Source organism: Abrus precatorius, unplaced genomic scaffold (assembly GCF_003935025.1).
Source record: "Abrus precatorius isolate BTA unplaced genomic scaffold, Abrus_2018 Scaffold3, whole genome shotgun sequence".
NCBI classification, from domain to species: domain Eukaryota; kingdom Viridiplantae; phylum Streptophyta; class Magnoliopsida; order Fabales; family Fabaceae; genus Abrus; species Abrus precatorius.
In genome coordinates this window covers 30734545-31015019 of record NW_020874373.1, presented here as the reverse complement: position 1 = coordinate 31015019, position 280475 = coordinate 30734545, and the positions used below count along the sequence as shown (strand labels likewise).

General features: G+C 30.0%; 27 protein-coding genes across 46 annotated transcripts; 16 read left to right on the top strand and 11 right to left on the bottom strand.

The window, feature by feature from the left end:
- The first annotated feature begins 5181 nt into the window (after window positions 1-5181).
- Window positions 5182-10257, top strand: LOC113863323 (flap endonuclease GEN-like 1). The gene is made up of 8 exons (XM_027496870.1): window positions 5182-5562; window positions 5948-6124; window positions 6374-6544; window positions 7725-7906; window positions 8261-8501; window positions 8658-8793; window positions 8905-9368; window positions 9847-10257. The coding sequence occupies exons 1-8, from the start codon at window positions 5368-5370 to the stop codon at window positions 10105-10107; spliced, it is 1827 nt and encodes a 608-aa protein (XP_027352671.1). The 5' UTR covers window positions 5182-5367; the 3' UTR covers window positions 10108-10257.
- A 1032-nt stretch (window positions 10258-11289) lies between these two features.
- Window positions 11290-17636, top strand: LOC113862697 (ribosomal RNA small subunit methyltransferase, chloroplastic). Of its 2 annotated transcripts, XM_027495824.1 has the most exons (10): window positions 11290-11591; window positions 11974-12123; window positions 12441-12497; window positions 12935-13033; window positions 14616-14711; window positions 15737-15821; window positions 16159-16211; window positions 16587-16670; window positions 16890-17000; window positions 17130-17636. In XM_027495824.1, the coding sequence occupies exons 1-10, from the start codon at window positions 11346-11348 to the stop codon at window positions 17193-17195; spliced, it is 1047 nt and encodes a 348-aa protein (XP_027351625.1). In that variant the 5' UTR covers window positions 11290-11345; the 3' UTR covers window positions 17196-17636. The 2 variants fall into 2 exon arrangements, with proteins under 2 accessions (XP_027351625.1, XP_027351626.1); XM_027495825.1 differs by lacking the exon at window positions 12935-13033 and having other exon boundaries at window positions 11293-11591.
- LOC113862698 lies at window positions 17593-18717 on the bottom strand. Its single transcript, XM_027495826.1, has one exon. The coding sequence runs from the start codon at window positions 18499-18501 to the stop codon at window positions 18007-18009; it is 495 nt and encodes a 164-aa protein (XP_027351627.1). The 5' UTR covers window positions 18502-18717; the 3' UTR covers window positions 17593-18006.
- Window positions 18718-24998: 6281 nt separating this feature from the next.
- Window positions 24999-27373, bottom strand: LOC113863093 (RING-H2 finger protein ATL7-like). 2 transcript variants are annotated; one of them, XM_027496512.1, is made up of 4 exons: window positions 27323-27373; window positions 26832-27210; window positions 26163-26266; window positions 24999-25933 (listed from the first exon to the last, which is right to left on the bottom strand). In XM_027496512.1, exons 2-4 carry the CDS (start codon window positions 26991-26993, stop codon window positions 25627-25629), a joined length of 573 nt encoding a protein of 190 aa, XP_027352313.1. In that variant the 5' UTR covers window positions 26994-27210; window positions 27323-27373; the 3' UTR covers window positions 24999-25626. The 2 variants fall into 2 exon arrangements, 1 of the variants encoding a protein (XP_027352313.1); XR_003504517.1 differs by having other exon boundaries at window positions 26163-26262; window positions 26832-27353.
- Window positions 27374-36296: 8923 nt separating this feature from the next.
- Window positions 36297-40150, top strand: LOC113862861 (50S ribosomal protein L22, chloroplastic-like). The gene is made up of 6 exons (XM_027496117.1): window positions 36297-36528; window positions 36615-36691; window positions 37610-37777; window positions 38815-38925; window positions 39376-39442; window positions 39579-40150. Exons 1-6 carry the CDS (start codon window positions 36393-36395, stop codon window positions 39845-39847), a joined length of 828 nt encoding a protein of 275 aa, XP_027351918.1. The 5' UTR covers window positions 36297-36392; the 3' UTR covers window positions 39848-40150.
- Window positions 40151-42946: 2796 nt separating this feature from the next.
- Window positions 42947-46722, top strand: LOC113861825 (vacuolar protein 8). Of its 5 annotated transcripts, XM_027494875.1 has the most exons (4): window positions 43052-43086; window positions 43352-43560; window positions 43712-43855; window positions 44791-46720. In XM_027494875.1, the coding sequence occupies exon 4, from the start codon at window positions 44828-44830 to the stop codon at window positions 46505-46507; it is 1680 nt and encodes a 559-aa protein (XP_027350676.1). In that variant the 5' UTR covers window positions 43052-43086; window positions 43352-43560; window positions 43712-43855; window positions 44791-44827; the 3' UTR covers window positions 46508-46720. The 5 variants fall into 5 exon arrangements, with proteins under 5 accessions (XP_027350672.1, XP_027350673.1, XP_027350675.1 ...); XM_027494871.1 differs by having other exon boundaries at window positions 42947-43560; window positions 43755-43855; window positions 43957-46722; XM_027494872.1 differs by having other exon boundaries at window positions 42947-43560.
- Window positions 46723-49494: 2772 nt separating this feature from the next.
- On the top strand, window positions 49495-50899 carry LOC113862473 (pentatricopeptide repeat-containing protein At1g07740, mitochondrial). The gene has a single exon (XM_027495557.1). It carries the CDS (start codon window positions 49544-49546, stop codon window positions 50897-50899), a length of 1356 nt encoding a protein of 451 aa, XP_027351358.1. The 5' UTR covers window positions 49495-49543.
- Window positions 50900-52478: 1579 nt separating this feature from the next.
- Window positions 52479-58121, top strand: LOC113861678 (peroxisomal membrane protein 11C). 6 transcript variants are annotated; one of them, XM_027494653.1, is made up of 9 exons: window positions 52493-52769; window positions 52908-53001; window positions 55923-56129; window positions 56499-56573; window positions 56654-56728; window positions 56830-56910; window positions 57020-57094; window positions 57204-57377; window positions 57643-58088. In XM_027494653.1, the coding sequence occupies exons 3-9, from the start codon at window positions 55938-55940 to the stop codon at window positions 57676-57678; spliced, it is 708 nt and encodes a 235-aa protein (XP_027350454.1). In that variant the 5' UTR covers window positions 52493-52769; window positions 52908-53001; window positions 55923-55937; the 3' UTR covers window positions 57679-58088. The 6 variants fall into 6 exon arrangements, with proteins under 6 accessions (XP_027350455.1, XP_027350454.1, XP_027350451.1 ...); XM_027494654.1 differs by lacking the exon at window positions 56830-56910 and having other exon boundaries at window positions 52479-52769; window positions 57056-57094; window positions 57643-57975; XM_027494650.1 differs by having other exon boundaries at window positions 52494-52937; window positions 57643-57964.
- Window positions 58122-60708: 2587 nt separating this feature from the next.
- LOC113861512 (F-box protein At4g00755) lies at window positions 60709-66825 on the bottom strand. 2 transcript variants are annotated; one of them, XR_003504247.1, is made up of 7 exons: window positions 66632-66796; window positions 65819-65995; window positions 64303-64722; window positions 64065-64204; window positions 62491-62609; window positions 61028-61396; window positions 60709-60905 (listed from the first exon to the last, which is right to left on the bottom strand). XR_003504247.1 is itself a non-coding variant. In XM_027494369.1 (6 exons), the coding sequence occupies exons 2-6, from the start codon at window positions 65943-65945 to the stop codon at window positions 61108-61110; spliced, it is 1095 nt and encodes a 364-aa protein (XP_027350170.1). In that variant the 5' UTR covers window positions 65946-65995; window positions 66632-66825; the 3' UTR covers window positions 60775-61107. The 2 variants fall into 2 exon arrangements, 1 of the variants encoding a protein (XP_027350170.1); XM_027494369.1 differs by having other exon boundaries at window positions 60775-61396; window positions 66632-66825.
- A 6597-nt stretch (window positions 66826-73422) lies between these two features.
- LOC113862472 lies at window positions 73423-85116 on the bottom strand. The gene is made up of 8 exons (XM_027495556.1): window positions 82078-85116; window positions 81682-81915; window positions 80861-81574; window positions 79869-80684; window positions 77790-78548; window positions 76864-77679; window positions 75292-75852; window positions 73423-74214 (listed from the first exon to the last, which is right to left on the bottom strand). Exons 1-8 carry the CDS (start codon window positions 85114-85116, stop codon window positions 73423-73425), a joined length of 7731 nt encoding a protein of 2576 aa, XP_027351357.1.
- A 41789-nt stretch (window positions 85117-126905) lies between these two features.
- On the top strand, window positions 126906-132422 carry LOC113862019 (probable methyltransferase PMT15). The gene is made up of 6 exons (XM_027495169.1): window positions 126906-127860; window positions 129237-129447; window positions 129838-130135; window positions 130612-131004; window positions 131660-131737; window positions 131864-132422. Exons 1-6 carry the CDS (start codon window positions 127168-127170, stop codon window positions 132102-132104), a joined length of 1914 nt encoding a protein of 637 aa, XP_027350970.1. The 5' UTR covers window positions 126906-127167; the 3' UTR covers window positions 132105-132422.
- A 2399-nt stretch (window positions 132423-134821) lies between these two features.
- Window positions 134822-135487, bottom strand: LOC113862471 (RING-H2 finger protein ATL74-like). The gene has a single exon (XM_027495555.1). It carries the CDS (start codon window positions 135485-135487, stop codon window positions 134822-134824), a length of 666 nt encoding a protein of 221 aa, XP_027351356.1.
- Window positions 135488-136790: 1303 nt separating this feature from the next.
- On the bottom strand, window positions 136791-137423 carry LOC113862470 (RING-H2 finger protein ATL74-like). The gene has a single exon (XM_027495554.1). The coding sequence runs from the start codon at window positions 137421-137423 to the stop codon at window positions 136791-136793; it is 633 nt and encodes a 210-aa protein (XP_027351355.1).
- A 3035-nt stretch (window positions 137424-140458) lies between these two features.
- On the top strand, window positions 140459-146018 carry LOC113862017 (probable methyltransferase PMT13). Its single transcript, XM_027495165.1, has 7 exons — window positions 140459-141213; window positions 142514-142717; window positions 142797-143007; window positions 143095-143356; window positions 143532-143906; window positions 144570-144665; window positions 145425-146018. Exons 1-7 carry the CDS (start codon window positions 140785-140787, stop codon window positions 145630-145632), a joined length of 1785 nt encoding a protein of 594 aa, XP_027350966.1. The 5' UTR covers window positions 140459-140784; the 3' UTR covers window positions 145633-146018.
- Window positions 146019-147305: 1287 nt separating this feature from the next.
- LOC113862469 lies at window positions 147306-148084 on the top strand. Its single transcript, XM_027495553.1, has 2 exons — window positions 147306-147578; window positions 147785-148084. Exons 1-2 carry the CDS (start codon window positions 147306-147308, stop codon window positions 148082-148084), a joined length of 573 nt encoding a protein of 190 aa, XP_027351354.1.
- A 22161-nt stretch (window positions 148085-170245) lies between these two features.
- On the top strand, window positions 170246-176913 carry LOC113861343 (homeobox-leucine zipper protein ANTHOCYANINLESS 2). Of its 3 annotated transcripts, XM_027494104.1 has the most exons (11): window positions 170246-170357; window positions 170519-170580; window positions 170814-171234; window positions 171365-171582; window positions 171750-171867; window positions 171976-172671; window positions 172832-172933; window positions 173044-173256; window positions 174797-174971; window positions 175057-175424; window positions 176107-176912. In XM_027494104.1, exons 3-11 carry the CDS (start codon window positions 171031-171033, stop codon window positions 176473-176475), a joined length of 2463 nt encoding a protein of 820 aa, XP_027349905.1. In that variant the 5' UTR covers window positions 170246-170357; window positions 170519-170580; window positions 170814-171030; the 3' UTR covers window positions 176476-176912. The 3 variants fall into 3 exon arrangements, with proteins under 3 accessions (XP_027349905.1, XP_027349904.1, XP_027349906.1); XM_027494103.1 differs by lacking the exons at window positions 170246-170357; window positions 170519-170580 and having other exon boundaries at window positions 170812-171234; window positions 175042-175424; window positions 176107-176913; XM_027494105.1 differs by lacking the exons at window positions 170246-170357; window positions 170519-170580 and having other exon boundaries at window positions 170846-171234; window positions 173119-173256.
- Window positions 176914-197398: 20485 nt separating this feature from the next.
- On the top strand, window positions 197399-202881 carry LOC113860794 (shaggy-related protein kinase theta). Its single transcript, XM_027493300.1, has 13 exons — window positions 197399-197704; window positions 198582-198839; window positions 199089-199181; window positions 199679-199738; window positions 199869-200141; window positions 200299-200373; window positions 200813-200869; window positions 200953-201093; window positions 201479-201529; window positions 201632-201727; window positions 201823-201906; window positions 202059-202161; window positions 202245-202881. The coding sequence occupies exons 1-13, from the start codon at window positions 197642-197644 to the stop codon at window positions 202301-202303; spliced, it is 1413 nt and encodes a 470-aa protein (XP_027349101.1). The 5' UTR covers window positions 197399-197641; the 3' UTR covers window positions 202304-202881.
- A 607-nt stretch (window positions 202882-203488) lies between these two features.
- On the bottom strand, window positions 203489-206167 carry LOC113860793 (pentatricopeptide repeat-containing protein At2g03880, mitochondrial). Its single transcript, XM_027493299.1, has one exon. The coding sequence runs from the start codon at window positions 206060-206062 to the stop codon at window positions 203627-203629; it is 2436 nt and encodes an 811-aa protein (XP_027349100.1). The 5' UTR covers window positions 206063-206167; the 3' UTR covers window positions 203489-203626.
- Window positions 206168-211041: 4874 nt separating this feature from the next.
- Window positions 211042-215901, top strand: LOC113863331 (E3 ubiquitin-protein ligase At1g63170-like). Its single transcript, XM_027496882.1, has 5 exons — window positions 211042-211649; window positions 212088-212207; window positions 212528-212660; window positions 214146-214304; window positions 215625-215901. The coding sequence occupies exons 1-5, from the start codon at window positions 211132-211134 to the stop codon at window positions 215793-215795; spliced, it is 1101 nt and encodes a 366-aa protein (XP_027352683.1). The 5' UTR covers window positions 211042-211131; the 3' UTR covers window positions 215796-215901.
- A 4187-nt stretch (window positions 215902-220088) lies between these two features.
- On the bottom strand, window positions 220089-221237 carry LOC113863728 (protein SRC2 homolog). Its single transcript, XM_027497406.1, has one exon. The coding sequence runs from the start codon at window positions 221180-221182 to the stop codon at window positions 220718-220720; it is 465 nt and encodes a 154-aa protein (XP_027353207.1). The 5' UTR covers window positions 221183-221237; the 3' UTR covers window positions 220089-220717.
- A 1701-nt stretch (window positions 221238-222938) lies between these two features.
- Window positions 222939-226189, top strand: LOC113863330 (uncharacterized protein DDB_G0271670-like). Its single transcript, XM_027496881.1, has 6 exons — window positions 222939-223248; window positions 223647-223820; window positions 224037-224177; window positions 224655-224828; window positions 225321-225491; window positions 225718-226189. Exons 1-6 carry the CDS (start codon window positions 222991-222993, stop codon window positions 226072-226074), a joined length of 1275 nt encoding a protein of 424 aa, XP_027352682.1. The 5' UTR covers window positions 222939-222990; the 3' UTR covers window positions 226075-226189.
- A 2234-nt stretch (window positions 226190-228423) lies between these two features.
- On the bottom strand, window positions 228424-232263 carry LOC113861542 (RING finger and transmembrane domain-containing protein 2). Of its 3 annotated transcripts, none has more exons than XM_027494425.1 (8): window positions 231253-232263; window positions 231084-231160; window positions 230816-230984; window positions 229986-230074; window positions 229590-229754; window positions 229024-229101; window positions 228772-228875; window positions 228424-228583 (listed from the first exon to the last, which is right to left on the bottom strand). In XM_027494425.1, exons 1-8 carry the CDS (start codon window positions 231818-231820, stop codon window positions 228478-228480), a joined length of 1356 nt encoding a protein of 451 aa, XP_027350226.1. In that variant the 5' UTR covers window positions 231821-232263; the 3' UTR covers window positions 228424-228477. The 3 variants fall into 3 exon arrangements, with proteins under 3 accessions (XP_027350226.1, XP_027350225.1, XP_027350227.1); XM_027494424.1 differs by having other exon boundaries at window positions 229024-229104; window positions 231253-232251; XM_027494426.1 differs by lacking the exon at window positions 229590-229754.
- Window positions 232264-243609: 11346 nt separating this feature from the next.
- On the top strand, window positions 243610-245643 carry LOC113863254. The gene is made up of 2 exons (XM_027496769.1): window positions 243610-243727; window positions 243803-245643. The coding sequence occupies exon 2, from the start codon at window positions 244380-244382 to the stop codon at window positions 245373-245375; it is 996 nt and encodes a 331-aa protein (XP_027352570.1). The 5' UTR covers window positions 243610-243727; window positions 243803-244379; the 3' UTR covers window positions 245376-245643.
- A 3279-nt stretch (window positions 245644-248922) lies between these two features.
- Window positions 248923-251088, bottom strand: LOC113863299 (NADH dehydrogenase [ubiquinone] 1 alpha subcomplex subunit 1). 3 transcript variants are annotated; one of them, XR_003504530.1, is made up of 4 exons: window positions 250963-251088; window positions 250776-250865; window positions 250631-250699; window positions 248923-249440 (listed from the first exon to the last, which is right to left on the bottom strand). XR_003504530.1 is itself a non-coding variant. In XM_027496831.1 (3 exons), exons 1-2 carry the CDS (start codon window positions 251068-251070, stop codon window positions 250779-250781), a joined length of 195 nt encoding a protein of 64 aa, XP_027352632.1. In that variant the 5' UTR covers window positions 251071-251088; the 3' UTR covers window positions 248925-249440; window positions 250776-250778. The 3 variants fall into 3 exon arrangements, 1 of the variants encoding a protein (XP_027352632.1); XR_003504531.1 differs by having other exon boundaries at window positions 250569-250679; XM_027496831.1 differs by lacking the exon at window positions 250631-250699 and having other exon boundaries at window positions 248925-249440.
- Window positions 251089-254959: 3871 nt separating this feature from the next.
- On the top strand, window positions 254960-261690 carry LOC113861197 (KH domain-containing protein At2g38610-like). Its single transcript, XM_027493855.1, has 7 exons — window positions 254960-255278; window positions 255470-255558; window positions 256560-256711; window positions 258874-258990; window positions 259121-259237; window positions 259348-259491; window positions 260368-261690. The coding sequence occupies exons 1-7, from the start codon at window positions 255199-255201 to the stop codon at window positions 260512-260514; spliced, it is 846 nt and encodes a 281-aa protein (XP_027349656.1). The 5' UTR covers window positions 254960-255198; the 3' UTR covers window positions 260515-261690.
- A 5284-nt stretch (window positions 261691-266974) lies between these two features.
- LOC113863252 (protein RETICULATA-RELATED 2, chloroplastic) lies at window positions 266975-268763 on the top strand. The gene is made up of 2 exons (XM_027496766.1): window positions 266975-267106; window positions 267299-268763. The coding sequence occupies exon 2, from the start codon at window positions 267304-267306 to the stop codon at window positions 268333-268335; it is 1032 nt and encodes a 343-aa protein (XP_027352567.1). The 5' UTR covers window positions 266975-267106; window positions 267299-267303; the 3' UTR covers window positions 268336-268763.
- Window positions 268764-272028: 3265 nt separating this feature from the next.
- LOC113861530 (putative zinc transporter At3g08650) lies at window positions 272029-277613 on the bottom strand. Of its 2 annotated transcripts, XM_027494404.1 has the most exons (7): window positions 277371-277613; window positions 277119-277135; window positions 276438-277033; window positions 275744-276028; window positions 274912-275040; window positions 273533-273630; window positions 272029-273114 (listed from the first exon to the last, which is right to left on the bottom strand). In XM_027494404.1, exons 3-7 carry the CDS (start codon window positions 276909-276911, stop codon window positions 272301-272303), a joined length of 1800 nt encoding a protein of 599 aa, XP_027350205.1. In that variant the 5' UTR covers window positions 276912-277033; window positions 277119-277135; window positions 277371-277613; the 3' UTR covers window positions 272029-272300. The 2 variants fall into 2 exon arrangements, with proteins under 2 accessions (XP_027350205.1, XP_027350204.1); XM_027494403.1 differs by having other exon boundaries at window positions 276438-277135; window positions 277443-277613.
- Window positions 277614-280475: the final 2862 nt, after the last annotated feature.

The window sequence follows — 280475 nt, the reverse complement described above, 5'->3', positions numbered from 1 at the left end:
ATATTAATTATAAAATCAGCATAAAAACATAAATTCTAAATAAAAATAGACATTTGAAAAATTGACCAAAGTCATTGCAAATATAAAATAATTTAAATATAAATAAGCGTTGAATATAACAAATAATTTAAAATTTCATAATTATTTTAGCTTAAAACTAAAGTTTACGAGTTCATGAATGTGTTGTATGAAGTAGTAACCGATGTAAGCATTTGATATTCATAAATTTGATAGGAACAAAGTCTTGAGGCTTGTAATATTGAGTTCACCAATTTCCTTGTAAATTGTGAAGGTCCCTTTGCCTTAGGCTTTAGGGTACGTGTCCTCAAAAGCACGTTCCAAACGTGCTTCCAAGTGGCATTTTTCTTCACACGGTGACGTTTGGGTTTGAAGAAAAAAACAAATATATTGGTCCCTCATTTTCATCTCCTCCCTCGTGATCAAGAATCTTCTCGCTGTGTTCAAATTCAACTATTGCCGACACAATACTCAACCTTCCTTTTTTCCAGATACCCTTTTGTTAACATGTGATTAAGCTTTAAACTACTAAACATTAATTCACTTTTATTCAAAATTATATTATTAATGGTATTAAATTTTGTAATATATATCATGTATTTTTAATAAAACTTTAGTATATATGCTTTTTATTATATATCTTTAAACATCGTGGAACTATTCTTTAAACATATCTAGAAATTTTGTTGAAGTTTAATTCAGGCAAAACCAAAGTTTATATATATATATATATATAGAGGATAGAATTCATTGACATTAGGTGTAAGTTTACCATAAATTACTGGTGTGAAGTAATTAATATTCATTATCAAAATTTACTTGAGAACTTCATTATCAAATATAAAAGATCTTATGCGTTCAACTTGTGTGACACGTTGCACAAAAGAATAAAAATTTAGTAAGGGAAACAAACAAGACTCGAGGAAAATAATTGAGACTGTAGTGCCGTTTAAAAGTTTACAAATAACTTATAAAAAAAATAGTTTATATTGTTAAATTTTATAATTAAAATAATTATAAATATCTCATATAAAAATTAGTTAAATACTTATTAAATTAAATATTCAAATTATGTCTTTACTAATTAAACAGTTAAATAAAGAAAGTTAACAGGTAAAATCTACTTTATCTCTTATAATTAAAAATATTTTTTACTTTTTTTATACGGTAAATAACATAATTACTAATTTTATATTTATAGATAATAAAATTAGTGATTTAGTTGTAATAATGTCTCATTCTTAAAATATTAGAGAAATCAAAACTATTAATTTAAAAAGAATATAAAATATTTTCTTGAATTTAGAATTGTAACAAGATCTGTATCATTAAGACATTCTTTAACTAAAAATATGGAATATTCATTCTTTAAATTAATTAAAAAAATACGTTCATAGCAATGTTCATTAAAAATTAATCCACTTTTCTCCTCAAATTGATCAGTGGTGTTCCGTTTGGGTCACGTCATATGTCAAAGCGCTAAGGCTCAACCATGATGGTCCTCTTTCTCATCCTCGTTTTGTGTCTCTATCCCTCAATCCTAAAATGTCAATAATCTGATAGGAATCATACCATTTATTTATAGCCAAAACTTATAAATATGAAAGAAAATTCACAAATTAATATAAAAGTAATAGAACAAATATAGCTTATGCAATTTATGCTTATATATATCATCTTAAAAGAACTAATCAAAATGCAGGTTTTAATGAGTTATATAAGATACGTAAGGACATAAAGTTAAGTTATTATTTAAAATGAGTGATGCTATATTCATAATAAAAATATTAGTTATACACATTGGGCCAGATCCCAGAAACAATGGTTGATTTTGGATTTTCAAGAACATTGTTTTTTTTTCTTTGTATTGTCAATAAATCGTTTCAACTTAATTAAAATTAAGTCACTGAAATTAGGCTTAAGTAGTAATGATGCAATGGAATTAGAGTAAAGAATATAGTAAGAAAAAAAATGCTGAAAAACTGCCCCCAATAAATAACTTAAATGAAAGTATGAATAACACAAGACAGATCTTTGGTTGACAAGAAGATGTCGGTTGAATGGTTAGCATTTGAATTCTTTGAATTGAAAGCTCCTACGCACACTTCGGTCCATGTTTTCTTAATTATTATTATAAATTAAAGAGGTTTAGGATTTAGTTTAATGAACAAAAAGTAGAGTCAAATTCAAACAAAACGATTTGAGTGCTAATCAATTTTCAGATAAAACAATTAGGAAAAGTTAATCAACACTGTGTCACCCTTCATGAAAACGCAACAAAAAAGAACACGTTAAATCTTTCATTTGATTTTTTTTAAGGTTATTTTGAAAAGGAAAAAATATATTATTAATAAAGAACAAGACTTAAACTTAAATTAACAAAACGATGACGAAAGAAAAGAATTATTTCAACTCAACATGTAACATTGAGCATGATTGTTAAATTGTCAATTTAACTCGTAAAGTTGTATAAGTTCATGTAAACTCATTTTTAAGATAAACTTGTGAGTTTACATTTATAATTCTGGCACCAAAATTACATTATAATTATATCATTTTACTATTAAATTATGGTTTTTTCATTAAAATAACACCATTTGGAATGATAGCACCACTTTTCTTTCCTATGCAAGTGGTGAAATATCACATTTATAATTATGTCACTTGAAATCACATTATTGTTATATAAAAATATGCATGTAATTAGAAAATGTTCTAAAGTGTGAAATGGTGGGACTCTCGAATTTGGAAGTTTTGAAGAATGAACACATTACGATGCTACCATTTAGAAAGCAAATGCATTTTAGAAGAATGAAGATAGTAGCCTTCAAAAACAAATGCATTTTACACGTTACGTAAACATGGCTACTTCTCGAGTTTTGAAGGAGCTTGTTGCTCACTCTACCAAAGCACATGCAAGTGCCTTTAGTTATGGGAACTCTTGTTCTTCCTTTATATTAACATGTTGTAAAAAAATATCTTTGCTTGTAACATGAGTAAATGGTACATATAATTAAATAATAGAAGAACCAAGTCTTTTATACTTCTCCAAAATATTAAGTATTTGAGTTCCATCCATCACTAACAATCTTAATTGGGCTAATATTTTACTTATAGGTAACTATACTTTCACATGCGTTATCCAACAAATTGATATTAAGTAAGACTTATCTATGAATAAGTTTAAGATTAATTTGTCTGATATATTGAAATAAAATGAAGTTATAATGTATTAATTATTTATGAAATTGTGTGAATTTTTTTGTAAAAACTTTTTAATTTAATAGTTAAATTGATTAAATATACTTTTGATTAAAAAAATATTTACTAAATTTTACGTCTAGTATCATTTAATCATATCTTATATGTATGTGTGTGAGAGCAATTGTTTTTTCAGTAAGAAACTGGTTTGATTCAAATGTTTAAAATGGAATAAATTACATTTATAATCTTTAAAATTTAACAAAATTTTATTCAATTTTCTTATATTTTAACCTTTCTGAATTTATATAATTGCATAAGAGTCTATTTATATAATTAAGAGAATTTTTTTTATAAGTAGAAGAGATTTATTACGGTAAATATAAGAATACTCAAAATTTGTTAAATAAAAGCCAACTCTAATTAATTTGATATAAATTGAATAAAATAATATGCTATTATGTTACATAAATTAAAATAATTTGGGGTAAATTAACAAAAAATAATATTAAACGTGGAAAAGAGAAATATGATTTACCCTTAGTAATATAACTCTAACTACGTAGACTTCAAACAAGTTAATGTGAACTCTTGTGAATAAGTAAAGTTCGCTTATATTATAATTCAATTTACTCACATATTCACAATTAATGGTAATATATGCCTTGGATTAACATCAATTAAATAAATAAGCATCTCAATATTTTATGGCTAATTAAAGCTTTAACATTTTCTATTAAGATGCAGTGTTTGCATACTTAACTATGCTTAAGGGCAATACATTTTATCACAATAAAGGGGAATTAAGTCCCAAGTATGATGTAGGAGCAATATTTAACCATCAAAATTTTTATGTTAGTCAGACAAACAAAAAATTAGTAAAATGGGGTATTAGAAAGTGTGTTAGAGAGTGTATTATTTATATATTTTTTTTAAAATGAAAACAAGGATAATGAAAAATGAGGTTTGTAAAATATAATAAGAATTCAATCGGGAAATGCCTATAACTACATAATTATGTATCAATTTTTCTATAATTAAGTGGCTTCTATTAATCGTTAACCTTTTTTTTCTAGAAAGATGATAATTGAATTCAGATCCATCGAGCCCTCATGAAAATTACCCAGAAGGGTTAGGTTTTTATAAATCAAATGAGTTTAAAATAAAAACAATTATCACTAAAATTTTGTAAATATAAATGTGGGTGTAGATATTATATACCTAACTTATTCTAAACTAAAATGTGTCATACATAATACACACATCTATTATAACAAGGATTTGCCAGTAACCTATGACTTGAATCACATTAGGCATGGTTTAGCTTATGTTTATTTATTATAAAAAAGTTTAAGTTAATGATTTTTTTTATTTAAAAGCCTATTTAAATAAAATAAGAGTAATCCAAATGTTTTTCAAGTCTAATGAACCAACTTATGTTTATAATATTCATATTGCTATTACTTTCGTGGGACAAAATCCATTGACACTTGCTATAAGTTTTAGGAAATTTATATTTTGAATAAATGTATAAATGGTATATTTTTATCTATTTTAATGATGGACTATGGATTAAAATTTCTTATGGAAAAGATTAAATTTATAAAATTTCATACAATTCAATACATAATTAATATTTTATTATGTCCATGATTAATTGTGCTCCTGTTACTATTGTTGCATCACACTTTTATTTGTACCATTTTCAAATTACATGTTTATTTGTCTTTTAAAGATCTATGTACGTTTCTGTATTTAAAAATTTTATCACAAAATAAATTTTTAACTTAAATTAAACATAAAGAAAATTCAAATTTACCTTAAAAATAGTTTATATTAAATACACATTTAATATTTTCCCCACAGTAGAATATAAGCAACACTAAGCCCAATATACCCAAATGGGCTTTTGAACTATCAGCCATTTTTCACACACAAAAACATCAAGTTCTCTGTAACGGTAGAAATACCCAACGGCTAGATTTTCAGTTTTCGTACACTACCAAAAAAATAACGGAGACACACACACTTCGTCTCGTCTTCTTCCAAAGAAAAAACCTAGCACAGTACTCGTTCACTGAGTTAACTAACAAGTTTGAATTTTGATGATGTTTTTGCGTACTCATTTTCGTAAGTAAGCAGAACACAATGGGAGTTGGTAGTAATTTCTGGGACCTTCTGAAACCCTATGCGCGCAACGAGGGTTTTGATTTCTTGAGGAACAAGCGAGTTGCTGTTGACCTTTCCTTCTGGATTGTTGTGCATGAGACTGCCATCAAGACCCGTGTCAGGAAACCTCATCTTAGGCTTACCTTCTTTCGCACCATCAATCTCTTCTCTAAGGTTCTCTACCCTTTTGCTTGATGGTAGATAATGTGATATAAAGTTAGAGGATTTTGCCTTTTAGGGGAGAAAATGGTTTTTCTATAACCCTTTTTATTGAATTAGGAAAAGGAGATTAATTGGTTAGTTTAATCAAATGAATGTGTTAAAATGTGTTATTACCTTTTTGGTTTTGCTTAAGTATGGCTATTTTTAAGTAACACCAATTGAGACTAAATGCTTAATTATGGTTGTACTTCAATGGAGTGACATTGTGATGGTGGTTATCTAAATTAGTTCTGTTATTTTTAATAGTGTATGTTAAGTTAGCATGGAAGAGTCAAACAAAACATGGAAATGATGTTTGATTATGATGATGATGATGATGATATGGTGATTTTTGCAGTTTGGAGCATTTCCAGTGTTTGTTGTTGATGGGACTCCATCGCCATTGAAATCACAGGCCAGGATCTTGAGATATTTCCGGTCTTCTGGCATTGAATTGACTAGCTTGCCAGTGCCAGAAGAAGGTGTTTCAGCTAAGAGGAACAGTTTGTTTTCAAGTTGTGTTCGAGAATGTGTGGTGCGATATTTCTTTTAACTTAATAGTTACCATTAACTTGAAATTATTCTGCTGATTATATTTTGGCATTTAGCTGCTACACATGTGCATTCATCCATATTTGTTTTCTAAATGTTTTCTTTTATATCTTATATCAAGAACACTTTTTTTAGTTACTTACTTTGCCAGATATGGATGCAGGTTTGTCGTATTTGTTTTTTAGTTCTTTAGGAAGGCCTTTCTTGATAGTTACCTGTTCTCCGGTGATAGGAACTTGTTGAGCTACTTGGAATGCCTGTACTAAAGGCTAAAGGAGAGGCTGAAGCACTCTGTGCTCAATTAAATAGTGAAGGTCATGTTGATGCTTGCATCACATCTGACAGTGATGCATTCCTCTTCGGGGCCAAAAGCATTATAAAATGTTTCTGTCCCAATTCCAAAGTAAGTGACACAAGCTTCATTGTTTTCTCTCTATATTGCATTCTATCTCTTGGCAACTTATTTTATAAAATATGAATTATCTATGTGATACATATGACTTATTCTCTCTATATGCCTGATGACTTTTACTAAATGGTATCATGAATCTAGATATCAATATTGGCTGATCACTTGAATTTTGAGTTTTTATAGTGTACTTTTTCCAAACTTACTATTATTTGGCCTGATATAGTTAGGTTAAATTTATGATATGTATCAAAGGCACTTCAATGTACACCTTGGTATTTTCTGTAACCGTATAACTCTGCAATGAGCAATGTCAGCATTTGATTGATACCACACATTTAGTTAAAAGTTTCACTTGTTTATTTGAATTGTAATGTCCTTTGAACTATCTTGACAGTTACAAACCCCGGAAGCACCTTCTTCTGCTCAAAAGACAAACTTGGAAATTACAGTTCTATATATCTATGTGTATCTACTCAAATATCCCTCCATTGTGAAAGCTTGCATTTTTTTATTTAACATATTTTGAAAATATAGTGTGTAAGAAATAGTTTAGTATATGATAACTGCAATTTTTTTTTTTCCGTTGTGTGCAATCAGCTTTATGGATTAACAACGCCACTGTATTCTATCTAAAACCAAGTCTTCATGGAGGCCATTTAGATCTCTGTCCATTTTAATGGTTTTATAAAGGGTTTTTCTCGGTCTTCATCTACTTCTAGTCATTGAGATACCCTCCATGTAGTCAAAGTCAACTTTTCTTAGCCTCAAGCTTCTATTGATATTTTCCTCACACGACATATCAATCTTAGGCGTGAGATTATACACACTTTTACCTCATAGATGCTACTCCTGCTTTCTCTTTAATACATTCATTACTGATATGTCTTTTATTATGTAACTACTCATTCAATGTGTCCTTCTCATCATCACAACCCTTATCATGCTATTGTTTGAACTTTACTACCAAACATTCAGTGCCATTGACATATTGCCATTCTTATAGTTGTGCAGTATGATTATCCATTTAGCTGAAGAGGCACATTTCACCCACCTAGCTTGAAACACTATAATTTTCATCTCTCATCCTTTGCCTCTTCACATATTTTAGAAATTTCATATGATGTATTTCCTTTCCTGTTCATGGCACGTTTGAGAAATTCATTGCATGCAGGAACCATTTGAATGCTACAATATGTCAGATATTGAAGCTGGGCTTGGGTTGAAGAGGAAACACTTAATAGCTATCTCTCTTTTGGTTGGAAATGATCATGATATGAATGGTGTTCGAGGGATTGGGCTTGATACTGCTCTCAATTTTGTTAAAGCTTTTAATGAAGATGATATATTGAATAGGTATAAATCCTTCAGAATGATAAACATATATATCATCGGAAATTTCTAAAAGCTATAGAATACCCTCTTGAGATGGGACAAATTACTAAAACATTTATTTTAAATTTTAACAATTTCCCCCCTTATTTAAGGAACCTAATGTGATAAGGTCCCTCTTGATTTCCTTCTCCATGAAGGTGTTTGTAACTTACCCAATTTTTATTGAAATATTTAATGAGCTCAAGGGTTTTCTATCCATTTCAATAAACTCAATTATATCTTGACATTAATGTATAGGAATGAAATTGTGTAGTGAGACTATGGTTAAATTTTTGCGGTCTTAACAGTCTAGATTGACTATGGTCTTTAATGTAGATTGCACGAGATAGGGAAAGGGAATGCTTCACAAATTCCCACTAGCATTAAATCCGAGGACTATTTGGACATGGATGGGAACTCCCCAAGTAAAAAACAACCTCACTGCTCATTCTGTGGGCATCCAGGCACCAAAAGAGATCATATGAAGTTTCCCTGTGAATATTGTGTTACAAAGGATGATGAAGGTTGCCTGAGAAAACCAGAGGGTTTTAAATGTGATTGCTTCTCCTGTGTTTTGGTATGGCCTCTCAATCACTTTGGTCATTGTCCATGATTTGTTAAAAAAGTATTTCAGAATGCCACATTACTGATTTGTTTTTAATTTATTATTTTACTTTTGGTTGAATTAAACATTGCTAACATGTTGTAGCTCAATATAATATTTGATTGACAGAATAGAAGCCACAAGGAGCAGAAAAGACAGGAAAATTGGCATGCAAAAATTTGTCAAAAGATTGCAGAGGAACCAAACTTTCCCAGTGATGAAATCATTGATGTGTATTTATGCAATGACAATGGTTACTTTTCTGGTATGTTAAACTGTGAGATGAATGCTATCAATGACATTTTCTTAATAGTATTACTCTGGTAGGGTTGCTTTTGTATTCATTCATTTTATATTTATATACCTTTTTTGGCAGCAAATGATGGCCTTCACATCGAATGGAAAAAACCCAATATTGAGTTGTTGATTGATTTTTTAAACTTTCATCAGCACTGGGATCCATCCTACATTCGACGGATGATGTTTCCTGTGATGTCGACGATCTTTTTAAGAAATATGGCTACAACTACAGTAGAAGATTTGTTATTTGGGCAATATGAATTTGATTCTTTAAAACGTGTGAAAATGAGATATGGATACCAGTTTTATGTGGTCAAGTGGAAACGTTGTGTGGGCAACATTGCCTTTAAAGCTTCATCAAAGGAATCTGGCGAGCAACAAGATGTTGCAGAGCTCGATGAAACGGTGAATCTACTGGATGACTCTGATGTACCTGAAATTCATGAAGATGATGGATCTAGTTTTCTGTTGACAGATGAAAATATGGACCTTGTAGGAGCTGCTTTTCCATCAGAAGTTGAAAGGTTTTGGCAGGAGCAGGTGTTTTTTATTTCCCATCTAGCCTATTTTTTATTTATATTTTCCTTTGTCATTTTTATATTCATACATTCTTTATAATGACCTTTTATTGACTTAATACACCACTTAAGTGGTTAATTGTTTCCAAGTAGGAAATATTTACCTCTAGATTGTCTTTTTTATATTTACCTCATCAAATATGCATATGGGATTTATTATTGGTTAGGGAGCAATATAGTTTACTAAGGGCATTTACATAATTTATGCATTTCTGTTGAGCTGAGATCAAAATCAGGTTTACATATTACATAATTTATTGTAAAGATGGGGCAGAAGATGAACATTTTTTTCTTTTTTCATGTGAAATGAAGAATTCTTGTCTGTGAATCGTTCCAACTAGGAGGACATGGAAGTTACTTCTACTGTTCAGGCATTGTTACCCTTTATGTTGTTGCAAGCTTGACGAGTCTAAGGAAATGTTGGTGCTTGACATATGCAGGAATTGAAGGATTTGAAAAGAAGAAAGAGTTCAACCTCAAGATCTCAAGAAAATGAAAAGTCAGCATCACCAAACTCAAAAAGCATCCAACTAAACATTACAGAGTTCTACCCATCAACCAAAGTTAGGCATGAATCAAAACAAGGAGAAGAGTCATCCAAGAATGCTGATATCATAGACAATGGAGGCTCAAAAATGAGAAGGAAAATGTCAAGTTCTAATCTTTCAAAATCTGTGAGGCGCCGCCTTTTATTTGACTAGTGTGTACATATGTTTGAGCTTTGAATCTCACTGCACTATGAACAAAATGTTGAAGCACTGACAAGAGTTGTAATGACCTGTGGACCTTGTGATTTTGTTACAGTTGAGAACATGCCAGTGAGAATACAGGTGCAATCAAACAGTGGTTTGCAATTGTGTTTTCCGTTTCTCTCTTTCTTCTTGTAAAAACCTTGCTTTGTTATGTTCTCTTCCATTCTATTTATAAAAACAAATAATTAATTTATCAAGATCAATAAAAAGTTGTTATATATCATAAATTTATAGTGCATTCTAAAAATACACCTAATAGTAAATAGTCAAATGAATAAGGCCAGCATTAAATAAATGAGTGTAGTCAAGTATATAGGAGGTAATAGATGAGCATTTTTTTAATATAAATCTTATAATAAAATAAAGACAAAGAATTTAATAATCAATCTAATTTAAAATAAATTTTTGTTACTTATATTTTAGATAAAAATAAACAGTGACAGATATTTTTTATCAATTAGATTGAACAGGGTATTTGTTTTTTGATTACCTTTTTTATTTTTTGTTGAATTTTTTACTATTCCTAATACTTAATATTTGAAAAGCACAAAAAAAATGAAATTTCATGCTTTATTTCATTAATTTTATTTCTCATTTATTTTTTATATTTAATGTACACGTGTTTAGAAAATATATTTCAATTAAAAAAAGACACTTAAAGGTGTCTTCTAAGAAACATTTCTGAAATCAATTTTTATGAAAAAATAAGTATATTATATACACATTTTAAAAATGTATTTTAATTAAAAAAAACTCAAAGATAGGTTTTTGTAGTAATTCAAAAAATAGAAGTATGCGTAATAATATATAAATTTTTACAACAATATTTTTCTCTCTCTTTCTTTTTATCTTATCACTCATTTTATAACTCTGTTATCGTTCTTTTTAAAACAAAGGGTTTAATTAAAGTAAAAATAACAGAGAATAAAAAAGACAACACTGTAGTATTTGTATATAATAATAAGAGTTTGTTTTTAAGTTATTTTATAGGATAATGATTTATCTTAACTGAATTAAAAATATTTTATTTACAAAAAAAATTAAATATTTTTTAATATAATTTATTGATTTTATTAATTTACCTGAAACGAAGTTATTTAAGTTCTGACATCACTTTGACAAACCATTACAATATCTGGGAAGTTTCTAAACAGATAGCAACGGAAGTAACGAACAACGGAAAAAAAATGTGTTCTTCATCGCTATGCTCTCTTCAAACGCTCCCGCCAATATCTTACGCCACAACGCTAAACCGCCGCCAGAAACTGCCACTACCGGCGCACCATAGCATCGCCGGCGCACGGCGGCGAACGCTATACGTAGAATGCGCTGAAAGAAACAGCAGAAGTTCGACACGAAGCACAGATGATTACCATGCCACTCTCAAAGCTCTCAACTCCAAAGGCAGATTCCCCAGAAAATCTCTTGGCCAGGTTCCCCTCTTTTTCTCTTCTGTTATGGTTCCCGAAAAGTTTTGGGACGACCATTTTGTTGTAGCGCTCCAAAATCCAATATTTTTTCTTGTTTGAAGGTGGTTACCTTGGAAATTGTAAGGGGCTTCGTTGGGGCGTTTCACCGAACAGAGGGTGGATGTGTTGCTGGGGTGCTTTCTTTGACCTGATTTTTGTGCTGTAGCACTTCAAAATCCCAAAATTTTTTTCCAACTGTTATGTTGTTTGGAAGTGATTTTTGTGGAAATCGTTTGGGTTCTCCAGTGGGGAGTATTATCGAACGTGTGGTGGGTGTGAGGGGGGGGGGGTTGTTGGAATGCGTTTGAAGTTTTTGCTCATTTGGGTGTGTTGATGTAATTTGCAGCATTACATGTTGAACTCAGACATAAATGAGCAACTTGCTGGCGCGGCTGGTGTTGAAGAAGGTGATGTGGTGTTGGAAATTGGGCCTGGAACTGGTTCCTTGACTAATGTTCTTCTTAATTCTGGTGCATTTGTTCTTGCTGTTGAGAAGGTTTGATGGTTTTTTTCATCAGTAGAACTAACTAAATACAATGATTCACACACCCTCATGCTTTTCATGGGTTGTAGTTTCTTTGCATTTTGTCAACATGGAGACAGTTAGTTGCACGCGTTTGCAATATGAGTTTATATATGTATTTTTTGGTCTGTGTCATTATTAATTTTTATACCTCAATAATTTAAATATTATTATTGATCACACCATTGGTTGTGTAAAATTTCCAACTTTGTGATATGTAAGAGTGGTGAATCTTCATCGCTGACTATTTATGCTCAAATTTCTGCTCTTCTATCTTTCATATGATTCAGGATAAACACATGGCTGCCCTCGTAAATGAAAGATTTTCCAGTACGGGAAAGTTGAAGGTACAACTCATGGTGATTTTGAACGTTATTTTGCTTGCCTATAGTCTTCTTGATGAGATGCAGAATAGGTTTCTCTAGATTCAAGATAAAATTCACTTACCATATTATAGATAAAAGTTGAACATGCACTATAGTTTTTCTAGCTGATGTTGTCTAACGTTGAAATCCAGTGACTTATAGCACTAATCAATAATATATCTTGACATTATTTGTATTACCAATACTCCTTGTCTGGTCTTCATTGTTGGAGGCAGAGTCTTGTAATCTTTGCATAATTCTTGATATTGCAGTTTATTTTTACTTCAGTTCGTTCATTTGCCTGACTATATTTTATCTTCCAATGTCTGTCTCACATATCTGATTTTTAAGCTAAAATTATGGACTGGTTTTGCTGTAGTAACATGATTAATGTTGAACTTTGGTAAAAACACCTGTAGGTTTTGACTGAGGATATTGTCAAATGTCATGTGCGCTCTCATATGTCATCATTTGTTGGAAGCATAAAGGAAACAGATCCAGAAACCAGAAATGCAAAAGTGAGGACTATACTTTCTAAACTAGCAAACATAATCTGAATTAATTGAACACAAAGTTTTTATTATTAATATAGTTTCTAGAATGCTCAAGTAAGGAGTCCATGACCCTCAGGAAATTTAAATTAACATGTACACCAATGATAAGAACCAAAAGGAAGTTGTATAAAGCAAAAAATCAAAGAGGAACAACCCTTTGCAATTTTTGGATATGAATAGTAATGGAATAACAAGATTCAAGTTTTTTATGCTCAAAAGTTATCAAAATCAAGAGTTTTAGATGCCAGACAATTCCAATAATATAGGTTCAGGTATGGGTAAGCCAAAATGAGTCAAACGGAACACAAAAATAGCTCAAAAATTGTCAATCTCTCCATAGCTACTGTTCATGCTACAATAACCACGAGAAGAGTGCTAAAAAATGGTGAAATTTTCATGGAAAAATTAAGTGTTTAGGTGCCAAACAACTCCGATGATATAGGCCTGTGTATGGGTAAGCCAAATGAGATGTAAAACAACCCAAAAACACAATTTAAACACTTTTATTGTTCTGTGAACAATAACAGTGTGAAGAACCCCAAAAAATGCAAGAAAGTGAAGCTTAGAGGAAGAAGAAAACTCACCCAATGTGCTTGTCAACACTGGATACCCTTGATTTTCAAGAAAAATGAGAGCTTAGGAGTGGATTATGAGGAAAGAAGAGAATGAGAGCTTGAGAGAGGAGTGGGGAATTGACTGGGAAGGAGGAAGAAATGGAAAAAAAACAAAAAAAAACCAACAAAGCCTCCCTCTCTTGCTTATATATATATATATAAGTGAGTCCCTTCAAAGGTTTAACATCCGGACAATTTTTTTAACTGTAAACAGACAATTTTGAAATTTCACTTTTAAGCAATTAAAAAGTACAGCAAAATAAAAAATATTATAAATAACAACCTTTTCTAAAGGATCGCATTTTAGTTCAATGCAGCCTCTCTAGAAAAATCACACAAGCATTTTAGACAATAACTAAAAACAGTAAAATTAAGGATGTTATAAATTGACCCTAACATTCTGCTTCACTCATCACTGTAAGAATTAGAAAACATATCTTTCACTTTGCACGGGTAGCAGGGAGCTTCAGTGGGTGTAATGGGTTAGTTCCTGTTTGACAATTTGGACCTATATATGCTAGCTTGTTCACGCTTGATGTGATCTTCCACTTTTCGTATCATTAACCTATATAAATTAATTTGATAACTTAACTTCTGAACTAGGTAGCTATATTTTAACCATGAAGTTTTGGTGTTCCCTGATTGCCAAAGAAAGTATGACTTATAGTGGAAAAAATACAAAAAATCAATTGAAGTGGTTTAGATATGTGCAAAGAAAGTTACTAGAGGCAGTGAGTACCATGACTTTATAGTCAAGTAAAAGAGGGATAGAGGAAGACTTAAAAGAACTTTATAATAAATTATTAAAAAGGATCTAATAATGAATATTATATCAAAGAATTTGATTTTTGACATGGAACGTGTGATCCATGCAGTCGATCTTTATTGTGATGTAAATCCTGAATTGGCCTGTTATTGTATGTTGTTTTCAGGTGGTTGCAAACATTCCCTTTAATATCAGTACAGATGTGATCAAACTACTTCTTCCAATGGGTGACATTTTCTCAGAAGTGGTTCTATTGCTCCAGGTTAGAATTGATAACTCTCTAGTGTTTATATAATTTATTATCTAATTTTAGTTTTTCTCATTACCTCCTTACCCCTGATGTTTCCATTCCTATCACTCAATCACCTATCTGCCCAATATTCTTGATCTGAAGGTTAAGTGCTTCTCATGTTCAATTGTTTGTGCATCTTGATCCGTATTACCAACCAAAGCATACAAAACTTTAGTAGAATGACGAGAGAAATTATAGAAATTAGAAAGCTGAAGGTAGGGTCAAATTATTTGAAATTATTTTACAAAGGACCTTGGTGAAACTTAATTAACTTATAGGCTTAAGTGCCTTTTTTTCTTTATCAAGAGAGACTTAAGTGCCTGAATTCTGAAGATATCCAAAGGTCATGTATGCTTTGAAGTGCGAACCTCAGCATACTATGAGGTCGTTTCCTTGTGATCTAGTGATTGTGGGTTTAGAGTCACAGAAATGGCCTCTTTGATTACATGGTAAGGCTATTTAAATCTCACCTTCCCCAGAGCTCACAAGGATGGGAGAATAGACCTCTGTTGGGAAACCACCAATTACTAACTGTATACTAGGAAAAACTCAAAAAAAGGAAGAGGATCTGAGTCTCAGGTAGGGAATGTTTAAGACAGTTTTCCAATGAAGCAATCAAGATTAATTGGAAGGGAAAGTTTGATCTGTGTATGGATATAAAAGGAGAAGGAAGAAGATAGAAGGGTAAGGAAAAATGCTGAGAAGATTGAGGGCAGTGCAGTCTCTGACTCTCTTGAACACCCTGTTACCTATTTTCTGTTCAATTCTTCGTCTTCTATGGTAAATCCACTACCAGGAATTGATGACCAGTTTCTATCAGCCTTCCTTTTAAGGTTCACTGTTTTAATTCTTTTGGCGTTTTATCCGTAAAATTAACACCCCTTTGAAAATAAAAAATGACAAGGTTTTAACCTAATGGAATGAGATTACCTCTATCAATAATAAGGGAAACTTTATGTGATAACAATTATCACTAAACAGATAAACCATTGCAGGAGGAGACCGCCATGCGCTTGGTAGAGTCATCACTCCGGACCCCCGAGTATCGTCCCATCAATGTATTTGTTAATTTCTACTCAGGTACATATTCTGCACACAGTAGTTTAGTGTTATATTGAGCTATCCTTTTAGAATCATGGATCATATCATAAGTTTTCTTACAATAAATCAAATAAAACCTGTATAGCTGAATCAATTAAGAAATTTTTGAACTCTCAAACCTGTCTTTAACCTGTGATAGCATTTACAGTACCTGGAGCTGTAAATCAAGCAAATGTTTGTAAAGATTTTGTTTTACTGCTTTGCATGTGGTTTTTCAAGGATTTAGTTATACATCAATACGCAACCAGAGATGCTGTAATCCATCATTGCCTACAAATTGCTTAATTTTATGCTGAAGTTCTGACTTTCCTTTCAGATCCAGAGTACAAATTTAAAGTCCCAAGAACAAATTTCTTCCCTCAGCCTAATGTAAGTGATCTGATATTTAAATGTGCCTATATGATCTTGATTGCGGCATTTTGTTTTAATGCATTTCCGAACAAATAAATTATAAAATATCCCCTACTAAAAGCTTCACTGTTTCTCATCTTTACGTGATTTATTAAGCATAATCCAGAGTATAAGACTGGCACTGCTTGAATATATGATTCTTGGTTTAATGTATGTTATGCCTCCGATGCAACTCGTTTGCAAAAAAGTGAAACATATTACTGGTAATATAAGTGAAGAAAATCATTTTATATAGGCATAAAAAAACGACACAAAAAAATGTCAATACAGCAGGTCAAATTGGTAAAGGCTCCTATATATTGTCAATATCCGACTCATTTTCATATTGTGTAGGTTGATGCGGCCGTGGTCTCATTCAAGTTGAAGCTACCATCAGAATATCCCCAAGTTTCTTGCAGTAAAAGCTTCTTCTCAATGGTACCCCTTTCTCCTGCACGTACTGTCAGTCATGCATTGAGTTTCTAAGTATCTTCACCTTTAATTTCATTCCAAGTCTTACTGTACTATAAATATTCAATGATGCATGAATTACTGAGTTCCATTTGCTTATGTTTCCTTCCTAGCTACTGTAACCCAAGATACTGTCACACCTCTTCCATCATTCTAATGACACTTAAGTTCTACGGATTTTTATAGGTTAATTCAGCTTTCAATGAGAAGCGTAAGATGCTTCGCAAGTCACTTCAGCACATATCCGCATCCCTTGAGATCGAAGAAGCTTTAACAAGCATAGGTCTTCTAGCTACTGTAAGTGACCAGTGTGTGCTACTCTTTCTATTTTTGTTTTTATTTTCATGCCCTCACTAAACCACACATGTCCTGATAATTAGTTTCTCAAGGATAATGCTGACCCAGCTGAGCTTCTGATGTTTACAGTCAAGACCTGAGGAACTAACATTGGATGATTTTGTAAAGTTGCATAACTTGATTGCCAAAGAGTAGCAATCTGAATTACTATGAAATTGAAGAGCAACCACAAGCAGAAGAAGGCTAGGAGATTCAGATATTCATAAGGCTCCTCGTTGCAGAAGTATATGATTCAAATTGAGAATCAAAGTTCTAAGGAGAGCTATGCTATGGCATTTCAGGTTGGGGACATACTAGATTCCCAGCAGTTTTCTTCATCTGATGGATGTTTCAAGAATATGGGCATGTTCATATCTGAAAGAAATATTGCAGGTTCAAACCATTATATCCATTCAGAGAAATATACCTAGACTGGATTCTCCCCTGTGCAATCTACATTCTTGTAAAGAACACTGCTATCAGAGGCAGTGTACTAGACTGAAATCACACCAGACTTAGTCTGTAAATAAAGAACAATCTATTCCTGAAGCTGAAACAGTTGCTTACCTCATCATAAAGGGAAAATTATTATATGTTTCATTTGAGTTCGAATATCAAATAACTAAATATCTAGCTACCATCATAACCAATAATCTACTAACAGTTAACCATTACAATGATGCATCATGGTTAATTGTATTTGTAATTCTCCTTTCCACAAAACCAAGAAGACAATTTGCACAAAAATAATTAGACAAGCCAATGCTACTTTTATATGCATCACAGCACTTGATTAACTTATGCAGCCTGAGCTAACAACTCTACACCCCAAATCATCTATGCCCAAGAACCATGGACATCAACAAAATTAATTCTCCTAAATGAAAATTAAAAATTCTATAGCCAGAACAAAAAATAATAATAATAAAACTAACAACACCATTCATTGCATGTAATCCATGTCACACTAGCCATGAAACTGGTACACAAGATCCAATGCCCTCAACCTCATAGCATGTGGATCATAGTCCTTGACCCGCCCCACAAACCCATCATCAGACAACCGCTTCTCCTCCACGACCGCCGCCGCGGACGGCGACAAGGGCCGTTTGGGGCGCTTGTTCTTGATGAAGCAGTCCCTCATTTTCTCCTCAACCTTGTCAATGGTGCACTTCGAAGTGGTCTCTTCATCAGCACCACCACCAACAGCATCATCCTCCACCTGCATGGGCTCGGCGGCGCCGTTGGCGGAGGAGAGGGAGTTTTCGGCGGCGTGTGGCGGCGGAGAGGGAGAGGGGAGGGTGGAGAGGAAGGAGGAGAGATGGCGGTGAGCATGGTAGAGAGAAGAGTGGATTTGGTGGAGATGGGTTGGGTTTGTTGTTGATGAGAGCTGTTTTGCCATGTAAGTTGCTTGTTGCAGAGACATAATGAGTTCTGCTATTGATGGGTGCGACTCTTCCATCAAAAAGATCAGTTTTTTTACTTTTGGGGTGTTTGAGAGAACAAAGTACAAAACTGGGTTTGTTTTTGTGATGTTAAATTGAATTAATATAAAGAGGAACAGTGTACTAGGTTGCGTTGTTTTGTTGTAGCCGAAGTTTATTATGTTTTTCCGGGAGTTACTATCATTATTGTTCTCTCAACAGACGAATCGAATCCTTGAATCAACTTTTCACACTCAACTCCACTCTTCAGTCCTCTCCGAACCAGATTGATCTCTCTCTCTCTCCATATATATATATATAAACTAAATTTCTAGTCTTTTATTTTTATATAATATTTAAGAATAATATATCTTGAAAAATAATTTTAAAAAAAAACTATGAAAATATAGAAACTCAAAATTTGTCATTAGTATAAATAAAAAGGTAAAACAGTTAAAAATTATAAAAAGTTAAATTACTATAAAAAAAAAAATGCCTAATTTCTTTCAACTCAAATATCATGACATCTTTTCACCTTAAAGATGTCATGACATTTCTTCAAAATTTTAAATTTCTTATATTATTTATTTTTTAATATATTTTAAAAATTTTGCATTTCAATCTTTTCAAAATACAACAATGATTAATATATCAAATTTTTTTGTTATATATATATATATATATTCAGTATAATATAAAAATATATATACATTAATATAATATCTATTGGATTTTTTTTATTTTAAGATATTTTTTTTTATAATTCCTAATAAAATAATATTGAAATAAATTTTATTCAATTTAGTTCAATGATAATTTTATAAGTTAAAAAAGGTTAGGTTATTTAATTTAACAAAAAATATTTATAATAATAATTAGTGAATAAAATAAAATTTATTATAAATAAATATTTTATTCATTATAAATTTAAAATTTTGGATAAAAATTAAATAAAAATATTTATCTTTAATTTCTTAAATTTTTAGTTGTGATTAAAATTATAAAAAAATATTAATAAATTTAATAATTTTTTTACTGGACATTAAGATCAACCTATAACACTTATCATGAATCAATAATGGATAAAAATAAAATATTTATTAATCTGTTGTTATATATATTTAGTCAGTATCATGATATTAAGAAAACCAAATGCACAAATATGGTTATAAATTTAAAATTTTTTAAATATAATATTTTAGTATTTTAAAATTAGTCAAATCTATTCTAGAGTTTAGTATATTTTTTTTATACGTATTGTTGATAATAAAATTAGTAATTTAATTAAAAATATTATTATTTTTTAATGAATTACACGTTGATCTAAAAATGATATAAAATATTTTTTCAAATTTATGGATATTGTAGTAAGTATCAAATATTTTTTATATTACATATTCATTCTATTTTTAAACATTTAAAATATTAATTTTTCAAATAATAAAATATATAAAATTAATTTTATTTTAATATATAACTTAATAAAATGACTATCTTCATGTCATTAGAAAAATTTATTTAATATCATAATTTTGTAATACCTAAATTAATATTAAACAAAATTTTTAAATGCTAAATAAAGATCTAAATATTTATTTTCTAAGTAATTTATAATTTTTTATTTATTAAATATAGTGTAATATACATAAAAAATTATTTAATATTATAACTAATATATTCTAAAAAATTAATAATATAAAAAAATTATTTACATATTTTGTAAATATGTACATAATGATTAATACGAGTACAAAATATACTAAACATTAAAAATGGAATTCGTATTGGATTTTGAATAATGAGCGAGATGAATACGCGTTTTTTCTTTCTTGTTTTAGTAAAATGAAGAAATATACTTTAAAAATAAAATATTATTTTTGACAGTTTATTAAAAAATATTAATATTTTAATAATTACAATTTATCTTAGAAAATGTATTTCTCCCATTAAAATAAATCTATACATTTTTCATTTCATAAACAACAATTTTTAATGTAAATTTTGTAATAAAAAAAATGTTGTTTAAAAAGTCCATTACATAATATACAGCTATAATTAAGTTTATCATAATAGAAACTGATTGTCATCTATTTGAATTTTATTAGCAATCTTACAAGTTTAAATGCCGAAACCACTTCCAATTAAAGCATATACTATTAAAACTATTCTATATATATATAACAATGTTAGCTAATGCAATATAAGAATTACTTTTTCATTTTTTATAATTTGTTTTTTCATTAGCCATCGTATAATTATAAGAAATTAAATCATCATTTATTTAATTTCCTGAAAAAAAAATTATTTTAAATTAAAGTCTTACAAAACATAAAAAAATAGACAATAGTATGATACTAAAACAATTCATAAATAAATGAGTAATATTAATAACACACTTGCTAACACATTTTTTAATGCATTATTTATTATTTATCTATATTTTATTAGAATCTAAAAATATATGAGAAAAAATATTTAATTTAAAGTAAAGAAATAAAATTTTTATAATTTTTAATAAATTTCAGTAAATGTGTGTTAAAAATATATTACTAACATTTGATTTGAGTTAAAGTGCAAGTTAAAATTTGTCTTCCTTTTAATGGGAAGGTTTTAACCTATAAAGTTATACTTTATTTTTTGCCAAAAGAGACCATAAGGTTCCAATTTTTCATTAGAATTTTGTATACCATGATAAGATGTGAAGACATTCCTTTGCCTTTCAATTTGCTTTACAATTTAACAGTGCAATCATAAAACATTTTGTTTTCGCCACGATATTTGTTTTACTTGCAATTTTACAAAATCAAATTATTTTTTAGCTTGTTCATTTAGTGAGCTTCTTAATGCACTTTTTACTTTTGGTTGTTAAAATTCAGAAAATAATAATAATAAATGTTAAGGCATTGATCAAAGGTTTAAAATTTTTAAAAGTATACACATTAAAAAATATAGTAATACATTATCTATGTGAGTTCTAATATATTTTTACTATATTTTTTATAAAAACATTCTATTTATTGATTCTCTAACTAATATCGATAACATGATTTAATTTTTATTTTAACAGTTCCATATTCCACTATTAGCAGAATTTGCTCCAACTCCACTTTAATGCCAACTAATTATTGTCCTTAATCTGCTTTAATTCAACACAATTTCTTCTGAATTTTTATTAAACGCATCAAACTATTTCCTCATTAAGAAGAGGTCATTAATGCATAGAGTGCAATATCACATATTTGAAGACTGCTTGTGAACATGGGAAGTTCTACACTTCTCTGGCATTTGTGTTAATGAAGAAGAAAAGGGAACACTCTAATTTGTTGGTGGTTCTTAACTTCGTACCACATGCTCTGACACCACTGTCTTTGTCGAACCTATGCAACCACCTGACCAAGAAAAGGGCAAGAGGAGACACAAAGTAAATATGGTGCTGTGTTATGAGAGACTAGACATTGATTGCTTTGCAATGTTTTGAGGGTCATGAAAGTTCTATATTTAGTTTCACTTTTCTTAGACATGGCAAATGAAGTTGTTTTAAATACTTTGTAGTTTAGAAAAAATATATATTGACTGAGAAACTGATCTAAGTAGTTGCAATGATTGTGCAGGCCTTTCAAAAGGTTCAAGAGAAAAAATTGCTTCTCTGGCATATATTCAATAAATGAAAATCACAACAATGTATTATCACAATACGTTAAATCAGTTACATAAATAATATAATGTCATTAAATTTGGTCAAAATAAAATTTAAAATATATTATCTGTCATAAAATTCTTTTTGATAAATTTTTTTAAGATTATTTTTGGTCTTCCATTATTTTTTTTCCCTACAATTAGGACTATACAATCAACCATTGTCCGTAGAAATAATGCAAATTGATTGGAGCCTTAGAATCATGCCCGATTCTGAGAGTAGTTTAGAAGTGCGATCGCTTAGGACACAAGCTTAAAAGAGAGTCAAAGTAAAAATCGTATTCTACTTTCACTTGAAAAAAATTCTAGCTCTTGCAGTTTACAATTGAAAAAAGATAAAAAAAATAAAAAATATCTTTTAATTTTTTGCACTTCACTTGCTATAAATTTAGTCGACTCTTAACTTTTGTAAACTCAAAACTTTATTTAATTCTAAAACTTTACTCTTCTTAGCATTAAAACTCATGTAGAATTTTAGTTTTCTCCAAAAAATTAAACAGTTATTGAGTTTTTTAAATCTGCAAATTGTTATCTAAATGTTTTAATCACTTATAGAATTTTTTTTACAGTTCCAGTGACTATATCATTAACTAAAAAAAGTTTTTTAGAGTTAAAGTTAATCAAAATCTATCTAAGGTCATCAATGTTACAAAAACGGTTGAATAGTCTTGTAATTTTATCAATCAATAAAGAATTTTTAGAAAACATTGATGTTAATGTTATTATTAATAATTTTGCATCTCAGAATGTTCATAGAACTCATTTTTTATGATTTTTTTTTGTTTCTATAATGGATTATAACATAAGAGTTGTTTGAATAAAAGAACATTTTTTTATTTTTATTAAAAAAAATTATAGCCACTTAAAAAAATGTATTATTTTAATAAAATTATTAATATATTTTTATTTTATTTATTACATTTTATTTTTTTAGAAGACTCTAATTTTCTATTTCACCTAAGATCCCAAAAAGTCAAGAATGGCCCTGCTTAGAATATTGTTGAACATGATTTATTTTGTATCATATGATTCAGTCTTGCACATACAAAAAATGATTGACAGGAAAAAAAGGGGAAAATAGTGTGTCACTCTTAGAAGTTTACCAGCCAAGATTTTTAGAGGAAAAGAAACAGGTTATTTTGGTTCAATTGTCATCAATTTATTATTCAAAAATTGCATACTATTATACTTTCTTTTTAAAGAGACAGTTAAAATGTGTGGAATTCAGAAAATGAAAATAAGAGTGAAAGATGATTGTGAATCCTTTATACCATGTGTTGTAGGTAACAAATAGTGCTTCACTACGTTCATCTATAGAATAACAAGAACAGACCTTAAAAACAGATGTCCCTTTAAACAGTTTCCAGTATCACAAAATTATGCAATATGCATATTGCAAGTCTCACAGAGAACCCAGAGTTTTTTTCTAAATGTTAAAGATATGCTTAAGAAACCAAAGTAAAAAAAAAAAAAGTGATTAAACTAATTCATTTTGTATGTACTGAACATTCTTTTTGAAAATCTGAAAGAGACTGGAACAATCATAAGCTGGATTTAGTTCATAGATAATTAGTAATTATACTAGCATTTCCATTTTTCAATCAGCATTCTTTACATTAAGTTAAAGCACTTCCTTAACTCCTGCCATTATTCCTTTCATTTATGCTCTACTAACCAAATTGACCTTTATGACATACTTCAAAAATAAACAATCACATAGTACTGCACCAACACTTCCACAAATTCACATGAAAATGCATCTCCAAGCTGCAGTGATAGCTCATTTTCAAAACAAAAATCAAGATTCTAATATGCCACCGTGCACATGGATAGATCAAAGTTACAACTTGCAAGATGATGGGGCATTAAATTTGGTAATTTAATTTACAGATTTAACATTGTGTGCTTGAATTCCACGCTCCAAGTTGGGGGAACTAACTTGCACATAATGATTCTGTGGCTGCAACTAAATGAAGGAGTACAACAATGGGCTGAATAGTGAGTTGTGCACAGACAGAAAATTAACCCATTTCCAGAATGACTCAACTCAATTTATTCAGATTGATCAATGGGAAACAACGAGAGAACAATTTATGACAAGAACAAGACTTTTTTCTTTGAATTTTCTACAATATCTATATCAATTTATCCAACTATATATAATACTATTTTTTTTAAAAATCTTTCAATTTAATTACTTCATTTAATTTTTTCTATTAAAGTTTCATTTATTTCATGTTTATGTTTCTTGGCTTTACATCTTTCCAACCTTTCAAGTTTTAATTTTAAATTTACTTATTTTTCTGAATTTTAAAATACTAACAACTGGAAGTACACTATTTTTTAGTAAGTTAGAAAAAATTATAATTTTATTCTATATTACCCTTAAATAGAATAATGATCTGTCTCACACACACATCCGTACAATATTTATTGTTATTATCTTTTACATATAATATTCAAATTCCTCTTTTTAATATTTCTTTTCATGTTATAAAAAAGTCTAAGACAGCAAGTTCAAGCAAAAAAAAAAAGTAAAATTTGAAAAGTCAGAAACACGAAAATGTTAAGAAACACATATACGACATAAATAAAAATCCATAGATGAAAATTAAAATAAATTTAAAAGCAAGAACTTCTTTGCTATATGTCAATTTAAAATTATGGATAGATAGATGAATTGAGAGAAAAATAGAAAGACATAAATAAATTATAATAAAAATATTATAATTTACACTGTGTACCGCATTAATATTAACGCTATTTCATTGCATAGCTTGACAGATATATTTGGTATAATATTTCAATGTGTAGTTATTGTTGTGAGTAACTTCAGGGGGCCTGTTTGAAGATATATTTGGTATAACCATTTGCTGATGCAAATAAATGGAAGAACTTTCTGCTATAAATACTATTATAAAAATTGGATCTGCAGTAAATGGGAGAAATGGTAGCATAATCAGCTATCAGATACCAGTATATTCTCTAGTTGGAAAAATAAACACTATACAACATGTTAAAACAATTAAAACATGTAAATAGCAATGCTTTTATTTTTCTAATAATTTCATTTCTTTCACATTGATACATATTATCCCACTATCCAAATTTTCTAGATACGACCAATGACAAGAAAAAAGTTGCTGCTGAAAAGTAATTGTACAAGGAAAAAAAAATTGAATTCAGACATTTGTTTAATCTGTAATGCATAAAAAGAGTAATGTTCTTGTTTGAGTAGGTGATGCAATGACAAAAAAACTTCAACTTGGTATGCAAGAAATCCCACCAAAACCTTGGCCTGCATATGCCACAAAAGGAAAACATATTTACACCACCAAGTGAATATGAAGGCCATATTACAGACAAAGAATATGAATCCAATTTATAATTAGAAGCATTCCTCTATAGAAGCACAAATTCTACACTTTTATCTTTTTGAGCAGAACAAGCCCTTTAGCTCTCTTAGATCATTGCCTAGCTTCTGGTTCCCCAGAAGATGGTTGCAAGGAGTTACTAGCAGTAGGTTCAACATGTCTCTCAATATCTTCATTCCTTTCTGATGAGTGAGAGTCATCAGGAGTTTGGCTCATGGTAAATGTCACAGGTCTCACATGCTTTGTTTCAGAAGAGTTTTTCAATGGCAGACGGCATACCGGACATGTAGATTGTTTTCTCAGCCATATATCTATGCAAGAAAGATGAAAACTGTGGCCGCATTTAGGCATGATGCGCAACACTTCTCTTTCTTTGTAATCTGCCAAACATATTACACACCTGCAGAAGCAAACTTGGTTATTTATCTATTCATTGACCCTTTCTTGCATGAGCTTATTTATCTATCAAGTTCTGCTTGTATTAGTATATCATGAGATCTTATAACAAAAAATTAAACGAACAATGTTTAGTAGTGAGAAAGTTACTGTATCAGTTTAAAATCTTTTGTCAATGAAAATATGAGGAACTTGTGTTCTCTATGACCTATAATTGAGAGACTAAACTTAACTGTGTATCTTGAATAGAGCTGAAAGCCTCTTGGTTGAACTTCAAAGTGGGGATTGCATCAAGCAGAACAGGTTCAGGTTCAGTGTCATTAACATGATGTTCTGGCTATCAGTAAACAATGAAAAATTAAATTCTAAAGCGCACAACCTTAACGGATTACAGAATGTTATAAACTAAAATACAAGTTAGACACTAGTGGCTAACCATTATTTGGAGGGTCCGGAAACATGCAAATTCATGAATTTGAAATTAGATGATATATTGACAATGACAAAGCAGTGTCCACTAAACCTAGGATTAGAATATTCATACATCTAACCAAGACAAATGTCAAACCAAATTTAGGGGCAGTATGTACAATCATTGATATAAACAGCCAATTCTACATCTGATTGAAAATTATAGCTAAGGCACAAATTTATTTTTGGAAATAGAATGCAGCATTTGCATCAGGATCTCAAGTTTAAAAACAACAGAAAATTGAAGCTATCCTCCCTCATTCCTCATACTAATATTGGATCAAAGCAACAATATACTACTCATGAGCAAAGAAAATAGAGATTATAGTATTGATAAAAGAATCATAAAAATTGAGCAAAGTACCAAAATCAAGTTATGTTCTCAAGCAAAAACAGCACACAAGAAAAGGGGAAGACAAAGATGAAATTACCTGTTCTAAATCAATTCTTGAATCAATCTCATACATCATCCGAGACTCAACACCCCCTCGTAGCCTTCCACAAATTATTCTGGTGCAGACAAACACAATGAAAGTGGCACTCATGCCAAACCCAATAACCGTGGTCACCAAATTGGTACCTGAACCCAACATCTCCAACCCAAAAACCAATCCACAAAACACAAGATGTATCCGCAACAAACCCCAAAAGCTAGAAAACGCATAAAGAACAACACAAGCCGCACCACAACATAACAACACCCCACTTCACAGATTCTTCAACACAAGCCCAATAGTGATGACACCCCACATACACATCAGGTATAACCCACCAAAGTGACAAGTCCAAAGAGACAAAAGGAGATGAAAACTAAGAAAAACAAAGAAAATAAGAGATACCCATGTCAGAAAAATGGAAACTTTTGAGGTTTACAGAGAAAAAGAAAAGAAAAAACCATGAATTATGAAGAGATGGGAATTACAGTGGCTTTGTTGTGACTCAAAGGATGGTGGTGGGGGAACAGACAAAGTAGAGAGAGAGATGTGGGAAAAAGACCCTCTTAATCTCATTCCCTCACTCGAATTAGAATGGTGATGGTGGGGTCCACTGCATGAGGTGGACCACACATGTTGGCGATTTGTAGATCAGACGGTTGAAAGTGGCTGTCATTTTTTCGGCGGCAAAAGATCTTAACGGTAAAAAAAACACATGAAGCAGCACAGCACAAGATTCCCTCTGGATTTTGAGGATCTGACACCACTCAAACTGCTTCAGCTTATGTAATTGTAATGCAAGATTTCATGTTCTGTCTAATTCTCTTGTTATATCATTTTTGGAAATTAAGTTTGATCTGAACATAAAAGTCCTTTTTTAAGAATTTAACATAAAATAGTATGTTAAATAAAACTTCATTATTATTTCATGAAATATTTTATTCTATCATAATAATTATTGCAAGTTACATTTTCAAAAACTTATGGTTCTGTCATAATATAGCAATTTGGATCCGATCCAACATATTTTTCTTTGGAATTTTCTGCAAGCAAAATTCTAACCGTGCGTTTACAGTTCCATGATTCATATAAATTAAATTAATAGAACAATAAACGATTCATCTAGTTACATTGGTTGATATAATTTTGACATTGGAAAATTACAAATAAAAGACTAATCTTTCATGCATCATGAATGCGAGATTGGTGAATAATAACATGAGTTTAATGAAATTTTCAATAAAATTAGTTAATGACAGTATGAGATTGATCAATATATTTCCTAAATTTGTCAATTTTTTAATAGAGGGAAATTTACTAAACATAATATAATATATGTGTTATGATTAATTATTTTAAAATTTACTTTATTAATCAAATAAAAATATATTAATTATTATTTTGATCGATTACATGAAAAGTTTCTTATATTTTAATTTATTTCATTTAAATTATCTAAAAAATCAATTTTTATAATAAAATAACAAAAAGGAGCATAAATTTATTTGTATTAATTAATTTTAGATTTAAAATAACTAATAATTAAGATTAAATGATAAATAAATATTTATTAAAAGTAATATATTTTATCGTAATATTTAAAATCTTATATATTTGTAAATATTTTTCCTTTTTAATAGAAATAATCCAAGATTATAATATAATTTTTACAAATATTACCGAACAACAAGAGAGAGAGAGAGAAAACCATAAATAGTTTTTTTTTTTATGAAAACAAATAATAGCTCTAAAATAATCAATCCAAACATATGCCTAATAATACATGATTGGATAATAAAAAAAAACATTAAAGATATATAATATATTAAAATTAGATTATTATTAAAATATTTCATTAACTATTATTTATATTTAATAAAACTATTTATTTAATTTTAAACTAAGAACTAGTAAGATGCTTGACAATTACTAAGACAATAAAATAAGATCTTATTTTTGTGTGTAAGAAACATATTAACAAAACAAGCGAAAACCAAGGAAACATCACATTCTTGTGGGATGAGCTGTTTTCCTTATACTTTAACCATTGCTCTCTCTCTCTCTCTTTCCACCGTCTCTTGTTTTTCTTAGGGGGCAAAACAAGATGTTTTACTATTTTGATTTTTAAGTCAATCTTACCCATTAAGGAAAATAATAATAACGCTGACAAAAATGTTTACTATAATTAATTGAGATGTGATATTTTTTTCTGTGTAAGGAAATTAGGTGTGTTGTTACTTTTAATCCCAAAAACAGTTATTAAGAATAAACCAAATTAAAAAGTTTTATTTAGTTGTAAGTTTAAAATCTTGCTGCTTCTTTCTTTTCTTTGTTTATACAGTTTAAATAATCTTTTCCTATTCTATGAGGATTCCCCCTTAGAATAGCAACTAAGTTGAGCAGAGTGCAAGATCTCATACTTGGAGTTCTGATAAGGTACTTATTCCAATCTCAGATTCAAACTTAAAATTAAATAAAGGGGTAGATCTCTTTGATGCATATTATTTGCTGTCTTTATCGCATAATTATTCTATTAACAAATTGCCTGAAAGTCCCAGTGGTATCTTTTTAACTTGCACGTAAGTCAATGAATATAAGAACTTTAAAGTAAATTAGGTTTAGAAATGCTGTAATTTGTTTTTCCTAATTCAAAATTTTTAATTTCTAAAAATAAGAGTATGTTTGAGTTCTCTTTTAAAAAGAGTTTTTTTTTTTTTAAATTGAAATGCAACTCAAATGCAGATAATTAAACTCAAGCAAAGTTTTCATTCCACCAACCCTGAGTTGACCAAATAAAAGACTCCTTGTGAGCTTCTCAATGTGACACAAAGCCTCACAATAGTCATGTGACAGGGAAAAGAGAACAAAATTTATGAGAAAAATACAAACACTAGCTAGCACTTAGCTCAAGGAAAAAAATAATAACAGTATAGGAGGAAAGGAAAGGAAAGAAAAGATACCAGCCATTAAGAGAAGGGGACATAAGCTTTTTGTATACAATTAAACCTCAATGCCAATAGTCAACACTCTCTATGTGTTTGGATAACGATATCTCCACTTCTTCCCACATGACACTATTTAAAATACAGTGAGAATTTTCAATCTTCTAAGTTTTAACCATCGTCATGACCCCAAACATGCCTTGAGGTCAATTGCAACTTGCAGGGAAGAAACTTTTAGAAAAACTATTTTTCAGGGCTGCATCTATTTGATATAAGACAGTGACAAAACTCAAATAAACTTTTTCAAATGCCCCTTTTGTATATTAAATGAAGCTAATAGATTGTAACATAATTATGATAGTTAAACGAGATATTTAATATTTTAAAATATGAAACATGTAGTCATCATTCTCACTGGAAGCTAGAATTAAATCTAGGCAAGTGGGAGAAGATCCAATACATCTGCTTTCCCTTTTGGGTGATTAATCATTTATATTGTGGAGCCAAAGTTCTACTTGAATGTTCATATTCAGTTCAAAGCAGATTTTAACATTCAAGGAAGGGAAAAGTACTTGAGTGTAAACTTTAGTACTGAAAATCAGATTCATGAAAGGACATAAAGAAAACAAATATATGAACTTTGAAGGTAGCATGTATAAAGATAGAACTCCACTTCACACAGTGAAAGATGATAGGGAGGGCCACAAGAAGCCATAAGAATGACATGGTTATTTTTGGCCTTGCAAACAACTTTGGAGTTTGGAATTTTGATGTTTTGGGTAGTTTCTTCCTGTCACAAGCAAAGGCATAAAATATAGGAAACGTAGAAAACTCAAATTTTTAAAATAAAAGAAAACAAAAAAGTTGTGTCTGAAATATATCATAAACCTTCTCCATGTAATCAATAAGAATTGTCAATCAAGTATTCTCCAAAATTGACATGAAAGTTACATATAAAAAAGGTTAGGTAACTAGTCAACTTAGGTCCCTTTAGAGAGGTATTTTACTTGTAGAGACAGAACAAAGGTGTACCAAATAATTCAACACTAAATTGGTTCAAACTTCAATGGATCGATTATGATTACGATCATGAAAATGAGGTGCCCACTAACTTGTCATATTGCTGGAAAAGGAAGAAAGTTAATCCATATTTCTCTATAATAAATTGACTTGGATATATACATTCAAGAAATTGAGTGCTTATTAAGAAGAAAATATCCAATATATCTTTTCATACTATTTCATTTCTTTATGCTTAGGAGAAAGTGACAACGGTTACATGTCTTCAATAAAAATTGAGCAACAGCCGACATTTCTTTATACTATTTCAACGGTTAGCGCCTTATTTTGTGTTTTTATTTTTTTAATTATTAGCATCTATTAAAATGACATATTACCTTTAATTTAAAGTAAAAATGAAGTGATATTTTGATGCTTATTAAATAAAAAAATTAATTTTTTCATAAATAACATATTTAGTATTTTAATACAGTTGATCAATTTTTTGTTCTAAAACCGTCGATATCTAGGCTCCACGGACTAATTTAAGTCAAGTGAAGTGTTAAAAGTTATTCCCCCTAATTTTTAATACAACTATATTTTTAAAAGATTAAAAGTCGAAATCTCAAAAATTTAATTACAGTAAAAAGTTTAAAGAAATATTTATTAATAATTTATAAATTTTGTTAAGTTCATTTCTTAAAAACTAAAATTAAGCATTTAAAAGTAGTATTTTTTTATTAATATATATATATATATATATATATATGTATATTAACATTATAAATATATAATAAATACTCATTTCTTCAATGAAGTTGTGTTATTGTGGGTTGCTTAAACTCAATCCCAACTATTGAGATTAACATTTTTTTCATAATTTATTTAGTTTTTCTAGTTTTGTAAAAAAAAAAATTACAGAGATAGAAGTATTAATTAATGATTCATTCATATTATAGATGTTCAGAAATTAACACACTACCAAAGTAAAATATGCTGAAAATTTTTATAAATAACAAAAGAATGATCAGAAGTGAAAGGAACACATTCTCTCTGACCTATTTCGTCTCATTTGTTGAAATTTATTACAATTTATAAAAATACATATGAGAATTGTATAATTAGCAGTGAAATTTACATTATTTTTGTTATTTTTAATAAATTTTAATCACAAATAAAAAAACGTGTATGTTAAAGAATATATTTTTAAAATTTCTATAATATATCCATAACCTTGCAACAATCGAAGCTACACATATGCAACTATGGGGACAAGATTTGTTCAGACATATAGAGGTTGTCACTCACACTTGTAGTTTTCTCTTCATATATGTAATGAACCTCTCTTTGCATGAGAAAGCATGAGCTCCAAAAGGGAAGGTTTTCATGTGATATCTTCTATAACAAGAGAATGCCCACTCCAAAAGAGACTTAACTATATATACAGTGTCAATTACACCAAGGAAACATATCAAATCCTAGTCAATACAGCTTCAACAACTAATTAGGCTCATAAGCTTCAAATTTATCCAAAATAACTTTAGCAACTATTTACATATGAAACAGGTTAAGCTTGAGTAATGTGCCTAAGAACAGCACCAAGGAAAGCATGTATTAATAACATAAGGATTAACCATCTCCAAAATTTGAAGGTAAAAGGTGAGATTAGATCCTATACATGATTTCACAATTAATTGAATTCTCCCAATAAGATATCAGCATCAGATAACTACATGGACGAAAAAAACCTTTAAAAATTTTGAGATGAAACTTTTATGGAAAAGAAGTGAAACATGTAGACGTTACTAAGAAAACTAATGGACCCTCAACATACTTTAAAGCGTTAGAACTGAAATACTTTATGTCTAAGTATGACATATAACTACCTTAGATTGTCCCTTTCTGGTTTCTACCTGGAAAGTGGCATCTGTGTAATAATTAGTTTGCTAGTTTCCATCATATCATTGTCAGAATAAGAAATCTCTCAAAAATGAAATGAGATCTATAAAATTACCGAAGTAAATATATATCAAAACCTGTACATGTACATACATGTGAAGATCTGCACATGTGTTGAGCTTGTAGAACCTTCAGTCCTTTGTTATAATTAAAAAACCCAAAAGGGCACTTCTTCATGGAATTTTTCATTTTCCTCTATAGAGAAAGATGAGATTTACATAGCAGCATCTCCGATGTCATTTCAATCAATTTTTTTCTTTACGCTTGTTTCCACTGAAATACTGTGAATTGAAATATACATTCACTAAAATTGTACCATGTCATGAGTTTGTTTGCATTGACATGGTGAATGAAATTTTCAAAATTCAGTGGAACCCACAATAAGACATTTCCCTTGAATGTTGCGATAAAATGAGGCAACATGATGAGCTGGACTTCTAAAGACATAAATAGCCCTGATTAAAAAAATTATAAATTATATAGCGTATTTCTATTAATAATATAAGGGTAAAATATTCTCTCTTTATATATATATATATATATATATATATATATATATATATTTCAATTTATCTAATTTATTTTTCTATCCATCTTAACACTATCTTTTTAATTCTATTTTTCATTTTTTTTCTTTATTTTTTCTCTCATCCAAATACGTAATTAATAAGCCAAGTAGATTGTGATTCGAGGCAAAATTTATTTGCAATTTTTAGGTTTAATTTATTAAAGAAGTTTTTTTTTTTTGTTGTCTTTAGGCCAGGAGATTCACATAAGTACACTATGATACTAATGCCTTGAGCCAAGGGTAGTGTGTAGGTAAAACTCTATGCTTGACTTAATATAATAAAGGATCATATAATATCAAGCATCTAATTTGTTATGGTAGATAATCAAACAAACACATTTTAGCATCAACTTGTCACTTGGAAAATGCTTTACAACATTCACATGACACAAAATAATTTAGTAGACAAAAAGGGGTTTCCCTTTTTCTGTCTTACCAATTAAAGGTAGACATTACAGTTTGGTAGTGTGATGCATACTGCCATTTAGCCAAATTCACGTGGCTATTTGCCATAATATCAACCTTTATCGATATGTTCATGCAAGGAGGTAAGCAACAAGCACCTATTATTAATCAAATTGAAGTACTAAACAAACATCAAATCTGGGTGAAAGAGCACTTGAATCATGTAAACAACCAAAAGCTTGAAAAATTAAGTTTCCACTTCATCATTGTTTCATCTCAATTATTCTACTATTCAGCCTTTTCAAATGTGGTGAATATTTCCTAATGCAATCAATTTATTCACATGAAAAACAAAACACACCCACGTGATTATGACTTTACACATCGTATCCTTGGACCTTGATGTTGACTCAAGAAGGAACTGAAACACGGAAAACCAATGCTGAAACTCAACTACACTATCAAGTCAAAATAATAACACAAAAGCCTTATGATCTAGAGACATGAAAAAATTAGGAAGCCAAATCAGGAACTAGATCGAAGAACACTCCATAATCGAAGTCCTAACTACAAGCACATGAATGTCCCTATAAAGACAAACATAAGGGGCATCACTTTCATCATATTTTCTACTTCACCTTCACTAAGCAATGTAACAAGCACACAAAAACATGGGCTTGTACGACCCTTCACCTTCCTTCTTCTGCTTCCTTACATCAGTCAGCACTCAGCACCCATTTCATCATATACACATGAAACCCATCAAAGCAATCAAAATCCAGGGAATAATATAAAATAATCTCGCCCGTTTATATGTCTCCTTTAATTTCATGTTTGTACAATTTAAAAAGAGTTTTTATAAGTTATACCTTGAGATAAATAACCTATCTTAGACAGTAAAACTAAGGCATTATATTGAAAACTGTTTCAATATTTTATTTAAATTTCTTAAAAACAAAATATCTTATTAGTCTACCTAGGATAGAGTTTTTTTTATTCCGTGAGATAGATTAGATAAACTCATTTAAAAATGATACCTTAAAAAGATAAGTGAGAAAAAGAGAAATGCTTTAATGAGAATTTTTTCTTCACTTGCAAAAAAGGCTTACACACAAAAATAGATAAATGAGCAAAAAAATATAAAAATAAATTTGTCTCTATCTCTAAAGTGAGAAAATAAATATTTATCTTTAAATTTAGAATGTAAATGATTATAGTGGACTTTAAATTTAATCAATTATCGATATGCCTTTACTTGACTCTATAGAGTTGAAAAGGAAAAAAAAAAAAGAAGGAAAAAGCTGCCGTTAATCTATTGTTTGATAATTGATAATTTCCATAGGTTCACATATTTTGGATCCCTCCTATTTAGGGAAGGAGAGGGAAATTATCAGTGTAAGTCTCACTTTTTTTTTTCTGACATTCTACTCATTATCTAATTTTTTTAAAGTATACTAATTTTATAAAATATAAAATAATAAAGTAATTAAATATTTATTTACTTATGATTACATTCTTTCTCTAGATTTAGCTTCTTTAAAATAACAAAACGTGTAAAGTGAGAAAATAGAGTAATATTTATTAGTAGTTTTAATTTACATATTTCGTAAATATAATTAACTTTAACTCAACAATGAAAAAAGCCTTATTTTCACTTTACATATTTTTTCAGACTCAAATTGAAAAAAGAAACTTGAAAAATTATGGCTATTGGAAGAGCCAAAAAAACACTTTTTTTTTTTTATTGTGAAAATATGTATTGGTTTTAAAAATTATGTGAGTGGAAGAGCCTGAGCAAAGGGGTCCCTCCATGTAAAGATTTTGATGATTGGGGCAGAGAGCAATAAGGGAGCAGACCATCTTTTTATTGAAATTCACATTAGACTCGAATGCTTTGCTATTTGAACAACCTTGAGTCTAAAACTTAGTTTCTTAGTTTTGGGGTAAAAATGAAGGCCCAGAAATTGGCCCAACAGCAGCAATTCTACAATGGCAAAATGATGGGCAAGAAGGTTAAAAGATGAACAGAGAATGCAGCATGCTTGCATTGCTTTGCTTAACCCCTCTGAAAAAGATCTAACATAGACATGCCCCAATCTAAAATAACTAATCGCTTTTTCGAACTCCCACAAAATTTATAATCTATATACATATCATTCTTGATCATATAAAATTATCTACATTTTTTTTATACAATTATATAAATTAAGAGAGATAAAAATTATATATATATATATAATCAAGTAAAATTTTGTTAAATTTTAAACTGTAAATATGATTAACCTTTTTATAATCAGTTTCACACAGCACTTAATGTTTTAATGTAAAAATTATACTTAAAATTTATTTAAACACATTATTATTACATTTAATAAATAAAAATTAATTTAAAGATTTTACTAATATCAATTCTTATGACTGAGTTTAAATAGTGAAAAGTAATATATTTGTTATTTTAAACTCAGTCATTAAAACTGATTTTATTTATTTATTTAAATTTCATGAAACTCAAAATCAGAGGAAAACTAAATTGGTGAGCAGTAAAGTGTTTTCTTTTTTATATATAATTAAAATTAAAGGAGGGAAAATGAAGATAGCAGCAGGCACAGTCTCCCAGCCCTAGCTAGGTCTGATGAAAAGCACAAATTGTTGATCTGATGAGCATTTGTTCTTCTGCAGAATAAAATGGTGCAGTGGCAAAGACACATATTCCCAATTCTTCGTCACATTCAAAAGGGAGTAGTAGCTGAACACCACGCCATTCCCAATCATTCAGCTGCGAGCATTGTAATTTCTCGCTTAGCCTCTTCTTTATCACAAGGTTAACACTTTTCTCTTTTCCGCTTTTCATATCTTTCACCGAATCTGTGTGGAGTTTGTATCAAAACCCTTACTTTCGAATTGTAGGTCAGTTGGGGAGAAGCGCGTGGGCCACAACTTCTCCATATTTCTCAAACCCTCTTTATCACTGTTTGCAACATCAGGTACGATATGGAGCATAGTGAGCTAGTGTTGGATTAATGTATACCAAATAAGTGTGCTGTTATTGTTGTAGTAGCAGTAGTAGTAGTGATTTGTTGCAGATTTGGAGACCTAAAACAGCAATCTCCCTTGATATTTGTGTTATCTGCATGGTGAAATCTGATTCAGCTATATATTTGATTTCACATTTTCTGATTGCTAATTTTTTGTACAATTGGTTGTTTGATGTTTTGTGGAGATTATTAGGTTTATCCCAACTCTAGAGATTTTTTGACAATTAGGTTTAAAGGGTTTGAACAAGAGAAAGAGATGATGATTTTGTGGGATTGTGCTATGTTTGCTTTTCTATAGTGCAAATAGTTGGAGAAGAATGTTTTGATTTTTCAAGGTGTTTTGATGTTTGTTGAAATGTTTTGGGAAAGAATAAGATTTTTGGCTTCTCTTTGGTGCTTAACTCATGGTCTTTTAAGTGGTTTGCCATTCCAGATTTATGTATTGATAGGACCGCCATGCAAGGTTACTCTTGAGTTCTGTTTTACTGGTTCTTTGTAATTTTTTCTTTCATTAGTTTTCTTGTGGAGGATAACTTATCCACCCATTCTTATATATCTCATCTCTCTTAATGAATTTCTTTTTATGTCATAAACAAAATTACCTTCAAGATGATTCTCCTTTCTGCTTGCTAAATTGTGGAAAACTTTTCTTGACTTTATGATCATCCCTCATCAAACTACATAATAGACAATTTTGTTTTATATTTATCTTCCAACTCATCAAACTACAATGTTGGGGCATACCGAGCTAGTGTTATAATTATTATAATTTAATATCTCTGTATGGATTGCGTTTATTTACTACTGATTGTGCCCTCTTTTTAACTTCAGCTTTTGTATTTTATAATTTGAGTGTTTCCATTTCAGGGAATTTCAAGTTCTACTCGGTTGCTGGCAAATTCATCTGAGGAAACACCTGTTTCATCACCATTAGCCCCAGTTGCATTATTGGATGGTTCAAAAGGTGACGACCAGAAGCAGAAAGCTGTTACTAAGCCAGAAAAAGTTCAAGCAGTATTAAAGGGAATAAAGCAGGTTTGAGATGTCTTATAACTGTTTGTGATTATTATTATTTATTTTTTTACATGCACAATTTCGATGTAAGTGCTTAACAGTTAACATTCAATCTTACACTAAGAGAATGTTTGATAAACCTGAAAAATTATAAATTGAATGCATTTTATTTGAAAAGATTTTACTTTTAAGTGCTGAAAAGTGCACTAAAAAATGTTTAACATTTGATATACTAAACATGGAAACGCCAAAGGAAATTATTGTCATTTGATGATTTAAATTGAGAAATAGTAGTTACATGTTCATTCAGTAAAGCCAATGTACTGAGGGTATTCAGCTGCATATTTTACTTTAAAAAAGTTATTTCAAGATTTATATTATCTTGTAAATCAGAGAATAGAAATAGAACTGTATATTGATAAATGAGCAAACTCCTTCTGTCACTGTTATACGAATTAAGAAGTAACATGAAGAGGAAGGGATATATATACATACTGCCTAAACTTCAAGGATTTGTATCTCTCTATACTTCAATTCTTGCATAACCTTGTTTCTTTCATATATATACTCCAGCACTCCCCTTGTGTTCCCTGCCACCTGTGCAGGTTCTTCATGTGCAAACCTTTCTGCTATTCTTAAACTTTTAAGCCGCAGCTGCTGGTACAATTATGCTGGCACCATTCCTCCTTGTCATTTGAACCAACAGACCTTGATTTTTGCTGTTATCTTGTGGTAATCACATTTCTAGGGTGCATGTTAAAGTGTATCACCGCTGGTATATTCAACATAGCAATAATATGAATACTGAAAAATTATAATGCTTTGTTTCATTTATATGGGCCCCTCCCATCTTGTTCAGAAACTTTTGTGTGTTATTTTAATCAGCATGTAACAACTTTTGCAGTCAAGTCAGCATTTAGTTTTTTAGCCATTGAAAAGCTTTCCTTAGATCATGGTTGCTGTGGAAACTGTTTTAATTTATGGTTTAAGCTTTGACGATCTGATTCACATCTGACTGGTTGCACTTATTACATACATTGTTTTCAATGGTATTTTAGAGTCCAAAGAAGGTCAACTTGGTTGCTGCCCTGGTTCGTGGTATGCTTGTTAAAGATGCATTGATGCAGTTGCAAGTGACAATAAAACGAGCAGCAAAGACTGTGTATCAGGTTGTAACACTTAAGTATTTCTCATTGTCTCAGCATTGTACAAGACTGTAAAAGCAACATATTTAATTGCTTTCTAAGTTCTTCTGCTTCACCACCCACTTTGCCCCCTTCCCCAGCCCACTTCCTTTTTGTCTTTGATCCCAAGAGCCCAGGTTTCAAAGAGATTATTCAGATTTTTACAATGGGACAATGTCATGGCAATGACTATGGAGGAATTGCAAGTATATTTTCCTGTTAGATTTCATTTTCCAATTTCATGATTTTTTTCCACTTAGAAGTTATAACAACAATATCAAATTCTTTGGGGTACTTCCTCTTCCATGTTCTGTGTTGGTATTCCCAACAACTTGTGATAATTTATATTCAAGGTCCGTTTGATTTCAATGGAGATGGAAGATTCTTCTGTTACCTTAATCGAAAGCATTTGTTTTAAAATCTTACACATTGCAGGTTATTCATTCGGCCAAAGCAAATGCCTCTCACAATCATGGGTTAGATCCAGAACGTCTCATTGTTGGTAATATTTTCAAGTTCAAAATTAGAAGTATAATTGTTCTGTCATGTATAATAGAATATCATTGCATCATTCAATCCATGTAGAGTAGGAAATCAACCTTAGTCGTTTTATCTCCGCGCATTCTTGTTTCTTGCAGCGGAAGCATTTGTAGGAAAGGGGTTTTTCAAAAAGAGGGTTTCCTACCATTCCAAAGGAAGATCGGGGATCAGAGTGAGAGCAGAATGCAGACTAACAATTGTAGTGAGAGAGATAACCCCTGAAGAAGAGGCAGATATTGCTAGGCTGAGAGTCCACAACTTCAAGAAGCTCACTAAGCGCGAGAGACGACTTGTGCCTCATCAGCTTATTGAGACGACTCCTGTTTGGGGCCGCAAACGTCAAAACTCGAGTGCTGCACCTGCATGAGTTTCATTGTTTCCATGCTTGTAGTATTTTTTGTTGAATAGATTCTTCTTGGCTATCACAGTTTATCATAGAAACAGTTGAGAAATTTGCAAACTAAGTTTGGTATCAGGAAATTTTGTCTGCCCCTTGTTGCAAATAATAAAATTTTGCACTGGACTATGTTCCTGTTATTTATTAGCTTATTTTTACTTCCTCCAGTGAGGACATGTCCTGTCCTATATGAAATGTGAATATCCTCTTGTTTTAAGCGGGGGAATGTAAACCTATGATTTTTTTAAGATAAGGGTATTCATGCACCATTTTATTATTTGCATTTATTAGTAAGTATACGCCAATCAGCAAATGTGTTTGCGATCAGAGTTGACTTTGATTACATATGACAAATGTACAAAACACGAAATGGAATGACACAGGTTTCAGAATGCTGTTCATAATTAGTAGTGTCACAGTATATGAACAGTGCATCGGTGAATTCGGGGGTGCGTTGCTCGTGGACAAGATCATGCATTTGGGAATAACTAGGATATAAGTGAAATACTCGTAAATTGGAACACAAATGAAAATACATATCCTAGATCACCTTTTTCAATTTTTGTGAGAAATTTTCAATATAGTCAGGAACGAGAGTGAAGAGCCCTTCCAGTTTTTATAAAACAAACTTTGAAGATTTATGCCAACGTTTAAGGGGGCAGCACTTGCATGGATCATATAACAAAGACAAATTTTCATTAGTGTAGTAAAGCATTGATTAAGAAATAAAAAATAAAATAATTTTATCAAAATATTATTAATTTTGATACATAATTTTTAATGTATCTTAATGTGAATTCTATTAAATATTATTTTAAAATTGTTAACCAATACCATTAAGAGTCTAAGATATTAATTAACAAAACCCTAAAATAAATTTAAATTATCTCTTAATTATTTCAAACTATTTATTGATAGCATAAAGTAGTCGCAGCAATGGCGTAAAAATAAAACTCTTAATTGAATGATAATGATAATAATAATTTAAAAAGCCAAATCAAAATGAGACCATAATTTAATTATCATAAACAATCCAATACAACTCACCAAACTCAATTTAGAACGTTCACGACTTATTCTATCTCATTAACGCCTTGACTCCAAATTAACTTTGAAAAAATAAACTCAATATATTTTAGAATTTAATTGAATTACACGCAATTAAGAATTACAATATTATTAATAATAGTTTATTTTATAATAATTGTTTTAAAATATCTACAATAACATTTAATTTATTAACAGTGTAAAAATTATTATACAATCAATATATTAAAATTAAACTTTGTATTTTAAGAAGATATTCAATTCTACATCAAAACATTCTAACTCAATATCGTATTTTATATTGTTTTAAAATAATTTATTTTAAATATACTCAGTCTAAATTTTTTTACTTTGTGTACTAATAATAGATTGTCGTATCATCAACCATCATAAATAAATAATAAATAATATAAAATTATATTAATAATATATTTTAATTAATTTGTAGTGTAAAAATATTTATATTTACAGATTAACCAAATTAAATTCTTAATATTTACAATTGTTAACAATCATAAATAATACTTTAGACTTAATACAAATATTTTACATAACATAATATGTGTTCAAGAATACTTTATAAAAATTAATAAAAAATATAAAATTTAATTTTATTATTGTATTGGTTTAATTTTTAATAAATTTTAATTATTTAAGTTAATTTTTCATTCTAAAACTTTTTTTCACTAATTTATAAAAAATGATATATTATTAATTTCTATGGATTAATAAAAATTGTATAAATGCTTACAAATAAAATATTTTAATTACCACAGAATTAAGTTAAAAAATAAAATATAACTAATTAAAATAATCAAAATCGCATATAAAGTTAAAAATGTAATTAGGCTTGGTATATTTGAAATTTTAGTGCACAAGAACGAGGTCAAACACGTGCTCAGTCTGTTATTTACTTCATACGTGTGACGTTGCCAACTGTACCCACTCCTTTGAAGAGCAGGGACCACTTCACACGTGGCGCTTGTATCCACTTCATCATGATCAAGTAAGTGCGTTTATTTAAATTTACAAAAAACATGTCTCAATAAATAAATGTTATTTTTATACTTATAATCATTTTAAAAATAAATATAAAATAATTAAGTTTAAGATCTTAAAAAATGAACGATACACTTAAATTTAATGTGTAATGTAATTTTCGTTTGCCATAAATGTTATTCTACTTCAAAATAATCACGTTCTAAAAATATTGTATACAAAAACATAAACATGTACATATTAATTTCAGATAACATTATTTTTTATTTTAAAATTTGTAAGTTTTGATTTTGTATATTATGGTCATGTTAATATTTCAAAATATTAAAGAAATGAAAGAAATAATCTTAAGGATTAGTATATAAAAAAATCAACTTTATTAAATAACAACATAAAATTACTTTTCAAATATAACTAATATTTTATTCTTACAAATTTTATAAGTTTTATATATAGACTATATGAATAAACATTTTTAAAATAGTTAATTTCTTTACTCGTAAAACATTATTTATTTTTATTCATCTAAAATTTACTTCCTTTCATTTTTAAAAGGGTAAATTATACAATTTTGTTTATAGTTTCGTGTTTTATAGTTTATTCTTTTATTTTGTTTTCTAACAAACATTCTTACGATAAATAAAATGATAAAAAATAGTATTTAAAAAATTAAGTAACATAAAAAATAATAACATAAAAAAAGAAAAAATATAAGTTTAAAAAATTGTAAAACTAAGTATGATTACCCTTTCTAAAATTGTCCAAAGACGTGCATACAGGGCAAGGATTAATTAAAGGATATGCGTCGCATTGTTATAATTGTTTCTTAATAAAAACAAATTTGGAGAATTTCGTACTAATTCAAAATTTACCCAATCCCAACGGTTTCGATGCCTGTCCTATGTGATCAATCGTGACCGTTCGATTGAAAAATCTGCTCGACCTTTAAGCCAACTTGTTCGAAACATAAGCTCTCCTTCTCCCTGTAACAGTTAAATAATGCCTTTTACAGAGAGAATCTTCATCTTCGAGACAGCGAGACTGACACATTATCTTCCATTTCAAGAGAGAGAGAGAGAGAGAGTTGTGCTGAACTTGAAACTTTGAAGTTTGATTTTTGAATTGTGAAGTGAAGCTGTGAACGTTTTTATATTGTACTTTTTGTGTGTACTAAATGCTTGAATATTTCTTAGGCTCAGCTGTTTTTATTTGTTTATTTTGGTTTTCTGAAGCTTGATCATCACATTTGACTCTATGTGAAAGATTCTTCTGATTTTTTCAGTGTTTTCTTTTAATGTTTATATTAAATGAGATTTTGAGTGTTTTGTGTCTGTTTCTCAATTATGAGGCAGAAACCGTTTCTGGGTGTTTCTGATTCTGAGGAAACTGTTTTTGGGTCGCTGTGTTAATGTCTTTGGAGCATGAAAGACGCGGTTTTGCTGAAGACAAGGGTGTGCTTGATTGCTGATTCTGGAAGCATTACATTCACAGGACTTAGTATTGTTGAGAGTTGTCAAAGCAAAGTCTTGGGTAGTTAGTTGGTGATCCTTTGAGGCACGTTAGTGTGTGTCTGAGTCAGAGAGAGAGAGAGAGAGAGAAGAGAGACATTGTGTGTTATCAGTTACTGATTCTTAAAGGTTAGTTGGTCCTTAAGTTTTTAATTTTTTTTAATTTACGAAATTATGTTACTTTGATCTCCTACTTCTGGAAAGAAAAGTTGTGCACTTTTGTTTCCTTTTATTATTTTGTTTTTTGTATGAATATTAGATTTTGTCTTTCTGTTGATAGATGATATCATGAACACAACCCAACTGTGTTTTGGGTTTGACAGAAACACTGGAGAACAAGACTGATTTTGGGCATCACTTAAAATTCTAATGGTTCTCAACAAGACAATATCTTTGAATATTGAGCTAGTCAACTTGATTTGAGGTATATTTTATTGAAATTTTCTTATTTCTTTGAATTATTGTTTGCATTTTTTTTTTTCTGGTGATGATTCATTTTACTTGGTTGCGTGTATACAACTGTAGATAGAGACTTGTGTCTTCCCTTGAAAGGAAAGCCTCTCCCTTTCTCATACCAGTAGCCCCATTTATGAAGAGAAAGATGGGAAAACACAGCTAAGACTTTTACTTTCTTCATTCTCTCTTAGAAGAATCCTTGACCGTTGATATGGGTCAGATCAAAACCAAGATGACAAAGCTCTCTAGATTCATCTTTGACCCTCTCACTATAACCAATCTTCATCATGGTTGAAAAGTGAAGTTACTGTTTTGTTTCCTAATGACCAATATATTCCTAGGAAGGGTACTATATTACACTTGTACCATGTGTTAGGTGTGTCTTTTGGGACTCACATGGAGGGGTAGTTTTGGATTTGTGACTAAAATATCTGCCGACGGGCTTCTTTATTGGGGGCATTGTTTTAGCCATCAAAAGCATTTTATTTCATTTCCATCAACAACTATAGTTCATCTACCATAATTTAATTATAATCATAATAATATTTAATTTATAACAATTTTAATATATAATTATAATTTTCCAAGGGCATTAAATGATCACAATTGCTAAAGTGAGAGGAAAGACTAGTGGGGCATGTTTAGGTACTTCAGTTTTGTTGGTCGAGTCATGCCTTCAGTAAACAAGCTTTGTGTGATCATAAGAGATTCTCGAAGCTGTTCTGGGTGTTGAACTAGTTGTTTTTTTGTGCCTCAGAGTTTTCTATTGGATTCTTAATTTATAATTTAAGAATTGTATGATTGCAACTGCTCCACCACAACCTATCTAATTTTCTATTTACAAATTGGCATCTTGGTCATTTCTTTGAAGGCTTGGTTTTCTTGCATTCTATTTGGTGGCAGCTAATCATCGGTTTTCTGCAACTACCAAATCAAAACCATGGTGGAAGATGGTGACGAGGTTGCACTTGATGCACGTTCTGCTGAAGAGTGGTTGTTATGTGCACAGGAACTTGTTCCTATGGCCCTTGATAAGGCAAGAGTGGTTAAGGGCTTCCCTGGTAGATGGAAGATGATAATTTCGAAATTGGAACAGATCCCGTTGCATCTATCGGACTTGTCAAGCCATCCGTGCTTCTCAAAGAATGCTCTTTGCAAGGAGCAGTTACAGGCTGTGTCGAAGACACTCAGAGAAGCAAATGAATTGGCTGAGTTGTGTTTGAAGGAGAAGTACGAGGGTAAGCTTCGGATGCAAAGTGATCTTGATGCGTTAATTGGGAAACTTGATTTGAATTTAAGGGATTGTGGGCTTTTGATCAAGACTGGTGTGCTTGGTGAGGCTACTTTACCAATGGCTGTGTCTAGTTCAGTGGTGGAATCAGATGTTGCAACACACAACAACATAAGGGAATTGCTGGCACGCCTTCAGATCGGGCACTTGGAGGCAAAGCACAGAGCTTTGGACAGCGTGGTTGAAGCCATGAAAGAAGATGAAAAGAATGTTTTAGCTGTTCTTGGTCGGAGCAACATTGCTGCTTTGGTTCAGTTGCTCACAGCTACCTCTCCCAGGATAAGAGAGAAGACAGTAACAGTTATATGCTCGCTAGCAGAATCGGGGAGCTGCGAGAATTGGCTAGTTTCTGAAGGCGTTCTTCCACCTCTTATAAGGCTTGTGGAATCAGGCAGTGCCGTGGGGAAAGAAAAGGCGACAATATCCCTTCAGAGGTTGTCCATGTCAGCAGAAACAGCACGAACAATGGTGGGACACAGCGGGGTTCGTCCTTTGGTTGAGCTTTGTCAAACTGGTGATTCTGTGTCGCAGGCCGCAGCTGCATGTACTCTGAAGAACATATCAGCTGTTCCTGAGGTGAGACAAGCTTTGGCAGAAGAAGGGGTTGTGAGGGTGATGATCAATTTGCTTAACTGTGGAATCCTCTTAGGTTCCAAAGAGTATGCAGCAGAGTGCTTACAGAACCTCACTGCAAGCAATGAGAATCTAAGGAAGAATGTTATATCAGAAGGTGGTGTTAGGAGTCTTCTGGCTTATCTTGATGGTCCACTTCCTCAAGAATCCGCAGTTGGAGCATTGAGGAATTTGGTTGGATCAGTTGCTGAAGAAACCTTGATTTCCCTTGGCCTAATTCCCCGATTGGTTCATGTGTTAAAGTCCGGATCCTTAGGCGCTCAGCAAGCTGCCATGGGAGCAATATGCCGAGTTTGCAGCTCGACTGAGATGAAGAAACTGGTTGGTGAAGCTGGATGCATCCCTCTGCTTGTGAAAATGCTTGAGGCTAAGTCAAACAGTGCTAGAGAGGTTGCTGCTCAAGCAATTGCAAGCTTAATGATTGTGTCTCAGAACCGTAGAGAAGTTCAGAAGGATGATAAAAGTGTGCCAAACTTGGTTCAGTTGCTTGATCCAAGTCCGCAGAACACTGCTAAGAAATATGCAGTTTCTTGCCTTGGATCACTTTCTTCAAGTAAGAAGTGTAAGAAGCTAATGATCTCATATGGGGCAATTGGGTATCTCAAGAAACTCACTGAGATGGAGATTCCAGGAGCTAAGAAGTTACATGAGAGGTTGGAGAGAGGGAAATTGAGAAGTTTGTTTAGCAAGAAATAGAGGAAAAAACTGTTTAACTTCCTTTTTGTATCACACAGCAAAATGCTAAGTTGCAAACAGGAATGTGCATGCTTACTAATCCACGTATTATAGTTAGTCCTAGATTATATTATAAATATTTAAACTTTGTGTACTCTGTCTCCTTCCATCTCTTTTGTTTTCTTCCAAATTTCTTGGGGGAATGTCTAATAATAAGTTAAATCTACTTGTTTTACCATTATTTGAATTCTGTCCTCATCTTAAAATTTCTTACACAAAATGTGTTTTGTCTTCATGCACTTTATTTAATTTATTTCATTACCCACTTTGATTATCTGTATAATGATTCTAATCTATGTTGGATTAAATTATAAATATTTAAGTCACTGTTTAATTTTAGAAAGTATAGTTTGTTTTTATTTTTAGTTACAAAATCTTTTAATTTAAAAATTTGTACAAAAACATGAAAAACATTTTTGTTGTTTTCAACTGTTTACAAAAAAATAAAAAAATCACAATTTGTAATTAAAAAGATAAAAAAAAAAATAACTTTGTGAAAGTAAACAACTTAGAAACTTTCTGTATCCAGTCTTTGGAAGCGTTTTCTTGGAAATTTAAGCTTGAGAATGAGAACTGTCTCATGATCAATAAAATTTCTCCAGATGATGTTTCCCTTTTGGATGACCCACTTTCATAATAACCATGCAGTGATAATCTTTTTTTCTTTTTGTCATTGTTGATTTTATTAATGAGAAGTGATGATTGTGCTGAATTTATAATAATTTCATGATATAAAATTAAATTTTGTTAATTTTAATTTTTAGGATTGAATTTAAACGTTTACAAATAAAAAATTTTATGAAAAAAAAATATAATTATTGTATTAAAATTATAAAAATATAATAAATATTTTTTAATAAAATTTTATTATTATTATTAACTTTTTATCTTTAAAGTTAATAAATCCCTTAAATGTATAATTACCAGCTGTCCCCGTTTATGCCATTGCCTTCAACTTGAAGCACTGAAAAGTTTATTTCTTTTTCCACGAGGGAATGATTCAGCTTTCCAATGTCAAAGCATAGTACGGATTATCATAAAGTTTTTCTAAGGGAAAATTTTAACGATAATTTATAAACTACTTTCATTACATCATCTTTATTTAATAGCATTACTTATCTAACAAGAGCTCACAATATTACCCAGTTATTGGGATATAAGAATGATAGCTTTTGTTATCAAATATTAAAGTATCCTTTTTAGTTTCTTTTAGAACTTCTAGATCATAATTGAAGTAAAAATTACAACAAATAAATTTTTACTCTAATCTTAATTTGAAACTTTCCATGTTCAATTGCTTGCTACATTAGTAAATTATTTTGATAAACATGGATTATGGGTATTTAAAGCTTTGGTGTGAAGTTCATGCAATAAGTAGACTTTTGGATAAAATTAGGCATTTTAAAGGTGATTTAAAAAAATAAAATAAAAGTATAGTAAATATTTTAATATATATATATATATATATATATATATATATATATACACACACACACATATATCATGAAATAAATTAATTACAAACCTTATAATTGGTCCTACGTGATTTTATATGTTTTAAAATCATTAAACAATTAGTCTAATATCATTACTATAGAAAATAATTGTCTTAATAAATAATCAGACAATCACGTATTCATGCATCTTCATATAGTTTGGGAGGGTGTGTGCCCACACTGGCCCCGTTGGATCTTTCCCTGTGGATTATACCCTTAAACCTATTCCAAAAATCCAAAACTTTTCAACACCAACACACTAGTCATCATAAGCAACCATGGTCCTCCATGATAGAGAAAGTTCAACATTGAATCATGAAGAAAATGTCAGTAACACTGCAAACGGATTAAATTATAAACAACTATTAGAGGAGGGTTTAAAATTATTGACATTTTGTCAGTGATCTATTCTTAAGGCAAATGAATCTCCCTTTAATCCTTTGAAAGTATGTTTGGTTTCACTGCTCATGAATTCATGTTTATGTTAACTATTCATTTTTGTTGTCAATTTTATGTTTACAACTTTTTGAATGTATTTATAAAATACATTTCTTAAACTATTGTTGGGTTTGAGCTCTATGGTTTCCTTTGGTGCTTGTTGCATGCTTCTGTTGTAACTATTTTTCAGTGAGCAGAGTGAACTCTTGTTCTTATCTAACTATTCTTTTTTTGTTTTTGTTTTTGTTTTTGTGTTGTGTTCCATTGGATAAAATAAAATAAAGTCAAACTCTTTAATAATTAAAAAGTTAGTAACACCATGATTGACATTAAGCATAGAAATATGTGAAATTAAATTATACCTTACCTTAAATGAATTTGGTTTATTTCTCAAGCTTAAAGTATAAACACAACTAGTTCACTTAAAATAGGATTTTATTAAAGTTGAATCTAACCTCCTTTTTTTTCTCTAAAGTTTAGCATTAATTTTTAAATTCTTACTTAGCCCCTTGAAATAAATTAATGGACTATATTAAGTAAACAATAATTATAAACTTTTAAATAAGTTAGTAAATATATAATTTTAAAACTTACAATAAAAACAAATATTATTATAACAACAACGATATCAATCTTAAAACTTCATGATTTAATTAAATAATAAGTTCTAAATACATATTTTATTTTAATTTATTTAATAAATAAAAATAACTTAGCTTGAGCCTAATGTGAGTGAAACATATTCCAATCCTAATAAAAATGTGAAAAATGTAAGTTTTATAACATATTATACAATAATCAGTAAAAATCATAAATACATCTAACGGCTTAATAATTTTTTTTTACACTAGAATCTCCTAATATTAAAAATATTTATTTAAAATTATAAACTAATATATTAATAATATTAAATATTATAATTCTTAATAAGAGCCGTTTAAAGAATTACAAAAGAAATTTCTCTCCTTGAGTTGATTCTCCCCTTCTTTTTCTTCTTCTTCTTGTTCTTCTTCTTCCAATTCTGGATTATTACTTTGAAATTTCGGTCTGAGAGGGTTTCTGAATGATCCATCGAAGAGCGAAAACCATTAATCCAAAACAATTGTTCCATTGTGCTAATAATGGATCCGTATCACACACCAAAACACCGTCACCCCGCCGAAGACCAACCTCAACCTCTAAATTTCGCAAGCGCATTCCTTTCGTCAATGAAGTTAAAGACGTGGAAGACGCAGAAGAAGCTTTATCTCTCTTTCACCGTTACAAGGAACAGGGTTATAGGCACTATTACCCTTCCTACGCCGCACTACTCTACAAACTAGCTCGTTCTAGAAACTTGGAAGCCGTTGAAACGCTTCTTACTCACATGAAAGACACCGACATGCACTGCAGAGAAACCCTTTTCATTGCTCTCTTTCAACATTTTGATCCCCAGAAGGCCGTTGAACTTTTTCACAGAATGCCTCAGTTTAATTGCGTTCGCACGTTAATGTCCTTCAACGCGCTTCTCAACGTTCTAGTTGATAATGATCGGTTCGACGAGGCCAGTGATGTTTTTGCTCGATCCTATGAAATGGGTTTTCGTCCAAACACTGTTACCTTCAATATAATGATTAAGGGGTGGTTGGGGAAGGGTGAGTGGAGAAAAGCATGCGAGGTGTTTGATGAAATGCTTCAGAAGAGAGTGAAGCCGAGTGTGGTCACTTATAATAGTCTCATTGGGTTTTTGTCTAGAAAGGGTGATTTGGATAAAGCTATGAGCTTGCTTGCGGACATGAAGCAGAAAGGAAAACGTGCGAATGAAGTGACTTATGCTTTGTTGATGGAAGGTTTGTGCTCTGTGGGGAAGTATGAGGAGGCCAAGAAGCTAATGTTTGATATGGCGTATCGAGGGTGTAAACCTCAGCTGGTGAATTTTTGTGTTTTGATGAATGATCTTGGAAAGAGAGGGAAGATTGAAGAGGCCAAGGCTTTGCTCCATGAGATGAAGAAAAGACAGCTTAAGCCGGATGTTGTTACATTCAATACTTTGATCAATTATCTTTGCAAGGAAGGGAAGGCATTGGAAGCTTACAAAGTGTTAATTGAGATGCAGATTGGTGGGTGTGAGCCGAATGCCGTGACATACAGGATGATGGTTGATGGTTTATGCAAGATTGGGGACTTTGCGGTAGGTCTGAATGTTTTGAATGCAATGCTTACAAGTAGACATTGTCCGCGGTCTGAAACGTTTAACTGTTTGGTCTTTGGCCTGTTGAACTCTGGGAATATTGATGGTGCCTGCTTTGTTTTGGAAGAGATGGAGAAGAGAAAGGTGGAAATTGATTTAGAGAACTGGGAAAATATAATAAAATCTGCATGTAGTGAGGATAAGGGTGCAAGTGAGCTTATGATTATACTTACATCTTCAACTATCTAATATATTAGGTTGGATCAATTGTCCATATCTTTTTTTTTTTTTGCCTCTGTTGTAGGATATCATTTGAATCCCTTTGCTCTGGTGCCATGACACAGTGGATGTTTTCCTGGAACATAAATTTTCTTTAATTTCAAGGTGAACAAATTGTTTCTTCACTTATAAGATGAGCGGCAATGGTGAAATTCAAAATTAGATACCTTTGTTTGAGCATTTCTAGATCTCTCTTTTGCAGCTTCCATATAGCACTATTGAAAACTTTGACATCAACAACCAAGCCCTTTTCTTCAGCCATCAGCTGATACATAAAAAATGTTAGGAAATAAAGAAAACAAGGCATAATGTCGACCAACAGCTCCATACAGCATTACAATGAAGCAATCCACCTACCTGAGTGAGATCTAACGGGAACCCATGTGTCCAACAAGATAAATGCTTCCTATAATCAAGAGACAACTGCATGAGAAATAGCCCATAAACCTGTTTTAAAAAAACTTAGGATAATATATTGGATTATATTATAATTACGTAAAAAAGAATCAACACTATAGCAGTACTGAAAATGTGAACTTCCAAAGACAGTTAAAAACAAATAACATAATAAAAAAAAAAGTATTTTCTCTTAGGTTTGAGAATACACAGTATAGCTTTCTATTAGTATAATATTAGTCTTATTTACACGTATTTAGTATATGATAATCATATCCTATTTTTTACTCCATTAAGGACGTATATCAACTTGTAAGAAGTTATTTTAGCTTAAAAAAAAAGAAAAGAAATGTGCTATATTAAGTATAATATTATAAAGAAAAGAGAGAAAGGGAAAGATTTTTAATTTTTTATGAGAATTTTTAAAAGTAAAAATATTTAAACATCTTCAAATAAAAATGTTCTTTTTTATTTGTGTATTCTTTTTATTTTGAAAAATTATAACATTTACTCAAGGGAGCTTAAGGTTCCTCCTCCTCCCTTCCTTTGTCTCTAAATATGACAAGGCATTACTGTTGAGAAAATCCTAATTTTGGCAGAAAATTTACATAATATGTTGCCTTAACAAAAGTAATAATTAAAGATATTTCAATCTTTTTACCCAATACCAAAATAAAAATTCTCTTCGCCTGTTCTCTTAGACTAAAATATATATGAAATATAGTAGAATTGTTAGTCACCAATTTAACTGTTTCCATGTAATCAGAATACCAAATAATCTTCCTGAATCCTCCGTTCCATGCCGAGGTTAAAGAATGAAGGATTACATTTTTTTAACATAATATCTTAAAACACTCGTTAATATCTTTTAATTGTTTATTGGTGATATGACTTCTGTAATACTCGTGAATTGAGAAGATAATATTAAAAATCGTGTTATTATAATTGTTTAAGGAAGTCATAGTCACGTTTTTAAAACTTGGTCATACTTTATGGTTATTAGTTAAAAAAATTAAAAAATATTTAAAATGTATTCAAAATTACAATAAATTCACATTGCTAATATTTTTATTTCCTTAATTAATACCTAACATATTTTTTATATGAGATAAAGATCTACGTCATGACAAGATGGACCTTGAAGTGCGTGTTCCAAAGCTAACAACGCAGTTGAGTGTCGAGTCTCTCCACAGCAACGATCCAAGGAACCAGATTTTGCGTTGCAAATTCCAAAGCTTGACACGTTGACATGGGAATCATCGAACGGTGGAAGAGGAGGGACGAAACAATACGTTTTGTTTGTTTGTTTTGAGGAGGAGAGGACCAAACAAGCCCTTATCACAACTCTATCTACCTCAGGCCCAAACCCAAGCCAACGCTCTCTCTTTTCACGTTCTGATTCTGATTCCGCGGCACAATTCCCTTCGCCCCCTTCTCTAACTTGGTACTCTCTCTCTCTCTCTCTCTCTCTCCCCGCCCTTTTTTTTTTTTTTTTTTATCGTTGCTCGGTGTTGTTTTTTTTCTTCAGCAAATAGGGTGGGGAATTCACGTACCCCACTTGTTTGATCCTTCGAACTTGCAGATTGAGATACAGAAGTTGCAATCTTTGAAGGTTGGGTTGGCGAATTTTGATCTCGGGTCAACTTGAGGAGCTTTTAATTTGATTTTGAATTGAGGTTGCGGAACTGGGTCGTTGTAATTTTATGATTTGATTTGATGGGTTGGTTATTGTTGTTGTTAATGTTGTGTTGTTTATAGTCTTTTTGGTTGCTAGGAAAATGATATGAGAGACGTGGGAAATCGAAGATTTCGAGGTTGTCACTCTTGCTGTGTGGTTGTTATAAGAAAGAGATTGATGTAACTGGACGAGGGGGTAGTCCAGATAGATTGATTCTATTTTTCTCTTTTATATTATATCGTATGCCAAACATGGCATAGTTGAGTTATGCTTTTTGTTTTGACTATATGATGTTTAATCGTGATTATTCGACTAAACGTTATTTTGATTCTGGTTTTATTCATATTACTCCCTGAGCTTGATTTGCTGAAAGCTGTTTGAATAACTTGTCTATTGTTACTGGAGAAATTTGAATGTTGATGCTCTTAGATTTGCTCATTGGTTTCAATATTTTGGCCTAGACAAACTAAGTATTCATTCTTCTTCTTGTTTCATTTGGGTGAATTTTATGTACCCTGGTCAATATGCAGATATCTAGGTTTTTTGTTCTCGTAAATAATCATCTCTTCTATTGCCTTTGAACTTGCAAATTAGACCTTTTTTTTAGACTTTAGAGTGCCTTATTAACTAACCTATTCTACTCTAAGTTAGACGTATGGGATCATGCAGTCCTTTAAATCTTGTCTGTAAAGCAGGATATGATGATGATCATATTTGTTGATGAGGTGAAGTTTAGTAATATTCGAGATAAAAAGTATAACTTTTCCATTCTCCCTTAAAATTTTATCCAAGTTATTGTTTGAAAACAGAACCAGGATTAAGTGTTATGTATTATAGAGTTTTAAGATTATCTCTTAAACCTTGCAAGATGCAGCCAAAAGTCTCCACAGTTGGAAGGGCTAACACAATATGTACATAATTTTTTCCCATTCCACCCAGTCACCATCACCAAATATATTTGTGTTGTCTCTACTCTGTTTATTTTCAAGGATGGCAATTTAGGAGATTTTGTCATGTTTATGACAACACAATGGTATTGTTTGATCCATGTAATCGACTGCACCTAATAAGAAAAGACTTCTGTTGTTGATGAGGATTAAATGGTCAAATTTTCACTGCTTGAGTAATCTGAATGGTACTTGCTAGAAAGATTTAGGTTTGAAGAAAATTGAGGAAAATTCAAGGTAGGAACAATTAACAGTTTGGTGGGGTGGAAATTTAATACAATCTGCTAAGGAAATCACAACTGGATTGGTGTTGAGATTAATAAGGGTAGAAGTCTAGAAGATGAAAGAAGAAAAATAATCTAGGTATTGCATGTCCAAGAGAAATAGATACAACATGTGCCTTGCAGAAAGAGTTTTCCCTTAAATTTTTTTCTTCACTGTTTTCTATGATGGCTTGTGGTATCACTTACATAGGACTATTCAAACTTAGGGACCAAGTATTTCTCAACGTCAGGTCCAAGTTAAATGAACAGCCTCTGATGAACAATAAAATCCTGAATAACAAAATGAATATAAGAAAAAGCTCATTGATATTGCTAATACCTGTAAGTATAAATTGACCCAACTGTACAATTATAATTAAATTCCTGTTTATTAAATTGAAAATATAATATTAACTATGTTAACTCTAGTTGGCCTGAAATTTTAATGGCACAGCAATGAGATGTTAGAGTCATGTGACTCAGACCCGATATCAAACATAAAGCAAATTAATGAAATTTTGGATCTTTAAGCTTATCAATATTAGATTGTAGAGCCTAAGTCAGTTGTAATTTGTATTCTTGACTGTGAGGGTTGAAGGAGGCTAAATGAATTTTGTCCTGACTGTGAAGTCAGAAGCATATCTGATCAGAGAGTTCAAGCAAGGTCCATGAATAGGTGTTTCTTTGTCTCAGTTTGATGCAGGCATCATGGACATTTATCTTCAACTTTTAGGTGGTGTCATTAATTGGTCGTGTTTAGTGGTAGAGTTTTCCTTTCATGAACTATCATCTCATTAACAAGATCTGTTGAATAAAATTGCTGAATAACGAATCACTGATCTATCTTCAAATGAATATTTTACAGTTTTCTAACCATATTAACTTATCCTCATTTGATCTGATTAGTAAAATTTTGCAAAATTGAGGGGATGTTACTTGGTGTTTGTAAGGCAGGTTAAAAAGTAGAACCTACGACATGATTTTTGCCCCATTTGTTACCTACCCTTTCACCTTTGAAGCTATTGTAGTTGAAGCATGTAGGCCCCAATTGTCTAGAATTGGAACTTTACAGTTTATCATCTAATTATAATTTAACGTTCTTTCCAATGTACTATGCTTAGTTCCGTGCATGAAGGTTGAGAGAATAAATGGAAATGAAAATAAATGTTTTTTTTACTAGTAAATTGAAATCTGAGAAAATTCTCTGTTTTCTTTGTGTTCTTCAATTTTTTTATATATAAATGGAGTGTTACCGTTGGATTTTATTCTTGTGAGAAGGATGGGTTTTCAAATGCACATATTATAAACACTCAAACAAGGGACTGTCACATGATGCCAGTTGGATAGGTGGAAGGTCAAATGAATATTCCTGCTAATTGCTTATGGTGCTTTCTCAATATTTGTGGAGATTTGTAGAATTGATAAATTGTAATTCCCCAAAAAATTATCAGCATTTTTGCGAGTTTTGATAAGATCTCTGTGCTTATTATTTTTAATATGAATACCAATACTATTTTTAAACAACATAAATTGTTTTTAAGAACATTTTTTTCCTTAAAGAAAATACTGTACACATTGCTGCATTAATTAAGATTTATAGATCTAAACACTTTTCCCTCCCCATTTAATGTCAGTATCACATTTTACTTTCCTTACTTCTTTCTCCTAATTTAATTGACATGAACTGATGTGATTTTGTTATATGGCAGAAATTAACGTAGAAGATGAGTACATTGGATGCAACAAGGGCAGAACTTGGTCTTCTTGTTTTATATTTGGGTAAGGCTGAAACAAGGGACAAGATATGCAGGGCAATTCAATATGGTTCCAAGTTTTTGAGTAATGGGGAACCTGGTACCGCCCAGAATGTAGACAAATCAACCAGCTTGGCACGAAAAGTTTTCCGTTTATTTAAGGTTTAGCTAATTTTTACTTTTGATTTTTGAAGCATACTTGATCATCTGTTCACTACTTTCTTTTTGTTTTAGGTAGTTGCAGTGTATAATGGTATTTCTTTCTTTGTATCATTTTCCTTTTTTTTTGTGTCCCCTTTGATTGATTTGTTTAAAGAAGACAGGAGATCTGTAGTATGCACCACTTTGTTTGGGTTCTGAGGGACATAATTGGAAAAAAGTTAAATCAAAGAAAGTCAAATACTGTATTATTTTTTTTTAGTATTAGCCACTTTTAACATCAAATAGACATCCGGGCCTAGAAAAAGTTGTTGCAAATTAATTTGTTTGTGCAATGACCATTAATCTCATACTTCACTCTTTAATTCACAGTTTGTCAATGACCTACACGCTCTGATAAGTCCAACACCACAGGGCACGCCCCTACCCCTAATTCTGTTGGGAAAGGTATGAGAACTCCAAGAATATTTTGCCTTTTTCATCTTTAGTTCATTTTTCTAATATCTTGGTGATTTTTTGTTTCTCAGTCTAAGAATGCATTACTCTCGACTTTCTTGTTTCTTGATCAATTTGTGTGGCTTGGCAGATCAGGCATCTACCAGGTAGGGAATACATATTTTCTTTAGCATTGTGTTGTTTGTGTATGTACCATTATATGGGAAAAACATTCAGCAACATATAAAAATTTTGTGTCTAACTACAGAATAAAGAACGCACTGAACTAATTGGTCGGATATCTCTTTTCTGTTGGCTGGGTTCCTCAGTGTGTGGCACCTTGGTTGAGGTTTGTGGCTTTCCTACCTTCTTCATTGATGCTAATATGTATGTATCAATATGCCCTGATATTCCTTCACTTTTAACCTTTGTATAACATATTTGACTCATTTGATCAGCTCGGGGAGCTGGGAAGACTCTCTGCGTCAATGAAGAAGTTAGAGAAAGAACTCAAGAACAGCAATAAATATGATGTATGTTGTCCTCATTTGTGTATAAATTCTACAAACTTTCTGTTTTTGGTTTACTTTAGGACTGTAATTGCCTTACCTTCATATGTGTATTCATCACCTATGGCTGCAGAATGAGCAATACCGTGCAAAACTCAATAAGTCAAACGAAAGGACTCTGGCACTCATCAAAGCTGGAATGGATATAGTGGTAGCAGTTGGACTGCTTCAGTTGGCACCCAAGAAAGTCACTCCCCGCGTGACGGGGGCATTTGGATTTGCTTCATCTCTGATATCGTGCTATCAGGTGAAGTCCCTAAAACTTTTTATCTGTGTCCTGTCTGTGTGCACATGCCTTTTGCACTACAATGAACAAAGGATACAAAATTAGCTCTTGACAAGTATCCTCAAGACCCACAACTGTAATAGCTTTGTTTAAAATTAATCGAGTTTTTCAACAGAAAAATTGTGTCCCGCTAGATCATTGGAAGGTCACGGTCTTTCTCTAGTGCTGTAGTTATTCTTACGAGTATCAGTTTCACTGACAAGAATCTCTTGTTTGTACAATGCAGTTACTTCCTGCCCCAGTCAAGTCTAAAACATCGTGAAGATGGAAGCGCGGATGGGCTCTCTTGATTTGTCACAGTCGTCAAATAACTATATGAATATCAGGAAATGTTGGTTTGTGTGAGCACTGACCAATTTTCATCATAGTAGAAAACAAGGTCCTCGTTTGCAATTGTTTTCAGAAACCGTTTTATTGTGGAGAATATATATATATATTTTGGTCCTTCAAATCCTGCAACATCATATTGGTCCATTTATAAATACATAAATTTGTCCTCTGAAAGATATATGCAATATCAAATTGGTCCCTTCCTCAATGTTTCATGGTGTTATCAAATGGCCTTTCAAATAACTTCAAATTGGTCCTTGTAACAATTGAATCCATTGATTTTATCATCAGAGGATTATTTGATGTTAATACATTAGGTGCCAATGTAATATCGTGTTTAATTCACATGAAAATGATGGTCTATTCGTCATTGTTTCAAACGTGAAAATAAAAATATGTACCACATAAGGCACTAAGCAGGCTGATAATGGTCCTGAGCTAGTACCTTCTACATGAGGGGCTGCTAATACCCTGGTTATGTCAAGGTGGGTACCATGTCATTGAAATATTGCTCAACATATATGTTCCTGCTTACTGGTGCCGATCACAACTAAGAAAAATGCATTTGTCCACCCTACTTTTTCACATTCAATAACAGAATCTCAGTATGTGCAGCGCTGGAAGCAGAGTAAGTTACAGATATAAGTGGTTAGAGAAGTTTTTATAAAAAAAATACTATAAAAAAATAATTTTTTTTAAGTTTAAAATAATTTATCTTTTTAAATTTTAGAGAAATTAAATAAGACAATTTTTTATAACAGAAGTATAAATTATTTTTAACTTGTGAAAAAAATTATTTATTTTTTATACTGATTTTTTTCGTATAAAAGTTTATGAAAGTTCACTCAAACTTTAATCAATATCAAATTCTATTTGATACTGTACCAATTGAAACAGTAGAACACCACTGAACCTCTGTAAGTGTCAAATCAGCAGTTCAAAGGAAGGAACATCTGCATGGGTGTGAGTTCCATTTTGCTAGGAAAAAAATGTTCTATTAATATTAATTATTAAAATTGATTTGAAATAACATAAAAATGGAAGAGTTTATTTAAAAAAATATTTATTATATTAAAAAATGTAGTATTCAATTAAAAAAATTATAATTTTAATTACTTTAAATTAACAATGTACTAATATCAACAAACAAACAAAATTATTTATTGCATATTTCTTCTTTTGTCTCAGACAATATCTTAAAATTTATTGCATATTTCACCAAAATTGTGTTTAACATTGAAATATTTAGAAATTGAAAGGTAGGAAATATACTCCTAGGAGAGCTTCAAGGAGAAACACATCCCTCCAAATAAGCATATTATATGGAATAAAGTGGGGAGTGCAATATGAGAAGCTTCTAAATTCAAGAGATGGGATAGATTGGAAAAGTTTGTATGAAATGGAAAAATAAGCTCAAGGAAAAGGTTATGTGAATGAAATGCAAGACTATAAATTAGTGAAAGGTCTAAAGGATCATATATTCACTAGTTCTAAACTTGAATCTTTTAAAGGTTATATTAGTCCAAAGGTCAGATGTAATGAAAGTCGAAAGGTAAAAAAATGCTTACATCTTTTGATCCAATGTTTAGCTTGCCAAATCTATACCCATTTGCATTTGCTATCATGATGGCTGGTAAAAATGTTAGAAAGTGAATATCATAGACTTGCTAACAACTTGGTGTAGAAGTTGAAAGAAACTATTTTTCATTTAAGTTACAAATTTTAGCATTTTTATCTAAGTTTCCTTTATTAAAAATTTCAGAAAAATCTTGTTATAGAGAGGAGAAAAACAAGTTACAATTTTTTTATGCAAGAACAGAACTTTATTACAAATCAAAGAAACACAGTGTCAAGAGAGGATTTACTGGCAAAATTGAACAATCAAAATAGAAAATTCCTAAATTAGGAAAAAAAAACCCTAACTTTATCGTTACCAAGAACGAACCCAGATTCAGTTACATGCGTTTTGTCAATTCACTTTCAGAACCTCTCAAAATGACGTCGTTTCTGGATTACTAACATAGTACTTAATGTAACATGTTAGTTTTTCTGTTTAAATTTGTTAACAGAGTTTGTGTTTAGAGACTAAAATAATTTTTAATTTTTTAGAGACTAAAATGTCAGACTCAAAATCTTTTAGGAATCAAAATGAAAGTTTAGTTGTAAAATAAAAAATTTGTGCTATACAAGCTACTCAAACCGTTGCCCAATTTGATCGATTCAAGATATTGGAGTAGCTGAGTTAGAGAGGCTCCCTTGTTAAGAGGCCATGCACAATAAAATCAAGCAAGCCATGTCTCCTAGAGGTTATTGTCCTGAGGCATATTACCTTATGCTCCACAATTTCTGCGTTTATCATATTAGTGCAGCTAGGCACGTAGTCTGTAGCTTTGAATCTTGAAGCTTTCTTTACTTTGGTGTTGCTTGAATCCTAGTTAATATCACTTGTTTTGGTTTTAATATCCAGTATTATATTGCCGTTCACTAATTAAAATTAGACAGTTTTAAGTTCCTTAGTTGAGGTGTGTAAAATTGTGCAACTTGCTAATAATTTATGGTAAAGTTGTGCAGTATTTGCAACTTCCAGAAAAAATAGGAAGGTAGAGTCCACCAGTAGTTAGTTCTTAGCCTCAACCCACCCTCGATATTTTCTTCACCAGTGTTACAATACCTGTCTACTTAGTTTAACTTGTATTTTTAAGATAAATACTTTAGAGTTTAATTTTTTAAGATATTTTAATCTCCAACGAAACACGCATAACATAAGTTAAGGACAAAATAGTAGGCATAGCCGTAGGCCTCGTCATTTGGCTAACCTCTTTCAAGCATATAAACTCTAGTTCTATTTACTTTCAACTTGTTTATTGCCTTTCTGCAGAGTTTGGTGTTTGCGCTTGTTCTGCAAAGTAGGCTGTGGTATTTCCTTTTTCTGTGTCAACCTGGACTGAAGATTTAAAACTAAGTATAACGTATACTAGCACAGAATTTGATGTATAACTACAGTTAAGTTAATGGTATTAGGGGTATGATACAAGGTAAGACTTGAGAGAAACCTCAAGTTTCAAGCTTAGGGTTTGGCAGACGTTTGGTACAACTACAGCATCAGATGTTAAATCGCATATAAAAGGTGTATACTTGTTCCACACCCAAGACCATTATCTACAAGAGAAGTAAATACTTAGAATCAATTCTGCAGTCAAAGCACAGATAACCTGAACATTTAAAGGGTAATCTCACAAAGGGAAATCAGGAAAACTGATTTGAATGCAACCACTCCTCACCTCGGGGGATTGTAACATTTTTTTTCGTTTTCTTTATTGTTCTGGGAGGGGATTATAAAACCACTTTATGCTAGTAAAGATCAGAGGGCATATTCTTCATAATCGTCAACTTCATATTCATCTTCATCCCAATCATCTTCGACAACTCCTACTACATGTCCACGCAGTATAGTTACAATCTGCTGGAAATCTCTCAGTCCCCTTTGCATATAATCAGCAGAAATTGCTTGAGATTCATTTCCAGATGTGATTAAGGGTTGACAGTTAGCCAGCTGGTCCCTCTTCAACACAAACATTCCAGAGGGCTCCAGAATTTCCACACTAAATGGTGGTGACAACGATCCTCCCAGAACTTGAACATAAGAAACACTGCAAGTACAAAAAAGTCAGAACTTTGCACAATAATCTGCAATATGATTTTTTTTTATGTAACATGTAGGGATACTTAGAAAAACCATGTCATGATGTATGCAAAAACTCATACCAAATGGAACAGAGGCAGGATAAAATTGATATTCATGTCAATTTTCCCAGTTTGATCTATTATAAAATCTGGAGGAGAAAACACTCCACTAGGATTTTTTTTATTTTCCATGAATGCATCAAACAGTGAGATGAAAGGCAATAATCAGCAACGAGACAAAACAAAATAAAAACATTAGAAAGGGGGAATGGGGGGAAAGGGGTGAAATCTTGGTAAACATAGTAAACAAATATATCTTCAGGTGAGAGGATAAACAAGCCATGTTTTTTACCAAACAAATTTAATATTATAGGGTACCACCACTAGGGTCTAGGAGCTGTTATTGAACTCTCATGAATAGGAAAGAAAATTATCCCAGAGCCAGTTTGATGGATATCTGATCTTTTTACCTCATTCAAGTTGACTTATCCAGAAGACAAGCTCGCTTTGGCATTTCATTTTAGCTTGTCCAGGTTTGCAGTATTTTACAAGATTACATAAATGGAGCCCTGTAGTGTTGTTGAAAGAGAAACCATATATATTGCTTCTTTTACTATGCTAAAATTTGTCATTTGAAATTCATATCCAATGCAGTTATTTAAAAGATAGTTGAGCCCAATCTGAGTGAGGCAAAAAACCTCCGTGTAAGTGCAGGTCCAAGTGAGGCAATTTTGCTCCAAACCTAGCTTAATTACATCCCCAATGCAAAATAGCTAATACATAAAAGGAATCCAAGGAACTTATAAATTTATTACCATTTTTCAACTAAAAAAGAAAGAGGCAACTTGTATGAGTTTATTCAAACAAAATAAATGCAGACATTTCTGGCCATTACTCATGATTTGATGTGCCAGATTTTCTGTGCATAAAGAAGATAAAAGTAACATTAAAATCTAACCCTGCATAAGGCTTATTAGGCATTTATGTAGGATATTAAGTTTATAAAACCTCAAAAATAAACCAGTATACCAACAACAAACCAAATCGAGATGGAATGTACCAGATGTATAATAAGCCATCCATTTCTTGTCTCTGTACCCTTCCCAATAGCTCTATCTGCAAGATACCACCAATACAAAGCACAGGTTCTGGAAGCTTGAACTTCTGTAGCCGGTTTTCCTGTTCATGTGCATTTTTTTCCCAGAATTAAGCACGTATAGCACTTCTCATAGTTAAAAACGAATGTGTATTAATATTGATATAAATTATAAATTACTATAGTCTACAATATAGCCATCGTCCCACTATAGCAGTATTAGGGTTGGCCACTCCACATTGTTATCCAGGAATGATAACTATGATTATTAATATTTTGGCTGAAAAAAATGATTTTAGTAATGATATAATATTCAACTAGAACACATGTTGAAAATTTTTTTTTTACTTTTATTTGGCTGGTCAGAGAAAGGTAAAATGGCCCAAAACCCTAAGTTCTATCACAAGTTGAGCACCAGACACTAGTTACAAGAGAAAAATACATATCTCTGTCCATGTAAAAGCATACATTGTATCTTTTACCCCCCCCCCCCCACCCAAAAAAAAAGAAAAGAAAAGAAAAGAAGTAATAATAATAATAATAATTATAATAGAAAAATGAACAAGGTGAAATAGGTGGTCTGCAACCTAGGAAGGGGGTTAGCAGAATAGGGGTTTCTTCTTGAGGTAAGAGAAGATCACATAGCAAGGTCTTGCCAGAATAAGAAAAATAGGCCCTGTTGAAACCTAAGCCTAACGACATGAGGAGCAGTTAAGCAACCATTGAAATAAAGCCCCAAACAAAGGATTCTGTTATTAACATATTCTGCTCCCACTTTATGTTAAATTGAACATACACTGTTTGATATTATCTATATAGCTTTGTCCAATTACCATCTAGTGCAACTTGCTTGAAAATGAATGTCACTTATGTTTCATTTATTAATTTTGCCAGCATGTTGCTCAGAAATTTAGAACCCCCTAGGTATGGTTCCAGTATTACAGCAGCTTTGTATGTGATTATACAATTTGAAATTTTTTGAGTGACATGAAAGATCCTCTTAGAAGTAAAAGCAGATCTGCCATATGAACATGGTTTGGTCCAATGGACCAAGGAAGATTTCACATAATGTTTAGCAGGGGAAAGGAAATTGGGTACAGAAGCACATTTATTTTCATTATGGGGTGATTCGTTATCATGTAATATCAAGTGGTAAAGGAGAGGATAAGTTATATAGTTGTACTGAGATACCAATGTTTACTTAGATTTGACTATAATTGTAGGTGTATTAAACGCCTGTTAAAACCTGATAATATTATTATGATTAAATCAAGTATTATCCAAAACTCAAAAGGAAGCCTAAGTTGCATTGAAGACTTTTGTCAATTTTCCATTTGCTTCAATCAAAAGCATCATATAAAACAAAGGAAACAAAAGTTGAACACTAGAAGTTTGCTGGTTATAGTAAGCAAATATAAAAATTTAGAACAAACTTCAGAATACAGTTATAATAATCAAGCATCAGGAAAATCAATGAAACAGAAATTATTCAATGGAAAACTAGTAGAGAAACTGGCTGAGTATAAGAAGTGAGATACCTGAGTCATTGGAAACTCCGGTGAAGTGTAGGTCCATACAAACCTGTCATCATCCAAGGCATCTAAAGATGATTTAGAATGACCCATTTTAAACCGAACAGATTTTGCTGAATATATTGGTGAACCCATCTGAAAGTAAGCTGGACAGTTAAAGCATAATATAGTCAGCGAAAAAGGTTAGAAATATAAAATAAATGGGGTCACAACATAGCTTGTGTTGTGAAGATTTCAAGAGTACCTTGGAAAGGCTGGATATTGATTTCTGTAATAACACAAATTTGAGAGACCAACTCATATGTTAATGTCTCAGGCACATTGGGATTACTCTGTCCATTACTTGACCAGTAGGAAAATCTACCACCAATGTTATCTCTTGGCTCTAGAGTATTATCAATACTCTCCTGAGGAAAATTATCAGTGCTAGAAGCGGATATTGTCTTAGCAATGCAATTCATTGCAACAGATGATGTGAAAGCTCTAGCTAAATAAGAATAGACTCTATGATCTCTCTGCAGAGATAGCCATTCCATAGAGTAGCTAGATCCAACCTCTGCATGTTGCTCTGCTCCATGTTGATTCAGTTCAACAACACAAGCAACTCTAGATAACTGAGGACACATTCTCAAGCATAGCTGCTTCCAAAGACCATTTGCAATCACTGCAAATCATACCAGAAGTTAATCACAGCAATTAATGTTTTCAACTGAAATTTGTCTCTGTTGCGATTAGAATTGCAGTTCAATGGCATTGACCACTGGTAATGAGATTCACTAAAATAACTTCTGTCATTCAGTTTTTCATAAATCCAGAGTTATTTTGAAAGGATATAAAAGATATGCACAAAAACAATTGCACAGAACGTACAGGAGTAATACAATTCACCTCCCAATCCCGACGCAGATATATGTGACAGTCACAGATGTATTCAATTTTCATTTTGGTCAAAATATGGATGTGAATTCTCAATTCTAATAAATTCAAAAGCCCAGAAGGAAAGTTAGTACAGATTGAGCACATCTACCGGGAAGGGACAGGAGTGAAAGTGAATACACCTCTGAGGGATCAAAATAGTGTTTTAATCTATATTGTATATTCAAATTCTAAAAAATATTTTTTAAAACAAAGATGATTCTAACAATAACTTGTGTCTCACTGTTCAATGAAAAGGGGCACCTCCAATTCAAAGTCAATCATGCTCATGCAAACACAAGATTTTGTTTTTTTCCTCTTAAATTAAGCACTACTTTTACACAGACAAGAGCATTTGAACAGAAAGTGTTTTTACAGTAAAGTTTGACTTCTCTTTTAAAAATCTCCCCTAATGAATTATAAATGGGGCAATGGAGTTGGTCACAACTTAATATGAACTTTGATTTGATCTTGACAATTCAGAGGAAGTCTGTAACACTCACAAGACCTAGTCACCTAGGTTGGCTGATGATGCAGCAGGAAAGTAGCATCTACTTATCTTGAAAATATCACTCCACATAGAACTACGAAGAACCCCTTTAAAGAATGCACAAATAAACAGTACAAAAAGAGTAAGAAACAAATTCCAAACATAATTCAATCTGAATGTAACCTCATTCTCAAAATTGTAAAGGTATGACAGTATGAGACTGGCACTTTTCCAAAACGATTAAAATGGAGTAGAAAACATAATTCTAAAAGGACCAACAGATCAAATGTGAAAGTCAATGTAAAACGTAAGCCACCATAGCAGAAGGCTGAACTTCTCATGTAATTAAACTCACCATTGTGTCTCAAAGACCGCGAGACGCAGCTGACCCGGACAAGATCAGCCGGATCATCCAGACACATGAGAACCTTACTAGATGTGTCAGAATCAAGCCAACCGAGGAAATCTACTCGATGTTCCATAGTGTTCAAGACAGTTGGTGAACAAACAAAATTAGGTTATCTTCTCAAACCTGAAAAATTGAATTGGCGCATAACGTCAACTGCAACCGCTAGCATTGTAAACTTCAAATTGAACGACCCAAATACTCAGAAAAAATCTGAAAAAGTAGAGTCTTATTGAAATTTTTTATTTTGGGAGGTCAAATTGGAATTTGTTCATGAATGATGACTACCAAAATTGAAACAGATATCCATATCTTAAAAATTGGGATATTTCTTTTACCCCTCATTCCCTGAGACATATAACATAGTGATGAGGTGCATAAATTGAAATTTTTCCACCACTTAGGCTATTCAAATCATGACAAAAACTAAGAATGGTTGAATGGATTACAAGGGGATGATAAAGGCAATTGCTTTAAGGGGTGGAAAAATGATCAACCCAGTATAAAACCACACAAATTCAAAAACAAAATTAACATTAAAAAAAAAAAAAGAGTAACGCGTCATAAAATTCAAGCATTTTAGGGGTAAAATAGTCGCAATCAACACAAAAGGGGGGAAATTTCAAATAAAAAATTAAATAGACGGAGAAAAAAGGAATTGAAAGGGAAATTTCTACAGAAAAGAATAAAATTGAGAATGAAGAGTAAAAGGGTATCGTTTGTTGAAGGGAAAGTGCAATAGGGGGGGGGGGGGAAGCAAACCTTTGATGAGCAGAAGACATGTCCGTCGCAGAAGCGAAACCCTAGAAGTAGAACGAAGAGAAAAAATTAACAGAGAGAGAGAATGGTAACTTTGTTTGTACGAAGGGAAGAGAAGAGAAGGGAGATAGAGGAATGCCCGAAGCAAACAACAACTATTTCATAATTACTCGTATCAAATGAAACAAAGCAGTTATAAATAAAATAAATATCTCTCTCTCTCTCTCTATTTATATCTATCTATGGTGTGTTTGTTATATGGAAAATAGAATATCGAATTTTTTATAATAAATTTTTCTAGGAATATTTTTATAATAAACATAAAACCCCCCACCTAACATCAATTTCTTTTCCCTGCGACTAGTTAGGTAAGGTTTGAAGTCCTTCTAAATTAATTGGACATAATATTTTAAATCATATAATTATGAAATATTTTTTTTATTTGTTTTACAAAAAACAAAAGACTAAATCATTATAATTAAAAAAAATAATTAATTTTATTATATTTTTTATAAATATAAATTTTATTCTAAAAATATCTATAATATTAAATGATGTATTTAGTAATTTATATATTTAATGATAATAATAAAAAAATAATATAAAAGAAATTTATTAATTAATGCATATTGAATCTATCATTTTTTTTATAATAAGGATAAAAAAATGTTCTATTTTATTTCTTATAAAAAAGATTAAAAGAGTAACTTTAATTTTATTTTTAAAATTTATGTTTAAATTTACATATTTTTATGAAAAGATCTAAAATATTTAATTTTGACTTACTAAGTAGTAAGTAATGTACTTTTTTAAAAAATATAATTTTGTAATTAATTAATTTTTTATACCAGTCAATATATTTTTAATTATTATTAATTTATGAATTAAGTTTTTTTAACTTATTAAAAGATTGATTAAAAAGATCTATTGAAAAGTGCATTTAAATAGTATTTTTTAATTAATTAAGATAATATAAGTTTAAATTTGAATTCACTGAAAATTGTCTCCTCTAATAATATTAAATCTGATCTAAATTATAACAAGAATTTAATTAAATAAAATTATTATTGTCCAAAATGATAATATTATATATATATATATATATATATATGATAAAAAATCTTTTTATATCAATGTAAATCTAAAAATTCTTACACTCAATCTGAGTCTTTTATTGAACTTAAATCTAACAGGCAGTGAAATAATAAATTATAACCCGTTAGATTTAAATTAAATAAAAGGCTCATACAATTTTTATACTTACACTGACGTAAAAAGATTCTGTTATATATATATATATAAAAGTAGCTTTCTTATGAAATGTTAAAAGCAACAAAAGATTATATTAAGATTGATAAAAAAAAATCAAAAGAATTCTAATTCTAACAACTTAAGGATCTTTGATAGAAAACATTTCAAAAGCATTTGAGTGTATCTTGAAATTAAGATGTCATAATTATCATATGATAGAATGGAAATCAAATTTCATATAGTTGGATAAAGGACAACAAAAATTAACTAAAAAATAAAAAATTAAAATTACAGACAATAAAAATTAGAGGGACTAAAAATAATAGACATATTTACACTTTTGATTCAATAATTTAGGTAACTTTACCTTTTATTTTTTCTGAGCTAATTAACACCCTATACTTTTAAGATTCAGTGAATTTAGTTCTCTATCAATTTTTTTTTCTGTTTAAAAATCCTAAACTCTTATTTTTACTCAAAATATTTAAAATTAAATTATCTTTTACTTGAAACTAACCAACCATAAAGTTTTATAAAAAGAATTCAAAATATTTCCTCTTCAAATTCCTATATCATATTTTATAAAATCATTCAACTTCTATAAAGTTTTCACTGAATTTTTAGCTTTTAAATTATCTCATGTTCAAATTCCATTACAACCCCAAAAAGAGTATATAGAAAAATACAAAATAAAAATTTCAAATAAATGAAAATTAATGTGTAAGGGAGAGAAAATTTGCATAATTTTAAAAATAAAGTTAATTAATTTTAAAAATTAAAACATAATTTCACCTAATCAAAATCAGAGAAATAAAAAATAGAATTAAATTAAAATAATATAAAGCCGAAGTTATATAAATACACATACGTTCCCTTCACCCATTATGATAATTTGTCATCATTCTTGGATCATACTAAGATGCCTGCAGGTTTAGGCTTGGGGACATTGTCCAGAACACCATCCAAGATATTGATATAAACATCTCATTCAGAGAAAAAAAAAGAAAAAAAATTAAAAATATGTTTGATTTACTTTTCAAAAACAGTTTTTAGTTTTTAAAAATAAATTGTAGTATAAAATTGTTTTTGAAAAGTAAATCAAATATACTCTAAAATTCTTGTTATCTTTAAAAAATTAATATGGTAGAGATAATTAATCGTGTTTAAATATAATAAAATATGGATATATTCAATGATAGATTAGCACTTCATATAGAATGTCTCAACATTATGAAATAATAAACGATTTTATCTCTCTAGATCTTATAATAATTTGTAATTTATATATAGAAATTTTTATTGAAAATTGTATTAACATTGTGCAATATGTTACATATTTAAAAATCGTTCTTATAAGGAGGAGAAGGTGTAATATATAAGAACTAAAATGTAAATATATTAAATTTGAAAAGAAATATTGATAAAGATAAAATAAAAGGCTAAAAATTAAAACAAAGAGGTATGAGTAGTAGCATTTTGAGGGATATTGTATTTTTAAGACCAAAAATAAAAGGGATGTTGTATTTTGGAAGGGTATCTACCTAAACAAAGCCAATCAAAAACATCAAATGTTAAAGGACATAGTGCTTCCTGGAAATCCAATTCCATGCCATGCATTGTTTTAATCTCCATGAAGATCCTAATTGTTGTCGATGCTGCCTTTTAACTTCTAGTAAAATTTCTGCATTTGAAAGAAAGCCACTTATTAAAAATGAGGATTCATTGGTTTACTATAATTTATTGTAGATTCAAATCTAATACGATGAATCAAATCTAGAAAAAATATTTTACCAATAAAGAGAAGACTTACAAACAAAATATTTATTAAGCATTGATATCATAATTATAGATAAACTACATAAGGCTTTACAACCTACCAAGACATTTTAAAAACATTTTCATATAAAAGGTTTTGATTATATTGAAGAATAGGTTTATGGGCTTTGACACTAAGCTTGATGACTGATTTTTGACATAAAGTAACAATTTTTTAAAGTGTCTATTGTCACTCTTCTATGTTTATTATCACTCCTTTTATATTTTTTCCCCTAAAATGTTCTTAATTAAAAATTCATTTCAAATTATAGTCTATTATCGCTCTCTCTACTAAAAGTAACATTTTCTTTAGACAAAAAAAAAGAGTAACATTTTATCTAAAAGCAAAAAATATATATATAATAAATTTTGGTATAATAAGTAATAAAACAAATAATAGTGTCAAGAAGAAAAAATAGGAAGGAATATATGCAACTTGCACCAACTTTTGCTTCTTAAGATGATAATTTCTTAATATTGATTATATATGGTATTAAGAATATAAATGTAGACCCCAAACAAAATAACTTAGCTTTGTTACTTAATATGGATTAAGGTCTCAGAGACATGCCAAAAAGGTTAAAAGTGAGACTGCTTATCAAGAAATCATTCCTTAATTAAGAGATGAAGATTGTTTTTACTAGAAATCAATGATATAAAATAAAATATATCTAACAAAATCATTTGTAAATATGAATTCATCTCAACTTCAAAGCGGTCTTCAACATCAACAAGTTGAATGTGAGGCAAATTCATGCTTTATTCTCAATTTAACTTTTTATTCTTTAATTGATACGATGAAAGAAGGTTTAAAAAAAAAAGGGAAAGTGATTTTGATTTTAAGGTTTAGCATGGTGAGGTGAATATAGATTAGGTGGAACAAAATTTTTAATTTAACATCATTTTTCTTTATACATCTCTTCATTATAAAGGAGTTAAATTAAAAAAAAAACACAATCACCGTAGTTTGTGTGCTCGCAGCTTAGTAACTATTATAGACATGAAACTTCATTAATTTAATCATAGATTTAAGAGTTCTTAATAAGTGAATCAAACCTATAAAATTTTATAAAATTTACAAGTTATTTGACACTTCATCAAATAATTTTATTTTAATACACAATATAATTTTTAAAATATAAAAAAATATTGACTATAATATTTATACTTATGAATAATCAATTTATTTAAAAATTGGCATGCATGATCACAAAAATAACATTATATAATTCCATATTGAATTAATGAAATTTCACTTAAATAACCAAGTTAGAAAACTAATCCTTTATATATATATATATATATATATATATATATATATATATATATATTACACCACCTTTTATTACGTAACTTTTAAAAATTAATTTCAAAGAATTATTTAATATATTTTAGAATTAAATTTTCAAAATGTATTACACACTCTTCCATAAATTAGATTCCGAAAGTAATCTGTAAATTACTTCTGAATTTTTTTTAAAAACAATTTTAAACCCGCCAGAAGTTTAATTCCAGAAGTTTAGGAATTTAATTTCCAAAAAAAAATAAATTATTTACTAAATTATAAAATTTAAATTTCATATGTAATACAAAATAAATTGTTTCAAATAAAAAAGATGGTGATGCAATAAGCTATTTCCTCATAATAATTGTTTTCAAAGTTTTAGGACTAAACTGTTTTTTATGCTACCCATTTGTACTTTTAATAACTTTCGGAAAAACAAACATCTACGCCCAAAAAGAGATTAATATAAACACTTCATTGTCTTGAAAATGAAAAAATAGTAAAAGGAATATTACAAAGCTCAAACATCAGAGAGTATTTAACTTCAGGGAATGATCGCTGGCATATATACAATATGTAACTTACTAAAAATCATACACAATTAATGTACAATACATAATCATGTGGGTCAACACTCATTGGAACCACAGAAAAAGTTTTTTTTTTTTTTTCATATGAACCATTATTCTTAATCAGTAATTGTGCTAGCATCATTGTTCCCTCAGTCTCTTATTGTGATGCTGGAATCCAACTCAACCTAAAGAAAATTAAAGAACAATATACAAGTTTAACAACTTTGTTAGTTACAAAGTGAATACAAGAACAAGCAAAGCTACATAAAATACACCTACTATTATAGCATATAGTCTTTCCAGAAAGATGTCAGAGAGTTTAATGATTTAGGGCATTGCCTCCCCAACTTTGATACGTAAAATGTACAAGTATCCTTTCAACATATTTGAAAGAACAAAAGTTATATTTTGTTCTTTAGTTATTATTAGTAATATTTACAATTTTAAATTAGACTGTTATTTTAATAAAAAGTTTGCTTTTAATGTTATCACATATTATTGATATTAAACTTTAATTTTGATTAGTAAACAGCATCAACAATATCTAAAGAACTACACCTAAGTTTTGTTCCGTGTAAAAATTGCATTGTCAGTTTTGAACTTCGTGAACCAGTGGAATTATCATTTTTATTTGGTTCTGTATAGTCATAGTTTTCAAAATCAATTTCAAGTGTTCTATATGAATGAAAAGAAAAAATTAGGCAGCAAAAATATCAAACATGATAAATACTTATGCTGCACTGAAAGGGAACAGAAGTGAAATATGGCAAGAATACATATCTTCTTGTAACTTACCAATCAGGGAAGAATAGTTCCTAATATGACGATCAGTAATAGTGTACAGTGAACACTGGACTCCTGAAACAAACAAAAAAAGTGAGTTGAGTAAAATAACAAGTATATGTAAATATTCAGGTGGAATATATATATATATATTTCGAATGCAATTTGAGAAATGTACACTACTAACTCGATAATTTCTTCAGTGGGTTGCAATTAGAATTCTCATATATTGATTAGCGGGAATGGGACCATTTTAACAAGGTTATATTATAACATGAGTCAATCAATCTAACAGAAATATATAGAAGGGGGAAAATCAGAACCAAATGACACTTAAAAATGAAACCAACCCAACAAAATTGAAAGAGAAGAGACTTAAGAACATGTTTGATTTCTGTTTTTAAAACAGAAATCAAACATGCTCTAAGTATGGGTTTTGTTAATTTCAACTTAAGCCTGAATTTAAACATCCAAAAAGTAAGTTTTTTTTATTGAGAAAGAAAACAAGTATTATATTAAAGATATAAAAAGTGTAGTAAATACTTATTTTTCCAATCAAGTCTTAATATTATTACTTGTTTAAACTCAAGGTTAATGTTAACATTTTTCACTAAATAAAACCACATAGGAATAGGACATGTTGGTTTTGCTAAATTTGATCCCTCAGCATCATCACTAAATCATCTTCTTAAGCATTTCAAACATACATTCATTCAGAAATTAATCAACAAATAGTAGAATGTACAATAACATTAGTAGAAGGTGTAATTCATATCACCACTACCTTTTTCTTAATCCCCAAACCAGAGGATATAAAGAATAGGGTGTTAGAAACGGTACACAAGAAACATTTTCCAATAGCAAATTATGAAGAGTGTTAGAATAAAACTGGTCTTTATGTTTATGCTCTTATAACTGGCCTTCGTCAGTGCACAACATAAGCAACAATGACAAGAAGGAAGGTAAGAAGAAAGTGATATTTGCATGAGCATTTAGAAAAAAAACATGGTAAAAGAGATGATGAAATTTGCTAAATAATATGTCTTCTTTAACCATGAGTATTAATTTAGCTAGTTAATACCTACTTATTAATTCAGGTCTTCCAATGAGATTGGCTCTTGGAGTATGAATTGATGCAAATCAGGTACATAGGAATATTTCATTTGAGGGCATTCGATTAAAGTCACTTGATCCAGGGATGGGAATTTCAACTTGGAAGTTCCCGAGTAAAATCCTAAAATGCTTGGTAAAGACTCAAGATACAAAGTATTGAGCTGCCCAAATGTTATCTCTTCATTGGATTCATGATCTCCCTCTTTGGACACTATTTCCTGTATTGCATGGCAATCCCTTATGTACATGTGCCTCAGTTGACCTAGACTTCTGGCTGTTGAGGATGTGAGCAAATATACCAATCCATGACATACACCAACATCCAAAAAGGTAAGATTTGAAAACGACACAGTGGATGGCACCATGATTTTGAGGCAAGGGCAAGAAAACACTTCCAATATTTCTAGTGTTTTAAGTAATGGTTCTACCCATGAATGCTCTAATCCTGTGGAACTAAGCTTGTCAACACCATTCAAACATAAGCCTTTCAGCTTTGAAATGATTTTGGTACAATCACCAACAGGTCTTTGGGAGGGGAACATTTCATTGAAAGAACTACAACGAACTTCAAGTTTTTCAAGGTTGGGTATCTTTTCAAGTAATCCAGTAGAGAATATATTTGACTCATCATCCTCATGATAGCACTGCAATATGAGAATTTGTAAATTTTGCATGAGGTGTGAAAGTGCGACGTTTGCACCAAATTGTCCTTGCCCAGTCATAGTTTCTCCCTTGGTGATTACTTGATGCTCCAAGTTAGGGATAACCTAGGAATCAGAACACCACAGAGAAAATAAGAAGCACAAATGGTATCATGAGAAATACAAGAAAAAAAGGTCATTACGAGAGGAAAAAAATGCAACAGTAAGTGTGACAATATCTAAGACACAGAGAGAAAAAACGTGAGGTTACCTGAAACTGTACTTGTGAAATCAACATGGCATCTTCCTTTCGGAGTGATAATTGCTCCAAGTTTGGAAAAATCTGGGAAATATTAAAAAAAAATAGAAAAAAGAATGTAATGAGCCTAACTCATTTAACTATGAATAAAGTTTTGATTATATTAAAAAGTAAAAAGATTCATTAAGTTTCACACTTTCAATATCATTCATGAAGAATGCTAGCAACAACACTCCATGTTTTGACACGACAGAGACTACTTTAAGAAGCTCAGCTCAGTAGCTTTGTTTTGTATCCTGAATTTTTAATCTCTTACTTATTAGATAGAAAGACCCACAACATATAAATTATATACAATATTAAAGAATGTGTTTGAAAAAGTGTGTTGCGAACATTTCTCTTTGTATTTTGGTCAGAGAATGCTTTACAAGTTAAACATTTTTTTATAAATAATAACAACCAAACCTTATCTCACAAATATGAAGTCAGTTACATGGGTCACATAATGTCATTGAACTCGGTTAAAGAATCAAATTATCTGAGATATTATTTATTGTTAAATCTCTTCTTTTGGGTCTCCCTTCACCTAGTGGAATAAGACTTGATTATTGTTGTTCTTTTGGCTCTCCCTCTAAATTAATTACAAATTGGTCATATATATGTGATTCAATTGAAATTGGGAAAAACTAAATAAAAGTAGAATTTCATTTTTTCATCATCTAAGTTGTCAATGAAAGAAAATGTTAGTAAAACCATTTCATCCCATTTTTTTAATATTCTTTTATTACTGGTTTTCTTTTTTTAATGCTGGTCCCAATAATAGAAAGTGGACCCAAGTTACCAGCATGGGATGTCAAGAAGTGTGTTACTAGCATTTTTTTTAAAATAATTTATCCATACTGAAACCTGCAAGCAAAACATAATAGAGGAAATCTTTTTGGTACCTTTTCTACCAAAAAAATGGCTTGCTGATCAATTGAAAAACCATGTTGATCCTCTTTATGTGCATCTTCACCACTGTGATTTTGAGTTGTAAACAATTTCAACTTGTCACAACAGTAAATATCTATATATTTTAGCATTGGCCATTCCAGTGAGTGTTTTCCAGGGTAGAAATACTTGAGCTCTGGCAACTCCCATAGTGTTAATGAGGTCAGACAATGAAAAATGAACTGTTTAGGTTCTTCCTTCATGGCTGCTTCATCCTCTGCAAAAATTTCTACCAATCTTCCACAATGTCTCACACAAAGCGTAACAAGATGACTGGACAATGATGTTGGAAACAAACTCTTAAGGCTTTGACAGCTATCTATGTACACTTCTTCTAAGTCTTGAAAGCTAAGAATTTCATCAGGATTCATATTCCAGATATACTCCAGATTTGGCAACTGATTTAAAATCAATTTCTTCAAAGGAAGAGAAAGCTGAAAAGTTGTTTTCATATCTGCTCCTATATCTTTCACATCGAATATTGCCTTAACAGATTGACAGTTTCTTACCTCAATCTCTTTCAAGTTACATAGAAATTGAAGTAAATAAAAAGGAATCACATTTGACAAAGACTCACATTGTACTACAACTAAAGATTTCAAAATTTTGAAAGAATTGTCACTTGGGATTGGAACAAAACCAGGCCACACTTCAAATTGAGGGTGATTACCATATTCCGAAGGTTGTATATTAAATGCATACTCCGCCAACTGTACAAGTAAAATCATCAGTTAATTTGAAGAACTTAACATATAAATAAGTTGGGGTGTTTATAATATTCTTCTTTAGATTGCAAAAACATAAATTCACTAACTACAAATCATCAAGATCAATGTTAAAATGATGCAGTGCCAAACTTGAAAATTAGTTTGTTTTTTTTAAAAAAAGTACGATGAGAGGAAACTTTTCTTATTCCAAGGTCAAGTCAAATCAAATCAAATCACCAACTTTAATGATTCTTCATAGTAGGATTACATATTATCTACCAACAGGTGATTCATGGATTTGAAACCAAGTCCTACAGTTGTAATGAATGGAATGTCAATTACAGGAACTAACTCCACTGGCCAAAAATTGTAAAGGTTAGTTGTTTGAAGGGAACTAAGACCAATATACTCACTTAAACATTAGTGGTGTTTAATTTGAAGGGATTAAATTTACTTATAGATAGATATTTTAAATTTGTAGTGGTTTAGGTAAAATTGATATTGATTGAGATGTATGACAATGTGTTGAAATGCTTTGGATGTATATACCAACTAGAGCACAAACCCTTAATTATACTGATTATAATCCTATAAAATTAAGAAAACAAATCATGATAAGGAAACTGATAACAAATCCTAAGAGATAATGATAAAATTAAATAAGGAACTAATTCTAGAATATTTTTAGATATTTTTATCTATTTTTTTATGTTACAATAATGATTAATTTATTGTTTTATATATATGTGTGTACATGTATATAATCTATTCTAATAGATATAAACAAATGACATTCAATTTGGATGACATATTCCTTGCCTTTTTTCTGTGAAACAACCTCTCCATTGTTGTATTGAGATCATTGTGGAAGTAAAGATCCAAAGGTGAAAATGAATTCTGGATCTTCTGAAACATTGGTGCATCTACGACTCCTCGAGAGAAGGTTTGCATATTGGGGCATCCAATTACTGTTGCTGATTCCAAAGATGAAAATTGCAAAGTGGCATTCCCTGAATAGAAGGTCACTAAGCTTGGTAAAGAAAGCAGCATTAACAAACTGAGCTGTTTAAATATTATCTCATGAGAAGCATCTTCATCTTCTTTATTTACTATTTCTTTTATTGATTCACAGTTCAGTATATATAGGATCTGAAGTTGCTCCAAACTTTTGGCTGTTGAAATTGTGAATAAATACTTCATCCCTTGACATTTATAAACATGCAACTCTTTTAGACTGTTGAAAGATACTGCACTGTGCACTAATTTTTCCAATCTAGAGCATTTGATAACCTTAAATTTCTTGAGCTTTTCAGAGAATGGCTTTACCCATGGATGCTCTAACCCTATCAAATTGAGCTCATGGAGTTGAATTAAGGCTAATTTTTTCAATCCCACAAGTGTTCCATCGCGAACGTGGAATTTTTTCGAGGGAAATAATGTCATGAGGCCAGTGCATTTTTTCACTTTAAGATATTCTAAATTGGGTAACTTGTGAAGGAAATCAAAAGGCAGAGTAGCTTTCTCATTGATATCCTCAAAGCATAGCTTTAATTTGCGAATGAGTGATAAATCTCTATCGCTCAAAAAGATAATGTTTTTCTCATTGATTGCCAATTCCTTCAGTTTATGAATGACCTACAAAGGCAAGAGAATTTCACAAAAAGAAAATATAGGCAATCAGAAGATGGAAAATAATGAAAAGAAAAGGAAACAAAACAAAGAAAAAACTGCTAATGCCTTTTCACCTTTTCAACCAAGAAAAGAGGCTGTTGTAGCCCCCTGTTTAGTGTACGATCTGGACCCTCAACAACTGCCTGGTGACTATTAAATTCTGACATGAATAGCTTCAACATACAACAATAAGACACATCTAAGCACTCTAACATGGGGCATTCCAGATGGTGTCTTCCAAGATAGAAGCAAGTAAGTCGTGGCAACTTACGAAGAACTAGTGAGGATAAACAAGGGAATTCAAACATTTCAGTTGTTTCAAGTTCCATTTGATCTTCCTTTCCAACAATTTCTTCCAACCTCTTACACTTTATTACTTCAAGTGTCTTAAGCTTAGCCAGATTTCTTGCAATGGATAAAGGGAACAGCTTTGTCAATCTTTTACAATCTTTAACAACCACTTCTTGTAAATTGGGAAAGCTGACTATTCCTTGAGGGTTTTTGTTCCATACACATTTCAAATGTCGCAAGTCATCTAAAATAAGCTTTTTTAAATGAAAGACTGTTCCTTTGGTTTTCTTGGTCTCACTGTCATCTATTTCAAATATTACTTGCACTTCATCGCAGCCATCCACATTCAATTCTTCCAAACTCTTCAAGTAAGGAAGTATGTGAGATGGAATTACAATTTCTCTGTTTTCACAAAGAGAGTTCACCTCCAATATTTTTAAATTGCGGAAGAAGTTATCTGGTAAAGCAGGTTTGCCATGTCGGACTTCCTTCAACTCAGGATAGTTGATAAGTTGCATATGCTTTAAACTTTCGAAAGAAACCTACAAAGTGAAGAACCTTGTAACATCAGATTTGTATGAAAAGTATACTATGGAAATAAACAACAACATCGCTTGCAAAAAATAAAATAAATTACTAACAACAATCAACCCTTATCTTATTAGGTGACCTCGATTAAATACATTATACACTATATAATGCTCTGAACTTGATCAAAAACTATAAAAAAAGTAAATTAAAAAAATACTCATATAGGGACTGAACATAAGTTTTTTTTAGTACAAAGACTAATTGAAAAATGAATGTCAATGATAAAAAGTAAATATATCTTTTAACCTAAAAAATAAAATAAGTTAAAATATATATTTGGTTCTTATTTATTCATGAATTAGTTCCTGTAAAAAAAAAACTTATGTTTAGTTTCTGATATGAACATTTTATTATGTTTTGATCTTTCTTGTAACATATCATTTAATATAATTTAGCTTAAAATATATATTTGATCTTGTTTCAATGCTTCTCTATCAGCATAAAACTTAAAACGATAGGATACAATAGCAACTAAAGCATAACAAAAACACTTTTACGAGAAAAGATTTTTTTTTAAATTTAAGAACAATTTAATAAAATGCACTTGAACTTTATTTTATTTTAGAAGAAAGAAAATATTAAAATATTGGTCAACAATGAAATAATATCGGCTTAATTACACTTTTTGTCCTTATATTTTAACTTATGTGTGATTTTGGTTTATAAAACTTTAATTGCTCACATGTAATTCTTCTAGTTTTCTTATTGTTCAAATTATGTTCTTCACCCCAAAATTTTATTTAGTAATTAATAAAAATATAACAAACATATAATATATCATTGATTTATATAAATTTTAAAATAAAAAATAATTAAATAAAAATATTTTATTTTAACATTTTTCTTTAGTAATTTATACACATCAATAATATGTCATACATCCATTATATTTTTTTTAATTATTAGATGAAATTTTGGGATGAAAGACTTAATTTGAATAATTAAAAAAGTTAAAAGACTAAATGTGAACAATTAAAATTATAAATTGCACCTAGGTTAAAGTACAGGAATAAAAAAAAGCAATTAAGCCAAAAATATTTTATCAACATAAAAATTATTAATTGAAGTAAGTTTGAAAAACTTACTCCAAAAGTAAGTTGATCTCTTTCCTATACACACATGCACACACTATACATCTTTTTATATTATTATTACGACATAATTATTCAATAATAGAACAGTTACTGACAAAATATTTCATGGAGGAAAAAGATAATTTATGTGCAGGGATGATAAAATTTGTGATGGTTAATAAATACTCTAATGCGTACCTGATCTTTGATAATTTTTTCTAAAGTGGTATTCAAATCACCTTTCCAATACCATTTATCTTTTTCTCCTGCTACAACATGTACTTTTTGTAACTTCGGAGCACTTTGGACTTCAGCGAATTTTGTCATTTGAGGACATTCACTTACTACTAAGTTTTCTAGTAATGGGAGCTTTAAGTCACAATTCATGGAACTACAGAAACTTTTGAGACTTTGTAGAGACACCAATTCTAAAGCTTTTAATTGTCTAAACTCAATCTCTTGTACATTTTCCTTCTCAGTGTCTGTAACAATTTCCTCAATCATTTGACACCAACTTACCTTCATTGTTACAAGTTGAACCAAACTCTTGGCAGTTGAGGATGTCATTAAATTACTTAATCCCACGCAATTAGTCACTTCCAAATGTGTCAAGTAATTGTAAGATACCGAGGAAGGCATTATACTTGTCAATTTATGACATCCAAGAATGATTAAGCGCTCTACCCTTTGAAGAAGGGGGTCGTGTTCAAACCCTATCTCCTCTAAATACAACAAATTATTTAATACCAACTCCTTAAGTTGCATAACAACCCCTATTTTTTCATGTGAAATGAGGCTTGCTGGATCCCAAACGCTTTTGAAGAGACAACTTTGCAACGTTAAGCTTTCCAAATTGGGAAGTCTATGAAGAAACCAAAAGAGAATCTCAGTATTCTTCAGTCCAAACAAGACAAGTGATTGTAGTTTGTGCATTCTATGAACACTAATAATGTAATTCTGCAACAATTTTGCTACGTTCAAGCTCATTGCCATATATTCCAAGTTGTATATCACCTAAAACATATATAATAAAATAAAGATTTATCAATGTCAAAGCATATTTCGAACCGTATGTACAAGAAGATCTATAATATATGTTATTTCATTTATAAGAAATAAAAGGCATCTTCTCATATCCTTCAGTGAGAGTTAGATTATATAATTCTTAATTCATGGTTTTTAATTTGTACCTTTTCTGTAGCTAAAACAATTGGCTTCATTTGTGAAATTATGGTTTCTGTATTGAGTATTTCCAACTTGTAACAATTGAGTATCAACATCTTCTTCAATGATGGCCACTCTAAAGTGTGATTTCCCCTATAAAAGCTCCCAAGTTCAAATAATTGTTGTAACGATACCATGTTTAGATGAGGGAACTTAAAGGTAATGGCCGTTTCATTTGATCCTTTGTCCCAAGCAACAATCTCCTTCATTCCCCAGCAACCAATTACCTCAAGGGATTGCAGTTTTTCTAGTTCATTGGCAACAGAAAATGGAAAGAGATATTTTAAATTTGGACTTCCATAAATGCTTATGTTTTGCAGATTATTATATTTAAGAGTGTCACCAGAGTCTTCTTTCCATACATGCATCAAATTTGGAAGCAATTGTAAATCAACATTATGCAAGTTTGTTTCATTCCTATTAGAAGGTCGTGGAATATTGCCAAAGTCAAATATGTTTTCCACTAACTTGCAATCAATAATCACCAAGCTGTGAAGACTCAGAATTCTTTGCCCCATATAACTAGGAAAAATCGTAACAAGTTTGTGGCACTCTGTTATTGTCAAAGAATCCAAACTACGAAAGGAATGAAGACCAACATTTTCTTGCCAAATGGTATTCAGTTTCGCCATGCGGATGATCTCCATTTTCTTCAACTTTGGAAAAACATCAATATTTTGCTGCAGGAAAAATTGATTGTTTGGTGGTCAAATAAAAGATCTCAGCAATCAATGCAGTTAACAACAAATTATATTAAGAATCAAATGAATTAAATGAATCTACACACCCTTGCATCTTCTGCACGAAATATATCCTCCATCATTCCACATGAACTTACAAAAAGGCTTTGGAGATTAACCAAACTTCCAGCAATGGAGAATGACAGTAAATATTTTAAATTACCACAATCTGTCACATTCAGTGTGAGCAAATTTTGAAAACAATGCAAAGATTGGTCACTCCATATCTTCTGGATGTTGATTGAGGACAACTCCAACCATTCTAATTTGGGAATTGAAACCTGTTAGAACAAAAGAGTAGCTGATTTTAATTTAAAAAAATTGATGCGTCAAGGAGAAATGACTAGACTTAAAACATGGCTTCTTTCTTCTTTCAAACGAAATATTAGAGATTGGAGAGGTAAAGTAAAGGATAAAATATTATGATAAAATATTTTACATACCATTTCATTGAAGAGTGAAAGGCAAGCATTGGTGTCACCTTGCTCCACTTCAGCCATAATTTCTATGTCCTTGTTTGGCACTTGGAGTTCCAACAATTGTGTGATTGAAGGCATCTTATGTCCAGTATATAAACAAGTAAATGCTGGCAAAGATTGTAATGTTAAAAGTCGTAATTGAGGAAATTCAATCTTGTCATCTTTCACATTACTGATGGTATAAGTTTGTCTTTCAACAGAAACTATCTCCTTCAAAGAATCACAATCACACACTTCAATTGTTTCAAGCATGATGAGGAGCCTGAGCATGGAAAATGGGAAAAGGTTTCCCAATTGACCACATGATTTAATCTTGATAACTTTTAATCTGCAGAAAGAGGCCTCAGTAAGTTCATTGTGACATATTTTCTTCAAATTCTCCAGTTTGTAAAGACTCATGGACTCCAATTTGTGAAAAGCCTCTAAAGGGTGTGACTGCTCCTTTGACTTGATTATGTACTGAATGCCAAAATTATTTACAATGGACAAATGTTTCAAATTTGGAAATCCTTCAACATTTAATTCATAGAAAACATCATGAACATCAAGTTCTCCCAGAAGCAAGTTTTCAACACCTTTGAACAACATTTTAACCCATTTTTCAGAATGAATGTCAATACCTTCTTTCAGGTGCAATGCCAAAAATTTCACTGATTCATACTTGTCAGGCATTTTGAATTCTCCCACTGTAAGGATGTTGAATTCTCCAATGATAATCTTGTAACTATCCAACTTGTCAAAGAACAAGTTCTGTGGAAAATGGACAACACTGGGAATGTGTATTTCTAGACTTCTTAACTGATTCAAATGCCTCAACTCAGAAAGGCTAGCATTTTCACTTTGGATTTTATGTTCAGTTTCCCATAAAATCAAGTTGTCTCTCATATGAAACTCTTCCAAACTGTTCATCCTTGATATGATGTTGGAAGGTATAACTCTTAGTTTTGAGCAGTTGCTTAAGTCGAAATGTTGCAGCTTATCCAATTGCCCCAATTCAACAGGTAGACTTTCAATATTCGACCCTGAAAGACTAAGAATTCTTAATTTCTTCAACTCTCCAATGATTGATAAGTTCTTTCCTAGAGTGCACCTCTCCAAAACAAGCATTCTCAGTTTTTTCAAGCATTTAATTGAAGAAGGTAAGCTTGACAGATTAACACCAGACAATATCAATACCCTGAGTTCAGTCATATCTTTAAAAAAGTTGTCTGGTACTTTCAGAAAATCATCTTTATTGTCAATATGGAAGACTTCAAGTCTTGGACAATATATTCTCTCAGGAAGCTCATCATTAATATCACAATAGTGTAAAAAAATAGCAGTGTGCCTTTCAAGTTCATCTTTGTGAGGCCATTCATCTAGTATGGCATTTTTCATAAAAAAAGCATGTTTCTCTTTGGATAATATTGAAAGAGCAACATCACGCATGATGTCATGCATGTTGAAGCGGTCAGTAGAGTAACTTTCAACCAACAAACTTGATTCTTTTAGCTCTTCTATCAAGACATTCACTCTATTTCTGGCTTCTCTTATTGTGTAGATCCCTTGAAGCAAACCCAAACCAATACAGAACTTCACCAAGTCCATAATCAAGGGATCATTTCCCATTCTAGCACAATGTAAAAAAATATGCTTAAGCTGCTCATTTTTTAGATGATCATAACTCAACTTTGCAGAGAACTCAATAGATTCCTGCCCCCCAGTTAAACTTTGCCTTTTAATTTGCTGACAGACATCCTCCCACACAAAGGAGCTCTTATTCTTTAGTGCCCTTCCAATGGAAACTAATGCTATGGGCAATCCAGCACACATTTTGGCTATGTCAATTGCTTTCGCATCAAACTCAGAATTTTTAACATGTATTCCAGCCATTTTCTTAAGCAAAGTCTCCGCCTCCTTTTCGTCAAGGACTCCTACTGGGAAAATTGATCTCTCTTGCACATCCATTTGATTACATAATACATCTTTACTTCTCGATGTTAGAAGAATTTTGCATCCTTTGTGATCACCAGATAACTTTTCTTTTTTCATCTTATTGTAATCAGCAGATAACTTTTCCTTTTTCTTCTTATTATAATCAGAAAATAACTTTTCCTCGTCCATTTTAGTGTAACCAAAATCAGTTATATCCTTGACTTCCCGTTGGCTTCCATCATCATTTTCACTAAGTGGAATCCCCAATCTATTCAAGTCCAACCCATCCCAAAGATCATCTAGGATTATAAGTGTGTTCTCCTTTTCTTTCTTTAATCTCCTCCGTATTCGATCTGCTCGTACAATTTCACTTTCCTCTTCCAATCTCATTCCTAAAATCTCAGCAATTTGTCCTTGAACTTTTTTTATGTCAAGATTTCTTGTTATGTTTGCCATAACAACCACATTGAACAACTTCTTTTCTTGAGCTTTTTTAGCAACTTCTTTGACTAAAGTGGTCTTACCCACACCACCAACCCCATAGACTCCAATCATATTAATTGTAGAGTCTTCCAGTGCTTGCATAATCATCTCTGTAGTTTTATTTCTTGACCCAAAGCTTTCATAACCAGTGTTTGACAAAGCAGCATCCATGGATGGGCCTTCTCTATATGAAACTTTATGAAACTTTCTATTCCAAAGTCCATCTGCTTTCATTTCCTCTACCATCTTCGTAGCTTTTTTGCCTAACTGGTACCTTAATGGCAAGTTATTTGGAAAGAAACCAATGGAGCAACTTGTTTTGGCATGGCATTCATCACGAAGAAAACTTTCATATTCTTTGATCTTCTCATCCACCTGTTTCAACCAATGTTGAACATCATTTTCAATTTCTTCTGCATTCATTTCTGCAACGTTAACTTCATTTCGCACCCTGTTTCTGGCATCATCCAGCATCTCAACATGATGTTTAATCTCTTCAAATTTTTCATTGTAATTAAAAAAGTAACCCAAATGCCGTTTAACCAGACTTCCCCCAAATTGTAATGCACTTTCAGTCGCTGTAGATACAATTGTGTTTGGGTCCATGCTTCCTTGAAACTTCCTTCTTGACTTGTTTTCTACTATTACTACAACTTTTTCCCTAGATGCGATAAACATAAGTTAGAAAAAAATTACAATGCACAAGTGCACAAGCATCAAAACATTCAGCAAAACATTGAGTTAATTGAAAAGCATTCATAACTGTTGAATTTGGGCTCTCAGTCTAACTCAACCTCAAAAGTTAGGTTGTAAGGTGAAGATTGTTTTAACCTTTATAAACTCTTATTTAACCATATTTATAGTTGATGTGAGACTTTAACACCCCTCTCATGCTCAAGATTGGAGCGTGGAAACTGTAGCGCTTTTTTTTTTTTTTAATATATTACTGGATAAGCCGCAGAACCAGGTAAGTAGCAATGGGAAAGTCGCGAGACCAGGTACGTTGCATTGAGAAATCCACAAGACCAAGTTAATTACACAGGAAAAATTTTGTAGGGCTAGATTTTTTTACTTCAGCCAAAGGTGGCTCAATATCGGATCTATGATAGGCATTAATACCATGTTGAATTTGCGCTCTAAGCCTAACTCAACCCGAAAGCTTAGCTCAAAAGGTTGAATTTGTTACATGTAACTGTAAATTAGGGATTCATTTTCATCCCTTTGTATTGATTCTGTTATAGCCTAATTTATATGTGATTATAAATATAATTCATGTGCGATCATATGACACACAACATTTAGTAATCTCTTTTCTTATATGGTATTAGTAATTCTTTGATTTTTTTCTCAATCCATTTTTGCCAGTTAATCCTCATTTTTGGATGAACACAGTACTCGGGAATACTATGTGGCTATGTGCCTTTTTTCGCCTGCCATTGCACCTCCTTTGCATAGTGTGTGTGCCTCTGCAACCAGCACTGCCACCCTTTGGCAACCATAGCTCCATCAATGCTGCCCCCTTTTTTTTGGCAAGTTCGTCTCACCCATCTGTACCAAACCAACATGATAACTTTTTTTGGGTGCGACCAATCACCAGCAACCTTCTCTCTCTGGTGCATGAAAAATTGACTGTAATAGCAAACTACAATATATTCCTGGGCTACTGCTGAATACAATGATTTTCTCCAGTTGAATGATCCCAATAGCCCACCTCTCCTATTGCCGCAAATGCTCAATTTGATAATCTTGTAGCATTTTTTTATAGATCTTGGATCCTCTACTCTGGTGGTTCTTATCCTAATATCAAATCCCTTTTCTCTCATCTATCTTACTCAAATTTTGTTACCTTGGTAGATAATTCTCAAATAAAAGTTGGAGTTTGTTGAGAGAGGAAATATTGAGAGAATGAATCCATGTGTAGAGTACAGCGGAGCTATTCAATTTTGTAGGGAAGAGTACATAATTACAAAATATACAGTTACTATATTTACAAGATTCTAATACTCTCCCTTAAGTTGGAACATATAGATCATATGCACCAAGCTTGTTACATACGTAGTTAATCTGAGGACCCCTAGTGACTTAGTAAATATATCTGCTAATTGATTATGGGAATTGACAAAACTAGTAGATATTTCCCCAGATATGACTTTCTCTCTGACAAAGTGGCAATCAATTTCAATGTATTTTATCCTCTCACGGAATATTGCAATATGCATGGCGGCCTGGTTATCACATATAAAGTGACATATGTGTAACATTTCCAAACTTTAGTTCTTAAAGCAATTGTTTGAGCCATATAAGCTCCTGACTCGCTATAGCCATAGCTCGATACTTCGCCTCCGTATTGGATCTGGCTATAACATTCTGCTTCTTACTTTTCCAAGAGACAAGGTTATCTTCGACAAATATACAGAATCCAGAGGTGGACCTTCTATCTATGTGAGATCTTATCCAATCTGCATTAGAAAATTCTACAACTCGAGTGTGTCCTTTGTCTTCATACAAAAGACCTTTTCTTGGAGTCCCTTTGATGTATCGAACAATGCAAGTCACAGCATCCCAAAGTTTCTTACATTGAAAGTTGAGGAATTGACTTACTACACTCACTGCAAACAAGATATCTGGATAAGTAACAGTGAGGTAGTTCAACTTCTCTACTAATCGTCTGTACCTTTCAGGATCTAAAAGAGGCTCCTCCTGATTTGGCAGGAGCTTGACATTGGGATCCATGGGAGTGTTGACTGTCTTGGAATTTAACATTCCTGTTTCTTTCAGAATATTCATTGCATACTTCTTTTGGGATATATGATCCCATTTTTGAACTGTGCTACTTCTATTCCCAAGTAATATTTGAGTTTTTCAAGATCTTTTGTCTAAAAATGTTTGAAAAGATGTTGTTTCACCTGTGCAATGCCGAGATGATCACTACCCATGATGATAATGTCATCAACATAAACAACCAGGTAGATGCAATCAGTAGGTGAGTGATGATAGAAGACAGAATGGTCAGCCTCGCTCCGAGTCATGCTAAACTGTTGAACCATATTACTAAATCTGCTGAACCATGCTCTGGGTGACTGCTTGAAACCATATAAAGATTTTTGCAATCAACATACAAGACTAGAAGACTCCCCTTGAGCAACAAAGCAAGAAGGTTGCTCCATGTAGACTTCCTCGAGCAGATTACCATGTAAGAAAGCATTATTCATATCCAACTGATAGAGAGGTCAATGATGTATGACAACAATAGACACGAATAGTCACATAGAAGGCAATTTGGCCACGGGAGAGAAAGTGTCGCCATAATCCAACTTGAAGATTTGAGTATAGCCCTTGGCGATAAGACAAATCTTAAGCTGGTCAACCTTGCCGTCTAGACCAACCTTTACTGTATACACCCATCAATAATCAACAACTGACTCCCCTGGTGGTAGAGGAACGAGGTCCTAAGTTTCATTGTTCTATAATGTACACATCTCGTCTAGCATAGCTTGTTGTCATCCTGGATGGGCAAATGTATCACCTGCACTCTTAGGAATAAAAACAGAGGACAAAGAAGAAAGACAAGAATAATAGAAAGGAGAGAGACAATGATAACTCAAAGAAATATAATAAAGAGAAAGATTACAAGTAGATCATATACCTTTTCGAAGGGCAATGAGGATGTTAGATTTAGGAGGTAGGACCAGAAGATGACGCAAAAAAGTTGGCTCCAAAGGTAAGTCCATGGTGTTGTTAGTGCTAAGTGGCTGCATTATAGGACGAGTACGGCGCTGATAGACCTGCAAAGGTGGAGGAGATGAGAGTGGAGGGGATAGAGACTCCTCTAAAGGACAAAAAAAGATTGACAAAGGTGCAGTCATGGGTGAAGAAGACTCGGATATAGATGTTCTAGGTTCAAAGAATGGAATGGAATCAAAGAAAGTAACATTAGCAGAGATGAAAAAGCAGGGGAATAGCGCTTGTATCCTTTTTGAGATCGTGGGTACCTGAGAAAAACCCACTTATGAGACCGAAGAGAGAGCTTGTCAATGCTAGAACCAAGAGCATGAGCAAAATATGTAGAACCAAAGACCCAAGGTGGTAAAGGATGAAGAGAGTGGTGAGGATATAGAACTTGATGAGGGATTTTACTTTTTAGAATGGAGGAAGGCGTGCGGTTGATGAGATAACACGCAGTAAGTACCACATTACCCCAAAACTGATGAGGAACATGAGAGTGGAGAAGAAGAGTTCAAGTGGTCTCAAGAAGATTCATATTTTTGTGTTTTGCAACTTAATTTTGTTGGGAGGAAGGATATGAGGACAAATGTTTGATGGAACATACCATAAGATACCATAAAGGTCTGAAATTGAGTAAACAGATACTCACGTACATTATCACTTTGTAAAGTGCGAATAGGGATACCAAATTGATTTTTTATTTCATGAAAAAATTTTGAACATTCTTTCATTAAATATAATCAAGTACAATGGAAAAAATTGTCTATAAAAATAACAAAACATCTGGACCCTAATGTAGAGGAAATACGACTTGGACCCCAAACATCTGAATGAACTAAAACAAAAGAGGACGAAGCCCGACTCATAGTGGGACTAGAAAAAGAATTACTAACATACTTTTCTAATTGACATGACTCACAAGACAGAGACTCTAACTTAGAAAGACTAGGGTATAATTATTTCAACTTATCAAGACATGGATGTCCTAAACGAACATGAATCAGAAGTGAGATGTCATTGCTGAACCAACAAGAGAAAGCTTGTTGAGCTGATAAAGGCCATGAGACTCTCATCCGAAGCCAATTGCTGTCCTCGTACTCCAGTCCTGTAAGGAAACAGAACTTTTGGTAAAAGAGATGACATAGTCAAGAGACCGGGTAAGTTAACTGATGGACAATAAATTAAAGGAAGCCTCGAGGACATAAAGGATATTGTGAATAGAAAGAGAAAGAAGAAGATGAACAATACCAACACCTAGGGATTGAGTTTGAGAGCCTTTGCCATGATAACAGAAGGTAAATAACTAGAAGTAGAAAGAAAAGAAAAAAAGAATTTATTACTAGTGATATGATTAGTGGCCCCAAAGTCAAGGACCCAATGGCCCGAAGAGTAAAAGAAGCCAACAAAGGAATTACCAGTGTTTGCAACAGCAACAATAGAACTAGACGCCTGACGGTCTTCATACCATTTCAAGAAATCATCATAGGAAGATGATGGGTTTAGATCGAAAGGCAACAGTAGAGCAAAAGTTGAAGGAGACATGGAGGTCTGAGCATCCTGAGCAGTGCGAGGAGGTCAACCATGTAGAGTCTAGCATTTATCAATTATGTGTCCTAGTTTGTGGCAATAATCACACCAGGGACATCCTTTGCCGCCCTTCCACTGTGGAAGTCAGTTGGTGTTGCAAGAAACCAAAACAGAAGAGTCAATGGAAATAGGAGGAAAAGGCTAAAATAAGGCTTTGGAAGGAACACGAAGGAGAGTTGCCTATGTACTATCCATAGTAGCTTTTGTGAGGCTACCCAGAATTTGATCACGAACATGAGAATATTCTATGGGCATACCATATAAAGCCAATGATATGAAAAACTTCTTGCAATTTTCAAGTTTTGCAGCTTGAGTGACAGAGGGAGGAAGCAATTCACTGAAGTCATAGAGAAGGCTAAAGACCTAGCCCAGATAAGTCAACATAGAATCCTTAATCTGATGGGCACTAAGGATGGTTATGAGATCTTCACAAACTTGGTAGAGTTGCCGAGAAGTGTTTGTAAAGAGTTATTGGGCCTGTGTCCAAACAACTTTACACGTTTTGTGAGTGCGAAAGACATTGCAAAGAGATGGGTGAATGGTGGCACAGATGATACAACACAACTAAGCATAAACCTTTTTTTCATAAAGGACGGTTGGTCTCTGCGAAATTGTCTGTTGTTTGAGTGAGATGTCTCATAACTCTGTTCAACAAGCCAAAGTTTAATGTGAGAAGCTCAAGAGGACTAGTGCTTACCACTAACTTCTCTGAAGAGAATGGTGCATTGACATGATTGGTAAAAATCTGACACTCAGATTTTTGAGTGCTGGAAGTAGCCATTGGTTAGCAAAAAGAGAGAGAGAAAAATGCCTAAACAGCAGCAAAAAATGGCAAAACAACGGTGAATAGATGTCCAAACACCCAATTGAGACCAAATACCGGTAGAGGAGAAAGGGGCGAGCAAGCCCTAGCTGACAGCATCAAGAACGAACGCCAGATGACCCATCATGTGCAGAGAGAGAGTGGTGCATGAGAAATCATGACAGAGATTGTGGTGTCGCATCATGCAAACTCCAATGGGGCACAGTCACTGGGGTTTGCCTGACCTGACAAAGGTGACTACAATGGTGAGGTTGTCGTAGTGATCAAAGGTTAGACAGTGGTGGGGGCGCCAAAACAGGAGTAGGTTTCAAAAATTGTAGGAGAAACACGGTTTCAAGAAAAAATTTTGCGCCGGTGAACAATGGATCCACTGGAAAAAATAGTGGATTAGGATTACCTCTCTTTAGGCTTTAGATATCATGTTAAGAGAGGAAATATTGAGAGAATGACTCTATGTGTTGGGGCACATCAGAGCTATTCAATTTTATAAGGAAGAGTACATAATTACAAAATATACAATTACTATATTTACAAGATTCTAATAATTCTATAGAGTTAACAAGACTTGTCCCCTTCCTAACCTTTCCTTACATTTTGTACTATATGTTCCTAATTGTTCTTTTAATTTAATATCTATTAGCTGCAAATTTAAACTAGCCTCGTTACCAACTAGATATCAAAATGCATTTCTGAATGTAAATCTTGAAGAAGTCTATATGAACATTCCTCTAGGACAAGAGACCCCGAAAAATTGTATAAAGGTGTGTAAGCTTTGGAAGTCCCTCTATGGTCTCAAACAATCTCTTAGAGCATAGTTCAATTGCTTAACCCAAGTAGTAAAGAACCATGACTTCACTCAATATTAAATTCACCATATTATGTTTGTAAAACATGTAGGGGATAGAAAGATAGTGTTATTCATTGTCTACGGAGATGACACCATCATCACAGGGGATGATGAAGAAGAGATTTTGAAGCTGAAAAGGTTCCTTTCAAGTGAGTTTGAGGTCAAGGACCTTGGTCATCTTAGGTATTTTATCAGAATAGAAATGGCTCGCACCAACAGTGGTATTTCTATATCCCAAAGCAAATATGTGATAGATATGCTAAGGAAAACAGGGATGTTGGGATGCAAACCTACAGATACTCCTATTGAACTGAATTCATAACTTGGAACTGAAGAAGGAAGCCCCCATGCAGACTGGGACAAATATCTGAGATTAGTAGGGAGACTAATATACTTGACCCATGCTTGACCTGATATATGCTATCCAATTAGCATGGTGAGTTGGTTCATGAATTTCATAGAAAATCACATGAAAGCCATCAATCAGATTCCACAGTACCTCAAGAAAGCTCCTTGGAAGAGGACTATATTTTAAGAATAATGCTAGCCAGAAAGTAGAAATCTTCACAAATGTTGACTGGGTCAGGTCTATACTCTGTAACAAACCGTAAATCAACTACAAGATATTGTTCTTATGTGTGGAAAATCTAGTAACATGGAAAAGCAAGAAGCAATCAATGGTTGCAAGAAACAATGTGGAAGCAAAGTTTAGAGCCATGGCTCATGGTATTTGAAAAGGGATATGGCTTCATCGAATCTTTAAGGAACTGGGTGTGCCATCAGAATATGTTATGAACATTGTGTGTGACATAAGTATAGGCAAAAAATCTGGTTCATCATGATAAAACCAAACATGTGGAAATAGACTGCCACTTTGTCAAGGAGAAGATCAATGATGGAAGTGTTATATTAGAGTTTACTCCTTCAAGCCAACAAATAACAGACATTCTGACTAAAGGGCTTCCACAACTAAATTATAAGATCTTAAACTCCAAACTAGGGATGATTGACATTCACCACTCAGCTTGAGGGGGAGTGTTGGAGATCAGTTTCTCTGTCCAATCAGCAAGAATCAGGCTCTAAATTAGGATATTATTTGATGTTATTATTATTAGGATTTAATCTTGTTTATGACAAGATTAGGTCAGTTGTAATATTTCTAAAATAGGATCATTTGAATATGGCAAGTAGGAAATCTAGGATTCTGTTTATATATATACATATATATATATATATATATATATATATAGTCCTTGATGTAACCTATTGAATTAAAGGTATGGACAATACCTTTTCTACAATAAATTAAGCTCTTCACATAAGGGAACTAGAAAATGCACCAAATAGTCATTATACCCTTTCCCAAATTATCTCTCCTCCTACCAACCATATCCATACCTAATACTATTTGAGACATTATCTGACAGGAAATGGAAACAAGTCACGGAATGCAAAAACAAAGGCAATGCAGAAGAATAATAGTCGGGAGTGGGCCTTCTACCAGTAGGAAAAGACCAATTGGGTGAAAGTAGGTATATGTAGTAATGTATAGAGTTAATGAATCAATTAAAAAGTATAAAACAAGTCTAGTTGCTAAAGGATTCACACGAACTTATGCGATTGATTATTCAAAGAACTTTGCTTTAGTTGCCAAAATGAATACAATTAAAGTGTTACCAAATGTTGCAACTAATTGTGGTTAGGAATTACAATATGATGTCAAGAATGCATTCTTTCTTGGAGAACTTAATGTAGAAATCTACATGGAAATGCTTCTTTTATATGGAAAAAATGTTGTTGGTAACACAAAGTGCAGGTGAAAAAAGACTTACACAAGCTAGAAGAATCCCCCTTGGGCATGGTACGGGGGATTTGCTAGACTTAGGACAAGCTTGAGTTACAAGCAAAGCCAAGGGGATTACACTTTATTCTTCAAGCATTCCAAGACAAGGGGAGTGATTACAGTATTAGCGTGTGCAAATGATATTATAGTGACATAGGATGATTGCAAAGAACAAAAATATTTTGGTAAAAGTTTGTCCAAGGAATTTGATATCATAGTCGTGGGAAGCTGAAATAATTTTTATGAATTAAAGTAGCACACTCCAGCAAGGAAATTTTCATAACCAAATAGCAACACATTACATATTTACTCAAGGAGACAGGCAAGATAAGACAGGTTGCAAACCAGCTAGCACATCGTTAGATCCAAGCCTAAAGCTTGGAAATGCAAAGGAATATGCTACAGTAGATAAGATGTATCAGTGGCTTATGGGTCAACTTATATATTTTTCTCACACTAGACCAGATATTCCCATGTAGTAAGTCTGGTTAGTTAAATTATGCACAACCCAAAGGAAATTCACTAACAAGTTGCACATAAAATTCTTCAATATCTCAAAGGAATTTTGAGGAAGTGAAACTTATTTAATAGAAATGGGAACATGACTCTTGAAGCACACATGGATGTTGACTACACTGGTTCAATTGTGCATAGGTCAATAACCAGGTACTACACTTCTCTTGGAGGCAATCATGTAACTTGGAGAAGTAAAAAGAAAAGTGTAGTTGTTTGTTTTGGTGTTCAAGCAGAGTTTTGATCCAAGGCACAAAAGTATACGGAAGCATACTACTAGTCAAGGTCAATTGTGGATAGAAGGTCAACAATCAGGTACTGCACTCTTTTTGGAGGCAATCTTGTGACTTGGAGAATTAAAAAAACATAATGCCATGGCTCTTCCAGTGCTGAAGCAGTGTTCCAATTGATGGCACAGAAGTGTATGGATTACTCTGGCTTAAAATTATTCTAGAAGATCTGAAGATTAGGTGTGAAAAACCTAATTCAGCATAATTGAAGTGGACATACATTTCTTCAAAGAGAAGCTGGATAATGGTTTAACATGAATCTCATATGTATCCACCCAAGGCCAACTTGCAGATACACTCACCAAAGGATTGGACAGCATTACTTTTGAGAGAATTATATCCAAGCCAGGAATGGAAAACATCTATTCACTAACTTGAAGGGGAGTGTGGGAAATCCAGTTGATTCTATTGCAATTAGTGTATTGACATGTAATATGTACATAGGTTGTAAATTGGGAAAACCCTAAAATCAAGGGATTACAAGATAGGACAGGGAGATATTTTGTTTCCTAAATTAATCAATACATCATGTATATATTTTGTAAGATGTTCAGTCCTAATGCAATGAACACAATTCATTCAAGCTAAAGTTTCAAGAATATCCACAAAGGGTTTGCCTCACCACTTGGGTAGGCCAAGGAGCTCCCCACTAGAGAGAGAAAGGAAACAAAATTAATTTTTAAAAGATATAACACATAACTGAAAAAATGTAGAATAAATACTAAAGCAACAACTACAACTAGATGATTTGGTATTGATTTTTCAGTTTAAATATGTCCAAGATAAAGGACTTTGATGTTTTAAAAATCACATAACTTGTAATGTTAATTCACATATCAAATTCCTAATCAAATATATCATTGAGACAAACTTAAAATGTTAGAACAACCAGTAAAAATAATCTCAAAGCACTAAAAAAGGTAAATTAAAGAACAATAAGATACAATTATAGAACAGTTTGTTTGCATTGCATACCGATGGAGCCCTTCCTTCTAGTGGTAGCTATTCAATTTAACTTGAAAATAGAAATTCCAAGGTGAGGATCACTCATTCAGAAAAGAGACTTTTTTTATTTTATTTTCAATTTATGCTAGCAAATAACAAATATAGAAATACAAAGGATAAAAAGAATAAATTAGAAAGTAATAAACAGAAAAGATAATTTATATCCTTTTCTTCAAAAGAATCCAGAAAACAATAAATTTAGAAGGCACAGAGGATAGAGGACAAGCCAAAACAGAATAAACAGAAAAAAATAATTTTTTGTTATTTTTGTTTTGAGCTTTTTTTCTTAATTTGTTGAAGCAAATAACAAATTCTGAAACACAAAGGGTTATAAAACTAGAACATAATTTACAGAAAATAACCTTTAAAAAAAATTTGAAGTTTTTTTCTTTTTTTCTTTTTTAAGTATTCTAGCAAATAACAGAATCAGAAACACGTGTAAAGAACAAACTGGAACTTAATAAACAAAAAATGACCGAATTTTTTTTCTTTTTTTGGTTTTTTGTTTTTAAATATATTCTGGCCAAATGACAAATTTTGAAACACAAAGGTAAAGAAGAAAGTGGGATGTAAATAAACAAAAAATGGCCGATCAGATTCAGAGAAAAAGGATTGAAATCACCTAAAAGAGAAATTGTCTATGTTTTTCTTAATGGTTTCTTTGTGTGGGCAAACAACGAAAGAGATTGTTTCTTGTGAGAATTTTTCTCATGAGAGAGAGGCTAAATTCTTTGCATGGCAAGAGAAAGATTGAGAATCAAGAAAAGAAAAGATTAATTCTTTTTCTTCATTCAAAGATACTGAAAAGGAAAATCCTTTGATTTATTGGGAAGATATGAATAAAACATGCAAAAGGTTAATGGAGCCTTTAAGATCATGTGATACTTAATTGCTTTTGGAATTTAGCAAGGTCACATTTGGATAAACAACTTAACACTTGTTCAATAACAAACTTCTTTGCGAGCTTAACCCTAAAAGTTATTTAAATAAACTAAAACAAGCTTATAAGCAGGTCCTTAGTCACTTTCACAAACTAAATGAACTCCGCATAAATTATTCTTAATGCCTCCCAAGTTGAAATTTCAAATTTATTACAAGCATGGGCAAATTCTGATTGATTTATAGTTCAATTTTACTGAGAAGGCAACCTTCAGTTTTCTAAGCGCAGGGTTGTTGAATCAATTTTGTATAGGATAAAAATAGCTACATATAATTTGATTATGCATTATAGTTCTCATAACTATGACAATTGATTTCTATGAATTTTACTAAATTGAAGTGTAAAATTTGATACGTTTGTATGGCTTAATAAGCTACAAAAATTAATTTCAATGTAAAAATATATAATAATTATAATTATATATGTCTTGATATGTCAAATTTAAAAACTATTAAATGAAAATAAGCTTGTGAACAAATTATTGATTTTTTAAAAAATTAAATCATTAATTTTAAGACATTTCATTGGCGTACAAATTGTTTTTAAATAACTATAAACTATGATTTATGCAGAGTCTAAACTTAACGCTGAGTTTTGTGTAGATAATTCAGGGAAAAAAGGAGAAAAAAAATCCATTTATTGGCTAGAGAAAATGAATGCAAATTGAAAAAAGGAAAAGAATAATATTTCTCTCCAAAGTTGCACATTGCTTTTGGAACCTTGATTTATTAACAAGCTAAATAATTTTGTTTTAAATAAAGGAAAGCATATTTCTGTCTTCTTAATAAGAAAAGACTATATAGAGGAGCATAGAGAAGAGCATATATGTGAGTTACATGAGAGGGACACTTCAACTGCACACCATCTATAGCAAAAATGAAAGATAACAATTTTCAAGAGCATTTTCTTTCAATAAACCAAAACCAAAATGGTTATATATATATATAAAAGAACAGGATTTCCTTACATCAGTATAAGTCTAAAAACTTTTATACTCAATTTGAACCTTTCATTTAACTTAAATCTAACAGCTATACCCAATTTAAACCTTTTATTTAATTTAAATCTAACAGATTATAATTTATTACTTTACTGCCGTTAGATTTAAGTTAAATAAAAGGCTCAGATTAAGTGTATGAGTTTTTAGATTTATACTAGTGTAAGAAGATCTTCTCCATATATATATATATATATATATATATATATATATATATATATATATATATTGATTACGTGTACAAAATTTTAGATCAATTCAAAATTATTTAATACCTTGTTTTTATACATCAAAATTAATATAATATATACATTTGAAATATATGAAAATAAAAACATTTTGATTGCTTTCTTATAATTGTTTAAAATTAACAAAATTTGACATAAATAATCAATGTAATACATAGTTATAATTCAATAGTTAGATCAACGAAAATTATATTATATACAAAGTTATTGAAAATATAAGAATGGGTGCAATTTTATATATACAGAGAGTTTTTCAGCCAAAAACTGTATCCAAAGTATTTTGGTTATATGCTTTTTAGAATACAAAACATTAACTCAAACATGCGCTCAATACAATTTTTTTCGTTGCTTGATATTATTACTAAGGGCTACTGCTCCAATCAGTAACTCACGTCTCATCCTAAATGTGAGTTATCTTCTAATGTCTAATCCAAATTTCTTTTTTGTTGCAGTTGGGTTTGTTTAAAAGGGATACTTGTTCATAAGAAATTATTGCAAAAGAAATCCATTAATAATTTTATTCAACTAATATAACTTACCAAACATTACCATGAGTTTCTAAGTTTAGGTCCTTGAGATTAATGTTACAAATTGATTGAAAATTTAATATAGATGTTACTTAAAAAATACAAGTTGGATAGTTAAAGTAAAAAAAAGCATCAAAAGTTATTTATTACCAGAAAGTACTTGTTAAACTGAAAGAGAAGCATTACTATACTGCAATAGGACCAACAATTCTATATAATAGTAAATAGTGAGTTTTAAAGGAACAACGTGAAAAAAGTGAGAGTAGAAAAAATTAGAATGTTAAGCTAGATGAATGGTCATACAAGACATAACAAAATAAGAAATGATCGTATACACGAGAATATTAAAGTAAATGTTGGACTTTAAAAGAACAACACGAGAAAAAATTAAAAATAGTTAAAATGAGAATGTTAAAGTGGATATACAAGAAATCACAAGATAACACCTATAGAGAAAAAAAAATGACAAGAAATTGTCTAAAGTACTTTGATTATACAGAAAAAATCATAGGAACCAATGAGAAGAGTGAATGACATGAATTTTAATCTAGTAAAAAAGAGTAGAGAGATCCAAAAGAACTTTAACAGAAGTTATTAAAAGAGGTTTATTGATAAATAATAAATAATATTTCTACAAATTTGATTTTTAACCGAGCACATTATTGTTGTTGTGGATAGAACTTATGAGATTTTACTTCAATGTTTATCCTTTTCATATTGGAAGCTAATATTTGAAAAAAGAAAGAAAGAAAACATTTGCATGTGCATGTGCTTTTGTAAAGCTTTTATTTATAGACAAGTTGCACTTGCTCATCTTCAATGAAAAATAGCCAATTAACCTCACCAAATGGAGATACATCAACAACAACTGCCCTAGAAATGTTACTTCAGCAAGCCTACATTTTAGATAAACGATTATTTTATTGAAAAAGGATAATATAAATAGCTAGGTAGGTAAAAGATTAATTTGATATTTTAGTTATTCTCCAATTATAAATTTATGAGACACCTTTTAGAACTATCTTTTTTTCCTTTTTCCAAAAAAAAAAATTATCAAAGGGGAAAATGGAAAGTACCCTTATCAAAATGTTGTTTAGATAGCCGCAATACACTACCATCTTGTAATTAGTTATCTTCTAATAAGATCTGACTTCGTATCCAATTCAAATCTATTCAATTATATTATGACCTTTATATCATTTTCTTGATCTTTACTCCTCAACATTCAACTCATTGCAGGAATGGTGATTGGCTATTGTCACAACCGGGCCACGACGGGAAGGCAATGATAAGGAGTCGCCACCAAAGTTTATTAAAGAAAACATTGGAAAAAAATTTTAATTTAAAAAAAATCTTCAAAATTAGACGTGGGCTCGAAAGTCGTTTACGTGTAAGGAAGGTATTAGCACCTTACGATGTCCATTGGTTAAAACGGTTACTTTCTAATTAATTGTGCAAAATTTTATTTTAACTTAAAAAAATATTTATTTCACTCTAAAAGAAACTAATTAATATTTTTTTGCTATTTTCAAATTTGTTATTATTATTATTATTTAGATGTATTTCTAATTTTTACAAATTTTTTTGAGAGATTTTAATTTTATTTTTTTAAAATAAGGAAACACAATAAAAATTATTTGAATTAAAGGAATGAGTTATTTGTAAAAATATTATTCTTTTTTTTTCATTTTTAGTATTAAAGAAATATAGAGTAAAAAAACTTGTCTTAACACTTTATTTTTTTATTTTTTTTCTCTTCTATTTTTTTAAAATAAAATAAAATTTTCGTTTTTTTAATTTTTATAAAGAAAATGTACTAAAAATTAATCTTAGTTTAAAATATTTTAAAAATATTTTGAATCTGAAAAAAAAAAATTTTTAAAAATTGGACTTGACAGATCAGGTTCCCGCTCCTACGTATCCTCCGTGTGTAACGTAGGAATCAAAGTTGCCACGTAGTTCTTTTTCAAAAATTGTATTTTGGATAAGTTTCAAAGATTTTCTGTCCTTTTTTGTTTTTTTGAAAAAACTTGATTTTTCTTTATTATTTTTTTTAAGTAAATCCACTTCTCCACAGGGTTCAAGTTAGCACACGGCTACTCAATAAACCCTTACGATCCAAGCAACGTTGAAGGTGGATCCTCCACTCTACCAAAATTACTTGGCCGTTGCGTGGATTCAAAAGACTCCCTTTTTTTAATAATAAAAAATTGATATACCTTTTAATATGAGATTTTTGCACGCAAAAAAAGAAACAAACAAAAGACATACAGAACAAAGAAACAAATACAAGAGCAAATAAAAATGATAAGTAAATAACTCTTATTCAATTTAGGAAATAAGTTTTTTTTAGGTTAGGATATGCAAAGAAATTAGGAGTTTTAGAATTTATGAAAAGAAATAATTTTTAAAATTTGGAAAAATTAAATTTTTATAATTTTCAAATTTGTTAGGGTTAAAAAAAATAGTTTGTTTTAGACCTTGCAAAAAAAATTGAATGATTTTAGGTTAGAAAAATAAATATTATTTTTAAGGTTTGCAAAAAAAAAAAAGTTAGAGTTAAAAAATAATAGTTCATTTTTAGGGTTTGCAAAAAAGGTAATACTCGGAGTTAGAAAAAAATATTAATTTTCATAGATTTAGATTTTTTTTCAGGGTTTGACTGAGGGTTTTTAGGGTTAAAAGAACATTAGGATTTTTAGGTTTACGAAAAAAAAAAACAAGAGGGTTTATCATTAAAAAATGGTTGTTGGAGAAAAATTAGATTCTTTAGAATTTTGCAAAAGGAATGATTTTTGGGGTAGAAAAAAAATTATTTTGTTTTACAAAACGAACAAATATTTCATGTTAAAAAGAAAATTGGGATTTGCAGAAAGAAAAATTTTAGAGTTAAAAGGAAAATTAAAAATTTTGTAGGTTTATAAGAAAAGGAAAAGTTTTTAGGTTAGATAAACTAAAATTTGTAAAAGGAAAACATTTTAATACAGATGAAAGAAAAAACACATAAAGATATGATGAGTAAAAGAAAAAAGAAACAACAAAAGAAAAAGGAAATAATAGTTCTTACCGAATGATAAAGAGAAGTGGATTATATTTTTGTTGACTCATTTGTGATGACTCAGAGTTTTTGAGTTGATTTATCCTTCAACCTTCTAGATATGTTCTTTTCAATTGATCTCTAGGATTATACTTTAACTCTCAGTTATTTCTTTTTAGCTCTTTCCTCTGTTTTTCGAGCTCTCTCTTTCTTGAATCTCTTCTTTCTCTTCGTTTCCTGAGTTTTCTCTCTTGAATTCTCTCTTTTTTTTCTCTCTGTGCTCTCAAAGTATCTCCGTAAAGAAAATAAAAGGTGTCCACCTGCTCCCCCTCTCTGAAGACCTAAGCTTCCTATTTATTGGCATTTTCTAAAACCCTAGATTCTAATAAAGGCTCCCTTATTTTCCGATGACCAGTAATAAGTTTTTTTTCTTTTTTGTCCATTTTCCTAAAAATCTACTAACTACTTTGACCATTTCTAAATCATATTTTACATTTAAAAATTGAAATTTTGAATTTAAATTTTAAATTAGTTTTTTTTATCTACTTAACCTCTAAAAAAAAGAAATTATTATATTTAATTTTTTGTTTTGAAATTTATTTGTGACAGGGACCCGGATAAAATTGGGTATTCACAGTTGCTCCTCTTTAATTATTTTTTACTAAATAATATGAATAATAAAATTTTCATATTATTATAGTAAGAAATAAGTAAAGAAGTGAATTAATTTTATTTGTGGTCCTATGTAACACAAGTATTGTATACGAGCCAAGTTTTGTGAAGGAGAACCAGTCAGGTTCGAGACATTGTGAAAATGTAAAAAGTGTCAGTCAAATTCTAGACTTTGGAAACTTTAAAAGTGAAGATACTAGTCAGATTCTAGACTTTTGAAATATGTAAAGGTGCCAGTCAGATTCTAGACTTTGATAAATGTATAGGTGTCAGTCAGGTTCTGGACTTTAGAAAAATGTATAGGTGCCAGTCAGGTTCTGGACTTCTGAGAAAGTAAATGTGCCAGTCATGTTCTGGACTTCTGAGAAAGTAAAGATGTCAGTCAAATTCTGGACTTTTGATGAAAGTAAATGTGTCAGTCAAGTCCTAGACTTTCAATGAAAGTGAACACGCCAGTCAGATTCTGGACTTTAAAAAATGTAAAGGTGTCAGTCAGGTTCTGTGAAGAAGAACCTATCAGTTTCTAGACATTATGAAAATGTAAAATGTGTCAGTTAGATTCTGGATTTTGAAAAAAGTAAAGAGGGGAGAGGAGAAGACTTGTTTTGCTTGCTCTGTCTTTCATTTGATGATGGGTCAGGAAGAGGAAGGAGGTCTGGTCCTGTTCCTGGTCTTGTGTTTGAGTGTCAGATTTCGGACATTGATAAGAAGTAAAGGAATCGATAAGATTTCAAGCTTTAACAAAAAAATTAAAGATACAGTTAGCTACTGAGCTTTCGTAGAACAATAACAAGTCTTGACTTTTGGTATGAGGAAAGGCATAAGAGCTTTTAGAAAAGGAGTAGGAACAAAAAGGTCCATGAGGCATACTAGGCATGTGAGCATATGAAATGAATAAGCACAAGGCCTACAAAATGAGGTATGTATGAGGCTCATAAGATGATTCAAACATGCAAGGGTATAAGATGAGAATAAATTATAGGCATGTGAGATAACAAGAAGCCTTGCAAGATCCAACTAGAATGAGAGTAAAGTTTAGGAGATATAAGGGCATGAGTGGTGGAATGAGCATGTGGACCTTTAAGAAAATTTGGTATGAGTGCCTCTGAAATGTGAAGCATGAGACTTGTGAATCGCAACAAGCACAACATTCTTTGATGCACAAAATACATGAAGCTTATGATTAAGCACATGTATTGGCTTAGGCCTCAGGGATGTATAAACATGAGTACTTGTAAGATGGATGGGCACTACAGCTTTTAAAATAAGCTAACATAAAAGCCTATAAGGTAAAATAGGCATTGGGCCTAAGATTACAATAGGCACTAAGTCCTTGGAGACAAAGCGCACATAGAGACTTATGAGATAAACTTGCGTGAGGGCTTCGTTGGTAAGCGAGTAAGAATAGATGCGCTAGCCTATGAGGTACAATGAGCTTAGGCGTTCATATGCATAAAACCTATGTAGGCACGAACGCTTGGATAATAGGCAAGAGATAGATTTTTGAAAGCAACAAGTATGAAAGCCTACAAAGTGGGTACGTAAAAGTCTATCGAAGGCCACGAGCATAGAGACCTATAAGAAAACACGTCGAAACCGATGAGATGAAATTACGTGAGGGATTAGTTGGTAAGTGAGTGAGGCCTGTAAGAATAAGCGTGCTAATCTATGAGGTACAATAAGCTTACGCGTTCATAAACATAAAGGTCAAAGGAATGTAATAAGCATAGAACCTGTGTAGGCACGAAGGCTTACACGATAGACAAGAAATGGATTTTTGAAAGTAACAAGTATGAAAGCCTATAAGGTGCGTAGGTAAGAGTCTATTAGATGCCACGAGCATAGAAACCTATTAGATTAAGAAAGCACGAGAACCTATGAGGTCTATGTAGAAGCATAAAGTTTGTAAGATGGAGAAGGTCTAAATACCTATGGATTACAGTAAGCATGAGGACTTAACATTAGAGCCTAACAAGTGCAGGCATGATGGCTTATGAGATACAACAAGCATGAAACTATGAGGTAAGTACGTGCAAAAGCTTATGAGATGTAGCAAGCATGAAACTATGAGGTAAGTACGTGCAAAAGCTTATGAGATGTAACAAGCATGAAAGTCTATGAAAAAGCACAATATCTTATGAGACACAATAGGTATAAGGGCCTATGAGGTGAGTAGATGTGAGACATATTAAGTGGTGTAAGCACCAAAACTATTAGAACAAGCACGCTAACTTATGATGTATGATGTGTGCAATCTTAGGAGTGCATATGCACAGAAGCCTAATTAGGCATAGGTCCTAGGTATGTGCAAAAGGGCCTATAAGAGAAGGTATGGACTTATGAAAGTAGAAAGCATGAAAGTCTATAAAGTGTGTAAGTACAAAAGCTTGTAAGATGAAGAAAGCATCGGAACCTATGAGATAAAGCAAATACAAGGGCTTTGAAATTAATTGACTTCAGAGTATGCAAGAGGAGATAGACTCATGGGCCTGTGGAATAAGATAGTTATAAGACCTATGAAATGGGTGGGTATAGAAGTATGTGAGATGAAGAACGTACAAGAAGCTATAAGAAGAAGCAAGTACAAGAGCTTGAATTGATATCAGAGCTTATAAGATAAGATAGGCACATGGAACCTATCCAAGATGAACAATGTACCAAAATTTATGCAAAGAAGCATGCATAAAAGCTTGAAATTAGCTGACATCAAAGCTCATAAAATGAGATAAGCTTATAAGCCTGTGAAATGAGATAGCCATGAGACCTATGAGATGAGTAGATACAAAAGTGTGTGAGATGAATAATACATAAGAATCAATTAGAAGAAGCAAGCACAAGAGTTTGAGATTAGTTGACATCGTAGCTCATGAGATGAGATAGGCTCATAGGCCCGTGAATTGATGAGATGGGATCTATGAAATGGATATGTATAGAAGTGTTTGTGATGAAGAATGTGTAAAAACCTACGATAAGAAGCAAGTACACGAGCTTAATATTAGTTGACATCAAGGCACATGAGCCAGTACAATGAGATAGCCTTGGGACCTATGAGATTGGTATGTATATAAGTGTAAGAAATGAAGAATGTACAAGAACTTATAAGAAAAAAGTGTATGAGAAGATGAGATAGATACATGGACTTGTGAAGTGAGATAGTCATGGGATCTATGAAATAGGTGTACAAAAGTGTATGAGAAGAAAAGTGCATAGGAACCTAATAGGAGAAGCAAATACAGAAGTTTGAGATTAGTTAATATCAGAGCTAACTAGATAAGATAGGCACATGGACCTGTGAAATGAGATAGGCTTGGGACTTATAAGATGGAGTAGGCAAATGGTCCTTCGTGGTGAACAAATATAGGCATAACAAGCTTATGAGGCTTTGAGGTGAGTAGCAACTAGAGTTATTAAGAAGTAATAAGCACAAGATACTATGGAATGAAATAGACACAAAAACCTCTCAAAGGTTAAAAAAATAGTTATGAGATGGAACCAATAAAACGATCTTTGAACTATGAGTAAATGATGTCCTTAATAAGAAGTGAGCACAAGGACTTGATTTATGAAATGAATGTTTATCATATGCAACAAGCATAATGAAGATAAAATTATGAGTGGCTAAGAGATCAAGATTATCTAAGCACTATGAAAGATAATTCTAATTGAATTAATTGATGCATGATAATGACAATGATGCAAGATGTCAAGATGACGTAAAACATAAAGAATGTAAAATGAATATTAACAAATTATTTTTATTTTGAAATAATTTGAGACCTATCATCTTTACAAAGTCACGCACCTTATGAATCAAATATGAAAAATCAAGATTATGTTAGAAAATGATGCAAAACAAGGTATTTTCATTTTTCAAATAGTTTGAAGCTCATCATCCTTACAAAGTCACGCTCCTTATGAATCAAATATGAGGAAGGACTCATGTTTTTTTTTGCTTGACTTGTGACTAGATGATTGGCCAACGTGCTTTCAGATTAGCTTCTACTAATATTCTGTGAGCTAAAATGATGATATGCTTAGTATTTATTGAGAACCCAATGAACTTTCTATGACTCAAGACAAATCAAAATAATTGCAATGTTCTCTTTTTTTTTTTGTGGACACATGTTTCCCTTTAATATATGTTTATTAAAATGTAAAATAAATTAATGGTAAAACAAAGAAAATCAACAATTTATTTAAGAAAGAGATGAAACACATTGCAAAGAGGGTAATGTATAGCGGGTGAGAATGAAATGCATATAGTTTGAAGTGGATGGAATCAAAATGAATGACTACAATGATACTAGAGTAATGCTTTTTTAACAATGCTAGTTGCACATGTTAATAATATTAACCACTCATTAACAAGCTTAGAAGTAGGTTAACCAAGCTTGAAGCCTTGTTAATTATCCAGTTTGAAGTCAAGCACTTCAATTGGCTCTCTTTTGCCTCAATTTGCATTCATGTTATTTCATTCTTTTCATCTCAAAATTATTAATTACCTTATTTTGAAAAGCTTGGAACATCATTTACTCCAATTTAGGGTTTGACACTTATCGATTGCCCCTGTTTGAATATATCATGTCAATTGTCCCAGATTAAGGATTTCAACACATCCATTAATCTAATTTAAGCTTTTATCATGCTTTTCATTTATGATCCCTTTCGGTAACTTTTTTTTATTTCATGAAACCTTTTTTTTACTTTTCTTTTCTTTTTTTCTTTTTTTCTTTTTGGTAAATCTAGCAGTCAAGTCTCTTTTCTTTCTTTTGCGCTGACTTTTGCCTAGGTTGCTGTTTTGAGTTTTCAACCTAGTGAACATCTTTTTTTTTTTTTTTAATTTGCACTTAAGATCCTTTTTGGTAACCTTTTTTTGTTTTTATTTCATGAAACTTTTTTTCTTTTTTCTTTTTGGTATTTTTCAAATCTAACAATCGAATCTTTCCCCTCCCTTTTTTTTCCATCCCTTTTTCTTTTGTTTTTTTTTTAATCTTTATTTTTCTTTTTAAAGAGATCCCAACTATCATATCTGGGAGAAGTAAAGTCTAATCAGGAAATCCTTGTAGTATAATGTATTCAATCTTTTGATGTCCAAGCGGGGTCTAATTTATAAGTATGATCACATTTTTTATTTCAAACTTGTTTCCATTTGTACTCTTAAAAAGAAGGTTTTGTCATCTTTCGTAAGGAAAATTATTTTAATTCCACAAAAAGTTGCCCCATTGCACTTATTCTTCTTTGATCCAAACCTTTTTTTTCTCCCAAAATATTGCCCCAATTGCAATCCAATCTTTCTGACCGTTCATTACAATGATATTCATATATCAAGATAAAGCTTCCAAATACATGTATTTTTCTCATTTGCTTTTTATAATGAGACAATCAAAGTTACTTGATATGATACTACCATTATTGCATTGTTTGGGATAAAAATTATGGATAGTGAACTTAAAACGAAAGATAATAGGTAAGAAAATAAAGTTCAAAATGTACAAAAAGGAAACATGTTAGTTCAAATTCTAAAAAAAAAAGGATAGCCTAAAGCCTTAGATAAAGCATTAGAATTATTGCAAAATTATTTTGAAGAATTAAAAATCAAAGGAAGATTGATAGTTTCTCAATTGTTAAATTTTTATTTGGCAAACAAGCACAGAAAAATGTCTTCCTTGGGGCATGACATTCCATCCAAGGACTCAGTTCAAATTAATGAAGTAAAGCTGAATAGGCATTGGCGAGATATCTAAAAAGAACCAATTTACTCTATTTCTTTAGAGATCGTAGTGGCTTTAAAATCCTGGTCATTTTTACCTTTGGTTGGTTGATATCCCTCTTCATCTCTTAATTATGGTATTCTAACTCATTGATCATGTCCAATTAGAAACATTCAATGTAAGAATGTAAGATTTGAAATTGATTTATATATATATATATATATATATATATATATGTATATATTTACAAAAGATGGGAATTGGTGGTGAAAAGACTTATATGTTTATTTTTTATTTAAAAAAGTTCCCTAAATTCTAACAGTAGAAGTATGCTTCCTCTTAGGTCAGAAAATGGTCGACTCTCATTCTAAAGGAGCATTCACTCCTCAATAGATGAGGTCTATCTACTAGCAATGTGTAGAACATCATATATTTTCAATCAAAAGACTATTGTTCATCAATGGATATTGTTTAAATCAAACTCAATAATAAGTAAACATGATCTTGATATTTCTCATTTGCTAGTATAACATTGAACAACTTTAAATATTTTTACTCTAAAAGTAAATTTTTTTAAAAGATAATTAGAAATAAGAAAAATGCAACTTAGTATGCTTCTAAAATGTTATATTAACATACCTTATTTTGAAAAATGAACATATGGATAAATGCATGAATTATTTTTAAAAAAGTGAATGCATTAATGACTTTGAAATATGTGAATGGAGGGATCATCATTTTTTTTGTTTTACAAGTGAATGCATAAATAGTTTTTTTTAGTATATGCGAATGATGGAATCATTTTTTTGTTTTACAAGTGAATGCATGAATCATTTTTTTTGTATGTGCGAATGATGGAATTATTTTTTTATATGCAAATGCATGAATCATTTTTAAAAGTGAATGCATTTTTTTTGTGTATGCGAATGTCAGGATCATGTTTTTATGCGAATTCATGAATCATTTTTTTTTGTACATGTGAATGCATGAATCATTTTTTTATATGTGAATACATTAATTATTTTTTTTTATATACGAATGCATGAATCATTTTTATATGTGAATGAATGAATATATTTTTTTGTATGTTCGAATTCATGAATATTTTATTTTTGTATGAATCAATTCTTTTTGTATATGCGAATGGATAAATATATTTTTTTGTATACACGAATTCATGAATATTTTATTTTTGTATGAATTAATTTTTTTGTATATGCGAATACATAAATCATTTTTTTTTTGTACAAAATGTGTAGGATGAATAATTATGAATGATTTTAAACGAATGAAGGAACAGGATAAATTTTATAAAGAAAAATTATTTTATTTTTATTTATTTTAATTTTTCTACATTTCTATGGTAAAAACTCTAGTTTTTGGAGTTCACTGTGACCTTTTGTTAGTGCATAATTTCATGGATAGATCTAGTCCTATGGTCTTGGATGGCTCCCAAATTAGCCCTATTAAATAATAAGGACCTAGCTCATGACTTAGTCATAAGAAGAGACGTGCCCTCTCAATATGAGTAAGTCAATGTACTAGTAACTATCTGAGTGGTAGCTCAACAACTACCAAGTGAGCATAAAGCCCCTTAATAGTAGTTGTTAAGGCACCTTCTACTCCTAGGCTCGCATAGGCTTGGGTATAAAGCCCAAATGTGTGTGAGGTAAGTGTTAGTGATGTGTGTGCATAAAGCATACAAGTTTTTACCTTATTAACTATCCATCTAACACAGACTAACAAATATCAAAAAATGTACAAAAGTCATCTACCCAAAGATTCATAATATAGCAAGAGAAATAATAGTAACAAGATATTTACAAAAATAAACTGAACAATAAATAAAATAAAAGGAATACACAAACAAAATGATGAGTGAAATAAAAAAATATTAAAACTTTTGCACACTTAATTAGATTAGGTTTGACTCTAAAAAATGTCCTTAGTGGAGTCGCCATCTGTCGCAACCGGAGCCACGACAGGAAGGCGATGACAAGGAGTCGCCACCAAAGTTTATTAAAGAAAACATTGGAAAAAACTTTTTAATTTAAAAAAAAAAAATTTGAAACCAGATGTGGGCCCGGGAGTCGTTTACGTGTAAGAAATGTATTAGCACCTTACGATGTCCATTGGTTAAAATGGTTGCCTTCTAATTAATTGTGCAAAATTTTATTTTAACTTAAAAAATATTTATTTCACTCTAAAAGAAACTAATTAATATTTTTTTGCTATTTTCAAATTTGTTATTATTATTATTATTTAGATGTATTTCTAATTTTTAAAAAAATTTTGAGATTTTAATTTTATTTTTTAAAAATAAGGAAACACAATAAAAATTATTTGAATTAAAGGAATGAGTTATTTGTAAAAATATTATTCTTTTTTTTCATTTTTTGTATTAAAGAAATATAGAGTAAAAAAACTTATCTTAACACTTTGTTTTTTTATTTTTTTTATTTTCTATTTTTTTAAAATAAAATAAAATTTTTGTTTTTTAATTTTTATAAAGAAAATATACTAGAAATTAATCTTAGTTTAAAATAATTTTAAAAATATTTTGATCCTGAAAAAAAAAATTTAAAAAAATTGGACATGACAGGTCAGGTTCCCGCTCCTACGTATCCTCCGTGTGTAACATAGTAATCAAAGTTGCCATGTAGTTCTTTTTCAAAAATTGTATTTTAGATAAGTTTCAAAGATTTTCTGTCTTTTTTTTTTGTTTTTTGATTAAACTTGATTTTTCTTTATTTTTTTTTTAAGTAAATCCACTTCTGCACAAGGTTCAAGTTAGCACACGGCTACTCAATAAACCCTTACGATCCAAGCAACGTTGAAGGTGGATCCTCCACTCTATCAAGATTACTTGGCCGTTGCGTAGACTCAAAAGACTCCCTTTTTTTAATAATGAAAAATTGATATACCTTTTAATATGAGATTTTTGTACGCAAAAAAAGAAACAAACGAGAGACATACAGAACAAATAAACAAATATAAGAGCAAATAAAAATGATGAGTAAATAACTCTTATTCAATTTAGGAAATAAGTTTTTTTTAGGTTAGGATATGCAAAGAAATTAGGAGTTTTAGAATTTATGAAAAGAAATAATTTTTAAGATTTGGAAAAATTAAATTTTTATAATTTGCAAATTTGTTAGGGTTAAAAAAAATAGTTTGTTTTAGACCTTGCAAAAAAAAAATTGAATGATTTTGGGTTAGAAAAACAAATATTATTTTTAAGGTTTGCAAAAAAAAATAATTTAGAGTTAGAAAAAAAATAGTTCGTTTTTAGGGTTTGCAAAAAGGGTAATACTCGGAGTTAGAAAAAAAATATTAATTTTCATAGATTTAGATTTTTTTTTTTCCAAGGTTTTACTGAGGATTTTTAGGGTTAAAAGAACATTAGGGTTTTTAGGTTTACGAAAAAAAAACAAGAGGGTTTATCATTAAAAAAGGGTTGTTGGAGAAAAATTAGATTCTTTATAATTTTGTAAAAGGAATGATTTTTGGGGTAGAAAAAAATTATTTTTTTTTACAAAACGAACAAATATTTCATGTTAAAAAGAAAATTGGGATTTGCAGAAAGAAAAATTTTAGAATTAAAAGGAAAATTAAAAATTTTGTAGGTTTATAAGAAAAGGAAAAGTTTTTAGGTTAGATAAACTAAGATTTGTAAAAGAAAAATATTTTAATACAGATGAAAGAAAAAACACATAAAAATATTATGAGTAAAAGAAAAAAAGAAACAACAAAAGAAAAAGAAAATAATAGTTCTTAACGAATGATAAAGAGAAGTGGATTATATTTTTGTTGACTCATTTATGATGACTCTGAGTTTTTGAATTGACTTTTCTTTCAACTTTCTAGATATGTTCTTTCCAATTGATCTATAGGACTATGCTTTAACTCTCAATTATTTTTTTTAGTTCTTTCCTCTGTTTTCGAGCTCTCTCTCTCTTGAATCTCTTCTTTCTCTTCGTTTCTTGAGTTTTTTCTCTTGAATTCTCTCTTTTTTTCTCTCTGTGCTCTCAAAGTATCTCCGTAAAGAAAACAAAAGGTGTCCACCAACCAAGTCTTCCTCTTTGAAGACCTAAGCTTCCTATTTATTGACATTTTCTAAAACTCTAGATCCTAATAAAGGCTCTCTTATTTTTCGATGACCAGTAATCAGTTTTTTTTTCTTTTTTGTCCATTTTCTTAAAAATCTACTAACTACTTTGACCATTTCTAAATCAGATTTTACATTTAAAAATTAAAAATTTGAATTTAAATTTTAAATTAGTTTTTTTTATCTACTTAACCTCTTAAAAAAAGAAATTATTATATTTAATTTTTTGTTTTGAAATTTATTTGTGACAGGAACCCAAATAAAATTGGGTATTCACAGCTATCATGAAAAGGCTAGAGAAACTGGAATTTATGTTTGACAAACTTAGAAGCTCTAAAGCCATAAACATGAGAAGAAAAAGAAATGATGTAAATTAAGTAAAATAACAGCAGAAAAAGATAAAACACAATATTTGGAAGCGAACAGAAAATACATGTAGTCTAATGCAAATAAGCCAACTAAAGATTCCACCCATTATCAATTAATTTAAATCCAAATGTTTTAATTCCTTCATAGATCTTCAGAGGTTCTCACTGTAGTCCACAAGGGTTTGGTTCAGATTATTAGCTTTCAGACAGAGTGCCCATAACAACACAAGCAGCATAACCAAGAGGGATGTGTCTTTAATCAGATATGTCCTAGTAAATTTTAGATTATGTAGGTCAAGTGGGAAAATCCCAAAATAAACTAGACTTTTAAGAGAGGTGGAGAAGAAATATTCCTTTTTACGTAAATGAGTATTACAAGAAAGATTTATTTATAAAATTTCACTTCCTGAACTAAGTCTACGCAAGTTAGATTCAGCACTCTTCCAACTTCAGATATGTATCAGATTTGGCATCAGGCAACCTTATAAGATTCCTCCAATGTGAGCTATTCTCTAAAAGTGCCACCCTTAGTGGGCTACCGCCCACCAGTGCAAACTACTTTAACCTTTAATTATCCACTTAGAGACACTCACTTATAGTGTGTTTGGATGAACAGTTGCAAGCTTTATTTTGGATTATAATGATTTTGCAAAACTTATTTTGGTTAAAATTGCATTTGAAGTGATTTATGTCTGAAAACTTATGTTGAAAAGTAGGTTTGTAGTAAAACTTATATCTTGTTCAGATTTGCATTTAAATGCCTATGGATCCATGTTTGTTTCAATACTAGTAGTTGCAGTTTCTATGTTGGATCCACCTTTATAGGTTTTTCAACATGTTTCCAAACACACCCTTAATGTAAAATTCTCTTCCCAATGCAAAAGCTACGTTTTTTCACTTGTACTGAAACTTGCTTTCGATACCAAACTTGATTCTAATTTCTCACAACAAACAAATTTTTTTCTTGTGAAATCCTATTCACATTTCTTCAACACTCAAGACTCCCCCCAAACATGCTATTAATTCATTTTTCTAAGGGGTGATATCCAGAAAATCACATAAAAATTAAGCTAAGTCATAAACTTATGTGTTTCATCGCATAAAGATGACAGCATCCTGGAATGAACACAGTCAAGAAGACTAACCAACTTGTATGATTAGGAAGAGTAACATGATTTTAGTTGCAAAGATATCAACTTTAACTCTTGGGTTCAAAATGGTGAGTCCAGTATCTTCAATCATCCATCCTTGCTTTTGGAAGTCTCCTTCAACCTAGAAAAGGTTGAACTTTTCAGAGTAAAATAAATTTAAAAAAAAAAAAACACATTTTTGGTAAACAAATATCAAGCAATTTGACATACCTTTGATTCCATCATCAAAAAGTATTCTCTAACACTTTCTTCAATCCATGATAAATAAACTTGGAAGCAACAAAGGGAATGCATGTCGCCATTCCCATCACACACACACACACACACAAATTGGTTTCCATTTGAACGCACGACCCCACTTAATGACCCAAAGTTAAATTTGGACCCAAAAATGTTAGATTTCATTTTCCACATGAAGCCAGAATCACTTTTTTGGGATTCAAAACTTGAAAGAAAGCAGAAATTTTTATTTTTGGTGGCCTTGTTGTATAACAGATATCGTGATTATTATTATTTTTTGGTTGTGGTGATAGAGTTATTATGCCTAAGAAAAACGGCACCGTAAATTGGAAGGGTTAATGGTCCTGAAAATTGGAAAGGAATCATTAAATTCGATGCTACTATGATGAGTCTTTCTAATATGGTGGTGTTCCAGGCCAGTTGCAAAGCCTGAACAGTGGTGACCGTAGTAGTGATTTCATCTGAAAAGAATTTGGAAATGTTACAAGTGTTGTTTTGTAGGAAGATTTGAGGTTGAAGTTAAAAGTAATTAATTATTCATAATCAAATTTTATTATGTATTTTTATGACAAATATAATAAATATATTTTTAAATACAATTTTCTTAATATTAAATTTTTAATTTAATTTTAAAAATTGATGTTAATAGAAATAATTAACAGCATTTTAATCTTGAAAAGAGGTCAAATTTTCTTTGTATTTCATAGATACGTCCATGAGTCTATCCACACGTGTCTATTATCTATATAAAAGTATATAAAGTTTTGCCGGCTTAAGTCGTGTTATGTGACAGCTCCAAGGCATTCAATTTTCTGTTTAGAAGTATTTGTAATTTTTATTTTTCTTCCTCTAGAATCAACTTTGAATGTAAGTAACCTCAATAGTCAATTCAAACATACTCTTAAGACTTTCTTTCACATTTATTGAACTGGCGGCACTGAATGGAAAAGGATTCAACAAAAGGGCTGATTTAATTTTTTTTAATATTTTTTAAAGATAAATTTTTAAAATAATATTTTTTTAAAACATATTTCTTCATGTTCTTTTTTATCATGTTATCATATATTTTGTTTATCGTACAAACAAAAAAAATTATTTTTTAATTAAGTTTTGTCTTTAACAGAGATAAAGTAAGTTTTATTTGCTACATGAATAAAAATAATATGATTGCACAATATGTCATGTTAATCTAACTTACAAAATTTAATTCATAAAAGAAAAAATAGGTATATCTGAAAAATTAATAATTGCTTCTATATTTAATATTATTAAAATAATTTATTTGTTCAAAAAATAATTAAATTTTTAATTCATTTTTCAAATGTGCTCAAACTATTTTGTTCAAAGTGCTTTCAAATTTAAAAAGTCAAAAATTAAATTTAATCATACAAGTTATCATAGGACAATAATGAATGATGTTGATAGTAATAAGAGATAAAAGAAAAGAGAGGGATCCATTTCTTAATAGAGAAGTAAAAATTAAGAAAGTTATAGGACTTTGTTAGTAAGATTTTATTAGAAAGAAAAAAATTTATTATACTTTTATAATTTTAATATAATAATTGTGTACTTTGTTTATAAAAAAAATTTATTTATGAATGCTTAAACTTAACTCTTAGAGTTGAGATTAAAAAAACTCAAAAGTTATATTCTTTATCCTCTATATGTAAAATAACATTAATTATAGTTATATTTTTTAGACGTACACATTCATTCTCTTTTAAACTAAGTTTTGGAAGTTGAATTGACATGATTCGTAGCACAATCTTATCAGTTTTGTCCATGTAGCATATGAAACTTATCAAGTGATGACATATAACATAATTATATAATTTTTTCTCTATCGAAAACAAAATTTGATTAAAAAATAAAAATAAATAAGTTTCTTCTATACAATAAATAACATAAATGGTAACATGACAAAAAAAAACTTTAAACAAAAAATATATTTTAAAAAAATAAATCAGCCCAACAAAATATGGTAAGATATATTTAAGACTTAAGAAGTAAAAGGGCTAAGGCAACAAAAATATTAAAGAATTAAATCAAATCAAATTTTAAATAGCTAAATTAATATTAAAAAATTCAAAATTGAACAAAATTATATATAAAAATGTTTAAATTTGAAAAAAAAATACATTTTTCTATGTAATTTGATTCAAGCTTTAGTTTTTATATTTACGATTGAACCAAACCAAATCTAATCATAAACTTAAGACTGATTTGATTTATGAAAAAATTCAACAAGATTGTTTATATTTAACTTTTTCTTTAGTATATGTTGTCTCCTAAGTTTTAAAAAATAATTGCTAAAAAAATTATGTATTAATTTGAGATGTTATTCATATTCAAATTAATGAATTATTTTTTTTATTAATCAAAAAATTAAAAGTATTCCCTTTATAAAAAAATTTAAAATAGGACAAAATTTATTCAATTCAAATTACAAAAGATTGATTTGAATCAATTCAGTTTTGATATAAATCAGAAACTAAATAAAAAAATTTATAATTAAATCAAATAAATGTATATCGCAAAATCAATCCAAAAAGTGAAAAGGAAAAGAATGAAAAGAAATAGAGAGAAAAAATAGAACCTTCACCACAGCCAAGTTCCCTTTGCCATTCCTGAACCTCAAAGCCAAGTTTAAATAAATAATAATGATAATAATATTTATTATATTCATCCAATAAATATTTGTTTTATTAAAATATTACTAATAATAAATAAGTTAAAACATAAGTTACTAACAGTAGTCGTACAACTCATAAATAATAGTTATGAGTTAAAAATGTGTTTGAACTTTGAACGTGAACATCGAATGACAGAGTTAAATTGGAGACAGAGCAATCAGCGGGACAAAAATTTCCGTTCCCTTTCTTCTCTGCTGCTGAAGTGGTCACACTCACACGGAGACAGTGACCTTAGGCACATAGCTTCGATCTTCTTATCTTTTAACCAATAATATTCTTAACTAAAAGAAAATTGAGATAAGAAATTCTACCTCTTCAGCAAACGTGTGTTAGTAACAGTGTTGTAGTTATCTGCAATCACTTGAAACATGTATGAGTTACTGTAGTGACGTGAGTTACAACAGTGACCATTTGACCTTTTTATTAAGTTGCATGTGTCATAAGGGTTTCATGAACCACTCAAAATTGGATATTACTATTTTTAATTTTTACTTCTTTTTTATATATACTCGTTCTAAAAATACCCCCACCAAAAAATATCTACTTCTAGCGATTAATAGTATTAAGTTGTGGAAGTACAAATAACAAAATTAATTTTATTCTTACTATATTATAAATCAAATAGACTATAAACACTTTATTCTCTTTGTTTTCCAAATTAAAGATTCTGCAAGTTTTTCTAACTATGATTACACTGTGACAGTCACAACTTGCTGTTGTGCTTGTGCCCATGAAGCACCGCGACATGGATCCATGAAACACACCCTATATCAATGTAGACTATACTCAAAAGAGGGAAATAAAAAATAACAATAACATTATTAGGTGCCTTCTCTATAAATAAATCCTCCGTTTTCTTACCTTCCCCATTAGAAGCCAAACCTATACCAAAAGCTAAACTCCTAACTTAACGTAATATTAACTTGAATATGCACATCAAGGCATGTGATTCGACGCATAAAGTTGACAAAAGCAGTAATAAAGCACATGCAGCTTATAGCAATTGCAATAAATTAGTATTATAAAGTACCATGTAGTGAAGGTTCTTCTTGAGTACGTAAAACTGAATTTAATCATTGGAAATTTGGAATCCACATAAGGCTCATGTTATGTAGGCAAGAATGATGATCATCTCTGCTAGTTTGACAATTTGGAATACAATTCATGGAATGAGTCTTTGTCCATCCAAATATTATTGCAAGCTTTCTTGGGTATTGTTAATTATCAAGAAAGTAACATCCTCGTGTTTAGCTTGATCCATTTTCATCTCTCTCTATGAGTATATGTTGCTTTTTTCCATGGAAACAGGAAAAGTTGATCTGCAATAATATTATTAATTTCAATTTTCAGATTAATCACTGTTTTCCTTTCATTTAAATTTTAAAAATATTATTCTTTAACCAAATAAACTCTGAATTCATCCAAAAATAACAATACTTCTGATATAATGTTTCTAAAAAATCTTTCATAAAAATGTAACAATATATATTTTTTGTTTGGATGAGAATAAAAAAATACATATAACAATGTATTTTATTTTACTTTATTAAAATATAAAATGGAAAAGTGTTAATTTTAAAAAATAAAAATAAATTTAACAAAAAAAATTTAATTAGTTTCTCTAAAATAAAAAAGGAAAGATAAATGCCTTTTGAAAAAACCTTGAATTGCTTGATCCAGTCCTATATGTACGGCTAGTTCCATTGTGCCCAATTAACACCTCACTCGTATACATGCATCCCTAGTCTGTCTAGAATTACAACCAATTTGGAAACAAAGCATATTTAAATTTGCTTTGATGAACAAAGAGCTTTCGTATGCATTAAGAATTAGCTCCAATGAGCGCTTCGAAAAAAAAAATTGAGAAATTGTATTTGTATATTTATATATAAAAGAATGATAATAAAAAGAAAAAAAAAATTATAGAAAGTCTATAAAAAAATGATCTCAATTAAATTTATCTGTAATGATTAAAACAATTAATTATATAATATGATTTTTTTTCCAACGTGAGGATAAAATTCAGTGTCTAAATGTCCTTTCATTCGAGTGTAATAAGAATTTATTAATAATTTTTTTAATTTGTAGTCAACGGACGAATATATAATGGTCAAACGTTATAGAAACCCTAAAAATTATTATTTTATTAATAAAGAAAAATATTAAACATTAATTTTTTATAAATTAATATAATATCTTTTTAATACGATGGATTTGAGGGGAGTGGAAGCCTCCTTCCTATCCTACTCCCTAACGTAAAAATGGTATATTGGTCCTTTAATTTTATTTTTTTCAATTAATATTTTAATTTTTTTTAGTTAGAATTTATTGATATTAGATTTCAAAACTTAAGTATTTATAATATTTAATAATTTTTATAGAATATAAAATTAAATTATTTAATAATAATTTGAATGTTCAAGTATATCAATTTTATAAAATTTAAAATAAATAAAAATAATAAATACTTTATCATATTACTTTATTCTGATAAATAATATATTTTTAAAATATTGCTAAATATTAAATTTTGAATAATATACCTATAAATTTTAAATTATATAAAATTATATATATATATATATAATAGTAAAAAAATATAAAATAAATCAACAATTAAGTTAATTAATTTTGTATTATATAAAAATTTATTAAGTCATATAAATATTTAAATTTAATATCTAGTATCAATTAATTTTGAATTTTTTATTTTAATTATTTAACTTTCAAATATATTTTTTAACTATGTTGTTCCTTTTAATTTTAATTCCAACCATGTTAACTCTCATCGATTTTAGTTGTTTTTTTTTTTTCTCTTTTATCTTCCTCCTCTCCTCTTAATTTCTTCTTCTCCTAATGTCTTTGCTCATTCTCTTCTTATCTATCTTCGTTCTTCGTTTCCTCTTCTTTCCTAAATTGCGCTCATGTTTTCATGACATGTTCAAACACTGAAACAACATCAAAATGCACTATTTTTCTCTATCCTCGATCACTACACAACCACTAATCACACTTTCATCCACACATGTATCATACCAACAAGGAGAAAAAAGAAAGGATAGAAGAGAGGGAGAGAATTAAAAAAAAAAAAAAAAAAACAAGTATATGAAAAATAAAATTACGTCACATAAAAACAAAGAAAAAACAATGAAAAAAAAGTAATAACACTAAAAAAATACATATATATAACTAATAAAAAAAATAACTTATTTAAACATGTTTAAAAGTTAAAAGAGAAAAATTATATAGGCAGGATCTTATACCAACTTTCATTTAACTTATACTTAACGGGTTATAATTTATTCCTTTACTAACCGTTAGATTTAAATTAAATGAAAAGCTCAGATTATGTGTAAGAATTTTTAAACTTATATTGATATATATATATATATATATATATATATATATAAAAGTTAAAAGACAAACGCACAACTTTTGCCATCTACTCCTTGATTGGCTTCTGATGCATATGTTTTAGTTTGATGACTAATAATCATTCTTGATCCATTAATGTTCAAATATCAACCAGAAATGCTGCGTACATGTGAAATTTTCAATTCGGCTTCTACTGTAACAATGTGACTGCTTGAAATGAGTATGATTCACATATAACATCTCTAAATTCTATGTTTCAAACCTATATAATAAGATCATACTTAATGCCAAGAAGTTCTATGAAAAGAATGTCCTCCTCAGTAGCCAATAGCCATCCCATGTTGCAGTACTCCTAGTCCTTATCATGTCACCAAAACCGCGTTTACAAGCAAAATTGAAAACTTCAACGTGTCTCTTCTCTGCAAAACTAATAAAGGGTCTATCATGTAGTGTCACTTGATGATTCTAAATTGTAATAGAAATTTTGTGAGTTACAATGTTTATACATACAACATTGGTGATTGGCGAGTCCTCGTTGCCAACACCAGTCTTGTTAAGCTAGCACCACACCCACCCAATATATGAACAAACAATTAGCACTCATATTCTACAAAACATTTTTACTACCAAACCCATAATGTTGCCAAATATATATCTTTACACTTATCGTAAGCTCTCAGACGATGAACGGTGTCTTTCTGTTGGTACTGTAATACGAGTCTCAATATAAACTTACATTTTTCGAGAATTTGTGATTTCTATATTTTGTTTCAACAGATGGTATGATTAGTCACAGTCCATCGTATTTATTTTACTATTTACTTATTTCTTTTTCTGAAATAATATTCCTAAAGTTCAGATATTAACTTATGCAGCTGTTAATAAAAAAATCTATAAATTTAAATTTTAATACATCATGACAAATTAATGGTTAATTTACATAATTCATTTGTATGATTTATTCTTTTAATATTAAAATTCTTAATTTTAATTTATTTTTATTATAATAAAATTAAAATCATTATTTAATATAAATTATATTTCTTATCTACTATTATAATAATTTATATTTTTTAAGTTTTACTTAAATTATAAATTATCCATATAATACACAAAAAAAGTTTGCCATTAATATAATTATGTATGTTATAATTTTTAAAAAAATTATTTTACCATTCCTTTACATGCTTTTGGGATCGCTCCCTAACAGAAAATATAAATAGACTTTTAAGTATAGATATTATAAATATAAATTAACATTATTATACATTGTATTAATATATATTAATAAAAAAATTATTATTATTTCCTTCATTTTTTTATAAAAAAATAATTACAAGCTCGTCTGTTTAAGTTTTTTCATGAAAAAAACACTTTTAAAAAATCACTTTCAGTTTTTTATATTATATGGTTAAGATTATAAAAAAAATCAAAATTTGAAAATATTTTATTTTAAATTTTTAGAGAAGTTATTTTGAATAGCTTCTAAAAAAATTGAAATTATAATTACGCATTTAAAAAGTACTTTTTATAATTAAAACTAAATAAAAAGTAACTTCTAATTTTATAAAATTTATCATTCTTTATATATCCTCAAACTTTTTTATTTCTAAAGTTGAAACAAATGGGTCCTAATTTATCAATATTAATAAAAATAGTTATATCATAAAACTTACTTTTTAAAAAAACTGAAACAAAAAGGTCATAATTTATCAATATCAATAAAAATAGTTGTATACTATAAATAGTAATAAATAGTTAAATTAGTTACTTATACTTTAAATAAATTATATATATATATATATATATATATATATTCACTTTTATATTGATAATAGATGAATATAGAGTCAATATAAATCTTACAATAAATAAAAATACAAAAAAATTAACGCTTAATATATACATGTGAAAATCATTCTTCATCTCTTATAATTTTAAAAAAAATATTGGTAATTGTTTGTAATGAACAAACTAAAGAAAGTATTACATTATAAATTTGTTAATGTCCTTAAAATTGAATTTAAACACTCAAAAGTAATAAAACTTAATAAGAAAAAAGATATTTATTATCTTAGATTGTAAAGTATAATAATTTTTTTCAATAAAATTACTATTTTTATGTGTTTAAACTCAATTTTAAAAGTTAAAATTAATAATTTTTTTATATTATTAACAGTTTCATCACATATGTATAAAGACATATCATAAAATATAAAGAGTAAATTTTTATTAAAATTTATGGTTGAGGCTAATATGAGTTATCAAAGTAAGTGGTGCATGAGTAAGTGAGATTTTTTTAAATTGTTAGATATATTTTAAATATAAACGAGTAAAATATTTGACCTGTAACTTAATAATATTCGTTTTCATATATTTATTATTTAATTTTTTATAAAAATTTACAAAATTACTCTTTGAACTTTTAAAACTTGTTATTTTATATTTTCAAAACTTGTTACCTTTTATAAGTTGTATTACTTGTATTTATCTTGTATCTATGTAGTGATTTTAAGAAGGTATGTATTTATATGCACTAATCCAGTTTCAATTTGTAATAAAAATTTTTTTTGATTTAATAGAATATTGAAAGTTATTTTAAATCTTTAGAGTTTTATATAAATTCTATGTATGAAGTTAATAATTTTTATAATTAATATTTTCACATCCATTTTTACTCATAATCTCAATTCATCATGAAAAATCTTTCTTATGCCTTCCATGCACAATGGTTGCTTCTGCATTGTACAATTTTTATAATTTTTTTAAGCTAATTTTGTTAGCTTAAGTGAAAATTATAAGAGAAAAATTACTTACTGAAATTATTTCACTTAAGTCATACAATATATTATAATATTTGCTTAAGCAAATAATATTTGGCTAAAATCAATTTTGACAAAATTTGTTAGTTCATTACTGTCTATAATTCATTTAAGTGAATAACGTGTCACTTAAGTAAAAATTACAGTGAATGAATTTTATATATTTTTTATTGTTTAACAACATCTCTCTAGTCATTACTTTTATTTTGATTATATCAAAGTGTTAATTTTTAAGATAATTAGATTGAGTATATGATATTTTTAAATTTAATTAATTCCAATTATAAACACCATAGTTCAAAGTATAACAATGCAAAATTATATATTTATTTAAGTTTATAGTATATTTAAAAAATAAGTTTGTATCTTATTAAAAATAAAAAATAAAGAGGAATTAAAATAGAACAAGTAAAAATTGAACATAATTTTTATAATATTCTAAGTAAAAATTACTTAATTTTATATGATCTTTTATATTGAAGATATTTTTTAGACTTTTATTACTTAAATTTCAACAATGATAACTTAATCCATCATCAAATTAGGTGAATAAATTTAAGAGAATATAATTAAATTTTAAATTAATAATTGAACATGTGATTGAGATTTTGAATCTGCAAAATTATAAGATGTTACTAAATTTCATATATTAATAATACTAATTATTAAAATTTTAATAAAAATAATATTTATTATTTTATTATATTGTGTGCATGAATTGACATTAGGAAAATTATATCACAGCTATAAATTTACATTCTTGTGGATACAACAAAATTAAAGTAGAGAGAAGTGTTAGGAAACATATTTTTAATATATTTTTAATTATTAGTTAAAATTTATATAAAAATATAATAAAAATTATTAAATTAAAAATAAAAATAGTTACAATAATGTATTTTTTATAATTTTTAATAAATTATAATTAAAAATATTTTTAAAAAGTATTAAACAATAAGTTTAATAAATTCTGAATCTTACTTTTAATTTAAATATTTTTTAGAATTAATATTTTTTTCTTATTTTATAATTTAAAAAAAATCTTAATTAACAATATATTAAAAATATATGTTAAAAAGTATAACTCCTCACTTGACAATTTCCGAGAATCGTCCATAATTTATTGGCAAGTAAACGTTGTTCACGAGCTAACGCGTTGGTTGAGTTGAACAATGAATGAGGGTTAAAATGTTTATAGGGGAAAGGGATCAACTTAAAAACTTGTGCGCTTTGGAAAAGTAAGTTCTGTTATTCATTCTTTGTATTTTTCCATTGACGCAATCATTCAAATACCATCGGGACCTGTGTTTCTTTCCTCTTTTTTAAATGTCAAACCATTCAAAATTACAGCTGCTTTAGACTTTCACTTTAAAATGCCTTAACTGCCAAATCCCTCAACCGTTTTTATTCTTTTATTTTTTCACTACCTTCCTCTTATAATTTATTATATTTACCTTTTTTACTCTTAATATATTTATTTATAATTGTATAATTTTCAAAAAAATAATTAATAACTAAAAGTATATTAAAAAAATACATCAAAAATCATATAATAATTTTATACTTTTATATATGTTTTTTAAATATATTTAAAGATAATAACATATATATAGGTGAATAATTTTTTTGTAAATCTAAAAATTCTTAAATTAATTTAAAATTTTATTTAATTTATATTTAACGGTTAATAAAATAATAAATTATAACTTATGTAAGAATTTTTATATTTATATTAATTTAAAAAAATTATATTCTATATATATAAATCTATTTAAAGTAGGTAAATTAGTATGCACGTCAAAGTCTTCTTTCTGAGTAGTCAAAATAGTTGTATTTGTTAGAATTTAAACTTGCGACTATAGAATATTATATAATAAAATGTAATATATTAAACCATTAAATAATATAATTTTTAATAAAAGAATATTATACTTAACTTTTTATCATATAAAATTTTATATATATTAAAAAATTCATAATAAAATAGTGTGTATAATGTGCTTACCAAGATGTAGCTAGCCATAGTTACGGCCTCCAAATTTTGGCTTACCTTATGGATTAATCTCCAGATAATGGTACCACATTATTCTTTCTGATACGTCATATGAAACTGACGTTGGAATAGAAAGCCAAAAAAACAAGAACACTGAGGTAACCAACATGGAAGAAATTAGTGTTGGTATAGCATGTGTTCTAATCTTCAATCTCATTCACGTAACAGTGTAAACCAATGGGCGTATAAGGGAACAAACCATCTTAAAAATTCAATAACTATTTATGTACAGAAAACTAGGATGTTTTTGCCGACCAACCAGATACATGCACAGAGCCGTGTTTGATTGATTGAGTTTACTTTCTAAATAATCCTTTGGAGTTTGGCTATTTTATGTATCACTTTAGGCTAAAATATCTCTTGCAAATTGGATTATGCTATAATTTATAAATAATGATAATTAAATATCACAAAATTGTGGGATAATGGGGACCTCGCTACGTGGAAGTTGTACGTATGTACCAATCCATTGAAAATTGGATAAGAAAATGAAGCAAATAGGATGATGAACCAGTCACGTTGCCAGCTTGTTTATAACGATGTCAGCAGCACATGAAGCTTGGAATATAATTACACCTAATTTTAAAACATCATAGGTGTTAGCTTCACATAAGATACAAGAAAGTGGAAAGACGGCATGGCACGACGTACAAGTTTCTGGTTATTCAATATTTAATTTTTTTTTGTTCAGGAGGTGTATATTTTCAAGAATGTCAAAGCTATGTAATGAAGATTTATGTATAATGATTTTTTTAATTAAAATATTAAGATATTATTGGTATTAAATGTTGCAAATTTTTTTAAGGAGTGTATTTATTATGAGATTTGAATTTGTGTATGAAAAGAAATAACTATTTTTAAATTACATTGTGGAATGATATTAATTGTACTTCGTTTACCTTAATATATATATATATATATTAACTGCACTTTGTCTTTAAATCTAAGGATGACCAATATCAGAGGGTAAAGAACTTAACACGAAATTTTTGAATTCTTCTCGAAGATCATTATCATAAAGTGTATCCCTTCTTTTTATTACCAAAAAGAGTGTCTCTTTAATTATATTCAAAGATCATAGTCATAATATGTTTACTAGTGTGTATCTTTGTAGATAATTTATGTCTTAATTTTTAAACAACAACTGTTTTGGACAAAAGTATTTATAACGATTTTTTTTTAATATTATGTTATGTAGTTTTTATGCATTAAATACTTATTTATTTATTTCTGCTGATATATTTAAATTTTTATAGTTTATGTTTTATTTTTTAAAAGATTTATCTCTTTATTTAATTTAATAAAATAATAATAATTATTAATTAGAATATTTATTTTTAAAATTCATTATATTTTTTTAAAAAAATTAACATATTTAATTTTTATTAAAAATTATTTTAATTTAATAATACCTATATACTGCATAAAAATTTACTTGTAACAAAATAAGATATTCTTAAATTACTATCCCCACCCCCATCGCAAAAAAACAAAAAATAAAAACAACCTGTGACTAAACCCCACCCCTTTTCCTTGTCCATAAAAATTTAAAATTAAAAAAATTAATATGAAAGAAAGATCTTTCTTAAATTACGAAAACTTTTAAATATTTTTGTAAATATTCGTATTTAAAATACTAGTACAAAAATTAGATTATTATTTAAAATATTTTGAATTTATGCGACATTGCACAAATGAAAATTATATACAAAAAAATTTCATTGGAAATTATAATATTTAATAGAATCAGTACATTTAATTATATTAAATTTTATAATTTTTAATAAAAAATTACTATATATAACATTTTATCCTGTATAATATACAATATTATATGAAATTAAAAAAAATAAATTATTTATTACTATATTCTTAGCTGTATTTTTTTAATGAATTTTATTATTCTCAATCTTTAAAGTTGAGATTAAACATTTAAATATAGTAATTTTTATTAAAAATATAATTTTTTTATTTTTAAAGCTATAAAAAATTTTAATAAAGATTTACTTTTTAGTTTCTTTTAACATTTTTCTTTTTAAATACAATTTAATACTTAAAATTCTTCATTAATTATTTATAATCTTTCAAACACATTAAATGACATCTTAATTTCAAATGCACAAATATCCAATCTAAAACATTTATATTTTTACTCTCAGGGTCAAGATCATGTAATTTAACGACTGAATAGAGGATTATTCTGTAAGTAAGTGAATTATCATCTGATAAGAAAATTATAAAAAAATCAAATATATTTCCTTTTGAAGGCCTATTAATCTCCAAAAACTTTACAAATCACATTGGAACGTTCTCCATCAACATGTACCACACACGATAAATAGGAGAAAAGTATCAGTTTTTCTTCCCTTTCATCTCTATCAAATTGTCAGTTTAGTCAATGAGTCTTGATTAATACCGTGTCTGTTTTAAAATAAGAATACAATTTTAGACAATATTTATTTTTAAATAGGAAAAAAAACAAAACATACATTACAAATCTGGATTTTCCATTTTCTTCTTGAGATAAAATTTTCCCAAACATTCCCTTTTTGCCCGTTTAATTTACACTCGTTATATTTTCATGATATTTATCTCTACTTACTTAATTCCATATTTTTTTGGTAATATTCATGATTAATTAATCTGATTTGATGTAAAATTAAATCCAAATCAAAGAATTAAATTAAACACGTAAAACTTGGTCACATAAAAATTATATTTTTTATTTTTAAAATAATTTTCAATGAAGAAAAAAGAGAATAATGTCATAAGACAATGTGCTTGGCATTACAATACAACTCAACGAGTCTCTTCATGGTCTATTCAATTCAAACACACAGATACACACACCCCAGTAGAAGCAAGAAACAAGAACCTGATACTCACACCTCTCTCTCTCTCTCTCTCTGTGTGTATATATAAATATAAAAATTAACGCGTCTTTCATGTTGTTACTCACACAACCCCATGAAGAGATATATAACATACAAGTCTTGAAAACTCCACAACACATGAACCCCTCTTTCTCTCTTCCAGTTTCTGCGTGAATGATCAAAACTTGTAACCATTGAAAGAAAGAGAATGGCGAATTGGGCAATTCTTGTTCAGAATTGCATATCCAAGAAACCAAACAATCAACTAACAAGACTCTACCTTCTCACCTTCACAACCTTCCTCTGCACACTCTTCTACCTTCTCGGTCTCTGGCAACACTCGCCAACCACCATCGCCATCTCCGCCAATCGCAACCTCGCCTCCGGCCACCGAACCTGCCTCAATTCCACCTCCACCGCCGTTGCAACCCCTTCCCCTGACCTCGACTTCTCCGCACACCACTTCGTCCCCGACCCTCCCCCCACGAAGGCGCGTGACATACACGCGCCGCCATGCGACCCGGCGATGTCAGAATACACGCCCTGCGAGGACGTGCAGCGGTCTCTGAAGTTCCCCCGAGACCGGCTGATATACAGGGAGAGGCACTGTCCGGCGCCGGAGGAGATTTTCCGGTGCCGGATTCCAGCGCCATTCGGATACCGAGTACCGCTGCGGTGGCCGTCGAGTCGCGATGCGGCGTGGTACGCGAACGTGCCGCATAAGGAGTTGACGATAGAGAAGAAGAACCAGAATTGGGTTCGGTTCGAAGGGGACCGGTTCAGGTTCCCCGGTGGTGGGACCATGTTTCCACGTGGCGCAAGCGCGTATATCGATGATATCGGAGACCTCATTAACCTTAAAGACGGGTCCATCAGAACCGCCTTAGACACTGGATGTGGGGTACGTTCTTGAACCGGTTTACCGGTTCGGTTTTTCTTGACCCGTTTTGAGTCGGTTCTTTTTGTTTTTATACTTTATATCTTCTTTTTTTTTTGGTGAACCGGGTGGTTCACCTCCCCTCTATGGTGGTTTAACAACTAAACAATTATGAATTCTGAGTAGGAATGTGATTGGTCCACCATTGACCAATTGGGATTTTTAAAAAAAATCAACTTTCTTTTTGTGGAATTTGGTTTTGGTAATAAATTTGAATTTTTGTCTGATTTGGAATGTTTAAGAACGAAAAAGAAAATGCGAGTTAATTGGGATTCTAAATCGCAAATGGGGTAGATATTTTTTCCTTTGATTGATGCTTTGAGACAATGAGATTTTATACATGGGAATGTATTATTTTCGAGATCAAGTGGGCGTAAAAATTTGAATTTTGATATATTCTCTTTCGTTTATTTCCAAATAAGATAGAAGACTGGTTGGACTAATAAAAAATAATAGATAAAAAGACTGGTTATAATCTATTTTATAATCTTAATTCATTTTGCGAATATGCCAATGGCATGTCTCTAGTATATGATTGTGATTGAGTTGGCCGTCTCATCCTCACCTCGTGACGAAATTTTCTTAGGAATTACATAATTTCATAGGATGCGGCTGAAATAAGATGAACATGGATGTTTGCAAATACCTTAATAGATAAGGTCTTAAGCAATGTTCAAAACTTGAAAGTTGGAACTATAAATTTGTCCACTTGTGGAGAGAGAAAAGGGAAACTTGGAATCAACTAGAACTAGTTTGCAAAACAATCTACTTAAATTCTTCAAACTGAAGTAAAGTGTCTTCTTGACCCGAGGGAAAAGTACAGTTTGCTTAGTGAAATATTGGATATTTTTTCTGTGTTTTCCCATTCATTTGATGTGAACTATTAATTGTGATTTTTAATTCACTTAGTGCTAATCATAATGATAATATTCTTTGAAGTTATGTTGTTTGTTGGAGTATTAGTGGAAAGCACAGTACAAGATAATAGAGTTAGATGTTGAATCGTTGATTACTACCCAACCATCTCAATCATGCTTCCCTCACCTGATTTACAAGTTACTTCACCGAACCTCTCTCCCTTTTGCCACCTAATAAATTTTTTGGTCAATAACTGTGAGATAAAATATATTAGAAGACGTTTTAATTGAGCCTCCTCTTTAGCTTATTTCTTATGGGATATCAAACATGTTCCTTTTGTTTCGTGCTGTGGCAACATGAGCAGTCACATCCATTAACATCACCTTTTTTTGGTAACATGGAATGCGTGTATCTATTGAAAATTTCATGTTCTGTGTATGACAAGTTTTTCACTTGGCCTAAAGTTATAATTTAATATTCAGGTTGCTAGTTGGGGGGCTTATCTTCTGTCACGTGACATAATAGCAGTGTCATTTGCACCAAGAGATACACATGAAGCTCAGGTTCAATTTGCTCTTGAACGAGGAGTTCCTGCATTGATTGGAGTTCTTGCCTCAATTAGGCTTCCTTACCCTTCAAGAGCCTTTGACATGGCCCACTGCTCACGTTGCCTCATTCCATGGGGCCAGAATGGTATTTACATTCACACATATATATGCACAATTGTTAGGAAGCCAGTTTATGTGAATGTGTAGAACAAAAGTGTGTTTGGATATGTAACTAAGTCAAGTATTTATTTAATAATTTTTTATATGATTATTTATACTATGAATTTAACCTTAAATTTGATAATAAGTTAAAATAGCTTATTTTGATAAGCTATGCTAAGAAACTTATTGTAATAAGTTGAGAGGAATTTATAGGAGTCATAAGCTATTTTCATAAGCCCATGAATGTTATACATTGGTTTAGATTTTTATTTATTTTTTTCAAAGGTTCTCTTAGAGAGTTAGCAAAAATAAGCTATTATTTCTTCAAAATAGGCACTAAATTTGTTTTTGGTTTTGCAATGGTGATTGGCAGAGGGGATTTATTTGAATGAAGTTGATCGTGTACTGCGTTCTGGTGGGTATTGGATTCTATCAGGGCCTCCAATAAACTGGGAGAACCACTGGAAAGGTTGGGAGAGGACTCGTGAGAGTCTCAAAGATGAACAGGATGGGATAGAGAAAGTGGCAAAAAGCCTATGCTGGAAAAAATTGGTACAGAAGAATGACCTTGCAATTTGGCAGAAGCCCACCAATCATATACATTGCAAAATAACGCGAAAGGTCTTCAAGAATAGACCCTTCTGTGAGGCACAGGATCCAGACACAGCATGGTAATATAGCTTCTCTTTTTGAGTTTTTACAGTTAATGCTAGGCAGATAATTCTTCTTAGATAAGGTTGCATTCTTTTGGCAGTTTTAAGGAAAGATTGACTTGCAATAACTGTCATTGTTAGTTCCTTGTAGTATTGATTTTGCTTTTGGGCATAGCTTTTGCAGTTTCTCTTTTTAAAGGATAAAAAGCAAATTATGCTTGCTGCCAATTAGAGTTTAGTAGTGATACCAAAACCACTTGAATGATAAAGAGACTAGTCAGTAGTGAGCATAAATAAGTATGATCTAGCCACCTAAGCCGGTGTAGGATTTTCCACCTTGATTCCCACTCCATTCCTTTTAGGTTCCTGAATCCTGTTGATCAGCTCAAAAAGGAAGATTCTTTTTGGGCCCCTACAGTGACATATTTTGTTTGTTTGTTTTATACACCTTCTTCTCTTTGGTTTGCTTTCTTCAACATTCCTTTTCTTTGCAGGTACACTAAAATGGATACCTGCTTGACACCACTGCCAGAGGTAAATGACATCAAAGAAGTTAGTGGTGGCGAATTGGCAAAGTGGCCTGAGAGGCTAACATCAATTCCACCAAGGATTAGTAGGGGAAGTTTGGAAGGGATTACGGGTGAAATGTTCAAAGAAAATACCGAGTTATGGAAGAATAGAGTGGCATACTACAAGACCTTGGACTATCAGCTAGCAGAGAGAGGGAGGTACCGTAATCTGCTTGATATGAATCCTCATTTGGGAGGCTTTGCAGCTGCACTAATTGATGATCCTCTGTGGGTCATGAACACTGTCCCTGTTGAGGCTGAGATCAACACACTTGGTGTCATATATGAACGTGGATTGATTGGAACCTATCAGAACTGGTATGTCTTTCTTCCATTTACTCAATGGGATACATTAGTGGGGAGGGACTCATTTTAGGGAAAAGTATAGTGGCTTATTAAAGGTAAGCAATATAGTCTTTAAGCAATATGGCTAGTTGTGTGCAACAGGATATCTCACGTTGACATATTTAAAAGAAAAATATTAGTAACACATCATTTTGAATACACTCTAATGCACTTCTTGAGATTAATTTACTTTTATAAAGTTAAAGCAATTCTTAAAATTCTGAATTATTGATAAGTTCACGAGTGAGTTTACTTTACCTCAATTTGATTCAAAGTACATTGTGGTCTTGACCCACCAAAATTCAAGGATGATGCATACACTTTTACTTGCACTTTTGTGACAAGCTCCCTTCAGAGGACTTTCTTTTTCTTTAATTTTGGTCATGGACTTCCCACTAACAGCAGCTTTATGAAAAAAGTTTAATTGTTGATTATCTCTACTTATATCCTAAACACAACACTAGTGCTACCAACTTTTGGCCTTTAGTATGGACAGAGAACTGTTTAATAGATACACTTGTTTTCAATCTAGTATTATCACTAGTTTAAAACCCAAATCTTCGTCGCTTTGCACTTTTCAGCCCATGGTCGGTAAAGTTAACTACTAACAATATTTGTCTCCTCTTAGGTGTGAAGCCATGTCCACATATCCGCGAACTTATGACTTCATACATGGTGATTCAGTTTTTAGCCTCTACCAGAGCAGGTAATTGTCAATTTAATTGGTTAACTAGAAAATTTCAAAGAATAATTTGAAATTTGACATATAACTATTTCATAGTGATACATTTTATAAAATAAATTAATATGTTCTCAAATCAATGTGTCACAGATGTAAAATGGAGGACATTCTTCTTGAGATGGATCGAATTTTGCGGCCACAAGGTAGTGTAATCTTGCGTGATGATGTGGATGTGTTGTTGAAGGTGAAGAGATTTGCAGATGAAATGCAATGGGATGCTAGAATTGCAGATCATGAAAAGGGACCTCACCAAAGAGAAAAGATACTAATAGCAGTTAAGCAATACTGGACAGCCCCACCACCTGACCAAAATCAACACAGAAAGCTCTAATCTCATATGCTTTCTGTCCTCAAGATTTGTGTATTTTTCTTTTCATGTCAAAATTTAATTTTTTTTTTCATGAATTCTATTCTTTTCCAACCCCGGTTTCTGTGGGTGGAGTAAAGTGGAAAGTTTCCTTAAAGCGATTATGGGTCCTGAGTTTTTTGTTTTTTGGTGACTTATCTATATCCTGTAATTGTTCTTCAAATCTATCAGAAAGCTATCAAATGAGAGGTCAACTAATGGTGGACAAGGGTCGCAAAAGAACCAAACAGCTGTGTACAAATGTTTTGCTATGCTTGACACAAAGCTAGATAAGATTTTGTTTTGAAACATCCTTCTTCGTTTGCAACACAGCTCAGCAAAACGTATCATATTTTGCATTTAAGTTATCCGCGTAAATTCTTCTATTGTCACCAAATAATATATTACGTTATGTTTATAACAAATAAATACTTAATTTATTAAAATAAAAAATAGTTACAGTATTAATTGATATCTTCTATATTAAATAAATGAATATGTTAATTTATATGGGTAAAATATGAGTATTTTCTTAAAATAAATTTCACTGTAAATAAGGATATAAAAAAGATTTAGCAACTAATGCATGTTTAAATAAGACTTTGTTTCTTATAAATATAATTGAATGTAATAACATTGTTCTTATAAATACACAGGTAAAAAGTTTATTAAATAATAATAATAATAATAATAATGGATCGTTAAATAATAAGTTTTTTACTTGGATGATATATCATAATTAAACTCAATATTAGCTTTGCAAAAAAGTTTATAAAGTAACTGAAAGCAATTAATAAGGGTTACAATGGCTTATTCAATTTATGAGCCATTGAATATGATATCTATTTTACATTGCATTCTGGTATCCTTGTCAACTTCTATTTTACATTGCAATATGATATACCGTGTTAAATGTTTATAATTTTTTTAAAAAAATATTTGTTAAAAAATATTAAATGTTTAGCATTTATAAGAAACTTTTTTTATTATATTTTCATGAATACAGGAAGTGAAAGTATTAAATGTTTCGTTAAATATTTTAAATTCCATAGAAAAGAATTTTACATAATTTTTATGTTTTTGATATTATAGATATTTTCCTTTTTAATAGACACTTTTTTTTTAATCACGTGTATCAGTTAGAATTCAGTTAGATATACAATTAAAAGTTACTGTAAAAATCACAAATAATTAAGTGATAAAGCACACTCAATGTGTTTAAAATGACATTAATTTGACAAATAGTTTTGTTTGTGATAGTTTTAAATTATAGTTTTTATGATTATTATTATTATTGAAGTATAAAAAATATTTTTTTAAAATAAACTAAACCAACATTAAAATGTGAGGGTGTCAGAAAGAGTATGATATTTTACTTTAAAACTTCACTATCATTTATTATAATAAATAAAGTGATAAAATATAGAAAAATAATATATATATATATATATATATATATATATAAACTTTTACACTTAATCTAAATTTTTAATTTAACTTACATTTAACGGTTAGTAAAATAATAAATTATAATCTGTTAAATAAAAAATTTAAATTAAACATTAATTTTTAGATATATACTAATATAATAATATAATGTAAGAAAATCATGTCATATATATATATATACACACAAGCTTGGTGTCCAAAAGGTTTGTTAGTGATAAAATTAGAATTGGATTGTGCTTGAAACTTTGCATTTGTTTTTGAGAGCTTTTTGTTAATGTATTATGACGTAGGAGGTTAATTTAACTATCAAGATAGATAGCAATACTGTGTAAAAGCGATTTAAAACTGCACAACTAAATTTTGTACGCGGAAGATGCAGATCATTGGTTGGTTTTTTTTAAAACGGGGACAACATGCTTCAATCTTGGCACATAATTAGGTGTGTATTATATGATTACTCCTAAATTTAAATTTATTTATAAATAAAATTGGAAAAACATCATCGTTGTTAAATATTGTGAAATTGAATATTCAAAAATATATAATAAAAAATAGTTTATCATTAATAATGATTATTTTATTATATAAGAAAAATTGTAAAAAATTATGAACTTGAAAAGAAAAATTACACAAAAAAAACGTGAATTATTGCACATTATATTTATTTTTTAAAAATTGATATCATGAGTCAAAATTTTAATATTCGTAAAATTGAATTTACTTTCAAAAAAGAGATCTCACCAACTTGATACGATGATGTTTAGATTTAAAATTTAATTAAAATTTATATAATTACATTTAAGTAATAATAATTGAAAGATTAAAAAAATAATAAAATAACATGACTAATTCATAAAGTTACATAACTTACTGAAGAAAGATATTTTTTTAAAAGATTATTCAATCAAGAATGGGTATTTAAATTTATAATGTAAGAGTGAACAGATGATGATAAAAAGAAAAAGAAAAAAAAACAAACGTTAGCAAAAAGAAATCAAAGGTTATGCAATTTTAGAAAGTGCAACTGTTAGCAAAATCTCTAAAAACGAAGGCATAATGGGATTCAAGTGCAGGGGTTTCATGGAATGAATTCGACTAATTGAAAATGAGATGTTTATTTCAAACAAAAAAGAAGAACATTGAAAAATTAAACATTAAAAAACAAACAACAACATCAAAGGTATCATAAACATGCAGCTTACATAAAAGTATCTTAAAAACAAGAAAATATGTAATAACGGTGACGAGAGGGACTACGATGGAAGCGACAAACGGTGACTAGAGGCATTGCATCGGAAGCGACAGAGAGGACATGTTCCACTTTTCACAAACCATTCTAAGATACAATCATAGTGACAAACATGGGAACAAGGCAACCTTGCATTGTCACGAGTCCTTAACTCTCCCAAGCATATGGCACAGTTTTCCTCTTCATCTCCTTTGAATCTCACGAGTGTTGATGCCCCCGCAGGCAAAGAAAAATTGCCCTCACAAGCCACTTTCTGCACAAACTCTCTTGATGGAACTCGTCCAATATAGCTAGAGGATGTCACATTCAGTGCGTTGTAAAAACAGCATCCCTTGAATTCCATAACATATATGCAAAAATATTCTTTCTTAAGCCCCTCGCATTGCGATACCAAGGCACATAACATTCTAAGAATGTTATCAATCATGTCACAATCATGCCCGTTATAGTAAGTTTGAGGTATGCCTATTTTTTCAAGGAGAAGCTCTATACAATCTTCGGAGAAAGATTTGAAGGTCATCAAAAAGTTATTGTAATTTGGTAACATCAAAGGGTAACCTTTCAATTTACCGCTTGATTCTGAAGCCCCAAAAATAGTGAAGTGAGCCATATCACTGTTCGAAGAGTCTACTGAATAGAGTTGATAAAGAATTTCTTGTGTGATGGTCATGACGAAGGAGTGGTACTTTTGGCTGTGGTTGAGACTTGAGAGGAATAGCAATCAGAAAGAGCGGAGAGAAGTAAAGGAGTTATACTTTCAGTTGGTTCTTGAATCTGTAATTATATTTATAGCGCTCGAGAATATATTTATAAGCTTATGATCAATATCTTGGAACCGTTATCAAATAAGATTTAGATAATAATTGAAAAATTTTGCTAAAACTAAATGATTTGTTGTTGATATTGTTTTCTTTATTGGTTTAAAAATTCTTTATCTCTCTAAATATTATTTTATAGATTTAAAAGATTTTTTTGTGTGTGAATATTTTATTTATATTTTTCTTATATCATTCAGGATTTTATTATCTTTTGTATTTTGAATATAATTCTTTTTTTAAATACCTTATCATAAACACATAAATTATTCCATGAATTATTATTATTTAGCAATTTACTTTAAAACTTATACCTAATTGGTAATTTTAAAATTAAATTATGGACTTAATTATCTTTTAGTTTTTTATATTTTAATTTCTGTGTTGTTTTATTTTTTCTAATTTCAATTGCTTATAATTAATTTTTTAAATTTTTTAATTATTTAAATTATGTCTTTCGTATTAAAATTATATCTAATAATTAGCAAAAAAAATAATAAAGGTGTATTATATTTAGATAATAATATTATATTTTTAGAGTAAGTTCCATCTTTTTTAGGTCTTTTCTGAATAGATTTTTTTAAGATTTTCTCTCCATGAGTTATTTTGTAATTGTAATTGTTTTTTTTTTTTTAGTTTTTAAGTCTTGTTTAATAGAAAAAATATATAATCACTGTAAATTTTACGGTACTCCTTATAATTGAAAGGTTTAGTACTATCACTTACATTTAAAATAATATTAATTGTTAATTTTATATTAATAGATAGTTAGTGATTTAGTTGAAAAAAACATTAATATCTTCTCATTTTTAAAACAGTAGAAAAATCACAGTTATTAATTTAAAGAGAGTATAAAATACTCTCTCAAATTTACGGATACTATAACAAGTACCATGTAATAAAGATTTATCATATTATTTATTTGTACAAATTAATGAAAAAAATTATTTGAAAAAATAACAATCAATTCACAATCATAAGATGTCAAATTCAGAGTCCAAACTTAAAAAAGGAGAAGAGAATTAGGAGCAACATTGTACTCAATATAAAGAGATAAATCCCTAAAACCAAGTTTAGTTAATAGATCACTACACTTATTAGTCTCTCTATAAAAACAAGGAAATATGTAAGGGCTGATCTTAACGGTGACATGAGGCACTACACTGCAATTCGGAAGCGACACAGAGGACATGTTCCACTTTTCACAAACCATTCTAAGATACAATCATAGTGACAAACATGGGAACAAGGCAACCTTGGATTGTCACGAGTCCTTAACCCTCCCAAGCATATGGCACAGTTTTCCTCTTCATCTCCTTTGAATCTCACAAGTGTTGATGCCCCCGCAGGCAAAGAAAAATTGCCCTCACAAGCCACTTTCTCCACAAACTCTCTTGTTGGAGCTTGTCCAACATAGCTAGAGTATGTCATATTCAGTGCGTTGTAAAAACAGCATCCCTTGAATTCCATAACATATATGCAAAAATATCTTTTCTTAATCCCATCCCATTGCGATACCAAGGCACATAACATTCTAAGAATGTTATCAATCATGTCACAATCATGCCCGTTATAGTAAGTTTGAGGTATGCCTATTTTTTCAAGGAGAAGCTCTATACGATCTTCGGAGAAAGATTTGAAGGTCATCAAAGTGTTACGATAATCTGAAAAGATCAAACGGTAACTTTCTACTTCATGCCTTGATCCTGAAGCTCCAAAAATAGTGAAGTGAGCAGTATCATCGTTCTCTCTAGAAACGAGTTGATAACAAATGTTTAGTGCGAAGATCATGACGAAGGAAGGGTACTTTTGGCTGTGATTGAGAGGAATCGCAATCAGAAGAGAGAAGCAAAGGAATAGTAATATTATAGTTTTAGTGGGATCAAGAATTTGAAACCTTAGATATATTTATAGTGCTCAAGGATATTTTGATAAGCTTATGATCAATCTCTTGCTGGAACTGTTACCAAGAAGATTTAGATGATAATTGAAAAGATTTGATAAGTTAGAAGGTTTAAAGCAATCGTTATTTCTCTAAATATTATTTTTATAAATTTTAAAAGATTTTTTTTTTAGTATTCTATTCATATTTCTCATATATCATTCACAAATTTTTTATTTTATATTAAAATCAAATGACATTTAAATTTTTAATTGAAAAGATTCTTGTATATCTAGACTATAAATCCTCTTTTGAATTCCGTGTTTTAATGCATGATTTAATTATATTTTAAAATTAAATTATATACTTAATTATATTTTTAGTTTTCTATACTGTAATTTATGTGTTGTTTTAATCTCTTTAATTTTTTTTTAAAACTACATGAATAACTGGGTATGATAACAGTTAGAGTCGGAATACCCTCTTAGTCTATGTATTTGGTGGTTAGTTTCTCTAATTTTGATTGCTTATATTTTTTAATTATTTAAATTATTAATTTTCACAAATTCATAAAAAATGAAATATTTAAATAAAACAATAAATAACATGTAAAGATATAATAAATTTTTCTTATTTGTATTTAATCTTTATATTTTTTTTTTATAAACCTATTCAAATCAATGATATATCATGTTTTTGTTTTATTTATATTATTTATTAGATAAAAATTTAGAGTGAGAAACATAATTTAAATAATTAAAAAATATATATAAAAATATAATATGAACAATTACAAACTAAGGATCCATTTAGCTGATATTGATATGATAAAATAGAAAATAATAGGATATAAGAGTTAGATAATAACATAATAGTATAAACACTTTATTTTATTTTTTATTTAATGCATATTATATAAAATAATAAATTAGATACATTATATTATTTTAACTTCTTTATAGGACAAAGTTTATATTAAAAAAAATAATACGATCAGGACATAAGATATACTTGTTATATATCATGTTGGTTCAACAAATATAAAACAATAATAAAAAAAAGTTATCTTATTCGCTTAAAAATGAAATTAATAAGTCTAAATTATTATTTTTTTTGTTGTAAAAAAATTATTTAGTGATTTTATTTTAAAATATTTTTTATGCTTCATTTTTTTAGAATATCAACTGTAAAAGAAAAGAAAGAAAATAATAAATTATTTAATTTCAAAAGTTTGAATTTAGATGTTTATATTCTTAATTAATGATTTAACATCTCTAAAATAAAAAGAACACATGTTTAAGTTAAAAGAATGAAAATTTATTTAATGTTGATTTAAATCAAAAATTATAAATATAATAAAGCTTTAAAACGATAGTAAATAAATTCTCATCATAATCTTTATACAATTTTTTTCATTTTAAAGGAATTAAATTCTTAATTAATTAATCTAATTATTTGGTGTAGTTGTGTAAAGTTTCATTTCATTTATATATATGTGGAGTCATAATGTGAAGTCTTGTATTTAAATTATAGTGTATATGAAATTTTCTCCACACAAAAAATTCCCTAATTAATTAATTATTTTTAAATTATTCTTATATAACTAGAGTATGAGTTTTCAAAAGTCGCTAAATTCATTGCTGTATTATTTTCCATTACTTAAGAGTGCACGTGACTTTTTGTGCTTATCTTTAATTTGAATTTATTTAAATTAAGTATACTTTTTTTTATAACTTTAAATAGTTTTTAGTATATACTTTGAATATTCTACTTAAATTAATTATACATATTTTGTAATTTTAAATGTTCATATGAAATATTTTCTTATAATTTATATTTTTTTTCAATACATGTGCACACATGAATACTTTTTGATGAAAAAAAAAACAAAAATTGTTGATGTAATAATACCTTTTTTATATTTTGCTTACAAAGAAAGTTAATGTAATTTTGAGTAACACAATTATTCCAAAAGAATTATAGAAAATATATTTGTAAATACATATACAATGACATTGATAAAAGAAAATAGTGCAAAATTAAAGCAGTTGAGGGTTTTTTTTTTTTTCCTTAAATAGGGTGAATGGAGAAACTAATTCTCCATGTAGGATATAGGGTGAGCATATTAATTCCTATTGTGGCATATAATAATCTGTATAGGTTGCATGAATAACTTCAAAATATATATTCCACTAACTTATAAAAATCTATGAATGTTGCGTGATATATTATAATAATATTAATTTTTTGTTAAAAATATATTTTTTATTATATATTTAGTATCATTGATATATTAAAGTTTATGATATGTTATGATTTTTAATAAAAATTTATATATAAATTTGTTATTTTTATAACGATTCAATTAAAATTTTGTTATAATTTTTTATTATAGATCTTTAACTATTTGTTAAAAAGAAATAAAAGTTTAATATATATAAAATTTTATTATGTATTTTTAATCCACGTTAAAAAGTTATGATAATACTAGTACACGAGTTACATTTTTTCTCTATACAAATTTTATAACTTTTTGATAATTATTTTTTCTCTGTTTCTCATCATGTAATATATCTTGTGTAATTTCCTGTTTATCACTCAGTGAATCTGTGGATGCATGCTGAGTTATTATAGAATTATATTTATTTAATTGTAACGTGATTTTATAAAAACGAATTGATATTTGATTATTTTGGATAAAAATAATTTTATTTAAAATTAATACTTAAATTAATATAATATATTATAATTATTTTTGTTTAGTTATAAATTTATATTAAAATTTATTATTAATTTATTATTTATAAAATTAAATATAAATCATGTTATTTTATTAAATTTACACTGATAGTGATCTTTCAAACTAAGCTTTACAAAATTCACCCAACCATGCACTAGGTGAAGAAAAGAGTTATATAAATAAATTTTCTGTAATACATTCTGCAATGGCAACGATAAAAAAAATTAATGCTCCAATAGCTAAGCAACTCAGATCCTGCATCTTCCATCTTCTCTAGCTCTGGAAACTTGTCACAGTCTCACACTCAAAAAGAAACACTGAAACACTAACAATAAACACAAAACTCACAAAACCACAAGAGAACACACTCAATCACATCTTCATATATAAACCATTTCCAGCAGAGAGCCTGAGAAACAAAACCAAACACCCCATCAACAAACCATTCAGAAAGCACCCATTTTTAACCTCAAACACAGTTGAAACCCAAAACCCAGATGCCACTTTAACCCGATCCACCTTCTTCTCAAATGGGTCACTCAAATTTACCACCCACTCCCAAGCGCAACAACAACACGCGCCAATGGCGCTTCCTAGACCTTGTTTCCGCAGCGTTCTTCTTCTTCGTTTTCCTCTTCTTTGCAATGGTATTCACTCCTCTAGGTGACTCCCTCGCCGCCTCCGGCCGCCAGACTCTCCTCCTCTCCACCGCCGACCCGAGACAGCGCCACCGCCTCGTGGTTGCGATTGAGGCGGGGAAGCACATCGTGGAGGCGTGCCCTGCCGACGAGGTGGATCACATGCCGTGTGAGGATCCGAGGCTGAACAGCCAGCTGAGCAGGGAGATGAACTACTACAGAGAGAGGCATTGCCCCAGGCACCAGGACACGCAGCTCTGCCTCATTCCGCCGCCGAATGGGTACCGGATTCCGGTATCGTGGCCGGAGAGCTTGCACAAGGTATGTGTTGAGTTTTGTTTTGGTGCTGAGAGAGTTTTGGAAAGTTGGTAAATGTTTGTTTGTTTTATGTTTTCTTGATTGTGTTTTGTTTGGTGCCTTGTTTTTGTTCATAAGCTTGTCTTGGAAAGTTTGTGGATATAGGTTATAATTCTCTTATGTTGTTTAATAAGCTTTTCTTTATATAGTTTATTAGAATAAGCACTTTTCAGCTTATTACCAGAAATTTTATGATCAAAATTATGATATAAGCCTTCTTGTAAAAAGAGTTTATTGAATAAGTGCTTAATTAAGCCACGTTTCTGAACGTACCTTAGTTTAGAATTCTGTTTGGGGATTTATCTTGTGAGTATATGTGGATTATTTTAGTGTTCTGGAGTTTGTGTTATAAGAAGAAAGCTGCATTTTCAGCTGTTCTGGGTCCTGGGCCTTGATGCCGGTATGACATTTGAATAGCTGATATGTCTTGGTGATTAGAATAAGAAAGTATTTGTGTTGTAAGGTTGTGAAAGGTTTCTTATTTGAATTTGTATGGCCTGAACTGGGATTACTTCATAATGCAATGTCAATGTGTTGTTTTTTAAGGTAAAAGCATTGAGGGCTGCCTCTAATTTAGGATTGTTATTGATATAACAGAATGCTGTGTTTGTGTTTTCTGGTGATCATATTTCGGAGCCAACAGGGCCTCATTGTTTTGGACAGAGAAGATTCCCTTCTCGATGCGAATTGAAATGTGTTAGAACTTAGAAGAGGTCTCTTTATTGATAGTGTAATCTTTGTGACAATCATGATAGTGAGGTGAAATTGAGAAAGAGTTGATTGAGATTGGAGAATAGGAAAGGACAGAAAAGAGGATGGCTTAAATTAATTAATTCTCATGGTTTGATTGATTTGCTTCTATTAAGTACTTTGTTCCCCTGGTAGTTTTCTGTAATATTAAAAGATTTTTAAGAGGGTGGATTGGAGAGGGTAATGTAAATATTGTTTTGGGGTTGTCTATGGTGTGCCCATGGGCATGCGGTAACAAGGAAAATTAGGAAGTTTCTATTAGAAAAGAACGTATTTGTCATATTGAAATCACAAAAGTCATTCCTACAGGGTGTATTTAATGCTTTCGCAGCATGTGCCCTGTACACAATAGAAAATCCCTATTTGTTTTTTCTATATTTCCCACTTTATCTCTTTCACATCAAAGGAGGACTGAAGGACATCTATAAAATATCATAATATAGTTTATAATGTTGCTCATATTTGTCACTTGTTAATCCATCCATCTAAAGCATTAATAATATATTCTGTGCAGATATGGCATGGCAATATGCCACACAACAAGATTGCTGACAGGAAAGGTCACCAGGGATGGATGAAACTAGAAGGTCAACACTTTATATTCCCTGGTGGTGGTACAATGTTTCCAGATGGAGCAGAGCAATATATTGAAAAACTTGGTCAGTACATTCCAATAAGTGGAGGTTTTCTGAGGACTGCACTTGACATGGGGTGTGGGGTAAGAGTTGTTTTCCTTTGAGACCTTACTAGAAATTTTGCTGTTTAACATGCAAATAAATCTCTGTTTTTTTTTACAGGTTGCTAGTTTTGGAGGATATTTACTTGCTCAAAATATTTTAACCATGTCTTTTGCTCCAAGAGATTCACATAAAGCTCAAATACAATTTGCTCTGGAAAGAGGAATTCCTGCTTTTGTTGCTATGCTTGGCACTCGCAGACTCCCATTTCCTGCATTTGGATTTGATTTAGTTCATTGTTCTAGGTGTTTGATCCCATATACAGCCTACAGTAAGTTCTTCATTGCAGCTTACAGTGCATATATTCCAATCTTCTACATGCTTGTCACTTCCCTAATGCAGAAAATCTTCCTTGCAGATGCCTCCTATTTCATTGAAGTGGATAGATTACTTCGGCCTGGTGGATATTTAGTCATCTCTGGTCCCCCTGTTCAATGGCCTAAACAAGATAAAGAATGGTCTGATCTCCAGGCTGTAGCAAGAGCCTTGTGTTATGAATTAATTGTTGTAGATGGTAACACTGTGATCTGGAAGAAGCCTGCAGGAGAAACATGTCTTCCCAACCAAAATGAATTTGGTATCAAGCTATGCGATGATTCAGATGACCCAAGTCAAGCTTGGTAATTTCGAGTTGCCTATTGCTAGTTTGAGTTAGTTTTCCTTTTATTATCCTTGCTTCTTTTTCTGTCTTTTGTTCAGCATTGATGTGTATAGGACTAGGGTGAATGCTCTCATTGTTAAAATTCTGTCGTTTATTGTTGTTTCAAAATGTGAAATTAAGTTGATTATTTACAGGTACTTGAAATTGAAGAAATGTGTCAGTAGGACATCTTCTATCGAAGGAGATTATGCTATTGGGACCATTCCCAAGTGGCCAGATAGGCTAACTGCTACACCTCCAAGGTCTGCACTTCTGAAAAATGGTGTTGATGTGTACGAGGCTGACACTGGGCGGTGGGCAAGGAGGGTTGCGCACTATAAGAATTATCTAAACATCAAGTTGGGAACTCCATCTGTGCGCAATGTCATGGACATGAATGCATTATTTGGGGGTTTTGCGGCAGCCTTAAAATCTGATCCTGTATGGGTAATGAATGTAGTTCCTGCTCAAAAGCAACCCACTCTTGATATGATCTTCGACAGAGGTCTTATTGGAGTCTATCATGATTGGTGAGTTTTTGCTGATAGTTTCATGCATCTTCTGAGTTCTGAATTTTTCTTAATTGATTACATAATTTGAAAATAAGATATATTGTGCTTTACCTAGAAGAAAATAGGATACATTGTGGGTGTATTGCAATGATTGTTGTCTTAAGACCAGAACATCAATTCAACTGGTATTTCAGCCGTTTCATTTTGCTTACAAGAAGTTGTTACTTCCTGCACTCAATTTTTGACATATTCATGATGCTTGTTGCTTTACTTTTCTTGACAAAATTACTACTCTATGCTGTATCTTGGGCCTGTGTGTGCATAGATATGCTTTTATTGAAATTCAGAATGTGTCATGCTAATTTGGTTCTCATCTGAGAGTTAATTTGTTTTTATCTAAGTTGATGTCCAACTCTGCTTAATTAAGCAATGATTAGCCTTTTTTTCAAATAAAACTTTAGTTGTAAGATTTTGTGATCTTAGTGAGTCTTATATGGAAAAGGAGTTAAAATCTTCTAGGTATCATTATAAAATGAAAATAATGTACTTAAGCTCTCTAGCTTCTTTGAATTTTTTTATCTAGATCCTGCTTTTGATCTTAAGTCAAATTTTTATTTAAATCAATTGAACATGTATTTCAATTTATAATGGAAGAATTTAAGTTGTATGGTTATGTTCCAGGTGTGAACCATTTTCAACATACCCTCGAAGTTATGATCTGATCCATGTGGCAAGCATTGAATCCCTTATAAAAGATCCAGCTTCTGGTGAAAGCAGGTATATTTCATGTCAAACTGCTAACTGTTAATATATTAATTTGGTACAGATCTTGCTGAATATATTTAATTCCTAAATTGAAAACTCACGGTCATTGCATGCAGATATTTGTTAAAATGGACAACATGTAGAGAAAGTGTCATAATGAAAAATTGCTGCTTGAACTAAGTTGCATGCAGTAATGTGTTAAATTTGTGTTGAAGCATATTGGTCTGCACAGCCTGATCTTCTTAAAACTACTAATTGTAATGATATTCAAGACTGGCAGCTGAGACACCACCTAATTTTTCTTATAATTAACAGTGGTAAAACTCTTCCTTGGGATTATGTCTTACTCTTGGCTGCTTCTTTGACACATTATTTTAATATGATTCATTTTTTTTCCGGTGAATATGAATGTTTATTTCATTCAATTGATCGCATTTAAACATTTAAAACTTCAAAATGTCTAAACAAATGGTCTACTTCTACAGCTAGGTCACATTATTTTGATTAGTTTTAATCTGTATAGCTTGCATCAATAAAAGACATTGTATGTTCCTTGGTATGCTCTGGAATGATTGATTAGAATTATAGTGTGGATGAAGGAGCGGTTAACACTTGCTCAGTTGCCTAGATTGCCAGTGTCCTTCTATTAAATTCATCTTAGACCACAACTTCCAACAACTGCCTCTTCACTGATGCAAAATGTTAAGTGGGTATGCAATTGTTTCAAGTAAACATTGATATCACCCTGATTGCTTCACACTTTCATTGCAGATGTAATCTTGTTGATTTGATGGTGGAAATTGATCGAATGTTGCGGCCAGAGGGAACTGTCGTGGTGAGGGATGCCCCTGAAGTAATTGAAAATGTAGCTCGCATTGCTGGTGCAGTGAGGTGGAAGCCTACCATTTATGATAAAGAACCCGAATCACACGGCCGAGAACAGATTCTAGTTGCAACCAAGACCTTCTGGAAGCTGTAATTCTTATCCCACTGACACAACTGTGTAATTTTAGGTAAAATTTCCTTCTCCATTATGTGGGGATGAGGGTCTCAAAGATATCTTGTCTATATCTATATGTGCATCAAATGGATGCAGTTTTCCAACTTTGTTCAATATTTTAATATAAAGAAGATAGTAAGGTTAATAGTTGAAAAAGATGAAACGCTTCAGTGCAGTTTTACGTTGAAAACACAAGCCAATTTTGTTTTCTCTTAAGGATGAATTGTAATTGAAAATTTTATTTATTAAAATAGAATTATCATTGATTCCCATTCAGCTACATTTCACCCTTTGTTCTTTTTTCTTCATAAGTACATTGTTGCTTACTTTTATCACGGATTGAATCTAAATACCTGTTAGAGATGTAATATTTGTGTATTATTTATTTGAGGCACATGAAAAAGTAACAACACGAAAGTGACACAGGATACACCAGGTATTAGTATATATCAACCCGAAAGTGCTTGGAATTTAAGAAACGTAGTTCCCTGGCAAGGGAAAAGATAACATCATAAACTTCACTGGGTATATGTAAACAATTTTGACAATTCAAATAATAATAATATAATAAAATGGAACCAGGTCACCAGAGCATTATTCTTTGACTTACATGAAAATAAGTTAAGACGTGAAAGAGTCATAAATGAAAAAGTTTAATAACACAAAAATATAAAGGTAGTACGGAGAATGCTAATTTTTAAGTCTTAAAAAATGAAAACTACTATTGACTTACTCATGAATTTCAATACAAACTTCTTATAATTTCTAATAAAAAAATATTTATGAATTTTTTTTAACTAATACGCTTAGGACATTAACAAATTTATAAATCAGTTACCATATGTAACATGTATAAAAGGGAGTTTTGGTGCAAAATTCCGTAGAAAGGAAGGACACGTGTCAGACTATCCGCATCGTACAAGAGTCACTGAAGGATTACACACGTTGAGGCATGTTGAGAAATTTCCTTCTCTTTTAAATTCCCTTATCAGAAATTCTCTTTTCTCTCTGCAAAATTCTGAACTCTGTTTTTTTTTCTTTTTCTTTAAGCCTTTTCTTCAGGTGATGATTGTGACGTGAGCCGATTCTTACTCGAAGATTGTTCTTGTATATCGTTGACTCATTGTTTAGATTTTGTTTGAAGTTGTATTTTCATTGCGATTCTGAATTTCTATTTCAACTATATTCCTACATTTCATTGGTGCTTTTATTGGCTTCCATGGCTGAGAACACTTATTTGACGGAATTACAAACTGAAATTCATACTCATTTGGAGGATATCTGTCATATCGATCAAATGATGGATTTACGTTACTAGGAATAAAAAGATAAAATGTTTCAAATGCAAACTTCGATAGATCAGATCTAGTTAGCAATGAATCAATTGTTGCAAACTGTGTTTCTCAGCACTATGGGAGTCCTTCGAACAATGGTACTCCAATTATGACACTGGTTAGTGTCACGTTGCCGATGAAGGAGATCTCTCTCGAATTTTCGCATTTTCATGGAACTAATCCTATTATGGAGTGGATTTTTAAGGCGGAGAAATCTTTCTCTTATCATAATATTCCTGAAGCAGCTTGTGTTGATATTGCTGCAATGCACTTTGACAAGGATGTAGTGTCGTGGTTTTAGATGTCGCAGAGCTTTCTATGGTATCTACTTGGCCAGAATTAACTCGTGCCTTGGAGTCACAATTTGGTCCTTCTCCATTTGATTGTCCAATGGCTGAGTTGTTTAAGCTACAGCAAACAGGTTCTGTTTCTGATTATTATCTTAAACTCATGTCCCTGGCTAATAGATCTCTTGGATTGAGTGATGAGGCCTTCCTTAATTGCTTTATTAGTGGTTTGAATGCTGATATTCGTAGGGATGTTGTTGCTATGACTCCTCGTACTTTACTTCGTGCAATAGCTTTATCTAAGGTTTAGAAGAAAAATATAATCCAATTCCTAAGCCAACTCGAAGTTCTTATACCTAAAAATATTCTCAGATTTCCGTTACTCCTGTTTCTATTAGTTCTCAACCAAAATTTCAAAATAAAACTAGTTTGCCAACACTTTTACCTACTCCACATGGACCTTCATTGAAATCCTCTAATGTTAAGAGGATTAGTCCTGCTGAAATGTAGTTGAGAAGGAAGAAAGGCCTTTGTTATTTCTATGATGAGAAGTTTTCTTTTAGTCATAGATGTCCTAACAGACAATTTTTGTTTTTACAATTGGAAGAAGATGATATTGAAGATTCTTCTAGTTTGGCTGTATCTCAAGTGGTTCATGAAGCTAAAATTATGGAACCTGATGATCATCATTTATCCTTGAATGCTTTGAAAGGTGGTGTAGGAGTTGGTACTATCAGATTTTTGGCCTATATTGATAGACTTCCTATGACTATGTTGATTGATGGAGGAAGTTCAGATAATTTCTTATAGCCTAGAGTGGCTAAGTTTTTGAAACTGCCTGTTGAACCAGCTACTCAATTTTGAGTAATGGTTGGTAATGGTAACTATATAACTGTGGAAGGATTGGTTAAACAATTAAAAGTTCAGGCTCAAGGTAATGTTTTTCATTTGTCAGTGTTCTTGCTTCCTATCCTAGCTGCAAATCTTATTTTAGGAGCAAGCTGGTTGAAAACAATTGGACCCCATATTGCAGATTATGATGCTTTGCAATTGAAGTTTTTGATGAATAACAAATTCACTACTCTACATGGAGATTATAAATTGGTACCTAAGCAGGGTCAATTACACCATATCAAGAGGATGGTTGCTACTAATTCTATTGCTGAAGTTTATAGCATGTATTTGCTAGAGGAGAATGTTACACCTAAGTCTATGTTGGACTTACCTAAAAATATGGAGCTTGAATTAGCTCTATTGTCATACACTTATAGTGTTGTTTTTGACACACCTACTAGTCTATCTACCTCTTCAGAGATCCCATGATCACTCAATTCCTTTGTTAGAAAGGTCTCAACCTATTAAAGTTAAACCTTACAAGTGTCCACATAGTTAGAAGGAAGAAATAGAGAAATTGGTTTCTGGCATGCTTGATGAAGGTATCATACAGCCTAGCAAAAGTATCTTTTCTTCTCCAATCATTTTGGTAAAGAAAGAGGATAGCTCTTTGAGGGTTTGTACTGATTTTAGAGCTTTGAATGCAATCACACTTAAGGATAGTTTCCATATTCCTATTATTAATGAGCTCATTGATGAATTATTTGGAGCATTATTCTTTTCTAAACTAGATTTCAGGTCTAGTTATCATCAGATATTGTTGAACCCTGAAGATAGACATAAGACTGCATTTAGAACTCATCATGGCCATTATGAGTGGTTGGTTATGCCATTTGGCTTGACCAATGCACTTGCAACCTTTCAAAGTCTCATGAATGACATTTTTGCTGGTTTGTTAAGGAAATTTGTTTTGGTATTTTTTTTATGATATTCTGGTCTATAGTGCTAATTGGAAGGACCATTTATATCTTTTGAAGGTGGCTTTAAACATTTTAAAATAGCGTCCATTGTTTGCAAGGCTTTCTGAGTGTTGTTTTGGAGTTCAAAAAATTGACTACTTGGGACATACTCTTTCGGGGTCTAGCATAGTTATGGAGGCAACTAAATTGGAGGTTGTTCAGAATTGGCTTGAGCCTAATAATTTGAAACAATTAAGAAACTTTCTAGGACCTACAGGTTATTATAGTAGGTTTGTTAAGTCCTATGCTAACATTGCAGCACCATTGACTGATCTATTGAATAAGGACTCCTTCAAATGGAGTCAAGCTGCCTCTTAAGCTTTTCAGCAACTTAAGTCAGCTATGACATCTGCACCTGTGTTAGCCATTCCTAATTTTAATGAACCATTTGTGCTTGAGACTGATGCCTCCAGGAGTGGAGTTGGTGCTGTGTTAAGTCAAAACAAGCATCCTATAGCCTATTTTTCTAAGAAACTATCTGGTCGAATGCATAAGCAATCTGCCTATACTAGAGAAATTTATGCTATTACTGAAGCTCTAGCTAAATTCAAACACTATCTCTTAAGCCATAAGTTTATCATTAAGATTGATCAGAAAAGTTTAGAAGAGTTGTTGGAACAAAAGCTGCAAACTCCTGAGCTTCCTAAGTTCTTAAGATATGATTTCACTCTTCAATACAAGCTTGGGAAAGAGAATATACATGTTGATGCATTGTCTAGAAGTTTTATGATGGCCATCTCTAGTCCAATCCACTCTTGGATAAATCAAGCGATTGATATGACTCAAACTAATCCTCAATTAATGAAAATCTATCAAAGTTACTTGCAGGGCAAACATCCTTCTATTGATTATAGCATTCAAAATGGTTTATTGACGTTCAAGGATAAAATTGTATTACCTAATGATTCAGAATTGTTATATCAAATCATGAAGGAATTTCATAGTTCTAAAATTAGTGGACATGCTGGGGACAATAAAACAGTAGCTAGAATTGGAGCTCAATTTTACTGGAATGGAATGAGAAGTGCCATTAGTAAATTTGTTAGAGAATGTTCAATTTGTCAACAAGTCAAAGTTGATCATATGTTGCTTGCCAACTTGTTACAACCTCTCTCAATTCCTCAACAAATTTGGGAGGATATAACAATGGACTTCATTGTGCAGTTGCCACCTTCTCAAGGATTTATCACTATTTTTGTGGTTTGTCAATAGGCTTTCTAAATTTGGTTATTTTATTTCTATGAAAGCTGATTGCAATAGTAAAGTGGTTGTTGAGGCCTTTATTGGTAATATTGTGAAAATTCGTGGATTTTCAAGGTCCATAATATCAGATAGAGACAAAATCTTCGTTAGTACTTTTTGGCAACAATTATCTAAAGCTCAAGCCACAGCATTATCTATGAGTTCTTCATACCATCCTCAATCTGATAGACAAACTAAGAATTTCAATAAGACACTGGAGATATATTTGAGATGTTTAGTGTTTGAGCACCCTAAAAGTTGGGTTACAATGCTTCCTTGGGCTCAATTTTGGTACAACACTTCTTTCCATCACAGTTTGGGTATGACACCATTTCAAGCTATTTTTGGTAGACTTCCTCCATCAGGAATTCATTATGAAGCTGATCATAAGGATCCTAGTCAGTGGAAAGAGTCCTTGCAGCAAAGAGATCAACTTTTGTCCAAGCTTAAAGGGAACTTATTAAATGCACAACAGTATATGAAAATGCAGGCACATAAGAAGAGGAGGGATTTGCATTTCAAAGAAGGTGATTTGGTTCTAGTGAAACTTCAACCATATAGACAACATTCAATTGCTTTAAGGAAACATCAGAAGCTAGGCATGCATTTTTTTGGTCTATTTCCTGTGCTTGAGAAGATTGGTGTAGTAGCTTACAAGTTAAAGCTCCCAAAATCTGCTAAGATCCACCCATCTTTCATGTTGCTCTTCTTAAGCCATTTCATGGTATGGTTTCTCAACCTTATGTTCCTCTATCTTTTATATCCTGTGAGTTGAGTCCACGTTAAGAGAATATATTGTTGAGGGATTACACATGTTGAGGCATGTTGAGGTAGATCTCTCTCTGAAATTCCCTTATTAGAAATTATCTTTCTTCTTTGCAAAATTTTGAACTCTGTCTTTTCTTCTTTGAGCTCTTTCTTCAGGTGATCATTGTGATGTAAGCTAAATTTTTACTTGAAGATTATTCTTGTATATCGTTGACTCATTGTTTAGTTTCTATTTTAAAGTTATATTTTTGTTATGATCCAAATTTTTTTTCAACTATATTCCTGTGTTTCACCATAAGTTATAAATCAATCAAACTAACTTATAAATTAAAAAAAATAAATTATAAACTAACAAAAATCACTTTAACATACATTCGTAATTAGTAACATGTTATAGTCCCCTCAAAAGTTGCAAAGACATGACTACCGATTAAAAAACAGTTAATCCAAATTGTTCATCTTATTTATTTATCTTACCTTTATATTTCTTTATTTAAAAAATAAATTTAATTAATGGTGTTTTAAATATAATAATTAATTTTTAAAAAATATCTTTAAACTTTTAAATGTTTTAATATAATTATACAAAATAATAAATAAAAGTTGGAGATCGAGTTACTTTAAATGTAACTCTTATCAATATTACCCTATTTAACATCTTTTTATAAACATTAAATTTAATAAACTCAATAATTCAATATTATTATTTTAAAAATTATAAAATAATATATAAATAAGAGAAATGATTTTGTTTTAAAATATTGATTAAAAATGAACAAAAATAATAATTATACTCAATAATTTTTAATTACTAAAAATAAAATTAAATATTTTATTTAATAATATAAAATATTTTTATTTGATATTTTTTTTACTTTCTTAATTAATGATTTAAGAATATTTTCAGTAATTTTCTTTCTTTAAGCTTTGTGAAAAAATTATTTAATCAATTAATTATTTTTTTTCTGCAAAAGTAATACCAAGCATGTTCTTAGGGCCACAAAACGAGTGCCCCTTCAGGTGATGTTATTTGCAACACTTAATTAAAACAGTTTTAATTGTATCTAAGAAATACCAAACGATTTTGTGAGATATAGGAATATTTTAGGTTTCAATAAATTATAAAAATTATAAATGAGATATGTAAAATTGAAATTTTAATCAAAACACATAATATAATCCGAATCATCATGCATATATATATATATATGTCTACTAGCTCCCATTAACTATTTTGGGCCATTAGCAGCCCAACATTTAAATTGGAAAAATCACTTGATTTAAGACCCATTACAATACAAATATCTCAAATGCTCAATGCTACATACAAATCACCCCATTTTTTACAGCTAAGTTAAGCTCAACTGCATCATGTGATCTGCTACAGTCTTTTGGTTGCACGTTACCTACATACAACCCTTACATGTTGACAATAAAACTAAAGTTAAAAACCCTACATCATCATCGTTAGCTAAAGCACATATTCTATCACATTGCTCAGGTTATAAATATTTCTTTTCGAAATTAGAAATTTCATCAACGTTCAAAATAGAGAATTGAAAAAAATTAGAACAAAAGTGCCCATTTATAAATAATTATTAGGTGATTCCATATCATCTCACCCCACTACTTATATTTTGTTAAGTGTGAATTTTTTTTTATAAATTATAAAATTTATATATGTAACGTAGTATAATAAACCTGAAATATAATGTACCACAACCTGAATGAAGCAGAGGTGACAGAGTACATTCATAATTGCATCGATTTCAAGTGTCATAGTAGGGTCAGAAATTTAATGTACCACAACCTTCATACGCTCTGCACACAATCATAACAACACTCTTTTATTTATATAATTTTAAATAAATTTAAAAATAATCAATATACATATTTTATCCTTTTCAAAATAAATCAATCATATTTATAAAAATATATATCTTAGGAAGTGTGTTGTTATTATTTTGTGTGCACAATATATCTCTTCTCACATATATATTAACGACTGATTATATGAGAACTTTTATGTAAAATATAATTTTATCCAAGTTTAAAACTAACATATAATTTGATATGTGGCTAAACCTATCCATTGATCTTTCAAATACTAATTATTTACGAAATAGGCAAAATTAACATTTTTATTTGAGTTGAATATTTGAAGAAAATTATTTATTAACTTATTAGATAATGGTATTTTTGAAGTTAAATAGAGCTGCAAATGTGGGCGGTTTAAAACCATTAATAGCAATATTGCAGAAGAAATTAAAATAAAAGGGACAGAAAGAGAGACTTGAAAAGTCCTAAATAAAGAACTGGTCAATTGCATGAACTTAACAATTCATTTAATTTTGACAGTTATTTGTATGTTTCATGAGAAATTCAACAACTCTAAAGCTAATAAACTATAAATTTAATTGTGACACATTAATAATATAAACAATACATTATTAGTAAAAATTATTAATTTTTGTAATAATTAATTTAAAAGTTATATTTACATTGCATTCTCTATCATTAACAGTATAAAAAATTTACACTAACACATTAAAATTAAATTCATAAAAGATTATTTTTCACTCTCATTCCTTAACAATCATTTAAATTGAAATAAGCTAGTTTTATAGCTGCCTGCAAGTTGACTCCTTTTTTGAATAGCATTTAAATTATTTTCAACTTGGGCCATTGTTACAATGTGCATCACACAACATTTGACTTATTAAAAGCTTGCTACTTCATCAATCCAGCAATTTTGGTATTGCTTTCATTTCATTGACACCGTGATTGTTGGCACTTCAGTGCCTTACAAACTGGGCACAAGAAAAGCTTATGCCTATTAGATTCACTCCACGTATCTGTTTATGTCAAATAAATATTAAGCTATGTGAAATGAAAATTAAGAATTTAGCACACAATCTGGAAAAATCCAATATGATTCAGTCAACATTTGTCAATATTCTTGAATAAGTTAGTGCATGTTGTTTAAATTATTTATCATGTAGGAGTCAATGTTAATACTAATTCATTTTAACTGATTATTTAATATTTTTTTATTATATAAGAACATGGGCTAATTATTTATTGCATGATATCATCCTGGTAACCATTTTGTCAAGGAGATTCATATTATATCAACAAATTCAATCAAGAGTCTTGAATATGCGTTTCAATCTTCTTAAAAATGGGATTACTTTACATGTAGGTAGTATTTGGATTAGCCTTTTTAGGTCTCTCTTCTTAAAACTTGAAGTTCTTTCAATTTTCTTATGTTAAATTCTATTGTTTAAGTTTTCGTTCACTTAAAAATGTTACTTTGTTTTCAAGAACTTTTCTAAAATTGTATTTTAATTTGTTCAACTTTTGTTTTGATATATTTTTCGCGAACCCTCATGTTTTTATTATATATATAAAACTAAATCAATATTTTTATTCAATAAGTTATTCATTTAATGAAATTTTTATTTTTTTTATTTTCTAAATAGTGCTCATTTTCCCAGTCAACGTTAGGCATGGAAATATTTGCACGTCTTTAATAAAATAATATTTTACTGATTAAAATAGATTTAATACTTTTCTACTAAGAAAAGTGTTAAAATTATTCTTTAGAATTGATTCTATACACTCAAAAGGAGTGAGATTTTATTAAAGAAGTAAGCATTTATTACATAAAAAATATTTTCATAACTTTTGTTATTTTTATATGCTTAATACTAACTCTAGGGACTAATATTAACAAAAGAATGTATTTTAGATTTTATTTCAATTTCTTATACCAATCACAATAATCTTTTTATTAATTCAAGCAAATCTTTCCTTAAACATTTTATTTCATAATTAAATTGTATTTTAAAATATCATTATAATGCATGTAATATTTGTTAACTACGTACATAGTCTTCTCCTTTATATAAAATACAACTATTTTTTAAAAAGATTTTATTTTAAAATTCCAAAATGATATAGATGTAATATTAAGCAATGTCCTAAAGATATAACCTAATTACAAGATATTTTTCATTAAAAGTAGTATTAATATATTATCTTATTATAAATTGTAATAACTATATTTTATTTTAAAAAGCATAATTAATATTCTTAAGATTCATGAAGAAAACTACACAAGTCTTACCACTTAGCTGGATTATCCACGTAATTAATCTGACTCTGATCTCACTCTGCACCTATATATGTATATAGGCCTGTGGAAAAAGCAATCCTAAAGTTATAAAAAAGTTAATTGGGTTTGAGAACCTTTCCTTGTTTCCCGGTTGTAAAGATTGAAATATGGTTAGTGATCAAATTTATATAATATCTTATATGTTTTTTAATAATTTTGTATTAATAATAAAGAGTGTGTCAAAAAATATATCATTAAAATTAAGTAAGTTAATATTTTAAAAAGAGTTTGTTTTGTTTGAACATCACATTTAATCAAGTTATTTTTAAAAAATAAATTTAACATATCAGCAAGGAAATTTGAACATCACATTTAAATGAACCGATTAGTGTCGTTAATTAATATCTGAGACAAGACACGAAGAGTAAGAGGCAAAAGAGATATTGAGGGAAAGTTAGAGAGTGTGGTGGTTGTTTCAAAAATGAGGAATCAAAAGTGAAATAATAATTAAGAATTGATTAGGGGTATATCCGATTCCTATATATGTGTCCAATAAATGAGGGGAAGAATGGTTCTACACAACTAGCAAGGTAGAAGGTGAAAAACACGACGATGTGGGGCACAAAGAGGGGGTGGCTTCAACACCAAAACAGAGCACAATAGTTGTGGATGTGCTGGAACACGAAATTGCCCTACATAAATGCAAGCACATAGCTACACCCAATCATGCCTTAGTGGTCCTTCCTCCCTCTCTCTCTCTCACTCTCTCTCTCCCTATGCACCATTTACATTAGTCAAGTCCAAGATAGTGAAGACAATGCATGTAAGGATTCACAAGCTGTCAATTTCTCATACTTCAACCTTTGCCCCAATATTGAGTGTGAAAGCTCATGTGGAATTGCGGGTCTTCTAATGGTAAACTTGCTATCTACCCACCTCCCTCGTAACTATATATCATACGCTCCTATATTTCAGTGCCACCATGACAATGACATTTTCTTAATTTTGGGTTTCAATTTTCCAACAAGCACAGGTTGTCATAACCACCTTATTCCCCTGTTCACCCCGTGTTCCCTGTTCATGTTTTGATCTTATACGATGTCAAAAATTATATCCAACATTTTAGTCACTCTCTCTTCTGCATGTTGCATCTATATCTATATTTATATCTTCTTTTGCACCTTTCAATTTTTCTGCTCATCAATTGCCTTAATACATGGATTTTTTCGCCTTTCTATGGAAATCAACGCAATCACACGACACCTCTCTGGACCGTCCGTGGAAACCGTCTTGCAATATCAAAATCGCTTCGATCTTAATGCTTAACCATGTTCTGGATAAACAGAAAATAATATGCTGATATTAAGAAAAATTGTTTTTTATTTTGTTAAAATATATTAATTTAAAATATCAACAGACTAATAATGACTACTTTAATAGACTTCTCTGTTATTCATCTTCAGTACCAATTAATACGTTGGCCTGTTTACCTGGATACCATCATTTCTATGATGTCCATAAACTGTTAGTATTAATTTTATAACAGCAAAATAAATAAACAAATACAACTAATTCTCAGATAAGAAGTCAAAGGGTGAAGCATTAAATTAAACTTTTCGAATTAAATAATGTGATTTGTTAAAAAAAAGTACAGAAATGTATACATCTTTTAATTTTATATTATTATACTTACCTAAATTTCTCCAAGTTCATATTATTGGATCTATATTTCCCCCCTTTTTCGAGATCATATGCAATTCAATGCAACTCTACACGTTAAGTTAATTGATTGTCATAACGACTGTAATTGTGCAAGTTATATTACTGGCAGAGAGAAGATTATACCTAACACTTTTTATGGAAAAGACGCAATAGAGTCTAAAAAACGTTATTAAACTGAGATTAAGGATTTAATGTAAAAAATTTCCCATTATTAATTAATACTTAAATTAAACTCAAAAAGCTAAAATGAATAGTTTGTGAATAAGTCTAAAAACTAAAGTGAGAGGTGGGAAGGAGAATTTGGAGATTTGAAGAGATTATTGATGAACAGTGAGTTTGATGGAAAAGTTGAATTGAGAAATAGAAGGAATGAGTAATTGTATTGACTTTATGCGATGTCGCAGTTGCAGTTATGTTCGTTTGCTGCAAGTGGTAGAGCAGAAATAAAATTTCAACATCGGTATTGACTTGCTTTGCTAATTCTTGAAAGAAAAGTAAATGCACTTTTGTTTTTAGAACATTCAGATTTCAGAGCACTGTTGTTGCAGTTCATTTTTAGGGAGAAGTAAAGGTTGAAAGCACATCTATCATATTTACCAGTGATGTACCTTCTGATACCCAACATAAAATGAATAATCATGAATCACCAGTTAAGATCATAAAAATGATTTTATTTTTATTTTTTTTACAAAAGTTTATCTTTTTTGAATTATCTTTGAGATCTTGATCATAACTGTCTTAACTTAAGACACTAATTAAACAATCGATGAATATATTTTTTATTACAAATAATGATAAAAATTTGTGTTGATAATTCTTTTCAATAAAAGCTTTAAAAATTTTAATCCCTCGATTCTTTTTTTCATTTTTCACTTAAAGGTTTTGCACATAGATGAAAATAAATAAATTTAATGTTCTCGTTTTTATTTAAATTATCACATTATTTGTCTTATTATTTTCCTATATTTATTTTATTAATTAATAAAAATAATAAATATCAACATAAATATTTCTTAATATTGATTTTTAAAATAATAATAATAATAACAACAACAATAATAAAAATTTTCTATTAATATAAGCCACAGATTATTGAAAGAGAATATCATTAATATCTAATTTATTTAACTGAAAATGAAATTAGTTAACTAAAATTAATTTATAATTTTGTTAATTTTTATGAGTTTAAGCATTTAAAAAAATAAAATTTTATTAAAAATATATTTATTATATTAAAAATATAGAATAATAAATATTTTTATTGTAATTTTATTATTATTAGTTTCATAAACTCAAATTTAAAAGATGAAGTTAACATTTATCACTCACTCACTGTATTACTTACAATCACTATTGTATACCGACTTTTAAATTTGTTTCCAAAAATCAAAGAGACAATACTCGACAGATTGATTATAATAATATAATTTTGCTAATATGCATTTAAGGGTATATAATAAAAAATTGATAAGTAATAATTTATATTAAAAATTATAACATTTAATATCATCAACACATTAAATTTTGAGATATTCTATAATTTTAAATAAAAATTTATTATATAACCTCCTATTTTTCTGTCCAAAGAAAAAGGACAAATTCTGTTTATATATTTGAGTAGTGCAAACTAAAAAAGATATTCAATTAGAAAAGTTAGCAATTAACTCACACAAAATAATTACATTTTTTAATCTGTACAAATTTTCTCTTTTTAAACAGATAAAAAGAAATGAAGATAATACAAAAGAAAATGATTGCATACCTTCTAATACACGTTAACAAAAACATTAAACTATAATGATGAACTATATATCCCCACAGAAATGATGCAAGCTCTATTAAGTTAACTAACTAAAATTGTAGTGTACATTTATGCATTTGAGAGTCACCAAACAGAGCATGTGTGCAATTTTCAATGCAAGTAGCAAGTCCATACCACATAAAGCTGAACAAGTAAATGGGCAACAACGTGGCTCTAAGCAAATAGGATAATTCTAATTTGCTCAACTATCTCTCTCTCCCTCAATTGGTTGTTCAATTCTCTATTTTTGGCCATTTAAATTATGCCTTTTTTTCCTCCTTTCACACTGTCTTTTCCATTGCTAGCTCAAACTCGATTCCTATGAAAGTGAATGACAAGAAAAGCGTTACATTTACACTATATGGAAAGTAACTTCTTTTACCTCTTTGGAACGATATCAGATTTAGAAATCACCCTTCTTATATAGGTGCCGTTGCCTTATTTCACAAACGTTTTTCTTAGAATTTTAGTTTGAAAACTTAACATTTCTTTCTGTGCTCCTACCCAAGTACTTATTTTTCAAGGGTTTTTTACATAAATAAAATAAAAAGAATTTGATATTACATATATACATCAAAATAAAATATTTTACGTAAATGTCCTAATTTAAATTACATAAAAGTCGATTTTAATCGACTTTGGTTAAAATTTTGAATGGTGCTAGAACAGAAGTTGACTTCAATCGACTTGTTACTAAAATATTACACATTTCAGTTATATATAAAAGTCGATTCAAGTAGATTTCAATACAATGTAAAAGTTGATTCAAGTAGATTTTAGTTTAAAAGTCAATTTCAATATCCTTGTCCTTTATAAATAAACATACAGCTTTTTGAGTTTGCATCAAGTTGTTCGAAAATTTGACAAATTGAGTGTAAAAATTTTAGTAAAATGGGAGAGAATGATATTCATGTGCTTATATATTACAATAGTGAGATTGTAAACATAATAGAGAGAGAGAGACATTTCGTAGCTACAATCAGGCTTGGTTAGTTGTTCGTCCACCAATTATTTTACTATAGTTAGAGAGCTGAATACTAGAGGAGTATGAGGGAAATAATATATAAGTCTCAAAAATTTTCTATAAGATGTTAGTTGATATTGAGTCAAATGGTATTCGATATAAAAGGTAGCGAATTCAGAAAGATGAGCACATTGATCGCATGTTTAGTTATTTTAACTCATTTACTGAAGCTTGTATAATAGAGTTTTTTGTCAAACTACAAAGTGATCATTTTAGCTTTGGAGGTTCAGTTCCAGATCCATCACTTTCTCTATCAAATGCAGGCCCATTAGTTGAGCTTCACACAATGTCCATATATTCTTATTATAAAATTTCTCCCACACTCCAATGCAACCACTTACAAAGACTCAATTCACACGTAAGCATAGCTCAAACACAACATTCTCCAAAGTGACTGTACATTCTCCTTATAGAAGATAAAATGTGTGATTCAGGCCTCCAATATTCTACAAGTGTACTTATGAGTGCCCTATCATTATTAAATACTGGGATCATCTATGCAACATCCAAAAACTAGTCTTCCTAAGAAGTAGTTCTATTCTTGAATCTGTAATAATCATCATATTATAATGCCTACTTTTTAAAATTTGAGCTTCCTATACGATAACAAAATAGTATATACAAGATTTAAATGAAAACATTATAACAACATTATTATAATTATAAATTACTACAATACAAAACTAAATTATCATAATAATTAAAAATATATAATAGAATTTTATTTACATTTCTCAATATAATAATTATAATTATAACAAACAATTAAAATTAATTTACAATATAATAATTATTAACATTTACACATCTTTCTAAACATATAATTACAGAGTTAATAATACATTAAATTAAATGCATAAATAATTAATTATAATTTAACTAAATATATTTAAAAATTAATTTACTTGTGTTAACAGTTTGCTTGCAATATGATCAACAAAATTAAACCGATATAGATTGTTATCCATCTTTTTCCATTGTTTCTGCTGTTCTCTGATCTCACTCTCTCTAGTCTCTTCTCTCTGATCTCGGCTCTCTCTCAGTTGGGATATATAGTAGTCGATTATAATCGTTTTCAAATAATTTTAATCGTTTTACCCTTACTATGCAAGTTAACTTAAATCGACTTTTTTGGATCGAGAAACCAGTAGTAAAATTTGACTTCCATAGAGTAAGAACGCCGACTTAAATCGACTTCTTTGTAGCAATAAAGTCGACTTTGATCAACTTCTTTAGAGCACGAATGGACAAAATCAAAGTCGACTTAATGTTGTTCTGCAACGAGAGAAATCGTTTTTAATCAATTTTAGTGACCCACTTTTAGGACATTTACGTAAAAAAAAAAAAAAAAAGTTTCCAGGACACATGCATAATTTTGTATTCAAAAAGTTATATTTCTATAAAAAAAAAAAAAAAAAGAAGCCTATTTTCAATGCATAAGTTGCTTTGGAGACATTACTTATATTTAAAACGTTAAACTTAAATCTTCGGATAATTTTACTTTGGGGTGATTGGAATTAGAAGAGTTTGTATAAAAATAGTTTTTAATTTTAATATGTTTTTAACTTAATTTTATAATTTTATTTAAATGTATTTTATGATCAAATTTATACAAATATTTGTTTTTATGTGATGAAACCTTGTTGAATAAATGTTTGATTAAGTTGCTTACTTAAATATACCTTTACTAATACTAATAATAATAATAATAACACTTCATCATAAACCTAAGAAACTATGTACATCCAACTTAATTTGATCCAAGTTCAAATAATCACAATTTTAATTTTGTTAAAATAAATGTTATATGTTCCGTCATTAAATTTGAGGTGGTTTAACTTCTGAAGAAACCTCCACCCATTTGGTTAAATAGAAGTTATATGTGAGTATTATTTCTCCATCAAGACCAAGGTGTTTTGATTAACTTGCCAATAAAGAACCTTTGTTTTTCTTTGTTAGCCATTGACTCATTGTACACTTGGTTGGTTCGAGATGTGTACAGCCTCTTTGTTCATCTGTGTCAGGTTAACTGATAAACAATAACTCTATCTATGCATTAAAAAAAATCCATTACCTGATATGATCTTTTGATGTTTTTCTTTCTCTTTGTCTTTTTTTTCATATATCCAATATCATGTCACATATATTTTGTAAACAAATGTGTAGGTAATATTCATTTTCATACCTTGTTATTATTCGATGAAATTAGTGTATGTTTTACTAAATAATAAATAAAGTTCATTAAATAAAATATGAGATTCAATTCATTTAATGAGTAGCATCAAATTTATGTAATAATAAAAATAATATTGGTAATGAATATAATTTAATAATCAAAAATACTAAAATGATTAAAAAAACATGGTGATTTTATTGGAAACATTGTTTGACAACACAATAATAAATGCCACACTAAAAAGCTTAAAAAGAATTTTAATATAATAGTTGGTATTAATTTATTTTTTAATCATTATTTTAAAATACTTGTTAACAATTTTTTTATATTCAACGAGACTTAAAAAATAAAAATAAAAACACAAATAACTTAAGAAACAAATCATTACTTTAAATTATACGTAAGCATTTGTTTGATAAAAAAAATTAATGTGTATTCATAAACATGTGTTAAAACAAAATAATAGTAGAGGTCATATATGATGTTAAAAATAGTTTAATATAAATACAAAAAATAATTACATTTTGATTTTATGTGTTATTTTAATTACAAAACAGATAAGTAAAAACAAAATAAAAAATCTTAACAATCATTTAATATTTAATATTTCAAATAATGAGAAATATTTTCTTTTGAGTTTCTTATTATGTTTAATCTAGATTCAATCTGGGTCATACACATGAATGTGGTGAATGAGTTTACTATTAGAGATTTTTTGTATGCACAATGACTCGAATCCAAGATTTTGCGTATGCAATATTGAGTCATTTTTGGACTAATCTCCGTTGGTAATAATGAGAAATATTTTATAGAATAATTTAATACTCTTTAGCATATATCAATCACCATGAAATAAAATGTTAAAAATATATATTACTAATATACTTCTCGAAATCAAATTCATGTGAAAAACATTTATGGATAAACAACAGTATGAATTCATATATACCTAAAGCTGCTTGTTGTTAGGAAACTGGTCTATCCATATAGACATTGATGCATCAATAATTGTGAAAAGTCTTATGAAAACGTTTCCTAAATTTTCACTCCGTTGAAATTCACTAGCTCTGGCACGCCAACCTCATGAACATGTGTTGCTAGTGTTTGTTCTTTGACCTTCGATCCTCTATAATTGTTAATCAAAATGTTGGGGATAAAAGAACTTGAGAAATTATGAAGTGATATGATATGCAACTATGCATGAACCAAATTAATTAGTGAACATCACAATTCCACGAACAACGTATGCAAATAGCTACGTCTGAAGAAATTTAGTATGTAATGTACCACGTACGTACTTTCACGAAAAATGGGAATACATGATTAAATATATTTTTCTTGATGATGTGAATGAGAAATATAATGTTGGGTAATAGACAATCATGCATCTAATTCACTAAATGATACAAATCATATCATATTGTATACATTCAAGAATGTTAGGAAATTGAAGGGAAAATGTATTAATTTCTCGACAATGATTGTAGTGATAACGTACAGAAGAGAAAAAGGAAAGTACCATTTTAATGTAGCCTCTTTAATTTTTTTTACCAGCACCAGCAAGAGGTTCAATTGTCTTGTTGTCACCAGCAAGAGAAATTGCATCCTTCTGTATACATTTTTAATGATTTTAATTAATACCTTTCATTAATCATATGTAATCATCTTAATGATATCATCTTAATTAAGGGGGAAAAGTTATTTTTTCATTCACAAAGGAAATATTTATTAACTTAATATATAATACAATGCAACTTAATTGCAATCTTAAGATATGATAATAAGGTATAAGTTTAACTTTAAATATGTTTTTAATCTTTGTAAATATAATTAACTTTAGTTTTAGTTTTTAACTTTTTTTGTTAATTTTATTTTTTATAAGCTTTAAAAAAAATACACTTCCACTTTTTACGTAATGGTATGCATTAAATCATGTGATATCAAGAAATATTTTAAGATGATATATGATATAATGTGTTTAAAATGCATATTATTTTATCAATAAGTAACGACGGATAACATATTTTAAAAAAATAAATTGATAAGAATAAATAAAATGAATTACTTCTATCAAATATAATTATATTTATGTAGAGTAAAATGGTATTTTATCCTATAATTAATATTGAAAAAAACATTAAAAAAAAATTAGCCTATTTTTGTTTGAGAAAATAATTTTATTTTTTATTGAATAAATTAAAAATAATAACAATAATAAGGTAACTTTTACCTAATTATATATAAAAATATGAAATAAAAGCAAATGTATTTTTCACGCGAAACAAACCATTTGTTTCTGTCAATAATTCTAAATCTTTACTGTAATTTTATAGATATTAAATAAAAAAATATTACATTTTAAACTTTTTTATTTTATTAAATCCATCTTATTTAAAATTTAATATTTTTAAGCATTTAGGGGATAGTTGAATAATATTTTATGAAAAATATAACAATTTTTCAGAGCCGAACAACGGATCCATGAGAGTTTTGATTATTTTGATACAAGATAATATTTTAATGAAACATTTTAAAAGTATGATACAGAACAGTTTTCAAAGACACAAAAACAATAAAATTAAGGGGAAATATGAACTCTGAGATTATGAACATCTTAATTGTCTCAAATTATTTGTTTTCTTAAAATTTTAACATTTTTTTCTAATGATTGCTTGTTTATTAAGAATAGTTTTTGTCAGCTAATAACTAAAATAATTTAATTTACTTATAACTTAAAATACTACAATAACTTGAGCACTTTATAAAATATTTTAAGGACATTATTTTACACAATCATAATAATTAATAAAATAATATTTAGAAAATGTTTATATTAATACTAAGTGAAATCTAATGCAAGATGAAAGAAGAAAAATACTAAAAGAATCATTAAAAACATATGACAAAGTTCAACTAAGGATAGTTGAAAAGTTAAATTCCGAAGCAATTCAAGAGTAGAATTGTGCATTGATGGAAAGTGTGTAGATTTAAATTCTCACAGTACATTATACGTATATTCTCCATAGCCGAGAAATACACACAATAAGATTTTATTACTTTTATTACACCACTCTTTTTATTTAACTTCTATTTTGTTTTCTCTTTTACTTATCAATCATGTCTCTTAAATTGTAATAATTTATATAAAAAAAAAATTTACATAAGTAGTAGTACTCCCCACAACCTGCTAAGTTTGAGTTTCCCTAAAATATATAAATAAATAAAATAAAAAAGGATAAAAATAATAGATAAGTAACACCCTCAAATTAATTAAACTTCATAATAATGTAAGATAGGCAGTAATATCTGAAGCCAAAATAGAAAGAAATAAGATGGCATATTGGAGGGAGTTGTGCGTGTTCTCTCTAACATATTATTGTCTGAGCTAATTTATAAAATGTAGGAACTTGAAAGAGGCATTGAAAAATGTGGTATGATAATCAGGAGCTTGAAATGTTCAATATATGATTTTGATGTTTAGATTTAGTGGGTGAAATGTTCAATAAATGATTTAATGTGATGATGACCTTGCATTTAAGTGTTGGTTTCTTTTCTTTCAATTTGCAATTTCTTCTTCAACCGTTGCTACACTTCAAATTCATTTCATTTTCAATTTGTGTATATCAACCTCAATTTTATGAAAATTTATCATTTCTATACTAATAATAATAAAATTTTATGAAAAATGTTCATGCTGATAAATATTTAAGTTTAACCCGAATAACAAACTTAAATTTTATTTTAAAAAAAACTCTTGTAAACTAATACTTCAATAAAAAAACATTAGTTGAAAATTTTATTAAAAATTACAATAAATAATATATTAATAATTATTTTAACATGTAGCAAAAATATATATATATTTTAACAAACTTTTTTTTTAAGTCACTCATGCTTACAATAAAAGCGTAAGAGATTTTAGTTTTTATTTTAATGTATATTGTGGGATTAAAGATTGGATACCCATTAGACTAAAGATGAAACTTAAGCTTGATAATTAACTCACTTTTTATTTTGTCAATTAATTAAAATTTATGTTTATTTAAATTAGGAATTTAAATTATTTTTCACCTTAATTGATATTTTAAAGTTTAAAAACTATTAAATACTTTATTTCAATATCATATATACATAATGAATGTAATAATCAATATTTATATTATGAATAAAAATTTATTATTTAAAAAAGTATTCAAAAAAATTATTATTATTCACAATTTGTTACGTGTATATTTATTATTAAAATCAACTAATAATAATTTTTGAATTAAACTCTATGATAATTTTACTTTTTATTTTTTTAATTTCTTTCTAGATTTTAGAGATAAAAATTATTAGTAATTTTTCCTAATATAAAATTTTATATTTTTTTTATGAATATCTATTTTTCTTTTATAAAAAATATTATCATATATAAAATTTTAAATTTTCTATAAATACCTATTATTATATTTATAATTTTTTTATTATTATAAACTTTAAATTTCTCATAAATACTTATATTTATATTTATAATATTTTTATTATTTAGTGTAGAGTCTCAAGTAAAAAACAAATACTTTTACACAGAATAAGTAGATAATTATGTGCTTCACTTATAACATATGAACCAGTACGATGAAATACTTTAATTTACATGATTATTCATGAAATGGATGCCAAACTATGCATAATTCATGAATGTGTTTAAACTTTGCACTTTTTAAAATTTCTAAAAGATTCAAAATACTTTGATTTTCATCTCTACATTATTATTGTAACAAAATTCACAAGATAATCCATCGAAATTGAAGATTTATCAAAAGTCATGTTAAACTCTAACCAATTTGTGTCAAACTAAATATTTTATACATATTTTTTTCTAACCAAACATGAATCTAAAACATTACATGAAAAAATAAAGTTTCTTATCACTTGATACAACAGACATTCGTACATTAAAAGTGTTTTAAATATTCTTTCAAATATATATTTAAGGTGAATATATTTAGAAAATTTAAATTGGTTCTTAATTTTTGTGTTAATTTATTTTATTTTAAAAATTATAATTAAAATATTTTAGACAAAGCTTTTCATTGGAATACAAAACAATTCAACTAATAATTTATGAAGTGATGTAGAAATGTTTATATTTAAAATGTAGCAATTATATATATAAAAAAGTCGTTTTATATCATCGTAGAAAAAAAATAACATAACCTCTTATGACTATTTTTTTTATTATTATCTCTTATGACTAATTTTAAATATAAAAAAGTAACCTTTTTTTAAATATAACTATTTATTGCATAAAAATTATAAAAATACAATAAAAATATATTATTTTAAATATTTTAATACAATTAAAAGTTAATATTAATAAATTCAATTCATTTACTAATCACAAATTAAAAGTGCTTTTAATTTTTTTGAAGTCAGTTGTTGAAAATTTTGTTAAAGTATCATTCAACTTAACCCTTATCGATTTTTACTAATTTTATCCTTTATAAATAATTACAAATATATAGAAACAAATTTTAAATCTCTCTTCATTTAATATTAATATTATATTATATTAATTTTATAAATAACTCTAGTTCAATCAGCTATGTGTAAAGTTATAAATTATAGGATTTTAGTTATTGGTTTTCAGCTATTTTGTTAATTATAAGATAAATTTAACTAAATTTTTCGAATAGAATCTTACTATAAGATATATCTTTTAACTCCTTTTTTGTTTTTCTTACAATTTTATTTATAACGAATTCATATTGTTGTTTAAAAAAAAAGGCTATTTATCAAAAAGTTGATCAATAGTATAATAGTTATTTTTCAAAATAATATTTTATTTTATAATTGATAATACCTTCGATGAACTTTTCATAATTTGTATTATAAAAAAAATAATTGTTACAAGATTTATTCACAAGTGTGTTACTCAAATAATCTGATTTTAATATCAATTATATAATAGGTAAACTTATTATTAAATATGAGTTAAATGAAAGACACAAATTAAATATAAGAGTTTTTATACTTATATTAAAGTGAGATCATTTCTATTTAAAAATGTTATAAAAAAAATCAACCTTAAAAATTAATCAATTAACCAAATAAAAATCTAACATTTCATTGAACGTGGATAATTTAATCAACAACTTCAATTCGTCTTGCATTAAGGAGGATATCCTAATCCTACAGTTTTTTTCTTAGTAATAGAAAAAATGGAAGCGTTATCAACTGGACACTAAAACAAAATGGGGTTTATACACTGCCGTCAAATTTCTTAATTAATTTAATAAAAAAATTGTTTTTTTCTTTTTAATAATTAGGGGAGTTGTTAAACTAATTCATTAAAATATTTTTAAGAATTGTCATGTGTATATTCACAAAATAGAAATACATAAATGCAATCAATGTGCATTAAATTTAAGAATAAAATAAAAATGAACCAAATCTTTATAAATTAATAATTTTAAGATGGCAATACATAAATGCTACCAATATTAGAGAAAAAAAATAAATATAAACAAAATTTCTATATGAGTGTCTGAGTAATTAAACTTCCCTAAAATGAAACTACGTTAAAATCTCATAGAAAGGGTTTTATTATCCTTTATAGTTCTATTTAACTATATTAGAATTCGTTAAATATTCATTATGACATTTCAATACCATTAGTATTAGACAATAAAAAATTTATATTGAGGTGTTTCTTTAATTTTATTTTTGTGAGTAATAAAGTATTCATCACCCAATAAAGTTTTTCATATGCTCAGCAGTCTTTCAATGTTTTTGAATTAAATTAAATGTTAATTTATTTAGATAAATAAGTTCACTTAAGCTTTTTTTCCTTTTCTGAAATTCTGATATGTTTGTAATTAATTCCTCCTTTGTTTTAAAAATATAATTCATTACGTTTAATTTTTAAAAATTAATGAAATAATAATACTTTTTAAATTTTATTATTGTCTCTTAATACTATTATTTAATGATTCAAGAGAAAATAATAAAGTGATGACAATTTTTAAAAATTGTAAATGCGGACCTTTAGATCGCATGTTAAAGAAATAAAAACATAAATTATTAACTAGTTATTACAATTATTCAACATCTTATAAACATTTAATATTATCTTATTTAAGGAATTACAATAATTTAATGAAAAGTAATAAATGCTATTTAGATTTGTTCACAGGCTGGAAAGGTAAAATTTTATTTTAGATATTTGAATAAAAATAATAATTTAATTAGATGTAGTTATATTCTCCTATTAATCTATTATCAATTCCCTTTAATCATTTTATATAATTGGTTTTAAAATTATAAAAAATTTAAAGTTTTATCTTGTAATCACATAGTAAAATTCATCTTAATAATTCATACATTGAACATCAACATTTAAAATTGGCAGTGATAATCAAATGAGACTTTAATCTTATTGAATAACAAAAAGAAAATATATTTAAAGGATTGTACATATGTTTAGTTCTTTAGAAACATTAAAGTTTTTTTTTTTTAGTAAAAGTTATCCTTATTTGACAAAAAATAAAAAAGATTATCATGACCATTGCAATTGACTCAAAATTTTGTATTTTTAAGGCCAAAATTTAACTCATTATATTTTTGTTATAAATATTTATCATTTTTTTGGAATTTTTTTGCCATTATTTGGATTAGTATAACTCTATCAATTTTAAAACAAAAAGGAATTAATGTTTCCTTTATTTGTCTTCAAATCGATCTCTCCAAATATAGTTTAAATAACAAATTTAAAATCAAATACATTAAATATTTCCTAATCTAAAATTACTCAGAAAGAGAATGAAATTAATTCCTAGAGAATTCAAAGAAACATTTATTCTTTTGATTATTTTCACAATCAAGTTCTTTTAAACCAAAGCATTAAAAATGCTTTACATGGAACAAAATTAAAACTCAAAAAACTCAATTGATTAGAAAAAAAATTCCAAGGGCGGTGCATACATTTTGTTGGCAACCCATATAGATGTGTGAACAAATGGACAAAAGAAGATGGACCCAAGTCTTCCATATTTAATTAATTTTAAAAATAAAAACGTAAATTTCCGTGATGATTTTGTTGCCATATGAGTGAATTAAGCTAATTTGGTCAAATTATTGAGCGTCCCAAGAACAGTTTAGGAAAAAAATTGAGATGAGAGTGCCCCGTGGATGTGCACAACACCATCATTTGTAACTTCATTTTCTTTCGTATCCCCAAAAAGTTATTCAAAAGGTATATTACGATATATTCACAGTCATTCACAGACTTTAAAAGGGTTAAAACAGAAACAGATAGAGAGTGTGTGTAATCAGTGTGAAGAGTCAACCAACCCTTTTTGGATTCATGTATGTATGTAAGGCGTTCATGATTCCACATGTTAGTTCTCTTTCTCTTTCTCTTTCTTCTCTATGCATAAATCTATGACTATGAGTATGAATGTAAAGCGTTTCATTTTCTAACCTTTTTCTTTAAATATTCATTTTTTTTAATTCTCTTTCAAGCCTTTAACATAGTCAAGTTTAGCGGTTACCATGCAGGGAACGAGACAACACACACTCAACTGAAGATTAGGGTTGCCATGCCATCCTGTCATTTTTAGGTAATAAAGAGAAAACCAGTAATAAACGCTCTTATATTTTTTTTATTATAATAATAATATAATAATAGTAGTTGTTAATATTAATCAATCTTCTCTCTCCAAATAACAGTAAAAAAAAAAAGACAGCATTTTTCATTTATTTTTTTAGCTTTATCCTTTTGTTATCTTTCTCATTATTTATTTATTCATTTATTCCTTGGTTTAAAAAGGTTCTTTTTTGATTGCGCTCACAGGTATATAAGGCTGATTCTGAGAGACCCTTTTCATGTTTTGTGGTGCTCTATGGGCTTGCAAATTTCGGGGTGGGTGAATCAAAACACAGATTAAAATTTTCACTGATGAGGCTGAGCTATTAATAGTCACAGCTTGCTTCCAAAAGGTGTTTTAAGTAGAAGTTTATTTGTAGCACTTGATTGGCAAAAGAAAAAAGAAGGAAAAGTGGCTACTTTAATGAGTTTTGGGGGGTTTCTTGAGAAGAAACAAGGTGGTGGAGGTGCAAGGATCGTAGCAGATATTGCATATAACAACGGTTCCAACCACAACAACAGCATCAGCAACGATAGAATGCCCTCTAGTGCAATCTCACAGCCTCGTTTAGCCACTCCAACTTTGGCCAAATCCATGTTCAACTCTCCTGGCCTCTCTCTAGCGCTTGTGAGATTCATATATATATATATATATATATGATACCTTCCTTCTTCTTATGCTTTTCCGAAATAATAATTGATAAGGGCTTGTTTGGTTCTGTTTGCTTATGCTTTGCTTCTTTTGTTTGAAAACGCAGCAAAGTGATATAGATGGACAAGAGGATGTAAACAGATTAATGGCTGAGAGTTTTGAGGGAAATGGTTTGAGAAGGAACAGAGAAGAAGAACATGAAAGCAGATCTGGTAGTGATAACATGGATGGAGGTTCTGGTGATGATTTTGATGCTGCCGACAACCCACCAAGAAAAAAGCGCTATCACCGACACACTCCTCAACAAATACAAGAACTTGAAGCGTATGGTTGTTTTTTTAATTACAAAAAAGTTCAGTTTTTTCAAGCTTCATCTTTTCCTCAACACTGTTTTTTTTTTTTTTTTTCATTTCTGGGATTTTATGGCTTCTTATTTTTGGGTTTGTTTTGAATTGTTTTTTTTTTTTGTTTTTGAATTTTCTGGGTTTTAGGCTATTCAAGGAGTGTCCTCACCCAGATGAGAAGCAAAGGCTTGAACTCAGCAAAAGGCTTAATTTGGAAACGAGGCAGGTGAAGTTTTGGTTCCAAAATCGAAGAACACAAATGAAGGTAACAAACACCCTTATGCCAACCCTTTTCAAGTCATTTTCACTTGGAAATTCTCTCTTTTGAGGCATTGATATGGACCATGAATCGTTTGTTTGTTGTTTGTGGCAGACACAATTGGAACGGCATGAGAACTCGCTGCTTAGGCAAGAGAATGATAAGCTTAGAGCAGAGAACATGTCCATGAGGGAAGCTATGAGGAATCCTATTTGCTCAAACTGTGGGGGTCCAGCCATGATTGGTGAGATTTCACTTGAAGAACAGCACTTAAGGATTGAGAATGCTCGATTGAAAGATGAACTAGACCGTGTTTGTGCACTTGCTGGCAAGTTTTTGGGTCGTCCAGTTTCATCTTTGGCAAGCTCAATTGGCCCTCCATTGCCAAACTCAAGTTTGGAACTTGGCGTCGGTAGTAATGGTTTTGGTGGTTTGAACACTGTGCCTTCAACATTGCCTTTGGGGCCTGATTTTGGGGTTGGAATATCAAGCTCCTTAGGCATGGTGTCACCTCCATCTAGACCAACAACTGTGGTGAGTACTGGTTTTGACAGATCAGTGGAGAGGTCTATATTTCTAGAGCTTGCTTTGGCTGCAATGGATGAGTTGGTGAAGATGGCTCAGACTGGTGAGCCTCTTTGGATCAGAAGTTTGGAAGGGGGAAGAGAAATTCTGAACCATGAGGAGTACACAAGGACAATGACTCCTTGCATTGGGTTGAAACCCAGTGGTTTTGTCTCTGAGGCTTCTAGAGAAACTGGCATGGTCATCATAAACAGCTTGGCCCTTGTTGAAACATTAATGGACTCGGTAAGCCATTCAACTACCTTCATTTTTTTTTAAATTTTTTCACTCCCTCTTATTTAATACCTTTTATTATTCTTGGCTGCATTGGTTTTGTTATTTTCTCATTTTAAGTTGACATTTTTTTGTTTGTGTGTAAAAACTGATTCACTTTTTAATGCCACAGAATCGCTGGTTAGAGATGTTCCCTTGTGTAATTGCTAGAACCTCCACCACTGAAGTGATATCTAGTGGAATAAATGGAACAAGAAATGGTGCCCTTCAACTAGTAAGTTTAAATTGTTATCTTCCACTACATGTATTATATATGTCGTCATTTTTTTTTTCATAATTATTATTGGTAGGTTTTTTTTTTAATAACAAAAATTTTGTTCCCAGATGCATGCGGAACTTCAAGTCCTTTCTCCCTTGGTTCCTGTTCGTGAGGTCAATTTTCTACGCTTTTGCAAGCAGCACGCAGAAGGGGTATGGGCTGTTGTAGATGTGTCCATAGAAACCATCAGAGAAACTTCTGGTGCACCCACTTTTGTGAACTGTAGGAGGCTTCCTTCTGGTTGCGTGGTGCAAGATATGCCGAATGGTTACTCTAAGGTAAATTAATTACCAATATTCTTTCTAGTTATTAGCATCGGAATGGTTGGTTTTATGTTCTTACTGCATTTTTAGCATCCCAACTTTTTTTTTTTTTTGGAGACAGTAAAAATGATTCACATTCTGCCAAACGTTGTGTTCTGAATAGTTTTCTAAATATATGTAGGCCACCTACTGAACCGTACTATCTCACCTGCCTTGATGTTTTCATCACATTTATTGTATTTTTCCCGAGTGGGTTCAAGTAACTGCAACATGGTAGCGCAATTGTGCTACATATTTAAAAGTGGGGGCAAAACACCAAGCTAAGAAATCATGGAGCTTTTGCTTTTCAAAGCTACTTAGTGACTACTCACTGTAGAACCTCTCTGTCAGTGATGATTCCCATATATATTTTTAGTCTTTCAAAGAATTTGCACCCTTGGTTAGGATGCTTCCCCTTGTCTCAATTATATTCCAATCTTCAGCTTTCAACAACTGATTTTGAACCCTTAAACTATTTGAGTATTACACCATGTTGCATAAATCAAGGTTAACCCAATAATTTATTCATGGAAGTCTCTATCACTTAAATTTTTGTAGCATGAAACACATTAATTACATATCTTCTTTAAGCAATTTGTATTCGAATTTTTCACCTACTTTTTAATTCTATAAACAATTCATATGATGTTTCTATTCCAATCTTTTATGCTACATTGGTTATTCCCCAAGCATTATTTAAGGCATGAAACTATACGTGACCTGGTTCCAGCCCCTACGGTCCATAGGTCTGTTATATTAAATTATTTAGTGCAGACCCTTTTGAGTCAAGATCAAAGACTGAACATTTTGTCTGTTTCTTTTGAGTGCTTGGGATGAGTTCACCACACTGCAGTAGCAAATCTCGATGCCCTTTGACACTGCACGTAGCTGCTCTTCCAAATCCCGGGTGACTTTATCTAGTACCTATATTTTATGTACTTGCTTCAGCTCCATGAGATAGATACCCTTGGCTTCTTGTCCTTCAGCCCAATCGTCACCCTTTTCCAAGTTTTCCCTTTTGCATAAATACTTCTCTCTATTCATCGGCATCTTCGCACCTAATGATTTCTTAAACAAATAATTTCAATAAAAATTAATTAATTGTCATTTTCTCATTTTCACTAGTTATCCATATTACTCATTCCATTAGTCCTTTCTCTTCAAAATTGTTGGCACTTTATAAAATCTAACACTTTAATTCACATTTATTTTAATACTATGGATCTTGCTAACCGGTTTTATAGGGGTACGGGTTAAAGAATTAAAAATGATAATATTTTATTAAAATTTACGTTTAGACTACGTCAAAAATCACAGAAAATGTGTATTTATAATGTTTCTCGATGAGAAATTTTTATTTTTTATTCACTAACTATTATTATAAGCTACTAGTTAGTATTTGCCTAATACTACTAATTATAATATTTATATTTAATTCACGTTTTGAATTTTTTAACGTAAATCCAAACAACACTCTTAAAAGTTGGACATGAATACGATATGCATGAACACGCAGGTAACATGGGTGGAGCATGCAGAATACGAGGAAAGCCAAGTCCACCAGCTCTACAGGCCCTTGTTGAGTTCAGGAATGGGGTTTGGTGCACAGCGTTGGGTGGCTACCCTTCAACGCCAATGCGAGTGTCTAGCCATCCTAATGTCCTCAGCAGTTCCCTCTAGAGAGCACTCAGGTATATAAGATATGCTTAACCATCAGATAATGAAGTAAATGTTATAAACATGAATTGAATCAATTAGAAGGTGTTGTTGTGGCAGCAATAAGTGGGGGTGGGAGACGAAGCATGTTGAAGCTGGCGCAGAGAATGACGAACAATTTCTGTGCGGGGGTGTGCGCGTCGACGGTGCATAAATGGAACAAGTTGAATGCGGGGAACGTGGGAGAGGACGTGAGGGTGATGACGAGGAAGAGCGTTGATGATCCCGGTGAGCCTCCGGGGATTGTGCTGAGTGCAGCCACCTCCGTTTGGCTCCCCGTTTCTCCTCAGAGGCTCTTCGATTTCCTCCGTGACGACAGACTCCGAAGCGAGTGGGACATCCTCTCCAACGGTGGACCCATGCAAGAGATGGCTCACATTGCCAAGGGACAAGACCATGCTAACTCGGTCTCCCTCCTTCGAGCCAGTGTATGTATACTCCTTTTCCATTTCATTCTTTTCCTTACTATTTAACACACACCCCTTTATCAAAATCTATTTTTTCCACATTAACTTCATAAGCTAGCAATTTTGTGTCATTTGCATTTGCATCTGATATGCACACACAATAGGGAGATATTACATGTCATTAGTTAATTAAAAGGGAATTTTATTACATGAATCTGTAATAATGATAGATATATGTATATAATGCATAAGTTTTGTCTTTATGTATTTTTGGGAGGGGGAGCTGAATGGTGTAAGTTAGTTTTACCATTCTTGAGTATGACGAAAATGACCACGAGATGAGGAAACGTCAAACTTGCTTTGTCGCCTAGTGTTAGGATAAAAAAGGTGAAATTGAGAAGGACAGGCTTGGAAATTTTGGAAGTATCTATGAAGACAATTGGTAGCAGAAATAGGGCAGCGTTTGTTTCAGTAAACTTTTACAAAAAGTCAAAATACGGGACTTTTGTCAACTTTCTATTTTTCTCAGTTCTGACCTCATTATTTTCTGCTCCAAATTATAAAAAAAAAATTGAAATTATGACAGAAAAAAAAAAAGTGGTACCGGGTTTGACTAGCGCCCCGCACCGAACTTAACGAAAACGACAACACGTAAAATTGGATTTCTTTTTTTTTAATTTTTAATTTTATTATTTTGTTGCAGGCTATGAATGCGAACCAGAGCAGCATGTTGATCCTGCAGGAGACTTGCACGGACGCGTCGGGGTCACTTGTGGTGTACGCGCCGGTTGACATCCCCGCCATGCACGTCGTAATGAATGGCGGCGACTCTGCTTACGTGGCGCTTCTCCCGTCTGGGTTCGCCATCGTGCCCGACGGACCCGGCAGCAGCGAAGATCAAGGCGGCGCGTCGCAGCAGAGAGTGAGTGGGTCCCTCTTGACTGTGGCGTTTCAGATACTTGTGAACAGCCTCCCCACGGCGAAGCTCACGGTGGAGTCGGTGGAGACAGTGAACAACCTCATCTCATGCACGGTGCAGAAGATAAAAGCAGCACTTCACTGCGAGAGCTAATGTCACGTGACCTTCACGTGACACCCTTTTGGGGTTGTTTATTATTTTGATTTGAAAATTAACATTTGTAGTTAAAAGGTGCGATAGGTGGCGCGTGTGAAGGACGCGAGGGGTGAGGGGTGTTGAGTCAAGAACGAACCGCGCGTGGATGAAACTCCTTGCATGATGGTGAGGATCCGAGACGTGGTCAGGTTTGGATCTTTAACACAAGGCAAGAGTGGTGGTTCGGGTATTGACTCGGGTCGACCCCGTGTCTGCTCTACTAGTTAGCAGAAACAACAAGGAATAGAAATATGAAAACAAAGAGGATAAAATTCGTGTTTCTGATTAGGTATATTTATTATAATGTTATCATTTTTATTTGTATTGACTTGGAGTTTTAGAATTGGATATAGTTTGTTGAATATGATCAAATCAATAATTTCGCTTTTTTTTTTCATAATTAAGCTCCTACCACATTTTTCTTTTCATGTCTCCTTAATTTCTTTAATAAACATTTTAAAGTTATTAAAAATAATTAATTATTTTATAATAATAGTAATCTCAAGGAGTTAGTGAGTAGGCTAAAGTCTGACTTCGCTTCTAACAAATTGCCAGTTCTAGTTTATTTTCCCCACTTAATTGAATTGGATTATTTTTAAAATTAGATTTAATTTTTTATTTATTTTAATTAATACTTTACTTTTATTATTTTTATTTAAAAATATCAAGATTTTTGTAAATATAATTTTTTGGAAACAGTATGTTATATTTTCGTAAAAACTTTCATTAACTTAGTGTGAAACCAAGAGTAATGAATTTTATGGATAACATATTTTGTTTTTAAAAGTATTTACAGAATTTTGATGATGTTATTTTGCGGTTCGTTATTTGTTATTTTTATTGAAAAAAATTCAAAACTATATAAAACAAATATTTTATAAAATATAAATAAATAATAAAAAAAATTTCCTTGAAGCAAATAACTATTAAAAGTGACTTCTTAAGTTTGTTTTTCTGCTTCGATGATAATTCATGTGAACTTGAAACCAATAAATATGAACGCATGACTTGTGTTTAGAAAGTGGTCATAGAGCTGCAAATCTGCAAAGCAGGAGTGATTGTTATTCCCCGCGCCACTTGAAGATATTTATAGGGTTGTTTCAGTGCAAAGTTGTACAGATAAATTCTAATAAATATATTATTTAATTAATAGAAGAGAATAAACAATATTTTTTTTAAAAAAAATTATAAAATATGGATTAATTAAATAACATATTTATTAGCATTTATTCTATATAAAATTACACAAATTAAAAAATTCATATTTATAATAAAGTATCTGCTAATAGTATTTTAAAGTTACTGATTATAAATATAAAATAATTTTTATCAAAATAATAATAATATATTTTTATAATTTTTAATATAGTCTAACATCATTTTTAATATTTTTTTAATTTTCATTTATTTAGATGATATTCTTAAAAGAGTTTAACTTTTATATATCTTTCATCTTATCAACTAATCAGAGTATAATATGTATATGCTTTATATATTAATTATTATAAAAATTAATTTTTATACTATAAAATCTAGAATTATATGATAAAATAAAAAATTATACTATCGTCATATTTAAATTAAATTATTCTTAAAATAATAATTAACAATAATTTTATAATAAAAAGGACAATAAATCAGGTTGTGGATAAAGATGAAAAAAAAACATAAGTTATAAAATGTTATATTTTCTTAAAAATAAAAAATAAAATCATAGGAGTACAATGAAAAATATATATTTTTAAAATTATATATTATATTAACTTTGTTATACATAAATAAAATATTATAATTTTATATTAATTTAATATTTTATAAGTATAATCTATCAAATAGAAATTTAACTTAATACATTTTAAATTTTATAAAATTTTAATTTTAGTTCTTTAAAAAAGGTAATACTTACATTGCATTATGGAATATTTGGTGTATGCCCAATTCAATGTAACCCATGGTTTTAATATAAATTATAAAGAACGACTGAAATTGTATAGTGGTAACCTAATAAAATGATAACAATTTTACATTAAATTAAAAAAATTTCCTTGAAAGCCATATTCAATATTATCGGATTCAAGGTTTTTTTCCATGAACAATTTTCAGATATAAAAATATTTGAAACTGGAAAGGGTTTAAATTTTACTTGGGACGTTAGCTCTTTCTTTAGCAATCAATCTCCTTCAGCCACGCTATTCTTCCCCTCCAACTCCTCAGCTTACGCTGAGTAATGGAGAACTTGTCTTCTTGTGTTTCATGTCAACAAGTGCAGCTTAAAGCTACATATTGAACCATAGAGGAAAGGCAATAATTTATATTTTTCATTAAGCTGTCTTCATCTTTATAGTTTTTAATAAATTTTAATCAATAATTAAAAATATATTACTGAATTCCTTTCAACTAAGTGTGATCACTGGAATGAGACAAATGAGGAGGGTGGAGAGAGTTGTGAAGCGCCAAAGACTCTATTATTGATGTGGTTGGAATCCAACAATGAGAACGAAGGAGACAAGTGAATCAATAAGTCAAATGTATATAAGAATGTTAATGCAAAAGTGAAATAAAAATGGCCAAGCAAAAATGGCTTTCTTTGAGTGAAGTGGAGATCATGAACAAAACATCACAGTACCATAGTTTTCCTGCAGTAATACCAAGATTTTATTTTTAAAAATAATATATTTAATCATTACAATTTTGTAATTTTATTATAATGTATATATTTTTTAAATAAAAATTTACAATTTTAAACACTTAAACTCAGTTTTAATTAACTGACTATAAAATTAATCAACCCATTGCAATCGGTTAGATTTCTAAGCAAAAAAATATAAAAAAGAAATAAGACAATGATTGTTATACATCCTACAAGTATAGGACCTGTTTGTCTAACATTAATAAAAAGTGATTTTAAAAGTATATAATTTTTAAAATATTTTTTAGATGTAAAATTTAATTTGTGTTTATTTATAATTATGAAAAGTATTTTTTATGTGAGTTAGTTATTTCAAATCATCTCTTAAAGTAGCTAGTTTATCTGAAAAAATAAATTAATTGCTCTGAGAATTTGATTATTTAAAAACGCTTAGTCAAATATTATACAATAGTTTAAAAGATTATTTTAATAACAAGTTTTAAAATAAGCTAAAAAGTTCAATTTATTAAAATATTTTAAAATAATAAACTAATATATATTAACATATATATGAATGTATAAGATTTTTCAAAATTATAAAAATAATATTTTTATCAAATACATACAGTACAAGTAAATTAAAAAAAAAAAAAAAAAGTGATGTATATGAGGGATAGAAAAAAGACTATGAGTGGTGGTGGAAGAATGGGAGTGGAGGAGGAAGGTGGGTGTCTGTGTGATTGCATTAAATGAGGAAGCAGAAGCTGGTGAGAGAAGCGTTGCCATCATTTAATGCAACGCCTTTCGCATCGTCTCTATGGTTACGTGAGCCTGCCCAATAAAATCCTGCCACCGCCATTATCTCACACATTATGCTAATCAATTCTAAAAGCTACCCCTCTCCTCAATTTTGATATAACATTTACTTAATTTTTTTTATTATAATCATATATATTATAATTTTAATCGTAAAATTTATTCATATAAGTTTAAAATAGTTTACTTTAATATATAAATCATATTACAAATAAAAAAAAATAGCTTATAAAAATTAGAAATTATTCTATATTTTTTTCAAGAGTTACATTTTTTCTTTTTTTATAAAAAATAAAATATTTTTTTTTCTTAATTATAAGAATTATAGGGTTTATATTTGTTCAAACAAGTAAAAAAATTATAAAATAAGTTTGCATTATGCCGTTACTAATTGTTTAATTTGTGAAATAAAAGATTTTGTAGCCTAAAAAAACACGTGATTCAATCAAATTAAATAATATAAAAGTTAGTTTTAATATGGATTTGACTTATCTCAAATGAAATTGTTTATGTAAATGTAAAGTACTACAGTATTTTTATTTTTTTAGAAGGAGCTATTGTCAATCTAAGTTCCAATCATGTGTTATATCTAATTTATATATATATATATATATATATATATATATATATATATAATATCAGTGAATTGAGTCGTAGAAGATTCTCTACAAGATACTTTTATTTTTTTTCTAACTCATTTAATTTACTAATTATACATGACAATTGGTAATGAAAAAAATCTATACTACATCAAAAATTGACTTTTGGAGCATTAACTTAGATAGTGATTACTAAAAACTATCTTGTATAAAATAATAAGAGAGTAATTTTTTGAAAACTGCTCTCTAAAGTGTACTTGAAGAGCGGTTTCTCACTAACCATTCTCTAAAGTGTTATTTCAAAATAAACACTAACTCCATCGTCATCCCTGTACTCAAGCATGCTACTCTTACTTCCAAAATTTCCTATACTCACTATGTTTTTAGAAGCTTTTTGCACCACCATCTTTGCCGGTGACATCGCATTCACACTACGAAGGTATATTCATTATCGTTTTTGTATTTTGTTGAGTATGTTTAGAAATGAAAAACTTGAAAATAATGTCTGTTCACTGAAAGACACCTATCTTATTTACATTTAATAGTTACAAACGTCTTCCCCTTCTTCGTCCCTAGGTTGAGGTAATTTGCGACGAAGTTAGTTGAACTACAATATTGCTTCAAGAAGTTAGTTTATTTATATATTTTTTTTACTATCGCTATCTGAGAAAATTATATGGTTTATCTGATGTGTAGTAGGGTGGGGGAGAAGTAGACAAAAATACATTTTTTATATAATTTAATTTAATTTAACAATGTCTTGCAATTACAATCAGTAAAAAGCTAAACATAAAAAATTAGTAAGAGATTAGCATTAGGTATATACCTCAAGATCAGTGGGAGCAAATTTATCTTTCTTGTGCTCTATGTGGATGATATATTATTGGCTTGTAATGATTTAGGCATGCTACATGAGACAAAACAGATGTTGACCCGATTCTTTGACATGAAGGATTTGGGTGAAGCTTCTTTTGTATTGGGAATTGAGATTTACAAAGATAGATCACAATGTACACTGGGGTTATCTCAAAAGGCTTACATTGATAGAGTCTTAGAGAGATTCAATATGTAAAATTGCAAACCAGAAGATGTTCCAGTTGTTAAAGGTGATAGACTCAACAAGGATCAATGTCCTAAGAATGAGATTGAGCAAGCAAAAATGAATGACAGACCTTTTGCAAGCGCATTGGGAAGTCTCATGTATGCTCAAGTATGCACTAGACCTGACATCGCTTTCATTGTTGGTGTTCTAGGTAGATATCAGTCAAATCTTGGAAGTGATCACTGGATAGCTGCTAAGAAAGTAATGAGATAGTTGAAGAAGACAAAAGAGTATATACTTGTATATAACAGAGTAGACAACCTTGAGATTGTGGGATACACAGATTCAAATCTTGGCGAGTGTCCTGATAACAGAAAATCGACTTCAGGATATGTTTTTATGATGGCTGGAGGTGCAATATCCTGGAGGAGTAAGAAACAAACTCTCGTTGCCTCTTCTACCCTGCAAACAGAGTTCATTGCTTGCTATGAAGCTGCTACTCATGCTATTTGGTTGAGAAATCTAGTAATAGGACTTCGTATTGTGGATACCATTGTTGTACTACTAAAGATTTTTTGTGACAACAGAGCTACAGTATTTTATACAAAGAATAATAAGATTTCTAGTGGATCTAAGCATTTAGAGTTGAAGTACTTGACTATCAGAGACCTTGTGAAAGATGGTTCCATTGTGACAGAGCACATTAACACAGATTCCATGTTAGCTGACCCCTTGACCAAGGGACTTAGGCCTATTATTTTCAAAAGGCATGTTGAAAAAATGGGCATTGTGAGTTCTTTTGATGTGTTTGGTTAAGTGGGAGTTTCTTTTTAGTTTTATGTCATTTTACGTTTATTGAATTCTTGTTTTAGACTTTCGTAAATGTTGTGTTGATGACATTTCGCATTTAATTTGATGAATGAGTAATGAGATGTTTATATATATATATATATATATATATGTGTGTGTGTGTGTGTGTGTGTGTGTGTGTGTGTGTCAAATGTGAATTATTGAGCTCGGCGTTGTTAGGACCACTATGCCGATGGTTGATGCCAGTTGGAGCTGGGGCATAATAGTTCGTAATGAAATATATAATTTCTTTGACTTTTAAGCATTTGAGAGAAATTTGGGACTGATGTAGAAAATGATAGTATGGCTGTTTGATCACATTGACATATCATTTTCTCACCACACTCCACACAGATGACTAGTCGATGAAGTCAGTAATATTTGTAACTATGGAAGGAGTTGCATCAATAAAGGATGCAATTGCTGCCATGATTCGATATTACATGATTTTGTTGGATGGAGTCTCAATTAAGTGTTATATTTTGGGATCATATGTTTGTGGCCACAACATGTTATTAGCCTGAGAGTCATTTTTTCAAAAATTTCAAAAATTATAAACTACACAATTGATTTTGTCCAAGTAGGAGAATGTTAGAATTTCTTATAAAATTTATAATGGGCTATAATCAATTGTGATTTTTTATTTTGTCAAAAACAAGCTAATATTGTGATTCATTTGATGATATTTAAGCCCGCTAATAATGTGATCAATTATTTAGGCCTTAGACACTTAATATTGATCTAGAGTGGAATTCAGTGTGGGTCTAACCTCTAGGTCCATGATGGGAAGTGCTTAGGGTTAATAAATATAGTGGCTAAGTCTTCTTTGCCATCATGGTAACATATTCCATTACTCTCTAGGTTTGCCACATTGAGAACCTAGGATTAGGAGAGCGTGATTAGGCAAATGAAGTTCTTAGCTTCTCACTACAAAGGGATCGCATTCCACGTAAGTCCACGCACAATCAACAATGTCTACAACAAGTAAGTGACTTTACAAATTATTTATTTCAATTGATATTCTAAATTCATGTAAGGGTTAATAAATATAGTGGTTAAGTCTTCTTTGCCATCATGGTAACATATTCCATTACTCTCTAGGTTTGCCACATTGAGAACCTAGGATTAGGAAAGCGTGATCAGGCAAAGGAAGTTCTTAGCTTCTCACTACAAAGGGATCGCATTCCACGTAAGTCCACGCACAATCAACAATGTCTACAACAAGTAAGTGACTTTACAAATTATTTATTTCAATTGATATTCTAAATTCATGTAATTAAATCCCATAAAATTTGTGCTTACACATATATGTACCATAGATATTTAAAGGACACATTAAGAACAATAAATTCTTAGTACATTTTTTTTTCATGGCATTTGTGATTTTTATAATTTACCTAAGGCAACAAGTGTATAGATTGTTTTTGTCCTAGTGTTTCTGTGTAATTGTTTACTGCACATGTAGATGCATTTTTGTTGTATTGTTCTTTTAGTTTAGGATATTCGTATATATGCTGATTAGATTTGTGCTTTCATATTCTGCTATATCCAAGGCTCTATTTTTATACATGTTTTATTTTATTTACATTGTTTATAAGCAAGAATATTGTTTATTAGGTATGCTAAAATTTGAAATATTGTCAATTTTAATAAAAAAAATATTCAAAATTTTCCTATACTTAGAGAACAATTAAGGAAAAATTGCTTTCAAAAATATAATTTAGAGAGCGGTTATTTAAGAACCACTCTAAGAAATAAACTTCTGAAAGCGGTTACTTTGGAACCATTCTCAAAAGTTGACATAAGAGAGTGGTGAAAATATAACTACTCTCATATGTGTTACATTAGAGAGTAGTTAAGTAGGAATCGCTCTCTTTTCTCAACCTTTTTCTACACCTTTAGATAGCGTTTCCTGCTTAACTGCTCTCCAAAGTGCTGACTTCTGAAAGTGGTTAGGCGGGTAACTGCTCTTTAAACTTTACTTCTGAGAGCGGTTACTCGCTTAATCACTTTCCAAGTACAATATCAAAGAGTAATTGTTTAACCGCTTTCTTAATATAAGACATTAGATAGTGTGCGATTTTAGAGCACCATTAACTGCTCTATAAGAAAAGGCAGAACTACTTTCAAAAGTTATTTTTAGCGTAGTGCTACTAGTTAATTTTATTTTTAATTACTATTTTTATTTTATTTTTTATCTATTCAATCACTCTAAAATACTAAGGCATTTATGCAAATTAAACTAGTCTATTTTATTATTTTAATTTTTCTATTTTAATGTTTGTGTTTATTAAATTTAGTAAGTTAACCCATGAAGTTAGTGTAGTGTGTCAAGACACATTAACAATATTTTTGGCTTATTTTAAAGGTGAGTTGTAAAAAAGATTAATTGCTATATTATTAAATTAAATCTATGGTATCGTCACGAATTTCAAAAATTTATTGTTAAATTGCCAATGTTATATTCCCCGAATTTAAAAAAAAAATTGAATTGATTTAAAATTTTATAAATATCATTTATGCAATTAATATTTTTAATAAAAAATTATTAACAATATAAAAGTGAATATAACTTACTTCAATATAATTTAATCTCTTCTCACACCTACAGAGAGAGAATAACTTTATAGCATTGTAATCTTTTTCATCGTCAAATCTTGTTTTTACCTCTTTAATTTTTATAATTATCTGTATTTAGACATCATATCAATTACTTAACACACATTTTTAAAATATTATTATTAGCATTGATTATTATGATAAAATAACTTTTTAAATAGAACATGTTTATCAAAAGAATTTAGGTATAATTATAAATTATTTATTTAACTGAAATATTAATAAATATAGCTATTACTAAAAAAATTAATGCTTTCATGATTCTATAAATTAATAAATAATTTCAAAAGTTTTGAAATTCAAGGAAAACAATAGCTACAGAGATGCTAGTCAGTAATTAATTAGTTAGTCGTACTACTAATTTTATAAACATTAGTGTGTAGGAAACTTTAAGTTATTAAAACTAATTAATTTTAAAAAGGTTATTAAAGAAAATTATTAAAAACAATTATTTTTACATGAATTTATTACACGTAGTATATTATCTTTAATTGCTCTACTTGATTCGTAGCTCATATTAACAGCCGCTTCGTGCTTTAAAGAGTATTTTTTACCTATCAATGTTCAATCTCTGGGAAGCTTGGCATCTCCATATTTAGTAATCATTGTATTCGCCTTTTTAAACCTTTTTTAATCATTTTAATTATATTAATAAGCCATTACTGTGAATACAAATTAGCAACTTAATTGTATCCATTTTATTTTTTTTAATATTCTTCAAATAGAAGTCAAAAGGAGAGCATTTTTTACGGGGAGGGTTGTATATTAATTGCTCCTAGCAGCATTGTTAATTAAACTATACAAAATTTAACTATAAATAATAACAAAAGTTACACATTATATCTGATCCTAAATCTTCCATCATTAATTTAACCCATATATAAGTTTCAAAACAGAGACAACTTTGCTTACGTACATTTTCTTCTCAAGGATGTACATTAGTTTATGCATAATAAAACAACAAATTGCCTGAATTGTAGAGTCTTGTATATTTATGGCCAAAAAAGGAAAAGAAAAAGTCTTATAAGTTAGCTAATATTTTAGATAAATCTGGATAATTGCTGAGATGATTTTTTATTTTACATTCATTTTTATATTTCCCTTCCTTTTTGTTATTAATTGACCAATTATATTTATCAATTTTTTCTCCTTTTTTCCCCTATCTTTTTCTTCCATCCCAAGGGTGTATACACACGAGGGAGTGAAACAAACACTTCTCAATTTCCAAGTGATTTGAACTTGTTACTGTTGAGAACAGGATCAGCTTTGGCAGATTTTAAAGCGATTTTCTAACCGGGAAAGTGACTATTGCTTCAAAAATCAGATGTCCTATCTTAGCTGATAATTACACTTCATATTTTCCAAATAACGCGAATAAAAGATATGCGGATCTTACTAGTCACCATGAATGTGTGGGTTAAAAAGCTCATTTGGCCAATTCTAGTGTTCCAACTTGTAAACACAAGTTCCATGTTCAATCAATTGTTTTCGATTTAAAAATATGCATGTGTTACCACTTAGCACTCAATCAATATCTTACACTTCATCCATTTTGCCAATATTATTGTAGACAATTCAGCATGATCCCTGCACAACTATAGTCCCAATTACGCATGTGTGGGTCTCCCTTTGTGGAGCCCCTCCCAACAAAACCCTAAAGATGTGCTTTTTGGACTTTAAACCCATTAGCTACATGTCATTTCTCACGCTCTATACGCGAATCAAACATTGGAGATTGGAGGCTTTAAGGATATTTTTTAAGAAAATAATTGTACACATATGCAAGTATCCAAAAAGGAGTAGTATAATAGGACTCGGTGTGAATAGATGAGAGAAATGCTGAACCTCCAAATGAGTAGCAAGGCTCTCTTGTTTTTCTCATTTATTGAAACTGAAGGACCCACTTTTGAATTTACAACACACACCAAAAACCAACTATTGAGCTGAGGCCCCATTATTATATATATCTTGTTTCATGTAGCCAATAATTTTGCTATGTGTCTTTCTCTCACTTTGCCACTACGAGTCTCATGCATGCACATACACACACAAAGATACACGTGAGGATCACAGGAATTTGATCTCTCAAATCCCAATACTTGAGTTGTTGATGAAGGTAATAAAGTCAAGAAAATGAAAGGCTATCCGAAAGAGGGAATGGGTGTTGGCGGTTTTATTTTTGCTAGCTTCAAGACATTATCTCTTATGGTCCTGTTTCTTATACTATATAGTGTATGAGTTACACATGCTTCGCGTAAATCCTCAAGTCTTTTCCTTGTATTTTGTAGCCTTTCATAGCCACCTTCCTTCCAACACATAATGGTGGGGTCCATGGTTCCCCACTGGCTTGAAGCATTATATTAAGACAACGATGGCAGCATTTGGAGGTATTAGATGGGATTGGACAACTACATCTGAGAAATTATTAGAACCCACACCCTATCTTCGAATTTCAAACCATTTCTCTTTGAGAAAAATGTCAAAAGTGTGGCATGAAGTGACCTTGATGGGATTGTCCTACAACTACAACTTGAAAGCTTTACCCATTAATTATTATGGCCCTTTTAGGTGGTCCATTCATTATTCTAAGCAAACAGAAAAAGGCTTTGGTTAACAGTCAACTCGTGATCGAATGAATCCAGTCTCGATTAACTTAAACACCCATCCACAAAAGTTAATCTGTTATAAACTTAACATATTCCACTTTGTCTTAAAATTTAATCAAATTGATCAATTTTGAGAAAAATTAATACCAATTATCTATTTAAATACTTAACAAAAATAATTAGCATAATAATTAATGGTGGGTTTAAAAAGTAAAAATGTTTAATAGAAAATACTATGAGGTATGTATTCATAATCAGTTCTGGTAGAACATAAAAGTACATATTAAGAGACAAAGACACGGATAATTAATTTAAATGTAAAATTTAAAAAATTAAGAATAATTATATCTTTTTTAATAAAAAAAAAGTTCTTTAATAATTAAGGTTTATTAAGATAAGTCTTTTAACAAGCACTTACCGAAATAAAAAATTATGTAGTAAAAAAAATGAATCAAATTCCTTTAATAAATTAAAATTAATTTATATTTTTTTATCTTTTTAAATTTTTTTATTTAAATTTTTGAATTTAAAGAGTATAAGTTGTTTTTATAAAAAAAATTATTTATTTTTATAATTTTTTATAAATACTTAAAATAATGTAATCTTGAGAACAAAACAGTACATTATTGTAGCAAAAAGAGGGAATTTTTAAAAATTTAATTTGAGAATATAATCAACTGAGTTTTGACAGAAAAGTTTCAATTGTAAAATAAAAAATAGTCACCTTGTCAATGTGTGCAATTAAGATATTTTGAAAAAAAATCTTAACATAAAATGAAAACTTAAAAAATAGTCAATAATTTAAACGTTTTAAAAATAAATCATTAAATAACAATAAAGAGTATTTTTTTTTAAATAGTACAATAAAATATGATCTCATTTTACAAAACAGAAAGATATTAATTTTATTAAAAAAAATGAACAAGTCGAGTCATGCACTTACAGGTTCACTTTATTGACTTTCAATCATATTCTCCAACAATGGCCTAAATCGCTCTCTTCTCAGACGTCCGCGATGTTTATGTGCATTTATTTAGTAATGCAGGAGGCTACACATTCACGTGGCTTAGCTATTATCTTAGGTGTTTGCTTACATACTAAGGACAATTTATTATATTTATATTAATATTAATATTCTTCTAACTGCTACCCTAAAATTGCGACTCACAGTGTCGAAAAAATCACACCACATAATGTTTCATGGTAGCTGACAATAAAATTACAACATTGGCAAACAATGTCTTACAATGTCAATAGCAACCAAGTCAAATAATTCTTCGTAACTCATCTCATCAAACTTGTTTTTTTTATTATCTGCATCACATTGTTCATTTTATATAACATTATTTGTTTAATTGTTGATGGTTAAGAAAGAAACAGTTACTTATTTATCTTTTAATTAATGAAAATTCAAGAGCTTCGGAGATTCATATGACAAAGGGGAGACAGAGGATATATTAAAGACAGTAATGGATAAAATGAATAAAATAAAGAATATGAATTATTAATTTCGTGATAGTTTCTAATTATTGAATGACAGTGCTAATAATAGATAACGGTTTTGCTTAATTTGGTTATCTTTCTCTTCAATATTAGTTGAGTTAACCTCTTTCAGCTAGCCAAATAAATTATAAATTAATTGAAATGACTTGGCAAATATGTGCAAGTTATCAATATATATTCCTCGTTGAATGATTCCTCAAAATGTTCAGTGTCTTATGTGCAAGCATGATGGGATTCTACTATGGTTCAAACATTCATGTTGAATTGTTGTTGCACAACTAAACATGGGTCAACCAAAAATAAAATGACATTGATGGGCTCAACTCAACAACATTGCATTCCAATTTATTTTCCAGTTGTATTTCATTTTGTAAGCTATGATCATTACATTTTACAATCAGTCACTTCCTCAGCCTCTATTGCTAGTAATTAAGGGCACTCTAAACGGGCTTCAATATGGGCCGCATCTCACAAATAAAGCCTGGTTACAAGACTAACTTATTACAGTGGAGGGGTTTGAGGGGAGAGATGAACACAATCTTATTTGAAATACTTGGTCCATTTGGATTGATACGTAGTGGGTAGTGAGCTTTAGTGGATGAAGGTAAAAAAGTTCAAATGTAATTAGATTCGCAAGAATGGCATTTAAAATGGGTAAAATTTAGTTTTTTTAGTTAAAAAAATCTGAATTTAATTTAAGCTCAAAATTTAAAACCTAGCCTTGCATTTTATGGGTGGTATGGGCTAGCCCATTTTGTCAAGCTCTACTTATCTTAGACCCAAAAAATGTTTGAAAAAAAGATTAAAAGAAAAACATTGAAAGAAAAAAGAACACAATCTTATCCCTATTTCCTACTACCCTACTAACAAACGAAACTAATAAGAAGGAACAGAAGCATGGGTGATCGATCACATGAGCCCAATAACTTGTATGGTAGGTTGGGGCAAAATATGCATACCCCATATTTACATGTTGAAAGTTCAATGGACACAGTTCATCCAATTAAGTTTAGGCCTTGTCTTAAATTTTTTTTTAATATACTTTGAATTGCACAAAGGCATCCCCTAAAATCTACTAGCTTAGGTTTCTTTGGAGGAGGAGGTAGAACAAGCACATGGCTTTCATGTGTTAGGTCAAATGCAAGGACCACTCAATTAATGGTTCTACCCATTTTCAACATAATTATTATTGGGACACAATTAACATAACCCACAATAACAAACAAACCAAACTATTTGCCTCTAAAATTTTTCTTCAGACTATGGCAATGGTTTTCCAAGATGCCTTTCTCACTGAGTATATGGCTGAAGTTGTAGATATAGACAATAGCCAAACAATTTGTGAATCATTGGTGGGATATATTGATCATATCCTTGTCTACGAGCATCTACTGATGATCTGAATGAACAAGCGGAAAATTTTAGGTTTTTCTTAATTTTTTTTTGTGAACTAACGTTATGTAATTTTATAAGTTTTTGAATTGTTAAATAATATTGATTATGAACTAGCATTATTAAATCATTAGAAATTTATTGAATATAATACTTATATTAGGATGGATATTTATTATTGGACTTTTGATGTAATAATTTTATTATTTGAACTAGAAGAATGGTAAGGACACACTATTTTTATCTCACTTTTATTTACTGACTAAACTTTATTAAAAATATATTACTAAATGTCGCTGTTAGAACTATTAAACTAAATTGACGTTTGGTTCCAGAAAATATTTTTTATTTTTATTTTGTTTTTAAATATTTGTATAGAAAAAATTTAAAGTTATTTTTCCGTACATATCTTAGAAAACATGAAATAATAAAAATAAAGTAATAATTTTGTAATTAAAAATAAAAACAAAAAACATTTTTAAATACCAAACAAGTCATTATATTCTCATATGAAATTTTTATTATACATTTATTTATTATAAAATTTATATTAATAAATAATCTTTCATATTAAACTTCTCTAAAACTTTATTAATATAGGTCTTTTGAGACAAACCCAAAATGTCTCGAGATCTTTATCTATAGATCTTAATGCCTATGACATTAGATGTCTTACCCATATATTTCATATCAAAGTTATTTGAGAGAAATTATTTCACTTCATATAGCATACACTTATTATTAGCTGCAAGCAAAATATCATCTACGTATAAAACAAGAAAACAAATCTTACTCTCACTAACCTTCAGATATATACATTAATTCATGATGTTTTCTTTAAAACTAAATGAATATATGACTTCATGAAATTTTAGATACTATTGACATAAGGCTTGTTTTAATTCGTATATAGATTTATTAAGCTTGCAGACTAAATGCTCACTGTTACTAGAGAAGAATTCTTCAGGTTGTTTCATGTAAACCTATTCTTCTAGATCACTATTGAAGAACACTATCTTCACATCCATTTGATGTAACTCAAGGTCAAAATGAGTGACCAATGTCATAATCACTCAAAAAGAATCCTTTTTAGACAAAGGAGAAAAGGTCTCCTTATTATCGATTCCTTCCCTTTAAGTGAACCCTTTGGCGACAAGTCTTGTCTTATGTCTCTCAATGTTGCCTTGTGCGTCTTTCTTGATTTTGAAGACCCACCTACATCCAATGACTTTTACATCATCAGGAAACTCAATGAGATTGCAGACTTTGTTAGATGCCATAGAATCCATCTCATCTTTCATGGCATTGTACCATAAATTCGATTTATTAGAACTCATGGCTTGTGAAAACATTTTGGGATCATTTTCGGCTCCACGTTATAGTCTGATTCTTGTAAATACACCACATAGTCACTAGAATTGCTGACTTTCTGACTCTAGTAGATCTTCTTAATGTTGTCTCATTATCTTGATGAGGAACTTGTTATTCAACCACTTCCTCAACTGATTGATCAACGTTTACTTGTGACTCCTCGTCAATAACTTAATCTATCAAATCATATTCAACAGTTTGTGAAACTTGGATAATTGATTGTCTAATACGCTCTTGAACTAGAGGAGCATGAATAACTACCAATCTATCATTTAACTCAGAGGGCTTAGCTTTATAATGATTTGTTTCAAAAGTAGTGTCTTGAATCAGGTCACTCCCACTAATCAAATCATTTTCAAGAAACTTTACATTTCTTGATTCCATAATTCTAGTACTACGAGATGGACAATAAAACTTATACCCTTTGAATTTTTCAGCATATCCAATGAAATACTCACTAACAGTCTTAGGGTCAAGTTTCTTCTCTTGTGAGTTATAAATTCTCACTTCAGATGGACATCCCCAAATGCGTACATGTCGCAAACTAGGTTTCCAACCTTTGAATAGTTCAAAAGGTGTCTTTGAGACAACCTTAGTTGGAACTCTGTTTAATATATACACAGCCATCTTAAGTGCTTCAATCTACAAGAATTGAGGAAGCCTTGCATTGCTCCTCATGCTTCTCACCATGTCCATCAAAGTTCGATTCCTTCTTTCTGTCATACCATTCTGATCTGGAGAACCAGACATAGTGTATTGGGCAACAATCCTATGTTCTTGAAAATTTTTTGCAAATGAACTAAGTGCTTGTCCATTTTCTGTATATTTACCATAGTATTCTTCACCTCGATCTGATCTCACAATCTTAATTTTCTTTCCACATTGTAACTCTACTTCAGCCTTGAAAACTTTAAAGGCATTCAATGCTTCTTCTTTAGAATGAAGCAAATAGAGATACATATATCGTGAGTAATCATCTATGAAGGTGATAAAATATCTCGGACTACTTGCGTCTATGTCTGGACAACAAATATCTATATGAATGATTTCTAACAAGTTTGAACTCCTCTTGACACCAGTTTTAGACTTGTTAGTTTGCTTACCCTTAATGCAATCCACACAAGTCTCAAAATCAGTAAAGTCCAAAGCACTAAGTATTCCTTCATTTACTAATCGCTTAATTCTCTCAATGGAAATGTGTCCCAATCTTCGATGCCACAACATAAAAGATTCCTCATTCACAACACATCGTTTCACCCTAGCAGTAACGTGCATAGAATTATGAGCGGCATTATTTTGGAAAGTAATAGAATAAAGACCATCACATAATTTGTCAAAACCAACAATTTGGGATTTATTTAATAAAGTAAAATCATAGTCCAAAAAATTAAAGGAAAAATATAAAGGTGCAAATCTTGAAATTGAAATCAAATTCTTAGAAAAACTAGGAACATAAAATGTTTTTTCTAAATTTAAAACAAAGCCACTACTTAAAGTCAAACTACACGTCCCAACAGCCTCCACATGTGAGCTCATCCTACTCCCTAAGTAGATGCATCACTCTCTTTCCACTGGCGTCCTTGGGTTTTGCATAACCTGCAAGGTATTACAAACATGGATTGTAGAATCAGAATCAATCCACCATGTGTCATGATTAATATCAACCATATTAGATTCATAACAAACGAAAGCAAATAAATTACCCTTCTTGTCCAGTCAAGTCTTGAATTTTAAGCAATCTTTCTTTATGTGTCCTTTCTTTTTACAAAAGAATCACTTTGACTCATTCTTTATGTCCGACTGAACATAAAGCTTTTCCTTGTGATTAACTTGATTCTTTTTGCTTTTCGCATATATGGTCAAGTTCATCCTCTCCCCTTCTTCCATCAATAACCTTTCCTCTTCTTGAGCACACATGAAAAATATTCCGTATGCTTCAGCTATTGAAAGTCTTATGTATGCTCAGGTTTGCACGAAACCTGACATTGCATTTGCGGTTGGAGTTTTAGGAAGATATTAGAGCAATCTAGGTATTGACCATTAGAAAGCTGCAAAGAAAGTAATGAGATATCTTCAAGGAACAAAGGATTACATGCTTATGTACAGACGGACTGATGCTTTGGAAGTGATAGGCTACTCTAACTTAGACTTTGCTGGCTGCATTGATACCAGGAAATCTACATTTGTTTGGTCTTTATGAAAGTCATGAAAAGACGATTAGACCTCTCCCACTTTTTATAAAGATCAACTACATCTGGAGTGCTAGTCTCAGTAATTGCCGATGGTTCATCCTTCCTAATAGCATAATCAATGTCCATCTAGCTCAAATGGAGAAGAATTCTTTTCTTCCAGATCTTATAATTATCATCCCGTAACTCGGGAATACCATATTTATTATCAAAAAAATTCATAGATTGAGAAACTGCAAAGTTTAAAATACTACATGCTTATCATAATTTGAGGATAAAATAAATATCATGTTTTACTAATGCAAACATGCTTTAATTCATTAATCTAGTGACATAAAACTTGTCTGTGGGCTAAAGTCCTATTCAATTAGACTCATTATACATCTTTATGATAAAACTATCAAATTATGTTCCTTTTCTTAATTTTTGTGCGTAGATTAAGAAATATAATTCAATATTTCATTCTGATTAATTATACAAATGCAATAAATTTTATGTGGGTAGATTTCATCACATCACATATAATTAATTACAATCAATATTTTTTCAATGTGACTTAAAAAAAACTATATATATATAATTTTAATCAATTAAAGGTGTTGTGACTATTCTCTAATTTATTAAAATTATATTCATTACCAAACATTAGTTTTCTCTCTCCAAAAGGCAAATATTAGCAATAATATCAAAGAAATTAGGTATAAAAACTAATAATATCATGCTAAACAGTCACAAGGAAAGATATATATAGTTTTCAGAATCACATATATAACAAAGATAAGAATTTGCTTTAATGGTTGCCACCTTAGATTATTATCCTAAGGTTCTGAGTTTGAATCCTCAGAAGGTCAATGTAGTAGCAATAAATGTCTTCAACCTCCAGAAAGTCATGTTTAAGTAAAATTATTCACTTTGACTAATTATAAGTAAAAATCATAGGATTTTGGTATTTTTTCTTATCTTCAGAAAAGATTGAAATCATAGTATTTGTCTTCAACCTCCAGCCGGGTCAGCTTGACCCAATTACGACCTGCGCACCCGATTTCAAAATTTTAACATTCTTAGTCTCTATTAAACGTGAAAAAAGATGTTTTTAAATGCAGAAAACATAGAAAATGATTTTTCATATTCGATTTTGATAAATAAATAAAAAGAAGGGTCAAACACACAACATTTTTCGAATATGCAAAACAAGCAAGGTAATAGTATATGAAGCTTTGATACCAAATGAAAAAAAAACTGTCAAAGCTATGCGAAAGTGAAGAATAGATTGATTAATATTAACTTCCAATCATTGCAAGTTGATTCGCGATCGAAGTTTTAGTCTTTTCAAATCTTCACTCACTCAATCACGATGGACCTAAAACCATGGGAGTGTGAAATATTGATGGGGCTCTGCCCATCATAAAGCCCAATTCAAAAATTAACAGAGACAACCTCTATATAAAATGAAAACTAAATGTTGTTAATGGAGATATGGATCATATTATGTTTCTAATTTTTACGTTACTTAAAGATAGGAACTAAAACTAAATGGGTTGCTAACACTAATGTCTGTGTTAGAATTATTAAACTTGACATTTATGTTATATTATATATAAATTGATGTTTGGTTTTAGAAAATATTTTCTATTTTGTATTCTGTTTTTGAATATTTATATAGAAAAAATTAAAAATTATTTTTCCATACATATCTTAGAAAACATGAAATAATAAAAATAAAGTGATAATTTTGTAATTAAAATAAAAATAAAAAACATTTTTAAATATCAAACAAGCCCTTATATTCTCATATGAAATTTTTATTATATATTTATTTATCATAAAATTTATATTAATGAGATACTAATTTATTATTCACATAGATATATTTATTTATTTAATACATGTATTTTACTTCCTATTGAAATGATTATCACTTTTAATATTGTTATTATTTCTAATCTCATATCATATTTATTATAATTATTATTGTTACTGGAATGTCATTGAAGTTTACTTGTTTGCTTCCAAAATAATATCATTTTTATCTCTTCATATTTGCCAACAGTGTGTCATTAATTGTTCTGATAAATAATGAACTAAAATGATAAAAATAATTATTAAATTGATCTAAAATTATAAATGAATATGATTTGTTATTAACTAACTAAAATCGTAAAATATTCATTAACAAACTTTTTTCTTACTGTTTAAAAATATAATAATTTATAATTATTTCTTAAAAATATAATCGATATTCATAATACGTTCTTTCATATTTCTTATAATTAAATTCATGTTATTTGAACATTGGTGTGGTCTTGAGATGATATTTTATTATTCCATTTATTTAATTCTTAAATTTTTAATATAAAATATGTAAAATAAATATTACTTTAAAAATAAGTAGTAAGAGAATATACCAAAAGATATAGCGCTATCCTTTTTTTTTTATATCTAAAAATGAAATGATATATAATTTACCTGAAAATAATTTCATAAATGTGATATAAATTAAAATACTAATTATGAACATGCATGCAATTGTGTAAAAAAATCATTAATTTTACACAAATGAATGATTAAAGTCACTAATCAAATAATCTACAATATACTTTATGCAATATTTTTAATTACTTTAAAAAATATTATTATTTTTAATTTCTATGTAACTACTATTGATAATTTATTGTTTATTTTATATTTTATTAACCAATAGTCTCTATAATTTAAGAGTTTAATTTTAGTTTATTGTTTTATACTATCAATTAATTTTAATATATAATAAATATAGTTTTTAAATAATATTAAAAAATATTTTTTTTTTGCAGTGTAAACATATTATAATCAAATTTTAATTCTATCTATGTTATTATACGTGTTTTATAATTTTTTATAAAGACTTTCCGTAGAAAAATTTCTGAACTAAAATTGCATTGCTTTAAACATTATCCTTTGTTGTCCTAAAATGCCGGATCCATTGTTCACCGTAAAAACACGCTGATTCCTCCGAATATTCCGTTCACACCTCATCTTTGTCTGAGGATCCCTTTTCCGTAAGTAAACCCAAAGTAAAGGGTGCTTTCGTAACTGAACACCAGCTTTCGTGTCGAAACTAGAAGATCGTGACCGTCAAATTTCCATCGATGACTGATCAGCGGTCAATATCTCACGTTTGACTGAGGTACAAACTTTGAAGCTGGAATGATTGGAATTGATGGAAGTTTGACCACAGAAAATTAAGAAATTAATTAATTAATAGTTAAAAAATAAAAATCCACCTGGCACCCAATTTAGAGAAATTGGGTTCATAAGATCTGTGTTGTTTGGCTTCATTTTCTCTCTCGTTTTTTTCTGGCCATTTTGTATTTGCAGGGGACAGAGGCAGGAGAAGAGAGAGAAACAGTCTCTCTCTCTTCTGTGTTTTTCTCTTCGTGTTTTTGTGGAAAAAAATTGTTTTTTGTTTTGGGATTTGAGGGTATTTAGGGTGTGGATTGAGTTGGTTTGTTGGGGTCGGAATCACAACCATGAATATGATGCGAAGGTTGAAGAGCATTGCTTCTGGGAGGACTTCGATTTCATCAGATCCTGTAAGCTTAATATCTTTTTCTCTTTCCTCTCTAAAAATATTTATTTTTTGAGCCATTTTTTTTTTCTCTTTTGGTTGTTGTTTGGTCGCTGGAAAATTGAAAAAAAATAAAAATACAAGCTAATGTTGCTCAAGAAATGAACATTTTCATTGGTCTGGGTTGTTGGGAAATGTCGAGTTTTGCTACTAGTTAGGCATAACATTTTTTTTTTCTTTAAGTTTATTAATATTATGATTATGAATATGTATGTATGTATGTATGTATGTATGTGTGTCTATGTGTGGGTGATTTTTTGACTTTTTTTTTTTGTTTATGTTTTTTGATTTTGAGACATAGCTGTATTTCCATGTAAAACGTTTTATAATCTGACTATTTGTGTTCTGCTCCTCAAAGTGTGTCATTTTCTTTTGTTTTATTTGTACATTTGTGGTTTGGAGTCCAATGATTTTCTAAGCTAACGAGAGCACAAACTTTGTGTGGGTTTGTCATGACTGTTAAGGTTGGAAGTGTGGAATTACCAAAACCATAAGATGATAAGGTTCTAGGTGCAAATGTGTTGTAGCTGTTTAGGCAATAGGTGACAAAAGCTTGCTTGGATTATGGTACGGATAAAACCAAAGATTAGGTTGAATTGCTCATTTGCTTGCTGGTGTTAATCTTGTGAATTGGGTAATGTATTAGTTGCTTGTTTGCTTATTTGTCATTGTCAGTGTACTCTTAATTTAATTGCGGCAGGAGCTTAGTATGATAAACTTAACTATGTGGGAAATTTAGGAAATGTTGTGTACCTTGAGTTTAATTTGCTTTTCCCATTTTACATACCTGGGCAAAAACACATCCCAAATATATTATTTAAATTGAAACTGCTTCTTTGCAGGGAGGGGATTGTACCACAAAGAGAGCCAAAGTTGATCAGGAGACTGAAGGAAAGGTCAACGAGGAAACATATCCTATGGAGAGAGGTGGAAAAGATCAGGAGCAGAATATAGATGCATCAAAAGAAACTGCTGTTGGCACAGTTAATTCCAATGTTTCTACAGTGGCTAGAATTGAGAAGTCGGGTTATGATCAGCTTCCAAAAGAATTACGTGAAATGAAAATTGTAGATGACAAAGGGAAAAACAACAATGAGAAGGTATTTATTGTTCATTTTTCTTGTTTTCCTATTTTTGATGTTTGTTAATCATCGACTCATTGCTGTGATTGTTTTAAATATGTAAAATTAAAATTATTTATGAATATTCTGTATTCGCTGCAAAGATAGTACATGCACCTTTTTTGCTTCCACCAATATGTCAACAATATACATTTTAATTAGTATTGTGAAGCTGATTTTTTTTTTAAATGCAATAATTGGGTTTGGTAAATGATTTGCTGTGTGCAGGATATGGATGCAGCTGTCGTGAATGGTAATGGAACAGAGACGGGTCAAATAATTACAACTGCTATTGGTGGTCGAGATGGACAACCAAAGAGGGTATTGTTCATGAGTTTCTTAATTGCTGTTCTACTTACCCACTCTTAAAAGTGATCTTATATCAAGGAATCAGATCCCGAGGATCTTTTTTCTTAAATTCATTGTTCTTCTATTAAATTTGCACTGCTTGTTATTGGTTTTCAGTACCTTGTTATAAGGGGTATCGGGTGAGGGGAATATAAGTTTTGATATATTTTATCGTATTTATTAGTTTGAATGTTGAACATTTTGGTTGTATATTGTAAAGTTTCCTTATTTGGAACTGTGAACGTACATGTACACATTGATAATTAGAGTAGGCCATGTTTACCACTATATTGACTTCATATTTTTAATCTATGCTTTATGCTTAGGATTGGACAAAATGTTGTAATAATGACATATTTGGTTTAGTTAGAACCTTTTCCCTTCTTTGTTATCACAAATACATGATAAATTGTATCAATTACTTGCTATGAAATATTCTGCATTTAATAACTTTGTTTTGTCTGGCTCAGACAATCTCATACATGGCAGAACGTGTGGTTGGTACTGGATCTTTTGGTGTTGTTTATCAGGTATTTATATTTGTTTTGTAGTATTTCTTTACATGTAATTTAAGGATTGATTTTTTATCCTTTCTTCACTGTTCTATGGGTTCGTTTAGTTTTTTTCTTGCTTATCCATAATGCCTTGAATATTCTGTAGGCCAAGTGCCTTGAAACTGGTGAAGCAGTTGCGATAAAGAAAGTGTTGCAAGACAAGAGATATAAGAATAGGGAACTGCAGGTTATGCGTCTGCTTGACCATACTAACGTTCTCAGACTAAAGCACTGTTTCTATTCAGCAGCTGATAAAGATGAATTGTACCTTAACCTGGTTTTGGAGTACGTACCTGAAACTGTCTACAGAGTTTCAAAGCACTACATCAGGATGCACCAACATATGCCTATCCTTTATGTGCAACTGTATACATACCAGGTAATCTGGAAATTGGATTGATTGACTTTTTATTTTTATTTTTAACTATAGTATTTGGCTATGAGTTTCCTTGATCGTGCTTGTAGAATTCCAATTATTTGTTTTTAGCTTGTTACCATTATGCTGTTATTGATTGCTCAGCAAAACTCTCTTGTAGATATGTCGTGGATTAAATTATTTGCATCATGTGATTGGAGTCTGTCATCGAGACATCAAACCCCAGAATCTATTGGTAAGAAAAAGAATTCATTTTCTTGAAAATTTCCTTGTTTGTGAACCAGAAGTTTTATATTTTCCAAGCAAACACAAGAAATGAATATTCTGCTCAATACCATTTATTGAATCAATTGATCAATATGAAATATGTAAGCTAAACCACATTTAAATCTTGCCTGGGGTGAACGTATGAAATTTCTAGATCTACTATGTTACTGCTTGGAGGAACAGCAAGAAACAGTAAACTGCTGCACTGTTTAATCTGTTATTCACACCATGTGGAAGGACTTAGTAGATCTTGCTGTTTAATATATGGACTTTGAGTGATTTTTTTCTTCTCATTGTAGATTTTAATTGTGGTTTCCTCGTAGTGATTATTTTGACACAGTATATTGCTAGGAATCCTTCTTAAGTAACAAAAGTGTATTCTACTGACATGTGCTTGCATATCCCAGGTTAATCCCCAGACTCATCAGTTAAAGATATGTGATTTTGGGAGTGCAAAGATGTTGGTACGTTCCTCTTTGCTTTTATTTACCAATTTGAAAGTTATATGGTATATATGTGCCTAAGCTTTTGATATTATTGTCCTCAGGTGCCTGGTGAACCCAACATATCGTATATATGCTCACGGTATTATAGAGCTCCAGAACTTATATTTGGTGCAACGGAATACACAACTGCTATTGATGTTTGGTCTGCTGGTTGTGTTTTGGCTGAGCTTCTTCTAGGACAGGTGAGAATTTATATTAGTTCTCTCTTTCTCGTATTTAGAGGGAGCTTTAATATCATTGCTAAAATGAACATTTTCATGAAGTTCATTTTGTGAGAGAATTCTTAATTGGTTCTGCATTCTATGAGTGATACTTGCAATTTAATAGTTTTTGGTGGATACTCATTTATCTGAAATTTTTCTACTGTGGGTTTCCTTTCTTTTATAATCAAGTTCTGTAAGAAGTAACATGCAATGAACTTAACGTAGAAGTTCAATTACTTATGTCAGGTATCCTGTATATTTTACATGTGAGATGATTCCTTTCCTCACAACCGCAAACTAGGTCTTATAGAATAAATGATGCATTTGTAGATTGATGCTTATCTACGACTTCTGTTATTTGCAGCCAATGTTTCCTGGGGAGAGTGGGGTTGATCAGTTGGTAGAGATCATCAAGGTATAGTTTCTTGTGTTCTGTCCGTTTTCTTTGTAAGCTTCTTCAAAGTTACATGCTGTTGGTTTTGTTTCTTCAACCTGAATGTAATTTTGTACTATATAGATCTTAGGAACGCCAACTAGAGAAGAAATAAAGTGCATGAATCCAAATTACACTGAATTTAAGTTTCCTCAGATAAAAGCACACCCATGGCACAAGGTTAGCAGTTCTTTACTCTCCACTGGCCCCTAAAGTATTAAATTTGTAGTGATAAATGCTTCCAATCAGAGATCTGATTGACCTTGTAAAACCAGGTTTTTCACAAAAAGATGCCTTCAGAAGCAGTGGATCTTGTGTCAAGGATGCTTCAGTATTCACCAAATCTACGATGCACTGCTGTAAGAAAGTTAATTTGCTTTAAGAAATGTTACCTTTTGTGGCTTGATTGTTTATGCAGTCACACTTGTACACAGTTTGATATTCTAGAAGTTAGGAAGATATTCAGTTGTGTAGTTATCCTGTTGCACTGATGATTATATTTTGTGTACAGTTGGAAGCATGTGCACACCCCTTCTTTGATGATCTGCGAGACCCAAATGCATGCTTACCGAATGGTCGAGCACTGCCTTCTTTGTTTGATTTCACTGCTCAAGGTTAGGTGGTGATAAACTTACCAATATTAGTTATAAATAAAATCGTTTGCCAATTGCCATTGCTAACATAAAAAACAATGCAGAGCTGGCAGGTGCACCTGAGGAGTTGCGTCGGCGACTCATTCCTGAGCATGCAAGTTGAATTCATCCTTGGGCATTGTAAATTGGTTTTTGGATGAATGGACAACAACACCAGCAATGCTATCTTCCCTAACTGTTCAGGTCTCTGCTGTCCAGCCTGACAATCATGACTATACAGCTCATATGATCCTCAAAACCAAGCAACCTCTTTATCAAGGACCTGCTGGTGACAATCACGTAGATGAAGTAGGAATGCCTGGTGATAGGGTTGCAACCATTTTTTTATAATGTAGTTTATGATTGATGTATGCCTCAATTTCAAAAGATGATGCGTTCTTGGAATCTGTTACTCATGTTTTTCCTGTAGTTCAGATTTGTTCCTCGAAGTGAGCTATGTGGAATCCTCAGATGAGTAGGCATTTTTTTTCAACCCCCGTTTCGTTGTATTGTTTTTACCTTTTTGTAACAAAAAAGCTTCCTATCTTTTGTTGTTTGGTTCTACTAATTGCTAAGTCTTGTTAAATTATAGTTTTAGGCTCTGCATAAATTTTATGACTAGTCATCATTCATTCTGACAAATTATCGAATGGATTTCTGGCAATTTTTGAATAAAGGCAATTAGAATGATCCATGAATTTTAGTGATTTTCGTGTCCTTCACCGCACTTATACCAGAAAGGTAACGCTAGTCTACACTCCACAGTCAAACGAAAGGACTAAGTATGCTGACCGCAAGGTCAATTTTATTCCATTTAGACTGTTAGATTAATCATTCTCGTGGGTGAAAATGTTTATTTTTGGGGACTAGATATTTTGGTAGTTTGCGAATTTCTCTCCATTAATTGAGAAAACTGTTTTGGCTCTTTTCTACACTTTTGGTTGTAGGTAGCAGCTACAAACTAGAAAAATAAAGTGTTTTAGCAAATTATTTTCTGAATATGTACCAATGAGCCCCTTATATTTTGATGGGCTAAATTCCTCGCGAATGCAAAATATTTGAAGAAACAAACAATTTGTGGTCTAAAGCTATTGCATGTCATCATTTTGCAGCCTATATAATGTACTTAAAAAGACAAGAAATTATAATGCATCCTTAATTTGTACATGATTCAAATTTTAATTAAAATAGAGTAGTCTTGCTTCCTCCTCCATCTCAAATTCCTGTCTATATGAAACATTAAGTTCTCAATATTCTTGAACAAGAGGTTTAGTTCTCTACGTAATGTTTAAACTTCAATTGAAAAAATGAATTTAACTTTGATGATAGTAACAGAAACAAAGCAAAATTTGTCCAACAAACAAGGCCCTGTAAACTTGAAATTGTCATGTGTATCAAGTCCCCTTCAAACTGGATCAAGGACTAGTGTTAAGACTAAAAAGAGATCCTACCAGTAATCCCCACATGAACACTCCCCATCTCTAAAATGATGAAAACAATTTGAATCCCTCAATATGATATGACGAGTCAAAACTCTTGATATATATTTCATAGCAGAATGACAATCTCCACAAACTCGGAGATTCTTAAATACCCGAATTGGTGCACCTGCTGGAGAAGCAAGTAAACCAAAAGCAACAGCAAGTTTCTCACTGTGATAAGCAAGGCCAACCTCCTTTCCCTCTCTATCCATGTCATGTAAAGAAAAATTCATATCTGGAACATACCCTGCTTCTTTAATTCTTATTATAATCTCATCAATCTTGGAATAAATCTCAGCTTCCCTTGGATGTCCTCTATCTTCAGAAATGAATGTGTGCACTTTGCTGTTTATCTCAATCCAACTGCATCCAGGCTCCTTAACTATTCCTTTTGATTTCATCAACCTTCGAATTTTCGCAGCATCATCCCATTTTCGAGCTGCAGAATACATGTTAGACAACATAACATAAGGCATAGCATTCATGGGTTCCAACTCAAAAAGATTTGTAGCTGCCCTCTCTCCTAATTCTAAGTTCCCGTGCACTCTACATGCAGAAAGGAGTGCCTTCCATACAGTTGCATCGGGTTTCACATCCATTTGGTTTACTATTTCTTTTGCCTCATCAAGCTTTCCTGAGCGTCCAAAAAGATCAATCATGCAGGCATAGTGTTCAGGGCCAGGTTTTATTCCATAAACATTATTCATTTGTTGAAAATATATGCGACCTTCATCTACAAGACCAGCATGGCTACAAGCAAATAATAATCCTATGAATGTGATAAAATCTGGTTTTGTGCCACTTGAAACCATAGCATCATAAAATCTCAGAGAGTCTTTTCCCTTACCATTTTGTGCATAACCAACGATAAGAGCAGTATAAGTAATTACATCACAATCTTGCATTGAAACAAAAATGGTATCAGCATCATCCAAGCATCCACATTTTGCATACATGGCTACTAAAGAATTATCCACCGACAGTGATGATCTAAGGCCTGATTTTATGAAATCTGAATGCACTTGTTTACCAAATTCTAGAAGAGTCAGTTCTGCACAGGCACTCAAAATACTTGCAACAACGAATTGGTCTGGACTTACCCCTTCTTTTCTCATGTCACAAAAAATCTTCAGGGATTCTTCATGGGAGCCATTTTGTGCATAGCCTGTGACCAGGGAGGTCCATGAGATGACATCTTTCTCAATCATCTTTTCAAACACTGCATATGCACAATTCAGGTCCCCAGTTTTGGCATACATATCAACTAAAGCATTGCTAACAGGCTTATAATTCTCAAATCCAGTTTTGATTACCAAACATTGAACAGATTTTGCATCCATACTACCAACTATGCAACAATTCAGAACAGACGGCAATGTATAATCATCAATCTTCATATTTCTTGCGTGCATTTTTTTGAAGAGGAGAAGAGCTTCCTCTTCAAACCCATGTCTTACACACCCAACTATCATGGAGTTCCACGAAACAACATCATCATCCTCCATAATTTCTAATACCTTTTTCGCACTACGTAAATCTCCACATTTTGCATACATGTCAACCAATGCACTTTGAACATATACATTGCAACCAAAACCACTCCGAACAATGCAACTGTGCACCTGTTCTCCAAAACAATGAGCTGAAACTGCAGAACATGCTGTCAATATGCTAGGAAAGGTAAATTGATTGGAATCAACCCCTTCTATGCGCATGTAACGAAAAAACTCAATTGCCTTATGGCCATCACCATTTTGAGCATAACCAGTAACCATGGCAGTCCACAGAACATGGTTTCCCTTATCATAGGCCAACCCCTTGAAGAGAAATTCGGCTTCTCTAATGTGCTTGCACTTTGCATACATGTCAACAAGGCCAGTGACAACATACACGTTGGATTCAAATCCATTCTTCACCACATACCCATGAATCATTTCCCCATTTTGGATCAAGCCCAATGCTGAACACACCCTCAGAATACTTCCTAAAGTGTACTGACTCGGTTTCTGACCCTCCAACCTCATCCACCTGAACAAATCAAAAGCCTCAGCGTCATACCCGAATCTACAATAACCGGATATGAGGGTGGACCAAGTGATAGAACTTCTACCTGAAAACTCATCAAAAAGGTCTCTTGCTTCAACCAATCTACCCTCATTAACATAACCAGATATCATAGTGTTCCAAGTGTACTCATCCCTTTGAGGCATTTTATCAAACAATTTTCGGGCATCGTTAATTCGACCAGATTTCGACAACCCATTAAGAAGCTGATTGGAATGGAACGTAGATTGATGGGAATCCGCAATGCAGGCATGTATGCAACGAAGAAATGGCAGAAGCTTGAATGTGTGCCCTGGGTTGTGAGAAAATGCCAAAACTTTTGAGTCCAACTTGAGCATAACCACTTGTTGCAACTTTCTTTCATCAGAATCTTCATTCAACTGGAAAAGATTGCCGCAGTAGCAAATCAGAAGAAGCAAGGAAGAAATCTTTAAAACTGCTTTTTCGATGGTATTATTATGTGGAACTTTTTTTTATATATGGTTTTTTTTTAATTCAAAAAATATAATTTTTTTTTGTAAAGTTATAAAAATATGATTTTTTTAAAAAATTACCGTTAGCGATTTTTGACGAAAAATTATCAGTAACGACTTTTAATTTACTTTTTAAATATTTAATTATTTTTTTAAAAATTACTGCTGATAATTTTTAATTTTTTAATATTTTTTTAAAAATTGTTATTAACGACTTTTGAAACTTTATATTTTTTATTTTTGAATTTTTATATTACATTAAAAATTACTAATGATGATTTTTAAATTCTATATTTTTGTAATTTTGTAAAAAAAATTATATTTTTTAAATTTTAAAAAATATATATACAAAAAAATAGTTATTATTATTTATTTGCCTTCAAGAAAATTATAATACAAAAACTTGGATTTATGTTTTTTTCTTAGTGCATACTTCATACTTTTTTTCAGAGTGGGAGTAATTATGTTCATAAATCAATAATGAAAATGTTAACATGTGTCAAATGATTGATAATAATAAAATTTATTATATTTTTACGTTGCTAATAAATATATATGCGTTAAAAAAATTATTATTCTTAAATATTTAAATTTAATCTTTAAAATTAAAAAAAAATATAAAAACAATAATATTTTTTAAAAGGAGAAAAAAAGACAAACGTTGGGAACATAAAAAGTCAAGATTTTTTTTTTAACTACATTATCTTTTTATTTTCAAAAACAAAAATCTAAAATGTATTACTTGCTTTAAAAAATTAAATTGAAAATTACTTAAAATTTAATCTTTTAAAAAGTAATCAACAAAGTCAGTTACTTTGGACTGAATTATTTAATTTGAGATGGCGCTAATGGATGTGATGTGGTGGTGTGGTAGAATTTCAACCGATTCTAATCAATTCAATTGCAAAGAAGAAAGAAATAAGCTAATGATTTAAGAAGAAAGAAAACTAAACACTTTTATTTGACATGATCTAACAAAAAAAAAAAAACCTAAACACTTTTAACAATATTTCGATGGATCAGACTAGAAATAAAGACTAAAAATAAAAACATAAAAAAAGGGATCAAAATAACTTTTTTGTAAAAGACTAAAAATAAAATTGTTAAAGTGTAAAGAATAAAAACATATTTAATCCATATTCTAATTATATTTAAAAGAAAATAGATGACTAAAATTAGAAGATAAAAAAGAAAAAAAAATAATTATAATAATAAAAGGAAGATCAAAGTAGAACAATAGAAAATGGATTTAGATTGTCTTATATGAACAAGTGACAACGTGATATGAAAAAGAATAAAGTTTACATAAATGATAATAAATTTTATTATAATTATTTTGTATAGTTCTCTTTCAAACACATGCCAGAAACATTGGTGTTGACCGTTGAACAGTGCACTGAATGGTTGAAATGTTTGCTGGCTAATCTCTTATTTCTTAAAAATACTCTGTTTCAAATTTAATTTAAAGCAAATGAATTTTACTTGCAAGGAAATTTTCGTATTACAAATTAAAAACTCCTCTGTTCAAGACAGCTACTACCTACTAAGCTGACTCACAGCGTCGAAATGTCTACGCACCTCGTTAGTTCCGTGTCAATTTGTCCACAAATTATTTATAGCCAAGACCACTACTTATTCATAGTTTGCAAATTCATAAAAAATATTAAAATATTATCACATATTATATAATAGTTAATTTATATCAACAATGGTGTATTAGTGAGGGCTATTTATTTTTAATAAAATATTGATGTTTTAAAAAAATTACATAATAATAATACACATGCTATATACATCATTAAAATAAAATAAATTTCATCATTTTGACTAAAAAGTATTTGATATTACTCATCTTCCCTCTCTCACAAACTTGAGCATTATTCTTAGTCTGGTTAAAAGATTACGAAAACTAGAAAAAATTAATAATTTAGTAAATATATTTGTTAGCTGATTTGAAGAAGAAACAAACAAAAAGTGAATAAGTTCTGTGAGAAACTTTTTTTAAATAATATAACAATCTATTTTGACATGTTTAGTTCTCACATTATCTTACAATTTGAGTGAAAATAAAATTAACAAATTTTTTTATTTGATTCATGCTAATATATAGAGATTTCTTCTTCTTCTTTTACTGCTGTTGATGACTATTGTAGATGTATTTGAATGTATTTTTTGAAAAAACAAAGTTTGTTGTTAAAATTTTAGTTCAGAATTTCTTTACATTAGTTGCAATCAGTTTAATACTAAAATAAAAAGTTATCAGAGTAAACAATGACCTTGCGTTTGCTATGGACCAATTTTATGCTATCAAGAAATCATTGATCAAACCACTCCAATGGATACTTGTTGAACTTTTATATTATTGAATCTTTTGAAATTGTTGTGTTTTCTTGAATTTTGGGTATAATTGTCATTAATATTGATATAAATAGTTGAATTTCCACATTGTTCAGTACAAACTGCCTTGTTAACGACTGAAAGATGATCCATTAACATGATACGATATCTTACAATGGAGTAATGTTTATTTAAACCATTTAAGAATCTTACTACTATATCTGTATTTTCAAAAAAATTTAAAGTTATCAAAAACTTTACAAATACATTTGACATTACAAGAACAAACATGCATTATTTTAAGTTCATTCTATAATGTCTTCATTTTGTGTAGTATTTAGTCATAGAGAAATCTCTCCACTTGAAGTTATAAATTTCTTCTTATATCTTAAAGATTTAGAATTGGTCAATATTTGAAAACTGTTCTTTTAAGTTTTACCCAAACTTTTGAGGCATTGTTCCTCCATACAATGGATTGAACAATTTCAAAACTCATGAATCAAATAAGCCACCTAAAAATCATCTTGTTGCAACATTTTCTAGCAGGGGTGAATATTATGTGTGATTTGTGGTTCTTTAAGGGTTCTATTGATAAAACTCACTCAATTTTTTATTAACAAACTCATTTTCATGGATTTTGACCAAAAGTGATAATTCACATATGTGAGAAAGGGACATAACAAGAACTATGGTGAAATTTTCATTAAGATAAATGTAATATGAGCATGACAAACTCTCTATGTCCTTCAACATGTAGATGATGTCAATAACCATGATTATAGTTACTTAGCATAACTATCCTAGAAGAACACTGATGTATTAATAAGAAAAAAAAAAAGTAATAAACATTAGTGTAAATGAAATGAAATTGAATTTTTCTAAAAAATTAATTAATACAAAGTAATAATACTTACGTATGTATAAATTATTAAACAACAATAAAAAAATTATTTTTTATCATTTTGACTAAACAATATTTAATATGAATTAAATATTACGTATACACCATAATTTTAGACTATTTAATAATTTTTAATATTTATTTCTCTACATGGTTAATTATGATACTTTAATCATTAAAATTAATAATTTTATATAAATTTTTTATATATACATTTCAAGAATATATTAAAAATATAAAAATAATACTTTTAAATATTTTTTTAAATGGTACACAAAATATATCTTTTTTTATATAATTAATATAACAAGATAAAAATATCACATATAAGTTAAATAAAATATAATAAAATAAAAATTAATTTTGCACTTATTTTATTTTTATAGTAAATTAAATACATCATTTCATATAATTTATATTTAATTCAGACTCTTCACAAAATATTATATTAGTAAATAAACTAATAAAATAAATTTATTATGTTTTATTAATTCAAACAATATAAAAACATGATATTATTTTGTTTTTTTATCACATTTATCAAATGAGCATTCGATATTAAATATAATCCCACTTCGAATATATTGAATTCAAAATTTCTTAAGATTCTCATTATAACCTCGTGCACACGCGCAAACAACCGAAGTGCTTATTTGTTTAATAATTATAGCTGAATTTACATATTTTTTAAGACATAAAATCATTTTTTAATAAAAGTCTAATGAAAAGAGGTATTTTTAAATTATAAAAAAAAAGAAATTTCAGTAAATATACAAAAAACAATATTTTTAAATTATAAAGAAAACCAGCAAAATTTTCAATTCCTTGTTCCTAAAGAATACATTTCCAGATCGTTGAATTGACTTCACGCAGACAGCATTTATCTAAAGTTTTGCTTATAAATCTCTTTAAGACAATACTTACACTTCTATAAATTTATAAAATTTACTAAATTTAAAGGTAATCATTCAATAAAAATTTAACTTTTTATATATAAAATGTATTTTAATTTAATAATATTTAAGTAGTGTCAGAAAATTTATTAGTTATTATTTACAGATATTATTTAAGAAATGAAAACTCATTTTTCATTAAGTGATAATAATAAATTTTTCTCTGACACTTCATAATTTACAGTTTCAACAAAAACAAATTAATCACACGAGATTTCGATGTCAAATCCATAAATCCAAAAAAGTCACTCTCGTAATTATGAAGGATAAACCCTTCTTTATCAATCCTTCAAGTGTCCATTGTAAGCTCTTCCTCCCTCAAATGCTGAAAATTCCTATTAATAAATAATTTTTTATTAAAATTTATAATATTAATCACTATTAACGCATTGTATTTTACAATATATAATAATTTTTTTATCATTTAATAATTTTATTGATTTAATTTTTAAAATTAAATTTATCATTTTAAATATTTAAATTAAGTTTTAAAAACTCAAATTAACAAAAATAAGTTTTTATTGTGTCTAGCTTGCAATACACCTTAACCGGAAAAAAAAAAAAAAAAAACCGTTGTTTTATCTATTATTCAAACAGAGAGAAAAGTCAGAAACCAAACCAATCCTTCTTGTGACTCCATTCGAACTGTTCAAAGATCCAAATTTTAGATTCAACCAACTCTTTTCTTTTCTCTATCAAACCCACTTCACCTTTCTTCTACCTTAGCACAAAATTTTTTTCAAATGCAAAATTCAAATACTTCACCTCCTTCTCCTCTGGTGGACTCCGCGCCGTTTCTCCACCGTACAGGACGGTTCCTCAGACGCACGCCGCCGCCGCCACTCCGAACCGCCGCCCGGTTTTTCCGGCGAGCTAGTGGGCGGCGCATGATGCTTCGGGAGCCGTCGGTGCGTGTCCGGGAGGCGGCGGCGGCGGAGCTGGAGGAGCGGCAGAGCGACTGGGCGTACTCGAAGCCGGTGGTGGCGCTCGACGTGCTGTGGAACCTCGCGTTCCTCACGATTGGGATCACCGTATTGTGTTTGAGCACCACGGAGGTACCTTGCGTGCCCCTTAGAGTGTGGATTGTAGGGTACTTGTTACAGGGCGTGTTCCACTCTCTCTGTGTTGTTGTTGAGTTCAGAAGGAGAAGGACCTCGTTAGGTTCTAATTCTGTTTTAGATCATCGTGAATGGAGCTTCAGTTCTGAGAGTGATGACGAGTATTATGCTTCAGAACAGTTTCTAGAGGGTGAGGGAAACAGGTACACCTCTTTTAATTTCATTTTTTTTAATTTGTGTTTAAATTAATTTGATTCGTATTTTATGAAATTTGTTTGTTTTTTTTAATTTTTTTAACTCTTACAATATTATTCATGATAAGAATTTATATATATTAATTTTAAAAATATCGTAAAATTTAATAGCATCAATGTATTAAATTTTGTAAATTTTAAAATATTATATATAAATTTTTATATAGAAAGATTATTTTTTATTTGGAATTTTTTTAATTTTAGAGCCCTATTATCTCTACTTACTCCTTCCAATTTAATCACATTACTAAATTCTGTTCTTAATTGAGAGTATTTTCTTTGAATGCAGTGTATTCTTTGATGTATTTGCCATTCTAGGTTTACTGTAGAACTCTTTGTTTTTGAACTTCTGTAAGTTTGTGAATTTATTGTTCATTGTCTTGTCAGCATCACAAAACACATAGAGTCTGCAAATACCATGCTTTCATTCATATGGTGGATTATTGGATTCTATTGGGTGACTGCTGGTGGCCAGAATTTGATAAGGGATTCACCTCAGCTTTACTGGTCAGTTGGAACTTGGAACAATGTCTATTGCTTAAGGGTGTGTTTGGAAATAGTTTATGAAGAGCTAATGATTTTCATAAGCTTTTTTCAGCTTATTTCAATAAGCTTATTCATATAGTTTATTAAAATTAGTTCTTTTGGATTATGTTAATAAATTTCATGGTCAAATTTATGGTATAAATCCCTCATGCAATAAGCACTTATTGAATAAGTGTTTAATTAAGCTGTAATCCAAACGCACTCTAAATTGTGCTCTCTATGTGTTCTATGATTTGTTGCCTTGCCTATTTTGTAATTATCTTGCATGTTGTGTTTTGCAGGCTCTGTATTACATTTCTTGCGTTTGACGTTGTGATTGTACTGATCTGTGTTGCTGTTGCATGTCTAATTGGTATTGCCGTTTGCTGTTGTCTGCCATGCATACTTGCTATTTTATATGTCGTGGCAGAGCAGGTAAATAAACTTTTTCCTTATTTTATTTTTTGTTCTGGAGGTTATTGTGAGCAACTATATTTTTGCCCGTGTTCATTTCCCAAATGGGATAATTGAATTTTGCAGTTGAGTAGCCATTGGTGAATATTGTCTGTCTGTAAGACAAATGATCATGTGATAGAGTGACAATCTCTTCTTCATCATTAGAGGGAGTGAAAACCTGTTAAATATCAGTAGGGATGAGGTGGAGGAACGTTTTGCTTTACATGTCTATTATATCAGTTAACTGCATCATTGAATTTCAACATTTTAAGACAGTTCTGAATATAATCATTTAAATGAAACAAAAAAGTTAAAGATTACTGAAGTGGTTATTAAATTATAAAGTGCATGATTAGTTGTAATAAATTTGCTATTATTTTGTTATAAAATGAGGTTATGAACCAAGTTGGAATTGGACTTCTTCCTACTGATATTTTAATCTTGTACATGGTGGACATAATCGTAAAAATGACCATGGCGGGAGCAACAATGATATAAAATTTTCCCTTCTACTCTATGTCAGGTGATAGCTTTTCTGGGATTCTACCCAATTGCTGCCCTTGTATCTCTGCTCTGCCTCATGGGAAAGAAAAGTATCCTAGATATATCTTGCTTGTGTATCTTTGAAATTTGAGATATATAAGCTGTAATAAGATGCCGTTTTTTACACTTTTTCATAGGGGATAGACAAAGAGTTGTGGCAATCCTTCCATATTTTGTATTTGTATTTAAGCTATTTATTACTTTACAATGGAATTTGGTTATGGGGAAAATGCAGTCAAATTGGAAAGTATTGTGTAGTGAGGGAGGAAAATGTTTTCAATGATATGTTTAGTAGGATATTGGTCCTGAATGATAGGCCTTTTGTTATTGTCTTGTATATATTGGTCTCTGTTGCTATGAGTTTGTGTGCATTTTCAATTAATGAGAGTTTAACTCTGCACCGTGATTGGCTATATATATATAGGCTGATTTTTTCATCTATCCTTCTCAAAGTTTTAATTTATACGTTCTACTAATGTGATTCTGTTGAAATATCTAGAAAATATCTCATAATATCATTAATTGTATGTCAGAATATTGTAGAGTATATCAGATGACTTCTTAGGAGTGGTTTTCATATTTCATGATATTTAATTACAATAGTATAATTGTATTAGTATAAGGGATCATTTGTTTTAATAAAAGAAAAATCACAAACAAATGAACCCAAAATAGGAATGTGTGCATTGTACTCTGTAACACATCGATATATATTTTATATATCAGTAATATATTATTAAAAAAATGTTCTCTCGTTTCCTCTCTTACCTAAATCCCTGTGATTTCAACAGATTCATGAAGCATTGATGTGTACAATTATAGATTTATTTATAATTGTGTATCATATGCCTTTCTTGCATTTATCATATTCTTTCTTTTCTAACTTTTTCAGACATAAATTATTCTTTAATGTGGCAACAGGAAGGGGCAACGAAGGAAGAGATTGATCAGTTGCCAAAATATAAGTTCGGAATGATAAAGGAATTTAAAAAAGGTGACATTGAAGAATCTTCCAGAGGAATAATGACAGAATGTGACAGTGAGAACGCCACTCAACGTGTTATTGCCTTAGAAGATGCTGTAAGTTCTAGTGTGTTAAACAAAGACAATCTAATCTTCTAAAAATGTTATACTTCAAAACACCATATATATATATATATTGTAATTATTCAAAATATCCTTGCCTTGCTCCTAAAGATTTGAGGCTTATGCATCATTCTAGATGTTTTTTCACATAAATTGTTTTTGAAGCAAATAATGAAATGGATAATTTAAACGTTTATTTACATCTTGTTACCTATCAATCAATTCTTAAATTATAAATCTGAAGCTTTATATATGAATGTGAAGACATTTATAGTATTCTCTTTTTCCTTGTGATATGTAGCTTTCTTTAGCACTTTTTAAAATTATTAATTTATTACTTTTAAATTTTCCTTTTATGTTATCATTTTTTTACACATTCCAACTTCATTTATTTTTTAAAATTATCTTTTTACATTATTTCTTTTGTCTCAAATCTTAGCTATATACACTTTCAAAATAATTGTTTTCAATTTTGTTAAAATTTGCTCTTTTAACCTTTAATCTAGGTTACTTATATTTTTCTTTTTATATATATTGAAATTAATTAATGTATTTTTCTTTTGATTTATATTTTTAAAGTTTTATTACACACCGGTACATTGCATAAAATACTTGCGAGTCTGCTATATAATTGTAACCTCCCTTGCATATTTTTAAAGCCTTGCTATATTCTGTTATATTATTCTCCATTTACTTCCTCCGTCTTATTTTGAATGTCATTTAATATTAATGCACACATCTTATAAAAATAGTTTTTATTACTATACAACAACAACTAAGCTATCCCACTTGGTTAAATAAATTAATTTCACTCAAGTACTAGTATCAAAAGTGTCAAAGTTATTGCAGTATTTAGTTGATAAGAACTATTCAGAGTTAAAGTTGCCATAATAGTTTAGGCAAAAATGATCCATAATAAATAGGATATTATAAAAAATAAAATTGATACTTTTTTTTATATATATATTTTAAAGTGACAAATAATTTAAAATAAATAATAAAAAGTGTTTAAATGACATCCAATATAAGACTCAGGGTTTACTTTTTAAAGAAAGCATAAAATGAAAAGTTAAATTGATTTAATATCTTCAAAAACATAAAAAGTATTTATAAATAGAGTACTTATTGGTTATACTTCTGCCTTTGTTCTAAAGGTTGGAATCATATTGCTTGTTTTTATGCTTAGCATGCTGTGCTTTTCCTCCCAGTCCCATATATTCAACTGGTTTTCATTTTCGCAATTCTGGAACAGCAAAATTCAATTTTGCTTAACAAATCCCACTTCTGACACGAATGATTATGGTAAAATAACAGGAATGCTGTATCTGCCTTTCTGCCTATGATGATGGTGCTGAACTTAGAGAGCTTCCTTGCAACCACCATTTTCATTGCACATGCATTGACAAATGGCTGCTAATCAATGCTATCTGCCCTCTCTGCAAGTTTAATATTTTGAGGACTGATAACCACTATCAAGAAGTTTGAACTAGTTCCTTGTTGCATTGATTAAGATACACAACCCTTTTTCATACCAAGCAGGCATTTGTTGCAAATAGCAGCAGATTGACCTTGCTTTCATTTCAGTGCTAAGTGGTGCATATTTCTCACCTAACCATGTTGGGAACAGTTTGTTTCCAAGAGTATTTAAAAGGAATGAGTTCTGTGATTACAGCTTGTACACAATATCATATTAGGAATCGCCATTTGTTGCATGATGTCCCACACCTATTGTGTATATCTCATAAAATGACATGGTCATGGAAGCTAGAATGAAATTATCCAAATATTTGTATAAAATATTGTTGGTCCTGTAATTTCAGTGTAGCGAAATAAAATTTCCATATTCAAATAGATCTCATAGAAATACAGAATGGGCAGTTTCAAGAGAGTACCTATGGTGAATGAATAAATTGGTCTTTTGTCTATGGATATATATTTCACTCGATGGCTCTTTCAAATTATTAAAGTGCCCATCTAGAAATGACAAAAGAATTAACATATAATTTGAAGGATAGGATGAGATAGGTTGGGGGGTTGGGATTAACATTCTCAAAGTATACTTTGGTATTTCACATTATATGAAAACATGAGAATTTTACAGTTGAAAATCATTCAGACATTTGCGATAGTTGGAAACCAATCACCCCAGGTCCCCATGTTCCCATCTTTTTAATGTGATCAAACAAATAGTATATATAGGTAACTTATATAATTTTTAAAGATATATTTTGATAAAAGACAATAATGTCTTAAAACTTCAATGGGTGTATATATCATTAGATGGAGAGAAAGGGTGAAAGTCATAACAGAAAAAGGAGAGATGAAAATAGTGTAAAGTAATATAGGAAAGGGAATGTGAAAGAAAAATGATAATTGTTTGTGATTTGTTAACTAGAAAAAGTGTATGATTAAAATGCTCTAAATATGATTTTTTAAAATAGTTATTACAATTAAAAAGTCAATGATATATAATAATATCATAATTTATAATTAAATAACATTGTAAAAAATATCTATATTATAAGTGAAATTTGAATAAATTCTAATTCATATATTATTTTATTTTTCAAATAAGTGCACAATATAAAAGAAAAATGAGTATTTTATGGATAAATTCATTTTTTTTATAAGTTTTTTTTTTTATCATATACAATGATATTTTAAAAAAATATCATTACACTTTCAGTCCTTGTAGTTTAGTTTATGTATGATTTTAGATTCTTAAATTTTAATTGCTCACATTTTATTCTCATAACTTTTAATATTCAAATTAAATTTCTCACCCTAAATTTTTATTTAATAATTAATAAAAATATAATAAACATCTACACTCAGTATGGGCTTAGAAAGATCGTGGTCAAGTTCTTAGCTTAATGAAGCTTTCCTACTTGCTGACTTTCTAAAATGATGTTGAAATATGAAGCTTTCATTTAGTGTATACATGGCGTAAATGGAAAATTTCTTGCCGACACCTTTGCAAAATTTGGTCTCAACATTGAACTTAACCTTCATCTTTTCAATGAGTTTCCCTCTGCATACGCACAACTTTTAGCTTTGGGCTTTAAGCCCTTTCATTTTGTCATAAAAATATTGATTTGTATAGATTTACAAAAAGAGTAAATAAAATAACTAAATGAAAATAATTTTTTAATTATATTTTATATATGTTTTTATTTTAAAAAAACATAATCCATCAATCAACGGAATCTAATAATATAACAGCATCGTTAAATGGTGCCATCAGGTTTTACACGAATTGAGTACGTAAAATATTAGAAAATAAACGAAAATCACAGTGGAATAAAAAATAACAGCAATTTTTTATGTGTTTATATTATTCAATAAAATTTTAGAGTTTTAATAGAACGAATTCGTATTCGTACAAAATAGGATTATTGATAAGCTTTTTGTGAATTAAGTTAAAACTTTTAAACTATTAAAGTGAACCTATTTTTGTAAACCTACGTACAATCTTCTTCTGTATTTCTTCAGAACAAATTTCCTGTAAAAAACAATGATACTCCATGATAACAGACATGAAATCATATGCAAAAAGCATAAAAGTGCCCATATGTTATGCTGACACCATCACTTAAGTTCTTAAGTAGTATTAAATTTATCAATTGGGGGGAAAAATAAGGATTTACTCACAATAAAACTTTTCTAGTTTAAAATTCAGTGAATGTAACAACAAACTATGTTTCTCACTCCCAAATATGACACTCAACAAATCTCTACTCAGTACTTACTAATAAGTTTGTATACAATATATTCCAAATATGGCATTTCATCACCAATATATTAACAATTTAGTCAAGTATTTCACCTATTTCTAACAAAAAGGTTCCCTTATTATGAGTAAAAGCTGCCGATTATTGAATTTGGACCTTCAAATTCTTTCTCATAGCCAAATAGTCAAAAAAAAAAAGAAGGCGAGACAATTTGCAAACACTCTGCTTTCATCCTGTTCACATAAGCATGTTGGTATCAGTACCAACCACTTAAAAGGATACATATTAAGAATTTTCATTTGGAAGGAAATTGAGGCTGAAGAATAGGCATTTAAAATTGAAGAATTTTTTTGCCATAATACAGAGTTTGTGTAGAGGAATTGGCATTCTGTAGGCTGGATAGCCTCCTAGTTTTACTGTGTAATTATAAGCTTTGGGTTTGAGTTTCACACATGGGTTGAAGACCTCTTTGTTCTTGAAATAATACATATTTTGCTTATAAAAAAAGGCTTACAACTACTAATTCATGTTTAGCAAGAAAATAGAGCTATGTTAGCGATTATATCTTAAAATTGTTAGTCAAAGTCTAACATTTTAATAGAAAAGGACATACGTTAACGGTTGCCTCTACAGTTGCTAGTGTAGATTCTAAGAACAACTAATATGAATTGACCTTTCTTAGCATTTAGTGTAGATGTACTTTTATCACAAGTTCACTGCATTCTTAACATATATGTTTTACTTTTTCTGCCAAATCATGTAGTAATGGTTATAACTATTAATTTACATCTCTTTGACAATTGCTTTTTCTTTTTAAATATTAATTTTTTTTTCCTAAACCACATGCATTCTTTACTATAAATAATCATGCTCAAGTCAAGTAGAATTACTAAAAATGACAAAACTCTTCCTCCATATATATATATATATATAAATTTTAAATTATAAATTATAAAATTTTTGTATAAATAGCTAATCAACGAGAAAACTTCAGGGTGTATATGATAAATAAATAGATAAGTTTGATGAATCAAAGTTAAAAAATTAGCCAAAAGTTAAAAGATAAAAACTAACAAGCTAAATTGAATTAAAAGTATTAGATAGAATTAACCATTGAACTTATATATATATATATATATATATATAGAAATAATTATAATTTTTTTACTCTTATTTAATTTAATGAAAAATAATTTTAAAAAATAAACTTAAAAGAGATAAATTTATTATATTGTTAGAAATTAAAAGTAAAATGAATTGTTAAAAATAAAAATAAAAATAATTCTTATCTAATAATTAAAGGGTAACACTTAGAGTAACATTAAAACAACATTATTAATCATCTATTTCAATATATTTATCGAATAAAATTATCTTTATTAAAAAAGTTTCTTTACATAATAAACAACCTTTTAATTAATTAAAATATTTTATCAAATACACATTAACCTAAATACAAATAAAAGCATACTATTCTGTATGAACGCGCAATATAAAGCGTGAATGATAAGCATAGGTGCGAGTTACGTAATCAAGTTGATAACGGCACTTCTGAGTGAAAATGGACCATCTTCATTCATGCAAGAATTGGACAAATTTTTATTAATAAAAAAATTTAAAGTATTAAGATTATAATATAAAATTTGCATTATAATAATTATAATATTTAAATGAGAAAACAAATAAAAAATGGAAATTAAAGATCTGAAGTCCTTCTATATGGAGTGGAGGCGATCAGTTGAAATTTAAAAATCGTGTGTGACGTACACTTTATTTAATTGATTAAAATATATTAGAAATTATAGAAGTATGAGTAAAAATTAAGGGTGAAACTTGTATAATTTTTTATAAATTTTAGTATATAATAAAAAATAGTTTAGATAATATACTTTTAATATTTTGATAATTTTCAAATACAAGACCCCGTACAGAGACTGTTATGGTACAACGAAGAAAAATCATAAATAAAAGCAAAAATTGACAGCCATTAAACTCATCTCTTTTTATGTACTAAAGATATCGTAATCGTTTATTTGAACTTAAAATTCAGGAATCGATTCTACATGGAAATATAATGAGTGAAAAAGCAAAGCATATTTAAGCTTAAAATGTGTGATTTAGGACAATAAAACTAGAAAAGCTAAATTCTGATTCGACGGAAGTAGTTGCTCTTAGTTATGGTCACTTGAAACCAGCAAGAAGTATAAATTCCTCACAAAACATTCTCTTTATTCCGTTGAAATCTATCTATGTCGCATTCACTTCCGAAAAAGCATATTAGCATAGGATAAGAATCGTCGACGTCACTCCACTGTGGAAACCCAACTTTGCTTTGTCCTCACTATTTCCTAGGCGATACAATTCATGTGTTAACATTTCTGTTTTCGAAACTAGTAATTTTAATTACTAGTTTTAAAATAATTCAGTAAAAATATCATCATATTCGGAGATGAACACCAAAATTAAATACTAATTTTAATTACATAAAACTCCTGTTCAAGTTGGAGTAATCTTGCAGTAACTAGTTTAGTAAGGAAATTTGCAAATACAGGTTTATATTCTTTTACAATCATTCCTCATCGTTTTTCTTCTTTCTTTCTCTCTCCTTTTACGTGTTTAACACCCAAAAACGAGTGTGAACCTATCATTATTCAAAGTTTAAACATCGTCGTTGGCTTAATTGTCCCCACGAGCAGGGATGCTAAGAGCAACGCCACTGGAAGAACACTCGCTGACCCTGACGGAGAACTTAAGCACTCCGTTACACCTACCTTCCCAATCCCTTAACCTATAACTGAAGAACTTGAAGCTATGATCTAAAACATCCTCTTCAACAACATCCGAAACAGCAATCCTTGCAACCCCAACATCCTTAACACTCGTTGAGGTATTGCACTTCATCTCCAACGTAATGGATTTAGCATGCATGGGAACGTCCACCAACAACTTGTCGTTCCATGAAGCCTTTCCTTCCCCACTTTCTTTTGCCATGCCTGTGGTGTAGCAGTTTATTGACTCCGCTCGTACGACAACGTATAGGTCCTCTATGGTGAGTTTTTGATCCACGTTGAGCTCCTCCGCCGATAATACCGTGAGTTCAAGTGTTCTTCTTAGTGGCTGTGAGTGGGTTTTTGTTTCCATTTGGGTGGGAAAATGAAGATGAGCACAGGTTGAAGGTTTATGTGGTTTTGTGACTGTGAATTGTGAACGGAGAAGGAAGTATGTATATATATATATATATTATACGTTCACACTCACTTTTTTATATTGATTGAATAGAAGAAAAATAAAAGGATATGACGAAAAACGAGAAAATATTGTAAGTATAGTTTAGGTGCAAGCGTTTTTTATACAATTGTTGCATTTTTTTACTCTTTCAATTTTTTGTCGTATTTTTAATTATATGTATTTTCTTTTTTCTTTCCCTCACTCATTTCACACTTCATGTATTGATTGTCGTGATATATAACATTTTTTATTTGTTATAATTAATTTAAGGAAGAAGTCTACTATACAGTTTCATAACAGTATATAGTTAATGAAAAATAGGGAATAACTAAAGACGAAAATAAAAGATATAATAAATAAGAGAAGCGATATTTGATGCAAAATTTTTATCATGAAAATTCAATGATTTTAAAATTAAAAAAGAGGTTCAAGCATGACCTTTCGTCCGTAAAATTATAAAAATCAATTTAAATTATAATTGCTTAAATACAATTTTATTATTAATAATTATTTAAAATTAATATTAAGAATTGAGATTAATTAATGCAGATAAATTTTACATATTTTTAAAATAAATAATATTTTTAACATCTGATTTTAAGATATAAAATGAGTAGAAAAAGAAACAAAGAGATAAAAATAAAAATAAAAAGTAAGTATAAAAATATCCATACCATCTTTTTATTATTCTCTGTGCGTGTGGGGAAGTGTTGACCGTACAAGTGTAAAAATAAAAATTCGTCGTGGTTATGTGGGGCTCCTGCTTGCGTGTTGTGCTTTGCGAAAAGATTTCCTTTTTCCTCCGAAATAACGTACGTCGGCGCCGAATTTTTTCTGTCTTTTTATAAAATTTATTTACAAATGCTTTATTTTTTTTAAAAAAAAAAGTTAATATTTTTATTAATCTTAATCTTAACAATTAAGTTTAAATATTTATAAATAAAAAATTATTATAAAAAATATACACAATTATTATATTAAAATTATAAAAATATAATAAATATTTTTTAATAAAGTTTTACTAATTTTTTTAACTTATTATAATTATTAAAATTTTATTATATATTTATTTATTACATGTAGTATTACAATCATTTCATAGTGGTCTATGAAACAAATTATGATAACTATATCATTCAATTATGTAAAAATTTTAACATTACATAAGATAAGTTAAAAATATGTTTAGTTGAGATTTATGATTCAAAGTGTGAAAGAAATTTGTGATTTATTTTTTAAAAAAATGATGCTAACAATTATATATGAAAATAATGCAATAAAGTATATTTTTTTTAAAAAAATTTACTCATAATTTTTAAAAGAATGATGATATAAATATTTATAATTGTTCATGTGAGAATTTAATAGATATTTTCATGATGTTACTTACATAAAATTTTTGAAAACCTAATTCATAAGATTGAACCGTTCCATTGTTCGTTACAGTTAAATAGTTGCATTTTTCTTTACTATAATTTTCATTTAATTCTGGTGTCTCTCTATTTTTTCTTTGTTAAAATATTTTTTTTGTGTACATTATTTATTACACATTACATATTAATCTTGGTTGACATTTCATTTCATGACCCCAAAAAATTAACAAAAGAAAAAAAAACAGAAAGAGTTGGTTAGGTAACAGTTGAATCTGAATCAGACAGTTCCTTCATTTGTTCCTTGTTTTTGTGATCTCGCAGGTTGTAGCATAGGCAAATAGGCATAACATGGCTTATAGGAGAAGGCAAGGTGTATCAAGGTCTTCCACCTTCAAGGAAGAATTTCATCCATCATTGGATGATGTTAAGGATTCTCCTGATCATGACAATGCTTCTCCATCTATGTTCTCCTCTTCATCTTCTTCTTCTTCATCATCATCATCATCTCTGGCTGCTCAAGCCATCAAAGCTTCTGCTTCTCGCCGTCAACCATCTCTTTCCTTCGCCTTTGCCCCCTCCTCTGACTCTGATCATCAAAGATCCACGGTATTTGATGCTCAATATGTGTTTCTTTTTCTTTTTCTTTTGAACAACCAATGTATCAATAATTTTCATCAATTTCCCATGATAGCTTTGAAACTCTTGATTACATATATAGATAGACGAACAGATAGATAAAAAGGTGAGAACGAGAAAAGAGTTAATAATTCGATTTTATAAGGATGAATTAAAAATGATTTTTTTTTTTTGGTAATCTTAATCATTCGTGCATGATTGAATTATAAGATTGATTTTTCTCATGTTATATGGTCACATGTATATGTATGCGTACATATATAAAGTGAGTGAGAGAAATCTGGATTGAATGATCAAAATTTAGTTATCTCACAACCCCAAAAACATACACATCACAAATGTATGGTAAATTCGGTGAATGAATGTAGAGCTTTGATGCTTATGGAAATGGCAACTCCAAGTCTGGTTTCTGGGGAGTGTTGGCGCAGAAGGCCAAATCAATTCTGGATGATGAAAAGTCACCCCCACAACATGACACCATGCCTCGAACACTCAAATCCCATTCATTTAATACCTTTACAGGTCCCTCTTCTGCAGCTCAGGTGATTATCATGTATAATATATAACTCTTGTTCATTTGTTACATTATGTTCTACAATGCAGAGAATACGATATGATATGATGCTGCCTAAAATTACAAGAAGCATAAAACCTTGACTCTTCATTTTGGAATATTATATGTCTGTCATTTACTTGATCAATTGGATTATAATCAACTTAATTGTGAGTATATGTGCTTTTTCTTTGACATGCTTTAGAACCCCTCTTCACAATTCAAGCCAGTATATGAATCCCTCGACACTAGTAGAAAAATGGACAATCCTACATTTCGGAAGGGCTTGGATGCAATCACTTCTTCCCTCAATCAACTTGGTGACACCTTTGAGAAAGCTTTTGAGGTAATTCTGTTTCTGTCATATATACTTCCACTTCACAATTGTTTTCTCCATAATTCTAGTTAGGCTACATATGCATGCCCCCATTTCCCATCAATACAACTCAGAATGTTTCGTTCACACCAAATTTTTCACATTATTTTTTATACCGGTTAGTGGTTGATGATGACTCAGTTGTCGGTTATCAAGGTGTCAAATTTTTGCATGCAATTTATTTGGTAAATTAGCTAAACACAAAATATAACTGGTGATGCGTTTAACTGCATCAGATATTTGTATATAACTGTAAGTAGACTTAGACTCAGTTTGTATAAACTTCTCAACTTATAACATCTTTCATAAGTTAAAATTAACTTATGTACCTTAGTTTTTTTATAAGCTCTTCCATCTAACTTCTCCAAAAGTTGAAGAGCTTTTAGAGAAAAGTTTGATCATTTTATCTCTTTATTTTGCTTATACGTGCTTCTCTAACTTCATCAGGAGGGGCGAACAATGGTGGAGAATAAGACAGCAGACCTGAGAACTCAAATCAGGAGAAAAGGAAATAACAGCGGGGACAATAACCAAACTACAGATGTGAGAAATCCATGGCAACAATCAGCTCAGACACAGAATCAATCCACCCCTGAAACACAAATCAAGGCATCACGCGACGTAAGGTGCCAACTATGTAATCATGTGTCACTGCCTCACTGGTTCACGTAGTGAAGGCATACAAATACAATATGTCTTATCATGTGTTTGGAAACATGTTAAAAAATTATAAATGTGAATGCAACGAAAAAGCTACAACTAGTAGCGTTGAAGTAAGCGTGGATCCATGACAATTCAAACATGAAACCAAATATGCAGTTATATAATGTAGGAGTTAATTGATTTTAAGTTAGCATAAGAGTTCTCTTTGTTCCATGTCATCTGATTAGTATAAATTCAGTCCACTAATGGCCCTGGAAAATTGCTTTACTTTTAAGACTTGAAGAAACTTCACTCATTGCAAAATACGACTATACACATTCATACTCAATTTAAGCTTTTTGATCCGATTATAATTGTGAGAGTATGTGATGGTCTTTTATTTGAATTAACAGTTTTGATTTTAATGTGACAAAAGAAGCAAAATTTAATTTCCCTTTGCTTTGGTTTTAGGTGGCAATGGCAACAGCTGCAAAAGCTAAACTACTACTTCGTGAGCTGAAAACAGTTAAAGCAGATTTGGCCTTTGCTAAGGCAAGGTGTGCTCAGCTTGAAGAAGAAAACAAACTACTACGGGATCGAGAGGGAAGCCAAAAGGGACAGAGCCGTGAAGATGATGATTTGGTATTTGAATAGTTGATGCTTCTGTGTTTCAACTTTGTGTTGTTTTAATTTACTATATGATAGTAAGCACAATGCACCATGTATAGCATGTAAGAACAAGCTTAACGAGTATGTCTAAAAAGCTTGAGAAAATTGCTTTCCAGTGTTTTCAAACAGACACAAAGAAAACTAAGATCATTGAGAACAGAAATTTAACTCTCTGTATTTTTTGTGATATCCTCCACAGATAAGGCATCAACTGGAGACACTTTTAGCTGAGAAGGCACGTTTGGCAAATGAGAATGAGACATATTCTAGGGAAAATCGTTTCTTAAGGGAAATAGTGGAATACCATCAGCTGACAACGCAGGATGTGGTGTATATTGATGAGGGAATGGAAGAAGTGAGTGAAGTATACCCTGTAGATGGCAATGGGATAACACGCTTGCTATCTGTCTCACCACACTCATCTTCACCATCATCTCCTCATCAGGTTCCTATGCTCACTAAAGAAATATTTTCTGTGCCGGAAGAAGATGATAAGAGTACATCAGAAGATGAGCCTCTTCCTAATAATATCTCACTTCCTCAACATGCAAAATAATGTTTTGTTTATCATAGCTTAGTCATAGATGACCCTCTCCTGTTTCCAGAGAAATATAAATGCTTTTGAACCTTTATCTATTTCTTCACTTATTGCCATGTGAGGAAGAGAGTGGGGTGGGGGTAGACAAAGAAAAATACCTTTTTTTTTGTATTTGTGTGTAACTTTCCTATCATGGTAAGGTTGGTTTGGCAAATTCTTTTTTTTTTTTTTTCATATATATACAAAGAATGTATTTTTATTTTTATTTTTATTTTTATTTTTTGGGTCGATTGTATTGGTTGATCACAAAATTTTGGATGTGGACATATTACGAAAATGACGACTCCTCCATATATTTAACATTTTAAATGCATTCAATAATAGGACAAACGAATTCTCATGTTTTACGTAAAATATCAATTGAATTTATCCTCTTGTTTTTGGAGTCTGGAATATGGAAACCAGGGACAGGCAAATTCTCATGTAAAATGTTATAATAAAGTTAGTTAAAAGGCGAAAGAATAGTTCAATCACCACACCGTAATTGGGGAGGTTAGTTAGTCATAATATAAAGTTGTAATAACTAGCTGCTTAAGTTTTTAACCTCTTAAAAATTTATGATTTTTTATTTTATTTCATTTTTATTTATTTTAAATGAATATTTTATATTAAATTTTCTTATCAAATGATTCTTTATAATTTTATTTATTTATTTTTTAAATATCATGACTTTTACATTTAGTCCTCATAAATATCATAATAATCTCATATTTGGTTCTCTTTTATCAGAGACTAAATAAAAATTTCGGAATATTTGAAAAATTAATGAAAGAGACTTCTTGTATCATTAGTTAAAATAATAAAATAAAATAAAAACTAAAAAAAATGTGAATTTTTAAGGATAAAAATTCAACTCAGCCTAAACTAACTCAATTTTAGAATTGCATATGTTCGAAACTTGTTAACAAAAAGTCTTCTTTAGTCTTGCCAAAGGAGTTTTGTTCTTTTAGCCAGAGCAAAAGAAAAAAAAAAGTTAAACTAATACCTCAAAACAAAAATGCCTATTGTTTGAGTTACAAGTTGCATTTTGATGATAACGGGGAGATTCATGATGGGTTCACTGAAAACCAGCTGCTCTCATCTACCAAAGGAGTTTGGCTACACTTTATCATCCAAGCATTAAACTGAATTTAGTATCTTGTCAAAAATTTAAAAAAAATGTAGTATCTACAATTATATGCGTTGTTTCAATAAAAATAAAAACCATCATACAAAATGTGTCTATTCTAAATACTACACAAATTAATCTTAAAATCGTTTTTATACTACCATAAAAAAATAAAATTTATAATTTCATATTGTTTTAACTTTTTAAAGCAATTGCCATCCCTTAAACATAATTTTTTTTATATAGAAAATTCTAGTTTCAATATTTAATGTTGAATTTAACAAACTAATAATAATAAAATTATTAAATATGTTTATTATACTTTTATAACTTTATTATAATAAGTGTATTCCTTCTAAAAGAACTTTTTTTTTAAAAAAATGCTTAAATTCAACCCTTAAAACTGAAATTAACAAAACCCGTTTTACATTATCACGAGGTATGTATAGCCCAAGGAAACCAAAATCACTCAACTGGTTTATGTTAATTAAATGAATCAGATGTTACAAACTTTACTCACTTATAAAGGTCAGCTGTCATTGACATTCATATTGATCTAACCAAGTGAGTATTTTGAGGACACATCAATGGTTGGAGTTGATAATAGACTTTTCCTAACCATCGAGATCATCTAGACATTCCTTACTCTTTCTTCAGTATATAATACTTATTATAACTAGGCTCGAACAAATTAAAGACGTGTGCTTGCTTTCTCATCTTGTTATGCAAAGAGATCAGCAAATAATCATGGTCACATTAAGTATTACAAAAATAAACTTGTAATCACAGATATATTATTACATGAACACAAGTGCGTGATCTTTAACCATAACCTGCCCGACTGCCCGTGGAGCAACACTCCTTTTCGAGTGTTTCAAAACCCACATAAAAAATATATGTTTAAAATTGACATTTTGATTAGAACAACTATATGACAGAATCGCTATGCAATTCGGAGAAAGAGACCTTCATTCCTTGCAAATGAAGAGTCACGTTTAATTATATTTTCAATCAACTTCCTAGTTTACAAGATCATTTAGATACACTCAACCTTTTACTAGTACATTATATGAACGCATGACCAGTTTAATTCTATTCAGCTGCATTCATCTTCTCTGAGTATCCCCCACAATTGCCTCCAGAGCATTTTACATGTGTTGATGTATATAGATCATGACTGCTGCTTTGAAAAGTAAAGCTTCAAAGCAAAAAAGAAAAAACAAAAACTTCCTCGGTTGTATTTATATATGATTTCAGAATAACTGGAAAAACAAGCTAGTAGAGCCATCCCCAAATGATCTGAGGTCTGCGGGTTTTACCAAAGCCCTGCACAATGGGCAAGTCCTTTCTCTCTCAAACCTAGCAAAATAAGATATAATCAGGTGCTAGAAAAAACAAAAGAAAAAAAATATAGCAATTAACTAACAGGAAGCAATATGAGACCTGCTAACCCCAATAGTAAACCAAATTTAAAAAGCATAGCAGCTTATTCAACTCAAATGTAAAAGTCAATTTCAGATTGTGAAAGACAAAAAAGCAAGTCTTACCACTCTGATACACAATCTTCACAAAAAATGTGTTTACAACGTAGTAAGATTGGAGCATGCATCTTCTCCTGACAAATAGCACAAAGATCACCAGCTGCATTGACCTGCCATCAGATAAGTTACTGGCATCTTAGCAAATCCCTCACTTAACTAACAAAACAATTATTTACAGTAAAATGGATAAACATTGTAATTTAAGTGATTGATAGATCGACTCTAAAATCAATGATCAATAGAAGACACCCACAGTACCTGCTCAGATGTTGCATAAGCTCCATAGTGCACTTCTTTACGTGACAATGCCTTCACTGCAGCAAAGAAGGATTGCACCTGACAAAAGAACAGAAACATCATATGCAACTGGATGCAATCCAGAGATAAGTTAAATCCAAAAAAAAAATTAAGTGCTTCATCATGTCACAGCTAAATGATTCATTATAGCTTGGGTACTTTCTTAAACAACTACTAAATTAACAGACAATATAACAGAAAAAGCTCACCAAACATTCCCCTTCATTGGAAAAGGCTTTATTTCATAAAACTTAAAAATCATAAAAAAATCACTTACATATATCTATCCCACAAAAAATAAGGAAAACAAAAACATAAACATTTTCTTATTCTAAAAAACAAATTAAGTAAACAAAAAAGGTTCAAATAAATAAAATCATGCAGAAACTGGAAAAACATTAGAGTCGCATGACAGGCAGGTAATACAATGGGGGTGGTTTAAGGGGGAAAGAGAAACTGTGGAGGTTACTCTTCACATGCCACATTTAAACAAAATAAAATATACATGTTTTGAAAGACTAACGCACCTTTTCAACAACAGATGTGAGTTTAAATGTTAGATACAATCCTGTCATCAGTGATGAAAAGAGGCTCCCATATTCTTTGTTCAGGAAGAAACGATACCAAACTGGGGTTGGCAACAAGGCTCGGTAAAGCAGGAGGAGGTATTCAACTAAAGTCAGCATTTGACCCTAACAAATAAATGATAGCACGGTCAGAATGCACTGACATGCAAAAGATGATATAGATCCTGAGCCCATAACTCCTTGAAACGTTACAATAGATACTACAGCCATGTTGATCATAATATAACTTAAGAAGAAATTTGTCATCTTAAGATGTTTTCTTCTATTCCCCCAAGACCCCAACACACAGAACACTGAGATTCATTTTCCTTATTACTTCATAATTTATTGCCTCACCTGCTTACGATAATTTCGACCTCTGCTATTCTTGTAATACATCAACAACATACACTTGAATACCATTGCAGCTTGGCGGACCAAAGTATCTGAAATTTTAAAACACATTGCAAAGCAATGAGATTAACCACCCCAATAAGTCTCAACCAAAAATCAATAAATAATTTCATAACCTGAACCAAATAAAGGTTGCCATCACAAAAAATAGTTCCATACTGACTAGTAACAGGCTAATTACAGGCATATAATATATCAGTTCAGCAACATTCAAATCATACTGAATTAAAAAGAAGCATAATTGACGATTCTACAAAAGCATGGACAAAAGATACAAATTAGTAATACAGTTAAAACTGTTCCGTCATTAATAGAATAGATCATTGAGACAAAAATAACACGAGTACTCAAGAGGACAATATTCAATTGCAGAAAACAAAAAGCACAAACTCCTGAAAGGAAGACAAGGGTGTTTGAAAGAGCTTATGACAATAGCTTACAACACTAGCAAGCTTTTTTAACTTATTCAATAAGCTTCTAGGTATAATTTATCAATATAAGCTCTTTTCAGGTTATTCTAAATCAATTTCATGATTAAATTTATAACACAACCCCTCGAGTGAAAAGAACTTATTGCATAAGCAAGCTACTTATCCAACCCCATCCTTAGAGTAAGATACATTTAAAATTTTTCTCTTGAACACTCACCAGCGAGTCAATTGTAAGTCGAGAGAAAAAAACAGCAGGCATAAACATTTACCAAAATACAAAAGCATTAACACAAGGATTATGGAGTGCGAAACTTAGCCAGTCATTAGGAAAGAGAAACACACCATTCACCATGATGATGAAAATAGCATGCCAGAAAGGTGGTATATCTTTGGGAGGAAGCATGATCAAGGGATACATGATATCATCATTCTGATACCACCAATAAACACCAACCACATGAAGCGCAAACATAACAGAAATTCCAATCAAAACAGGTATTTTCCTCTCTCCCTGCAGCCACCAAAAATCACACACTTAACAATCAACCCAATTTCCACATACCAACAACAACACATTGTTTTCCCACACAACAAGTATAAAATATCATACCTTCAGCGCCGTCTGTTTCCGTAGAATATCGTTTGATTTGAAAAGAACAGCAGCAATCCAAATCGTAACAAAAAACCCTACAATCACTCAGAAAATCACCAAACTTCAATAACATCAAAATTGGTTCTCAGATAGACCAGTAACCGAAATCCAAGAATAAAAATTGCACCTTGCAAATGCTGCCTGATGAAAACCACCAAGAGAAGCAAGGAAAAGGGCAAGACCTGCTCAATCCACCTAGCAGCATGTTGAATATCATATCTCTGGTAAGAAGAATCCCTCCCATTCGGCCCAACACCGTCTCCACCACCCGCGGCAGCTTCAGCATCGGCCGCCCCATTCCCGCCCCCATTTACAGCCTGCGAAACGCCCTCAACGTCGCCGCGAGGGGGCGAAGACGGCAACCCGGCCTCATTCTGAGAATGAGAAAGCCCCACCACCAAACCGCCACCAGGAGGAGACTGTTCCTCCCTCTGATGCTCATGTTCCGTTGGTCCAATGATCCTAATCGAAACCTCGCCATCATTGTCAACGGCGTCAGGGTTAGCTTGGCTGTGGTGATTTGACCGTGACGGAAGAATACCGGAATATTCCAACAACACCGATAAAGGCGCCTGAATAATGTTAGACGCCGACAATATTCCGTATCTTCTAGAAGCCGACGACAACGACGATGATGACGTGGAGGGTCCCACCCCCGGAGACGAAGCTCTAAACATGTCGCCGTTCCCTTCCATAAGCGTCAATTCCTTAACCCTAACTCTAATTCATATAAAAAAATTGCAAAAATTTGAAATTGGAAAGAGAAAGAGAAAAAGAAAACGACGGAAACGGTGATGGAATGAAAAAGGAAGAGTAGAATTGAAAAGAAAAGAAAAGAGGGGCTAGGGTTTGGGTTTGGGGTTATGTTATGAAGGTAAGAGAAAAGAGGTAAAATGAGGATTAGGGATTTGTTGTTGGGAATGACAATGAATGATAAGTATTGAGTGGTAGTGATGATAGGTTTGGACGGTGGCTAAAGAGGGTGTTCCGTTGTTGGTGGTTCTTTCGGTCTCTGCTCTGTCTCGAGGCAAATGAAAGAGAGAGAGAGACAAAGATGGGTCGCTACAGGACAAACCATATAAGAAAAAGAGAGAAGCAACCATTTCGGAAGCTATACTTGCTCTCCTTTATCATCCCCAATTAACCTTTGCCATTCCATGCTCATTATTAATATCTATCCATTTACATCTATACACATATACATTGTATATATCAACTTCTTTAATTCATCACAGAGAGTATTTAACAGTGTGTTGAATTTGAGGAGAAGGGCTCATGTCCCACAAAAATGTTATTCATTATAAATAATACAAATAACATTATTTTTAGTCATTTTTTATATAATTTATGAAGGATAATTTTTATATAAGACTTGTTAAAAATAATTGAACTTATTCCATCCTATTTAAATTCACATCAAATTTATTTATTAGTACTAGAAATTGTGTTAAAAAAATATGTAATAGGTACTTTTCATTCTTAGGATTTATAAACGATTAGCGATTTCCACATAGCATTGTCGAATACAGCTCAAGCCTCGTGGGATTATTGGAACCTCCCCCAAGTAATACTCCATACTCCATTGCTATTGGCTATTAGATAGAACTGGCCAATTGGTTTGCTCACAAATCCCATTGCATAACCATATATTATATGTGTAGAATACAATATATTTGATGTGATTCCATTAAACGCAGTATATAAGATGATATCAAAAAAATATCATGTTATTATTCAATTATTTTATTTTAAAAGAAGATAAAGTTGTCATTTTATTTTGATCTGATCATTTATGCTGTAATATACATTAACTTTTTATATATAAATTATAAAATTATTCATATGGTGTGACATGAATAATTGAGACCTCGTAGTTTTGAACTATCATAAGAATTTGACATATACTTTAGTAGTTTAGAAGTGAACCATCACAGATAATTTTGTAGCATAGTGTATTATATTGTGTGCAAGTGCATGTATGTTTTGCTACTTTATATATTGAATTTAAGAACTTTTATGATAAATCTTATAAAGATGGTATTAAGTTTACTCTTATCTTTCGAAACTATTTACATGATTTAAAAGGTTTAGTAAAGTTATCTTAATAACACAAGTTTTTCTTAAGACAATTATAATTCTTGTATTCTCATCTATCTTATATCAAAGGATTATTATTCAACCCTCTTCTTATGGGTTAACGTGATTTGATTTGAACTGGTGTTAAACTTAAATGGTAATATTATACTCTGACTAACAAAATCAATATTTTTTTAGTAGTCACAAATGCCTAATCACAAATTTAATCACCTTGCTTTATTAAGTGCACCTATTATAATTATACTAACTTGAGTTTTAATATTGCCTTCATATTATAAAAGGGCATTTTAATTATCCTTGCTCTATTTTAAAAATCAAATTTTCCTTCATTTCCAACTTCTAACATCAACAACTAGTTTGTCTTTATCTTAATAAATAAAATAAAGTTTAGGAAACAGATATTTTAAATTATTATCGCTAACCATGTGTTTTGGAAAAAATTATTATTTCTTTTGTCTAATTTTTTATTCAAATCTCCAATGAATATTTCTTGTGTTGAATTAATCTTTCGATCTTGTAAATGTCCTACCACCAAATCGATGTTAAGATTCCATATCTTAACTTTTGTAATCTTTTTTAATAACAAGAGAGACAAATGAATTCGTTCCAAGTTTTTGACTCCTAAGCCTTCATTTCTTTAGGAAAAAAATGTACCTAAAATAAACTGAAGGAGTCTCGAATTGAGAATGTGAGAGGTTGAACACCATTGTTTGAATGTTCATATACTCTTGCAGTAGTCAATACCCATCTTTTTTCAGTAACATTTTCGAAAATTAATTTTCAATAATGTAAAAGTGTCGATGAACTTATAGGTTGTGTTACTTTACTACTTTTCTTTATTAATTACTATTTGTCTACAAATTGAGAAACATTGTTAATTATTCAAGAGTTATTTTGGTGCTTGTCAAAATTTAACATTTATTTTATCCTTAAATTTACACATTTTATTACTATTTTTTCTTATTTTGTCCTAATTATATACTTTGATTTCACAGGTTTCCTTTTTCTTAATTTTGATATTTTATTAAATCACGGATTTAAGCATAAAAATCTTAACGTGGGTTTAGCCAACAAAAGTTTGGTTATTCTTATTAACTTTTTAAAAATTTGATTTTTATTTACGTAGATATTTGATTTCGAACTCTCTTAAAAAAAACTTGAAAAGATATGACACTATGCTTTAACTTAATAAATACAAACTATCCAAAAGGCAGTAATACCAAATTAAAAAATTCGCCTAAATAAACTTAAATATCAACAAAAAAAACAATTATTTTAAACAGGCCAACCCATACACATATAAGTTCATCTTAATTGTTGTCTATTGAAATAGCTCCTAAATCCTTCATTCAAATAAGCATTTCTTTTTAAAATCCTTAGTTGAAATGTTTTCTTACTCATTAAACTTAGAAATAGAAATAAAGAAGTAAATTTTAGAGTAAAATAAAATTTAAAAATTGTGGAATAACTTGGCCCAAAAGCATAAAAAATAACTTAGGAATCTTTATTTTTCTCCTACAACTTCCCACAAAATGACACTCCATAATGCCACTCTTTTGCACTTGTGGGCTTCACCAAACAAACCCTACTTCCACTTTAGCCTTTGAATACTATTTCTTCTCATTCTTAATAGTAAATGTCCAACAGCTACTACCCCTAAGACTGAGATATTGATGTTCATTTTATTCAACTTCAACAACCATAATGTGCCCCCATTTAATATTATTGCAGAAAACAGATGACCCTCATCACAAAAACAAAAAAGTTCGTCTAACAAATATTACAAAGGTAATAGTTAAAGAATCAATTCATATTTTTCTCAAAACCATGTTAAAATTTAAAGAACTAAGTACATATTTTTAGTTTTTTAAATTCCAAACTAGTGTTCTTGAAGTATTGGTTAGCATTTGAAAAAATGATGCTCCAGTGCAGCCCATTTATTGCAGAATTAGCTATTTTTGGTGGGAATCACAGGATTAGTTGAGTTCGTAAGTTATGAAAAGAACCTTTTAATTGATTCATTTTATGTTGATACAACTGTATTGTACATTCAATTCACTCAATTTCAGATCACTTTCTGCCCTTTTGGCAATGATTCAATTAAGAGTGTTACGTATGGTTTCACTTTTAAACTTATCTTAGGCTGGCTCACCAGAGGTTATAGTTTTGTTTATATCGCTAATAATCTAGGGTATAACTATACTTTAAGCCAAACATATGTGACATACAACAAAGTAGTTAAAATATTAATTAACTTTATTTTTTAATAAATACTTAAAATTAAAAATAAGTAGTTAAATAAATTAAATCTCTCTCATTAGTTAAAATTATTTTTTTAACTTCTCTAAAATTTTAAAAAAATTATTTTTAATTTATAAAAAAATATTTCTTTTTATTATTTTTCTTATAAAAATTTATACACAAAAATTAGTTTAAATGATAAGTAACTCAGTATTACTTAATTTTTATTTAATTAAATTTAAATTTTTATATATATAAAAAATTTCTGATAATAAACTAATCTATCGTATTTAAAAGTAAAATAGTTTATATGTGTTAACAAAAATTACTTCTCATGCTTTGGATTCTTCCATTTCCCTAAACAAGAGGGGAATAAGAAAAAAGGGGAGAAATTAAAGAGTCCCTTTCTTTCTGTCCTTTTTATGCTAATTGCTTTGAAAGATTGTGACTACAATAATTTAGGTAAAGTTAAATTCTTCACACCGTGTTCACCATTATTACACCTGTCCCTGTTTTTTTTTTTTTTTTTTTCAGCCAAAACCTCGATTCATAAATCATAAACCTCTCTTGCTGAATGCTGACACCTAAACCCAAAATGTGAAAAGTCAATGACATCTTTCACAGATTCTTTAACATATTTTTTAATATGTTTTAAATTACTAATTAAAAATTATTCATAGTTTTTAATACTTTTTAATAATTTTTAAATAATAATTAAAAATATATTAAAAATAATAGGTTGGAGAATACATTTTTACCTTTTCTTCTGCTTAATATACTAAGTTATATCATTACTATCTCTTCCTGCCAAGAGATTGTAGTATCAAGTATTATAAGTGCAACATAAATTAAACACGTGATCACATATATTTTCATTTTTTAAATCCGATTACATTAACACATATGCATTATTATGGGTGTATAGTATATGTTGGGTAAAGAGTTTAGTTATTTACTTAGTAAAAATTATTTTATCTCAAAATTTATTAAAATAAATTAAAAATAGCTTACTTTAAACAGTTATATTAAGAAATTTTAAAATACATATTTAAAAACTATGAAAGTTATATGTTATTTTTATTTACTTCTTATAAAATCTTTTGAATGTTTCTTTTATGGTTTTACAATATATAATTCAAGTTTAAGTATTTATTATGTTACTTGTAAATTTTTTTAAAAAAAGATATTTATAATTTTCAAATAAATAATTAATTTCATTATATATTTAATATAAACTAACGGTAATAATTATTTTATTCGTAAAAGATAACAAAATATTATAGTATCATAAAAAATACTTTAAAGTTTATTATAATATTAAAATTTAGAATCATCTTATATCTTTTATATAATTATAAAAATATTTTCAAAAAAAAAGACGTGGTAGATAATAATTTAAAGTTGAAGTTTCAGAAAGAAATGAAAAATGTGAGGATAAACTTATTAGAATAAATATCAATTAAATATATGTATTCATTTAGAAGCATTATCTATGGATTAGTTACATGAAGAGATTAATTTACTGTGGCCTTATTTATATAAGAAGTTAATATTTTGGATGGATAAAAATTGATCATGTGATAACACGTGACAAGAACTTGCGAACAAAAATATTGTCTTATATACAAAAACTAGAAGATTCCCTTTTTTTTATTATGTTTGATTCTCTTCAACTTTGATCATCGTCTAAAAACAAACTTTCTTTTATTTGACTCTTTATTTCTAATTTAAAATATTTTTAATTCGTCTTTCTTTTCAATTAAATTATTTTATTTTATTCAGGATTTTAATTTTTTTGTTACTTTCTTTTTTTGCTTTCAAGTATATTTTTTATTTTAATTTTAAATCTTAATATATTAATTAAAAGATACATTTCTTTAAAAACAAAAAAAAAGTTTCTTCTTCTTTTGAATAAAATGAATTTTAAAATTATTGTAATCTTAATAAATTTTAATTTTAATTTTAATACACCACATTAACGAAGATGAACTTTTTCTATTTAATCTTATTTTATTTTTTGTTATTTTAACTTTTTATATATTTAAATTTTAAAAATTTAGTATTATGTAGAGATTGACTCTCAACTCATTTAGGTTGATTTATTAAAAAAAATGGACTTCAGCGAGGAACACCTAAATATTTAAATTTGATTTGGACACACAAAAGTGGCACTTAAACTTAGTAAAGATTAATTTTGTCAACGAGCTTAACTTACTTTTTAATTTAGAATTAAATTTTAAAATTTAAGTCTTATTTTATCATGTGAGTTTAGACTAACTCAATTAAAAATATTTTTTTTTATTTTTAAAATTTTATCAAATCTAAAAAAAATATTTAATATATCTTAATTTTCATTTATAATATATATTTTAATTTAATAATATTCATACAAAAGTTTTAGATAAAAAAATAGTTTTTTTTAAAAATATCTAACAAAATAATGAAAAAAGTTATTTACTTATTTAAGATTTTTTTTTCCATCACCAATGTATTACTCTTCACATGTGTGATATACACTGTCATGCAACATGTATGCACATTACAAATATGTTACTAGGAAATTTAAATTTGAAATCAAAATATTTAACAAGTGAAAAAATGTTGTCATGTGTCAAATTGTGGAATAATTTTGGACTTGTAGTGTTCACAAAATTGTTTCTTTCTCTTTCCTTATCATTATTCTTTGTTTTTCTTTTTTATTGGCTTTTTCATCGTATTAACCTTAAATTGGACGAGTTTAATGTTGCTAATATCAAAGACAAAAGGAAAAATATGATAAAAATTTAGGTTAAATTGGACAAGTGAGTTGCACACTTGTGAAATTCTTGAGATATCTTTTACTGAGAGAGAGGAGAGAAACCTTTCCAAATTAAGAAATGAATAAGGGGCACTTATTTTTGAAATAATTGATAAGGATTTTAAAGAAAATGGGAAAGAGATGACATGAATAATTGATTATATGTAGCAATAAAAAAGGTTAAAATAAAATAATTTTTATTTTAAAATTATTTTAACTATTGTCTTTTTATCTGGAAATATCGAAACTATTTGTCTTATTTGTTAATTTTGGCGCACACGGCACTAGAACGTGGGTGCTTGGTGCTGGACAAAATGCAAATACTCTGTATCCCACTGGGCCATTCACTGCCTCTGCTAAACTTTTCTGGCTTATTATACTTTCTCTTAATTATTCTGTGACGTAATCTATTTTATTTGAACAAACCTCAAATCTCAAGTCACAATTTCAGAATATAATATTTAATTCATGTTTGCTAACTCAATATTTAATTCAATTTGCCTTTATAATAAATTTATAAATGTGATAATAGATACACTATATGGTTTGCTTGAAACGTTGTTTGTAAGGTGAAATGAGGAATATTTTATAGTAAGGGGTGATAAACACCAAAATAATAATATTATTAGGTTGAATAAAATAGGCAAATGGTGATGGCTAGGGTCAACTCTCAACTCTGACTATTGGCCCTTTTATTCCATATCCTTGTTTTTGGGTCTCTTTCTCAGAACTGTGCACTAAGCACCAGCACCATCATTAATGTGCCAGCAGGGAAGTGATTTAAATTTTATTACATTTATAAAACATTTAATTTAGATAGTAATAATTTGGTTTGCTTAATATATATATATATATATAAATCTAATAAGGATTAGTTTTGTATATGATATTTAGAAATAATATATAAAAGAATTACATTTTTGAAAAAATTATAAAAATACGAAATTGAAAAATCATCTTAATCAATAACTATTTTTAAAATAAAATAAAAAATTCTAAAAGTATAAAAAATAAATTTAAATGATTCTCACTTTCGTCATGAATCAACTAAATCGGTTTAGTATACAACGTAAATGTAAGGAAAGGGTGGGAGCTACGGTACAAATTATAGTCGATAAAAAAGAAAGTTTTACAATATATATATAATGTGATTCATTTGCATACATTTATAATTTTCAGATAATTTGAATCAAAATCATAAAAAAATAAAATTTTATTTGTTTATTTCACTTTTTAAAGTTGGATTTAAATATTTAAAAATATATTTTTTTATTAAAAAGAACATATCTGTTGTATTAAAATTATAATAGTATAATGAATGTTTTTTAAAGAAAATTTTTCTGTTTTAGTTGTTTAAATTTAATTTTAAAGATTGAAATGATCGTTTTTTCATAGCATTTTTGAAAAATCATGATTTGAAGCTTTTGAAATAGAAAACTAAATAGTATTTATATACATAGTGCATGTATGTGGATATGTTAGAAGAGCTTACGTCTATTCAGAACAAATGCAGTTTTTAAAAAACATAAGATTACTATTCTGGATTAAGGTATTAAATTGAGTAGAATATTTAAAAAAAAAAAGATATATGCAGCTATAAGAATTATATTAATTAAAATACAAATGATTGCGGTTCCAACAATTTCATAATTTATTGTAAAAATATATGTATTTAATAAAAATTTCAATCATTAATCTTTAATTAGTAACATGTTTTATCTTTTAAAGTACATGTAACTTTAGGATATGATTGAGAGTATGATTTTAAAGAGGAACAGATGATAAGACTTTTCTAAAATTTTAAAAGTTATACAATATTTTCAAATAAATTTTTAAGAGATTATATTCATACTAATTTTAAGAGAATAAAAGGATCGTTTTACAAAATTATATGGAAAATAAAATCACAATAAACTTTTTTTTATAATAAACTTATTTTAATTTGATAATTAGAATATTGAAGTGAGAAAAATGTTTAAAAATAGATAGAGAGGAGTCACATGGGGAAAGGCATGTGCATTTTGGGGCACCGTATGCATTGCATGTGTCAAGTGTGGACCTCTTTCATTCAACAATAACATATCATGCTGCGGGCCCCCACGTGGTCAACCTCCATCAGCTCCCAATACCTGCTTATTCTTTTTCTTTTTTTAATGTCTATTTAATTACACGTATTAAGTAATATTTTTATAACTTTTTAATAATTAATATTTAATTAATAAAAAATACCAAATAAATAAAATATTTAATATAATAATTTATTTATATCTTTAAACACTTTCAATTTTTTCCATAATTGTGATTTAGAATGGTCAGTGTTATTAGTATATTTTTATTATTAACTAAAATTTATTAAAAATTTAAATAAAAAATAACACTTACCTATTTTTATAATTTTTAATAAATTATAATTAATAATAAAAAATATGTTAAGCGTATTAACATTATTTCTGTTGTACAACAACTGTGTGAATAGTTTTAGAATGTTTTGTCAAGTAGTCCATCTCCTTTCATTTTTTTTTCCTTTCTAATTCACCCATTTAGCAATCTCAACAGAGTCTACAACATGAACAACTCACCACACTCACAGTTTTTAAGCTCCAAATACTACTTCTTTTTACAAGAAATAAAATAGAACATTTCTTTAGTCTTTATTATAAATAATAAATAATAAATTTAAAAATATTAATAATTAAATTTTTTTATATCCTTCTTTTATTAGTATTATTAATTATACAAATTATTAACTACAATATTTAATATTATGAATATTTTTAAAATAAAATTTATATTTATAAAAAATATAAGTAACTTAATTATTTTTTTTATTCTAAAAATTTAATCTTTTATTTGTTATAAAAAAGATGAATGCATTTAATGCCACCACAACTCTCCTTGTTAATGATTCATTTTCCTACGTTTTTCATTGGTAAACAATTAGCTTTATAGTCTATATATAAAAAACACCAAAATATCGTATTAACTCCACTTTATGAGGAGTAGCTCCGCAAATGCATGCATATTCCTGGTTTTAAAATATTATTAAATCCATTAAACACATGCATAAACCAGTGTTGTGATTTTGGTTCTAACATCTGTCTATTTATTTTGTTATGACTTTCACCTTTAATAGCATAAGAACCTTAATATAATATATTTAAATTATAAGACTCTTTTACCTAATGGACTAACTTTTTCATATTGATTCAACACTCTCCTTAAATACTTGAGTGACAACAATTCTTGAACCTGCAGCTTGAGGCTTATAAGCAGAGAGACACCAGAAAAGTAGTTGGAAAATTATTATAAAAAGTTATTGAGAGTGAGGGATTGGAAGAATATGGAGCTTATATTTTATATTTATTAAATATGAGATTACTTTGCAGCAGCAACAGCTAATAATAATAATTTCAGGAATTATTTGATAATATCTTTGAACCATAATATAGCATTTAAGTTCTCTTAAATTTATTTATTTACACAGATGTACTAACATTTTGTTTGATTTAGGAAAGAAAAAATAAAATATATATATAAAGAAATAAATGCAAAAAATGAACAAATTTTTAGGTTATTTGATATTAAAAGAATTTTGTTTTATGAATAGACAATTATAGTCTGAAATAAATGAGTTAGGATAATATAATAATTATTCTCTGTTCCAAGTTTTTCAGCTCAAAGTTGAAGTCTCAACATTTTTTTCACCTCTTTCTTCACTGAACCAAACACGGCTTCCTAAACTCATCATTACAGTATTGACTTACTTCATTGAACTTTACTTTTTCTCCTCTTATTTTTAACCATCTTAAAACAAAATAAATTACAGTTAACTCGATAATTTTACAATAGTGTAAATAGACGAGTTAAAAAATAAATTTTAATTTTTTTTTCTTATTTTTAGTGTCTATAATGTTTAAATATGTTTTTTAGTGTCAATAATTTTATGAATTTTTGTAGTTCTTTATTTTTTTATTTTAGTGATCACTTTTTTCATTAACATAGCTAATTAAAAGGACGTTACATGTCAATTTTTCAAAGGATGAAGTCAATAACAGGAATTAAAACCAAAAAAATTATAAAAATATATATATTAAAATAAATAAAAATCTAAAAAGTTATAAAAATATATTTAAGCTAATTTTTTAAATGACGTAAACCAACAAATTAATGTGAATTTTATTAACAGGTAAAGATTCAAAATTTTCTCCTTCTAAAATAATACCTTTGCCCCAGGAATCCACTTGTTCAACATCCTCAACCCTATTAATTAAATATATCTAACTTTATTTTTATCACATAACCTACCCCAAATAGTAAAGATCATTGCCATAATCTTGAACATTCTTTCATTATAGTTGGACAAGAAAAAATAATGTCAAACTAATTGCTTTTATTTTTAGTTGGTTGATGTTGATTTTGACATGAAATCTCCTTCTTGTTTCAGAAGTGGATATACGCTGAATTATGTTTTCTCAACAGGTAATGATAAATTATCTAAATAAACTATTGCAATATTTCTCCATTAAATAACAAAAAAAATAAAATCATTGCATTAAAATTTTAAATAATATTTAAAAAATATTTGGAAAATGAAGTGGGGTCATTGCCGTCAAAGGGCTTAAAGGGAATGACTAATCATGTTTAGCCTTTGTTTTAGTTTTTTAGTTTCTATTTTCACTTATACTTTTTAGAAGATTATTTAATTAAGATACCCTTCGAGGATTAGCCAAATTTCTTTTTATATAGAAGGCATAGTATATATATTTTTTCTTATGACAAATGTTTCTAAACTCTAAACCTTTATTATACACACCTTATATTTTTGTTGGTACTCTGAAAGGGCATAATTAATGTACTTGAATATTACAACCACTTTAAATAATACAAAAAGTTTATAAACAAAATCATTTATATATGAACAGGAACACTTTTATTCTGTTTCCCATTTCACTTTCTTGCTCTGTTTTTTTTCCTCACGCTCACACACACATTGCCTTTCTGTCCTTTATTCATTCATTTATTATTTATTTATTTTATTGTGTTATTGCTTTGCTGGTGATTCCCAGCGTGCATCTACAAACTAGAAGAAGAAATTTATGTGCACTCTCTTTATCACACTCACTCAGTTACAACTCAAAAAGTCACAAGAAACAGTTGGCATTTTACACCAAAAAACAGCCTATAACTCATTTGATAAACATTCACTGTGGAAACAAACTATTAAGAAAAGAAGTGAAGTGAAATGAATCCAGCATCCACCACTATCAATCATTAACTAGGACTTCACTTCCCATGTCTCTCTCAGTCATTGTCCTCTAGATTTACTCAAAGTGAAGCTCAATGGGGGATTTTCATAACCAAACAACACAAGCAGTGATAGTTTTCTTGAAGATTATTGTTGTTGTTATTATTGGTATCCCTTACAAGGCTTCTTTTTTTGTTGGATCAAGTTTGGAGTTGCTTTGAGGTGCATGGTGTGTTTGTGTTTTCAGTTCCAACACAGCTGAAAAATCTTTGAAAAAACCACTTTTTTTTTGTTCAGGTAATTTACCCTTTGCTGAATACTACTGCCAAATCCAAACCGGTCGTGGATCTTGCCTCTCAGAATCTCAATTTGATGAACAGCATTGATTTCAGTTTCAGGTTTTATTGTTCTCCCAATAATTCTCCTTAAAGTATGCCCAATTATTGCCTTAACTGCTGCCACTCATGTGAGATTTGGTTGAGTTGAGAGAGAGAGAGAGAGGAATGAAATGCTCAAAACCAGAAGAAGATTGCCAAGTATTGAGTGAGTCTTTGCCTCTTTGGCTTTGCCTTTTGCAAGGATTCTTGAGAGAAAAGGGTTGCATTGCAACGGTTGAAACGTTCAAAGCTGCTTTTATACTACTGCCCCAGGAGAATATTTTTCTTTATTACACCAAAACGTGCCTACAAGTTTCCATTTTTAAGACCCTTTTGAAGAGATTTATTGGTTTTCTTTCGGTTATAGTTTGTTTGTTCAGCATCAGCTATTCATACATGATATATTGTTGTATTCGAGTTATATGAGTCCAAGGTTTGAATATTAGACACGCAGCGAGTCACATTGAGCTGAATTTCTAAGATTTCCTAAAGCAATCATGGGGCTTCTTCCAAGTCTTGTGATGCTTGTTCTTGTTCTGTGCTTTGAATCACTTCCTCGTATTAGGGCTCAGTCTAGTACTGCTGCTCCTGGGTCTTCTTCAACAAGGGAAGAAGCTAAGGCCCTGGATGCACTTCTTCAACAATATGCTTACAAGGCTTTGGTGAATCCAAAAACAGGTATCGTTTACAATGCAACTCATCTTCCTTCCAATTTGACTGGGATTGAGGTTGCAGCATTGAGATTAAGGAGTGGGAGTTTAAAGAGAAAAGGCTTCCAAATGTACAATGAGTTTGGAATTCCCAAGGGACTTATTGAGAGTCCATATGTGGAAAGATTGGTTTTGGTGTACCAAAATCTGGGCAATTGGTCCACCAGGTACTTTCCATTGCCTAATTATACTTACTTGGCTCCAGTGTTGGGACTACTGGCTTATGATGGTTCAAATTTGTCAGCTACAAATTTATCACAACTAAATATAAATGTATCTGATGGCCCTATATTGGTCAAGTTCAGGGATGTAAAATCAGCTCCTCATGGCACTGTTGCAAAATGTGTTTGGTTTGATTTGCAGGGTTCTTCCAATTTCAGCAATGTAACAGGTGGCAACACATGTTCTACTTCCCAACTGGGCCATTTCTCTATTGTGGTTAAATCCACTGCTCCTCCAGCACCAGTATCTCCTCCTCCTGCTGGTGCTCCAAAAGGGGCACCAGCACCGGCACCAAGTGCTCAAGGAGAAGGTGAAAAGAAAAGTAAAAAGAAAGTGTGGATTATTGTTGGGTCTGTTGTGGGAGGACTTGCACTGTTGGTGTTGTTGTCACTGCTAATTTTGTGGATGAACAAGTACAAACAGAAGAAGAAAATGCAACAGATGGAAAGGGCTGCAGATGTGGGAGAGGCTCTTCAAATGGCTTCAGTTGGGGATACAAAGGCACCTGCTGCAACGGTTACACGAACACAACCGACTCTTGAACATGAATATGCACCATGACACAATATTTTTGCACAATCTTCAGTTTCCCTCCTACACTCATCTTCAAGTTAATTTACTGTATTCAGAAATTCTTCTAATCACACTTTTTTCCCCCTAGTGCCACTTCCCCTTGTTTGTTTGCTTAACATAGGATTTTCGTGTACATCTGTTATCTTTTTTATGATTCATTGTGGTGTGAATTTAGCAGCCAAAAGTGATGATTATGTTGATGAATTCAGATGTTCCATTGACAAAGAATAAAACTGTGGAACCTACTTGTTGGGTTATTTATCATGTTTTTACTATCCTTTTCACGTGGCTGAAAGATGATGACTTGATATAAATGTTGTGGTCACACAATGCATATTCACTCAGCCACCAGTTCCCATCATTCCTGTTCAGTCATTTAAGTGAGGTAGAGACCCGAGATCTCAATGCCATCACCTTGTTCTTTAGAATTTAGCCTCTCTTGTCCCTCTTCTTGTTGGTAATGGTCTTGCTAACAAAAGGATTTGGTTAGGATGCATTTTTCAATGTTAATTGTATGTAATATTTTTATCAAGTGAAAAATGGAATTGAAAGGCTTGGAAATTGACCATGAAGAAGCTAATGACTTAGAGTAGAAGAATGAAGTGTTTGTTTAAGTAGCATTTGCTTATCATTGCTTATTAAATTTGGTGTCTTGTATTTTGTTTCCAAACAGACAAGTGGGCAAAAGAAAGTAACTAAACAGAGGAAATAAATAAATAGCAAGACCTGCAGATGAGTGCTGGCATTTCAGTGGTCATCGACACCCGAAAAGGACAATGTAATGCAAGCAACCAAGTCAGGACAAGAAGTAAATCTTTATAGTTTTGACAGCAATAACTTCTTCCTCTCCCACTATTAAAAGTTAATTTATAAGTGAAAAATGAAAGCAAGTTTTCAGCATGACATTTTATTGTCCGAAGACTGAAGACAGCACATGACAAGTAAAGCAATTTTTGTGCCATGACTTTCAGCTATGAATAGCATATTCGGCTTTCTGTTGTGAAAGTCCTAAGCCATGGTTTGAACAAAAAAGCATATTTTTTAGTTTTTACCAAAGGTTGTAGAAGCGGCTCAAACACAATCATATTTTGTAATACTTCTTTTTTTATTTATTTGTTGAAGTGGCTACAACTATATCTCTTCCTTGCACTTGAATAACAATGAGAAATATATTATATAACAATAATAACTTGGTTTATTTCTATACACACCCTGAAGTGACCATAGTCGCCAAAAAGCATATGAAATTTGGACTTTACATTTTAAAAGGTATAACTTAGCCCCTCTTTCATTATTTTTATGAGTCAACTACTCAATCTCTATATAATAAACAACCAAACCAAACAAAGAGAAATGCTTCTAGCTGCACGGATGAGATAAGATGACTTATGAAGGAAGGTATTACATTCACAGCTCATCGCCACCAACACCTAACCAGCAGTTTGAGTCTTTGAAAAATCAGTATGCTATGTCTTCTAGTTAGAATATGCACAACTTTTTTATTCTAATATTCTTATTTCAATTCATTCTTTGATGCTTGAATTTTGAGGGCCCAACTCCACAAAGATGACTTAATGGAACAGCACACTAGAGCAATATAAATCATACCCTTGAACAATATTAAAACTATTTAAAAAATATTTTGGAATTTGTATGTTTTTGTGTGTTCTCCATAATTTATTCTTATTCAATAAATTGTTCCAGATGCACACTAGTAGTTTTTTTTTTCAAATTATTTTCAACCATATAACCTTCACCCTAACACAACTAATATATATATATATATATATATATATATATATATATATGAGACATTTTTTTATATTAGTATAAGTCTAAAAACTCTTACACTCAACCTGAACCTTTCATTTAACTTATATCTAACGAATTATAATTTATTACTTCATTTACCGTTAAATATAAGTTAAATAAAATGTTCAGGTCAAGTGTAAGAATTTTTAAACTTACTGTGAGGAGATTTCTTCTTTATATATATATAATTGTTGCTGAACCCCTTATTTTGCAAATTAATAACACAAAACAAACAAGAAATAGAAAAAAGGCAGAAAAAATTTGAATATTGTAAGAATTTTCCTAAATTTACCATTAAAAATGTGGTTTGAAATAATACGAGATTTCCTTTGCTTCTTTGATTCCCCAAGCATATGTCAAATTCAAGAGATTTTTATGTCATTAAAGGGCAAGTTTTGGTCCTGTTACTTTAACTTGTTAGAATAAAGGAACTTTGAACGGGTAAAATGTCGCCAGCAACATTTGATACCACACACGCATTTATTTTGAGTGGATAAAAATACCCGCTTTCATTTTCTGCACGCTATTTGTTAAGCTTTGCATAAATATTTGCCCCAATTCTTTGAAAACTTGTACGGGTTAAACAAACTACGTTGGAAATTCAGAGAACTGAGGCATCAGTTCAGTCTCAGTACTCAGATTTAGAAGGACAAATATAACCTATTCATGATAATAGGACTAAGAAACACGTTTTCATAAATTTGTCTGAAAATTTTTACTTTTTAATTAATTTCACTTTTCAGTGAGACTTGTTCCTCCGATCTGTGTGGGAAAAAAAATGGAAATCTCCCGATTTATGTTTGTGCAAATTGTAGTTAGGTTGATCCTCCGATGAATGTACTAATCTATAGACATAACTTAAGATGTATTAAAATAATAATATAGTTAATGTTCAAATTTTTATTGAAGTTATTTTAATATTACCTTAAACTTTTAATTAGTTGAATCTATAAATGTATGTAAGAAGGGATTGTTATCACAACACTTGTGTGTTTCTTGGTAAGAATTTTAGTTCCAGTTAAAATTTTACACTACAATAACTACATGTAAGTTTCTTCTTCCTAATAGTTGTTGGGGGGCAAAAAATCCTATCAATAATTAATAAATGTAATGCCACTTTGAAAAAAAAAAGAGGATAGTAGTTGCTAGTTTCGTGATAAGATGTAAAAAGAAAGTCATTCTCTTTTGTCAACACCACAAATACCCTTTGTAGAAGATAATCATATATTGGGTAAAATAATGGCAAATCTTTTCTTTTATGTATTCAGTGTAACTGCATTATCAAAAACTCAAACTCAAAAATAGTTAAATTAAAACAAACTCACGCCAACTTTATCCATGTGCTCGGTAGTTTAAAAAGAGGGAAGTCAATTGTTTTGTAACGAGGGAAAAATATATTGTTTCAGAAAAAATCTTATTTTTTTTAACAAGTATTAAATTAACAAACTGTGTCCAAATTTGATGAAAGAACTACAAAGAAACACAAAATTTAGTAAGAAGATTCATTCTCATGTACTGTTATTATTTTATTAGAAGTGAGATGAACATGTCTAGCAAATAGTTAATATAAATTGTTTAACGATTTACGTTTCATTTGAAAGGCGAAATTATTTTATCCTCCCAATTTCTTTTGTTTGTATAAACCATAATACATGTGAAATCCTACGTCATGGAAACATTGAAGCAGCATTGCCAACCAGAACAATGCTCAATTTGTAGGTCCTACGGAAATTGTTCGACGCCTCAGCCCTTCTTGGGCTCAATAAGAACTTATTCTCGAGTAAAGATACCACGTTACAGTAACGTCACTGGCGAAAGAGGGGTTCCGATGGCCAACAAAAAGCTGCTTCACAGCGTTTAGTGTGCAAAACATCTTGTCGTTGCAATTTCCTCTTCATATTTTGTGGCGGTATGGATTGGGAATATTGGCTGCTTTTCGTAATTATTCATCATGCATTGATGTCAATTTGCAAAATTTGTAGTCATACACAAAATGTTTAAAGATTTGGCAACAAATATCCCAAAGCACTATAAAGCTTTCACAACCCTATTTCAAGTTTCAACATATGAAGCATCGGGAAAGCAACTGTGATAAAAACATAGGTATATTTATCAAGCTTACGTTGAATTGCATACAAGAAAACAGAGAAATTGATTCTAATGATTCATTCTGCTTCCTTAGAACACTGGAAATCTGGTTGAGCAACTTATTTTCTTCACAATGACAATGAACAAAACAACCTGCATGTAGCAGAACAAATATTATGATTTCCATTCTATGTATATATCCAAATCCTCAAGTGTTGTACACAAAGCAAATGAAACGTCTAGCTCACTGTCTGATAATGCATTTCAAACTATAATAAAGGATGTATTCTCATTTGGGGGAGGGAGGGAGGAGAAGATAACAAGAAAAAGAATACAAACACCGTGTTTTCCTGTTGAGGGTGAAGACAAATCCGTGCAAATCTGATGTTCAACCACACAGAAAAATGTTTGCATGAGCATGAAAAATTTGCCAACATTGTCCTTTTAGTTATCTAGCCATTCTTCAAGTTTTTTCCCCAATAAAAAAAGATACTCCACTAAAGAAAAGGAAGTAATAGAGGCAATAATATTGGAGAAAAAAACACATAATGGCACAAGTCTTTAAAAGAATTTTAGAAAAATGGATAATGAAACATAAGCATAAGCAGAGCACTATAAGTCTACAACGGAGCTAAGAACAAGAAAGCACAGATATTTCGCAATATTACCCATGTCGGATACAAATCAATGTTGAATACTGCATGGATATATTGAATACTTTTAATTATATTTTAATTATATTTTTTAAACAATTATACTTATACAGATAGCAATACTACAATTAGACAAATGATAACATTTTATTATGTCTAGTGTCCACAGTATGTTAACTTTTAAAATACCAAATTCTCTTTTGATTTAAGATTTGTCTATGTTAATGTTAAACTGATTTTATATGCTATACGATAGCCGTGTTCATTGCATCCACTAATTTAGAAAATAGATTTAACTCCTCTAACTCAAGGGTCGCACTTTAAAGGGTAAATATCTCACTTAAAAATCAATAATCGAAATAATAACACTTGAAACTATAACAAAATACATGTGTATGTTTGTATATAAAACGAGTAAACCTTCATTAGTGCAAGTGTTAGTCACCACAGTCTCAAACTTAATTTAATTCAGTTCCTGCCTTGGCAGAACGCCGTTTACTTAAATCCTTTTTAATTCAAAACGACAATGAAAAATGAAGCATGAAAAAAACTAAAACAAATATTTATTATTTCAAAACCAATAATTAAAATGAAAATTCTGCAATGTGAAGCAATAATCAACACTTACAATTCCAACAATTAAAATAAGAGTTCACTCTATACAACAAACTACAGAATCATCAAACTTCCAACCATAAATCTTTCAATTAACAATTACAACTCCGTCCTGTATGCATCCCTACAACCATAGCAATAAAACTAAAGACGAACATTAGCAATTACTCGGAATCAAAATATGCGTTTGGGGAAACCCTAGGTTTAAAGAGAAACTCACATGCTAATTGGAGGAAGAGGCTTGATCGAGAAGCTTCTTATCCCTTCGTTCCATTGCCACATCCCACATATCGTTGCCGATATGCTTAGGCTGAAACAAATTTCAAATCACCATCATTATCATTATTACGACAATACAGATCTGATTTAATTTGAGAAAACTAAAATGAAATTGAACAATGACACACTCTGCCATGAGCGGCTTTGTGAATGAAATACTGAGCGTTTCCCATAACACAGATCATCCCTGCAATGATTCCCAGTGGCAACACCGCTTCCATCCATCTCAAATTCATCTTCTTCACTCTCTTCGTCCTTTGCATTTGCCTTTTTCTACTTTTTTACATTCATGGGCCTGCTCCATCAATCCAAGCCCAGCTTTTGTTTTTTTAATGGGCCTATCATTCTTTTTTTACTTTCGAACTCGTGTTTCAACTTGCACCAGAGAACACAAATTGTTGACACTGAACAAAATTGCATTTGTCCTTTTATTCATGGGGAAAATATCAAGCTGTTTTCTGGTTTGTCTTTTTTTATTATTATTTAATGTTTTTTAATTGATGATTGCAAAAATATTAATGAAAAGAAAAAGGTTATAGAATGACGATTTAAGCCTGTTCTTTTAGTGTGATGAAAAATTATGTCAGATTTGGTGGTGTTTGTTTTTCTCTTTTTTGCTTTTAATATGTACTTTTTCAAAGATTATAAAAATATTATAATATTTTCACTTTTTTAATAATAAAATGAACAAAGTCTTAGGTGGGTTTGGGTTTGGATTTGTATTTTTTTTCATTATTGGTTTTATTAATGATCACAAAAATGTCACATTTTTTAGGTTTTGGTATTTTGTAAAAAAATAAACTATTAATATTTTTATACCATTGTTTTCTTAAAAAATGAAAAAACAATAATATAAATAAAAAAAACAATATATGTTGAATTATTAATGAAAATATATGAGGCATAACTAAAAAGTTAAACAGTTACTTGTTTGTTTGTTTTTTGTAAAATATTACAAAACAAAAGTAAATCATACTTTTCAAATTATGAATAAAATAAAATCTGTTTAACTATTAAATCTTTTACCTGTTTAATGATCGTTTTCTACATATAATGTAAAAAATATAACAATAAAATAAGATTTGTTTAATTATTAATGAATGGATAATAACTAAAAAAATAAAATTGATAAAGAAACCAAACACCTTGTAGTAAATACAACAAATATTGACACGTTGATATTTTAATTTTTTTTAATCTTACTATAATATTTTTAAATTTATACAATAACACAACACTGTATATCTCTCTCGATAATATAAATTATTTTAAATTACTTAATTAATATAAAAATTTATTAAATCTTAGAAGTAGTGATGGCACTGGTGACCACAACCCCTTTCTATCTGGAAGACTTTGACCTGTCCGACTTTGTGTAGACATTTTTTTTATTGTGTCATCCTATTATTTTGGAAACAAAGTCTATTCGTTAGTTGGGATCATAGTTTCTCACTCTTCACTCTCTTCTCCCTTTTTACTCCACCCCAATCCATCTTTCTCATTTACCTTCACAATATGAATTACATTTCGATTATATTTATTTCTTCAACATAGCCATGGCTACCTACCTAATAGGATTTAAGGTTATTCCTTTTTTACCATTATTTGCTGCCAAAAAGCATAAAAATAATCATCTCTCTTTACTTTAAAAATAATTCAAACAAGGAAAACATATATTTTCATAAAGAAAGACTGAAATGCACACATGACCTGTAAGAGAAGAGAAAGAATCAAAGAGAATGAGAAATAGCAAAATAAAACACTCTATTTTTCTATTTTATTGCATAAAAACATAGGATTCTTCTCATACGGCCAGTTGAGTCAGAGGCAGTGAAGCATTCAGTTAAAATAATGGCCCACTCTACATTGTCTTCTTGTGTTTGTGGACACTTACATCGTTTACAAGACCACCCCTTTTCCCCACCCTCTCCCTACCATCTTTTGTTTTATCTTTAATATTATAAACTCATTAAACTTGCCTCACTTTTTGCTCCCCATTAACCTTAATTAGGTAATTAGTAATTGCATTATTTCTAAGAAAAATGAATTATTTACAAGTGGGCATGGGAAAGAAACATTAATTGAAAGGTTGTTTAAGTCATTGCATTATCTGTGCTTCAAACTTACAGGTCCATAGATAACTTAATGTTTTTTTTCTCATATATATATATATATATATATATATTTAATGCTAGGTGTGTAGATTAAGTTTATCCTTATCACATACGACATCTAGAGAAATTAATGCAAAATTTTCAAAAGAATGAGAAAAGGTAGGTAAATAGGATCAGGATTGGTATCGATTGGGAGGATATACTCAAACAAAAGTAATAGGAAGCATTCATACCTCCTAATAATTTATGTTGAATTATTACATGAAGCTCCTCGTAGAAGGGAGTCAAAAGTTTGTTAACAACCTTTGCTAGACTTAAATAATATTTAAAATAAAAAATAAAAATAAAAGGAAAATTTAGACTGTTATTAAAAAAACTATATGTTTAAACAAAAAGAAAAACAAATATATATAATATGTTACTTTTATTTATTTGTTTTTTGTTTTTATTTGGATATGATAGTTAAAGACAATATTAATTATTCTTCTTCTACTTGTGCTATTTTATTTATTTAAGATATGTACATTGTTTAATATGTGTAATTACCATCTATTTTTATTCTTAATCTAATTTGGTTCTTAATAAAATCATTAAATATTTTTTAAAATAAAAAATATGAGATATTTTAATTCTTTTATTTATTAACTATAATGGATAAAGTATTTCATTTGTATTCTTTTAAAATAAAAGTGCATCTTGTATTTTGTAAGGAATGATTTAAATATAGACCTACAAAAGAGAAAGAAAAGGACAGAATGCAAAGATTGGCAATGGATACTAAAAATTTAAAAATGAATGGTTTAGAGTGAATAGAGACAAAGTATTCCACCATGTTCAAGAGTGAAGAAAGAGTATGGAGCAAAGAAAGAGTGTATCTAATAACCCCAAACAGGGTCGTAGGTGGGTGCAAATGCATTATGCAATGCAAAGTCAAATTTATAACCGTTGCTCTATTATGAGGAATTAGAAACCTTGTTATACACATGACCTTAATAATCATCTTATGGTAGCAGAAAATTGAAAAGAAACAAAAAATAAATTCACAGTATAAGAAGAAGGGTGGTAATCAAAATTGAAGGAAGGGAACAGAATCTGACCGCAATTCAATGATAGCATAATTCAACTAAAGAACAAGAATTTTAAAACATTATTAAAAAAAAGACTACTGAAATGTTAATATTAATAATTTGGGAGAAAAAAAAAAGGATTGACGTTGGACAGGAGCAGTTGAGGTGGAGATTCAAAACGACGTAGTTGTATGGAATTTGTGATTGGTGATTGGTGATTGGTGATTGGTGATTGGTGAGGTAGCTTAGCTTTGTAAGAGAGTATACAGTGTTACAGTCCAGCTAAGACTTCGTTGGCAAACATCATTATCGTTGGCCATTGATTCATTCACATTTTCCGTTCTCATTGGTATCTCTCTCTCTCTCTTCATCTCCTCTTCTCTTCTCTTAAACTCTAATAAGCCATTAGATTGATTAGATTATAACCTTTGATCCTCTGCATGCCTAACACGCGTCTCCACCACCTCTTCTTCTTGTTCTTTTGTTGTACCCTATACCCTTTACATTGTAGCATCCAAATCAAACCTATGTTATCTTAACCACTTCACTCCACTTCCTCGGACACTGTAAAAAAAGGCCTAGATCATGCTCACCGATTTTGTTTTTAAATATTAGTTAAAAAAATCAATGATAAATTTTTTTATTAAGGGTATGTTAAAAATTATAAAATTGTAAAATTTAGTTTGGATTTATGAGTATTTTTTTTTACTGGCACCAACAAAATCTAGTGTCCTTTTTTTTTTACTGCCTAAACTTTAGCTGTACACTGTTGTTTCCTTACAAAGATCCACTTCCATTTCAGTCCACTGTCTTCTACTTTTCTTATTTTTATATTTTAGATTATTTGTTTTTACAAGGCAGCCTGTGGACAGGGAAAATAATATATTAAAGGAAAAAAAAAGGAGAAATATTAATAAGAGTGGAAAAGAGAGAGAAAAAAAAAAGAAAAAGGAAATAAATGAATAATTATTTGTTGCCTTCCTTTTCTGTAAAATTCAGGGAGAACTGTCCACCCTTTTTCGTTTTTCTCCTTATTACAGACCCCCCCCTTTTGTTGATGGTGCTCTGTGTGCCCTTTTTCTTCTGCAAGAACTACACCAACTAAACCTTCTTTTTCAACTTTTTTTTGGAGGCTGGTGGTTTTTTCTTCCAATCCTTAAGGAAGGCTAAGAAAAAGTGAGCCATGTCAGGCTTGTATAATCCCAACTTCTCACCTGCTAGAGCTGCTTCTCCTCAGATTAGGAGTACCCCAGACGTGGATAGGTGGGTTGGTGCATCTTTGTTCTTCTTTGTGCGTGTTCTTTTTGAGATCAAAAATTGAAGGAAAATTAAAAATACAATCTTGGACTCTTGTTGAAACACCCTCAAGATTTAGCTTTGATTTTTTGATTTGGGTTGGTTAAATTTGTGAACTTTTGATTCATAAAAGAAAAGGGTTGTTGTTGTTTTTGCAGTCAGTACCTATCAGAGTTGCTGGCAGAGCATCAGAAGCTTGGACCCTTCATGCAAGTTCTTCCCATATGTAGCCGCCTCTTAAATCAAGGTCTCTTCCTGTTTGTGGATCTATCCCTTTTTTGTTTTTGCAAACTTTGATGTCTATTGCAGCATGCTTGATGTGTGTGTGTGTCAGATCGTGTCACAGAGCTTTTATCTGAGTTAACACCTTTCTTCTGTGTTGGACAATGGCCAGCAGCAACTATGTTGCTGATCGTGCATTGATTCATTCTTCTCCCTGCTATCTATCATTGCGCTGCCACCATACGCTTTTCACTTCGCTTGATAATGAAGTTTTTTGATGTGGCAGAATGCAAATTAAGTTGAAAAATATATCCCATATTTGATGTTGTCTGAACATTGGTTGAATATACCTTCATAATGTTAACCTTATGTTGGTGAGATATGAACTTTTTGTGATTTTCATGGTCCTGAATGATTTTGATAGTGAGACGAGTTTGATCAGATATTGTGCATTCTCTTCTTTTTGAGGATTAAGAGGAATTCCTGCCCTTGAAAAGCTTGAACTCTTGAAAGTTTTTGCAGAGTAAAGAATTGAAAATGTCTGATTTGAAGTGTTTGGCATGCCTATTTATATTTGGAGCTGGCAATGCATCCCTTCCAAGTGCTGACTCAATAGTTTTGATTAGGCATTGTCGCGTGGAAGAGGAGACCTTTGTTTTTAATTGAAACACAGTGCCATTAACATTGGGACTGTTGACTGCAGTAGACCTTCTTCAATCTGAAATTCAGGGCTTGTCTGTTCACACTTTTTTATCAATGATCAAATAGACAGTCTCCTGCAAGATTGTTAAAAGGCCAGGCCTTCTAAATGTTGTGGTGTCTGACAATACAGGACGTTTGTCTGATATTGTTCATTATCAAATGATGTCGACATGTGAATGATATATTTTCTGAGATAATTCATTGCTGAATATTTATTGATTATTTCCATCTTTTTTTTAAAAAATTCAATTACTTCTGTATTCATTTCTTTTGATTTTCAATAGTATGCATCAGTTTCTCAATTCAATGTTTCTCTATATGCAGAAATATTAAGAGTTTCTGGAATGTTGTCCAACCAAGGTTTTGGTGACTTTGATAGACTGCGGCATAGAAGCCCTAGTCCAATGGCTTCTTCAAACCTCATCTCCAATGTCAGTGGAACAGGGTTGGGTGGATGGAATAGCCTTCAACAGGAGGTGACTGCTTTTAAATTTTTAATTGTTGCATCTGAGTTTTATATCCTCAAATTTTCATTATATTATTTGAATATATCATGTGTACATTTTGATGTGCATTCCGCTACAATATAGTAGCTGTTATAAATGCCTACAATGCCTGTGTAGTCTAATTGCTAACATTAGACATTTTTAAAAAAATTCAGCAACTATCCTAGTGGTCTGGATCGTGATGTAAAAACTACGAAGTATTCAACATTTTTAAAAAACTTCATCAACTATCCTAGTGGTCTGGATTGTGATGTAAAAACTACAAAGTATCCAACGTGTGACGTCTTTTATTGTTCCTTGTTTTCAGTGTCAACAACAGCCTTATTCCCTCTAAAGTGGGCATGGGCATGGCTACCAATCATTTGCTTGATTAGAGTGTGTGTGTAAATATGTGAATATGATTTTGATTAAAAAATGTATATTGTTAGGAGAAAAGTGCTAAAGTAGAGATAAGGTATCATCCTAAACAAGACCCAAAAAAAGATGAAAGAATCATTTCATTTAAGTAAAGCTCTCTCTTGGCATATCCACCAAAGGTGCACTTCTTTAAAGTATCCTTTAGCTGGGCACTACAAAAAATGTTAAGTAAACCTCTTTATCCCATTAAAGATGCTAGTGAAGTAACTGTCATGAAAATATCGGCATTCCTCTCGAGCCATAGGCCACAAATAGCAGCAAGCATTTCACATTGCCAGGGGCACTTGCACTCCTGAAATCACCCATGCCTCTAAAAATCAGAAAATAGCAAATGCTCCAAACTCCAGGACAAACCCAATTTTTACACCAGAAATATTATTCAGCTGTACCTACAGAAATAACACTTTGTTTGTTTCTATGAAAATATCAGCATCCCTCTCCAGCCATAGGCAACAAATAGCAGCAAGCATTCCACATTGCCAAGGGCCCTTCCACTCCTGAAATCACCCAGGCCTCTAAAATCAGAAAATAGCAAATGCACCAAACTCCAGGACAAACCCAACATTTACACCACAAATATTATTCAGCTGTACCCTACAGAAATAACACTTTGTTTGTTTGCATGAATTTAGTCAGGAAAGATTGATATATGTAAGAAAGTAAACTTTTCCATGGTTTGGTAACTTTGTCCAGTAGTGAAAGTAACAAAAATAATCTTGTTGGACCCACTGTAATTTTCTTACGATAGAAAGAAGCTGCCAAAATTTTCATATATATTTTTTTAATTTATTTAAATATTAACTAATATTTCTATAACAAAAAAATAGAAAAAATTAATAAGTTTAACTTAATAAGAAAAATATGTTTAATATATTTTATTTATTCCTTTTTATTCTCATTTTTATTCAAAAAGTGAAAAAGATTTTTTTCACTTCTATTTGTCCTATTTCTACTCATCCAAACAACATATCTTTTTCACTATTTCTATTCCATTTCTGACCCATATTCTTTTCTCCTATATTTTTTTATTTATCTTTACTGATTCTGATTGTCTCATAGTGAGAGTATAACATGGACTTTAGAAGATATAGGACTTTTGAGGCTTGTTGGCCTGCAACAAATCATTCATATTACTCCTAACCTATTATGTCAGTAGTCTGAATAAAGGATTCACCTTCAAAATTTACCTAGATTTCCAAAAGCTATAGCAGGAAAAAGCTTTCTCTGTTTACAAAGATTGGTTGAGGAATTGGGAGTAAGATTTATAAGTGTACTCAAGAGGTTCCTAAAGAACAAATCCTTCTATATCTGACAAAGAAGTTTGACAAGTAGGGCCAAACAAACAAATAAGTGCTTTATTCTCCACATTTACTCTATCATCAAGGTTTTGGGCCTCAATTTAATCCTAGTCAAAGATCTGTCTTATATGTTGGCTTTAGCTTTATGTTCAACTTTTCATGTGTCAATAATTTACAGTAGTCATAGACTCATATCACTCAAATCTATGCCCACTCTGTTTGCCTCCCTTGTCCCTTTCAAACTTTGAAATGAGTGAGGCAAACTTTTAAAATTTCCTAATATGTTCGTTCCCTGGATTGAAAATGCTAGTTGCATATTGACTTTTGTTTTCATAATGGAAGGTTTTATCTTTTATTCTTGTTGTTTACAATGCTTATTTTAACTTATATTAACATTATTTTCTTGGCAAAAACTAGAGAATATGTGGACCCCCTGGAATGACAATGGACTGGCAAGGTGCACCTGCTAGTCCTAGTTCGTTCACTGTTAAGAGAATCTTGCGCTTGGAAATTCCAGTTGATACATACCCCAATGTAAGCTTTCATGCAAAATGCCAGTTATACAAAGTTGATTACTTTATCAGACACTTGTTTTCTTTTCTGGAACTGAAAGTGAAAGCTATATCAACTATAAATAATAAAAAATTGCTCCTTGTTGCATTAGTTCAATTTTGTTGGAAGACTTCTGGGACCTAGAGGCAATTCTTTGAAACGGGTAGAAGCTTCTACTGGTTGCCGTGTGTATATCAGGGGAAAAGGATCAATAAAGGATCCAGACAAGGTAATGAAGAAAAACATAATTTTCCAGTCGTGCTGTTTATGAGTGATATCATATGTATACTCAAGTGTACTTCTATCAACTGATGTTGTTTTTAACTTTTCAATCTTAAGGAAGAGAAATTACGAGGAAGACCAGGCTATGAGCATCTCAATGAACCGCTTCACATTTTGATTGAAGCTGATTTACCAGCTAATGTTGTTGACCTAAGGCTCAGGCAGGCTCAGGAAATTATTGAAGAACTGCTCAAGCCTGTGGTATGTTCATTCCCCCTTTATCTTTCTTTGTTATGTAGGTTGAACTAGCCTGCTGTTTAGCTTCTGTGCATATATTACCATTTACTTGTTTGAAGTGTTGAAGAGCAGTTTACATGCTGCGTTTTAGTAAAGTACGTGGGTAGATAATACTTGATCTATGATGATCTATGAGCCCATTATATTAACATGATTAGGGGGGATATTCTTCGTAGACCTGTAGTGTTAGTGAAGAGACATTTATCATTTTTGCATTATTACATAACTATATAGAGGGGGGATATTCTTCGTAGACCTGTAGTGTTAGTGAAGAGACATTTATCATTTTTGCATTTTTACATAACTATATAGTAGATGATTATTACAGTTTAAAAAAAGATACTGTGATTTTAACAAAAAGAGTTGGCCACGTATCTTTCTCTTTCTGCCCATCTTAGAGTATATTCTTTTCCCTATAAACATGTCAAAAAGAGTTGAACAAAGTAGCAGTAGCATATAAGAGAGGAGGAATTGATCGACAAATTTCCCTAGATATGTATTGAGGCGTACTGGTATGGTATCAGATATGCATGACATCTGTACTTTCCAATTTTGGAGTATTTGGCCTTCATAGCAATTGATCGACAATTTTCCACCTGGATTTTATTTTCTTAAGTGTGCCTTGCATGTTGAAAGAGTCATATCCATGTTGATTGATTTATTAGAATTCTGTTTGAAATTTGACCGTCCACATTCTGCCTTTCCCTGTTTTTTAAAGTATTCTGTTGAAATTACACATGAAAATGAAGAAAAGGGAAATTTTCCATAGGCTGACAAATGTGCTGATTCATCTCAATGGTTAATTTTTCATTGTCTTAGATGTCAACGTTTGATATGCAGGATGAGTCACAGGACTACATAAAGAGACAGCAATTGCGTGAATTGGCTATGCTGAATTCAAATTTCAGAGAAGAGAGTCCCGGGCCAAGTGGCAGTGTGTCGCCATTCAACTCTAGTGGAATGAAACGTGCAAAAACGGGTCGCTGAAAGTTGGTCCTTGATGGTGTAGATTGGTATTGTGGTCCTCCAGCTATTGATTGCTGAGAATATCTTCCAGTACATGTCTCATTCAATGCAAGCTATAAAAGCATAGGCTAACAATTCTTGCTGGTTAGCACTCTGGTGGTTTTTCCTTCCCGTTTGTCCCTACCTTTTTCTTCTTGAACAGAAAGGAGACACAGCTGGAATGAAGAACTTTTAAAAGAGAAAAATTTATATAGTTGGGGTATTGAGAATAGGTTTTTTCAAACCAACCCTTTTTCTTGCAAACTTAATACATTCATTGGATTTATTCTTGCGTCAGTTACTTTTGATAAGTGTGGAATATATACATGTGATGGTGATGGTCAAGTTTTAGGTCTAAGTCGATGAAGTGTTGTTGGCTTGTGACATTGTCAAAGTCTCTTGGTATTTTAATATTTATATAAGTTAGCATAGGCTGGATTCTTTTTAGTTGTTTTTTGTCACAAGCATTTCTATTCTCTTCAGTATGCACTGTAGTGGGAATGATGCATGTCAGCAGATAAACATCTTACCATGTACCATTTGTTTGTATAGAATGGTACATATAAATCTTTTGCAAATTTTCTTGTACCTTATCTTTTTGGTTTGTTAAAACACCATCTATACGTCATCCGGTGGAATAAGAAGACTTCTGTTGTTATTGTACAATGTTAGTCACATTTAATAGAAATCACAGGCTCACATCACAATAGAGCCTGAGAATGGATACTTGATTGGCCTACTGAGAAATGTGGCTTTTGCACATCCTTTGAAGCTGAAGTGTGGGATATTTTGAAGGGTCTGAAACTTGCTTGGAGCATTAATATCTGCCAAGTTAAGATGTTTAACGTAAATTCTGATGTTAATCATATATGGTCGGTGAAGTGTATTAAGTTAGCCCCAGAGCTAATGAGGTACGTAATGCTGATTATACATACTTGCATGTAACCCGTTTCTTGTGTTTATATTTGGCTCTTGCACTGTTTTCATCAAGCCACAAGCAAGACAATTTTATCCATAAAACAAACAAAATTCAATAAAAAAGATTTTAATTATATTAACATTTAAAATGCCACCCTTCATACAAGTTTAATTTAATATATAGGATGCAATATATATGCTGTAATATATACCACAGTATGAATTGAGATGATTTCAAATGCAGACTCAAATCTCAGTACTTTATTAATAAATTAATTGTGTAATCTTAAGAGTTTGGTAGGTCACTATATGACTTCGATGACTTTAATAGCATACCAAAGAGTGGAATGGCAATAAAAAAGCATGAGGAATGCTTGCAAAATTTTCACATTCTTTTTTCTAATGCATTTTTTCAATTGGATGGAACTTAGTGTCTAGTTAAACAATATATAGGACTTATATTATTTAATAGGCCTCACTTCAAGTTCAATCTAATGATAAAAATTGGACCGGCTGATTTGATTTGTTGAACTGAGAACTGGCAATTTGTCTGGTTTGTTTAATTGGAAAAATTGGCTGATTTCGAAACCATTGAAAATTGACCAAATATTGGTCAAATCGTTTTAAAATTAGTAAAAAAATTGGTGATAAATATCGGTTTGACTGGATTTTTTTATTTTTCAAGATTATTTTATGATTTTTTAATTTTTAATTAAAAACAAAATTCAATAACAAATTATAAAGACTCATATGCGCAAATTTTAAACATTTATCTTTTTTATTATTAACTTTTTCTTGCACAAAACATATAATATGATCATTTTATATTAATTTAATTTATTTTATCTAATTTTCTAAATAAATTATGTTAACTTATTATTTAATATAAAATGTATATTTAATTACACCTGTTTGACGATAATTCAATCATAATTAAATCATTAAACCTTGAATCAGTACTTTCACCATATTAATAACTGATCTGATTTTTAAAATATTGATAAATTGTTTTAGAGTTCGTTTCTATCAATTTTTAAAAAGTGCATTAATTTATAGTAGGAATCAAAATTAAGACTTTTTTTTCCCCTTTATTCTTGTTAGACTCTGCTAGTGCCTAGTGGAAGGGAGGACCAAGCATTAAAAATGTGCATAAGATTCCATCTCAATGATAAAAAAAATTAAATTAAATTAAGTTTTATTATTTAAATTATTTAACATAAAAAGAAATGAAGTTGAAGTTAATGAAATATAATTTATTTCATTTAATTAAATATCTTGTTTCTTATTAACAAAAATAAAAAATAAAAATATCTTGTTTCTTTTTTTCATTTTGATATATAAAACAAACATTTCGTTTCACTGTAAAAACATCAAAGAATAAAATGATGGCTTTGTTTAATTTCGTTAAATTTGAGTTTATTATTCTTGTTCATTCACTATTAAATATCCAAATCTAAACTAGAAGATTAGTTGGAGAACAAGAAAGGAATGTTTCATCCTTTTTATTTTAAGAGATTCAATATTTTGCAGAGAAAAATAATATTGAATTTTTATATTTATTAAAAAAAAATATAAAATATATATATATGAGACAGGATTATCTTATATTGGTATAAGTCTAAAAATTCTTACACTAAATCTAAACTTTTCATTTAACTTACATCTAACGAATTATAATTTATTACTTTACTTGTCATTAGATATAAGTTAAATGAAATGTTTAGATTGCATGTAGAAGTTTTTAGAATTACACTGGTATAATATATATAACTTTTTATTTATCCCAATCTGATTTCGATCGTTGATTAAGCAAGATGGGTTATAGAGTTTTAAATTCCAACCCCACCATGACAAAATGAGATATGGATCAACTAGATAAATTGATCTCATAATTTTGTATTGTCATTTTAAACAAATATATAAGATTTATTTCCTCTTTACTGTATAATTTTGTATTGATATATATGATTGTCATTTTAAACACACAAGCTGTATAATTTTTAATCTTTACTGCCAACAATAAGTTTCAGCCGCCATTTCTTAACAGACAGACAACTATTAAAACTATTGTGTTGTGAATTATAAACACCAAAATTTAAACAAAATGAAACTGTATAAATTTTATATAAAGAAATAAAATTATAAAAATTAAAATCAAAATAAACTATAAACAAGTGTATAAACGTAATTTTTAAAACAATTAGAAGGATGTTATCTATATTAGAGGTGTTTATAATAAGATTATTCAACCTAATTTGCATTAATTTGGTTCAAGCTTTAAACTTTATTTGGTGAAGATTAAAAAAATTATTTTTTATTTGGGCTACAAAATCGACATTCAAAAACATAACTAATCCTAAATTAATCAAATAAAGTTTTGATAGATTGAACCAAAATCTTAAATATATTCAACCTAAAATTTAAAATTTAAGTTATATATTAGTGAGCTTAATTGGCTTAATTCAACTAGCCAGCTTACTTGGTTAGCTTCGCTTGTTAAATTTACAATATATAAAACTAATTTGAGTGAATTTTTAGAGAAAATTTTATAGAAGAAAAAAATTGATATAAAAATAAATAAAAATTATTTCATAAATTTTAGAGAAGTTAAATGAGAGAACTTATAAAAAAAATGAAAAAATAAGTTATAAACTTATAAAAAAAATTATTTAATTTTTATATTAATTTTTTTATAAATTTTTTTCTAAAAATTAACATTTACATTTATTTTACTTATCTTGTAATGAGCTAATTTTAATTAATGATATAATTCAGAATTTACTTACATATTTATATTTTTACATATAATCCAACTATTAATTAACAATGAAATAATAATGATTTAGATTTTTTTAAAATATTATTTTTATTGTATTTTTTTATAAAATTTTGTATTTTTAAAACTTATACAGATTGTGTGTTTTTGTCAATAACGAAAGATTAAAATAATATAATATTTTTAGTTAAGTCTGAAGACTATAAAATAAAAAATATTCGTAAAGAGTAAAATAAAAATTGACATACGTTTAAGGTGAAAAATTCATATTTAAATCAATAGTAAATGTAATAAGCATGCTGTTAGAGGAATGTTTAGTATATGAAACCTTCTTAATTTGGAGGAATTGTGTTTCTTGAAAATCATATTTTTTAAGAAAGTTTTAAAAATATTATTAACATAATTTTAATAAATTTATGATTATTGATTAAAATTTATTAAAAAGCACATAAATTATGTGATTTTTACATTTATTTTAATGATTTTTTAATACTTTGTAGATTTTAATAAAATTGAATCAATAATTAAGAATGTATTAGAGGATATTTTTTAAGCACTCCTCATTATAAAAATACGTTTAATATGTGTTAAATATTTTCAACAATGTTATATAATATTTTTAAAAAGTTGTTTTAATATTGTGTTTGGTTTAAATATTATTTTGTTTTTTAAAAATATCTCTTAATTATAGGATAGTTGATCATTATTTTCTTTTAACATTAAATAAATGTATACTTATTTAAAAATTTTAAAAAGGTAATTTATAATTTGAAGAGTGTCCATGTGTGAGAAAAAAAATTATAATAAAATTTAACTTCATCAATTATGCATGTGCATCAGTGCGCACATGCATGAAAATTTCGTATTGCTACTATTCGTTTAAGAATTTTTATTTAAATATTATCATTCTAATTTTATTTAACCAATAAAAAGGTCTTTTTTATATAAAATTATTCAAAGAAAAGTCACAAGAGTTTTTTAGAATGATAATAAATTCACCTATAATAATGCTACTAAGTGATATTATTACTTAAGTTGATGAATATAGGTGATAAATGTTATAATATTGATAGAATAATTTTTTAAATAACCTTCAATTATATAGTAAACTAATAATAATATTTTTGAGTAGGGGATGACAAGATAGATAGATAATTCAGATAAAACATGTTTACATTAAAAACGTTGAGGGATATAATCATACTTTTTTTTTTCTATTATAGAACGTTAAATTCACATTTGTGTCTTCTTTTAAAACAAATCATTTTCTTAAAAATTAAATAAATTTCGTCACCTTATCAATTTTATTAAAAAATATTTAAAATATTTTTTATATTCATATAGTTAGGGATTTGTAATGAATTGAGCATACAAAAATAATGTAAAATATTTATCATTCATAAAATTTAGTAAAAATTTGATAGGATGTGATATAAGAATGTGAAGAGGGGGAATATTTAATATATTTTTTATTTTGTGTAAAATTTGATAGTTTAATTGATGGTTTTTTTTCTAGGGATTTAAAACTATTTAATTAATTGAATTTATAACAAATTAAATAAATATTAAAAATTTTAAGTAAAAAAGACAAAATAAAAACATAATTATAACATTGAATAGAAGTTGAGAAACTAAATTTTGTCTAAAATTTATTTGGAGATCAAAATCACTTATTAACTATAATAGTAAAATAAAATGTGTTATTAATCTTGTTTTTGTTACTTCATATCTAGGAATGTTAATTAAGGGTAGTGGGCACAACAAGAGATGTCAAAAAGGCTTTAACTCCGAAGCCAATCTTACCCAATTCTAAAGTAACCCATCAAACTTATTTTTATTAAAAAAAAAGTAGTTAAGCTACGAATTGTTTAGCCCACAACATGAGTTATGGTGGGAATTTCCATGAACTAATCTTAACCTTCAAAAAACACTAAATCACTTTACTTCAAAATCATACACGAATTTTGCCATAACCACCACTTACATAAGTTGATAAGATATTTACTATAACTTGTGACTTCAACTCTATACCTACAATCACTTCTATTTATTTTGTATTTTCATTTATGAGATACTTTTCAAATATGATATTTTTTTTGGGTACATTTAATATATATAAAATATTATGTCATTATTTAAATAATTTTATACCAAAATTTGATATTCCATTCTTTCAAATTTAAAAATATTCAATACAATCCTATTTTATCACCTTTTACTTTTATCTTATAAGGAGTTACACTCCTTAATACATAATTTTTTACACTTTCTATATTTTCATTGTTATTTGTAAATAATAACAATTAATATTTTTTATTATAATTATAAAAATAAAGGCTCATATATCAAATATATTAATTATTAATTTTTATACCTTCATTTACTATAAAGTTTATAAAATAAACATATTTATTTATTTAACATATAAATTGTGAATTTAACTATTCAATAATATGTATTTAAATAATATAAAAATTATAACAATAATTTTTTTATTCAATTTAACAAAATCAGTTGTTTATTTCTTATAAATAAAATTAAATATAGCAAAAAATATAATAAAATTTATTAAAATAAAAATAAATTTATATATTTTATTTTTTAATTAAATTTAATTAGTCAATTTCTCTGAAGAACACTGATATTCAGCTTCATTTTCTTACCTGTCCACTAATAAAAACACAAGTGCTTAGTGCATTAATTTCCTATGGATCCATAACACCCGATAAAATTGCATTTCCTCTAAAACAGCCTGTAGCCTAGGTTTCCTCACAACATATTAAAATTAAAAAGGTTTTTATATTCTCTCTAAAGGTTTAAGCTTTCAGTGTTTCAAGCAGCCATCACTTCCTCTCTCACCAACCCACCATCCAGATCCAGGTAACCCCTTCTTCCATCTTCCTCACTGTTTGAAAAATCTCATCTTTGTTTTAAAAATTGTTATTATTTTTTTATGTCTCTTTTCATGGTTATCAATCAACAATGATCTATTTGGTGTGATCATGAATATTGATGTGAGATTCATTCATTTTTATTGTAAAGTTTCTCTTTTTGATGTTTCCTATGTTACAGATCAAATGGCATCCATGGCTCTGCTGCGTTTATCTCCACTATCAGGTCAACACCATGCACTTTCTTTCCCATCATCATCACCACCATCTATGCTTCAGAATCGTTCTCTTTGTCTCACCAACCCAACCCATTTGCCTAAAAGATTGCAACTTTTCGCCGGAGGCGACGGTGGAGATGGGGTTGGAAGGGGCGGCGGCGGCGGAGGTGGAGGTGGAGGTGGAAGTTGGGGTGATGATGGAAAATCCAAAGATTCATCTTTTGGGATTTTGGGTCTCTTTCTGAATGGATGGAGATCAAGGGTTGCTGCTGATCCACAGTTTCCTTTCAAGGTATTGATGGAGGAGTTGGTGGGTGTTAGTGCTTGTGTTTTAGGTGACATGGCCTCAAGGCCTAATTTTGGGTTGAATGAACTTGACTTTGTTTTTTCAACTTTGGTTGTTGGGGCTATTGTCAATTTCACCCTCATGTATCTCTTGGCACCTACCATGGCATCATCATCATCGACCTTACCATCTATATTTGCTTCATGTCCCCAAAGTCACATGTTTGAGTCTGGTGCTTATTCCCTTTTGGAAAGGATTGGGACCTTGGTGTACAAAGGGGCCATTTTTTCTGTTGTTGGTTTCGGTGCTGGCCTAGTTGGAACCACAATTTCAAATGGTTTGATCAAGATGAGGAAGAAAATGGATCCAAACTTTGAGACCCCCAACAAGCCTCCACCTACCCTTTTGAATTCTCTAACTTGGGCTGGACACATGGGTGTTAGCAGCAATTTGAGGTACCAAACTCTGAATGGTATTGAGTTCATGTTGGAGAGGAGCCTTAACCCTTTGGCATTCAAGTCCTCAGTGTTGGTGTTGAGATGTGTGAACAATGTTCTTGGTGGAATGTCCTTTGTGATGTTGGCAAGGTTAACTGGGGCACAAAGTGTTGGAGAACAGAAGGAGAAAGAGGTTGGTTTGATTGCTGAAAAGGAGAAGGCGGACACAGAAGGGGAAGAGGGGTTTAATAATCAGTCAACAACACCATCAAAGTGATTGCATCACACAATTTGGCTTGTTTTCAGAGAGGTTTGTCTTTTACTTTGATCATCAAGGTTGGTGGAGTGGGAGGGTTGAGGTCTTTGGTTTTATGAATTTTGTGTCATATAAACTTTGGCAGCACCAAATAAGAAAGAAGGTGTAGATTGAGACCTTGTTTCTGGCATTTGCTGCTTGTTATGTCGCTGAAACCTGCTACCTGAAACAACAATAACATGCCAAATTAATGTGGCCATGTATTGGACCCCCCCTCCTTCAGAAACGAGAGTATTTTAGTCATGTAGATGTTTTTATTTTTGTTCTTTTTCTCAATTAGCAGGCTTTTGTTGTCCTTTTCTAGAGCCCCTATCATTGTAAAAGTCTCACTAATCTAGTTTGGAGTATTGGCTAAATAAAATCAGGAGCATGATAATAATGATGTTAATTTGTGTAACATTATTATTTGGAGTATTATTTTTTCCAGGATATTAATTTCTAGTGTTGTCAAATACCTCTCAAGTGATATGGCAACACTTCCAGAGTTTATATTCGTTATCTCATATACTCAAAAAAATTAATCTCAAAAGTCAGAATTTAAATTTATTGATGAAAAAAAAATCTTGAGAGTCAATATGGATCTTGATATGATATTTTTTTATTTCTAGGTTTTAATCATAAAAAAGGCTTAGCCAATTCACTTCACGGATATTTTGAAAAGAAAATAAAATTTGTGAGTTTAAAGGAAAATTTGATAAAAAATTAATTAAAAATAAAAATATGCTAAATTTTAATATTTTTAAGAATAAAATAACACATTTATCATAATAATAAAAAAAACTGCAATCAAAACTTTAAAATATTTCAATTATTAGTTAGTCATAGCATAGATAAAATGACTTAATTACAATTATGATTCTTAATTTTTTATTGTACAATTTTGGTCTTTTTAATTTAATATTTGTTTAATTTTGGCCATTCAATTCATAATTGTGCAATTTTAATCTCTCTAATTTATCATTTATTCAAATTTTATTTGCAACTTTTAATTGCACAATTTTAGTATTTATATATATTTTTATTTTACGTTTTAACTTGTCATTCAAATTTAAATAAAACGATGAACATATTATCACTTATATTGAAATGTCAATGTTAATTTTAGTGTTAATTATGTTGATGTGTATGTCTAAAGAAGAGAAATTTATGAAAGAATTTCGTTGAAAGACTATGAGCAAAATAAGGAAATAGAGAATATTTAAATATAAAATTTAGAGAGAAAATACCAACCTCATCATATATATTATCATGAAACAATGTTTTTATTCAAGTTAATCAAACCAATAGAGACATATAAGTATAATTAACATCCACTTTTGATAAAATTTGAAAGACGAGTTAATTGATGCAATTTTTTTTTTCAAAATAGAAAACTAAAATCGTGTAAATGGAAAATTAATAGGACTAAAATGGCACAATTTTAAGCTATGAAATCAAAATTGAATAAATATCAAATTTTAAAACCAAAATACGTAATAGAAAAAAATAAAGGACCAAAATTTAAAAAAATGCTTCAATGTATTAAGAGTACAAACTATCCTAAATTATTTGCACTCCTCTAAAACAATAATTAAATATTGGACGTGGGTTGATCTTTTTCATTATAGGTAAACATGCAATGAGCAGGTTAAGTTGGACTAAAATATGATATTATTTTTTACACATTCTTTTATTTCTTCTTATACACCTAAATATCTTTTACATATTTTAATTTCTAAATCATTTAAATATTTTTAAATTCCAAGTTTTGAAAAAAAAAAATCAATATTAGAAGTTGGACGTCAGAAAGTACAAGTTTTATAATTTCAAAACTCTACGATTCATAATTGACATTTTCTTTGGTAAAATCACACAAGAGTGAAGAATGACATAGATCTTAGAAATCATGAACATAAGGGTCGAATAAAACGTTACCTTGGATAGAGAATCTATTTTGAAAACCGAATACACTGAAAGACTGTGTTAGGTCAGAAAGTTTTAGAACATCGAAAACAAGCCATCAAAAGAAAAGAGAGATCGAGAAGGAAGGAAAATGAACATTGACTTTCTACAACTTCTAATTCAATGAAAAAGGGGTGTAGAATATTTTTAAAAAAAGATTGAGGTGTACAAAAAGTAAAAAATAAATGTATAAAAGCTAATTCCATTAAAATATAATTGAATTTAAATTCTGTTTAGACCCACTCAACATATTTTATTTGGTTATTTGTGTCAATTTCCATGAATCCTTTTTGATAGCTTCGAATTTAATAACACATTTCATCATATTATCTACATTATACCCTGGAGAACCCAACATTAACTCTTAAAAGTGACTTTACACATCTAACTATGTCCCAAAGAAACCGATAATATAACTCACATAAGTGACTTGACAAATTTAATAATATCAATAAGATTTTTATAAAGAAAATAAAAAGCATGGCCAAAAACATACAAAAAAGTATATCACATAATAATATTCTTAACCAATTTCAATCGAGGAGTGAAAATTTCCTTATATAATAAGATGTTCAATTCGACTCTTAAAATTAAAGAAAAAAAGTAAAAAAAATCTTAGCCCGTGAAGTATTTACTTCACTTAACTTAAAATTAATTAAAATTAAAAATAACTATCAATGGACAATAATATGCTGAATTTATTTCAATACTTCTTCTTAAAGAGTAATTTTATCTTTTTTAAAATTGCATGTTCAACAGTAAAAGTCAATAATATAATTAAAAGATTTTACGTTAGTTAGAAATAAAGTTAAAATATTTTTTTTATTAATTCTCCTATGAGTTAATTTCTGAGAGTGAGTTAGATTTAAATTTTTTAATATGACATTATAACTTATTTAGTTTGAATGTTCATTTGCTCATGAATGTTCAATCCTATTAAATCACTCATGAAAAAAAATGTTAAAATATTCTATATTATATGCAAATAGAGATTGAATATTTTTTTTATAAAGACTTGAGTAATCTTCTTATAAGTTGATTTTTGAGAATAAATTAAAATAATTTTTTAATAAAATTAATAAAATATTTATTTTTAAATAGATTTTCAAAGGAAATCTCATTGTCTTTTAATATTTAAAAGTTGCGCATGAAACAAATCTACACTACCCCACCCAACTACCCAATTCAATTGAGTCTATTCCTCAATCCTTCCATGATTTTCTCTAAGCATTCAACGTCTAGGTCGTGACATCAAGCTACTATAAGCAATTCAACATCGTTTCCGTGACATTAAACTATCTTTAAGCAAACTAGGTTTGAAGACACCATTTTTGCATAATATCACTGAAATGATGAAATCACAAAAAATTCTGTTCTTTCATTACTTTTCCATTAACCTCCAAACAAATTGTAAAAAAAAAAAAATCCGTTTTCCTTCGCCAAGTGTTCTTTTACAAATGATTGAAAAATAATAATGCATAATTTACATGGTTGGTAATGCATAATTTAATTATTCTTTTCATGTATTATCAAAACAACCAGGATAAATCTTCGCAAACAGAAAAAAAAAGAAGAGAGAAATTATACATCACAACTCACTAGATGCTGGCCTAAGAAAAAGGGCCATCAATACTGTAAAATATTGGTTCAATTTGTAAATAATCCGAGAGACAAATAACTAACAAAAAGAAAGATCACCTTGAGAGGTTTTCACATTGTTTGGAAATTTAGATCATGTGTAGAACTGTACATAAAAGTACACACAAAAATATGACACAAGGACATGATCTATATGAAATCTTCGGTCACTTGTAAATCTGCTTCCTTCTTAGCGAACTTCCACTAGACATTGCTCTTCCTAGTTTGTTTACTGAGGATCTCTTCAAATTAGACCAACCATGTCTTTGGGAATCAAATTAAAGAAATGTATTCTACTGTTACAATAACAGTAACAGTAGAGTAATGCAGGAAAAGGAGCATAGGACTCATCTGACAGCCTCTGGTGCAGAATTGCAGTAAGGTGTATGCAAGCAAACCAACCTAGTGAATGTTAAACATAAAGTAGCAAACCCTATACCCATAATGAGGCCACAAGTGCTCTTTCGCTTGTCCAAACTTATTGCTCTCTTTACTACATTTCCAAAGCTAGGGACTAATCCACCACAGGCAAGAACCATGATGTGATCAAGACCACTATAATCAATACCAGTAAGAATGGCTCCAATTGCTGATATTGGACCCATAAATCCAATTATGGCAGCTGTTGCAAGAGAACCGTGCCAGCTATCAGTGGCTCCAAATATACAGCTAGCTACAGCTGCACCTCGAGGAAGCCCGTGTAGAGATACTGGAAGGACCATGTGACGGCCAAGTCCATATGCTTTTGGTGCAGCCACTCCCAATGCAAGTCCTTCAGCCAAAGCGTGAAAAGCAACTGCACCACACGATATGAATGATTGAAGGGTGTGAACACTGAGGGGGAAACCAGTGAGTGTTGGCAAGTCATTGGTTGAGGCTTTTTTGGAAGCTGCCACCTTCAACACACCAGAGGTAGAAACATGGATGAAAGCAGCCCCCATTGCAAGGAGTAACAAAACGGGAATAAATCCCAATTTTGAAGATAAAATAAGCTGCACTGGTCGCCAGGCACCAAGAACAAAGGCAATACCACAAGCTGTGCCCATGAGGAGAGCATGCTGAAGATGAAAAGCAAGCGCAAATGCAACCAAAAGTATCCCTCCAAGTAAGGGGCCAAGGCCGAAAAGTAATGAAACGAAAAAGCCAGAGGCATCTTCAGAACTGTGACAAAGAAATCAAAATTCAGGGAAAACAAAAATGCAACAGAAGCAAGAAAAGAGTAAAATTCTGCATATCTCTATACTTAAAAATGTAGCAACAGAGAATGAATGATTAATACTATTTGACCCAAGCAACAAATCCAAACAACATAATATACTTGGGGGACAGTTGGAAGAGATTATGGACAACTTAAAGAAATACTTTATCACTTTCACAAGTTTTTTTTAACTTATTTCAATAAGCTTCTTGGTATAACTTATAAAAATAAGCTCTTTTCAGTTTATTACAATAATTTTCATAGTCAAATTAATTGCATAAGCCATCACATAAAAACAACTTATTGAATAAGTACTTAATTAATTTGTGTACTCAAGCACACCCTTATACCAACCAAGATAGAAATTTCATACAAACTTACCTGTAATCATGGGTGAAGTTCTGAAAGAAGGTGCTGAGAGCTTCCATAAATGCTACAGAAAGGGTTGCAGCTGATGCAACTTGTGAAGCTGAGGCTTCCTATATAACCCACAAGAAAGAGAAGCTAACATTATATATATCTGAAAACACAATTCCACAAAAGTAGGAGAGAAGATAATAGCATAGAAATGCAGCGCTGAAGTCCTGCAAATCCACTAAAGAAAAGAGATGATAAGAAAAAAGGTAGGAGATACTCCAACTACCCTTCTCATAAGTTCAAGTGGCCATCCTTCCCCCTCCTCCTCAAACCAAAAGATATAAAAACGCTTCCTATTAGAATAATAGGGCTATTCACATGTTAGGGAAACTATTATGTTAGACTTTTGTAATCTGAGAATAACCACATGCAATTCATGTATCTTATGTAAAATGCTTTTAGTGTTCAGGAAATAGCACCCACATATTGTTAGCCTGGTAAATTGTATCTCTGTGTGAGCATGTGTGTGGATGAAGCTGAGTATCTATTGACTCAAGTCATTCAATTCACACACACACACATATATTGCACTGGGATTGGGAAGCTGTGAGATCCAATAGGTTGTACAGGAAAATCTGTCACTAAGTTAATTGCCTTAGAAAAATCTGCAAGGCTAGGGTTTTTTTATATAGTCAAGGATAGCTTAATATCAAATCTATAATAAGCTCTAATACCATATTAAATTTGGACTTGGACTTAGGGGTGGCAAAGCAGGCCCACCTTGCCTTGTCCCTACCCAAAGGCCACTAAAAAATGAGCTAGGCCGACGCACTTTGTTTCTGAAAGTGGGTTAGAATTACTAGTTGTAACCTCTCTTCCTCTCTTTCTGAATTCAACATTATATGAAAATATCTTATCAAACATTATCCTTGTCGATTAATTTCCCTATTTCCTCATTCTCTCTCAAGACTGGCGACCATGTTTCTTATCCCATGATTTGTTTCCTATTTTGTTAGGACTATGATTAGATTAGTATAAATAAAAGTTGGTTTTTGAGGTTATAAGAACACAATCTCGTCCTACTATATCTAAAATCCCATAATTTCAACACAACATAACCCATTATCTCATATCATTTATTCTGGGTCTTTCTAGTTCCTTTTATGTCCTGCAATTTTAATATGGTATCCTAATGGTCAACAGTTTAACATTAGTCCCCCCCCTCCCCTCCCCTTTAATAATAAAATTATATTAAATTTCATCACAAGGTAAAGTGGCTTGAACAATGTTTTAGAGGGATTGTTAGATATATAAAAATTAAAACCATTCCATAAAGTAAAAAAATAAAATAAAGTAATTATCAAAAGTCAAATTTTAAGCCTTTAAAATGAACGGGAACTAACCTTGAATGCATCAGGAAGCACTTCTGCAACAACCATCCAAATCATGCATCCAGCAGCAAATCCAGTACAGAAAGGAAGAAACTTGCTGAATGCATCGGCACAAATGAATGAAGGAACAGCAACAATTGGCTGCATTAACATACAGAATAAGATGGTAAGAGGATAAGGTTAAAGATAACAATGACTGGCTTAAACAATTGTTATCCTTCCATATGTTTAATTCTCTTTTTCTGAATTCAACAAAGAAAACATACCAAGATCAAGCAATCAGAAGTGGCTTTAGTCTAGTTTTGGAGAGGCAAGATAAGATTCATAGTAACCCAAAGCCTCATTTGAAGCTCACAGGCACTGCAACTTGGCACCATGGCAAGGGATACAATATAATCACACACAAGAACATTGAGAAAAAGTGGCCTATCAAATATTTTATTGTCTAGGTAATAAAACAGATGTAAAAACTTCCTTTAGGTTGGATGACACTACCAATCAGTAAAAGCACAATTTTAAATAGTTTAGTTAAGTGTTTTTCTTATTGGTACAAAAGGATTGAATAGAAAGTAAATATAACCAATTGGATTAATCATGTGATGCATTACACCTCACTTGAATCAGACTTACACTATATTAAAACAGAATGGAACAACCAAGTCCTATCCAATCATAATCTTATTCTCGGGATAATATAAGCATTAAGTTAACAACTGGGTGAGGGGATAGTAAAGACATAGTGTGTAACTCAGAATGACAACTCATCAAAGTGACACACTGACTGAAGCCAAAATATATTTTTCTTCTTTGACAATGCAAGATAAAATCTTAAATTAAGAATTACCTGAGGTAAAGATGTAATTACACTCCATAACATAGCATTCTGTGGAGAGACACCCCTTGATGCAAGTACCATGCTCACAGCTAATCCTTCTGGTATGTTGTGTACCGCAATAGCCAAAGTTACCAACAGGCCTTGAGAGAAACCCTTTGATCCAGCAAATGAGACCCCGACACCAGATCCCTCCCCAAAAGAATGGAGGGTCATTATTCCAATAACAAGAACAACCTTGGCAGCGTCAGCACCTTTTAAATCCAACATGCTTACATCCCCATATTGCTCAAGAAACTGAAACCAAAACACGAGATTATGTAAGACTCATTGAAGATAAATTCACACAGTAAAATTTGAGATTTATACGACCCCAGGTGAACGGAAAAAGATGAGAAGCACTACACTACTTCGAATAAATGACCAATTCATCAATTTTGCAAATATTGATACTAATGACTTGTACACGTGATGTGAATAAGAAAACCGGTTGTCAATTTTTATTTTTATCATTTTAAATCATTGCGGATGTGAAGCTTATTCATTTCAACAATGTACTGTCCAAGCATAGAAACTTTGAGGAACTAGACAAGTATCAGTGCATAGAAAAGCAGTGTGGAATATAAACTGCAACACGAAGCAAGTAACTTCTATTAAGCAATATGGAGAAAAGTCGTAATAGAGATAAAGGAGGAATCGTCATCACCTTTTTACATAGCCAAATAAAGATTCCACCAGCTAGGATCCCAGTGACAACCCAATTTCCAGCACCATGCTCCTGCCCTTCCTGTATTAGATCAAAGCTAGCAGCCAACATGACACCTGCAGCCATTCCATTACATAATCCAGCCCACTGTGGATCAAGCTCAACAAAGAAGAAGGGCACGGCACCTAAACCAGTGGCAGCTGCCATTGCCAGTGTAAATAATGCAACCGTCGAAACTGAAACCTTACTGCTTCCACCCTTCCAATTACCCACCACATTATTGGCATCCTCAAACTTAAAGGATTTCTCTACACCAGTGCCATCAATTACATTGGTTCCTACATCCTTATGAGGAGCAGCGATGATCTTATGTGAAACTTGATGTTCCGATTCAGCAATTGAATTACCCAAAAAGAGAAAACTCAACAATAAAAACAAGGGAAAACATAATCTCAGCCTCAGATTTGGAGCCATGTGTAAAATATTCCACTATCTGAAGGAGCACCTTCTTTAAACCACCAGCCCCAAATCAAAATTTCCAGAAGCTACAACCCCATAAGCTTCTCTACTCTATCAGCTTATTTCAGGAAATTTACCTGTTGATTTCAAAATTCCAGAAAGAATGTAACTTCAAAATACACCCCAAATGCAAGGAGTCAGCATTTAGTATAGGGTTTGTACCTCATGGTCAACCTACCCTGCACCAGATAAAGGACAAAACAAAACAACAAGGGCATCATGAGAGAACAAGACATTAACTTCCTTCATAATAAACACTCATTCCAATTCAAATGACAGGTATATGCATATATACAATACAACCCAAAAACCCAATTAAAACCCAAAATTCACAACATATATAAGCATTGTTATCTTTCAGAAGAAAAAGAAAATATTGAAATTTGAATTGAATAGGATTGCTATAGGACATACAAGATAAGGTGATTCTTCCAAAAGGGAATCACAGAGGCAAAGAACAAAGGAAAATGGGAAGACTTTGAAAACCTTAATTCGATTATTGATTAGAAATTGAGAGGGGCACGCTGAATAGCAAAAGGAAATTTGGGGGAACCAAAACCAGCGACTTTGCGCACGCAGAAACCGTTGCTGACGTCACCGGAATGTGAAGTGTGAACCTATTTTGCATTCACACCTCACACCCTAACCTAAACTCAATCAGATCAATAATTTGGGGAAAGAGACTGTTGACGTTGTTAAAAAAATCGTGTTAATTGTTATAATTCTTCTGATTTTTATAACGTAAACTAAAACCTATCTTCCGGTTTTTGAAATAAATTTTTATATACAATTATATACTAAATTTAAAAATTAATTAATTAAAAATAACAAAAATAATTAAAGATGATAAATTTGCACTATTTTAAAATTATTCATAATATTAAATAAAAATTTAATAAATTATAATTAATTAAATAAATATATTTATTTATATAAGTAATAAATAAATATTTATTAATATAAAATTCACGATAAAAAAGATATAAAAATTAATAATAAATATATTTAAAAAATATTTTTACTTTTTATAGATTGGACTTGATAATTATTTTTTATACACAAAATGAAATAAATTATAGGATATCATAAAATTTAATAAATTAATGATATGAATATTTTACTTTTAATAAGTATTAAATTTTTATTACATATTAAAAAAATATAAATCTAAATATTTAAATTAATTTTATAATATATTTTTATAATAGACAATAAAAATTACTACTTTAATATTTCTATATTATATCTTTTGTCAAATTTATATCAACAAAAATTTTACCTATTTTCTAAAGATATAGATAATCTCATTTATTTAAGAGAGGTATTAAGAAGAAATTTTTTTATTAATTAAATTTATTCAAAACTATTGAAGTATAATTGATAATTTATTAAATTAGAGTAAAAATTATGTAATTTTTTTAATAAAATTTAGTTATAATAAAAATTATATTGCTAGTATTTTTTCATTTAATATATAAATAAGAACTTAACTATTTAATACTATAGATATTTATACAATATAATATAAATTTGTATTATATAATTTTTTTATTAGTCTTAATAAATTAATTATTTATTACATATATAGATAAAATATATTAATAAGTATTTTTTTTAATGTATGCCTAAAGCTCATATTATGAACTTATGAATATTAAGTTTGTATATTTTTAATGTTTATTAGAAAATACAATAAAAAATTATACATAGTAATATTTTTATTAAAAATAATAAAATATCATAAAAGTTAATACATTAATTACAGTAAATGCTGTAATTTTTATAAAAAATTATTATTTATTAGTTTCTTATTGTGTTACACATAAAAAAAAGTATTTTTTTTTAAATTACAAAGTAAAGTAGAGGTTAATGTATTTATAATATTAAATATTATAATTTTTAATGAAAATATTTTTATTAATTGTGCATCTTTTAATCCAATTAAAAAGACCAATCAATACGTGGAATATATATATATAATTCAATAAAAAAATAGTTTTAAGAGTTTAAATAAAGTTAAAAAAATCGTTTTTTAACCTTCTTGTTTCTCTATCCATTTTATACTTCTAAATGAGACAAGAAGAAATACTTTTTCAATTTTCAAAGGCTAAACCACCAACCTTTCAATTGGCAATTTTTATAATGATAACACCGTGTCAGACAAAGCTAAATTGGATTTCCTATGAATTAGTGCATAACTTAACGTGTGAGTAGACACACACTTGAACATTTGAATTGTATTTGCCCAATTATTAGGTGCCTTTATACATATTACATACAATATATCCTGTGAATTCAATATTCTTTCGTACTTTAACTGTATTTTATCGCTTTATTAAAAATATAATATATACTTATGCATTACTTTTTTTTTTATAATATCTTATACATTATTAAATTAACAAATTAATGTTAGAAAATATCCAAAATAGTATATTTATAATTTCTCTTTATAAATTATCCTATCTCAACATAAATGATTTTTTATCTTTTATTGGTCAAAAAGTCCGAATGAAGTAACACGTGGATGACATGAACGAAATAATATATTTAAATTTCAAAAGTTGTGATTTTTCCTTCAAAACTTTTTTGTTACATATTTATGAAAGATAATTTTTTTTGGTATTTTCTAATGAGTATATGCATCGTCAGGAAATAGAGTGAGAGAAGTAATTAGAAAAGGATATGTTTTATATAGATGACAAATAACGTAATTAGAAAAGGAAAAGAGGGACGGGAAAAAATATAGTGTTAAAAATAGGAGTGTGAAAAAATTAGAACGTTTACAAAAATGTCTGTAAGGAAAATATGATTAATCTATGGTTTTTCTTTTAAACCCTTTTTCTTTGTTCTTGATTTTTCCCTAGTTTCCTAAACTGCACTTAATAATCCGATAATTTCCCTCCGAAACCTGCCTTTTCATCTAAAATTTTGAGCTTAAGGTCAATGCTCTTATTTGTTTGTTTACTTTCTATCTCATTGTTATAATTGTTGTAGTCTTTATTAATTGCATCTACAATGGTTGTGTATATCATATAATGAATCTTGCAATACTATGAGCTACCATACCATGGGCAAGATATATCTTAAGCGCAACAGTATCTCAATCACGGTTGAGTCATATATTAATTGTTATCCTTGTCAAAACTTTTTTTATTAATCACTATGAACACTTTTCAAGATTACACAATCTTATTCCACCATCCACATAATTAATAACATCTCAATCAACAACAAAAGACAGCACAGCTCAAACTCAACGTCTTCTGAAACCGCTAAGGATACTGGGGCTTTAGGTTTTATGGTGTGATTGGATCAGCTAGGAATAACGGATGTAATCTTCGAAAAAAAGCTAACTGGTCCTCGCCTATTATGTATAATGTTGGTGATGCCACTTTGCGTTCATTATGAAAAGTAATGTCAGAGACAGCTTCAGTTCCTTGCAGCTTGCAACAAGATATTTTTAGCTCCCTCATTACATCTACTATTGATGGTCTCTTCTGCGTGTTGTCATGGTAA

Bases quoted from the DNA above. Each gene is read 5' to 3' on its own strand.
- LOC113863252 (XM_027496766.1), top strand. From the start codon at position 267,304: ATGGCATCCATGGCTCTGCTGCGTTTATCTCCACTATCAGGTCAACAC.
- LOC113862471 (XM_027495555.1), bottom strand. From the start codon at position 135,487: ATGACCATCACACAAGAAATTCTTTATCAACTCTATTCAGTAGACTCT.
- LOC113863323 (XM_027496870.1), top strand. From the start codon at position 5,368: ATGGGAGTTGGTAGTAATTTCTGGGACCTTCTGAAACCCTATGCGCGC. The intron at 6,125-6,373 runs GTGCGATATTTC...CTCCGGTGATAG, and splicing joins GTTGTGTTCGAGAATGTGTG to GAACTTGTTGAGCTACTTGG. The intron at 6,545-7,724 runs GTAAGTGACACA...CATTGCATGCAG, and splicing joins GTTTCTGTCCCAATTCCAAA to GAACCATTTGAATGCTACAA.
- LOC113863254 (XM_027496769.1), top strand. From the start codon at position 244,380: ATGGGGCTTCTTCCAAGTCTTGTGATGCTTGTTCTTGTTCTGTGCTTT.
- LOC113862861 (XM_027496117.1), top strand. From the start codon at position 36,393: ATGGTGCAGTGGCAAAGACACATATTCCCAATTCTTCGTCACATTCAA. The intron at 36,529-36,614 runs GTTAACACTTTT...TTCGAATTGTAG, and splicing joins AGCCTCTTCTTTATCACAAG to GTCAGTTGGGGAGAAGCGCG. The intron at 36,692-37,609 runs GTACGATATGGA...TTTCCATTTCAG, and splicing joins ATCACTGTTTGCAACATCAG to GGAATTTCAAGTTCTACTCG.
- LOC113863331 (XM_027496882.1), top strand. From the start codon at position 211,132: ATGCAAAATTCAAATACTTCACCTCCTTCTCCTCTGGTGGACTCCGCG. The intron at 212,661-214,145 runs GTAAATAAACTT...ATGTGGCAACAG, and splicing joins TATATGTCGTGGCAGAGCAG to GAAGGGGCAACGAAGGAAGA. The intron at 214,305-215,624 runs GTAAGTTCTAGT...GTAAAATAACAG, and splicing joins TTATTGCCTTAGAAGATGCT to GAATGCTGTATCTGCCTTTC.
- LOC113862470 (XM_027495554.1), bottom strand. From the start codon at position 137,423: ATGATCTTCGCACTAAACATTTGTTATCAACTCGTTTCTAGAGAGAAC.
- LOC113863330 (XM_027496881.1), top strand. From the start codon at position 222,991: ATGGCTTATAGGAGAAGGCAAGGTGTATCAAGGTCTTCCACCTTCAAG. The intron at 223,249-223,646 runs GTATTTGATGCT...GAATGAATGTAG, and splicing joins CTGATCATCAAAGATCCACG to AGCTTTGATGCTTATGGAAA. The intron at 225,492-225,717 runs GTATTTGAATAG...TATCCTCCACAG, and splicing joins GCCGTGAAGATGATGATTTG to ATAAGGCATCAACTGGAGAC.
- LOC113861530 (XM_027494404.1), bottom strand. From the start codon at position 276,911: ATGGCTCCAAATCTGAGGCTGAGATTATGTTTTCCCTTGTTTTTATTG. The intron at 276,029-276,437 runs GTGATGACGATT...TTTTGGTTTCAG, and splicing joins TTATTTGGCTATGTAAAAAG to TTTCTTGAGCAATATGGGGA. The intron at 273,115-273,532 runs GTAAGTTTGTAT...TCTTTGTCACAG, and splicing joins AACTTCACCCATGATTACAG to TTCTGAAGATGCCTCTGGCT.
- LOC113860793 (XM_027493299.1), bottom strand. From the start codon at position 206,062: ATGCTCAAGTTGGACTCAAAAGTTTTGGCATTTTCTCACAACCCAGGG.
- LOC113862469 (XM_027495553.1), top strand. From the start codon at position 147,306: ATGGTATCTACTTGGCCAGAATTAACTCGTGCCTTGGAGTCACAATTT. The intron at 147,579-147,784 runs GTTTAGAAGAAA...GCTGAAATGTAG, and splicing joins GTGCAATAGCTTTATCTAAG to TTGAGAAGGAAGAAAGGCCT.
- LOC113863299 (XM_027496831.1), bottom strand. From the start codon at position 251,070: ATGAATTTGAGATGGATGGAAGCGGTGTTGCCACTGGGAATCATTGCA. The intron at 250,866-250,962 runs GTGTGTCATTGT...AATTTGTTTCAG, and splicing joins ACAAAGCCGCTCATGGCAGA to CCTAAGCATATCGGCAACGA.
- LOC113861343 (XM_027494103.1), top strand. From the start codon at position 171,031: ATGAGTTTTGGGGGGTTTCTTGAGAAGAAACAAGGTGGTGGAGGTGCA. The intron at 171,235-171,364 runs GTGAGATTCATA...TTGAAAACGCAG, and splicing joins CTGGCCTCTCTCTAGCGCTT to CAAAGTGATATAGATGGACA. The intron at 173,257-174,796 runs GTAAATTAATTA...ATGAACACGCAG, and splicing joins TGCCGAATGGTTACTCTAAG to GTAACATGGGTGGAGCATGC.
- LOC113863728 (XM_027497406.1), bottom strand. From the start codon at position 221,182: ATGGAAACAAAAACCCACTCACAGCCACTAAGAAGAACACTTGAACTC.
- LOC113861542 (XM_027494424.1), bottom strand. From the start codon at position 231,820: ATGGAAGGGAACGGCGACATGTTTAGAGCTTCGTCTCCGGGGGTGGGA. The intron at 230,075-230,815 runs GTGTGTTTCTCT...TTAAAATTTCAG, and splicing joins TTTCATCATCATGGTGAATG to ATACTTTGGTCCGCCAAGCT. The intron at 229,755-229,985 runs GTGAGGCAATAA...TTTATTTGTTAG, and splicing joins GTCGAAATTATCGTAAGCAG to GGTCAAATGCTGACTTTAGT.
- LOC113862473 (XM_027495557.1), top strand. From the start codon at position 49,544: ATGATCCATCGAAGAGCGAAAACCATTAATCCAAAACAATTGTTCCAT.
- LOC113862017 (XM_027495165.1), top strand. From the start codon at position 140,785: ATGGGTCACTCAAATTTACCACCCACTCCCAAGCGCAACAACAACACG. The intron at 141,214-142,513 runs GTATGTGTTGAG...TATTCTGTGCAG, and splicing joins GGCCGGAGAGCTTGCACAAG to ATATGGCATGGCAATATGCC. The intron at 144,666-145,424 runs GTATATTTCATG...CTTTCATTGCAG, and splicing joins CCAGCTTCTGGTGAAAGCAG to ATGTAATCTTGTTGATTTGA.
- LOC113862019 (XM_027495169.1), top strand. From the start codon at position 127,168: ATGGCGAATTGGGCAATTCTTGTTCAGAATTGCATATCCAAGAAACCA. The intron at 127,861-129,236 runs GTACGTTCTTGA...TTTAATATTCAG, and splicing joins CCTTAGACACTGGATGTGGG to GTTGCTAGTTGGGGGGCTTA. The intron at 130,136-130,611 runs GTAATATAGCTT...TTTTCTTTGCAG, and splicing joins CAGGATCCAGACACAGCATG to GTACACTAAAATGGATACCT.
- LOC113862698 (XM_027495826.1), bottom strand. From the start codon at position 18,501: ATGGAAGAGTCGCACCCATCAATAGCAGAACTCATTATGTCTCTGCAA.
- LOC113861825 (XM_027494871.1), top strand. From the start codon at position 44,828: ATGGTGGAAGATGGTGACGAGGTTGCACTTGATGCACGTTCTGCTGAA.
- LOC113861197 (XM_027493855.1), top strand. From the start codon at position 255,199: ATGTCAGGCTTGTATAATCCCAACTTCTCACCTGCTAGAGCTGCTTCT. The intron at 258,991-259,120 runs GTAAGCTTTCAT...TTGTTGCATTAG, and splicing joins CAGTTGATACATACCCCAAT to TTCAATTTTGTTGGAAGACT. The intron at 259,238-259,347 runs GTAATGAAGAAA...TTCAATCTTAAG, and splicing joins CAATAAAGGATCCAGACAAG to GAAGAGAAATTACGAGGAAG.
- LOC113862697 (XM_027495824.1), top strand. From the start codon at position 11,346: ATGTGTTCTTCATCGCTATGCTCTCTTCAAACGCTCCCGCCAATATCT. The intron at 11,592-11,973 runs GTTCCCCTCTTT...TGTAATTTGCAG, and splicing joins CCAGAAAATCTCTTGGCCAG to CATTACATGTTGAACTCAGA. The intron at 17,001-17,129 runs GTAAGTGACCAG...TGATGTTTACAG, and splicing joins GCATAGGTCTTCTAGCTACT to TCAAGACCTGAGGAACTAAC.
- LOC113860794 (XM_027493300.1), top strand. From the start codon at position 197,642: ATGAATATGATGCGAAGGTTGAAGAGCATTGCTTCTGGGAGGACTTCG. The intron at 200,142-200,298 runs GTAATCTGGAAA...ACTCTCTTGTAG, and splicing joins TGCAACTGTATACATACCAG to ATATGTCGTGGATTAAATTA. The intron at 201,094-201,478 runs GTGAGAATTTAT...TGTTATTTGCAG, and splicing joins CTGAGCTTCTTCTAGGACAG to CCAATGTTTCCTGGGGAGAG.
- LOC113863093 (XM_027496512.1), bottom strand. From the start codon at position 26,993: ATGTTGGGTTCAGGTACCAATTTGGTGACCACGGTTATTGGGTTTGGC. The intron at 26,267-26,831 runs GTAATTTCATCT...GTTTACTGATAG, and splicing joins CAAGAATTGATTTAGAACAG to CCAGAACATCATGTTAATGA. The intron at 25,934-26,162 runs GTTAAGTTTAGT...TTGCTTCTGCAG, and splicing joins AGCTCTATTCAAGATACACA to GTGTGTAATATGTTTGGCAG.
- LOC113861678 (XM_027494649.1), top strand. From the start codon at position 55,938: ATGAGTACATTGGATGCAACAAGGGCAGAACTTGGTCTTCTTGTTTTA. The intron at 56,911-57,019 runs GTTTGTGGCTTT...TCATTTGATCAG, and splicing joins TGTGTGGCACCTTGGTTGAG to CTCGGGGAGCTGGGAAGACT. The intron at 57,095-57,203 runs GTATGTTGTCCT...CTATGGCTGCAG, and splicing joins AGAACAGCAATAAATATGAT to AATGAGCAATACCGTGCAAA.
- LOC113861512 (XM_027494369.1), bottom strand. From the start codon at position 65,945: ATGGAACATCGAGTAGATTTCCTCGGTTGGCTTGATTCTGACACATCT. The intron at 64,205-64,302 runs GTACTCTTGAAA...TTAACTGTCCAG, and splicing joins CAATATCCAGCCTTTCCAAG to CTTACTTTCAGATGGGTTCA. The intron at 61,397-62,490 runs GTACATTCCATC...TTGTACTTGCAG, and splicing joins GATGGCTTATTATACATCTG to TGTTTCTTATGTTCAAGTTC.
- LOC113862472 (XM_027495556.1), bottom strand. From the start codon at position 85,116: ATGGACCCAAACACAATTGTATCTACAGCGACTGAAAGTGCATTACAA. The intron at 81,916-82,077 runs GTATGTAAAATA...TTGTTCTAACAG, and splicing joins TTTCACTCTTCAATGAAATG to GTTTCAATTCCCAAATTAGA. The intron at 77,680-77,789 runs GTGAAAAGGCAT...TTGCCTTTGTAG, and splicing joins CTCTTTTCTTGGTTGAAAAG to GTCATTCATAAACTGAAGGA.